Here is a 288,358-nt window from a genome sequence, read left to right as displayed (position 1 = left end):
CAGCACAGGCTACAGAGCAATGTTGCTCTTTTGACATCGGTTCCATTTGCTCTTCTCAGTTCGCTGAGTGCTTTCTCTATGAGGTATTGTGCTTTTTGGCCCATGCTGCAGATGCCAACCTGCTCTCTTCTCCTCTGTTTCTCACTTAAGTCATAGTATGAATGCACACATGCACATCTGAAAACAGAATGAACAGAAAAGAAATCAGAATCAAGGCTGTTTTTGCCAGGCTTGGCACAGACACGATTTGTATAATTGCTTTTGACAAAAATGCTTTGCCTATCAAATATCATTCTTCATTAAATTGCCTAGGATTCAATAAGCTGTCATATTTCCATATTTCCAATTTGACAGGTTGTTCTTGTGGTGGGAATCTAAATGTATTCCAGAGCTCACTCTCCACTCGAGCGCAGCGTGGCTCGCACTTATCACGAGGAGCGAAGAAGAGAGGGAGAACTCATTTCTACCCAGCGTAAAGAGCTCCAATTCATTAACATAACACCATACCAGACATGAATATGGATTATTGGGAATCTTATGAAAGAAAACAGCCTCGCTTATCCAATCTTTGCCCTCCGTTTTAAAAAGCATTAATCGGAGATCCAGATTCAAAGGGAGAAAGACTCAATTAAAAAGCAATTAGAACCCAGACGGACCAATGCAGCCAGAACATGTTAGACCTTTCAGCAATCACCTTTTAATCAATTAGCAAAAGCATTATGAAATCGTATTAATAAAGATCGCTCCGTGCTTCATTGTCAGCAAATGCATGAAGAACAAAAAGAATGAGCATGAGATGCAGAGTCCTTTGTCTCCATCACCCATCCCTGGAACTCCAAATATTGAACATCCAGAAGTGCTTTTCATTTGAATATGACTAGATATCCATTTTGTACAGCACAAACCGAAACAACTACTCTTTCGGCATTGCTAGGCAACCCTTCTCATTGTGACGCTAGTTTTCTCTTCGGTCCCAAGGAGAACATCATCTATTGTTAAAGACCTTTTCTGGTAACCACGACAACTCCTCTCACTTCAAATCTTTTGTTTTACATCATTCAAGCATCATACGGCTCTTTTATAGTTTCAACACAACCCACACCAAATGTACTCTTTGCATCTTCCCACTACTGTGGATGCTCCCACCCAAAAAAGTAGGGGACGTCAGAAACAAAAACAAGCTATTGGATGAATATTCAATAGACCAATACTGCAAAATCATGCAGAGCAGTCTTAAATTGGAAGAAAATAATAAACAACAATCAATTTAAACCATTTATAATGATGAAATAAGCATACATATACACAAATAGAGATGTATTGTATCCTTCCTGTCTGTATAAACATAGCTAGCAGGAGAGAGCAGTTGTAAAGTGTAAAATAACATGGTAGAGGCACAATTTCTCACACTGGTACATATAAAGTTCAAGGTAAAAATGAGTGAAAAGAAAAGCAGGGCAAAAAGATAATGGTGTACTGTACAAAAGACAAATAATGAAAAAAAAAATAAATCTAGCAAATTCCACTGAGACAAAAAAATTAGGATAAGGATAAAGCAACAAGGATAAAGCAATATTTGTATTGAACTTGTATCAGCTAAATCATAACCATAATAATAATTTAATTATTTTACAAAAATAAAGCTTTTTAAACTACATATAAACAATATATTATTATAGTAATACACTGCTTTTTGACAATTAAGACCTTCTCAGTGGTTTTTGAATGAAGTCTCTTATGCTTACCAAGACTGCATTTATTTGATAAAAAAAAATCACTAAGAATTGTGAAATAATATTACAATTTTTTTTAAAAAAAAAGCTGAATTTTCAGCATCATTACTCCAGTCTTCAGTGTAAGTCATTAAATAAATTTTTCATTCATCCACAAAAATATTAATCAGCAAACATTGATAATAATAACGATTATTAATAATTGAGGACCAATAACCGGTAATAACGGAGTACCAAATCAGCATATTAGAATGATTTCTGAAGGATCACGTGACACTAAAGACTGAAGTAATGGCTGCTTAATGTGGTTGTGATGTACTTCCAGTTTAAGCTCTGCCCTATACCTATCCGACTAGAGATACAAAAACAGATAATTTCTCAATTGCAAGAGGTACATATACGACACCTAACGGCTTCACTGTACACTCTTATCTGGCATTTGATCATCAAATTACACTCCAAGACCTTCAGAGGGTAAAATATTTGAATTGAATTGTTTCTAAACAACAATGTACATGCAAAGTACTCCCATTTCCCATCAATCAAAGACACTCACACCTACTTTACATAAACATAGAACACTACTCCAATAACGTCCTGCAAGACAATGTGACAGAACAGAAAATCACCAATTAAAAGACTTTCAGAACTCCTCCTTGAAAGTTTGTTGCCCAAGGAAAATTACCAGCTAAACCAGCCTAGGAAGTCATTTAACACAGTACAGTGTTTCCATTTCCAGTCTTGACTCAGGGTTCTGTTTTTGTGTTTCCTGTTCTTTTACATTTACATCCGTCTTTGGCATGATTTATGGCCTAATGATCTCTGGCCCAGTTTCTCCAGAACAGAATGAGCACAAATTATCCCCGTCCAAGGCGTCACATCCCTAGCCAGGGCTGATTTACTGCCCCCCTCTCCACACGAGACGAATGATCAGCCCCAGAGCCACTGTGGCGGTGAGCCCATCTTGTGTTTGCTATTAAAGATGTGATGGGCCATACGTTTAGATTGAGACAGCCAATCCAAGAGGTCTCTCTGTTAAGTCAACTTAAATGAATTGGCCGGGCAGCTGCACTTTGGTGGCTTCAATTGACGATCACAGGAAAACAGCCCTCTGTTATAAAACTTAGCCAGCCTGGTTCGCTACTGAAGTCAACTTTCTTAGCCTTCCTGTAGCTCCAACAATAGAGTATGGCGCTAGCAATTCCGAGGTCAGGGGTTCGATTCTCAAGGAAAGCAGGAACTAATCAAATTTATACCTTAAATGAAATGTAAGTCACTTTTGATAAAAGCATCTGCCAAATGCATAAATGCCTAAAATGTATTCACTTTTGATTGTCACCAAAGTTTTTCATGACACGCCTTCCAGAACTAACAATTCACCTAAAAATGAAAATTCTGCCAACATTAACTCACCCTCATGTCATTCCAAACCTGAATTACTTTCTTTTGTGGGGTTCAAAATAAGCATCAGTGTTTTTGTTTTTTCATACAATAAAAGGAAGACATCTTCTTTTGTATCACACAAAAAGAATGATTTTGAAAAATATCTGAAAAAAGTTTTTTTTTCCAATACAATAAATCTATGTGGTCAAATGTTTTTTTGGAACCCACTGACCTTATTACAGTTCATCTTGTTTGGAATGACATGAAATGACAAAATGTTATTTTTTGGGTGATCCCTCGCTTTAAGAGATTCTGACTATATCCGTTCATCAATTGAAGTGGTTAAAGGCCCACTGAAGTGCCTTGAGACGCACAGCATTATTCAATGTTTTGACAATTTCCACTGAAACAGGAAGACACGGTGGGACATGTCGAACAGCTCCTCTCCTCTTTTAAAATAGCCAATAGTGTTTTGTTTATATTACAGCTCGACCAGAGCCGTTGAGCTTGGTAAAGCCGCAGTTTCCTCCTAATCTCGAATCGTTTATCCTCCTAACCGCCTCCATATCGCTTTAAAATATAGCATTCTGTGCAGAATTCAAATGGGTCCGATACATTTTTGTGGTCTGCTCCGACTCGATCCGCTCTGTGCTATCGTGTCTCAGGACTGGAGCAGGCTGTGTGCACGCTGCGGCGGTTCGTGTGACACTAACATGAAACCAGACTTCATTCGCCCCAATAGAAAGCATATTTACATAGTCTGAATGGTTCCCTATCCCCTATACATTGCACTATGTGCCATACATCATGTAGAAAATAGTAAATATGTGCATTTTAGCCACAGCTTCAGCATCTATTTGGGGGCGGGATGCTGTTGATTATAGAGAGCATTTGATTGGACAGAAAATCAGATGAGAAGCTGAAGTGCAGCGTGATGTCATCAAAATCATTAATCCATATTGGCGGAAGTGAGAGACTAAGTTTTGAATGCTTATATCTTTTAAATGCGAATTTTGTCATTGTTTTGGAGCACACTATCTTATAGATAACAGTAAGACTAACATATTCATACTAACATAATCATACTAAAAGCCAAAAAACTTCAATTTTGATTTCATGGGGACTTTGAGAAGGATGTGTGAAAACAATCCCAACAGAAAGCCTGAAGACTGAATGGCTCACATAAATACCCTTTCCAGAGTAATGGCTTAATTGGCCAGGTTTTAATGACAAGAGGTTTCCATTTTAATAAGGAGTTACCTACATCCAGTCCGTGACCTGAAATCAATTATGTCCTAATATATATATTTAGCAATACACGATCATTGAAATTCAGAGAGCTCATCGCCCATGTCAGAAATATAAATGGCAACATATTTTTAGAGTTGACATATAGAGTGGCAAGCATTGTGCCATTACAGGATAATTAGCAAAACAATTAAGCAAACAGAAGGAATATCAGCGAGGGCAAGACACACAACACTTTCAATGCGAACCATGTCATAGCGATTTGTGATTAAAAACACACAGTGTCAATCACAGCCCATCATTATATCGGCAATGTAATTGAGTAAATGACACGCTCATTAGAAATGTCACGCAGATACTCTTATTACAGTATGTGCAGGATATCCGGATATCTGTAAAGCCCACTTTATCAGCCGTGACGTGTTAATAAATACGTGCATTAATGTAGAGAGACATTGATGACCTCATAAATGTCAAACGGAGAGAATCATGATCTCTCTGTATCTACTATTAAACAATTACTCTGACCCTTTGGGACAGCGGGCTGGAGATTAATGAGTACCCGCGCACCCCCAGGGAGGCCGACTGGTGCCGGCCGCCACAGATTTGGCAGGTCAAGAGGAATGGGGAAATGGCAGAGCTCATTCTCCCGCGGGGGCGCTCCACATCCCTTCAGTGAAAGAAATTTGAAATTCATCAAAGTGGGCTAAACGGAAGGATTTAAATATGTATTTTCCCTTCTGAGGCCTTTATGCATTCATGTGTTCTGTTAATTAAGGTATTACAATTATCTCGAGAGGACGGCTTGAATTTGCACTTGAATCTGAGCGGGGCAAAACAGCCTCGTTTATGGTTTCATTAAAATACCTGTCAATCTACCGCGCCGAAGCTGTCTTTCTGTTTATCTTTTCGCATCGCAAACCTTTAAGGGCAACTAACCGCAGGGATCCGACTGGTTATTTTTTTTCTCTCTTGCCGTATTCAGCCTGAATCTGAAGTTCACATATGGCACTTAAAGGAGTGACTATGAATGCATAAGCTTTATGACTCATGAGAAATGAGTCACACAATCCACATCTTTCTTCACAATCCACCGACTGTGAAGAGGAAAATGCTTAGCAGCCATTCTCATGCATATTTACTGCTTTTCAAACACAAGCTGTCATCACGCATCACTTCAGAGCTTTTAAAAAATTCTTTGAGACCGCGCGTACGTGTGTGTATTTAAGGTTCATTTTCGAATGTGCATGTTTGTGTATTTAATCGCGTTAAAGGTCGCGGAGGCTACAGTGCTTTATTGTAGGTTTTCTATCAGAAATTAGAATACAGATAAGCGTCCTGTTTATTCCTGGCATCAAGCTGCTGAAACAACAATAAATCACGATATCGCATCTGCTACCAAGGTATAAAAGAATAAATAAAGTAAAAATAATCTCTTGACAATTTGGCTGCTAGCGAACGATGCTCTATGAAGATAAGTAGCACAACAGGGACTGAGTTGCTGCCAGCTCTACTCAAGGGAGATTTATGCTGATCTTAAATAACCAAGGTCGGACGTATTCCCGCTGAAAATGAAACGGTCGTGCAAGCTCAGCTTAGGGCCCCCACCCCCACCCCCCGCCTCGGGGACTGTGCCCTCGCTCGTCTGCCCAGGATATACTTTTCCATCACCTCAGTCACTCTCCTCTATTGACTGCAGGCTATCGATTCAACGTCTGATCTCCATCTTGCTCACCTGGGGAGCTTGTGTGTCCGTTGTGTATTGATCTGTGTTGCCAATGATTTCTCTCTTTGTTTTCTTTCGTTCTTTTTCCCGCTTTACGTTTTTTGGAGGGTTGTCACCACTTTCTATTTCTGTTTAAGGCAAAGCTCAAAAACACAGTTCTCTCTTTTGATCAGTGAATCATAGCTGCAGTATCCACCTATAATACCTGGAGAAAACTTTCAGTTAATATTTCCATTCATCTTCCTCGGGTGTCATCAATTTTTAGCTGAAGACAGAATCTGAATTGAATTGGCAGCGCCCCACAGACGGTTGATATTTGAATAGGAATTGGAACGAGAGGAAGAGGAATTTACTGAATTCAAAGAAATTCAATGCAGGTGAAAAATTTTGGGAAGTGAAGATCTTTTCATCCATCCATTTATTTTCAAACATCAAGGCTTTTGCATTTATTTAAAAAAAAATACAGTTTTACAAATTCAAATTCAAGAAATGAACTGGAATTTAAAAGGAATTTTCAATTAAAATATGAATGGAGCACAATCCTGGTATTTAGTGTAAATTTACATGTGCAATGTTCATTAAAAAACTCTAGTCTATTGAAGTCTAAAGGCCCATTCACACCAAGGATGATAACTATAATGACAAAGATATAGTTCTAAAAACAGTTCTAAATATAAAAGAATAGCCACACCACAACTATAACAATAACGGCACAGAGAAAAGGTATCGCTGGAATCACTTTCAGAATGATTTTGTTTCCAGCTGATGAATGATAAAAACATTGAGAACCAATCAGAATCCATCCAGCTTTAAAGAACTAAAGCATTTAAAGCGGCAGACGACAAAACTGCAGCACGCGCTTAGAATAAACAGAACGATATCGTCCACTGGTGGTGTGGACGCTAATATAGTAATCGTGATCTTTATAGCTATCGTTCTTGGTGTGAACAGGCCTTTAGTCTCCATTTAAAATATAAATTAGATTATATTTAAATTGACTGTAGTTAAATTGTGAGTTGCTTGCAGCTCGAAAAGCATCCATTTATATCTTCCACTAGTCAATATCAAAACCAAGCGATAGACATTAATTTATTATGTTTACAGGCTAATATTACTAAATTTCCTCCAAAAGGTTATATCAGCTATCAAATCACCCCAGCACGCATGTGAACGTGCAGTGCATTGGACGAGGATAGCACCCACCTACCAATGCTGGTAATGACATTCTGGCAGGCACACCACAACAATGAGTCCAAGCACTATCACACCTTGAGGGTATTTCAAAATAGCTTGACCTGATGGAAAAATACTGCCAGCGAGCATTGCTCCAGCAAATTAGGCTCAGCATGTTCCTCTCCTTCAGCAAGATAAAAGTGTTGCTTCAACTCCAAAGGAAAGAAAGACGGAGCCTATCTATTCCTCCCTCTCATTACGTAGTCTTTTCTGCCCTATTTTTGCCTCAATGATTGCAACATAACACTTTGCAGCGTGACATGTCCGGCTATAATATCTGGTAAAAATCACACCTTTTCAATGATCTTAATGTAACACTTCAAATAAATATGCTATTAAACATAATTATACACATAATTATATATAATAATTGCATGTTGCAAGCTATTACTTGATGGCATGGCTCTCAGCAAATAGAAATAGCACTGTAAAATAATATTGTATAATACTACTCCACATCTCCCTGGAATGGAGAGAAAAAAAAAGAAGTTCTATGCGACTTTAATTTGCATAAAGACAAAAACAAGAAAGAAAATCTCTTAACTCAATTAGAAAAACACTGCACCACATTAATTAAATACCATCTACACAATGTGGCTTGATTCTCAAATATCAACGGTGAATATTATATTCCTAGATTTCAGTACACTACATAGAAACTGGCAAATTGGGGCCACTGATGTCAGTGTTCAGTTTAAATCCATTTAGAAGAGGTGGGTGATACATTTTGAATTGGTCAGGCATAGTGGCATTTGAGAAGTGCCTCTCAGTGGCTAGACTGGCCCATCAAGAAATCCTTCCGCCTTCCCAAAGATAAACCCCCCCATTCCAAAAACGCATGAATGACATCTGCTGATTACTTTTTAATTTCATTATAGGAATCTAATGAGAAAATCATCTTATTAACAATGATCGGCTCTACATAAATGGCGACAGTGAACTCATTGTGGTCTCCTGACTGTCTGAGTATTCAGCACCTTTAGCCCAGACACTATCCTAAAATGTCTGCTGCTCTGATGGGGTTAGCCATGCCTCTGAACCCCATGAAATGAGCTGTCCTCCATTACAGACTGCTCCAATTGAATAAATGTTGGGAAATAACCACCGCCATAAATCGTGTGTATTATCTGCAGAAAACACCAGCGTGTGTGTCTGAATCAAGTGTGAAACCTGGGCTTAATCTATCATTTTACAGTAAGGTTCAATTTATTAACATTAGTTCAATCCATTAACATTTTTTTTTTTTACAGCATTTACTAATTAATTGATAAATATTGCTAATTCATGCTTGTCCGAAAATTATTACATGCCTCGATGGAATGTTTGATTTTGATTGGTCAATCTGAGCTTTTAGCAGCCAGATATTTACTAATAGTCACCGTCATCCATAACATCACTGTATATTAGATGATCATCCAGTAACTGCATTATGTTTTGGGTAGGCTGATAAATACATTTCAGTATTACATGTAAACATATTTATTTATTTGATGAATAGCCATGTAATAAGAGAGAGCATGTTCAGTCAACCGATCACTGCTAAATGAATGCCAAAGATGACTAGAACTTCAACGCAAAGCCGATGCTTAATTTCGTCAATGTGAAATATATAAATATTAATGTATTGGTAGTTCTAGAATTTAACATGAACACAGATTATTAAATATAGTACATTGTAAGTTCTTGATACCTAGTGGTTAATTGCATTAACGTTAGCAAAGTGAACCTTATTGCAACGTGTTACTATGTTCTACAAGTGGTAATATATTGAAGAAGCCATTTGGATCACATTTTAAAACAACACCAATGGCAAATGATCAGAACGTGTCTCACTTCACCTGTAATTGTGTTTGCTTTCTACTTCGTTTATAGTCTGAAGTGGTTAGAAAAGCACATGTGGAGAGTGCTTCAGAAATGATCAAGAAAGAATGACCCTCCATCATTTAAATGACTGCTAGTCAGCCGAGGAAATACCTACAAACAAAATTCTTCTGTAAACACTGATGTTCTAATGGTTTCCCCATATATTTATATGTTTTAAGTGAAATCTCATCCGAAATGATTCCAACAGAAACTCTGTGTTTGATTGAAATGTGCACCCAATTTAAGATAAGGTCTAGCATAGGACTGGTGTCTTGTAGATATGAAGACAGAGAGTCTGGAGGCAGTATTAAATCCATAAATAACACAACATACTCTTCCTCAAGTAAAAGAAAAGAAAAATCATTATTTTCTTTCTTTCTTTCTATTTTTTTACTTCAAGCAACATAGCATCAGTTCCAACTGGCAGCATGCCTGAAACACTGCCTCTCTTCCTTATAAAAAAGTCTTTGAAGTTTTGTGTCAAAGAGCGATGAATGGGAACAGAGTATAAGGTGATGGGATTTGTGATGGATGAACGGCTGCTAGATTGCAGGAAGTGCTTATAACTGGAATGTGTGACCTTGTGTGACTTACGCTACAATTAAGATTTAGCCTGTACACAAAAGTCTCACATAACAGGTCTGGAAAGGTCATTGTTTTCAGAGTAGATTAGAATCTTTTAATCTTTAATCGCCTGTGTCTGTGAGGTAGCGCTATTGATTTATTCCTAAATATTGACATTGTGGTTAGCTAGTAGGTTAGTGAGTTAGTGAAAAGCCAGTGGTGTGTTTTCCACTGGCGCACAATTTATTTGCTCTGCGTTTCATCTAATACATCACACTGTATGAATGAACACGACAGTAGCAAGTCAGCAAAGGTACGGTTGTAGTAATTTAAGAGGCCGTTCCACTTTTGTAATTACATTAACGAGGCATCCGATGTGCAACGGCAGGCGTAATGGGATTTTAAATACGTATTGATCAACACGTCACAGCAGGCTTTCTTCTTCCTATCGCACTCAGGGTCATCTGTGACAATGACACAAGTGAATGATGGTATCTGAGGTGTGTTTCTTGGCTGAGAAGAAACGACTAAGCAGCTAGCACAGCATTTTTCTAGATTATAGTAAAAGCTAAACATGCTAAATGGAACAAGCTGGCTGGATAATTTCACTCGCAACAAAAACGAGAGCTAATGCACAGACTTTTCAGGAATAGAACAGATTTTACACGTCTGCCACAACATTGCTTATTTAAACAGGTGCAGGAGGTTTCAATTCAGAGGATTTACTATAAATACCCACACTGTTGGCATTCTTTATGCCGCCATGTCAATTAGACTTAAAGAATTTCTAATTTGGAGTCGGTGTAGTCCCACCTGTGAACCGGGCTTTACAGCGCCTGCAGCAACGATTCAGCTTCACAGGCTCTCTCCGAGTGAAATGACAGCAATTAGACCCACCGGCCTTCCGCACACCACCCGTATTACAGCACATCTTTTATCCTCCCCAAAGCAACTTAGCATAAGAACGACGGTAATACGGCTGCAAAGAGGAGACAAGCACAATCTCACAGACGCACACTTCATCTATGCTGTACGGCACGTATTTTAATAAGATACTTGCACTTGTCTTCGATACGGCTAATGTCAAGTAAAAATGGGCTTATGCATTCCCAGAGGGAACCGCACATATAAACATAAAGAGTTCACTCACGCCGAAAGCAAGGACACTGCTCAGAGGACCCCTGATCTTTAAATGTCCCTAAACAAATGACCTAGTATCATATGAAAGGGATATGGAGGTTACAAACATTTTTAAAATATTTTATTTTGGTGTGACAATCTAGTAGGTTGATTCAGTCATATTTAAATATTATATTTTTTTACAAAAATGATCATAGAATAATATTACAAATTTTCAACTTGAATAACAGCAGTTTACTCCAATAATTACATTTTTGGCAATACATTTCACAAACTAACAGTGTAACTAATGACCTTAATCAAAGAAATGAATAGCTATTCATATACAGTTATTTACCATTACAACTTTTTACTCTGCATTTTAAATTTAAGCTTTTTTCCTTGGTGTTTAATAACAAAAAAACGTAAAAAAATAAATAAAATAAAAAGACGCTGTAAGAACTTTGCATGGACTGTTTTAGTAACATTCCAAATCTTGCAGGGCTTCTTGTGAAAACCAGCCCAAACTTTTATTACGAATGCTAAGACGACAAGCATGTGAAATCGCACACTTTTCCTATTTTTTACTTAAGAACTTTATCTCAAGTTTAAACACTCCTTCAGGAGAAACAGTTATCATATTCAGTCAAAGCCTAATTTAAATGTAAAACTAAAAATATTTACTGTTATTTAGTTCTGGCGCTCTCTCACTGCCTTCTCAGCATATAACATGAACATAAAAGTGATTTAATAAGAGTAGAGATTTATATATCCAGTATACACACATGCGTTGAATTATAATAAATTTCCGACATGCTGCTAATTTGTATTCTCAGCCATGCACAGCTCAACTGAAGATCCCAAGATTGAGAAGTTTACTGAATCTTTAATTATATTATGTGCTGCCTTGTAATTAATTAGGCTGCAATTATTGGTAAATTTGTGTTGTAATTGTTTCAATTTAATTGCAGGACTTCACTGAAGCATGAAACGGAAGCTGCTACACAAACAATAAACAGAATATAAATCGACAAGAAATGCACATTCCAATTCATTCAATTTCTCTGTAACAACTGTGGTCCTCTCACACACACACACACACACAAACATATATCCACAGAAAAATATCACAATGCAAAATTAATTTGATAATGCCAGCGTGACCCCGCTGGCAAGGTCACCCGCCACACGCATCATTTCATTCAATTTTACAGACAGATGAAAACCAATTTTCTATAAGAAAATGGAATGAGAGAAAATATAAATGCCTCTGAAAATGTATTCAGATGTGCTAAGAGAAGCCTTGAAGCCCCCACATCTCCTGTGGGCATTAGCCCATTCAGGATAGTGTGAAGGCCTGGGTGTCAATGCCTTACAGAGCACAATCAAGATCCCAGCGAAAGACAGAAAGCACACCTACCTGCTCCACCAATCACGGATCCCTCATTTTTCAAACCAAGGTGCATAACCCCATCAGTCTATGTGTGGAGCCCTTTACATTTCATTGGATAAACCAGCATGCAGTGGTCTGTGAGCCGGGTGCAGGATGTGAGTGCTTGCAGTGGTGAGTGTGTTGGGTGCCGTCCACTTACCTTAGCTGGATCTCACCGGGTTCTTCAAAAATTGTATTTTAATATTAAAGAGCAGTAAAGTGCTACTAAATTAATATGCATTTGTGCATACAGGCAGTATGGAATGTTCTAAAAGGGATCAATGTCTTCAGAATATGAAAATTTGAATACCGTAAAGAGCTCTTACCTGATTTTTTGGGATGATCTGACAACACATGTTCATATTGAATGCTTTTAGAAAAACTTTCAAATGTGTCCCAAATCTGCGTCGACTCCCTGTGGTCAATATTTTATTTGAATATCGAGGAAATTACTATATATAATTATTCATTTATTGTATTTTTTTGTTATGGATTAAAACACAAAGCAAACTGTTAGTTGCCTGTAGGTATTAATACATATCTACACAACACTGTGTTTTTTTTTTTTCATAACCCTACATTAGATTTGTTGACACATCGCACAATGATGCATTTTCATGGCATCGCACCTACCTTCCAGCCCCTCGTCATATTTGTAGGGAGTGACACAGAAAAATCAGTGTGACTTCAGTACCACAAACACACGAATAAACAGATGCATGTGTAAAGCCACATATACAGGAATATACATGAAGAGCTTAAGTAAAACTACATCATTACATAGTATGAAAGAAGCATTATATACCTTTTCTTTTCCCTATGATATTGATATAATGGTTCCATGAAGAGAAAGTCCAGAGAGATACAGGAAAATACAAAAGGAGAGGAAAGAGGCAACAGTCAGAATCATGACCGTGTGTTAGATTCAGAGACAGAAAAATGAAAGGTTACGTTTAGAAGAGACTCCATGCATTGCGGACAAAAAGAGAAAGGGCAGGCAAGAGGAGATGGAAGCTTCCTATCGCGATACATGCCAGAACATGACGATGGGAGAGATGAGGGAGACTGCATGAATATCGAACAGATGGCTAATGCTTTCCAGTTTCAGAGAAATTCAGACTAGCACATTTACAAAGAGCGAACAAACCCCTGAGAGAAGTCCCTGTAACTCACATCATCCACTGGGTTGAAAGTATTTTTTTGCCCTCTATATGAAAATGAAGTTGGCAAGCGGCAATGGAATAGCGGGGCTGTTGAGAGAATGACGGAGAGAAAAACTAAAGCGTAAAAGAAGCGGCGTGATGGGTTGAAGGGAAGTAAAAGCAGAAAGAGAGAGAGAGAGAGAGAGAGAGAGAGAGAGAGAAAGTGTGAGGGAGAGACAGAAGAGAGGGTGGGGGAAAAATGGAAAAGACCAAACCATCCATTGATTCAGCGCCAAGCCAGAAAGAAAGCAGCCCCAGTAAAACCCTACCAGCAGTGAAGGGAGATGAGGAAGATTCAGCACAAGGCAGTGAGAGAAAGGCAGAGAGATGGAGGAGGGAGTGGCTGATGGAGGCAAAAAGGTGAGTAAGAAATTAAACCCATACCTTGGTCGCCCATCATCAGGTGCGCAAGACCTTAAGGGAAGACAAGAGCACAGTCAGCACAGAGAACGGGATCATGGGAAGGTTTTTTTTTTTGTCACATTGACATGCGGGCATCGTCTGAACGGTGGATGCCCGCGAGGTGGGGGTGGGGTGGGGTCAAAGGTGAGGGAGAGAGTGGGTGTGAGGGAACATTCAAAAAGCATTTCCTCAACCCAGCGGTTGCAATGCTTTATTGGTCACACTCGAAAGAGACACATCTAGATTAGAAAAGAAATAAATCACTTCTCAGTCGCCAAACAACAAACTTGTCGTCCGCCTGGTCAACCTTCCACAGGAAGATGATGACACATACATAGATTGGATCTTAACAAAGTTATGTTATGTTGCAAATAATGGCTTGCCACAAAAATGTGTCAATACAAAAACAAAATATCTACAGCTTATATTGGGATAAATCAATATTACCCATTTCATCTTTAATTTGATGTCTGTTTAGGTTCCTGTGAGCCACAGCCAAAATATATAAATATATATACCTCCAAAAATAAATCTAAATAGAGAGTGTAGGTTTTTCTCCTCAAATATAAACTCTGTTAGTAAGAAATAGCAGATTTTGTCATTTGTCTATAGTACTTACCAACCAGATTCTCCAGATTTTCCATTGTAGTGAACACTTCATATGCATGTATGTGAGTTTGTGTCTTTTATTTATTATATGAGGTTTCAAAAGCTCATGTGTCTGTATCTTTAGATGTAATTTAAACAGTACGGCGTCCATTTTGCTCCAGCCTCTGGTTTCTGCTTAGCAGAGCACACCGATTTGAATGAACCATGTGTTTACAGACAACCTCTAATTAAGGAAGTGCTCTCGATAATATTGCAAAATGAAGATGCATACCTTTTACCTGTGCTGTACACCAGTTCCACTTACTGTTTGTGTACCGTATTCAAATAAAATTGGAAATACAGGATATTTCTAAAAGAACGAGTTGAAATATGAAGACAGAGAGAAGTACATGAGTAGGGACAGGGGTTGGATGAAAAGAAAATAGGAAAAGGGTCTACCCACCTCCTACATAGGCCTCTTCTGGAGGGGCGGCCGAGGCGTGAAGAGAGAGAAGGAGACATTGATTAAGAAGCATGCAGACTGGAAGGTGGCCCAGCCTTGAGGATTACCGTGGTTACCATGCGTCTTATCATCCTGTGCCCAGGCCAAACATTCATTACCATGGAAAATGCAGAGACCAGAGGGTTTATTTGACTTTAAGTGTCCTCTGGCTTCCTCAAGATCTAATCTCATTGAGTCTATAGTACTCTGAAAGAGCGTTGTTCCATGGTGAGATGATGATAACACATTATTAAGTCATTCAAAAGCTGATAAAACACATGGTGAAATAGACTCTTCGCAGTATGTCAATGAACATGCGCAAACATGCAAATCGTAATTAAAAGTAAACTGAAAGACGGAGAGAAATGGGTGGGACCCCTAATAGCTACGATATTACTTCAGAGAAGTTGTTTTATACAAAGCGAAGCAAAGCAAAATATGTTGTTTTCCCTCAGGAAAAAATGTAAATAGCACATTAAAACATCAAGATTGTTTTTTTGATCGGCTTTGAAAGGCTGTTCAAAACAATTTGTATCTTCAGTAGGAATATTTATCATTTTGAATGGCGTTCATGGTGCTTGTGAGGGGAATTTACAGGGGCTAGATGCGAAGCATGCACGTGTTCGGAAATAAAAATGCAGATAGATGATGCAACATGAACCTACTAAGAGAAAACAACATCATTCAAGTCAGGTCAGTAATAAAGAAATGTACAATACCTGAATATGCATATGCTTGTCATTGTCATGTAATTACTCAATTTACATTGGCATTTTTAATTTGGATTAAAATGCAAATTACCTTTTATCTGTTCTTGGACAAAAAGGGTACATTACCTTAATTCATGCATTTATTCAACACACCTTTTACTTCTGGTGACACTTTCAGTCCCTGGATCAACTCACCCAAGACTCCCTAAAAAATGGACTTGGCTATCTCAAAGTTAAAGCATCCAATCCTACCTCCGTGTTTTGCATCTTGAGGAGGAGAATAATGACCCGGGACTTACCGCAGCCGGTTCCTCCACCCGACCAAACACAAATTGCATGCACCACTACTGCCACAAAAAAAAAAAATGCTGATGAATGTATGAATAAACAAAATCAAAGGAGAGAAAAAAAAATCATAAACAGAAAAGCGTGCCATGCCAGAAAAAGATGACAAAGAAATATTTTGCTGTTAGTGTTGCAGTGATAAATGGCAGGACATTTTCTATCCTCTCTTATCAACTTATGAAGAGACTGACAAACCCTAATTGCTTTGACAAATGTGCAAACTCATCCCACTGACAGCTTGGAAGAAAAGAAATGATGCTTAAAAACTAACCCTGAACAGTTTAGTTAGCTTAAACCATCACAAAACAATAACTAGCCATCTACACTGACTCTACAGCAGTTTAACGGACCCACTCTATTGATTTTGTGTTTCAACATATCCTGCACACTTCAGAGACATGTGTGTCAAGTTCTCGCTTACAAAACCTTCCAGGACAAGGCCGAAAATTAGATATACAGTATTTGTGTGTGTGGATGCAGCAGCCATTTTGGAAGAACACACACACACATACGCACAGCCTGGTCTTCTCAGAGTCCGGCTGACCGAACAGCGGTTGTATTTACATTTCACTGACTGACAGATCAGGATCATATAGCCTCTCCTTAGCACTGCAGAGCTCACACAGAGCCAGCGACATGCAGGCTTTCATCGAGCTGACAGCTTCTTTTAAGTGCTGGCCTTGCAAACTGCCCCGAATTTGGCAGAGAATAAGAGATAGAAATTGAGGATGACCTACACGCACACACGCTTGCCCTTCCCCAGCATGGGCCAGCGCAAGCAGGGGGCAAACGCGATGTGACGCCCGCACTCATGCAACCCTTTACAAACAGGACTGCAGATCCAGATGCTCGTTTAAAGCAGTTTTCAGCAAGTCAGAGCATGTTACTCTCAAACGCACACGCGCTGATCTGCCGTGGAACTCGCCCAAAGGGATCATATGACGAGCGTACGCTCCGCATAGCGCAGCGGCAAAGTCACTGAAGATGTAGCTGTCCACAACGATTGACTAAAACATCCAAAAACTGAGATAATGACCATCCGGTTGGAAGGGGTTGGAAAAGTTCCGCTGCATTTGATAACACCTAAATCGCATTTGACTATGCTAGAGTTTATTGAAGTACATTTGCCTATAGTTGACCAGAAACCACTGGTAAATATAACCAAAACAAGAGTATTAATTGTAAAAGCTTCTAAACATAGCTTCATCATTGATGTATAGTCACTGTGCCAGTGATGGGGATTTTAATCCTCTTCACCAAATCTAGTTTAACATTTCCCCCGCAGGGAGCAATGTGCAGCATGTTCCATATTGCAGTCATCTACAGTACAGAGAGATTAGTGAGCTTAGTCCATCTGGAAAGGGTTCATCCGCCACTGATAGGGGAATTCTCAATATACAGTGTATTTGACACGGGCTCCCCCTCCATTCAAGATTATCAAGCGAATTTACAGGATCAAGGAAGGTGAAAGTCGATTGCAAGACACGGGAAGAGCCCATAGATATTATAATAGCCAGGGGATTTTATACTGGTGCGGCTGAATTAAATCCATTTCCGGTTTTTGACCTACATTGTTAGTATTTGCTTAATTTATGCAAGTATTGTAATGTACAGATTATACAAATATCTTTTAACTTAAATGGACAGTTTACCACAAAAGAAAATGTTGGTCATCATTTACTCAAACCTGTATGACTTTTTTTGTTCAGTGGAATGTAAAATAAGTTTTTGTCCATACAGTGAGAGTCAACGAGGTATACTGTAAAAAAACTTAAATTACATTAAACCGACTTAAATTAGTTTAATCTTGTTAACTTATAAAAAGAAAGTTGAAAATTGCTTAAATTATTTTGATGAGTTAAAGCAATGTAAAAACATATGTTGTCATATCTTATTGATCATAATTTTTTACTGGAGTGCCTTAGTAAATTAAGACATGTCCAGTTTTCGACCTACATTATTATTAAGTATTTGCTTAATTTTTTTTTAGGTTTTTTAAAATGAACAGATTACATTTACTCAAACCTGTATGACTGTTTGTTCTGTGGAACATTTTTGTACTTACAGGGAAAATCAATTCTTCAAAATATCTTATTCTGTGATTCACAGAAGAAAAAGTCAGACAGGTTTGGAATAACACGCTGGAAAAAAATGCTAACCAAATATGATTAAATTAACTGGTTTTATTCAAGTCAAAAATATAATTTCATCTTGCTAAAGCGTCCTAAATACATCAATTTATACCAACAAAATTGATTTATCAAGTTAATAAAAACCCAGCTCTTTAAGGTAACAATTGCAGGCTACTACTTTTACAGCGCATAAGGGCAAGTAAATACCAGAATTTAAATTTTTGGGTGAATTATCCCATTAAAACCTTCCTTTTGTCAACTTCAAAACTGGCCCCTGGTGACAAGATTAAATGACTCACTAAAATTAATATGGCGATGTATCCAATTAAAGCAGGCCTTTTATTTCGTTAGCAAGAGGTTAATAGGCGTACACTACACTACGCCGCCCGCATTCATTTCCATAGATTCAATAGCGGAGGTTAAAAAAAAAATGTTTTTAAATATAACTGCATCATTAAACGAAACAGTGCACAGCCAGGAACTGGCCCTTACAACGTTAGCTTCACCACAAAAGATAAGAGATGAGGTGAAACAATCTAATCGCTGTTGTAAACAAGCCCTCCAACACAATCCAATTCTCCAACCAAAGTCTCCTAGCATATGAAACCGCACGGACGTCAATTGCAGATCCCTTACAGCCATCTTTAACCAGGGAGACGGAGCACATTATACAGTTAATAGAGCATAAAGATAAGGTATCAATGGCTGCAAGCTGATACAGAGTAGACTCTTTTGGCTTTCCAATTCAGACTTGTAAGAGCATTAACCATAATAACACAAAATAAGGCCCTTTCTCTAACCCCAGCAGGGCAAAAATATCTCATTACCCGTAGCACTGTTATTCTTTGCGGTGCGGACTGCCTTTCCCGCTGAGAGCCCCACCTGCTTTGCTAAAGAAGGTTATTACCACAACTGCCTGTCGAAAGAATGACGGAGTGGACGTGTGGAGAGAAAGGACATATTTAATCCACATACCACCCTTTCCTGCCTGACATCTGCAAACACGTACAGACGCTCTCAAGGCACTGCGCATGACGACAGGGGTAAAGCAAGCAGCACATATATCTAAAGCAAAAAGCTAGCAATTCATCAACGAACCATTTAATATGCAGCTATCCGTTTTTTAGCCGCATAAAATACGAGTCGGGGTGTTTTATTGGCAGTGGCAGTTGGTGGTCAGCTGACAGATCACCTCAGTCGTGAAGCTGACAACACACAAAATAACTAAATGGAGGTAGAATGAGTCAAAGTGGCCTGCTTTCTCCTCAACAGGAGCTGCATGGGCCAGATTTGCATTAATAACCTAAGTAAGGACAGATTTAGGCTAAGAGGAGTTTAAAACGATGCTGTTGTTTAAATGAACGATGCACCAGCCCTATTTCTATTTCTTTTGAGGAATTAAGGTGCCATTTGGAGGTTTGATTTTGTGTTAATAGCAAAAAAGATCTAACGAAAGGTCATCTGCACATTTCTGACAGAAGGAGGAGGGATCATACACTCTAAAAAAAATTAAGGTTATTAAATGGCATCTATGGTTCCATGAAGAACCTTTAAAATCCATGGAACCTTTCCATTGCACAAAAGGGTTATTATAGCAATAAAATGTTATAATATTCTTCGCACTAAGAAAAAATGGTTCTTTGGGGAAACCAAAATGGTTTTCTATAGCATTGCTGCAAAAAAAACTTTTGAACCTTATTTTTAACTCTTTCCCCACCAGCGTTTTTGAAAAAAAAGTTGCCAGCCACCGCCAGCATTTTTGATCATTTTCACAAAATTTCTATGGCCCCGAGAATATTTTGTTGTATGAATATCTGAACATGCAATATATAAAAAGAAAGAAGAGACCCTCTGCTTTTAAACAACAAAAACTTCATGCATTATTTTATCATCAACACTTGAATGTGTGTAAGTTTCATAAAAAAAGCAACAGTTTGAGCAAAAAGCAGAGAAAATCACGTTTTTGTCAAAGACTACATCCAGATTGGATTCAGAATGATGATCAAAACATTGATGGAGTAGATAGAGTCCATCAGCATCCCTAAAGCTTGCACGTGGGTCAACATTTAATTTGGTAACATTAGGCAGTTTTGATTTATATGCTGTTTAATGTTGATGATCGCATTTTTTTTTTTTTACATGCATCTGTTGCACATATTATATTGCTTGTTTCTGCTGCTTCTTCACATGTCTTTTGATCTGGAGATTCACTACTATTTCAGAAGATGTGTAATCACTGTAAAACAGTGAAAACATGGAAAGCCGGAAATGTACGTCAATGGCAGGGAAAGAGTTAAGAGTGTAGTTCAGTTACCACATTGGTTTCCATAAAGAAATATATACCGGTACATGGTATATTTCTAAATCTAACTGAACTGATAATGTTCAAGCATGCAGCGCCAACGCCTAACACCGCTAGCCTCAAGATCCTCCAATGTTGAATAAATAACGCTAATGATTCAGAGCTACACGTCCCGTGGCCTCCACAATCTCCACATATCCTCATGTGTCATCCCAAAGCGCATGACGGAGGCCACTCAAAGCTGCGTGGGCAGGTCTGTTCTGACTCACCCGGCAAAGATGCGCATTTCTACCAGCGCATGGGCTGGAGAGCGGCACATCTTGCTTTTGAGCAAGCTGCCGAGCATCTGCGGGCCCTGTCCTTTTGTCCTAATCTCATCAAATACACTAGACTATCCATTTCGCTGAGAGCCCAGCAAACGCCGTACCACAACGCGACTGCTATTCTAGTTTAAACATTTGTCAGTGAAACGTACTGTCTCTCTGTTATGCTTTAGGAGGGCAAAATTTACTCAGTGGGTTTGTAGTTTCCTTGGCAACATGGTGCCTCTTCGGCTTACGGCCTAACCCAGACAATATCCATCAACATCAAGATCAGTCCACAGAGACGGTTGTAAAAATGAAGAAGAAAAAGATGGAAAGAACATAAAAACAGTGAAATCGGACACCAAGGGAGTAAGTCAAACTAGGAAACCAACCAGAACATACATATTCAAAAAGGAACAGACTTTACATGAAAATCTGAATTGTTGTGATAGGCGTACAACCATCCTTTTTCAAAAGATCTGAGCAGAAACAGCCTTCCCCTATTTAGTTACATCATCAATCTGTAATTACAATAATTCTGTAAGTGAAGTAGTGGAGGTTTACTAGTAAAGCTGGATTAATAAATGCTATGTGACGGTTGCTGAATGCTACATTGAGTATGTCATTTTTTCCCTGTGATATTGAAATTGCGACTTTGCCTAAGTCATTTCAGTGACTCTATGAAACATCTGGCTAATTACGTAATTAGAGCATCCAACCCCTTCAATTCAGAGGGAGAATAATATTCAAATCATCATATTTCAATCATGGGCTTGTGTGCATGTATTCAACTCATTTTCATACTTAATTGTAATGCCAGTGTAGTGTCAAGAGTATATTATGGTAATTTAGCATAAAAAAAAAAAAAAGAGTGAGGAGCCTCTGCTGACGTCATGTTATCAAAAACACAGGCTTTCTGGAATTGACACAGATGGCACTAAAGCCTATTTAAATGATCGCCTGCTTCAGAACAATGGCTTTCTCAGACTGAAATCAGTGGTAATCTAATCATGTAATGTACTAGGCCTGTAGTGGAGGCCAGGAACAGACATGATGTAGCATGCACTGCCTTTGAGGAACTAGTGCAATGTTGAAACGAAAAAAGAAGTGGAAGGGCTGTGTTTCAAAAGACATTTCAACACCTCAACAACGGAGACGACGAATCCAGGCCTCTTACCTTCACTGCAGTCTTTTCCCTGGAATCCCGTTTCGGAGCAGTCGCAAATTGGCTCGTCGTTGACGATGCTGCAGACTCCTCCGTTCAGGCAAATGTGGTCGGCTTCGCAAATGTCGCTGTTGACTCCCTCGCTACCGATAAGCAACGGCTCGGAACTGTTCACCCTCAGATTGGTTATCCATCCTTTGTAGGGAACCTGATCTTTGATGGCTGAAGACGTGAGGCGTAATGCTACAGATCGCAGTTCAGGAGGTATTCCTCCTAAGAATAAATGGCTGAAGACCGTCATGTCCCTCCTTTTCGACTTAACCTCCACCCACTTGATCTCTTCGTCCACAACTAAAGTAGTGTTTTTGAAATTCCTGCGCAAGGTCACGGCGTGCCAGCGGCTGTCGTTGACGGCGGTGTCGGAGAGCACCGTCGCCGGCTCGGCGCAGAAGATGGAGAACCGCAAACTGAGTCTACCGTTGTGGATGAGCAGTTCCAAGAAGTCACAGAATCCCTCGTCGTCAAAGTACACTAAAAGTCCATGAGCGCTTTTGGTCTTCATGTTGAAACTCATTTCGCTCTCGCAGCAGGCGTTCCACATAGGAAACCTGGCCCATTGGCCTTCTGCGCCGGTGAACTCCATGCTGGCCCCCATGTCGACAAGGCAACAAACCAGTAAGCCTATCCAGATTAGATGTGCGCCGTTCCGCATTGAGAAGCTCATTGTGAATATAAAGGAAGTTAGAACTAACAATAGATCTAATCAAAACTAAAATGATTCAGCTCTTAGTGATGTGCTCCTAAAGTGTAACAGAGCTCCCAATGGCATACAGGACTACTATGCATTTGGGGTAATTTACTCATTGTTCACTGAGAGATGGAGAAGGCCTGTATTACGGCCAACTCTTTTTCAATTTCTAGATGTACAAATCTGAATAAAGGGAGTCTCTAAGCCTGAATAGTGGTCTTCTAAAAAATAAATATAAAAATAAGGCTACTGCTTTGCTTAAAAAAACCTTCAGTGGGGTCCAGGTGTGCTACAGTGGGGCCAAGTCATCAGAGTATCTATATAAATCGTAGCCATGTGTAGTGCTGTACAGCAGAGAGTTCATTAGGGGTGTTAAGGGTCATTAATGTCAGGGTCATTTAAGTCTAGTTAAAAGTCATCATGTAGGCTTTAAATCAGCACTAAGCACAAGTGGACAAAAGGTACACTTTGCAGTGTTAACGTGCAGGCCCGAATAGGGCCCTCAGTGCTCACAAACCTTCAATTCACATCCGTTTTGACATATTGATCCATAATCTGAAAAGAATAGAAAAGAATATCTTAATTTCTTCATAAGAAATCAAAGAAAAGATGGGCTCTTTTAAAAAGATAGATAGCATACACACAATACAATCATTCATACACAAAACCACAATTTCATAGTGATATTGATATTGAAACCACTAATTTCACGCTGATATTGATTGCATTAATCTTCAATTACAACAGTACTTTTATTTACTTTTCTGTTTGCTTATTTCTTTTCTCACTATAATTCTCAATGATTACAATTTACAACTTATGAACCAGCATTTCATCATGTGGGGCACTGATGTTTTTGTCTCTATAAATACTTATTTTAAAACGATACCAAATATTTTTATTTCTATCTTATTTTATACCATTTTATTTTCATTTTCAAGAGATTCTCTCTGATTACGTTCACTCTTTAAAGGGTTAGTTCACCCAAAAATGAAAGTTCTGTCAGTAATTACTCACACTCATGTTGTTCCAACCCCCTAAGACTTTCGTTCATCTTCAGAACACAAATTAAGATATTTTTGCGCTGTTACACTAAGTGAACTCAGTCAGAGGCCCACACAGAAGAAAATGAATAGTTGAATAGAAAATGAATAGTTTTGGGGGGACTATAAACTTGGACTATTTTAAATAGTCACTTGGACTATTTTAAACATTGTCTTTACTAACTTTTCTGGGCCGGCAAGTTTCAATAACATAGAAGCCTATGGAGGAGTGAGACAGCTCTCAGATTTAATCAAAAATATCTTAATTTGTGTTCCAAAGATGAATGAAAGTCTTACGGGGTTGGAACAACATGAGGGTGAGTAATTACTGACAGAATTTTTGGGTGAACTAACCCTTTAAAACCATGAAATGTTACTGCTGCTGCAAAACTGGGTAGGTATCCGTATTTTTATTAAATGTACAGTAAATACTGTACTGTAAAAATACAGTGATGATGTTACAAGCATAACAGGAAGCAGTCTGGCCATTATTTTACTCCTCCAAACCATTTCAATATTGTTTAATACATAGTTAATATACCAACCTATTTTAAAATCAATTTGTTTCTGTAAATAGAAAATCTAATAACACGGGTAGAACAATGAAAGACAACATGATGCCTAAAACATCATCAAACTTGGTCTCTTCAGCAATTGTGGCAATAATATAAAGATAGAACACAGTGTTCCCACATTTAGGATACACAATTAGGATAACACACCACTAAAATAATGCAGTAAATAATGACTAATTAATGACATACACCATAAACCCTTCCAATCTGAACACCTGATAACATGAAATCTACAGAAACTAACTATGAATAATCGTTATAAAAAGTATTTTACTGAAAATTATACACATTGATTATACTGTAAATTGTGTCAAATTATTTAATGTATACTTGTTTACATATAAAACATGATATCGTATATGGTAAGGTAACCAGTTAAGTTTTACTGTGGTATTTTGCATTCTTTTCCATTACAATTACGAACATTTTTACAGCGAACTGTGTGTAGAAGAGTCAGACGTATATGCAATCATATTTTACAGGTATTTCAGCAGGAGGACCAGTGCAGACTGACGAAAGCTCCAAACGGGCGGCAGCATCGAAACTGTGTAATGGGCAAAATCTCTTCAGTGAACCTGATTCAGAGAGTACCAAGTCCTGCATCCCAAAATGAGCCCAGGGCGGGGGCTTATCGCGCGCCTCTTAAGCATTAATGACACTGCAATTGTCTGGCCTCTGGGCTGTCTGTCAACTGATCTCAACCAATCATTTCATGCTTGAATTCTCATGTGTTTACTGTCAGGTTTACACGGGGCTACTTAGCAAGATAACAACCGACCCCTTTCACAGATGGATCTTACACAACATATCATAAGCGATTAATGTACAGAAGGCAGTCTTATTTACCGTAGTCGCGTAACGATTACGGTAATGTCTAGCTATGAGTACTGTAGATGGGGTCTGGAACAAAACACAATCCTCCTAATAGCCTCGCGCATCAGATTTACAGTCTCGCAGCAACGGGATCCCACAATACATCTGCGCTTTTAAATCTAAACTTCATAACAGTCACAATGTTTTATCTTTTTTCCTTTCCCTTGATTAATGTTGGCGATGACTCAGATGCGCAAAACATAGCCAATAATCAACCACCATCTGCTCAAACTGAGCGAGAAAGACACCTTTAACACGCCTCTAGCCTACCGCGTTCACTTTCAGATGCTGAGGACAGGAAATATCGGGAGTCATCAAATATCGCTTAAGACGAAGCAAAGGCCAGCAGTAAACACGAATGAATCGGCTGTAGAGCATAATTAAACAGAAATAAAGCCCAGCTGCAGCATCTCACCTGCGCGTGACTGCATTGAGCGCAAACATAGCTCGCTCAGAAATCGGCACATCACCTCAAATACGCCTTCAAATTACACTTTCACAATTCTTAATTATTTTACCTTGAGAAATGGACCATTGTGCGCCCCTTTACAGATCAACCTCACCGACGAACCTGGTTGATTTCCTCCACATCGATAAAAAAAAAAAAAAAAAAAAAAAAATCACTGCATCGGTGTCGAATGAGCAGAAGAAATGGGAGCGATAAAATTGCGTATGCGGATCTCCAAAGTCCCAATAGATTTTTCAAAAATGAAATAAAAAATGGAGCCAACAACCAATTAAGATTAAGTACAAAACGGTTCAAGCTTAAGAAATTGTACAATGTAACTGTTATTTCTTCGGAGTATATAAAATAGAAGATATCGCTCCCTGTTCTGTGTGCAAGACAAGGTGCGATGTGTTTCTCAGGCGAGCTTTGCCAGGGACTGTCAGCACATCGCGTCACGTGTCTCCCGGTTAGTGTGTGATGGAGGCGCGCGGGCGGGGCGGGAGCGCGCTGCAGCACCTTGGACAGCGCTCACCGTTATTAGCAACTCCACATACAGATGAGGGAACAGCTTTATCCGTGATCGCCACAAATAAGAGCATTTAGTTACACTTTACAGTACAGTGTGCGTGTTGATAGGTTATATCGTAGGTAAAGGAGTCATTTTACTTCATGCAGCTTATTTGCAATTTATTTTGTAAACCTGTTTTTGATAATAAAAGTAGGTTAGTGCTATTTAACTAAACATTTAGGCCTATACTTGCACCATATACACGTGTAACATGGTAATGTTATTACCGTGTAACACTGTAATGCAGGCTAAACTGTCACGGTGAATTTATATATTAAGTCATTTAATAATAAATGTAAGAATAATGACTGATTTGGCCGTAGGCACTAGCCCACAGGTCACAGGTCACAACCGTGCTGATATTAATTGCTACTGTAATACCATATGAAATTAATTTCCAGTAACTTACGCTTCAGGTAAAAGAGGCTTTTTAGTTTGTATAATTTCTTCTTCACTAATTTCATTAGTTCCAAAAGAAATGTCAAGCTGTGTGTGTCGCCAAGCAACGCACAGACTTAAAGCCTGGAGCAGAGTGTGAGTGGAGCAGAGAGACAGGTTTCTCCTTCCTGTTTAAAGCGTTATTATCACACGGCTCCAGCTCCACTCCAGGTTTTTGTCTTTTCCAACTCCCTACACACACTAATGAGAGAAACTCCGGACTGAGCGATTTTGGAGCGTTTGAGTCACGATGTAAATAAATAAATAAATAAAAAAGCTGCAGCCACTAGCTGCATAAATAAACTATTAAAAAAATGCTCTAATGATTAAAGAGAAGACAAATAGTCATGGGTTTATAATAAAGTCACCATGAAATCAAAATTAACTAGCCTATTTTTTTTTTTATGGAAAAAGCTACTGTTGTATGTATTATAAATTATTTATCAATGCACATCTTTTATACATTTATTCACATGCAATTGTAATCTTTAATCAAAATATCCTCCCCTCCCTCCTGTAGCGACATCTCTTCTCTGATGTATGACGTGTTTACCAGCGCAAGGGCGGGGCAACCTCTCACTCATAAGCTCACAGCAGCAGCAAAACACAACAATCCAACGATCCAATCAATTCCCAAAGGACAAAGCCAAGACCCATCCTAAATCTGTTCTTGTTCAATAGCCGTTTCACTCGGATTTACATCACAATAGGGAAGAAAAGACTAAGTTAAAGGATACATAACACACCGTTTTTGCCAATCTCATGTTAATCTTGAGTAGCTACCTATAGAGTAGTATTGCATCCTTCATATCTCCGAAGAGTCTTTAGTTTGATCAGATTTATAAAAGACAGATACAGCTCTGTACCCATTTTCTCCGAAAACAGTCGAGCAACTGGAGGCGTGCTGTGGGCAGAGCTAAAGTAGCAGGGTGTGGTTTTAGAATAAACAAATGGACACCTACAGTATGGTGGTCAGCTAAACAAATGTATTTAAACACACAATACATCATTGCATTATCCCATTCAAAACGATGAATCGCGACTAATCGTTTGCAGAATAGAAGTTTTTGTTTACATCATATGTGTGTCATCATATTTTGTTTACATCATATGTGTGTGTACTGTGTATAATAATGATGTATATATAAATACACAAACATGCATGTATAATTTTAAGAAATTTTTTTATATATTAAGTATTTATAATTATATACAATATAAATTATATTTAAATATAAAAATGTATATAAACATGTAAATATTTTTTAAATATATACATGCATGTGTGTGTATTTATAAATACATAATTATTTTAAAGAGTACACACACATATGATGTAAACAAAACATTTTATTTTGCAAACGATTAGTTGCGATTAATCGTTATGCAGCACGTGTTGTTTACATTATGCACTTGCAGGCCAATCACCAACAAAACACAGGCATTTGATGCAGTTTTACTTACCGCCTGCGGTTCGACTCATGACAAGGATCTTTTATAGCTAAGCCTGGGACTGCTATATTCAGTTTCAAACGATCTGCAAATCCAGCGTCGAACTGGGCCTTGTTTATAAAACATTCGTCACCGAAATCCGGGAACAAACAAACACACGTTCTTGAACCCCGGAAAAACAAAGTGCATCCGCTGTTCCCTTAACACTGGGTTCTTTGGGAAGCTGAATACGGTTATCTCTCCCTCACAACCAAAAACACACTTTGGTGGTTACATGATTTCGAGGTCTAAAAACAAATTGTCAAATTGTTCTCGAGCAACGAACGAAGCACGATTGGGCGTGCTCTGGCTGATGTGTGCACGCGTTCTTCCGGGAGAAGTGACCATATAAGGAATTCCGTCCTTTATTACGTCATGCAGGGCCATACTCGAAAAAAACTTTCCCAAACTTGGGCTGCGTTCCACTCCAAATTGTCATGCCCTTCACTTGCTAACTTCCCTCCGTTTCGTGGACTCGGATGTGTGTCATTGCTTACGCACGTTGCATATAAACTTCCCTTGTCCAAAATGGCGTCAGGGAATGGGAAGTGCTTAAGGAAGTTCACGAGTGTGTGTCTAAAAGTGGAATGGAACGCAGCCTTATACGAAACCTGAAGGAGTGTTTTTGGCACAGAAATGGCCATATTTAGCATGAGAATCCAACTTTTTAACGGTGTAAAAAAGTCAGAATGCATGAAATAGCATTAAACACCCCTTTAAGCTCATTCAACAGCATTTGTGGCATTTTAATTATTACCACACAAAGTCTCCCCTTTTCAACAAAACTACAATACAATAAAATAAAATACAAAACAAAATTAAAAATATATAAAAACAGAAATCTGGGTGACAGTGATGCATTTGCAAGATGGAAGTGAATAGGGCCAATCTGTAAATTATAAAACTTAAATAATATGCATGTCAACATGATTTCACTGTGAAAATTACAGTGACATGACAAAGCCATAAACACTAAAATCCTAAAACAACTGTAAAAATGATTATATACAGCATTGCATAATCAAATAATACACAAGCTTTTAAATTAAACCTGAAATATTATTTTACAGCATTTGATATAATACACTCATTGTGAATACGTTGTTCTGTACAACTATCACTATATTCACATGTGTTGCTACAAAGGTTAAGGTTAGCATCATGGGTAGGGTCACCGCATGACTCCAAATAAAAATGGTCTATTAATATTGCATGCAGACCTTGCAAGCGGTTTGCTACTATGTAGCCATCCACCACCCCTCTCTTTTCCCCATTGTTTTACTATCTAAAATAAATTTAAAAAAATGCTTCACTCTACATAGTCAATGTACACTGCAATTTTAATACATGCACTGTACATAGACACCTAATATAAGCAGGGAGCAAGTTGATTTATTCAAATGTATCTGTTAATAGCAGTTTGGGCACCATCTTGTGGGTATAGGATTGTTCAGAGAGGATACTCCAAAACTAATCTGTTCGATGTCCCCTCTTCTGCTCAGTTAGCTATTATCTTTTGACAAGAAAAGTGGGCCAAAGCTCCCTTGGGAACCTCCAGCTTTGTACTCAACAGTTGCATGGTTCAATGACTCGTCCCTCCACGTCAAAACATTGCATTGGTAACAGGCCCAATCGCTACACGTGTGAAACTGGAGGTGTTTTAATACATGAGGTGTGAGTTCCTCAGGCACTTATGGTGAGGTGTGAGATGACATGCATGCTTTCAGGGGAAAGCTTTGCTTTATGTTTATACGTCTTCATCAGCATGGATGTTGTTTGAGATAAGAATACAATTTAATTTGGAGTACCTGTCTCCTCTGAAAGGGGCTAGAATGAATCCGCTGTTTTGGTCTTTGGAATCTGGAAAAAATAAATAAATAATTTTTTTTTGCTGAAACATCATTATTATTGTATATAATTAACATCTACCAATTTTTCGCATTATATATTTTTTATTCCATTCCTTTTTGACGGACCTGTATCTTCATTCCATTTTATGACTCCCCCAGAGTTCATTCTAATTTCAGCAAAGTAATTATTTCCTCATTTAGACTTTGAAAATTCAAAGTCATTACTCAATACAAGATTATGTTAAAACAGCATTTTAATGGGGCTTCCCATCACATATCTTAACATCATATTTATATCTTAAATGTTTACTATAACTACTTACAACATACAAGATTATTATTTTAGTCACAGATGTGCAGCATATTCAGTCTGAGCACAATGATTCCTCTTCCAAAGATTCCTGCTCTGTTCACTCTTGGGCTTTTAAAGGTACATGAGAGAGAATTCATGAAAGTCTGATTACTGTAAACACAATCAAATGCAAATAAAAGTCTTCAGACGTATTCACAATGGGCCTCACTAGATCCCTGTTGTTCATTTGTCTTTCAAAAAAAAAAAAAAATGGTTAAAAGAATGTTGTGTCCTAATACTAGCTTGTGGACCTAATTCAGAATCACAGTATTAATCATTTATGAGGTATATGCGTTTTAACATTGCTGCCTTGATGACATGCCCTGGTTTGGACCACAGTGTAAATGAAAGTTGAGTAAAAGCTTGATTTATGAGCTCACATCCACTCTAAATACACAGTTATGTCAAGTCAATAATAAAGTATTACATCTTCAATCCTTTGTTATAAGACAATACAGTTCTAATAAGGTGCAATTCAGTCATGTGTCTGTTTGCACCCTGAAACGCGTGCTTTTGCAGTTCACGACATCATTTTCATGATGACTTTGAGGAGGCACTAATTATGTCATGATGTTTACAGGCTGCAAATCATTCTTTATTGCAATAGAGCCCCTCAGTTATGATATCAATTTGTAGGCTTTGTAGTAGTTTTTCCCTCAGGAATTTCTAATGGGTTTTTAAAATAGTGGTTTTGGATATATGAGTAAAATGTGGTCAACATTACTAGAAAATACTTTTTCGTTGTGTTCCAGAAAATGATTGAGTCATACCTTAAATGTGGATTTTTAAACTATTGTACACAAAAATGTGCTTAGGTGGTATCATACAATTTATATCATAATACTAGTAATAATGATAATAATGTATGTAGTAAAAAGAAAATATGTAAAAACCCTTCAAGTAATGGTAATACAAACCTACTCATTCAAAATTATCATTCTTTTCCAGGACAACAAACTACAAACTGGACATCTCTATTTCAATTAATTATGAGCATAAAATGGACACTGTAAATTGATATTGACATTATGAAGGGGATTTCTAAGCAAGTGCAACACAGCTTTCCCTTGGTTTGAATCCTGATACATGAGACTCTTTTCAGATTAGGAAATAATTTCTATGATGTTGTAAACATATGTTAATTAGATTACACTAATCGTGCCATACCGCTCTTTTTACCAGCATCAGTTCCTGATAAGGAATGTCAGACTGTTCAGTCACCGGAGAGTATTGGTATAAACCCAAGTCCAGGCTTCAGGAACTTTAGTCAGCAATCACTCTTGAATTGAGCCTTTAGGAACCAGCAATAAAACAAAGTGAAAAATAAATAGCCGGGACAGTCTTGTAATAGGAAAATCCAGAAATCTGAGCTATAGTTGCAGCCTTTCAGGGCAGACACTAGGACATGACCAGAAGTCTTCTGAGGATGTGGCATGTGTAATGCAATGCATTAGAGCTTGATTGTAATGTAGACCTTTGTCTTCTGTCCATCAGATAAACAGAACTGGAAGCATCCTGGCTGTTTTCCAACGTGTTTCCTGTGTGCATTAGCTTGTATATAGGGGGGATGGGTACATTTACATTCGAGTGGAATTGTCTCGAGCAGCGTTGAAGGAGTCGGCAGGGTCTTATCTGGTGTTGGCTTTGTTTACTTGCAGAACAGGGTGGCAGGTTGACAAATGCAGTAATCAGATTGGGCAGAGATCCCTCGGCGACTGCAGTGGGGAGATGTTTCTTGTTCCTCCAAGACTGGCATTCTGTCGACTACATCATCTCCCTCACAACCACACTGCATGTGCTGGTACTGTGAACAAGAGAAAAAAGTTATTCTTTACTAAACTGAACAGTAATTCATAAGCTTTTTTCAGTCAAAGTTTTTTCTGCCTTTTCAAAGTCTTCAAAAATATACTTTTTGTGTTGCATTTTTCAAATGTTCTATTTTTTCCTTGGATAACGATATTATCAGAATAAAATGTTTGAAAATTTTTAAATTTCACCAAAACGTTCACAAGTGTATTGTTGCACCCCAAAGTAGATATAGTAAGGTATCTTCATGTGCAAAAGATTATAAAAAATGTATCCACTAATAATGTATAATGTAATAATGCATGGAGGGCAAACATACCTTCTTGTATTGTTGCAAGAGGACAGGAATTTATTTAAAGGGGGGGTGAAATGCTATTTCATGCATACTGAGTTTTTTACACTGTTGGATTCCCATGCTAAACATGGACAAAGTTTCAAAAATTAAGTTGTACGTTTGATGGAGTATTTCTGTGCCAAAAATACTCTTTCCGGTTTGTCACAAGTTTCGGAAAGTTTTTTTCGAGTATGGGCATGTGTGACGTCAGATGCGGCGGGATTTCCTTATACGGGTCCTAAGGGCACTTCTCCCGGAAGGGCGCGCGCGCACCCATAGACCAGAGCGAGAGCTCGAAACCATCAAAGCGCTGTGCTCGCTGCTAGTGCATTTCGACGATGATTGTTTTATAAACAAGGCCCAGTTGACGCCGGATTTGCAGATCATCTAATGCTTAAGATGGTTCACGGTCGTGCGTTGGAACCGCAGGCGGTGAGTAAAACTGCTTCAAATGTCTGTGTGTTGTTAGCTATCGGCGCGTAAGCACCGCCCACACGGCACGCCTCCAGCCGCTCGTTTTTTTCCGGAAAGACTCGGTACAGCCTATCTTTCTTTTATAAATATAATAAAACTAAAGACGTTTTGGAGATATGAAGGATGCAATACTACTCTATAGGTACTCAAGATTAACATGAGATTGACTGAAACTGAGTGCCCCCCCCCCCCCCCCCCCTTTAATACATTTAATAAGTAAATAAATAAATAAATTGTTTTAATAGCAAGTTATTTTTACCCAATGTAATACAGGGTGCTTCAGAAAGGATGGAGAGTAGGATCCAAGTGCAAATAAAAGTTTATTTACAAAATAACAAAAATAAATCCAGGTAGAAACAGACACAGTGCAAGGCAGATAAAACTAGAGATGGGCATTTAAAAACCTTTGTAAATCTTATTTTCAAACTATTAATTCGGAGCTTGAATCAAACTACCTATACCTGTTACTATTTCAGTAAACGAGGCTTTGTGACATCGTAACTGTTTCAAAATGTTTCAAAATTTCAATAGTTTGCTAGCCTGGGTTTCCCCATACTGCCTTGAGCAGCGCGATTTTATTCACGCTGCAAGGTAGTCTGGATACCATGGACTAATTTTTCCCCTGAAATAGGGAACCAATCACAGAACGGGGAGGGAGCAGGAAGACGATGACGAAGTATATGCGACACACCGAAGCAGTTTGTTTATCTATGGAGCCAACATGACAGACGTAAAAATATATGCATATTTTTAGGAACACATCTACAAAAATATGCCTGTATTTCAAGTTGATAAAATAATTTAAAATCCACATCAGTTTATTTGTGCCGACGCGCCACGCCCTCCCAGGATCTATAACGTTACCAAGGCTACTTCCACTTTTAAAAATGCATCACAACCGCGCGCGCGATCTGCTTGCAGTCGTCAAGATGGATGCTGAGGAGTTGAAGAAAAGAATAGCTAGTGGAGATTGTAAAGTTGTCGACAATACGTCATCAAAAATCAAGTCTAGTGTGTGGGAGAAATTTGGAGTTATCTGAAGAAAATATTGTGAAAGGCTTTGCTGCAAACATTTTCGTGTTGGATAGCCGCAAATGTGGAATTTCATCCCTGAGGAAGCACGCAGATAACTGGTAACAAAGCAGCTCTATCGAACGGTATTTTTCATATTTAACACTGTTAAGTATGTGTGGTGTGCAGGGTGTGTTTGAACCCAAAATTGTCAGATGTAGGCTAACGTTAGACGAAATTGTGTGGCATAGCAGTTAGCAGTAGTGTTGTAGCCGCGTCTGTTCGATTTGTGTGGTAACGTTAGCCATGTTCTTCATGTATCGGCCTTTTGACAGCTTCGGCTGAAGTTGTCCTTAATGGTCGTGTAATAACTTCTGTATGACCTGGCAATAAAAATGTTTGTAAGTGTGTCTATAATGTGATAACGTTAGTCTAAACTTATTTTATTTCGGGTGCGGGTCGGGTGTCGGTTCTATTTTAAGCGGGTCGGTGCAGATTTTTATTAGTGCTGCTGTTGGAAAACGGGTCGGGTGCGGATTTACAAAATCGGACCCGTGCAGGACTCTCTGGTGTACACATAAATCTGACCCATCGTCGTCTTCTTCGTTGAATATCTGTCGCTCTACATACGTCATCTGGTATAATTTGAAATGATTGGCTATGAGCTGCGTACAGGCGCATTTGATAGACATTTGTAGCGCCCAATAAACGGCTCTGGGCATTCGTAAACCACGCCTCAAATACGAGAAAATGTACATGTGGTTTCCAGACCACGTCTCAAAGAGAAAGTGGTCTGACGTTAGCCAGGCTAATAGTTTGCCCTAGGGGCGATCTATGTAAACCCATGAACCAGTATGTTTTTTTTTTTTACCTGATCTCGGGTCGATTTTAAAAATTTGTAAACATTTTTGCAGATATTTGCATAATAAAAAGGAAGAATTGTGGTTAATAGTCGCCTATTGGCCTGATTAACCAAGCTCTCCATAAAACAAACAAAACAAGAACATTTTAATCAAATAACAAATATTATGCCTATGTTTAATATTTAATGGTATTATAGTATTTGTCAATTGCATGAAATAGATTAAACTTTTCGATACACTTTTCAATGATTTTCATGCATGTTTGGGCTGGGTTTTTGTTTCGAGTGCTGTGAATCATTTTGTGAAGCAATTGGTTCAACTGATTCAAAGTTTCGAAAAGCTTTGATTCTCCCATCACTTGGTAAAACAGAACTGAAATAACACATGCAATACATCCACAACGGACAACACCAGACACAGGACACAGGAAACATTGGGATACAAATACAAGGGCCTGACAAGGAACAGGTGTGGGTAATGAATCACTATGGCAACAAACAAGGGTAACTATAGAAACAAAGTAAAACAGGAATTAATTAAATAATGAATTATAAATATACAGTATGTTAATTATATATTTATAATAATTATATCCTGTAGCTCAAACAGTAGCGCATGATGCTAGCAAAGCCAAGGTCATGGGTTTGATTCCCAGGGAATGCAAACTGATGAAATGATTACTTGAAATGCAATGTAGCCTAAGTGGCTTTGGTTAAAAGCATCTGCCAAATGCAATGCAAATGAAACATTAAGATATTTTTTAGAATAAAAAATAAATGATTAGAATAATTTGGGGGACAAAAATAACAACTCTAATTTAAAAGCATATTGAACAGCATTTGCAAATATTTGTTTGATGGGCAAAGTGAAACAATCAGCCAGTCCCAAGATATTTGATGTTTAATACAGTTATGAGCTCGATTTTGGACTAATGACATCTCACAGTGGGCGGGACTACCCAGCACAACACCACAGAAATACAAGGTGATAACAAAACGTTTACATAAAGAGCTTTCTTTTATGGCTTTAAAGGCCGGTTAGGTTCGGACTTTAGGCTTTTGTGTGAGGGTTAGAAACTACTGTCAGCCACAAGTGGCATTCAAGAGCAGCCTGCTGGATCAGCTGTGTTCATATAGAACCTTGAGATTCATGCTAAGAGACAGTTGAGCGAATTGATTTAACTCTCTGAGTCAGTCGCATTCACTGTTAAAGGCTGGATCAGTGCTCGAACGTCCCCTCAAGGCTGTGTATGTGCATGTGATGGGTTGGTTTAGGGATGCGCACTGGATGGGTTGGTTGCGCTGACTGGTTGTGGGGTGTTTAACAGGCCAAGTGTGTCTGGTCTGCTATGTGTTGCATGCAGGACTGGCGCACATTCCCAGGGAGGATAAAAAAGGGAGGGTTTTGTCAGCGGTGAAGGCCATGGAGGAGCGCTGCTGTCAGTGATTAATGGCTGGCAGGGTTTACTGTTCTCTGGGTTATGGATTTCCTGTCTCTCTCTCTCTGTGGTGGCTGCCTCTCATTAAACACCGCAATCAAAGAGGCCCCGGCAAGACCCGCAGCTCAAGAAGGAGAAGAGAGTTCACAAACAGACTGAGTGTAGGTGCCGGACAGATGAGGCGAGCATAATGACCGGAGGACAGGAGAGGAATGGGTTAATAAGAGTTATAAATCAAATCGCCCACCAAACCCAGATGATCCATGTCCTGAGAGAACCGGAGATTATGTCAGAAGATGGATATATTTTAGCAGAACAAAACAGGGAAGGAGTGGCTCTGCACTCTGTCTTGGCATGTCCGTATGGTGTTTTGATTGAGAGACCATGCCCAAATCTAATGAAGTCATCAGAGACGAAGAGGAAAAAACAGCTATGGAAAGAGGAAATGAGTCAAAGCACATTTGAGTGACAGATAGTGTCTCATGACAGCCAAAGGCCCACACCTCATAGTCTTGTCAACATTAGACAGCAAATGAAGGATGCTCGCAGTGTACGCATGCAGGCCGAAAGTGATGGAAACAAGATCCATTTCCAAGCTACTGAAATTCCAAGGTCAGAGATGGTGGATGCTGGTCGCTGATGTCAGACACTAAAGTAATAACTTACATACTTCAGTACTGGACACTGCAATATCTAATCCATCTGGCAACCCCCCCCCCCCCATCCCCATCCCCATCCCCATCCCCATCCCCATCATTGACGGATACTCAATTATCAATTGTGCATGATTTGAGCATGACTTGCAATATAAGACATGAGCGACAACGTATTTGACATTTTCAGATTGACAGAGCAACTACAGTGGGGTTCAAAAGGCCACACTGAAAATCAGAGATTCAAAATTCAATTTAAACCTAGCTGGAAAATAAACTAATAGCAAACAACAAACATTGACATGACATAAATAATATAGTAAATAAAAAAAAATCGCTCTTTCTCGTTCCACCACATCCCAAAGGTGCTCTGTTGGATTGAGATCTGGTGACTGTGGAGGCCACTTGAGTATAGTGAACTCATTTCAAGAAACCCGTTTGAGATTATTTGAGCCTGGTGTATTATCCTGCTGGAAGTAGCCATCAGAAGATGGGTACACTGTGGTCATAAAGGGATGGACATGGTCAGCAAAAATACTCAGGCTGTGGCGTTTAAACGATTCTCAATTGGTACTAAGGGCCCCAAAGTGTGCCAAGAAAACATCCCCCACACCATTACACGACCAGCAGCCTGAACCGTTGATACAAGGCAGGATGGATCCATACTTTCATGTTGTTTACACCAAATTCGGACCCTACCATCCAAATCGAGAATCATCAGACCAGGCAACATTTTTCCAATCTTCTACTGTCCAATTTTGGTGTGTATTGTACCCTCAGTTTCCTGTTCTTATCTGACAGGAGTGGCACCCGGTGTGTCTTCTGCTGCTGTAGTCCTTCTGCTTCAAGGTTCAGATGCTCTTCTGCAGACCTCGGTTGTAACGAGTGGTTATTTTAATTACTGTTGCCTTTCTATCAACTCAAACCAGTCTAGTCATTCTCCTCTGACCTCTGGCATCAAATAGGTATTTTCGCTCACAGGATATTTTCTCTTTTTCAGACCATTTTCTGTAAACCTTAGAGATGGTTGTCCATGAAAATCCCAATAGATCAGCAGTTTCTGAAATACTCTGGCACCAATTACAATGACACGTTCAAAGTCACTTAAATTACCTTTCTTCCTCATTCTGATGCTCAGTTCATCTTGACAATAGCTGCATCTGAAATCTCATACTGTAAAGTATGATGTATGTTGAAATATATTGTGTATGTTCAATATTTTTATTTGCCAACAATACATACGGCGTATTTAGTTGCCTTGTGAGTTGCATGTTTGATATTACGTTTTGTCAGGTTTGTCAGGTTAGCAATCCTTTTTAAAAAATGACAATATATATATTTGTATTAATTAATATTCATTTTTTTTCATACTGTACATCAGATTTGTATTATTTTATTTTTTAAACTATTTAGGCAAAATAGTATTGAGTTTCCAGCAATTACATCAGACACCTAGACAATCTGAACTTTTTAGAATTGTTTATAAGCAAATTTGGGTAACACTTTATTTTACTGTGTCCTTGTTACATAATATGTACTTACCATAGTAATAACAGTAAATTCTGCATAATTACATGCAACTAACCCTCAACCAAATCCTAATCCTACCCTAACCCTAGTACATGTAGTTGCTTAATATTACTCAGTACTTAAATATATAATTACACTGTAAAAAGGACGCCTTAAAATAAAGTGTAACCCAAATTTGATTATCTTTTGTGATGTTCATTAGTTTGCAATACAGCATTTGGTTAAAACATGCAAACACCTATAAATAAAAATTGTAAATGAGCAAATTGGCAGCAAAGTCTGTGGATTGCACTTTGAAGTCAGACAAAATAGCATCCCTGACATTTTAACAAAGCTATTCAGATTACAGAGAATTTACACATCAGTAAACATGAATTAGAGGCATCCCGGTGTTGTTGTGCTCCCTGGCAGTAATAATTACTAATAGAAATGTGAGCAGCAAATAGAATCTCATGGTTAAACATGCAGGGTGCTTGTCTATTATTCAAATAGCCGTCAATCATTCCTCCCCATGAGCAAGCATCTGACGCTAGCAGCATGACGCAAGCATCTGAGTAGGTAGTGTGTCCGGACAATGACCTGAGAAGCGAATCACACTGGTGTTGTACAAGTTGTGAGTAAAACTGAATTTTTAGAGCTAGAGAATAAACTGAAACACAAAAGATCTCAATAATCTTCTCTGCCTGACTACTATCAATCTCTCTCTCTCTCCAAAACAAGTGTTTTTTACAACACAAACCGAGACTGGAGTCAATGTTTGGCCATAGGCAATGAGTCAACATGCGTAGGCAGTTCTGAGGGAAAGACGGCGCTAGTTCAGGGTCTTAAGAAGAAAATAACCCGAAAGTTAAAAAAAGACAAATTGGAAACACACAAATCTAGGCTGAGCTTTGTTACTGTATATCCAATGACTTCTCCGTAACCAGCGTTATGATACTCGTCATCACTAGGTTGCTGCTTTCTGTGTAGCCACCTCATTTTTCTCCCATTTATCCTCCTTTTTTAAGCGTGCATTGATTACTGAAAATGCCTGCGGGCTCTGGAGAAGCCTAGCCATCTTCTCCATCAGCCCAGAATCCAATCGCTCAATGGCTATAAATGCCTGCCACTTTCCCTTAAAGAAACTGACGCGTTCTTTAGCGCTCAGACAGACAGACTCACTCCGCCTTCGTTTGTAACAATACCTCAGCGCTAATGTTTTTGACGCCAGCACAGTTGGGCATTTTTAGTCCAACTATATGCATGTATATGTAAGTTATATAACTATACATTAGTATAATCGTACGGTGTGTGGTTTGTGTCACACAGATGGACAAGCATTTAAGTGCCAGGCAGTTGGCAACTCTGCGAATAATCTAGAGCTCTTTCAGAGACAGTGTATAGCTTGCCATTCGTATCAATGCTATTAGACCCAATTCCTTTTATGAGTTCAGACCTCGTCTAATGGAACTGGATGTCGTGGGACATAAAGGCATCACAAGTGAGTAATGTCTTCACGGCTTTTTCGCATAGTGAGCACACTTGTCACTGTTTCGTGTCAATTTCATGAGCTGCAACATCAAAAAATATGTTAAAGGGTGGGTCGTTTTATAGTCGCGGCACGCAAGTTGTGACGCCTGCTGAGTGTTAGTGTCAGGGTGTGTCACATGGTACAGTTGTTCTGAATGCTTATCTAATCACGCCTCTCTTTCTTGTGTCAGGGTGCACCGTATTACATTAGCCATGACATGGATCAGAGCACATCTAATTCAACTACGCTCACAAGATGGACGTTAAAAAGCAACGACGTGTGGGACAGCCTGAATCCAAATCCTGCAGTGGTGGCTAGTAGCTTTGAATGCTGATTTTGGCAATGGCTGGACTCACAGGAAGGAATTTGCGAGTACAATTGGCTCGGATGAGATCAATGAGGCGCTTAATATAATATCACATGCAAATCCATGGGTTATCAACTGATTTAACTCTACAAGGGAGCTGGTCTATGAGACTTGTGTTTTCATCCTGCATCTAGACAGTATTTCAAGGCGATTTCATTGCTGACTGTGACTCTTTTTCCACTTGATTGATTAGACACTAGCCTAGTGATGAAAGTGATCTGGGACGGAGCTAAGGCAGTGCTCGCAGAGAGGTTACATGGTTCAGTGGCCAGAGCTTTGAAAATGCCAACCACCAGCAGCTCGAGTCTCCACTGGTGATGTTTTCAGACACAATACACTGGGGTTCAAAAGCCCATTCGTGAAAATGCTTCTGTTTTGCATTTTTCTCATTTAATGGCGTTTTTAAAATGACAAAATATATTATGTGCATAATTTCTGTGCAAAGATTAACTGTAAATTAACGTGGATTTTGAATTTGGCATGCTGCAATTGGTATGTTGTTCTTATGACTTTCATGTTAATTTATGGCTGATCACCAGTAAATGGATATTCAATTTGCATAAATATTTATTTTATTAAAAAACACCAAAAATAAAATCAAGAATCTTAAATGCTACAAATGAGTTTAGGTATCATAAAATGATAATATACAGTCTGAAATATATTGTATATTAGCATTAATTAACAACATAATTTAAATGAATTGAAAAATAGGGCAAATGCTACGCTGCTGCTGCTGATGTACGGATTTGCTACAACTAATAGACACACAGACATGCTGCTGTATGAATGTAAGATATGCTGCTGCTGCTGCATTAAAAAGACATACATACATAAATCCCGTAGCAGATCTAAGCAGGTGGAGCTGGGGGAGGTGGAGGGTTTCAAAGAACTCTGACTAGCTTACAGAATATTTAAATGCAGGATCAGAGGCCGATCAGCTTGTGCCATGAGGCAATGATGTGATTGCTTGCAGGCTGCATTTAAAGGACCTATCAGCCAACTATATGTATTAATACATATACATATACATATAAATAGCCTACATATTATGGTTAAAGTAAATTTTTCAAAATCTTAAAGGGGGGGTGAAATGCTCATTTTCACTCAATCTCCTGTTAATCTTGAGTACCTATAGAGTAGTATTGCATCCTTCATATCTCCAAAAAGTCTTTAGTTTTATTATATTTATAACAGAAAAGATAGGCTGTACCGAGTCTTTCCGGAAAGAAACGAGCGTCTGGAGGCGGGCCGTGTGGGCGAAGCCAGAGCCACAGAGAGAATCCGTCGATCTGGGCTTTGTTTATAAAACATTCATCGTCGAAATGCAGGGAACAAACAGCATCCACTGTTCCTAACGCTGGGTTCTTTGGTAAGCTTTCCCTCACATCCAAAAACACACTTTGGAGACACTATGCAGCGCTACCGATGATTTCCTGTTGAAGCGCGTTGATGTGCGCGGTCTCGCTCTCCTCTGGTCGACGTGTGCGCGGCCGCGCTTTTCCGGGAGAAATGCTCATATAAGGAGTTCCACTCTGGTCTACGTCATTAGATCCACGGTCGAAAAAAAAAACAGCCGAAACTTGTACCAACCCGGAAGTACGATTTTCGGCACAGAAATTCTCTGTTATTCGTCCAAAATATTTTTAAAAAACTTTGGCCATGTTAAGCATGAGAATCCATCTCTTTAACACTGTAAACAACTCTGAATACATGAAACACCATTGTACCCCCCCTTTAAATGTTCTGCTTATTTTCAAGTTTAAATTCAATTCTATACCTCTAAACATTCTGAATGAGGCATCTTGAACCCCACTGTATTTGCTCAGAAAAATAAAACAACGTCACATATAACACACCTTATGATGCAAATGTTCCCACGTGAATGCACTGTACATGAACGCCACACAAACACGCACACAGAACCACATCAGGACGCGCCATGTCGCAGATGAGATCACACCGTGCATTTCCCTGCAGACCAGGCTCGATTTATCTCACAGCAGCCTCCACACAGTGGAGAAATCGCAGTATTGGGTTTGAGTGATGTCAGTCAGCGGCATGTTTATCCTGAGGCGCTCTTCGCCTGCTCTTTAAACACAGGGCGACTAGCATGACTCGCACTGGCACACCATGCAGCGGGCCACCAAACCTCTTTAGCGCATGATGAACCTTTAACAATACCCTTGCTTACATCTGTTATTGTTCTTTAAAGTAATTTATGTCCCTTGCTCCCTGAAGCACAGTGGAATTGGAAGCGTCTGCTTTGAATAAAAGCCAAATTACTGCCCGTTCTTAGCAGACTTACTAGCGTAAGCAGGCACACATGTGAACACACTCGCAAATCCCTTTTATTCCTGAAACGATTGTCAATTATGATTCTAGCGTTGTCCTTTTGGACGCCATCATTAAAGCTGGAAGGTTCTTGATTGTCTGACTTGGCTGAGAGAGCATTTGATGTTCAGTGTAATTAATCTTTCATAGAGTCAAAGTTAGCAGAGAAGTCAAATCCGGCACAACTGCACTCTCCCAAACACTGCAATGGTGTGCGGTTTTTCATCTTACATTGCTTTTTTCCTCGTTTTGTGACTCCATCCTCTCTAATAGCATTACTGTAAACAAGAAGATGGTGACACTTCAAAAGCCAGTACTGATCATTTATAGAAGGCTGGGAGGAGAACACAGCAGTCAACATAACAGAGCTCACTCCTGCCATCTCTGGCCAGCATAAGAAACTGCACAAATAGCAGTGCCTAACAGAGTCTGCCAATTTCTACAAATTACTCCTCTGACCTCCACTTTCCATGTGCGATGGTTGAGAGCCAAATGATGGCAATTTCCCTCAAAATGCTCTCAGCTGTCTTGTGCTTTGGCAAGTGATATTGCATACCCATCCGTTTAGATTAGCTACACTGAATAAGGAATGACAAAATGAACAAGGGATGTAGTTTGTGCAATATTTATAACAGGAGTTACTTAAATGTGCTTTATTGATTTTCCTATGCATGCATCTCGTGCCAGGGAACAACAGAAATGTATTCTAGACATCAGAAATAGTGGTCCACTGCAATGCATTTCAAAGGCAGATCTATGCGAAGGTGAGATTGATAGGTTTATTCTTAAAATTGAGAAAGTATCTGATTGGTATGCGCATCATAATGGCCGTGCACCCTGTTGGAGAATAAATCTATCACATCATTTTTCTGTACAACCACAAATCCAACGCCAGTCAGCCAATGCAGGAATGACAGCAGTAATTTTCCCACTGTCCCACTGTGGAGGAGCCTCATCTCCACGACGCTGCACAGTCAGCGAAACATGGAGTCGGACTGGAGCAAACCAGCCATGCATGGCACACAACACACACACACACACACACACACACACACACACACACACACAAAATGGGCACGCATACATCCCACGTATGAGACCGAAAAGATTCACAGCAACACTGTTTAGGTCAGCTTCAAGCACTGCCATAATGCAGCCAGAGCAATTAGCCCAAACATAGAGACCGACTGGAGGAGGGTGAGGATTTATGGCCCATAGGTCAGCTCTTATCTGTCCCGGGCTCTTTCTGACGCAGGATTAATGGGAAATGGTTTTTACATGCCTCACTGGTTTCCAGAACAAACTCAATAAGTTCCAACAAAAAGTACATATTGAAATTTTTGAAACAAAGTATGGATTGAGTTTTCTTTGCTGACATCATGTTGGGAGAGGAACAAACAGAGGGATTAGAGATGGTCAAAAATATAGATATTGATCATATTGACATTGATTCTTAAAATCTCAAGCTTCATCTGTCAAATATACATGTATGTATAATATCCACATATACACACATTTGAATGAGTGTGTGGTGTTCCCTACCTTGTGTAGAGTCCACAAGAATAGTAATACCAGAAAGTTTTTATCTTGTGGGGGCATTGTTTGGTATACTGATAAAATATGTTTTTTGAAAATGTAAAAATGCAGAAAGTTTTCTGTGAGAGTTGTGTTTAGGGGTAGGGTTAAGAGATAGAATATGCGGTTTGTACAGTAAAAAAAATGATTATGTCTATGGAAAGTCCCTATAAAACTTGGAAACCCATATGTGTACCATTATATCTGTACCATGCCCATGACATAATGGCAATACACATATTTATATTCGCATATTCTCACAGACTGCATGCCAAAAACAAACCGGACAAACAAAACAAAATGGACATTACAACTTATAACAGCCCAATTAATCACAATTAAAAATAATAATAATTTTAATTAATCTGAATCAAGCTGGGAATTCTGTGCTGATAGCATCCCTCCAATGGATTCTCTTTGTTTTATGATTTATTTCTTATTTTTATTTGATGCTCTTTCTAACGCTCAAAATAGAGGTGGTTAAATCTTAATACACAAAACATGTATTAAGAATGTATTGCGTGACCATTTTTGCTTGTGATTGGAACTGAAGAGCATTTCATCCGACACAGCTGCATCCACTACACCCTGAACTCTGTGCTACAAGCATCATACATTGTAAGAATGAAAAATTAATCTTTTTGACAGCACTCATAAATTCCGTATTGTCTCTCCCTCCTTTGAGTTGCATCTTTATATCTGTTGCTCTAGGTTTCATGGAATTTGCATGAGGAGAGGGAGGAGCTGTGGACACCAGGACTGCTCTGACTCTAAAGGTTAATGGCATTTTGACCTACTAAAGCCATTTTTCAGGGCCCATGCCATTAGATGGCCTTTGATCTTTTGTAACGCAAGGCAAGGCAAAACAAAAAACAAAAAAAAATCTATATACCCATTTTAATCACAATATAAATTTTCAGTACAAGGCAGGAAAATGTCATTCTGCTCTTTTGTTATTGCAAATCACAACAAAATATATGGTCCAGTCAACTGTGCCAAATCTCATGAAAGATTCATTTTCATTTTTCATCATTCCTTCCAAAGGACCCCGAGGACATTCGTGGAACAGCTCTTTAATACCCCCGCATAAGGAGCGTCAATGCAGGCTCCACTGCAAGCCGAGCCAAACCTCATTTAACGTTCCCTTAATCATCAGACTCCGAGCACAATCAGTGGGGCTGCATTCATCGCTGTCACCGGCGCTGAGTGACCTTCATCAGAGGTGCCAGGGCAGATGCCAGACAGGCTGCCATGTCATCTTTGACAAGGCCGATTTCTCCGAGCACACACCCACACGGATGAAAAGCTCACAATGGCGGAGCGTCTGAAATACTGCACATTAACATTCATTATTGACCCTCTACCTCTGTTCAGATTCTGTAATTAGATCTCGATAGTAGAGTAAGCCTTGAACTCAGCATGTTAATGCTCCTCTTCCATCCATCTCCCAGCCTCTACGGAACGCCTGTAAAACTGAACGTGGTTTCAGGAGGACGCAAGCTGCTCGGGTGTGATTTAGCCGTCCGTTCGGGAGATCCGAGACACAGGGAGGTAATGAGGGTGTGATAGAGAACGGGGGAGCCATTAAATACGGGCGGAGAGGCTAAAGAGAACAGGAACGATTTGGCTCTCCTTTCGAATTTAGTCCCCCTTGGTCCAAAACTATATTTATGGATATTCTGTGTTTCCCAAATGCGTTGTTAGCCAAATATGGTCGCAAGTTCCGTTGTTACCAACATAGTTCAAAGATTCAGTGTTTTCTGAAACTAGCACATGGCCCGTGGTTAGAAGAATGGATTCTTGTTAGTATGACGTGAATGAAAACATATGAATATTTATATATCATATACAATCTTAGTTTTTCAGGATAATGAAAACACTGTTTTTGAAGAGTGAGCAAATGTGCTCTACCACAGTGTGACTTAAGGGTAAATGCAATGGGATCAAACATGCCATGTTTGTTAATTAGAGCAATAATCGGACATTGATTCGATCTTGAACCGGATAATTAGCAGAAATGAATACTCCACTACCTGTTTGACATCTTTAATGACAGTTCTATGTCAAACAAATGTGCAACAGTCATGACTAGTTAGCTAATTTGATATATCGTATAGGCTACTATTGAAGTTAAGCTATACATCATTGTATGAGATATGTACAGGCTAAGAGACCAACTGAGATTAGCAAACCAGCTGAGACTGGTTTAAGGTGTTTGTTTTCAGTTTGCAAGTTAACATTTACTAACTGGTTTTGACCTTCTAGCATAGTGCCAAATTATTCTCCTCTCCTATACCCTAGCTAATAAAAATATATTCTTAGAATGTTTTGCTAACATTCCTATTAAGTTATGTGTTTCACTTTATTTTACAGTATGTGCACTTATGTGACTTACCTAAGAAAGTAAAATTGACTTTTTGAACATTTAAAAAACATTCAGAAATATATATAGTAATTACAATAACTGGGTAATTACCTTATATTACCCAGCTATTGTAATTACTATACTATATATATTTCTGAATGTTTTTTAAATGTTCAAAAATTCAATTTTTTATGTATTAATAACGTATTTTTCTTGATTTATGTGAACGTTAGAGGAACATTACATTCTTTCATATTTATATACACTGTAAAAAGTGAACAGTTGGATCAACTTAAAAAAAATCACTTCAATTGGTAACACCTAAAGAAATTAAGTTTTCTCAACTTAAATTATCACATTTTATCGTGAAAAACGTGATAATTTAAGTTGAGAAAACTTAATTTCTTCAGGTGTTACCAATTGAAGTAATTTTTTAAAGTTGATCCAACTGTTCACTTTTTACAGTGTAAGTCATCAAAATGTTATTTCTGAATGCTTTCTGAACGTTCAAAACGTCCAGTTATCATTTTAATGTTTTAAGAAAGTTTTTTCTTGGTTATGCAAAAATCGTTAAAACATTTCCACAGGAATATTCCTTCTTCTCTTCCATCCACACCATTTATCCTCTCTAGTGTCACTGTGCCGCCCTGTTTATATGTTTATATTAATTCAAGTGATAAAATAGATCAAATGTAAGCAATTGATTTCTTACAGCTGCACAAACTCAAATATACAACTAGACAGTCCATTTTAACAAGACATAAGAAAACAACACAATAGAAAAAGAAAACACCACAAAATTGTGTTCTATATGAACTGTTTCATGTTTATGAACTGTTTCAAATGGAGTTTCAAACATTACATTTCCATCATCATACAAAATGCTTTGTGGTGCTTCCGGCTGAAGAGAGACCTTGAAATGTAACCGTTGTCTGCAGACTATGTATGTTTGGTTTAGAAATGGTTAAATCATTTGGTTCCATGAACGTTGTACTCAGAACGTTTTATGATAACATTATGAAAGGATTCAACAAATAAAAATAACATTATTGGGATGTTCCGAAAATGTTATTCTAAGAATGTTTTCTCTCAGCATTATGAGAACACATATTTACTATTAATAACATTATAAGAACGTTTTGTCTTAACATTTACATAACTTTTAAAGAACGTTAGAGAAAGTTTATGACACGTTCACTGTTAGCTGGGACATTAGGCTACTACACATAACAGTATTTAAATGTTAATACATTTGTTGTTGTTTTATAGCAAACATACTGCTAACAGAATGTAACAGAGATAATATAGTACAGCTATAAGCTTCCACAGTTGTCCACAGGGACAACAGGAAGGGCTGTTTTTATTAGCTACAGTAGATCATAGCATGGTAACAATAGACAATCCCGTGGGGTCCAAGGAGGGCTGAATCTTGTAGGACAGAGAACCAAGTAACGGCACACTATCTTAGGTAGGTTTAAATTGCTTCATTTTTTTTTTTTTTTTTGCAAGCTGACTGTTTACCTTACTGTCTTAGCATATCGCTAACTGGTTAGCATGCTAGCTTAGTTCTAACTGATTATTCTGCTCTTCTAGCATGCCCTACACACATTACTATAATCAGAATTTTAATAATATTTACAAATATCACTTGTATGATAGCAGTTCTGCTAAAGGCGTATTCTCATTGCACTGACTTGACACCAACAAACACATTCGTAAGGGTTTAGTCGGATCAGTGTTACTCCCGGTCGGCACTTGTTTTTGCAGACTGAACATGTTCAATCAGCAATTGTCAGATCATAGAATGTCTGAAAAGTGACATACTGTAGTCTGGTGATAGTCTGTGTCTGTCAGAGCAGTGCGAATTAGTTTTAACAGAGCGTAACAGATATAAAACAGTACAGATTGAAGAAGCTACCACTGCTACAAAAGGGCTATTTTGATCAGCTACTGTAGAAGAACACAATAGATTAGGCATCAGGGATCCAAGGGGGACTGAATCTTGCATGACAGAACAGAGTAACAGCATTCTAGGAATGAGCAGCTGCATTCATGATGTGGAGAACACTATGAACTAGCTGTTCATTATTTAAAATCACTGAAGGTGCAAAAAGAGGAAATAGCGGCATATACGAGATGCACTAATGTATTGGCAATAGCAATATAGTGTAAATTAATTTCCTCGGGTCACTGACATTTAAAAGCTTAAGGACTCCAGCAGTGATGGTGTGATATCATCACTTTGGCTTTTCAGTGGCACAAGTGGCACAAGTGGCTGAGCTATTTGAATTACAAACACAGTTAATGAATTTATTCATTTTAAACCATTTAGCCAGATAATGAAAAAAGCCATTTAGAGCTCGACGCTCACCACTCAGATTGTAATTGCTGCATATGTCTGTGGATACAGAAAATGCTTGTGTCACTTACTCACGGTAGATCTGTAGAAAATGGCCATCTGCCACAGCGTGGCCTCTTTGAACATGATTCTTATCCTGAGTATTAATGTTCTCTCTAAATACACCATCCAGAACTAAAAGGATATTGCCTTGGGTCTATTACCTTCTGCCATCTGTTTTTCCCATTTTCCCTTTTCCTTCCAACACGCAAGGAAATATCTGTCACAGATGCTGAGTCATTCCCAGATCAATTCAAATTAATGTTGTGCGGGCGTAAGGTGCAGATTTTAGCACTCCAGAAATGGGGTTTGACTGCGTGCCTTTCTTCCAATTCCGTTTTTATACAAATAATGTCGAAATCAATAGCTGCGGTCAGCATATGCACTTGGAGCGGTGGGATTTCGATTTCGGCTGGGGAGTTGGAAAGGAAGGAAAGCAGAGCATCCGTTCTACCGCCGAGCGAGACCTGCTAGCTATGGTATTCCGAGAGTAGCGCTAACCACGCACGCTGCTTCTTTTATCAGTCAATACATCATTTTACTTAGCCAATAACAGAGTCCCTCACACGAAAGATAATGGATGTTCCTCTCGGTTGCCGCGGGATCTGCTGCAGTGGTAATGTAGATTAATTCACTGCAAACAGATTGATTTTTCCTTCTCTGTCAGAGTCATTTGTTTTTTCCTCATCGCTGTGGTCAACTACTGTAACTGCCCACCTGTGCGAAGGACATTGGCTACTCAGGCAAATGAGTAGCTAAACTAAAGCCATTGAAATTAGTGCCGTCCCACAATCCCCCTCTCTGTTTTCTGTTCCTCCCTGTGCATTGGCCTGACAGACGGTGTCAGCGACTGATAGAGGCATTGGTGACCCGTGTCGACCCTCCATCACTGCCAGTCAGCACTTCTGTGAGGTCAGGGCTGAGGCACCGCAGAGCGTCCCATTAAATATACGAGGCAAAATAAAACACTAAAGAGAAAGTAGGATGCTGAAAAGTAGAGGCCACACACCTCCATCTGTCACTTCGGCCTACCACCTGAGAGGGAGAGAAAAGCGATGGAAGGACAGAGTGAAAAGAGGAGTGCTCCTGGAGGCAGATTTTCTCTTAGAACTGGTATTAAAATCATTTACACTCGCTTTATTGTTTCATCAGTGTTTATGGCAGTCGCAGCCACACATTCACACTTTGATGTGGTCCGCTTCCTCTGAGATTGACGACTATTGGAATGCAAATAGAATTCAGCAAACTGATTGATTTCTCAATCCTGTCAGAATTATTTATAAGAAGCTGTAGGGAGAATGCATAACAATTTGAAAGATTCCACTAATTTTATAGTGAAAGATTCCACTAATTTTATCATAAGCAAATTATGTACTTGAAGAATTATGAAGCGTGATTGACATGATGATTACAACATAAATTAATTACCACTAGTCCCTCCTTTTCTTTAATTAAAGCAAAAAAAGTCAAGATTATGGTGAGGCATAGTGGACGTAAATGTTTTGGAGACTGAAGACTGTTTTTTTTTTTATAGGCTTTATAGACAGACAGATTGAGAGTGACTCTTGAAGGACCAGCACCACATCCTCTTCTACCACTATTTGAAGAATTCATCTTCCAGAATCTTAGAGTAAATTTTGGGAGATCATTTTTAGTCCATCTCTGCAAAACGGACTTAAGGGTAGGAGATGGACTAAAAATAAACTCCCAAAACGTATTAAAAGTTATTAAACGTATTCTGGAAGATGAATTCTTCAAATAGTGGTAGAAGAGGATGTGGTGCTGGTCATTCAAGAGTCACTCTCAATCTGTGTGTCTATAAAGCCTATAAAAAAACAGTCTTCATGTATTTTGCTACACTTCAGCTTGTGATTCTTATTAAGTGGGGGTCATTTTTTAGGATTCTTTCCCTAACCTAAGTCTCTGAGATCCTGACACCTTGCACCTTCTGGAGACTCCAGGTAGGTTGCAGTTCTGGAAAATGGTGGTGCTGGAGACTAAAGGGTTTCTGATGGTTTCACACTTAATTCTTCACCTTAATTCTTAATTCTTTTGCAGTTAACATGTGTCTTTTCTTCTCCACCTGTTTTTGTCTGACCCTGCTGACCCAATGAGTATTTCACATTCCAATGGTCATGTCTTAACTGCAATCTCTAGTATTGCATTAGTATTGCATCCTTCTAATGGGGATTTAATAATTTTTTACTTTTAAGGCTGAGTTAAATCTTTTTTTTTTTTGGCTTATTTTATCTGTAAAAGAAAACGTGCCTAATTATTATGCACACCAGAATATAAGCCATTTTTCATTTCCAGCCTTCATGAACAATTATATATCACTTATAAATTATTAAATACAAAATGAATAGTAGTTATTACGATTAATGTGGTTTGGAATTGGTAAAATGTGCCTGGAAAAAAAATATGATCAGAAAATCAACGTGCCTAATAATCTGCACGCACTGTAATTCATTCTCTCGTTTTTAATAGATTGTGCACATGATAAAATAATTTGTGTGTATATATATATATATATTTGTGTGTGTGTATACATGCCTCATAGCCCATGTCCTCCACGCCTCAATCTCTCCGTCTCCTCTGGTCCAGGTGGATCTCCCATGGCTGCTGCATTGTTTATGAGGCGCAGATTGCCATGGTGATAAGAAGGCCTCACTGGTACTCTAATAAGGCAGAGTGGGACTACTGGAGCCAGGCTGAGGGGCATAAGAGCCCAGGCCCCTGATGAGCACCACTCTGATAAGGTCGATGAATATGGTACATGCCTGTTGATGTTTGCAGAGTGCAATGAGATGCTCTCTCCCTCTCCTCAACGCAGCCTCGCCTGCAGATTACTAATGCATTCGTCTGGGGAGGCAAACCGGTCATCAATACGTTGGAGTCGACGGCAGCCTTGAGCGAGAAGAATCTCAAACGGGAAGGGATGGAGGAGCAATTTCTAGGCAAATAAGTTTGAGAGAGATTGATGATCAGATATTCATAATATGCTGTCCCTAGATCTGCACTGTGTAACTTCCTGTTAAGGAAGATAGTAAGTTCAATACATGTGTGAAAATTATCTACACTATCTCGTAGATTTGTTTACAATATATTGTGAAACTTTTCTATGCAAACTTCAGGTTTGTTAAAAAAAGGTTTGTGAAAAGCCATTCTCAAGCGCACGGGAAAGGTTAAAACTGTAATGTGATTTTAATGAGCTCCATCGTATATATAATATTTCATCATTTTCACTGCCAATACAACATGTAGTTCACGCACCAGTCAATCTGAAAAAAGCGGTTTGGTGTTAATGGCCTTTTCCATCACACTACAACCTGAGCTGCCATCACTTGGAGGCAGGCGTAAAGCTCACTGGTCTTTTGATTATCACTTAACCATTTAACATGTACATTTGTAATAATTATAGACCTGGGAACCAGAGCTCTCAGACAATGCTTCTGACTGCAAATAGTAGATGAAAGTGGGTGTATTTTGGAGAGTGTGTGTTGTTTCGTTATGCATGTGTGTATCCCAAACAGTTATTAAGCACAATAGCAGATTTATGCATACACATCTGTTTGAGCTCCAGAGAATAAAACACTTTCCACATAATGCCCACTGATTATTTCCCCCCCCTGATATTGTTCTTAGGGAGTTGAATTTTGTGTAGGTTAAAGTGTAAGATGGAAACTGGACATAGTTAACAACAACAAAAACGAGTCTCTGCATGGCCATTTTTTTAAAGCACTAACCATTGTAAAACTAAGGGTGGGAATTCATGAAATGAATATGCCTACTGATTGTGTTATTTATTTGCATGTGCTGTGTATGTTGCTTTAGCACCAGATTTGCTAAAGAAATAATGCCAATTAGGTAGTACACCCACACCCCAAAAATTGTGGGAAGGTTGTTTCTGAATCGGTTGTGGAGGATCCAGTAGACTATTTAGTATACTTTACAGGGACTAAAGATGAAGTTTGGGAGGTGCAATGGGAAAATATGATTTAATCATGGTGTTAATAAAACAAATAATATGCATGACTTGACTTATAAATAGTTGTACAGTTATCATTTGCTGGAAAACTATGGACATTTCAGGATTCTGTGTAAATGTACCTTTCGAGTTATTGCATATGGATAGGATTCATAATTACACACCAAGCACAACATTTGAAGGAAATTTGACTTGCTGTTGAAGTCAATATAATAGAGTTACTGGCGATTTGTAATTGCAGTTATGTATGGTTTAAATTTCCAGAACGATAGTCTGACCTTGACTTGTTTTGATCTAATAAGTGGGTTTAAAAGTTTGATTTCTACTGGACTAAAGCAATAATTCCTCTTTGAAAATGTCACGTAAATGCTTGGAATCATACTAGTGGACTAACAGCCCCTAGATAATCTGATAGTGCTAAGCTTCTTCCAGTATGTAAACATGTTAACTAGACTACAATTGGCGTTGGTGTTGTGAGCTTGACAGCAGCGACATGCGATGCACAATCCTATAAAAATCTGATTACACATTGTGTCATAAACTGTATACTTGGATAAACTGTGGCTCATCTACACACACACCAACTGTAGCTTAATTATGACTTTACTGCAACAAATGCAACAAAAACATTTAAACTTTTCTTTGATAAAAAAGCTTTTCTTACACCGTTGACCAAATCCAAAAAGCTGGTTTACCTGCATTTACCCATGTTGTTCTCAGGGAGAAACCTTGCCATTATCATCAACATTGTAAGAGCCTTTTTTTTACTCATTCCCTTGGATGCGAGGCTTTTGATGCGTTAGAGACCAGGCTAATAGTTCATGCTGATGAGGAAGGATGAGAGAGCCTGATGATAATTCTTAGACTCAGGAAGGGGCCAGTTATCATTGACGATGCATGAACGTGATGACTGCATAGACGATTGTTGCTTACTGAGGGGACAACAATAGCTCCTAATGTGTCAGACACTCTGCAACTGAGAAAAACAAGTGCTGACATCATCTGCCAGTAAGGAAGGAAACAGTCTTCACACCATCTCTATATGGCATCTAATATTCCAGGTGATTAAAGAAAGAAATACATCTGCTTTCATTCGAAATGTCGGAGCTGAAGATTCCTAGAGAAAAATGTAATTTGCATAAACCTGCAAATGAGTCTAGACTACATACAGTAGATGTTGTGTGTAAGTGTTAATTAATTAAAACAAACAAGTGATGTGAAAATGTTGACATTTTCACCTGCCTTATTGTACCAAAAAAAAAGTGTTTACTACATTTACATAATGGAATCACATGCAATGAAAACTATTTTATGAACAAGACTGATGATTCAGACTTCAGACACTTTGATATGTCTTGTAGAGATTAATTATGTTCTCACAAAACTGCTCCGATTAATTGGGCGACGATAATCATTTTATATATGTCAGGGATCCACCAGATCTGCACACTCCGCCCACTCGTTCACTCTCCCCGGAATACTGATTCACCACACCTGCACCTCATCATTCACTCCCTTTATATACAACCCTTCACCTTCTGTTTAGTGTCTGGTCTTGTCTTTATGTGGACTCACTACCTGTTACTTACCTGATCTACCAACCTGAGATACTCATCTTCAGTCTGATCTGCCTTCTCCGTTGATCATCTTCATCATCCGTTCTCCACTCTGTTTTCCACTCCACCTGCAAAGACATTGATATTACTATTCAGCTAAGTTCTATCTTCATCTCAAGTTTGCATGACCTACTCACCATTACATCTGCTGGTTCCGTGCTTCTCAATAAACATTGTTTATATTTACTCACCTGTTTGAGTCTTCTCTAAACCTGACAATATAGTTGCTTGATTGGTGGTCTCTATAAAGGCCAATCAAAAAAAGCAGATCAGATGACGTTAAAATGTTAACTAAATGTATGTATGTGGTTTGGAAAACATATGGAAAAACAAATACTGAAAAATGCCAAATGGATTGGAATTAAACTGAAATTGAATCAAATTAATCAAATGAAGAGCTTGTGAATCAGAAACTAGAATATCTGCATCAATGCGCAGCCCTACTTGGGAGCACAATGTGCCAGGTTTGAATGCACAACCATTGAGATTGGTTACGACTGGGAGGAAGAGGCTTCAGAAGACTTATGAATAATATGGACTATTTTAATGATGCTTTGTGGTGATTTTTTATTATTATTTTTGTAGCTTGACAGGCCCAGTTTCATCTTGTTGTATAGAAAAAGAGCATCTGCTTTTGTGATCCTTAAAAGCAATAAAGTCACACAGTTTGGAAATGGTGACATAAGGATGAATACACGATGACAATAGCAAAAAGTAACTTAATTACTCAAACACTGTGTCATAATAAATGTTGACAGTCTCGCCCTGACTATCAAAATTCTCTCTGAAGCTGGTAATGTCTAAATGAAAGTATCCAAACAGCAGACAATGTGACAGCTGTAATTAATGAAAGCAAATGTAACAAGTTAAATGATGGCTTAATGTCTATGTATGCGTGTATTTATTTGTCCAGTTGTGTGTGGGTATGTGTGGCGCTCGAGTGGGCTCCCAGGACCCGGTCTAAATCCTGCAGCAGCCCTGGATGAGTGGAGCAGCTGGCCAAGGGGTTTGTTACGGTGTGCTGGGCTTCAAACAAGTACAGCCATCTGGATCTCCTCCATACTGAACACTATCACATGCCTGCACAGGGGTGAGAACAAGGGTGTATTACTATCATAGAAACCGAGAGTGCTTCCTCCATACTTAGAGATGCCACATGAGAGGGATTATGGGTTTCCATCACCAGAGGTTTGGTTCTCTATTGAGAGAGTGTTATTTTGCCTGGCAGATAACAGAAGAATACAGTTAAGTAGTCTTAAACGTCTCAGGCTATTTGATGAGAGCCGAGCAGCAACCTTTTGTAGCGATTAAGAACGCAGATCCTTTTTCCTTAAGAATGGCAGCCGAGAGCCTTTGAAACTGCTCTCGCGTTGGATACCAAACAAGAGGAGCCTGGCACAAATGATGCATGGTGTTAGAAGCACATAGCATCTCTGAAAAGATCATACATCCCCACGGGCTCGCCAACGAAACGGAACGGCGAGCCCACACAGATCACAAAGAGCGGGATTGCGTAAATTAGACATCTGAATGGTGGCAAAAGAAGCACATGTGGGCTCGCACGCATACGCATACAGGGCGAGATTTTCAGTCAGTGACGTTTGGAGATCCAGGCAGATTGGAGCGATTACGCTGAAAGGTTTTCTGCACCCCCAGCCTGCCTGCGTCTCCATCCTGAGTGGATGTGTAATTGATTTTTGCTAGGCTTGTCGCTGTTGTTTAAGAAGTGATAAATGTTGGATCAGGTGTCCTGCGTTATACGCGCTCTGGAGAGCGTCAGCTCCTCCATAACTCTTCTGTCTGTGTGAGGAAGCCTGAATGACCAGATTTAATGGCTTCTCTATCTTTGCCATTGTAAATTACACTCCAGCACATGAGAGGGTTTGTCCCCTCCGCCGCTGATACTTTACAGCCAATAATAACTGAAACAATCCCTAAGGGAGAATGAATATTGGTATGAAAGATGTGATTGACGCCGCCTTTCAAAACAGATTAACGTACGGTTAACATCAAGAGGATTTAGAGAATAAGAGCTTGTCAATCAAATTCACACGTTTTGACCTGCAGTTGGCTCTCATAGTGGTAATATCTTGAAGCGATGTGAGATGCTGTTAGTTCTGCTTCGATGTATCAGCAATAGGGCAGATGTTATCAAAAGACATGGAGTGTAATGATGCCAAATGTGGCATTTTCAAGCTTTAAAAGGATCATTCTGATATAATTTACTCCGAATATGATCTCAGTTTCTTTCTGTGGAACTTAACAACTTTACACAGAAGCACCATAAACATAATCCATAACCATAAGTGCTAGAGCTGCACGATTCTGGATAAATTGAGATTTTTCTGTTTCAAACAGAGATCACGATTCTCCCACAATTCTGAATAGACAACTAAACAAAATAATATGTCATTTACTAGAGGTTCTAACAAAATGTCAATTGATGCAGTCAATTTAAAATGTATAATTAAACATGAATGAATTATTTTAAAAAATCAGTTTGAATGAATAATTCAGTGACTCATAAATACTTCACTTGCTTCATTACTGAATTAATCATCGTTTTTTGAACGAAGCTTTGAATGAATGTGTCAATGACAAATACATTTTTTAATGTACGTGGTGGCATAATGATGTAATCGACACAATCGTTTCGATTGTTCGAATTTGTAGCGGCGTTATGTTACGTTAAAAAAGTAATTTATTCTTTTTGATTGTTTTGACATCAGTGTTCATATCCAAACTATAAACTTTTAATATTTGTAACACAGAAATAATGGCGATTTGAATGTTTCGCTGTGATTTTGTCAAAGACACGTTTAATAGGCCAATCGCTGCAATTTCGAAAATGAGATCGCGTGGGTGTTTGAATCGAGATCGTGGTCTTTTAACGATTAATCGTGCAACTCTAAGGTGCCATAGGCCTACTTGATTTGAGATTATCAGTGAATATATTATGGATAAAAGTTTGTTCTGATCAAAAAACAAAGCTATCATATAGTTTCAGAAGACTTGTAATCCAGAGCACAAGATATATGAACTACTTTCATTATGTTGTTTTAGTGCTTTTTTGTCCTTTGTAAAGCATGGCATACTGGCAGCTGTAGTCACTACATGAGGGATAACATACAGTCAGTCGATCATTGCAGTAAAATAAACCCTGGCAGGGTGTTCAAGACCCCAAAGGTCTATTTTGAAATAAATAAATATATGGACATGAAATATTGATTGAAATACAAGGAAATGTACTGTCAGTGTCACGTGTGGTTTCAGGCAGACAGAAGAATAAAATTCCAACACGAAGTTTAATGACAAATATCCAAAAGGCAGACAAACAGGAATGGCAACACACACTTGGGGTAACGGTGATTGGACAGAGAATGAATGTGAGGGACCAACTTATATAGCAAACACAAATGAGAATGATTAATAGAACACAGCTGACATATGAACTAATAATGAGGAGAGGGAAAACTGAACAAAGGAAAACATGATGAAGATGAAAACAAACTAAAAGTCCATGATAATGAAACTAACTGAACATAATGGTGTCAGTCAATAATGCAGCGTTGTCAGACAAATATCTCACCACTAAGTACCATGATTGACCAATCAGAATCAAGTTTTCTATGAATAAGTTCAATAATGCCCACACACAATTCAGATGCATTGGTTCTATAAGGGTTTTTTCCCATTAATTTTTCCTATTAGAATTTGAAAAAAAAAAAATAATAATATATATATATATAATTATTGTTATTATTATTTCAAATGAGTTATAATAAGCCCTGAAACAAACAAACCAACTGCAAGGTAAACCGTGCTGGGGTAGTAACTGATTACATTGTAATCTGGATTACATAATCAGATTCCAAAAATTAAGTACTTGTAATTAGATTTTACAGGCCCGGTTTCAGAGACAGGCCTTATAGGCTAAGCCAGGATTAGGCCTTAGTTGCTTTCAGCTAAAACAGCTTAAATGTGAATTTTAGTCTGGGGCTATAGGCTTAAGCCTTGTCTGTGAAACCGGGGGATGATGTTTTAAAATACTCGTTATCAGACTACAGTTGCTTTTTTATTGATTAAATGATGACATGTTATTCTCACAATGGCAATAAATCATTCATAATTTATTGATTCTCACTACTACATCTTTTTTATGTTTTAAATTACTGCTTGTATACATTCAGAAGGTGTTCCAGTGGAATCGCACACACAGATCAGCCACTAGTAAAAACTGAGATCCACAGCATTTGTTCACTGGATTTACACAAATTATTTCACATTTAAGAAGTGTTTTCTCAACATAGCAACATTGCATATCTAATCAGCTCCTGACAAACACATTAATTCATTATTTGAATTATCACACAGAGAGATCATGAAACTATCTTTTACTGTCTTTGGAAGGCTTTTGTCTTTCAAACCCATTTTAACACAAATTCATGTCATTTACTTTTTACTGTACATGCAATGCAGGCAGTCCCCAACTTTTTTGTCACCTGAACCTCTTTGACCTAATATATTTACTTGAAGTACCTCCTGAGATTTTAAGTAAATAAGTTAAGTCAATAATATGATTAATTAAATTAATTCAGGGTTCGTCTGTTAATGGTCACATGACATGCAGGAAAACAAATCAAATAATTAATCAAATAAAACAAATACATTTCAGTAAGCATTTAATTTTTGATTATTTTTTAAAAAAAATGTTTTTAATTGTTATGATTTAATTAATAGCTTTTCTTTAAACTCAAGAACCCCCTGCAGTTCCATCATTAACGGCATGTGATAAATGTGTAATGTAATGAATTACATTACTAACTAACTACAATTTTTGTCATGTAATTTGGAATCAGTAACCGACTACAATTTGTAAGTAATAATGTTAACATTAAAAACAGACAGCAGCAGGTATATTATGCTGCTGTCACTTTAAGACTAACGCACTGATCCAATATACTACTACTGTACACATGCAATGTCTTTTTTGACTGTTACATCCACTTAAGACAAAACCGATGTTTGCTAGGATACTCGCCAAGACTGCATGTTGACAATTTCTTTGTGAATTTGTCTGTTCAAGCACAAGACGACTTAAAAGACAATTTAGTATTTGCGTGCTGTCTTTCCGTGTGCATGCTTCAGATGTGTGCGCACATAAAGAGTCTACTTGTGCTTGAATTTTTAAACTGGCAAGGCTCAAATGATATTGAACACTCTCAGAAAAAAAGGTACAAAAGCTGTCACTGTGGCGGTACCTTTTCAAAAGGTACACTTTTGTACCTAAAGAGTGCATATTAGTCCCTCAAAGGTACATATTGGTACCAAAAGTGTACATATTAGTACCTAAATGGTACATTTTAGAACCTTTTTGAAGGGTACTGTCCCAGTGACAGCTTTTGTACCTTTTTTTCTGAGAGTGAATGTAGGGGGAAGCCCTGCCCATTACTGGTGATGATCTGCCCTATTAGCATCCCACCCTAAGTGAGCCGCAGCAATCCGCTATTTCTGTTTCCTCACTGTAGAAGCTGGAGATATCCCATGTCTATGCCAAAAAACATTACAAATGTTCTGTTATTGGATGTACCAACAAACATAAGAGTCTGCATAGACTCCCATAGATCCCACAGTGGCTGAATTTCATTTATGAAGGAAGTGTGCCGAAGTAAGTCGCGAAAGTGCTATATTTGCGCAAATCATTTAACGCCAGACTGCTTCACAAACGAGGGACAGTTCAATGCTGGATTTGCACAAAAGTTGTTTCTGAAAGATTTTTAGATTAACATGATGGTAAATGTTAGTCGATTACATAAATCAACTTAACTCCACAACAACTACATAAATGTATCCACTAACCATTCAGAAACGTCAAGTTGCATTCTAAAAGTTGTAACTTCTTCCTGAGTCTCTCCATCAGTTTCCGACTCCGGTTCGAACATGTAAGGCTGTACACAGCTACTGACAATTTCTGACATTTTCGCTGTGTGCCATTCTCCAGTTTTGTTGTTGCCAGAGTATCTGAAGTTTGAGCTATAAAGGCTCCACCCTCTTCTGGAAAGGGAGCTCATTTGCATTTAAAGGGACACACACAATAACTGCTTTCTAACAATAACGGCTCTACTGTGGCCCTATACTTTTACTGCAACTGTATGCTACCAACACAAATATGTAAGTACAGTACTCACCTGTAAACACTGATTTTGAGACAACATTTTCTAAACAAAACAACAAAATAATATTAGTGAAAAACAGTTCATTTGCATTTTCAGCAGACCATCTAGAATACAATTTAGCCAATTGACAAGAGCTTTGATTTCTTGACTAATTTCTGTCCAGCTGAGTGAAAATTGACTTCACAGATCATTTGTTTTGTTCAATAGCATGCAGTAGATGACAAAAAGGTGACTATATATAGAAAGCAAATAGGTAAACGATATCTGACCTGTTGGAAACATGACAGCAAAATAATTGGCTGTTTTCTCAAGTGATGTCAATGACTTTTACACTGAACTGAGAAAGAGTTCTGACAGATACCACATTCTCCTAAACAAACACCAGAAAGCATACAAAAATAGCGATACATAACAGAAAGAGGGTTGTTTGCTTTACTGAAGAGCTAAGCTGCATGCTCGCCTCCCATATTAGCTGACATTTACATAGTATTATAGATTTTGGCAAGTGTGGGAAGTAGCTGTTGTCTGGGTGCAGAACTGGCGGTCTAATTAAGATAAAGTGTTCTTGATATTTAACAGAAATGCTTGTGCACATTATAGTTATGGCACACATCTACTTCACTGTTACAAACTGATATTTCCAATACAGTTCTTTTTGGACTATCTGTGTAGAGTTCATTTAACAGTGGCATTGTGAGACCATTTGCTGAAATCTTCGAAAACAGCCTTGATAGTGCAATGGAAGATCATCACAACTGCTTTGCTAATCCAACCCACAATTCCATTTTACTGCATGCAGGTTATTTTCTTTCACATTTATTTAAACGTACCATTAGCTTTCCTGTATTTAAAGGAACATCTCCCTGAGGGGTAAGGTGATGTAGATTTTGTGTGACACAGGCTGCTCAGCACTGCTTTTTTCTTCTGAACACATCTGACTGTGAATCACGCAGAGAGATGTTTAGAGGTAAATGGGGAATTCGCACAAACATTTTCATTTCGGGAACAAATGATTATAATTTACCTATTTTAGCATGCAAAATGCAAATGAGGGTATCAAAGACTCTTAAAGGGAGTAAATCCCTTGGAATCTGCTCTGCATAATGACAGTTATTTCTTTTTCCGTCGTTAATGGCAACGGCAGAGTAGCGTGTTATGTTTGTGTATGCAAGGGAGCCACGATCAGAGATTATTCTGAGTATTTCTCTGCCGAGAGGCTAATCAACCAACAGAAACAGGGAGTCAAATAAGGCAGTGAGTGTGAGGCGTATGTACGAGGGTTGAGTGTGCGAGAGCCTGTGTCAGGAATACAAATGAGACACAGCCTTGTTTAAATCTATACCTGTTAACGGTTCTCGCGTTCTGGCTTCCCGAAAGCCTAACAGTCAGCAAACAGCTCAGTGCTAAAAACAACAACAATAAAATGGATCTCTTTCAACTGTAACATGATGTGAGAGTTAATTACATATTCAAATCCTCCACATCTATCATCTTCATTGGATTCTAGCTGTATTTTGTTTGTTAAGCAATCATTAGTTTAATTACGTGCAGATGCAGAGTAACCACTGTTTTAGTGGGCTTGTTAGTTTAGTTCAGAGATTACAAACACAGCATGTGCGTAATATGATACAAAAGATGCCAAGCAGAAGCCCGAAGATCCCTCAGTGTACGGAGGAATAAAGAGACTTATTTGCTCTGATGTTTATGTCTGCTCTATTTTACTTAAGTATTTTCTCATATTTCAGTTGCATCAAAAGCTTACATCACAGCTAAGAGAGGCTGGTGCTGCCACTTAGATCTGAATAGGTTTCCTAATCAAAATGTTTTTGATTTTAATACTAAAAAGAAAAGCCACATACTTTAATTTATAAATACACAGTAAGAAAAAAAAGAAAAAATCTGTAGGAAAAAGCATTTTATGCCAGGACATTATTTGTTAAGTTTGTATATTATTTCAAATAAATGCTGTTTTTGAACTTTATATTCATTAAAGAATCCTTTAAAACCGTATTATATATTTATTTAACAGCACAACTTCTCTCAACATTACTACTAATAATGTTTCTCACCCAAAAATGAAAATTCTGTCATTAATTACTGTAAGGCCCGTGAAATTGGTCCAATTGCCGGTTCACCAATAACACAGGGAAGGTTATCACGTGCTCTGTCCTTACAGCATTTGGTTGGTTAAATTTACAATACATTTAGTTATGTATTCTCTCGTTAATTCATCTGACTCCATAAATGAAAGGTTTTAATAATATCTGTTAATTAATTCCACAATCAATTCAAATATCTAGAACATGGTTATACATTGGTTACACCAAAGAATCTTACCCAGCTTGTACCTGAGATAGGGAGAGAGAGAGAGAAAGAGAAAGAAAGAAAGAGAGAGAGAGAGAGAGAGAGAGAGAGAGAGAGAGAGAGAGAGAGAGAGAGAGAGAGAGAGAGAGAGAGAGAGAGAGAGAGAGAGAGAGCTACCACCTATTCCGTTTCTCACCAGCCAAGTACAAGAGACCAGATAGAGCAAGCACACCTTCCTTTATACTGTTTGCCCAGTTGACATGGGGGATGGGGAAGACCACCCTCAAATGGCTTAACCAGTTTTCTCTAAACTTCTATAAACCTTATTACCTTTTATTTTATCTATCTGGATATGAGATATCTGTACCACTCACTTTGAGACCTTTCAAATGACACCAAAAACATAAGTTATTGATCAACATTCGCATCAAACCATGTTCTTGAGTGAGTTCTTTGTTGTTTCTGAGAGGAAGTCAGGCTGTATGGGGGAGGTCGAATGCTAATTAGCCAGCAAGGCCCCTTTGTCTCATAGACCAGGCCGCAACCAATATTTTCAGTCTTACATTACTCACCCTCATGTTGTTCCAAACCCGTAAGACTTTCGTTCATCTTTGGAACACGAATGAAGATATTTTTGATGAAATCTGTAGAGCTTTCTGTACCATTAACAGCTACACAGCTACCACTTTGACACTTCAAAGTTCATAAAGAGATCATAAACCTAATCCATATGTGACGACCCTGGACCACAAAACCAGTCACATGGGTACATTTTTTGAAATTGAGATTTATACATCACATGAAAGCTGAATAAATAAGTTTTCCGTTATAAGGATGGTATATTTGCTTCCTTCACAGAGCTCTCTTCTCTTTACAATTTGACAAAATCACACCTCTTCCGCTTTTTTCAGATTAGAGACTTGGTTAAGAAGACGTTCCCCCACTTTCCACTAGGATCGACCTCTGCGTACCCTGGTGCCCTTTCAAAAGCTGTGTGGGAGGGCGACCTGAACATGACTATTACGGAGGAACAGTGGGACCATGCTCAGGTCCGGTGCTCGTCATGGACTAATCCAATGCAAAATCCTTCATAAAGTTCATTACACAAATGCAAAACTGTCTAAAATATACCCCACTGTCCGGGACACCTGTAATAGGTGCAATCAGTCCCCTGCCAACCATACTCATATGTTTTGGTCTTGTCCTAAATTGACAACTTTTTGGATGAACTTTTTTGACACCATGAGTAGAGCTTACGGGCACACTATCCCTCCCAGCCCTTTGTCAGCCATTTTTGGCATTTCCCCAGACACTGACCTCCCTGTTGCGCTGAGGCGGGCCCTGGCATTTACATGTTTGCTAGCTCGAAGACTGATTCTGCTCAAATGGAAGCTCTCCCGCCCCCCTACGCACGACCGTTGGATTAAAGAGGTGCTTGATAATCTGAGGCTGGAGAAGCTCAGATCTTCTTTGAAAGGTTCTTCCTCAACATTTCTTGGGACATGGAACCCTTTCCTGGGGCTGGTTGACTCCCTCACCCTGTCCCCTGATTTGGAGGATTGAACCCCTCCATGTCAGTATGTCATTTTTTTTTTTTCTTTTTTTTTTCTCTACCCTATTTATTTAGTCTCTTTCCCCTTTTGCCTTCTTCCCTGCCCATCTCTACTTACTTTGTCTACTCTTTTTACTGTTATAGTTTGTAAGTTATGTGTTTGTATTGGTGAATGACTGTTGGTATGCATGGGTTCGTGTGTTTGTCCTCGTTTTGGGCCTGTGTTGGGTTGGTTCGTGGGTGGGTAGGGGACCGGTGGCAGGTGACATTCCGGTCCCACTGTACAGTGTTTATTTTGTTCACAGTATGATGTCACCTGTTGTTGTAAAATTGCAAGAATTGAGCGACAATTGAGCGATTTAGTCCAAATTTTCTGAAGAGACTTGATTGCTTTAGATGATGAACAGATTTAATTTAGGCTTTCATTTACATATAAACATTGATCAGCGAACATAAAAAGGAGCTCAACCGAACCTGCTTGACACGTGAGAACAAACCTCATTGGTTCTTGAGGAAGCTCAAACATGCTGCGTAACACGAGAATGAACCTAATTGGTTCTCGCACATCAAGCGAACATGCTTGATCTTCCGTTTACCACAACTAATGTGTGAGTTGATGAATGTTCGCTTGATGTGCGAGAACCATTGAGGTTTGTTCTCACGTGTCAAGCAGGTTCGGTTGAGCTCCTTTTTATGTTCGATGATCAATGTTTACATGTGAATAAAAGCCTAAATTAAATCTGTTCATCATATAAAGCGATCAAGTCTCTTCAGAAAATTTGGACTAAACCAATATGGATTAGTTTTACGATCTCTTTATGAACTTTTTGAAGCGTCAAAGTGTCAGTTGCGTAACTGTCAATGGAGGATCTTCATTTGTGTTCCGAAGATAAACGAAAGTCTTATGGGTTTGGAACGACATGAGGATGAGTAATTAATGACAGAATTTAGATTTTTGTGTGAACTATCCCTTCAAGCATCAAATAAGCATATTAGAAGAATCATGTGACACTGAAGACTGGAGTAATGGATGAAGGAAATTCAGCTTTGCCATCACAGAAATAAATGACATTTTAAAATATATTAAAAACAGTTACTTTCAACTGCAATTATATTACGCACTGTTACTCTTTTTGAAAGAACATTAAAAAAAAGAACATTTTACAGACCCCAAAAATCACTCGTTGGATGTTTCTCAGGTTTATTTTTTAAAAGTCTATATATACTATGTGCCTAAAACTTTTGGCAACGGAAAAAGCAATTTCAGAATATTTCCACTGCTATTGTCCAGGACAAAATGTTGACCTTTTGTGACAACATGCCTCAATAGTGGGGCAGGTTTTCACACTATATGCGGTAAGCTGTTGCAAATGTAACATGCCATTTAACAGCCCATTATAGGCTTTTCAGTAAAACTGATATCAAAAAAAAAAAGAAGAAGAGGAAAAAAAGAAAAATTTAAACAGTTTAAAACATGTGACAACCTCCCCTATATAAATATGAAAAATGGTAAATTTTGACATCTAAAAGAGCCCCAGACTGCAGTAATGACTCTCTTTCTTAATTCAGCCCTGTGTAGCTCACATCCATTCTGCCTGTCCGTTCCTTCTTTATGCCCTTAATCTCCAGTGTGCTGTGTGTTCGATAAGGAGAAGTGGCTTGGTGTGAAGAGACTGGCTCTGCTAAAAGGAGAGGTTAATAAAGGGGCCATGCCTCCCCGTCCATTCAGTGTCAAAGGACCTCATCTGTGAGGAATGCCCAGCTAAGATGTTTTAACTGAGAAAGCAACCGAGAGAGAGAGGCAGTGTAAAGGCAGAGGAAGAGATGAAGAAATTTGGCCATCTTACCATTAACACAATGAAAGCTTCCCAAGACGCCTCCTTCAGAGTTAAGATGTCTCCATAGATCACGATTTGTTAGTTCACCAGTTTAATATACAAATCTAATCTTAGCAGCTGCTGAAGTGGAGAAAAAATCTACTACATATGGTTCAACGCCTTTCAGAATCTTAACATAGTGGCTAACAAATTAAACCAATGCGGTTGAGTGCAATATAAAATGTTCCAACATATTCAATGCAGTTTAAAGTGAATGAAGATAAATGGGCACATTTAACATGTCAAGCATTTCCCAGCCGAGACTTCTCATGTCTAGAGGTGCCTTTTGATTTATCATAGGTTTCGGCTACAATTTAGATTCGACTGTGGATCAGCCAATCAGACAGGATCAGAATAAATCAACATGAAAAAAGACACATGGCGAATGTTTACATGCCTGCATCCACATATATATGCACACAGCAATAAGTCAACGCATCAGTTAGAAGCACACCTTGCCGCAGGTCGGAAGCTCAGAGGTCTTTATTATAGCATGTGCTTATCATTACCATAACAACTGTATTACTGGAATAATCCTCTCCAGGCACAGACACGAACAGCTTTTCATAATCTCACAAGGCTTGACGTATACTAGTGCTACTCCAAACTCCAAGTTTTCCCTCTCTTACTGAACCAGCCTGTTATTGAGCAAAAAAAAAAAAAAAAAGGCTAATAATTAATTGACTGAATCCATTTTCCCCTTTAATTCTCTAGGAGTGTTTAACAGTAATTACCTAATGTTCCAGAAGGCATGCTGGAGTAGTTCCATACCAGACAGGTAAACAAACCAAATACAGTTGTGCTAACCAGGGTTATTGCAATTAAATAAAATAATAAATACAATAATATAGCATAATATATATATTTACATTTTATTAAATTAATTAATAAAATTAAAATTAAAACTATATAGACAAAGATCAAATTTAAAAGAGAAAATACAAATATAAATCATTCAAATTATTAACAAAAACTATAACAGTATGTTGTTAATCATATTTGTATAAATAGCACTGTTGCAAACTGTCCGCAGACATATACAGAGCTCATCTCTAGATGACTGACATTTTTTAATAAACACTTGTTATACTATATACGTCTGTCTTAATTAACCATAAAAACAGCCGTCGAATCTCTTCCAATGGCGAGCAGCGAACAGGCTCGTGGGGGAGATCAACAAATGAGATTCTAATGAAAGTGTGAGCAGCCTGCCTTCCATCAGCCTGGGGACGAAAGCCCCGAACGCTCTCATTGAGCCGCAGCAGGAGTTAGAATGCAACAGTGCGGAGTATTTACTTCAAAAAGCTTAATTAGGTCCAAACTCAGTGAGCCACCATGGTAGAGCTGGTACCAAGGGAATAGAGCCTACGCCTGTGCGATTTCTTCCTGAGCAGAAGGAACGAAACACCCCACAATAACAGTGACAAGAAAAATGCCTCACACTGATTGGACAGGTGACAGCACAAAGACGTAGGAATGACATCAGTTAGTGTTACTGTGAAAGATGCTGTGTTTTAGAAGTCGCACGGATCATTTTGCGAAAGTTAGTTTCCAAAAGGAACTGTGGGTAGAGAAGGACAGATAAGCATAGCAATGCCCTCTACATTTCATCCTGTACCTATCCTCCTGGCCCTGGACTCTATTAATCATATTTAGTTAGATCACTTCCCCAGAGCATCTCCATCCCAGGAGGTTATGAGCATGAGAGCAAAGGTGCAAATCTACATTAGACCAGGGAGAGTGTAATTATAACCTAATGATAGCATTTATACAAAATGGAGCATTATGGAAACTATTGCAGTGAATGTAACGAGTCTGTACCTTTATGTTAGCATAAGATTGGCGGATTCATTTGAATATTATTTAATTAGATATTCTAAGGGGGGATATTATGAATATTTAAACGCAATGGGTCACCAATCAAAACGCAACATAAAAGTGTGAAAATAGAGGCAATTCTTCCTATAAGCAACCATTACCCCACCCCCACCACCACCTCTGCTCTACAAGAAGAGAGGATCAGGTGGTGGGCTTCCCGTTGAGAGACAGACCCATATGGTGCAACACATCAAGCCCACAGACAAACATAACCTACAAAACGCGTGGGTGTGCAAGGATGCGAACATTTCTAGATTAGACCAGGCGTAGATCTGAGGGACAGTATGGCATGACAGAAACCATTTATTTGCACCTTACAAGACTTGTGAATAACTCTGAATGTATTTTTTTTTTACATTATTTATATTTAATTATTAATAATGAATTATTACTTTTCCACATTTTTAATAGCATAATAATTGTTTCAAAAATATTTTTAGCGCAATTTTCCACCGGACAAAATTGCGCTTGTTAACTCATGATTTCTGTTCTGTGCGTCTGTGCGCACCAATCTTGCACTTCTATCTACTCCTCAACCAGACCACCTAGAGACTTCGGGTTTTCGGCATTATGTTAAGGAAGGTCTAATCTCGGGAACGCACAAAAAAAATCCAGGAAAAGATTTACTATCTCTTAGTGTTGTGATCCCATGAGGTGAGAAAATTGCGCTAAAACACTCACTGAGTTTTTATTACTTGTTTATACGTATTAGCAATCAAATGCACCCAATTAACATTCAATTAACAGACTGGTTAAACAGACACTTGTACTCTGTCTCTAGCTGATTTTTGACCAGTGCAAAACTGTGTATTCACAATAGAAATTTCCAGTTTGCATGATTTTCCTAATGTCCCTGATATTTCCAGGCTGACTAAGAAGCTTGCATATTACTCTAGTAGCTGTAAAATCCTTGACTGGTAGAAATAATTCTGAATAATAGGGACAATAATAATGAATTCAAATACAGTAACTATCTAAACTGTCCATATATATTTTTTCCACTTGGATGAACAAAAAAAAAAATATGCTGATTTGCATATTCATAGAACTCCGTATTCTAAATGAGGCAAGGGTGTAGACTGTAGAGTTACATTCAAGCTATGTTAAGGCATGAAGAAATTTTTTTCAAGGAAAACATTTTTAAATGTCATTTTGGTGATCAAAGATGAGTTTTAAAGGATACAATTATTGTCTAGGGGGGCTTCAATACACTCTCAGAAAAAAAGGTACAAAAGCTGTCACTGTGGCGGTACCTTTCAAAAGGTACACCTTTGTACCTAAAGAGTGCATATTAGTCCCTCAAAGGTACATATTGGTACCAAAAGTGTACATATTAGTTCCAAAAGTGTACATATTAGTACCTAAATGGTACATATTAGAACCCTTTTGAAGGGTACTGTCCCAGCAGCTTTTGTACCTTTTTTATTGAAAGTGTAGTTAGCTTCACTTTTAATGACTTAAGTACAATTAAAATACAAAACCAACCTATAATAATCGAAGCCATGAGAACTGAAGAGAGACACATGATTGGATGAACAACACCCGACCCCACCCGACACAAACACACACACACTATCTCAAGCATTTCATGAGAACCGTTCTGAGGGCACTACAACCGTTTTAGATGTTTCCCCATCAGAAGGAGGTTTATACAGAAATGTCAGCATTCTCCATTGCCCTGGATAAAGTGCCATGCCAAGATAAAGCAGTAACCCCACATACCTCTGATCTATGCTGCTGTTTCTTGCTCTCAATTTCAAACATCAGCATGGCCCCCGAGGAAGCCGTGTGTGGCCTCTGCATGCCTCAGACTCTCTCTGCCTTTCTGGCCCCTGCATCTTCCCTGGCACTGTCTCAAGAACAGAGAGAAAGAAAGCACAGAGCCCACAACACCAATTATCTAATGGGGTGCTAGAGGCCCTGACAAAACAGCAGCAGGAAGCATCGTTTTTCTTCATTGTGCTTCTGTCTCAGTCTCACACTCTCTCTCTCTCTCTCTGACTCACTTACTCTTTGTCTGTCTGCCAACCTGGGCGAGGGGCTGCTGTGTCATTGTGCTTCAATCTCACTTGCTGTTCATAAAGCTTGTCTCCTATCCAGCTTTTTCAAAACTCAAGTTTGTCAAGGTACAAGCTACTCATAATTTCAAAAAGTTGAGTTACAATCAAGCTACCCACTGTAGTTAGATACACTGCTGGCTACAAACAAAAAGTATAGAAAATTAGTTTGAAGCTATTTAAGAGAGCAAGATCTTTTTTTTTTTTTTTTTTTTTTTTATGTTCAGTTATATTGCTTAATCAACGCACATTTAACAAATAATTATAACAAAATTAAATAATAATAATTCACACATCAAGAAATCATAGGGTATTGTATAAAATGGATTGTACAAAATGGTACAAAAGGGATGTGCCAAAATCATAGATATCAAGCGTAGCGTCAGTTCTGGCAGGCCACGTTAGCCTATCACTATATTCATATATAAGCTCCTTCAGTATTATCAACAGCTATCGCGTTTCTCAGGAGCTAATTCCCTCCTCTATCCCCAGCTCCTCCTCTCTTCAGTCAGGATTTGGCATGCTGATTCCACCTAAATCAGACTAAAATTCTCTAATTATGTTGTACATTAAAATTAATTAATGAGATCTGCAATATATTCATGTTGGTTCTGTTCCGTTTACCCTAAGGGGGGTTATTGCTGCTCTCCCAGCTCTTAGGGAGTTCTTGCCCAGAACAGAACCATACCGCCAATCCAAACTGTTTGCTAACTGTCAATCATATTTGACGACAGTGGTCCTGACAGAATTTTAATGTATGTCATATGAATCTCAACAATATGGTGCCACACACATGACATGTGGAAGAAAAAATAGAGGGGCCACTGTTTTATTTTTTAAAAGAATGGCCACCATTTAACTCAGGAGTTTTCTAATCAAAAACAGTACGCCTCCCTTCTAACAAAACATACACAACGCACTGTATGAATTACATATACATAAATTCTTAATAAAGCTATGAAAGAAACTCAGTCAAGAGCAGTGAATGATTTTCTTTTTCTTTTGTTGTTTTAAACATGAACAACATAGACAGCAGCAGGTAGGCCATTATAGCAGCATTTACACTGCAGGTCTTGATGCCTTGTTCCGATTTGTTGACTATATGTGACCCTGGATCACAAAACCAGTCACATGTCACACGGGTTTATTTGTGGCAATAGCCAATAATACATTGAATGGGTCAAAATTATAGATTTTCCTTTTATGCCAAAAATCATTATAGGATATTAAGTAAAGATCATGTTCCATGAAGATATTTTGTAAATTTCCTATGTAAATATATAAAACATTTATTTTTGTGAGTGAATGCAGCACAATCGCCAACATAAATGCATAACTTAGGAGATTTTCTCAATGTTTTGATTTTTTTGTACCCTCAGATTTCAGATGTTCAAATAGTTGTCTCTCGACCAAATATTGTCCTAACAAACCATACATCAATGAAAAGCTTATTTATTCAGCTTTCAGATAATGTATAAATCTCAATTTCAAAAAATGTACCCATGTGACTGGTTTTGTGGTCCAGGGTCACATATCAGATTCTTTCGACGACCAGCTTACATCTTTTAAAAGTGACCCATATCCACTAAACACTTGGCGAAACAACCAAATTTGATGGGAATATCCGATCTGTCCTCTTACATGTCAGACACAAATGCCCATATCCAATTCATGTTAGATTAATTTCCACATATGAATAAGGCCTGAAACCGATCTGAGAATATCCGAATCCAAGTGTCTTTTTCCGGCTTACACGTTCGTAGGTCATATCCGATCTGTGCCACATGAGAGGAAAAAATCTAAATTGGGTCACTACCTCTGAAAGTGGGCAAAAGTGGACAAGCTCAAATGTTTTAGACCCTGTTTACACCTGTATTTAGTGTCGTGCACTGGTGATCCGATCGACCGAAATGCATTTTAATACCAGGTGTAAACAGGGTCTAAATGCGACCTTTGAGGCTGCTGTCACTTTAAGACCTTATGCATTGATTCAATACTAGTATAATTTAGCCCAACTGTTTACATTCACTTTAGACATAAATAACTGTGTTTATCTGAATACTCACCAAGATGGGCATTTTGACATATAAATGTGTGTATTTGACCATTCAAGCGCAATAAGTCGCAAAAGTGAACTGAATTCAGCTCTCATGCGCTTTGGATGTGCGCCACAGAAAGCCACCTGTCGGTAGCCAGTTCAGTTCTCTTTCATGGTTTATTGTGCTTTTAATAACTCATCATCAAGCACGCCCCTCTCTTTCTTCTCATTCATCCATATTTCATCCCTGCGCTGCATGGATATATTTGCATACAGATAAACTATGGAAAAATCTCTATTGCTCATCATATCACCCTGCATTACTCCGCGTGCCTCACACTTTAAAAAAACACCTGATTTAACTAAAACGAGGGAACTATTACAACTATTGTATCATCAATTACAATCATGGTTAGGTTCGATGTTTGGGTCGAATGTTTTTGTACAATTTTGCCATCGTACAAATCGTCACGAATTTGTCTTCGAACAAATTATCACGATTTCTCCTGAGAGCGAGTTGAATTTCGGTTTCTAACACCAAAACATGAAGGGATTTTGATAGAATAAACAATTAGGTTATACTAATACATTTTATCAGATAAATTTGCACCAAATGCTACTAATAAAACAATACAAACGACAGCAGTAATTAATTCAAGTTCAATTAAATACAATAAAAAAACTAAAATGCTGCACAAGGACTCAATCAGAGAATTGTTTTTACATGAGTCAAAGTTTTAGGAGAGCATGTTTGACTATAACATTGATTTACTAAATAATATGCAATAAAATGCATCATGATAAACAGCAATGTGTGATGTGACTGTTAGCTGTTGGAAAACTTTTTGGCTATTTTGAAAACTGTCATTGCAGAAAAACTTTTGTTAATTTAGTAGTATAGCAACTTCTAGTTAAGGATAGTTCACCAAAAAAATAAAATTCTGTCATCATGTACTCACTCTCAAGTTGTTCCAGACCTGTATGAATATCTTTCTTCTGCTGAACACAAAAGAAGATACTTTGAAAGTTTGAAGTAACCATTCATTCAATTATGACAGGATTTTCATTTTTGGGAGAACTATCCCTTTAAATTGGTTCTCAACACTAATAAGGCCCCCCCATGATACACAACAATAATTGAATATGTGATTTACTGGATGAGGATTAGGGTTAAGGTAGTTGTTTTTGTTTATTCACAATTTCTACCCGATAAAATATTTTAGAACTTGGCATAACTAGAAAAATGTAAATTCATCATAGAATGCCCATGGAGTCATACAATTGTATTATCTGACATGATTTTTCCAGGTCTATAAATAAGCTTTAAAATTCAGCTACCTCAAATATCCAGGTTTTCCATGAAAGCGAGGAGAACTGCTGGTTCTTCTATGTTAAACAACAACAACAACAACAAAACATTGTTGAGGGGGTGAATTAACATTAAAAATAGCTTGATAGTGAAAAATACTTTGAGGCCCCGTTGGAAGGTTGCTGAGGTCCCCTAGTGGGCCCCGGGCCCCTGGTTGAGAACAACTGTTTTAGTTTGTTATTCTCAACACTGCTCCAACCTTCACCAGTCACCCATTATTTTAGTCAATAACAGTGGCAACAACAAAAAAAAAAAAAACGAAGTGGAATTAATCATGTTAATTATAATGCGTTTCAACTCACAGAACTTTTATAAATATAAAAAGATACATCAAGACACTTTGTATTGAGCGAATAGTCTGCTCTACAGATTAACTACTGTTTGAGTGGCTAGACAATATTGGCAGTATTTGTCCATCTTCCTGAAACGTTGCTCAGACACATGTCTATTTTTTATTTTCCCATTTTTTAATGTACCGTAATCATGACCAGCTATGACAGGCTGAAAGGAATTTAATTGAGCTAGCATTACCCCCGTGCAAATTGCAGAGCAAAAAAAAATTAGCAAAGGCAGCAGTTCGCTTTGGAGATAATTCATCAGAAGATGAAATGCTTAATGCAAAGACCGTAATTTGTAAAGATAAACGTGCATTTCCTTCTCCACGCACTTTCACACAGATTTAATAGAGCTGACAGAGCAAGAAAAAAAAAAAAAAGAAAGGGGGAAGTGGGGGTGAGGGAGAGTGGGAGAGAAGATAAAGCCTCTATTTTGCTTCTCCTGCCGTACATTCGCAGCTGCTTCTGTGTGCTGCAGAGATTGAACCGCTGACACACGCAATGAGAGGAAGTGAGAAATTTCACCGCTGACAATAGCCAGACTTGTGATATATTAACAACGTTTGCACCCTCAAAATGTTACTATTTCAGAGTATTCAGTCTCACCATACAAACTAGATAATGAAGAGAGACAGACGTAAATACATGGGGACATAAGACGTAGGCGTATTTACAAAGCAAATTCTAAGAACGAGGATACGGCGATATTTTACAGGTCTTTGACAGAGCGAATGAAGTTGTCAAAGGGAAGCCATTTTGAGCGCTTTTACTCCCTTACTTCAACGTTAACCATTGCCGCCCTCCCTTTTCCCTCTTTTCTTTCCCATCGGAGAGAACCTGCTCTATGATGTTTGCTATGCACGCCACAGCCGTGACAACGTCTCAATAGCTCAGTTCTCCCTGATGATCAATGGTGTGTCAGAATGACTAACTGAATTAGCTGAGGAGGTATGCCATGTTAATCTCCATCAAAAGGTCACTTTGAATATGAGCATAATAAGCTCTGCGCTGGTGTTTCAGAAAGGAGGAGGAGGAGGAAACTGAATCACAGCTTTTGGTGCCATTCTATTTTTTCTTTTAGGTCTGACTTGTGACAAACGCAACAAGTCTGTGTTTCCTTGTCAACAGCTCAAGATATGGCTCGGATCTCCAGTATTTATTTTACTGTGTCATTCTGAAGACATATTTCACAGCATGTGGTCTGAAGATTAAAAGCAAACATAGGTTGGATTTCTTTTTGTGTGTGTTAGCATGCTAAGCTTCTAGAAGGACCTCTATTAGGTTGATACTGATATCAAAGCAATTGTATCAGACAAGCTTGAGAACAAGACATATTCATACTTTTATATATACTTTTGATATAAGCCTTTGAAATAATATTAAAGATCTACCTCCATGTTCTGTTTGGGGTCTCAGAGCCTCCACAAGCCTGAAAAACGTAACGAATGATCAGGTTTATACTTCAGGTCTTTTATCTTATGAAAACTTGTTCAAAAATTCTTTCATCATTTTCTCACCCTCATGTCATTTCATTCTTCTGCGGAACACATAAAAATATATTTTGAGAAATGTATCAAACTTGGGAAGGTGCTTGGTCAAAAAAAGAATCAAAGAAATGAAAAAACCTGCAAACTGCTTTATCAACTCCCATAAAACATTAATATTGCAAAGTTTTCAATAATTGTTTGATGTCTTCTTGCTTCTTTTTGCTTATTGGATTATGTTTGCTGAATGGCTATGTCTTGAATCAGGTGTGAGTGTTTACTATGTGAATATAAAATCCCTTGTAGCTCAACAAAGACATTGTTTGGTTAAAATATAGCAGTATATTAAAAATGTATGGAAGCAGAAGAAGCATTGTGCAGTTTTTTTCTTTTATATTTCACAGAAGATAAAAATGGCTCAAGAGTGTGAGTAAACAATACCAAAATTTTCATTTTTGGCTGAATGATCCCTTTAACTTATAACATGCATAAAACATTCTTCTTGAAACATGTTACTCATGTTTTGGGTCTCAGAGACCCCAGATGTGTTTTACTGAGGTCTATTTGACCACAAACAGACATAATGTTGCTATTTTGGATAATGGTCATATTTCCTAAAAGTTACATGACCAGCACTGGGGTTCTCTGGGACCCCAAAAATAAAGATGGTACAGTGAGTCTCAGCAGAACACGAGGGTTAATGAATGTTTGAACGTTTATTATCTATTGTGTGTTGACAGATATTTGATTGCCCTGCACAAACAAGTCACTGCAGATCTATTAAGATTGATTATAATATTAAATAAATTATTTGCTCTGTAAATCTTGTTGTTATAATCTCAGTGAAGCTCCAGTCAGAGTGCAGATGCTAATAAATCACACATAAAGGTTACATAACCATTAATAACTATGTCATCATAGTGCATACATTCACTGTGGCTGTCAAATACATTAGACTTAAAATAATGAGCTACACCAGACAGCTCTTTACATTTTCAAATAATGGGATTGCAAAAACCTTGAAGGCAAATTGAAAGATCCAGGCAGCTCAGTCATGAGCTGAGGCTTATATTCAATCTATTGAGAAGTATTACAAAATATAATCACTAATGAAAATACTATTGGTGCTCAAGGAGTCATCTTATTAGCACTTAAAATGGACTTGCACTTTTTCTCTTTTAATATATGACTAGTTAACCACTACTGCTTGCGGATTGGTGTGTATGCTTTTTCATACAGAGCGAAACAAAGACCATTTCCAAAAGAGAGATCAATGGGTTACAATTATACAATTCAGAACAGTATAATGATGGTGACGTAAGACCCGTTCACACCAAGAACAACAACTATAAAACGATAACTATATTAGCGTCCACACCAGCGGGTGAAAACTTTCTGTTTATTCTAAGCGCACGCTGCAGTTTTGTCGTCACAAGCTTTAAATGCTCAAGCTCTTTGCTGTCAATGTTTTTTAGCATTCATCAGCTGAAAAAAAAAAAAAAATTCTGAAAGTGATTCCAACGCTATCGTTCCTCTGTGCCGTTATTGTTATAGTTGTGGTGTGGACTCTGCTATTCATTTATATTTAGAGCAGTTGTTAGAACTATATCTTTATTGTTATCGTTAAAGGTACAATATGTAAGATTTTTGTAATAAAATATTCACAAATCACTTCCACAGTGAGTATATTTAATGCAGTTGTGTACTTACTGTACATTATCTCAAAAGTTCCCAAGGATTTGTAAATCCAGAGAAATTCCCGTTTTAAATAATGGCTCGTCCATTGTCGTTGTCGCCTATCAATGACGTAATATCCACGCTTTCCTCTTGTATAAACCATCGATATCTACATAGAATTTTTATTAGCGGCCTTTTCAATGGGCCGCTATATGTAAGCCACCTATGTATATATTTCTATGATATAATATCTTGCACGCTGCTGTTGTATCGTTCAGTCATCATGGTTTTTGATTATTCATGGTCATTAATTATTGATTGCGAGTACAGGAAAAAAAAAAAAACGTAGATCAACTGAGGCAAGCAGGCTTTGGGAAAAACAGAGATATAAACAAGGATCAATATCGGCGTGGCGTTTTCAGGATGGAGAGAGCTTTGCGACAAACTTGGACTTGCATGTGTTTTAATAGACAGGTATGCAAATATATAGTACACATACAGTCAAGTCAAGTCATCTTCATTTATATAGCGCTTTTAACAATGTAGATTGTTTCAAAGCAGCTTTACAGAGATAAACGTATAATTTAAGGTAACAGAGATTGTTTTGGCTTTATAGCGGTTCTTTAATAAAGTTATTTTCCAGCTAAAGTTAGTTTTGATTGATTCGCTTCCGTCGCAACAATCATTTGTTATTAAATTAGGGGCCGCTAAGACGACACCATTCTCTCTACACAGACTTTAAACGCGAACCTGTGAGAAACGCTGATGGCGGTCACATGCGTATTGAGTTATATGCGTATACAGTTATATTGCACTTTGTTTGTACTTCAGTAACGATTTTTATCAAGTCTGGTGACCACGTCTATGGCAGTGAAATTAAATACAGTATGTGTTGCACAAAAATATTTAGCCATTACTTGCAAATACTGTGGTTTTGTTCAAATTTACTTTTAGTACGATTGTTTTAATCGTTCTTCTCCTGCGTCATCAAGCTTCGCCTTTGTTATTGTTTTGAGAATGTGACCTCTAGCTTTAAAGTTACTGTCCTTGGTGTGAATCATAGGCGTAGCCACGGGTGTGCTGGTGCCACCCACAGTGGCAGCTGGCACATCTAAAAATAGATGCAGAATTATTTTTAAAGTCTTAATAAATGTTTTAATTATTATCGTAAAAAAAAAATCTACCGACATTCGGACTGCCAACTAATCTGCAAACAGCCGCTACTCTAGTAACAAGGTTGTGCTTTTGAGACTCGTGCCTCATGAGGAGAAATGGAAACAAATGAGTGTAGCTTACACAAAGAAACTCTGTGAACATACAGCGATACAAATTCATGTGTTTTCATATTTTTAACATATGATATAGTTAAGCAACATCACACGACCAAGAGTGCTGAATGCCATCACGATTGAAAATGTGACACTGATTTCATATGACAGTTCAATGAACAAGAAATTAATATTAAGTCGCTTACATTTTAGACACAATATTGACTGTTTTTGTTCTATTTAAGCAGCGAAAATAGTTCCAAACAAAGATCACAGCAGGACCATAGCGCATCTCACCAGAACACATTACCATGTTTTCATTACTGAATGATTCAGCGTTTTGAAGGAATCGGTTGAGTCAAAGATTAAATGACTCATTAATAAACAAATGCCTCATTCCTGAACGAATCAGCCATTTGAACGAATCGTTTAAATAAATGGCACAATTCATTCAATGACACATTCATTAAGATGGTCACCTGCCGCCACCTACTGGTGGTTTAGTTTCGTGTTTAAAAGTATCATTCTTTCCAATATTTCATATTTGTATATTCAAAAAATATTTCAAACAATCTCATAACATTATTTAATGCAGTTGTAATTTTTCAGTGTAAATTACTTAATTTGATTGGTAAGAACCATATAGTGTCTTATTATTCAAATTTAATTTATTGATCAAATTTAAGAATTCAAAATGAAAGATGAAGCATATATTTAAAACAATTAGGGGGAAATGCCCTTTATAAAGGTTAAAATATCATAAATATGCAGATTTATATATGTCAAAGCTGACTGAACACTGATGAGATTATTGCTTCAGAATAAATTATAGCCCATTTCCTACAACACAAAAAACAAACAAAAAACTACTTTTCTGGACAAACGTTTTTTACTTGGATAAGTTAATGACCGATTTACTTGTTTGAAGGACAATCACATGAAAAGGCTAAATGTCAAGCCCTGAGTTATATTTTATATAGTATTTTATGGTTATGTGGCGAGCCTGAGTATGGTTTTACATATAAACCCAGTCTATTCTGTAAAGTTAGTGATTTGCAAAGTTGTTGTTTTTTTGCACATTAATCTGACAAAAAACAAATGCACTTTCAGGGGTGTTCTAAAAAACAATCAAACTGACTTTTGATTAAAGTCAAGGGTCAATGTGCATTTAAAAAAAAACAATAAAACAATTAGGATGGTAAATATGACTTAAAGATACAAATATAAACTGTCTTCCTTTTTGAGAGTGTTTTAGCAGCTTGAGAAAACATGTTTAAAAAAATGCACACTTCACACTAGGGTAAAAGCACAAGATGATACCAAGAAAGACAAAAAAAAAAAAAAAAAAAAAAACACCTCCAGGAGGGTTAAATATGTCACCTTCCCCTTCATAACTTTGTCTCCTAGGGATTGTGTGTGTGTCTGTGTGAATGAGAGACAGAAAGGGACAGTGTGAGAGACATAATAAATTGTAGATTCTTGTCTGCCTGACACAATTTTATATTTTTGTATTACCTTCATAATGATATATAATTCAGCTTAAATATTATTATTACTATAATTATTATTTTCTTTATCCATATTTGTAATACCATATATTAATATAATATAATAATTTTTTTTACATTTATTTCACCTTTATTTAACCAGGTATACACTGTAAAAAGTGAACAGTTGGATCAACTTAAAAAAATTACTTCAATTGGTAACACCTAAAGAAATTAAGTTTTCTCAACTTAAATTATCACGTTTTTCATGATAAAACATGATAATTTAAGTTGAGAAAATTTCTTTAGGTGTTACTAATTGAAGAAATTTTTTGAAGTTGATCCAACTATTCACTTTGTCAGTTGAGAACAAGTTCTCATTTACAACTGCGACCTGGCCAAGACAAATGTAACATATAATATTAACATATTATAAAATATAAAAATATACATGTATAGCCCATAAAAAAGCTTTGAAAAATACATATAAAAGCTTTTAAACGGATGATACAAATGATGGCATGATCTTCGGTTTGACATCTCATGATTAATCGCATATAGACTATATTAAACAAAAACTAATAAAATGAATACGTCACCATGCTGTTCTGTCATTTAGTTTCATGTAAGATAAAGGTTTAAGCTCAGACTATGTGCTGTAATTTTGCTCTTCAGAGAGAGAGAGAGAGAGAGAGAGAGAGAATGAATTCCTGGGGCTGCTGGGGACAGCAGGCTGGCAGACGCAGCACGTTGTACTGTGTTCTCTTTCATGGTTTTTAATTAACAGCCTGGGAATTTCCAAATTCCGGGGGAAAAGAACTTGAATAAATGAACAGTTCTGTGAGACAGCTGTTCTGCTGTGCCACAAAGTGAGAGAAACAGGGAGGTGAAAAAGTCTATAAATATGCCATGCACATCAATCAGCATATATTTATCTTAACATGGGAAAAAGCACAACAGTCATGTCAATAAAATTGAGCTTGGTTTTATTTAATATTCAGTGGATTATGTTCAGTCTATCAACTTGGCTTCAAAACTGCAGGTGGTTTTGAGAATCTTTGCCTTGCTGAAGGTACGGTATTGACAACGTCTATAACAGTTTATCCTTTTGAAATCAAAGTTGAGTTAAAATTTCACAACATTATGTGTGTTGACCAGTCAATGCATGGCCAAATAAAATATTGAATTTTGAGACACTGTAGAACTGTATATGTAGAGTAGGGCTATGACTAAATAGACAGAAATTCCCCAAATGCTCAAGTATGCTTGCAGACAAAAAAAAAAAAAGACTAGGAAACCACTGGCTCCCAAAATAAAACATTTAGGTTTAAATTACAAAATTGCTTTTATTATTATTTTTTTTAGAATACCATTTATTCCAAAAACTGTTCCCAGTTCATTTAGAATTTGACATAACAGAAAATTGATTCACGGTTCAGTGAGGGAGTCATTTGTGAACACTAAAAGACACATTAATGACACTGAAAGATCAACAAGCCTGATTCAAACCGCAAACTCACGAGCGAGAGCGAGCCTGGTTCATGAATCTATTTGACTGAATCATTCAAATGAACCAATTCATAGGAGACATGGGTTTATTGTGAATCAAACAGCACATACACCTCACATTATGATATCTGGCAAAACCAGTCTGATATGGATGCACACAAAGTTGTCTTGACAATCTCCAATGGCCACTAGATTTTAAATTATTGTCATCATAATAATTAACAATCATTTTAGAGATGGGTGATTTCTATTTATATCCAACATATTGGGTGAAATAATTAGTTGGCATTTCAGTTAATATATTTATGTCGTGCAGTTAGCATTAAAAAAATGAAGGCATGAACATTATCATGTATCATAGTGCATAAATGGTCTAAAAGAACATTCCAAATTTGTTGATTGCTCGCTTATGAATATTTAATCATTTTAATGGCCATGTCTTTCAAAAAGCAAAAGAATAAAAATGGAAACAGTAACAGTAGTAAAGAAGGATATTAAACATAGCTGCTTGTTCCAGCCAGTTTTTCGTTTCACTTCTCTACAGCAAACCTGTCTACATTACCGAACAAACATGGTAAAATAAAACACGGATTGACTAAGTTTGTTATGACAGACCTCTAGATTGTATGTAGGTTTTTCCATGCAGCCTGATTATCGGTTGTTCCTTTTTAACCCAGGTTTGGGTTAAATCTACCTGTGGTACATGTGGTTAGTGTCCACCTGTTGCTCTTTCAGACACACTCAATAATCAGTGAACTGAGACATAGCCTCAAGGACTTGGATTTGACACATTTTAGACATTAAATTTAATTTAGGAAAAACTTTATTACAATTACTCGTGTCTTGGCTTGGCCTGAGATATCCTCTGCAGACTTCAGTTCAATGCATTGTAAAAGTTGATCAGATGATAAAAATGATTGGATCGCACTACCCAACTGGCAAGTCAACCCGAATACAATAATCTCTGGGGGAAACACGCATCATCCTGTTAGAAGACACGCCACTCAGATGCAAACAAACATTGGTATATGGGAGCTGGCTGCTGTTGCTGTAGTTACTATGTTCCAAATCAGAAAAGAAACAGGCCAAGCACATTTGGGTGCAGACTTGGGTGGAAAAAGATATGGCCAATATGGCCTCTGTAAACTGCAAAGTGATTTGGAAGGGGATTAGAATGTTAGCTAGCAAGTTAGATGCACTGTTTGAGATTTGATGTTCCAAATGGTCAATTTGCATTGGCTTGTCACTGTATAACTTCAAATGTGAGTTGTGGAGCAGCATACACTACTAGAAATGGCCACGGGAACTAGGGGTGTTGAGGGTGCAGGAGCACCCCCTGCCGACAGCTGTTTCACTACATTGGAATTTAAGATGGCAACTTAAGTTTTGTTTCTCAACATGTTTTTAATTTTCCACCTTTATTCAAAATGACTCTAAAGATCGAATACGGTTTTATGACTTTGAGAAATGAATATACTGTAGGCTTTTTCAAAAGCCTATCTCACATGGAGTGAGTGACGTGACTACGCCGGTTGAGGACCAGCATGTCTCAAAACTCATTTGACTTATGCATGTTCACACAGACATCGGTGAAAAACAAAACATAAGAGGTCTTGATTAAAGCATTGATTGGCATTAGGGCCGTTCACACAGAACGCGTTTTTCCATTCCACTGTGCTACTTTAACATTGCTTTTCTATGTAAACGGGATAGATGGACGTCTTTAATCGTTGCGCTCGCTTCTTTTGCAGCATGACACAGCGTTCTAAAAACACAGCGCTCAAGTTAAAACAAGTTCAGCTTCTAAAAGCTATTTTCCCCCATACACTGCCCGCATCTTGCATTTTTGCTATGAAAGTTTTTGCTTTCTGTGTGAACCGTCCCTAACTCCTGAGCGCCAAACTACTTTTGAGTATCATAAGGTAAGATGCAGATTTTTGTGCTGCTGTCATGTAGTGAAATATGCAGTGTTGTTTTTAACATTTATTTAAGAGTTCTGAATGTTCTCACATAACTCATTAATTTGTATGTTGATCTGTAAGTGTTGTTTGAGCTGTTTAATACTGGGATTTTATTTAAAATCAACATAATTTTTTTTTTTTTTCAAAATAACAGCATGTATTTGAAATAGAAATCTTTTGTAACATTATAAATGTATTTTATACTGTCACTTTTGATCAATTTAAAGCATCATTGCTGAATAAAGGTTTTTTTTATTATTTTTTTTATTATTATTACTGACTGGTAATGTATACATACACACACACACACACACAAAGTGCATATGTGCACAGTGGCTTTTTAAAATATTTTCAAACACTTGTTGTAATGTGCTGGAGAAAACAGGAGAATGGGAGGATATAAACGCAGGGTTTTTAATAAGTAACAAGTGAAACACAAGGGCTATAAATACATAGGGGCAAACAGATAATGAGGAAACAAGATACAGCTGGGGACACTAATCAACATAAAAACTACAAAGGACTACAAAACATGGCACAGAACAGGAAATAACAAAAGTCCACACAAGACAAGGGGAACACAAGACAGGAATCATGACACTTGTGATAAAAAAATAAAAAATCTCATAAAAAAAGTCTACTGAAATGAGAAAGTTCTTGAAAAAGTGCTATGAAACTAATTTTAGGAAGATGAAACTGATTGTATAAGGGGTTTTAATGATTATACTTCCATTACATTTTGCTCACTACCCATTTTATTTTGCTCAGTACCTTTTTTATGATTCAAAAAACAAAACTTGAAATCAGTGGTTGAAATGTTCCGTGCCTGAGAAGGTTGAGGGTAACTTCTTCTTTACAGACTTTAGGTAAAATTAACATTATAAATGTCGATCAAATTGTATTGTATAAACTATAGTGAATAATTGGGCAGACAACTGTCAAGATGATACGAGTGTAAACAAAGAAAATGTAGAAGAAAGTTATTTCTGGATCAAATGCATTGCTATGTGTTAAATGTCACGTTATTTGCACGTTACATGAATGCTTCATGTTAATGTCACTTGATTCTGTCTCAGTGTTTTTCTGAATCAGCAAATATACAGTATGTGAGTGTGTAAATAAGAGTGTGTAATCTTGTTTTCAGGAAGTCTGTCTGTTGTTTTGACTGAGCTGACTCCCGGCCTTGAATAAAACTTAATTTATCCAAATGGCAACTTGGAGTGATGGAGCACTAAAGAGAAGGGAAGCACTAAAGATTCTAGCAAACACTAGAAGTGATGGTGTATTCTTGGATGGGATGCTGTTCCCCAGGTTGGGTTAATTCCACCTGTGGAACAGGTGGTTAGAGTCCACCATAGGTGCTTTGGGACAGATAAGGAAGTTAGAACATTTCTAAACTCAAAATAAATCATTTTAATGCTTTGTTTTTTTATACAATTTAAATGCATCTAACATAATTTCATGTTAGATACATTAACATAACAGAAATAGAGACAGTGTGCTCTTTACATAAGTCTTTGTGTTGCAAAAGCTTTAACTGACAAGGACATGGTCACCTTACAAACAACCTGTGAATCATCAAAATAAAAATTCTCAATCTAATAAGAAATTATTAGCTATTCAGGTTGTGAATTGAAGTAATTTCAAAAGAGGACTTGCAATTTAAAAAAAAAACATGAGAACTGGTTGAGAGTCTGAACACTATTATTTGCAAGGTACAGTGAGGTCTAAATCTGAGACCACATTGTGATTTAAAATCTAAACCTGAATACAAAACAAATCTTAAGGATTTAGGACATTTTGAAAAACCCTTTCATGTAAAATAAGTAAGAGATATTTCAGATTCTGCATTATTTGTGCGTCACTAATTAATATGCAAATTTGTGACATTGGTCATGTGAACTTCTTTGCACAGTTCATGCTCAAAACAAAAGGAAGACATTCAGAAATGTGTGTATCTTTTCTCTCAAATTGTAATGCTGATAACAATTTATAATGAAAAAATTTGAAATGTAAATTATCAAAAATATGCAAAAAAAAAATCTCTAGCATTCCCAGACATTTGAACCTGTGAATATTTAGAAGGTTGAAATACAGCTTAAGGCATACTTGGAGTCATCTAGGCTAAAAAACACTAGACTATTTTTTTTTTGAATTGTCAAAATCCTGCCAGGTTTTATGCTCCTAATCTGCCACATTGATGTTGAAGCATCATTTCCTTACAGCTCATATGATATTGATGTTTGTGTTTGCATCTTATTCAGAGCTTGGAATCATTCTATAATACTCAGCTCCAACACTCAAAAGAAGAACCTGATTTGCTCGCCTGTTTGTAGTAATGACAGGAATAGTCTGAATCCTGACATGCGCGTCTACCAATCAACAGACAAGGACAGTCCCTTCACTTCACAGTCTCCACAACACAGTGAGTCGCATGATAGATTGACTTTAACCTTCCTGCTGATTTCTCTCCGGATGTGACAAGACAAAAAAAGAACTCCATGTGTTTTCTAAGAATCATAGACAACAAATCGACGACAAAAACAAGCTACAATTGGAGTCCCGAACCCACTCTTGAATTACAGTCAAAATTAAGTATTGCACTGTGCCTTTAACAGAAAACATATCAGTGAAATAGTCAAGGGAGCTCAATAGACTCAGTGAGGAATATGGAGAATTAACATTCAAAGCTAGTCTCTGACATTCAGCGAGCACTTTAGGAGCGAGTCTGGCTTTTTTCTTTTTTTCCACGTGTGCAGGACGCAAAGTCTGAGCAAACAGGGCTATAAATAATATGTTGGGAAACCGTCACCCTACTTACCGGCTCCTACGGGCACATCTATGGCAGCTTTTAGCTCCTGCAGAAGTGGAATTTGATTCAGAGGGCCGAATCCTTTAAGCAGAAGAAGTAGTAAAGCTAAATCAAATATTTTATTTATCAGGTCGTTGAATGCAGGAAGACAGGAAGTCAAGAGGTCACAATATACAGTGTTTATTTGCAGCCATGTGTCAATTGGAGTCTCTGCGCTTCTTACTGTGAAAGAAATACAAGCCCAGCCAAAAGCCATATACCGTAAAGCAATCGCAGCCGCTCTACATTTTGAAAGGGTCTTTGCTGTGTGTGTGTGGTTGTGTCTGGTGAGCTGACTGAAGCAAACTATGTTTTTATTTTTGCCATCCTTTTCTAAGCTGCGATTCATGCTGTCGGGAAATGATGACCAATGCGGTCCTCCACACCCTCCTATACCCAGAATCCCGATCCCTCCATTAGCAAGTCCATGAGCCTGTGTGTGTGTGTGTGTGTGCATGCTGAAAAGGGCAGATATAGTGGGTGACAGGACCTGTCTGGTTGGGAGGTACACCTGCCTCAGTGTGTGAGAGAGATCAAAGTTTCCTCCATCGCTCCTCATAAATCCACTCATACGTGTCATCCTCTCCTCTCATGCAGCAGATTTCAACATACAATAAAACCCTCATGAGCTCCATTGGAATATATTAAGTGATACAAGTTTAACTCTGATAATTGCTTTTCATTGACTCCTCAATTCAAGCCTCAAAACTGCTTAAGTTTCCTTTAAAAAATGATAATATCTCTTGGTTTTATTAATGAAATGTTCTCAATATTTTCTATACAACACTAAACCACAATTCCCTTAATAAAATATACACATTATTTTTCATTATCACCTTAATTGTTTTAATGAAAATTACAAGGCCCATGATTCATTTTTTACAGTTTACTAAGGGTTAGGGTTAGGAACAGGGGTTAAAGTAATACATTTATACTCTTATCATTTACTCACCCTCATCTCTTAAAGCTACACTGTGTGATATTTTCCCCCATCTAGCGGTGAAATTGTAAATGGCTACCCAGTGAATATTAGTTTCTGTTCCTTTCAATTTCGAGGGCATTTTAACTCCTACGGTGGCCGTATTATTCCCATATTAACATGGCTTCCAGTTCGACTTCGTCCAATTGCGCCTTTAAAACTATCACCTGTGATCCGTCGCAGCACAGATTTATGTTACAAGGTAAACAATACTTTTTCACCATTGACGCGAGGAAAAGTAACGCAAGTTATACTAGAGGTCGTTCTGGCGTTATGCACAACCATGCTATGGTTAGACAAGCAACTATAAAACTTCGAATTTACACAAATAGGCTGAATTACCTGTCGAGAAGAAAGCAGGCAACTTCGGCGTCCGTTTTAAAATCTTTGCTCCTCATGAGCTCTTTCCATCTGGGAAAAGTTACTCCAGTATTGACTTTGGTCTTGCTGATTTGCCTGTCGCGTTGACGTTTTAATTCTCTCTTTCGCTTCCTTGGCGACTCTGCTATGTCCTCGAGAATAGGCGTGATCCTCCATCAGCAGTCTTAAAAAAAATCTGCCGGCAGTCGCGAGTAATCTCCCCCTCGCATTCGTCTCTGTGTCACTGAGTGTAAAGCGCGAAAGGCGAAGCTTGAATTTACAGGTATGTCCCTCTTTGGCTAATGTAGTTTCAAGATGGAGGGGCAACATGGCGACCAGCATTCGAACCCCTCACCCGTATGTACTTTCAATGGCAGATTATGAACTTACGAGAATACTTTATTACTTGAAAGAAGTAAATATACATTAATGAGCACACATATTTTTGAAAGAACTAAGTGTTTGTTGCTAAGAATCAACTAAAAAAATTACACAGTGTTTAATTTAACATAAGACATTTTGAATAATAATAATAGTTGGTTGCAGTAACATGGCCACAAAAGCAAAATAAAAGTATCACAATACTGTGATTCATCACAGACATCATGCTTCTTAACATTTTATTTTTTTATCGTATGAACCACTTTTATGATACATTCATTGTTTGTTTCTTTGTTGCAGCTTGACAGCCCCAGTCGACCATTCACTGTCATTATACTGAAAAAAATAAAGCATGGGAGAAATATGGTAAGTAAATAATTAAGCCTATTTTCCTAATTCATATTAATGCATACTAATAATAAGATAAGAGAAGTCCTTCAAGCAGTAGTGCTCTGGATCATGCACAGGTCTGGGCCAAGTGCCACACCCCCTGCCCCGCCCCATCAGAGCATGACCTCATTCCACCAGCAACGCTGCCACCCTCTTATTGGGTCAGCGAAAGCCTGCCGACACGTTTTCACCTCATTCAGCTTCAGTAAATTGAATTTTAAAATACAATCTTCCCTCCGTTCGATATTGATGTGGTGTGATTTTTTTTTCCCTCCCCCTACTGGAGGAAGGGCTGAGTGTATTTCATATGGGATGGGAGGCTAAAAGAGGGGAGGGGAAGGAGGAGGGGTGGTTATGACACTGTGCATCTTACCTTCACACACATACACAACACATGGTATATGGCCTCACAGCGGATTCTACTTAACCTTTTCTGTTCCTGAGGTCAGGCTTTAAATTCACCTTTAAAAGAGCACAATGGCAGCTCCGACAGGGCTCATGGGATTTCTGTCTACAGGGCAGGCCTGCGTTTATTTCATCCAGTGCAGGATGTCACCTCCTGCAGGCGTTTTTTTTTCCTGCAGAAATGCTGCTGGCCAGAGTTATTTGGGGCCGTGTGATTGACTCATGAATCTGTTAGATGGGAACAGGCCGAACAGGCTACTCCACCTCACACTACATCAATCAGAGACAGTGCAGGATCCCTAAGCCGTGTGCGTTCTGTGGGCTTTCAGTCAAACTCACACATTCGTACAGAGGAAATTCCCAACCTCACGAGGGCTTGGAAACTGAAAACCAGTTCCAGTTCTAAAAAAGAAAAAACAAATAACGAATGGAGGATTTTCTGTTCATCCATAAATCCACTGATGTGTGCAAGGCACCGCACTACCCTGAAAATGCGTCCAGAAATGCAGTGCTATTGTATGTACAGCATCACAACTGTAGACGTTTTTTGTTCAAAAACGTATTTTTATTTAGACAAAATAGTATAGAAATAAAAATGTCATTATATTAATTCAAGTCAAATTAAGCATCACCAATGTATAGTGCAAATAAGAATGGATATTAATTTTGAGATTTACTAAAGATTATTATATTATACACACTACTAATAAAATAGATTATAATAAAAGTTTCTGATCAGTAAGATTTTTGAAAAGGGATCATGAACTGAATTTTTGATATACTAGCAAGATTTTTACACACATTCAAAACATTTTTTAGAAGCAATAGTCTATTTTTGACCCTCTCTTTGAAACACTGCATTTTGATATGCGTGTGGCATTTAATACTTTGAAGTAAACGTACTCGCTGCTATGATTTGGTAACAGTTTTGCATATTAAAATAATTATCAATGTTCCCCGGTCCCCGCCATTACACATGTGGACTTATTTTGAAAAGTTCCGAAGTTGAAAAAATGGCAACCAGTGAAATTCAACCATACATGTTTGATTCTAATCCCGAAACATAAAACAACGAACCTACACCTCAAACACCAAGGATACTCCAGTCTGTGACAGTGTGGTTATTAATCATCTTTATTTAGGCATTATCCTAATCATCCTTATGTATTTGGGAGGTAGTTATTACATTATATGACATTATTATTAAATTATACATTATATAACTACAGAAAGGTGTTAATCATGTTAAATAATTTAAACATTTTCCCAATGTGAAACATTTATTAATATTACATATGCTTTATCTTTTTAAGTAGAGTGAGTACATATCAAACTATCTGTAACGGAAAAAGCAAGAGTGACACATAGTAAAAAAGTTGTTAATCACACTTAAGTGTTGTGACATTACTGTCGGATTCAATATAGTCGGCACTGCATCGTATTTTATTTTAAGCCTCTCTGAAAAGCCTGCGTTGAACAGTCTTGTTTTTAAAAAATAAATCCGCAGTAAAATGAAGCAAACAAATGAACAATGTCTTACTGATGCGATCCGGACCTTTGTTAAAAATAACAAGGCAATGCAAAGACTGTTTTTCCACAATTTGGCACTGCAAAACGTCTTGTAATCCTCAGAGGCATCTCTATCGTTTTGTAATTCGGGCAATCCTGTGTTTGCATCTCTCTCATATTACTTCACTTCTAGTCTCAGCCTCAGGCGTCACGCCCACGGACCATGGCTGAACGTCTGATGCATATGGCACACTTTTCTGGAAACACTTCAGGAGTTTCGAAGTCGCGATCTGATTGGTTGAATTCTACAGGATGTCCGGGAGATGTGTGTGTGTTGCGTTCTTTTTCGGTCCACCTGGAAACAAATGCAGTGATGCCAAAACCCCTTGTGGAAGAAGAAAGCCGTTGTGTTTACAACCGTGACAATGAGCGCTTATCAGGATCAACTAAATGCTGGATATTCAAAAGTATGTGAATTTCACGGCTCCATTGTTGCAGTAAACTTGCACAACGATCTTGACTGAATAATTTATTAGATGCACGCTGGTCTGTTATTGTAGGGAAATCAACATTATATTGTCACGCCCCTAAACATGATGCGGAACAAAACGAACTGTGATTAGTTGCGTTACATGTCAGTCAAACGTCTTCTTGGGTAGACCTTGGCCAGACATTCTGCCGTCAGTCTGAAGGTCTGGCTATGCGAGACTACTTCACTTCCTACTTCATGCGCGAATCAATGGGCGGGGCTAAAGAGGCAATGAGGCGGAGCCACTTTCTTCGCACTATGACGTCACACTTAGACAAAATCCGAAACGAGACGTTTTGGCAGCTTGGTTTCAATAAAAGTTGTTTTTGGACTAATGAGAAAGATTTTTGTGTTCTGAAACTTACAGGATATTTTTAATAGTACAATGACCTCGTATTTGATAAAAGATTTTTCAATTCATAACCCCTTTTAAAGAAATTTATATTTTTCATCAGCATCAGCAAGGATGCATTAAATTAATCAAAAGTGACAGTAAAACGTTTTCAAAAATTTCAAAAACAAAATGTTTCAAAAGATTATAACATTATATAAAATAAATGCTGTTCTTTCAACCTTTCTATTCAACAAAAATCCTGAAAAAAATTATCATGGTTTACACAAAAATATTAAGCAGAACAACTGCTAAGCACCTTATGCACAACTGTTAAAGCAGCATATTAGAATGATAGAATGATCAAAAACTATAGCCTTGGTGAATAAAAAAACTTATTTAAAAAATATATTTTATTAGTATATACAGTCTAATAATATATTTTTAACAAGAGGCATCATACAAAATGCATGTTATTTTTATATTTTGTACTGTCCTGAATAATATATTTTACTTAAAAGATGTTTACGTATAGTCCACGAGAGAAAATAAAAGTTGAATTTACAAAAAAAAAAACTATTCAAAAGTTTAGATACACTCTTAACATACATGATACATTCTTAATACTGTGTGTCGTTACCTGGATGATCCATGGCTGTTTTTGTTGTTGTTTGTTTTTTGAGATGGTTGTTCATGAGTACCTTGTTTGTCCTGAGCAGTTAAAATGTTCTTCAGAAAAATCCTCCAGGTCCCACAAATTCTTTGGTTTTCCAGCATCTTTTGCATATTTGAAAACAGGATGAAGATGTGTAAAAACAGCCGTGGATCATCCAAATAACGACACAATATTAAAAATAATGTAAACTTTTGAACGGGGTCATTTTTATAAATTCAACTTTTATTTTGTCTTGTGGACTATATGTAAAAATCTTTTATGCAAAATTTCTTATTTGGGACAGTGCTAAATAAAAAAACAACATGCATTTTGCATGAACCCTCTTATTTTGTGAAAATAATTAACATTTTGCAGATTCTGCAAGGTGTATGTGTGTATGTAAACTTTGACCACGACTGTATATTGGTATATATAAAACCAATTTATATGGTTCCAATATACCAATTTATCATGAATTCCTTGTTTTAGCAAAGTCTGAATTGAATGTAAAGAGAGAGACACACCGTACATAACATAGGCCTATTTATATGCAGCCACAAACAAACATCCAGCACAACCAGTGTTTTTAGGGATGCACGATATATTGGCCACCATATCGGTATCGGCCGATAGATGTACATTTTTAATGTTATCGTTATCGGCCCAATAAGAAAATTTGGCCGATATATTAAAGCCGATAAATAATGGATTATTTCCTTCAGCTGATATACTTCAGATGCGCACTGTTCGCTGTGATGGTTTTGAATTGCTTGAAATATGATTGGAATCACTTTGAAAAAAGGAAAATACAGTTTGTTTAGGGTTTTTTTTTGGGCACTTTTGCCTTTTATTAGGATAGGACTGTAGCTAGACAGGAAGTGAGGTGGGAGAGAGAGAGAGAGAGAGAGAGAGGGGGGACAGGATAGGGAAAAGTCCAGGAGCCGGGACTCGAACTCGGGTCGCCCGAAGCGCAACGGCGCTACATGTCAGCACACTTGCCCACGAGGCTAACGGCGCCAACAGGAAAATACAGTTAAGTGTATAACATGTACAGCACAAGTCATATAGGCTATATAAAATTATAATGAGGCCATCATTATAATTGTGTGCGTGGGACATGGTGAGACTTTTGTTTTTGTTATCAGGCTCTAAAAAATTATATAAGAATTTGAATTTAGATTTATCGGCCAATATATCGGTTATCGGCTTTCAAATATAAAGAAATATCGGTTATCATATCGGCCAAAATTTCCATATCGGTGCATCCCTAAGTGTTATATATGATCAATTATTCTAAGTACTACAACAAAAACTAAATGAATGCTAAGGAACAATAACCGGTCAAAATCAGCAACTTGCAACTCCCATCCCCAGGCATCATCGCATAACGGCAGTGAAAATACTGAAACATTTCCTTTGGTTCTGCTCACCAGGCCTAATCTCATAAATATCAGCCTTATTTTGACAGCTTCATTACAATATAATTAGTTCACGGATGGCCCATAGCGGTATTAAGTAACACCACACTGTGGAAAAAAGGGATCTGTTGTTCTGGTCCATGTCACTTTGCTGAGTCGCTACCTTTGCAGAAAGCCTGTCGTCTAGTCTTTGCGTCATGCCAGCTCCTTAAGTAGGGAATAAGTGCCCAGTTATAGCTCTGTTTTACAGCAATGAATGTCTGTTGGGGAATAAATCATTTATTGTGAATGGATGAAAACAGCACTATAGACGTCTGCTTTAAAGGGCTTGACGGTCAGACTGCCTCACTCCGTAATCAGGCCAGAGTACCATTTCACCACTTACCGACACAGAGCGGGCACTTGTCTGCAAGAGCCTTGGCCATGTCCAGTGCCAAATAAAGCTGCCAAGATCATTATAAACAGAATAATAAAAAGTAAGAGCAAAATGGCGACCGGAACAACACTTTGAGCAAGACAAAAATCAAATGAATCACAGACCAAAGGTCTGAAATCTCTCGCACATAGCTCTGGTCTAGCACTGAGCTGTGTTTTTGTAGTTGAACCACACCTGGACTTGAATGTCAATGTGTGCTGTGTGAGCAAGCCATGCGTCGAATGAGGGGCATACAGATGAGGCTGCTTCTTAACAACCACAGATAATGATGAAGAATGGTCTGCTTCACAGGGTCGTAAAAGCACAAGGAGCTTTAGAAGCGTCGATAGCAACCCCAGGCAACCATTCTTCCTCCTGCTGTCCATTTCTTTCCATACTTAGCATGCAGGAGATAATGAGTCAACACTTCTTTCTGAAAACAAAGAAACAACTGTGAGTATGATAACCAAGATCATCAGACTCTCAGAGGAGCGCTGCATCGCGGCTAGACGTGCAGTTTGTGCGAAATTATCCAAATGGCTTGTGTCAAAGAGAACAGATGATGACGGATGAGAAATGGATAGTGCAGACAGAAATGTTAAAAATTATCTCCATTTCACATGTTACATGTTAAATGCAAACTCGATGCATGAGTGTTGGTGCTCATGCATTTCTCTATTCAGTCTGCATTCCTTTCTCCTGTGACATCCATTTAATACATACATTGATTGAATGCTCTTTCACCTGAAGAATACATGTCTCACATGTATTTTATTCCTACACTCACCATAGCCCTGATATGCCTGTGAGGCATTGTCACTAAGCTCACTGCTGAGCTGCACATCTTTGAATAAGGAGGCTAAACTAGGAGAAGACATACATAGCAACAGCAAGGTCACCATGGATGAATCCTTCCTACATTATTAATATGAGCAGAGAAAAAAAAAAAAAAAAAAGAGGAAAATGTGTAGAATATGCATTGAAATGAAATCATGAATGTCCTTAAGCTTCAAGCTACACAACCTTTACTTAATGTTATCCTGGATATAAAAAAAAAAAAAAAAGCCTTTTTTTTGGTTTTTGCTCAGGTCCAGTTTTCAGTCTGATGCAACAGCATATTCATCACCCAACTGATCTAGCTCGCAGCCCTTTGATTGCATTAATTAAATCCCCTTTTCTTTTTTTGCATTAGGGTCATTTTTGTTCTTTTTCACAATGTCATCTCATTACTGGAAATTCTTGTGATGATTTGCATATAAATTATTACATCTGTAACTACCCCGCTTCCCTTGGTCAACTTCACACACACACAGACGCATTCACAAAAGAAGATTGAAAAAAGAAAAATATGCTAATCTGGTGTAAAAACAAAATATAAAAAAAGAGAGAAAATTCAATCAAATGTTCATGCCAATGAGTGCACAGCAAGAATCGTTTTCTTGATCAGTATTTTTTTTTTTTTTCATCTTAAAATCAATATACTAGAGAACATTTCACAAATATTACTGATTGTTTTCAGAGAATGTCGTGAGAAATAGTTTTTCTTGTTTTAAGCATAAATTAGCTTTATCACTAAAACAAGAAAAATACACTTAATTCAAGGTATATTCTCTAAAATATGTCTTATTGTTTGACACAATTTTGACTCAAGTAAATGTTTATTCTAAGGATGTTTAGATAATTTAGGAAACCAGTTACGTCCGATGTCCAAGTTGTCCGAACCTCAGTTGCAGCTGCAACCCAAGCTACAAAAATATCAAAGACACACAAGGAAAAAAAAAATCTCCTGATGTTCACTGTCTTTGATATCTAGGAGGGAGGTAAGACCACAGAAGAGGAGAGGTCACACACGGGAGGGAAGCCTCCCACTTTTGATGTGTAAATCAGTTCATTTATATATCAGAGTGTGAAAGAGCCAAAAGGAGATGTTCTGTTGAAAAGAACCAAACGGACTTGAATGGATCTAAATCCACGTTCTCCAACATCTATATGCTGATTAGGTTTGCTGCGGTAGTAGGTGTTACCGGTGTTACATTGTGTTCCATACACCGATTACATTACTTGCCCACTGAGGTACCAGTAGTTTTGCTTATTTATAGAAATATTTTTTTTTTAGTTCAGCTGGACAACCGACACTACAATTATAAACTGAAAGCGTCAGCTCTATACAGCACAAGCTGTACAGTGCAGCAGATCCGTAGCATCACTGACAAATATATTCTCTTGTACTTAAAATGTACAGTCAGTAGTCTTCCACCATCATCTAAAGTTAAAGCAAAGAGCGAGCGCGAATTGAAAAGCGAGTAAGAAAATTTCCTCACTGTGACATCCCTAATACTGACACACTAGGCTCTTATTGTTTTTTCACAGATCTGTAAGCCAAAATCTGACCCTAATTGTAACCAAAACTCGCACTCGGGTGTGTTACATAAAGTCTGGTCTATTTTGTAGCTTATTCTGGCCAAGAACCACCCACTTAAAACAGTGGCAGGGGCAACCACACATAAAAAAGAAAAAAAGATTGCCACATAAAAAACCAACACGGGAGAAATTAGCAGAACATTTTCTGTACTTCTATTTGCCCAGAAGAGAGAAAACAAAGTGTAATTCATTTCTGCTTGTAGGGTTCGACAGTGCAAGAATTTCACTCACAGTCTTCTCTCAATCTTCAATGAAATTAACAAACATAGATTTCTCATGTCATAATTTGTTATGTGTTTAAGAGTGCTCAATACATTAAATATGCAATATTCTCTGGACAAAAAAAAATATATAATCCACCCTATGCTCTATCCTATGCTTTACATTTATGTGCCTGATTAAAGATATGCACATAAAACTGCTTCTGCTGGAGAAGATAAGAACAAGGACTAATTAAAGCGATATTTTGAAGAAGAAAAGCAGAAAGCAATGGCATCTAGAGCAAAAGGGTTCAGAGAACGACAGGCTGTGAGATCTGCCTGTGGAAGGACTGTTCTGCAGTGTTTCTGCGTCTGAGAGCGCAGGGCAGCGCGGTGACACAAACCATCTTGTATATTCACAGGACGGTCCATAGGGAAAGACAGAAGAGACAGGAGACAGGGATTTGGTTCACTGGCAAAGTGGAATTCCAGAGCTTAATGGGCCTGTGTAAAAAAAATAAAAAAATAAAAAAATTCAGCCTGCCATTCACCAGACAAGTGGAGCGTTGGAGAAAGAGATGGGGGGGAGGGATTTAGCAAAGGGATGAGGGAAGAAACCTAGTACATACTGCATCCCATGAGCAGAATACAAATTAGAGAAAGCGGGAGGAGAACCATTAAATGGTCATTAATGTAGGAAACAACTCTAACTTTTTATGGCACTGTTTATGTAGTCTACAGTCATAACCATTTATAAAGCTCGACATCAATTGCTAATGATTGTTCTCTGCAGATTAGGGACGATGCATGAAAACTACAGAGTGAAACTAACAGCGTCCCTGAACGCACAGCCAGACACCTGAAGTCACATGTCTTCTCTTGAAAGAAGTGGTTTTGTCAGGGTGAGGTGCGGAAAGAGAGTGAGGCATGGAAAGGTAATGTTCTTTACCTGCTCCCTCATGGATTGACACAAACCAACCCGAGAGACGACGAGCATTCAGAGCAGACATTCCTCCCTCTCCCCTTGTCCAAAGAAACGTACTTCCCTGCTCCACAGAATGCAAAAAAGAGTATGTCAAACGAGTAGGATATCCAAACACTCAGTATTCATGACACAGTCAGTGAACAATACCCGGATGATGAACTGCATCTGCTGAGATTCTGAAGTGAGCAACCGGCAGACACTTTGCTATCCCATAATGCCATTGGAGCTGTTTGCTGAATTTGTCTTTTCAAGTGCTATAGGTGCCAAGAAAGCTGTTACTTGTGGATAAAATGTACTTGTTTAACAACATCCAATTCTTAGTATAAAATGTCTGATAGTACAGCATAGCAGGGCTCTACAGTGTGACAATTTAAGTCGCATTTGTAGTCTGACACACTTTGTGTGTTCAGAGTGAAGTGCAGCAAGGTCATTTTTCACGCGTGCAGCTCATGATCCTGTGTTTTCAGTATGGACTGGGTTTGGTTTGCTTATAGTGTGCATTCTAAAAATGCAACATCTTCCCAAATTTATAATGAGAATCATTTAGAAATCGTTTTTCAACCAATAAGAAGCTTATGGTCTTCCTGGGGATTTCTGCCAAAATAAAAGCTCTATTAAAGGTATAGCGGAGGATTTTCTTTTTCCGGGTGGATCATCAAAACTATTGGTCCTCCTAAGTGTCAATAATTCTGGTGTTATGTTTACGTAAGGCCGTCGTACGTGCTCGTGCACACGATTCACACGATGGCGTGCGCTCAAAACACAGGTTGGGCTTCCCACTGATGCCTCAGTCACGAAGTTTCTACTTGACAGGTAAAGTTTGGCATGCTATTTGGAGAAATCCATTTAAAATCACTGCTAGTAAAAGTTAATGTAAGCTATGATTAGCTCGTGCATGCTCTCTCGTGCACACGTTTAATAGGCGTTCCCTCTCGGGAGCAGGTAGAGTGTTGCGCATGTGCATTTTTTCAAAAAGTGGAGAGGGCGGTTCTTTTCTAAAATTCTGGAAAATCCTCCGCTATACCTTTAATTAATGATCAAAAGCAAAGAAATTAAAACCATAAATATTACTATTGTAAGTGTACTGTTCAATGATAATATTGATAATATAATAATATGATAATAATAATATCATTATTACATTACATTAATTATATAATGGCCAGACTTTAGATTAGGGTCCAATTTTCACGATTAACTAACTATTAACTATGATCTATGCCTCAATAAACTCCTAAATTATTATTAATAGATAGTGAGGTAGCTGTTGAGTGTATAGGTATTGATTAAGGGATCTAGAATATGGTCATGCAGAATAAGCCATTAATATGTGCTTTATAAGTACTAATAATCTGCCAAAATCCTAGTAATAGGCATGCTAATAGTTAAAAGTGAGAATTGGACCATGAACTAAAGTGTTACCAATATTATTGTTGTTGTTGTTGTTGTTGTTGTTGTTGTTTACGCAATTTTATTTTACAGTACAATAGTATTATTATTACTAGTAACATATTTTTTGACTGATTTGTTTATTTGTTATAATTATAATAATAATAATAATAATAATAGCAATCACTTTTTCAATTATATTTACATTTTTAATTATTTAAATAAAAATAAAATAACTTTATTATTATTAGTATTATTGTATTATCACAGTCTTATTGAATGAGTTCCATAAAAACAATTAATGTTTTTATTTAATCTCTTTATTTTACCAGTCACAAGTAGCACGGGTATATTTGTTTGGCAATAGCCAACAATACATTGTATGGGTCAAAATTATTGATTTTTCTTTTATGCCAAAAATCTTTAGGATATTAAGTAAGGATCATGTTCCATGAAGATATTTTGTAAATGTCCTACCGCAAATATATAAATCATTTATTTTTGTGAGTGAATGCAACACAATCGTGAACATAAATTGACAACTTTAAAGGCGATTTTCTCAATGTTTCGATTTTTTTGCAACCTCATATTCCAGATTTTCAAATAGTTGTATCTCAGCCAAATATTGTCCACAAGTAACAAACAATACATCAATGGAATACATCAATGGAATTTATGTTCAACTTATTTAATTGTTAAATCATAGAGCTTTCAGAAATCTCAATTTCAAAAAATGTACCCATGTGACTGGTTTTGTGGTCCAGGGTCACATTTGACAAAAAATTGTATTTTACAAAATGACATTTTGTAGTCCATGAAAACAATTGTATAATGCTATCATGCACACATAGTAATGCATTTATGACCAACTCAGTTTGACTGATATGATATCTTTAAAGTAAATTATGAAAATCATAATTAACCCTTTAAATTCCCTACATTCACTTTACATTTACATTACAAGTGCTGATATGCTAAAAATGTTATGAAACTAGTTACACAATTGTCTCTATGAGTTCCTGTTATTCAACAGTTTCTGGTTATCCATTATACAACAAGAAACAATCTGGGTCCTGTAGAAACACTGTAACGGTTATTTAACACCACTAGTAGATGCTTTGACATTTCCAAGCTTTAGGTCAGCAGTCTTTACAGAACAGATATAACTTTATTAGTTCTGGAGTGGAGGATACTAGATTTTCAGATAGGGAGGATGGCAGCAAATACAATCATGGATTGAAGAAGAGGAGACAGAGAAGGAAACCCTGAGGGGAACTGATCATATCTATGTTGTGTGTCCATCTAATGATGTGGTGCTTCTACCTGTTGGCACTGATTTTTTAGCCATGGCCAAATTATAATACATTAATAAATAAATAAATAATTTTAAACAATTGAAGTAATTAATCACAATTAATTTCCAGCATTTATTTATTGTGCTGTAAATATACCTCCACGTAGCCTTATATATTTTTGGCCTTTTAAAATCTAGTGCATGTAGTTGGAATGCACTTACCATATAACAAAATAATAAATAATACAATTTTAAAAAATTAGGTTTATGTGTATTACACAGCGGGACTGGCTGTTCTTTCAGGTTGCTTGACAAAGAAAAGCTTTTAAAAACATTCTTTCTTGCCAGATAGATTCTCCCATTTTGGACCATTTCGCCATGATCACAGTTCTGATACATCTGAAGGCTCTTGTGCCATTCTCTGATATTTCAGCGATGTATTCTCCCCTTCATCAATCATAAGCCAGCTACCACTATCATAATTGCTGTAATGTGCACACTAAGAATTTTCTTATTTTTTTTAATCAATAAATGGCATTGAAGTCCACTCAACACATAACATACTGTAGATCGGTGTTCCATTTTCACAGATGTGTAAAAAAAAAAAAAGGATAATGAATTTCTGTAGAGTGCCTTTAGACACCACCAAAATTAGCATCCTGCGCTATTTACATTGATCAAAGGGTAACACTCTATTGCTTCACATAATTTCATGACTCGGAGAGACCTAAACAAGCAAGAGAAAAAAAGCAAACAACTGTAATCTGATTTAATAACAAAATATGGATTATTTTAATCATATACAGTGAGGAAAATAAGTATTTGAACACCCTGCTATTTTGCAAGTTCTCCCACTTAGAAATCATGGAGGGGTCTGAAATTGTCATCGTAGGTGCATGTCCACTGAGAGACATAATCTAAAAAAAAAAAATCCAGAAATCACAATGTATGATTTTTTAACTATTTATTTGTATGATACAGCTGCAAATAAGCATTTGAACACCTGAGAAAATCAATGTTAATATTTGGTACAGTAGCCTTTGTTTGCAATTACAGAGCACTAGCGGCGCCAGGATTTTGATTGTAGGTGGGCCTCCAGAAAACTGGATGGGCCAGTTAAAATAAGCCAAAAAAAAAAAAAAAAACGGGTTCCCCTTCAGCTCCGTTTCAGCGCTTTTCTGCGGCACTGAGGACAGCGACTCATAGCCTATTTAATGCGTAATTAGCACAGGTAAAAAAGAAAAGAAAAACTTAAAAAGGAATTTTTTGTTGCTTTTAAAAAAAATTTACAATTTAATTTAATGTATTGTTTAATAAAATTATAGGCCTATTATTTTTAGTTTATTAACAACAGCAACAGCTGTAAAGATGAAGTTGTCGATCGTCAACTCCGTGAACGCGCCTATAGAGAGAAATGCACATCATGGATTGCATAATCAGAGAGTAGGCCTAGCCTTTTTCTTTTCGTTTTAAATTGTTAAAAAGACATTTCAAGCTTTAAGATAGATTTCATGTCTGTGAGGCATATGCTGAGTTTCGTTAAGTTAGGATGAGATGCGCTCCTGTTCACGAGCAATGCAAGTGACTGCGCGGGCGCGCCTCTTATATTGTCTCCTATTTGCTTCATTAAATACAGGCAATTGGTTGATAAAACAAAATATTAAAATTAAGATACAATTTATACAAAACGAAATTCACTTTAAAAATGGCTTTCTAACTGAATTAAGTGGTCAAAATCATGTCTGACCCGCTCCATGTCTCTCGATATTGCGTATCCTATCTTACTCGTGCGGTTCACTTTTCATAATCAACTTAGATGAAAAAATAACATTATAATATTTTAACAAATATGAAACTAAATGAGCTTGATGGCTACAATAGTAGGCCTACAGACTCTCTATTTGTACAAATTGCTGCACATTAATTTTATTCTGAATTTTGCACACATAAGTTAAAAGGCATTTGTTTGTGCATGCATAGTAAAACATATCTGCAACATTTATCAAGTCCACTGATAATTATGCGTGCATTTATTAATTATTATCTTAATGAATAATGTAACAAGGACGAAGCATGTAGGCTAAACTGCGTTGTTTGTTTAGAATGGAATGGATCGCAAATAGATCCGAATGAAGAAACGTACAAAACCATAGTAGAAAATGGGTGGGCCCGGACCTAAAATGGGTGGGCCCAGGCCCACCCGGGCCCAATGGTAGCGCCGCGGCTGTTACAGAGGTCAAACGTTTCCTGTAGTTTTTCACCAGGTTTGCACACACTGCAGGAGGGATTTTGGCCCACTCCTCCACACAGATCTTCTCTAGATCAGTCAGGTTTCTGGGCTGTCGCTGAGAAACACGGAGTTTGAGCTCCCTCCAAAGATTCTCTATTGGGTTTAGGTCTGGAGACTGGCTAGGCCACGCCAGAACCTTGATATGCTTCTTACAGAGCCACTCCTTGGTTATCCTGGCTGTGTGCTTCGGGTCATTGTCATGTTGGAAGACCCAGCCTCGACCCATCTTCAATGCTCTAATTGAGGGAAGGAGGTTGTTCCCCAAAATCTCGCAATACATGGCCCCGGTCATCCTCTCCTTAATACAGTGCAGTCGCCCTGTCCCATGTGCAGAAAAACACCCCCAAAGCATGATGCTACCACCCCCATGCTTCACAGTAGGGATGGTGTTCTTGGGATGGTACTCATCATTCTTCTTCCTCCAAACACGTTTTGTGGAATTATGACCAAAAAGTTCTATTTTGGTCTCATCTGACCACATGACTTTCTCCCATGACTCCTCTGGATCATCCAAATGGTCATTGGCAAATTTAAGACGGGCCTTGACATGTGCTGGTTTAAGCAGGGGAACCTTCCGTGCCATGCATGATTTCAAACCATGACGTCTTAGTGTATTACCAACAGTAACCTTGGAAACAGTGGTCCCAGCTCTTTTCAGGTCATTGACCAGATCCTCCCGTGTAGTTCTGGGCTGATTTCTCACCTTTCTTAGGATCATTGAGACCCCACGAGGTGAGATCTTGCATGGAGCCCCAGTCCAAGGGAGATTGACAGTCATGTTTAGCTTCTTCCATTTTCTAATGATTGCTCCAACAGTGGACCTTTTTTCACCAAGCTGCTTGGCAATTTCCCCGTAGCCCTTTCCAGCCTTGTGGAGGTGTACAATTTTGTCTCTAGTGTCTTTGGACAGCTCTTTGGTCTTGGCCATGTTAGTAGTTGGATTCTTACTGATTGTATGGGGTGGACAGGTGTCTTTATGCAGCTAACGACCTCAAACAGGTGCATCTAATTTAGGATAATAAATGGAGTGGAGGTGGACATTTTAAAGGCAGACTAACAGGTCTTTGAGGGTCAGAATTCTAGCTGATAGACAGGTGTTCAAATACTTATTTGCAGCTGTATCATACAAATAAATAGTTAAAAAATCATACATTGTGATTTCTGGATTTTTTTTTTTAGATTATGTCTCTCACAGTGGACATGCACCTACGATGACAATTTCAGACCCCTCCATGATTTCTAAGTGGGAGAACTTGCAAAATAGCAGGGTGTTCAAATACTTATTTTCCTTATAAATTATATATATATATTAATGTTTTTGAATATTTTTTTAATCTACTCATACTGCACCACTTGCCATTATAAGTTTTTTTTTTTTTTTATCTAGAATCAGCACATTTCTGTCTTGTTCTGCCTTTTATTTATAGGACGGGATATTTTTTCTGCACAACAATAATTGAATCTTTGATGACTGAATAAGGTAGAGATGTGTGATACACAATGATGAAGTGACATTTCACTTATAGTTACTGTGCAGGCAGAAAACAAAAGAATAGGTATCATCAGCAGAATAGGTATCATCAGCAAAACTTTAAATGGCTCAGCGATTTACTGCAGAGCAAGTACTATAAAGAGAATCAAATATTAGTGTCAGTGTCATTTGATGGTGCATCTGGTGAAGAAGCTGTTAGCGATCGAAATCGATTTTGAAGATGTTGAAAATGATAGTTTTGAGATAATGTTTGAGATTGCAAATATGAACCAGATGTTGAATGTACTGGGAAATGAGCTCTGATGAGGACAGTGATGATGGTATAAAACATCTGCTCAAACTGAAAACTTCAAAACTCCAAAAGGTTAAAAAAATATATGCTTTGTTTTATTCTTCTGTAATTGCTACTCTAATATCAGGAGAGTTTTATATTATCGCGACAGGTAGAGATCCATCCGTGTTAGATATAGATCCGGGTCGCAACTCGCTAAACACGATGTGATACACGACCCAAATATGTAATAATGATTGGCAAACATTCATGCATTTAAGAATTAAATGGGGGGACTATTTAAAGGTGTCACATCATAATCCTTTTTGTCATGACTGTTGAATGAATTGGGGCAATACATGTATGTATATGTTGCCTGACACACATCTGACAGAGTATACTTGGGCACACTCATATTGCCTGTGCTTGTGTATGTGTGTGTGTGAGAGAGAGAGAGAGAGTGTGTTAATTAGCTTTAACACAGAATGATAGCCATGTGTCTGTGCTGTATTCTTTTTTTGGCCAGAATGGGATGCTTGACCTCTAGCTGAGGGCTGCGCTAATGGGCCAGTTGCACACAGCAGATGTATGCTGAGAGTATGTGTGCCAGTGTGGACCCTGTCCAGCTCGACAGCCGGGGAAAAATGACAATGCTAGTCACTGACATCATTTACGAGCCCATTAAACCTTGATTCCGCTGTGATAATGACATGTGATGTAGCAAAGGACGAAGGCCTTTTTGACATGAAGCTGAGCATTCTGTTAAATCTTTCACTTAATATATGTAGACCCTCTCAAGGGCAGATGATAAACAGGCAAAGTCAACCAGATCTAGATGGATTAACTAGAATAAGCAGAGTTTATTTTATGGGTTTTAACCTTAAGTATAGGCTTAAGGTATATTAATGAAATGCCAGTTAAGAATGGATATGAATTCAAGAAAGTAAAAAGAAACGTCTGAGATCCTACAGGGTTGACAAGAAAAATGTGACTTGGATTTAAAGAAGAGCAAGTTAAGCTCAGGTAACAGTATTCGTGGCACATTGTTAATTACCACAAACATTTTATTTAGAATTTTCTTTCCTTTTTAAAAAACAAACAAAACAAAAATCTGGGTTACAGTGAGGAAGTGAAAGGGGCCAATCCCTAAATGTTAAAATACTCAAGTGTTTCAATACAATCACAAGACTTAAACATCTAACTTGATTTAGTGTGAAAAAATCTTACTAACCTTTTCTATGTAAAGATATAGCCAATTTTATAACTTTGTTGCTATAACAATGCAAAGCCATTGACATTAAAACTCTAAAATGACTGTAAAAAAAATTATTTAAACAGCATTTCAGCTCAGATAATAATTTTTTTTAAACACATTAATTAATAGAATAACTGGACAAAGGACTGTAAAAAATGAAAGTTGTAAATAAAACAAATATTATTAAAGCACATAAGCACACACTATTTCAGTCTTTCTTCTTCAAAAATGTTGTGTTTCTTTGTGAAATTTACTAGCAATTTCTGAGTGAAAAGGAAATCCTACACCATTTTTTTTTCTCAGTGTGTTGAAATGCTGTTGATTCAGCTTGACTTGTATTGAACCCAAAATAATTCTGTAAGCCATGAGCTAGAGAAGGTGTAAATCCACAGAATTGTGATAAGAATCTCAGGGTGGGCGACATGAGCAAAAAAAGAGAGAAAAATAGGGTAGATGTCTGAAATGAGTCAGTAATGTTCTCAGCCAGTTCTCTCCCCTCCTGTGGAGAGAGACCTTTGGTGAATATTGAATGATGCTAATGTCAGTCTGCCTCCAAAAGTCATTCTCATTTTCCATCGACCAAAGCAAGGAAAACAATTCTGGCGGACCAGCAGAGCAGTCAGTAATGAAGCTGGGACGACAAATTAGAGTTGAAATTAAATAAAGGAGATTACATAAAGCGCATACATAAAGGGCGTGGGAGCACGCTCCTCCACTTGTGTAGTGGAGAGAGGCAGAAAATATGAATATAAAACTCTTCTTTTTTTTTTCCTAGTCAAAAAGGCTAAATTCAGACAGAAAATACAGTATATGACATTCTTAAATCAGTCTTTTGTTCACTTTCTTGAATTGGTTTTTCAGCATGTAGCCTCAATGGAGGCCAGCAATGATCCTATGAAAGGACATTGAACAGAGTCTACCTTTATCACCATGGTAACTTCAAAAGCCCATGTAGAACTGCTGGTTCAGATCTGAGGAGAGAGGAGAGAAGTCTCTTGAACAGTGCTACATTAGGCCTCATTAATTACAGCAAAAATCAGTTACGCCTGGCCAAGTCACACATCTGTTCAACACTCCTGCCTGCCTCTGTCTAATGCACCACTGATCACACAGAACACAAACCTTCACGTATAATGCTCCACATATCATTCTCTCCTCTTCGTCGTCCACTTTCCCCTGTTTCAGTCTTTCAGTCTGGATAATCTTGATTTCTTTCTGTGCGTTTATGGCCACGATTTACTAACATCCCAGATAAAGGACGCTAATGTGTGTGCGCACTTCACTGGCGTATTGTGGCTGATTTGTTATATTTTCCGAGAGAAATGTCTCTTATACTTTTCAGCCTATTGATGATATTCAGTATGTCAATATTTGTTTGTTCCGAAATTTCTCTTAAACACTTCAATATATGAAAAATGCCAAATGGCTGAGACTTTAAGAGAGAACATTTTTAAGTGGTGATGCCAATCACTGAATCAATTCACTACTGAAGTTTAAATAAGAGACACTATTGCAAAAGTCTTTAGAATGCTCTTTAGAAAACTTTATAAGCAAAACAAAAAGCACAGTTAAACTAATAATTAACTTAAAATTAAAATCATTATGCTGTTGATAATCCCTCTTATCAGCAGCTCACTAATTGTGAATATATGTAATAGTCGAGGCATCGTTCAGGCCTAGAGGTAAAGTATGATAATTTATTATGATATGCATGCATACAGTGGTGGTCAAAATTGATGGCACCCCTGATAAATATGATAAAAAAATGGCTGTAAAAAATAAATCTGCATTGTTTATCCTTTTGATCTTTCATTCAAAAAATTCACAAAAATAAAACTTTTCATTGAAGTAAAAGAATTGAAAGTGGGGGGGTAAATCACATTATAAAATAAATGTTTTTCTCCAAAACACACTGGCCATAATTGTTGGCACCCTGTTATTAAATACTTTTTGCAACCTCCTTTTGGCAAGATAACAGATCTGAGTTTTCTTCTATAATGCCTGATGAGTTTGGAGAACACCTGACAAGAGATCAGAGACCATTCCTCCATACAGAATCTCTCCAAAACCCTTAAGATTCACAAGTTCATGTTGGTGCTTCTTCTCTTCAGTTCACTCCACTCATCAGGTCAGGGAACTGGGACGGTCACGGCAGAAGCTTCATTTTGTGCTCAGTTACCCATTTTTGTGTTGATTTTGATGTTTGTTTTGGACCGTTGTCCTGATGGAAGATCCAACCACGGCCCATTATAAGATTTCTAGCAGAGGCCGTCAGGATTTGATTTTTTATCTATTGGTATTTGATAGAATCCACGGTGCCATGTATCTGAATAAGAAGTCCAGGACCTCCAGCAAATAAATAGGCCCACAACATATAAGATCCAGCAGTATATTTAACCGTAGGCATGGGGTACTCTTCAACCCTGTTTGCACCAAACACATCTGGGGGGTTTGCTGCCAAAAAGTCCTTTTTTTTTGTTTCATCTGACCATAGAATCCGGTCCATTTTGAAGTTCCAGTCGTGTCTGACAACTGAATATGCTGGAGTTTGTTTTTGGAGGAGCGAGGAGGATTTTTCTTGAAACCCTCCCAAACAACATGTGGGGATGTAGGGGTTGTTTGATCATTTTTTTTAGGCTTTCTGACCCCCAAGACTCAACTAATCTCTGCAATTCTCCATCTGTGATTATTGAAGAGTCTTTGGCCACTCAAACTTTCATCCTCACCGTCCATTAAGACAATATAGACACACATCCTCTTCCTGGCAGATTCGTAACATCTTTAGTTGATTATAACTTCTTAATTATTGCCCTGATGGTCAAAATGGGGATTTTCAATTCTTTAGATATTTTCTTACAGCCACTTTCTATTTTGTGAAGCTCAACAATCTTTTGCTGCACATCAGAACTATATTCTTTGGTTTTACTCATTGTGAGGGATGATTAAGGGAATTTGGCCTTTGTGCTTCCTCATATATAAACTCCTGTGAAACAAGAAGTCATAGCTGGACAATTTCATGTTCCTAGTCACCCTGGTGTGCTAAAAAAAAGGTAAATATTAATGGGAATATACTTCAGAGATATTTTTCTCATAAAAAATTCTAGGGGTGCCAACAATTATTTTTTTGTTTAACATAATTTAACATTTATTAATGTTTTGGAGAAAAACATTTATTTCATAATGTGATTTACCCCCCAATTTCAATTCTTTTACTTCAATGAAAGGTTAGATTTTTGCGAATTTTTTGAAGGAAAGATCAAAAGGATAAACAACGCAGATTTATTTTTTACAGCCATTTTTTATCATATTTATCAGGGGTGCCATCAATTTTGACCACCACTGTACAAGCATATCAGAAATATTATATCAATTTATTATCAAATAAACATTTTTGTTATGTACGTACATATACTTGAAAGTATACTTAAGTGAGATGATGATGAAATGAGAATCCACAAAAAATATTAAGCAGCATGACTGTTTTCAACATTAATAATAATAAGAAATGTTTTTTGAGCACCAAATCAGCTTATTACGAGTGTTCTGTTTCAGTATTTGTTTTCGGTGGGTTTAGACACGTCTTACGGGACGTTTCCGTCTAAAAACGGAAAAGTTTTTCCTTTGTGTTTTTCAAACACAAAAACAAACGATTTAAACGATCCCCATACACACGGATCCGCGAAAATGACTAAAAAGCCTGTATTGTGCTGCCAGGCCAGTAGTTGGCGATGACACTTTGTAATGAAACACTACACACCTATAGACTGAACACGTAATAAGCATGCGCATGACATCACCATTTTCGCAAATTCACATTTTTGTAGTTTACACGTAGACGATAACTGTATCGCTTTCAAAAACTTGCGCTTTGAAACATGTTTTCAAAAGTTTGCATTTTCAGGCCCCAAAATGCTGTTGTTGAGTAAATGAACGGCCAAAACGCATAAAAAGTTTTCAGTTTTTAGTTGAAAATGGTGTTGTGAAAATGGTGACGTCATGCACATGCATATTACGTGTTCAGTCTATAGGCGTGTAGTGTTTCTTTACAAAGTGTCATCGCCAACTACTGGCATGGCAGCACAATAAAGCGTTTTTAGTAATTTGTGATCAGGGATTGTTTTGATTGCGTTGGGATAACGTTATTGTCTGTACGTGAAAAAAGCAAAGGAAAAACTTTTCCGTTTTTAGTATATCAGTCGTGTAAACGCACCCTTAGTATCCTGAGTGTTTTGTTTGGCTGCAGAAAATGTAGCTTTGCCAATAACAGGAATAAAATACAGCTGCAAGCAGCCATTATCAGGGCCAAGTGCAAAAAAAGATGATAAGACATGGCTGGACATGGGAGTGTCAGACCAACTGCAGCAAGGAGCAATTAAAGACATTTATAAACATTAACTAAAAATTTGATTTAATGGATTATCACTTTCGACTTATAGGTGGCGTAGTTACAAAATTGATGTGATGTGGTCAGAGTCTGGTGACAATGACAAACCTTAAGACCAGTGGCATTACAATAGGCAGATTTATTCAAAAGTTATTAGCATTTTTGGAAATTTTGTTATAACTTTTTTACCACAAGGTGGCGCTGCCCTGAACCTTTTTAAGTAGCTTCAAGGCATGTTGCCGATGACTCATACCGAGTTTCGTAATGATACGCTAATGCGTTCATAATGTATAGCATTTTATATTTATGTGTCCTCAGAGTGAGCCCATACATCTGTGTGTCAATTTTGGTGAAAATATCTCAATCCGCTTTGGAGTTATAGACAATTATATGACAAAACACATAAACAATGACTGACACCTGACTTTGATTGGATTTTACTACCCCTTACTATCAATATTTTGACATGTGGGCATTAGTGAATAGCCAGCGACCTATGTTTCCGAACTTCCTACGCTGGTTTCATCTCGATCAGACTAGCGGTTTCGAAGATATTGGCAAATGTTTTTTAAGCGCTAAATCACAACGCTACACAAACCGTAAGGCGAAACCTAGCATGTTTGGTATGGTTGGACTCAGCAAGGATTCAGGAACCTAATGACATTCTCCCATGAAAATAAGTCAACCACATCCAGAGTTATAAGCATTTGAATATTTAATTTTACCACTAGGTGGCGCTGGTTCGAAACTTCTCATGAATGCTACGCTGGTCAGAGGGGAGAGCTGTATGTACGTACACACACACACACGGCTCCTGGCTCAGGCTCATTCAGGGCATCGTACTGATGACACATACCGAGTTTAACAATACGTTCATGCATTCATAAAATACAGCATTTGGTATAAAATTCAAAATGGCCGACGCCTAAAATGGTCAATATGGTAAATTTGATATCAGTTGACTCGGCATGACGCCCTGAATCTAATGAGACCACTTTTATGATTTTTGGAGCAAAAATAGAACCAGTAGGTGGCGCTGCGCCGAAACGCAGCATGTAGCCTCAGGTCATGCTTGTGATGACGTACCAAGTTTAGTCTGAATATGATAAAGCGTTGCGGAGATACAGCCTTATGTCTGTTGTCGTAAACGCTATGTAATATTAGTTTGTGTGGTATTCGCAAACGGTTTGACGAATCATCATGAATAGAAAAGTAGGTTTTTCTGAGAATTCAAAATGGCGGAAAGATTTTCATGACAGAAAATGACGTCATAGGATGCAATCGAATCGGCTTGAGCCACGTAATCAGAGGAAATGATTTTTGTTTATAGCCTTTACGGTTCAAAAGTTATTAGCATAAACAATAGTTAACATTTGGACAGTTGGTGGCGCTAGAAGGGTTGAGTTAGAGACTCCAAATTTGCTATGGTGACTGTTAAGACTGTCCTCTATCAGTGTGCCAAATTTCATGACTTTCCCGCAAGCATTTCTATGGGCTGCAATAGACTTCCATACGGAAGAAGAAGAATAAGAAACGGAAGAATAATAATAAGAATGCTAATGATTTCAAGAGGTGTCTACGCACTTTCAGTGCTTGGCCCCTAATTATATTTCCAAATTTAAATTGTAATATTTCACAGTAATATGGTTTTTACTGTATTTTTGACTGTAAGACTGGATTTTTACAGATAAGCCACTTGCCAACCCCAAAAGCTTAAACAGTGTACTGTACATATTTACATTATACTTGAAGAGATTTATGCATCTCAAACACTTAATCCTTGATAGCAGATGCTAATAGATCAGCTCTGCTATGTTTTCACCCAAAACATTAGTAAATCAGGGTCTATGTTTTTCTCTCTCTGCTTTTCTGTCACCCTCTCTCTGTAAGCTTTCAAAGAGAAAAGCTCCCTTGACTGCCGTCTCATATGAGAAGCGGAGAGCAGTCTAAGTTCATTTATACCCAAGTGGCACTTGCATGAAGCACTTCCTAAGACATATTTTAAATATTGAGTGTTTGAGTGAAAATTAAAAGCTTTAGGTTAGTAATATCTGCCTGCCGTTCTCTCCCTGAATGTCCCTCTGAAGACATGTACAAAAATTGTAGTAGCCTAGTATGTGCTTGTCAAGCTAACTATGGGAGTATTTTTGATTTGCATGTCTTTTGAGAATTTTTATTTCCATCTGCTGTTGTCAACAAGAACAGGATTAGTATTATAATTTATGTAGTTCTTCAAGACTCTATAAACATAAGATGAGTCCCTGAATGTATTTCTTACATTCTGAGACATGTTTATATTTAATAATTTTAAACAAACACATGATACATATGGAGCTTATAATATGACAAAATTATCTGAATTTGAAGTGTGTAAATGAATATTGAACATTTGAAATTTAACGAATTTAAATGTTTTTATGGGTAAATTTTATAGACATGTATTTTCAAACAGCTTTTTTTTTTTGTTCTGTTTTCTTAGACAGCAAATATCCAGTTTTATAAATAACCAGTTTTCAAAAATAGAGATTCAAGTTTTCATGATTAAGAAGAAATTCGGAACTTCAAATTCAGTGCATATGCATTTGAGTATTCATAAGTATTGTTATTATTATACAAAGTATTTATGAATGGTTAGGGTGATTGTTACATTTCCATAGTCTATTGTATTAATTTGTAAACAAATTAAAAGTGTTGAGAAGCAGCTGAGGTGCTGTCACTTTTTTTATTTTACTGCTCAGGAATATTTGCAGCTGCGCACGGGAAAGAGAGTGCACAAGATGAGACCACTACAATTAAACACATAGATTAAGAACACATGTATACATAGTTAAACCAATCTGAATATATTTTCATATTCTGAATATGTCTGAATTTCCGTGTTTTGAATTTTAGAAAACTGAATTTGAAGTTCCGAATTTCTTCTTCATCTTGAAAACTTGAATCTGTATTTTTTTAAACTGGATTATTGCATTCTAAGAATTTGCATTCTTAGTTTCTTTTGAAGAATTTGCATTCTTCTAATATTTGCATTCTAAGAATAACCCTATAGAAAGTACATGTAGTTGCTTAATATTACTCATTACTTCAATATATAATTACACTGTAACAATGACACCTTAAAATAACCCGAAAATGGTAATGAAAAACTAAATTATTTGGGTACAAAAACTTTGCATTTTGCAAAAGCATTAGTGGACATGCTAAAAATGTATGATGGCAAGTCATTTGACAGTGTGATATGACGAATGATGGTCCTCATGGAAACATTAACCACAAAAACTGAAATACTTAATGACACAGCAGACATTAGACTGAGAAAACAGATTTCCTGGTAATGCAAGTGACCAGCATTATTATCATCATTGAAGGATTATTGATATGTTGACAAAAAGAACACAGTCAAATGTAATTAACAAGAGCGAGGTGAGAGAACAGCTGACATTACTCTGTAGGGTATTGATCAGATTAGAGTTTCGTTTAGGTGCTTGTTTTGTACAGACACTATTAGTCAACGAAAAAGTATATAATCTGTAATATTCTAGTGAAATCTTTTAACTACTTAGTGATTTCTTTAAAGTCTATAGTTCAATCCAAAAGTCTGGGACCAAAATGAATAAGAAATTAAAATTAATTAGAAATCTTAAAAGATTCTGCACTATTTCTAGGTCACTAATCAAATAAGCACATTTGTGATATTGACGTCATAGTTTTGACTTTTGTTAAATCAATACAATGTTTTACTCAAGTTATGCTGATTATATAATATGTATATTTAGAAAATACAAATTTTCACTAAAGCATTTTTGCTACTTCACTTAAGCAATTTCACTCACAGTTTTTGGACGCTACTTATACACATAATTGTTCATTTACAAAGTCCAGTTGTCTAAGTTGTATCCTACGAATATTTTTGTATTCTTATAGTGAAAAAAATAAATTCCCATGACACTTTCAGATTTAACATACATTTTCCCCTTAGTTATGCTTCTTCCAGAAGAATAATGTTCATGAAGAGCTTCAATGAAGAGCTTCAGGGTTTAGGTCTTATCAAAGCATAGAGACAGCACTTGTCAGAGTAACTTAAGTACATTTGATGATGGATGTATCTCTTTGCTTCTATTACTCGACCTTAACCCTGCACTTGACACTACAGATCATAATATCCTTTTTCAGAGTTTGAGAACTAACTGTCAGCATTTGCTTGCCTGGTTTATATCTCATCTGTCAGATGGAGCGAGATGAATTCTCTCTTTTTTGCTTTTTCTTTTTTTTCACATTAGCTAGCAGTAATCAGGACATTATAGACTGGATGACCAGTCATTTTCTCTTCCTTGTCTTTGATTAAACCGAATTACGAGTCACTAAACCTTAATAACATCTGAATAAATCAAAAAAATTGCAATAAAGTTCAATTTCCGTTTTAATGGTTTCATGTACTGCAAGATGTGATGTCATAACTGACAGTAATTTAAAGGTGCACTCTGTATTTTCCCTCAATAAAAATCTGGTGATAAGCAGTAATAAAAGCAGTGAGATCACTTTTTGAGATTACACAACCAGCTGAATACTACCATCACACAACATAAACCAAAAATACTAAGTGCACCATTAAATGTTGAAATGCCACTTGAACAAAGGAAAAACAGCCTTTAATATTAAGCTGGTCTTCCATCCATTTGGATTACACAGTTGTGATGCACATTTGTCAGTCATACATAATTGAAACAATAGTAAAAATAAGATGTATGTAATAGTACTGACAAACTGAATGTGTAAACAAAATCCAATTTATTTGATGTACATTTAAATACATTTAATTCATTATTATTAATAATTCATTATTATTTATTAAATCTTGCTTGTTCTACAGCTAGCCATATTTAAACTATTGTCATACTTTACTGATTAAATTTAATTGTTCTTACAAATAAAAGGTAAGGTAGGCAATTTCGGAGAGACTAGCAATAGTAAGCTAGCTTTGAAGAGATCCCACCCTCACTCCAGAGTGTCTCTAAAGCTATGCCTCCTTCAAAACACATGAACATTCACAGCAGAGTCTGCAAAGCGTCACGAGACGAGAGACAGCGTTAAATTACCTCATGCCACAAAGCATTTAACATAATAATAATTAGTTAAGTATAGGGGTGTGACGGTTAGTATATAACCGTGAGACCGACGGTTATAGTTGAACACCGTCATTAGAACTCTATAACCGCCAAAACCGTGTTATTAAAATATTTTTCCAAAAAATTTTTATCATAGAGAATGTTTAAATACTAATTAAAAACAAATGTTAACAGTCTGTGTTATTAATGGTCTACGTCGTTTCCAACTGTATTTGATTCTTTGCCAAGTACCCCTTGACCGACCACCAATCATTTGAGATAGAAATAAAAGCTATGATATAGCCTAGTGATGTGCCATCATTATGAGATTTATTAAACAAATGAAAAACATTTGCAATAATAAACATTAGCAATGAACATTTGCAATCGGGAGACATGGTTTTTACCACTTAATGAAGTTTTGTTTTGTAAATCATCAGACATGATTTTTACCACTTCATTAAGTTTTGCTTTTTAGAAAGCCTTTCTTTAAAGCGAATTTCGTTTTGTACAAATTGTATCTTAATTTTAATACATGTTTCATCAACCAATTGCATGTATTTATAGGAAAGCAAATATAGGAGACAATATAATAACTGTGACATTGAGGCTCCGATGCGCCGCGTTCACTTGCATTGCATTGCATTGTGAACTAGAGCGCATCTCTTCGTAAATGAATCAAACTCAGCGTAGGCCTATGCCTCATACATTAGCATTAAATATCTTTGCTGTATCCTTTCTAGAACAGACAAGGGCTTTCTTGCGGCCCGCATCAGCAGAGCATTGCATTGTCCATAGACCGCAAAACAATCAGCTGATGGCGGGCGGGTGCGGCTTTGAAATCTGGTCAAAAAACATTGGTGTGGATGATGAGTTATGTGATGCGGTTGCGGATGAAATAATACCCCATCCGCGTATCTCTATTGATAACAACATTGAACACTACACAAATATTAAATTTACTCAAAATAAGTTGTCCTATAATAACAGACGAACTCATAGTTTTGGTTCAGGAGGAACTGTAAAAAGCGGCTAGTGTTTGTTTTTGGCACTCCGTGACTGTCTGTCTACAACGCTGCATAGCCTTACTGAACGCGCTGATGACATGTGATGTCTGCGTGAGCAGGGTGCACAGAGGTATGGAAATACATATGTTGACAGGCAGGTAGGATATCGTATTGGACCGAATGCAATGATTGGATGAACATTTTTTGGTACTGAGACTTCCACAGAAGATATATACATGTTTTAATATTTAGACCACTATATTGTTTGCCATCAGGATGTTAAGAGAGTTTCAACCAGCATAACAAAAAGTTTATAAAAAAAATGGCCAACCCTACCTTTAAAAAACAGATGGATGCAAAAACATAATAATTTCTTTGATTTTTATTTATTTATGTTTTAGTGTAGCCAAAATAAGGAATGTGGTTTAAATATCTGATTTGGAGTAGTGAGATTAAATTAAGTAAAGTACATTAATAACTTCAAATTGCTAAAGAGTATATAATGTACTATTGGCTGGATGCCCCATTGTATCCATAATCAAGCTTCAGCTGGTCTAAAACAGAGCAGCTTTAAAGTTCTTGGATCCATAACGTTTTAGCATGGCAGGCCTACTTTCTCCTGCTGGCTACTTGCTCAGCTTCTTATTGACTTAAAAATACTGCTATCGACATGTTCAGCTCTAAACAATCTAGCCGCCAGTACCTGAGAGATCTCCAAAGTCTTGTAGCCTTTTGCACCCCCTACAGTAACAAAATGCAAGTGTTTTTATCGCTACCAATAATAGTGAAATACAGAGCAGAAGGAAGATCCCTCTCGTATGTGGCTTCTAAACTTTGGAACAGCCTGAGAAGCCACACATCCGGCCTTCCCTCATCTCTCATGTGTAAACAGTGATGGATCTAAACAGTGAATGATACTACTCCAGTAACTCAATGCATCCCTGCAGTGGAATCTGGACTTTTGGCAAGCTCATCTCATCTTCTACTCCCTTAACTGTAGGGGAGTCAAGCTTGTTCATTTGGCTAGCAATACAACATAAATGGCTGTTTAGAGTATCTTCATTTTTGAAGTCACTATAGTGCCTGAGACAGATCAGACATGCACATTTTTTTATATTTAATTAATAGTCCACAATGCCCCTCACTAAACACACAACCGTGACACACCAAGCAAATGTCAAAGACCTAGCGGTGACAAAAGCTGATTGTGTTGCCGCCTCGTGTTGGCTGCGTCTTGGCCAAAAAGCTGGCCATGAACACCCCGCAAAGACTAAAGCCAACTGTCACATAGCATGTGCGTTATGCGCCTGTGTGTAAGGAAATAATTTCTAAAACAGCAGGTCTCAATAGTCTATATAGTCAATAGCCCGACAGTCGGCTTAGTGTGTCAGCCATAATTTAGAACTTTATTTACAAAAATATTGATCTGCAACAAGCGTTCAAGAGAGCGGCGCGATGCATGCGTGTTGTGTTCAGACTTGCACGGCAACAACGCACATGTGCACGTGTTCACGAGTGCATCATGTAAGAGCTGACATTGTTGCGCGAACCCGCTTTGTATAATATTATTTTGTAAATAAAGTGCTAAATTGTGTAAATTTTGCACAAACAAAGTACTCACGTCGCTTCATAAAATTGAGGTTAAACCACTGGAGTCACATGGATTACTTTAATAATGTCTGTCCTACCGTTCTGGGCCTTGAATGTGTAAGTTGCGTTGGTTCTCTATGGAGGGACAGAAACCTTTCGGATTTCATTAAAAATATCTCTTTAATTATGTTCTGAAGATGAACGAAGGTCTTACAGGTTTAAATTACATGAGGGTGAGTTAATTATGAGTAAATTATGAGAGAACTTTCATTTTTGGGTGAACTAACCCTTCAAGAGTTTCTGTGGAACAACCTCCAAACTGCAACTAACACCCAGATGGAGATATTCATTTACATTACATTTAGCTAATAAGAATCTTGAAAGTTTTTTCTCTTAACACCCAATCCAATTTCATATGCAAAACATCCTGCAAGAAGACAAATTATTGTAAACTTTCCTCCAAAAGTACAAATTCTTATTGGCTCACACATCTCCTGAGGTTGTGACATCTTCATGTTTTAAAAGATCACTGGCTAAAAGTCATCAAAGAAGGAAGGAAAGAAGAATTAGAAATTTTTATGTAAAGACAAGGATGCCGAGGTAGAAATCTTAGAAGAACACCTAAGTTTGCGCCAGGCTGCGGCCTTGTCTTTACAAATAATCAAAGACCTTCTCCAGCAGTTCTCTCTCATGAACTTCAGCAAGGATCAACTGGAACCTTGACAAACTGCATCAGGACAGTATATCAAAGCATATCCGAGTATGTCTTACTTTTTGATATATTAAGTATCACCTATGCCTTTTCACAAAGGTGTGTTGGAACTAAGAAATTGATGTTTTCTTCAGCCTGTTGGTCTGCTGAATATCAAATTCTGCATAACTTCATACTTTTATTCTTTACTCTGTTTCAGCTTTAACCCTCTTCTTTTACTGTATGTGTGAGTGTGCATGTTAGAATAGTTCAAGTCAGTGTTTAGAGTAGTTAATAAAGTCTTGTTTGTATCACACTTGATGATGTTCGTTGTTTTGCTCATAACCTTGGTACCTAATCATACCGATCACAGATATACGCTCATAGAAAGTGTTGGATAAGTATTAGGATATCATTGTCTATGTCCAAGAGAGTGATATCCTACTATAGTCAATAGATGTTCTCAAAAACTAAGGAGGGCAAGTGTTAGCAGGACATCTACAGTAAGACTAATTCTATGCGTAATCCCGCCAAATCAGTTGCTTGATTCAAATACTTTTACTTCATAATTAATTATACATATTTGCCTTCTTGGCTAATTTGCTAAATCACTCTTTTCAATATAAAGGGCATGTATTGGAAGTTTGGGAATCCATATACATTCAAAAAAAATAGTGGTTGTACACTATAATCCAAGTTTTCTGAAGACATACAATAGCTTTTTGTGACAAACACCAAAAGTCATTATACACAGATTTAACTTCCAATCCAGTGAGCTGTTAAGTGTAGTGACTGGATCGTGAAATGAACTTGAGGACCGGATCGGTCTGATTCCCAATAATAAGAATAATTTAGACGGTGTTGTGAAGTGGATCAACAGATTGTTTGAAGAGCTAGAGGAAATGTCAAGATTTTCAGTCAAGAACAACACATTTTTCGTATTCGTTTTTCTTAAAATATCTTTGTCTGGGCTTTTGGAGACAGGGCATGACATTAAAAGAAGCAAAGTGGTGGAAGATACAAAGTGGCATGAAACACCTACAGCACCATTTAGAGCTAGAGCGACTGACCTCAAAAAACATCTAGGCAACTGCCAAGAGAAACAATAATGCTGAAGAAATACATCACAGGGTTGAATACTTTTAACTGACACCAGTGACAAAATCTACACTACTTCCCAGAATAAAGGATCCTTGTGGTGGAAGCTTAAGATGGTGCCAGAATTTTTCGATACAAGAAGGCACAATCTCAAGAGACCCTCATCTGAAGAATGAGTGAGCACTAGAAAGTGCCAGCTAACATCACAACCCTCCGAGCTTAAGACTGCATGACTGTTCCAAAACCCAGTGAACTGTCTATGTAGGCAACATTTTATGGCATCATAGGACACAAAAGCTGTGCCAAAAAGGCATGGAACATAATTATGCTGCCTTGTCTGGTAGCATCACATGTATAATTTACAGAGAAGGCAATCCCACAATCCACTGCATGTAGACAGTAAGGCAGCTCACTAGGTTTTGGAACGGAGCCGATGTCTGACCTTTCACAGAGGGTCTGCCAACAGCTCTGCCAGACCTGCCATTCAAGGTTTTTTTGTCCGGCTATTTGTGAACCACCACTAAGTCTTCTGTCCTTCTTTCAAAATGATACAAGTGAACATAAATATGAACAGGCTTAGATGACTGGTATTTAATTCATTCAACCACAGCAGTCCCACATGGGCAGCCATGGAATACAGCAGTGGGCAGGTGTTCTCTTGGATCTGTCTTATTTACAGTATCAGCCTAGTGCAGATGCTCTGTTAGAGGATCATCATTTGCACCACCTTATGGCCATTTCAGTTTATTAAGCCAATTATGGAAAATAATGTGCAAAAGGAAATTAAACGCATTACACTGTTTAACATTGTACATGCAGTGGTTGTAGCTTTGGAAATATGCTATTTAAAATATAATGATTGTAACATTATAAATGTATTTACTTCACTTTTGATCAATTTAACGTTTCCCTGCTGAACAGAAGTATTAAATTATTTTCTTTTTTAAACCGTACTCACCCCAAACTTCTGAACGGTAGTATATTCATTTATCAAAACAAACAAAAATACTTACAATAAGTCATAGGGATACGAGTGACCTGTAAACATACAAATGTTTAATCTTTAATCTTTGGTGGTGGTTGAGGAGATCCCCCCTTCCATGTAAAGCCCTTTAAGTGCAGAGAAAAGCGCTATATAATGTATTATTATTATTTAAAAATTGATTTGAGATATACCATATACAAGACGATGTTTCACAAGAAGCCTTAAATTCTTGCTACGACACAATTAGAGAGTTTCATGAAATGTTTATATTTTCAAGAAGCTAAATGTATATTTGTATGGAATTCAGCATAATATAGCTTTTACACCCTTCGGTCCCAAACTCAGCATAATTATTATCACCCATTATAATGCCCGTACATCATTAAGCGCAAGGTATTTTCATTTCACAGCTAATTATTGGCAAGTATGGAAAGTTGATTTAATTTCCTGAGGAATAATATTCTAATTGGTAAAGTAGTGTGATTCAATGTTTGAGGTAATATTTAAATGAGGAGGTTTTAATAAACCTGAAGCTTAAACTGTAGCGAGGGCAGCAGTATGTGTGTGTGTATATGCAAATCGACGTTTGAAATAAGGTAATTAAGGCAAGATGGTGATCTGCTCTCTCGCTCTCTCTCTCCACTCTAAATCGGTCAAAGTTGTCCCCCGAGGTCGACATGGCACCTCTAACAGGCAGAAAGTACCGCAAGCGAGCACGGACACCTCTGCCCCGCCAGAGGGCATATTTCTGTTCGCCTCTCGAGAGGTCAAGTGTTGAGTTTCATGTGACCACACAGGCCCAGTTTTCCGAGCGTGTCCGTGACAGGCTGCGCAGCCTAAGGGAAAGACCAACAGATCAGCCTCATACTTCTGACAGACTGTGGAAACAGTACTTTGCTGTAAAGTACTGTGATTTCCTCTTCCAGACGTCCCTTGTCTGTTTGCCAGACTGTCAGATACTTGGAGATACTATATGGAGTGACCAGACAACAACCCCATGCCTTACGAGTTGGACTTGTTTTAGGGTAGATTACTTTACTTATCTTTAAATCGGTGTGTCTCCAATACCCTCTGCTGTGCTGAGCCTCAGACTGTGCAGGAGGATCTGGTGGGATTCTGTGAGTCACAGTGTAAGAGAATCTTGGACTTCATCGACTGTAGGACAAAAAAGGCAGAGAAAATAAGGGATACATGAGTGGGAGTTTATGATTTTATTTGCACAGGCAATTAAGGCTGACTAGTTTATAAATTCAGATGCTTGTTTGTGTATGACTGTTTCCCCCATGTAGGATGCGTAATCGTGAACTCCTCTGTGGCCATCTTGATGGAGGCTGTTTAATGCTGGCTGGCTGAACATTGCTGCAACTATTTAAAGTAAGAAGTTGAAAAGTTCTACATAACGTCACAGTGTGTAGAGCAACGTGTGATGACTGGAGAGCATGTGACAGTAAGATGTAATGATTTATAAATAACCTTAAGACCGTCACACTCCAAAAATGGACAGTTTTATGCACGCTTCAGCACAGACACATACTACAGTCTGAGAGCACTAATGAAAATGCTTTTACTTTGCTTTTTTTTTACTTAATTTTTCTTCATTGCAAATTATATTATCAGCATAACAAAGAGTGATTTCAAAGTTGAATTGAAAACCGTTCTGAATATATTTGGATAGCTTTAATAAGAGAACACAGAGCTGCAACTCTAAAATGTTGAGTAAAAAAATGATGATCATGACATGTAATTCAGGGTTATTTAAGAACTTGAGCTCAATTCAACTAATAGAACATGCCAGAAACATCAGGATGTGGATGTGAAAACAAAATGTATGTCCAAATTCACACAGTATTCATAAAACAGTGAAAGTGAAAAGTACCCAGATGACTTACTACTTCCAGCAAGATTCTGAACTACGCATTTAAAGGACACTTTACTAATTTAATTTAATTTGTTACATTTATAAAGCGCTTTTCTGGGTACTCGTAGCGCTTTACATTTGGAAGGGGGGATCTCTTCAACCACCACCAAGGTGCAGAATCCACCTGGATGATGCGACGGCAGCCATGGTGTGCCAGTCAGAATGCCCACCACACAAGAGCTAATTGGTGGAGAGGAGACAGAGTCATGAAGACAATCAGTATTTGGGGATGATTAGGAGGCCATGGTGGACAGAGGCCAATGGGCTTTTTCCGAAGGCCATACTGGGATATTTAATGACCACAGAGAGTCAGGACCTTGGTTTGACGTCTCATCCGAAGGACTTTGACAGTATAGTGTTCCCATCACTTTACTGGGGCGTTAAGACCCACACAGACCACAGGGTGAGCACCCCCTGCTGGCCTCACTAACACCTCTTCCAGCACCAACCTAGATCCCTATCAGTCGCTCACGTTCAACGTTACGTCGACGTAATTGGGATCGCCTTGAGAGACCAATCTACTTCAAGAGTATTAAAACGAGCCAATGCACATTGGCATAAGATAATTACATCATCTGCTCTGCTAGCAGCGAGAGCATATAACGAGCAGAAGGTGCGTCGCATATTTGTCTTTCGCTTCGGAGCCGAGCGGTTCAAAAGAAGGAAACGAGTCTGCTTCTTCAGGAGAACGCCTCTTCAAAGCTGGTGTTGGCGTTAAAGCGCTGGCCGCGATCTCACAGAGAGCCGGAAAAACAGCTGTTTTCACAGCTCAAAATGTTGTCTCTTCAATGAGAATGTGAGTGCTCACATCAGGCTTGCACTATTGTCCTGTTTGTGTAGCCGCGGTCATCCCTGGGTGCTTCAGCAACAGAGAGAGCAGTTTTTTCCTGAAAGAGCATAAACTGTTTGACACTGTGTCTTTTTCAAGACCTCATTCAAACCGTGTGTTTCTGGATGCGGCCGTTTCCTATCGTCATATGACGTTTCACATGCCTTGGCTTAAGCATGCTGAAACTGCGCTTGTGGGTGGTTTATGTTCTCTCTTGAGAGCATGACCACGTCGGCACGTTGTTCATCTTGCCTTTTTCATTAAGGTTAAAGCGATCAGCGTGCCGTGTGCCGTCGAGCTGCCGGCTGACAGCGCGGGTTGTCACGGCAACCTAGGGGCACCCTATAGCAGCTTAACCCTGGACGGGACGCGGAGGTTCTAGGTGGACAGAACGCAAAGCCTCAGGACCTCAGACCAGCTCTTCGTCTGTTATGGAGGCCAGCAGAAGGGAAAGGCTGTCTCCAAGCAGAGGATAGCCCACTGGATTGTGGACGCAATCGCCTTGGCTTAGCTCGGGTAGAGAGCCCACTCCAGAGGTGTCGCTTCATCCTGGGCACTGGCACACGGCGCCTCGCTGACAGATATATGTAGAGCTGCAGGCTGGGCGACACCTAACACATTTGCAAGGTTTTATAGCCTACGTGTTGAGCCGGTTTCTTCCCGTGTGCTCACTTCAACCAGCCGGTAACACAGAAGTTCCCGCTCTAGTGTCGGCTTGCTGCGCCACTCCCCTCCACAAGGAGTGGATACGTGCGCTTTTTGCTCCAGTCGAGTTCCCCACTTGGCGAACCCTGTAGAGTTCCTCCGCACCCCTTCGGCAGTCGGACGTTGTGGAGCATCCGACGCCAGGCCTAGTGCTCGTATGCTTGTGTAACTTGTGCTAGGCTGGGTTCCATATGTTGTGATCCCTGCGGCGATCCCATATGTGTATTCTTCCCATATGTGTATACATTTGTAACTGAGATGTTTTCCCAGGAGGTCACCCATCCAGGTACTGACCAGGCTCAACCCTGCTTAGCTTCAGTGGGAAACCAGTCTTGGGCCACAGGGTGATATGGCTGCTGGCCATGAGGCCAAGGGAGAGGATGGGAGAGGATTTGTGAATTGCAGTGAAGCAACGCAACTGACTCTGGTTGGTCACATGACAATTACAACATGCCATGACGAATGTTGTGTGTCTGGATTACAATCATACAACACACATTCATACTATAGAACATATTTTTTGCAGTCAATAAATAATGACTTGTTCAAAAGAAGTGCCTACTCAGAAAGTATAAGATTTTGAATACAGCCCGAGTTCCCATAGAAAACAGAGAAAATACATGAACTGTATAGCTTCAATGTAATATTCTCTTTGGGACAAGTGTCTGCTAAATACATGAAATGATTATTTACATGAATTTTTGTTTATTTTAATATTTCTTATGAGATTTTTATAGAAATATTATATTACATTCTATATTTATTTTAAGATATATTTTTAATCTCAAATTTTAAATTACATTTAGACTACCAGACTTTCAGTGTGGACTTCAGAGCCCTGTACCAATATAATAGAATAATATTCCAATACAACAATAATGATAATCATAGAAATGATAATGAATACATTTTTCTTTCATCCAAAGCAACTTAAATACTGAATTCAAGCAATATATTTAATCTGAGAATCAAACCCATGACCATTTCATTTCCAGCGGCATCTTTTACTGAGTGTCACACCTTGCAGTTCACACCTTGCCTCTATATTGAAGCCTTAAAGATGAACTGTCCGTATTCTCCCATGTTTTTACAGACCGTTTTACTAAGAAACCACTGGGGCTTTCAGTCCACACTCACTGGATCGAACAGGCATCTGACCAGGTTATCTGATGTAGCTAGTGGGCTGGGACAGAAATCGAAGCAGAGTGAAGCTATGAACGAAAGAAGGGTAATGACTGCAAGAAACGCACTGACCCCAAACGTGCACACAAAACCACACTTCGTGCACACAAAAACACATTTTCAACTTCCTCTCACACGCCATAAACTAAAGTGCTAAATAAACACGCTAATGGATGCTTTAGTCATAGTGGATGAGGAACTTCAGAGAACATCCCCAGTAGTGCCTCGCTGATGAACTCCATCAAATACACCTCCGGCACATCTATGACAGCACAAACGGAGAAGAAGAGAGCACCTCTGCTTTCCACTCATATTCCGAGGTGCTGTTACCATGGCAACAGCCTCCTAATATCCTACAGCAAGGTTTCCACGGCAGGCTCTCTCTGCACCCATAATCAAAGACACATATTTGCTTAGTCAAATCTAGATCTAGTCCAATCCAGCTGTTCTGTAAACATCAGTGATGACACACTCTGACTTCATGGGTCACGGCATTCACTTGTACATTAGCATATTTTCAGGGGGGAGCAATGAAGACGTCAAATGTCAGATAAATGTCAAAATGCAATAAAATATTCAGCCTTTAAATCTTTCATTTGATGCAGAATGAGAAGCGTGCTGGCTCAACTCCTGCGGTGTAACCGTATTATCTGTAATGCGTTTGAGATATTTAACAACTGGAACACAGGGCAGAATATAGTGCGCACAATTCCTGCAGAAACACTTAGATGATAATGGTAATTACAGAAGTGGAGGTTCATATTGTATTTGCCTATGTAATATTCTGAGGAGACTGGCGTACCCTCAGCAGTAATGCCTCAGCAAAACATCAAGGAGAGCGAATCAATGCGGTTTATAGTGCTTTTAAAAGGATAGCTTGACCTGTCATCATTTTGAAGAATGTCCATGCAGCTCTTTTTCATACAAAGAAAGTGGATGGATACCAGAAAAAAGGACAAACAAAAACATGATAAAAGCATCATAAATGTACTCCATATATTAATGCACAATATATTGGCCACCATATCGGTATCGACCAATATATGTTCATTTTTAATGTTATCGTTATTGGCCTGATAAGAAAATTCAGCAAATATATTAAAGCCGATAAATAATGGATTATTTCCTTCAGCTGATATACTTCAGATGTGCACTGTTCACCATGATGTTTTTGAATGATTGGAATCACTTTGAAGATGAAAATACAGTTCAGTGCAACATGCACAGCGCAAGTCTGTCATATACATAAAATTATAATGAGAACATGCTTGGGACATGGTGAGAGACTTTTATTTTTTGTATTCAGGCTCTCAAAAATGATCTAAAACTTTGGATTTAGATTTATTTGCCAATATATTGGACGGTTATTGGCTTTCAAATATAAAGAATTATTGGTATAGGCCAAAATTTTCATATCGGTGCATCCCTACTCTATATGTCTTATGCACTACTATATTCAAAGTCTGCTGAAGTCATATAATAGCTTTAAAGCAAGAAACAGAATGAAAATGAAAATGAAAGTCAATAAAAGCTCATTCACAAAAACTGTTGCTGGGCACCATGGTCAACATTCACTTTTAATGTATGGAATGGAAAGAAGCAGCTTGGACACTTATATAAATACCTCCTTTCATATTTCACAGAAGAAAAAAAAAGTCATATTGTTTTTCGAAAAATATTGCATATTGGATCACTTTAAAAAAAAAAAAAAAAAAAAAAAAAAAAAAATATATATATATATATATATATATATATATATATATATATATATATATATATATTACTTAGGAAATATAGATTCGAATGTTGATAAAAACTACCATGTTCAGCATTTAACCCTTGTGCGTCCTTGTTGATATTTTTGTCTTTTTCAGTTTTGTTTTGTTTGATAATTTTGTCTACTTTAACGTCAACAGCATACATTTTGGTACAATTTTATTAGAATTTTTTTACATTTCCTTTTATTAATCTATTTTACAATAGGTACACAAAATAGTTAGGCCCTACACTTAGGACCTCAAGGACAAAAATGCCCCCATTGAAACCCATTAAAACTGCAATTTTTATTCCCAGGGCCATTTAACTATAAAACGATGTAGTCTTTGTTAATAGGCTTTCATTCTGTTGGCAAGGCTATATAATGAAAAGTTTTACTATTTTTTACCAGATGGTGCCATTTTCTCTAAAGCAAACACTCGCTTTATTCTTGTTTTCTGCTTCTGCATATTATAGAGCAAATTGGATAAATGATGCCGCTATAATTGTGTTGTTATGGATGTCAGTGTGGTTTGTGTGTGTGTAATAAAGAATTGTATGTGTGTGTGTGCAGGTAGTATTTGAGAGAAAAAAAAACCCTCTACTGTACAGCAAATCAAAAATCCAACCACTGTGTATCAGTTGAGCTTTCCTGGCATCTAAATGTGGTACTGTGCCCAAACAAAATCTTACTGAAAGCTCATTTTTTAGATATCAACCTCAATTTTGGAACACAACTTGTTTAGATTTATGGCTTTGGTTCTCTAACAGTTTTTGAGTTCAACATGTTTTATTAAATATATATTTTATATAAAATAATGTTCATAAATCATTTTCATAAACTTAAACCACTATAACTTTTTTTAGTTTAACTTTTTTAACTGTTGTTTTTTACTTCAACAAAAATCAGCCAAATATCTTCTTTAAAATGAGATCAAACTTAAGTCTGTGCTCCAAAGCTTCAGTTTTTCTTTTTAACGTGGACATTTTTGTCCTCTAAAGACCGCAGAGTAACTTTTTAAAATTGATCCACAAGGGTTAATGCTGTCAATCGACTCTACCAATTCACATAAACTTAAGTTAATTATATAACACAAAATTTGAAATGTAATCAATCAATATATATACACACACACACATATTATTTAAGTATAAGCATATATATTATATTATATTATATTATATTATATTATATATATATATATATATATATATATATATATATATACAGTGAGGAAAATAAGTATTTGAACACCCTGCTATTTTGCAAGTTCTCCCACTTAGAAATCATAGAGGGATCTGAAATTGTCATCGTAGGTGCATGTCCACTGTGAGAGACATAATCCAAAAAAAAAAAAAAATCCAGAAATCATAATGTATGATTTTTTAACTATTTATTTGTATGATACAGCTGCAAATAAGTATTTGAACACCTGAGAAAATCAATGTTAATATTTGGTACAGTAGCCTTTGTTTGCAATTACAGAGGTCAAACGTTTCCTGTAGTTTTTCACCAGGTTTGCACACACTGCAGACACACTGCAGGAGGGATTTTGGCCCACTCCTCCACACAGATCTTCTCTAGATCAGTCAGGTTTCTGGGCTGTCGCTGAGAAACACGGAGTTTGAGCTCCCTCCAAAGATTCTCTATTGGGTTTAGGTCTGGAGACTGGCAGAGCCACTCCTTGGTTATCCTGGCTTTGTGCTTCGGGTCATTGTCATGTTGGAAGACCCAGCCTCGACCCATCTTCAATGCTCTAACTGAGGGAAGGAGGTTGTTCCCCAAAATCTCGCAATACATGGCCCCGGTCATCCTCTCCTTAATACAGTGCAGTCGCCCTGTCCCATGTGCAGAAAAACACCCCCAAAGCATGATGCTACCACCCCCATGCTTCACAGTAGGGATGGTGTTCTTGGGATGGTACTCATCATTCTTCTTCCTCCAAACACGTTTTGTGGAATTATGACCAAAAAGTTCTATTTTGGTCTCATCTGACCACATGACTTTCTCCCATGACTCCTTTGGATCATCCAAATGGTCATTGGCAAACTTAAGACGGGCCTTGACATGTGCTGGTTTAAGCAGGGGAACCTTCCGTGCCATGCATGATTTCAAACCATGACGTCTTAGTGTATTACCAACAGTAACCTTGGAAACGGTGGTCCCAGCTCTTTTCAGGTCATTGACCAGCTCCTCCAGTGTAGTTCTGGGCTGATTTCTCACCTTTCTTAGGATCATTGAGACCCCACGAGGTGAGATCTTGCATGGAGCCCCAGTCCGAGGGAGATTGACAGTCATGTTTAGCTTCTTCCATTTTCTAATGATTGCTCCAACAGTGGACCTTTTTTCACCAAGCTGCTTGGCAATTTCCCCGTAGCCCTTTCCAGCCTTGTGGAGGTGTACAATTTTGTCTCTAGTGTCTTTGGACAGCTCTTTGGTCTTAGCCATGTTAGTAGTTGGATTCTTACTGATTGTATGGGGTGGACAGGTGTCTTTATGCAGCTAACGACCTCAAACAGGTTAATCTAATTTAGGATAATAAATGAAGTGGAGGTGGACATTTTAAAGGCAGACTAACAGGTCTTTGAGGGTCAGAATTCTAGCTGATAGACAGGTGTTCAAATACTTATTTGCAGCTGTATCATACAAATAAATAGTTAAAAAATCATACATTGTGATTTCTGGATTTCCAAGTGGGAGAACTTGCAAAATAGCAGGGTGTTCAAATACTTATTTTCCTCACTGTATATATATATATATGCTTATACTATATACTTACACACTGGTAATGAAGGTCAACTGGTCAGGTTCCTTCGTCCTTTAAACCTTTTGTAAATTCATTTCTTTCATTTACAAAACTACTTTTATCATATACCCCCCTAAAATGCAGTGACATTGTTTTTGTCTCAAGATGCCCACCACCGGTTATGTTTTTTTTTTTTCTATGGCATGTTTATAAAAGCTACTTAAATGTCCTAATTGAACGAAGGTCTAATTCTGGCTTAATCTAAGCCCTGTCTGTGAAACCAGGCCTTAGATTCTGTACTGCTTTGAGCTCTTATTTATCATAAAGCACAATATCCAGAAAGCTGATTGACACACTAGAGTGGAAAAACACAGACACAGTGACAAGCTGTGGTGCGAACATGTTGTTTAGCTGTGTTTTAGTCACACTGCCAGGCACAGCATGTCTAAATGGCTTGTCTATGAAAAGGTTTAATAAGCATCCCCAGCTGATGATAAGGACTCTCTGTGGTGGTCATACATGCATTATTTCATCAGCAAACCACATCATGTTGAGTGAAATAAGGCATAGCATTAAACTGGTTTCAATTGCAAACACCCTTAGTAACCTTGAATAATATGAACATACACATTACCCAGTACTTCAAGCTAACATACCATTAGCTGCTATTACATTAGGTCAGATTCCACATGGTGCCAGAAAATCATTGACAATATCACTCACTCTGTGCCCGTGGGCACTGGAGAACATTTCTGACAAGTGTTTCCACAGATTCTTTTTTGTAGCATTGGTACCACCGTACACCCATTTTATATAAATATGTACATACTGCTCTCTGGCCCATGGACAGCAGAGGAAAAGTGGAAAAAGGAAATACAAAAATATAGCACATAAGGACAGCTGTGCCTCATCAAGACTGATCAGCAGCTTCATAAGGTGAGCAAGTACTCCAAGCCAAGATTTCCTGTCTTTTTCAGCTTTAGAAGTCTAACCTGAGCCGCCTGACACCTCGCGCCCACCCCGGCTTGCCATCATCACAACGCACCTGACTTCAACATAGCGCCTATGAACCTTGTGCATACTATTCCCTTGACAAAGGCACTAGAGACTCTGTCATGTGAATTTTTATTTTAAAGTGGCTCTCCTGGGCATTTTCACTCCTTGTGCTCATTTTCATTCCCTGCCACATTATGTAATACAAAAGCTGATTTCTCCAGTGCCTTAAGGACTTTCAGCTCTCTCTTTAAGTATAATTAAAGAGATATACTACAGGTCTCCTGATTTAAAAATGTCATTACTAGTGTTACCCCATTTCTGCGGCCAAAAATGAGAATTATGCTGGTAATTTCTGGAAATCACTTTTTCTTTGATGTCATTCAAATGAATGTTTAACACCTTAGAGGAAACGGCACTGAGAAAAAGTGTTCCAGCTAAGGAAAAATAATTTTTTCAATAAAACAAAAAAGCACCAGATAGAGCAGATCAGGTACACGTGGTTTTGCAACAAATAATAAAAAAAATGTATACAGTTATAGAGGCCTATATCTTTCAATTTTGTTAGTAAAGCTTCCCATTAATTGCATCATTCTCATGTCAAAAAATAGACTTTCCCTGTCTATGAAGCTCCAGGGACACTTACTGCTTAACAGTTATAAGATGTTACTTATTAAAGCAACTTGGAAACATGGCATCCCTTCTTAAAAACAATTTGCAAAAGCACATTTCTGTGATGCTACATCACTGAAAAAAACAACAAGAATAGGAAGGTTAATGCACTGTTCACTCGCTGCTAGTGGGTGTTGCTAGTTGTGGTTGTAATAGTAATGTGCTTTACTACCACATCAATGTTTTTTAAATGTACACTACATGCATAAAACAAAACTGCACGCATTTTGCAGAACAACACTGTGCTGATGCATATGACCCCAAAAGCTAGTTATTTTACTTTACAAAGTTTTAAATATGAATATTTATCTTACACAAACTCATCGTTTTGCTTCAGAAGGCCTTTATTAACCCCATCTACAAGTCGCTTTTACAACATTTCAAATCCCTCAGTTCTCGCCATCTCTGAAAAGCCTAGCCAATGTTGACTCTTGTTTTATTACGAGCTCTGTATCTCTTTTTGCCAGCTGACTCTCCTCTGTTCAGCGTTTTTTGTTTTTTTTTGGAAGTTAAGAGATTTATCATGCTCCATGTCAACCTTCTGGCTTGTTGTGACAACTAGCTATAGGCCTACCATTGCCACACCATACAGGAGCAACCTTTGACGCACGGGAGACAAACAGTAACGTTAGGCCTTAGTAATTTGTTCAAGCAAAAACCATACATAAAATCTTAAACACTTATAAGCTTACCATAGTAAATCAGGGTCAAAGACAAACACGTTTTGGAAGGATTGATGACTGATTCGTTTTCGATCTTGTTAAATTGTTTGTAACATTAGTCAAATAAGTTACATCAGATAATGTGAGATAAATAACAAAACAACAACACCACAGATAGGCTACACATAAAAACAAACAAAGTTAACATTTGGGCAATTACATGAATTTCAAAAGATTTAGAATTTGTATGTATTTATAAGTTTCTTATTTGCTTCGATGTCATGTGAAAAGGTTTTTATACCGCGAAAAAACATGGGTTTTGTGTAACTTCCACATTTTGATTGTAAATATCTAGGCTACCTAGACCTTAAAAGATACGAAGATCGCGATTGATGTTGTTTACATTGAATATGTTATTTATATAGTAGCCTACATTGAACGCTATTAACAAAGCATTTTAATTTAATAATGATAAATTGTGGTATAACTGTCTGTACTTGCCCACTATTTTACGATTCAAAATACTACAGCGACAGACAGTAATATTATAATTTGCATCAGATACACTCTCAGAAAAAAAAGGTACAAAAGCTGTCACTGTGGCGGTACACCTTTGTACCTAAAGAGTGCATATAAGTCCCTCAAAGGTATATATTGGTACCAAACGTGTACATATTAGTACCTAAATGGTACATATTAGAACCCTTTTGAAGGGTACTGTCCCAGTGACAGCTTTTGTACCTTTTTTTCTGAGAGTGTACATCAAACGAGCAACAATCTAAACGAGAGATATCGAAATTAAAAAAAGTAATGAATAGGCTACACATCTATCAAATCCTATTCATTTGTTAGAACCAGACTTCAGTAACTCCATTAGGTTGTTTTTTTTTGACGAACGAATTATTCTTTATGTTTATTCCATTAGATATGAAATGAGCATTGCAGTCAAGCTTTTTTTCAATTCCTCCAGAAAACCAGAGGGCGCCCTTTAAACAAAACAGCCAGAAATGAAACGCATGAATGTGCCTTTGTCACGATACACACACTGGGGAAGACAGATCCAAGTGCAGTTATTTATTAGGTTAATCCGTACTCACAACAGTCCAGGCAAAGGTCAAAAATCCAACAAGGCAATTCGAGGTACAAGACACAAACAAGAACTGGATAAACACAGACATCAAGTGTGGTGACATATAACAAGGACTCCATGACAGACACTAAACAGGCAGGGTATTTAAACACAGAAACTAACGATCATGATGGGGAACAGCTGGGTGCAATGAACAGTGATGAGAGCAGACAAGGATTGTCGGGAATGCAGTTCCTAATGTGACAGACACCGTGGGGGAAGGAGGACATCTAGTGGTGACCCAGGGAACTCAAACCAGACACTGTGACATAACCCCCCCTCTACGGAGCGGCTACCAGACGCTCCAAGACATGACAGACAAAACAAGAGTCCAGGCGGGAGGTGGACTGGTGGAGGATCAGGGGGAGGGATGGGGGGCCAGGTCCATGGAGGGAAACGGGGACAGGGAGTGACAGTTTATCTGGCGGCCAGGGCGGAGACGACAGTCCATCGAGCGGCCAGGGCGGAGACAACCCCTCGGGCGGCCAGGGCGGAGACGACAGTCCATCGGACGGCCAGGGCGGAGAGACTCTCCCTCGGGCGGCCAGGGCGGAGACGACCCCTCGGGCGGCTCAGGAACAGGAACAGACACCGGTTCAGGGACAGGAACCACCGGCTCAGGAACTGGAACAGACACCACCGGCTCAGGAACAGACACCACCGGCTCAGGAACAGACACCACCGGCTCAGGAACTGGAACAGACACCACCGGCTCAGGAACTGGAACAGACACCACCGGCTCAGGAACAGACACCACCGGCTCGGAGGCGGCCATCTTCTCCAAAGACACAGGCTCGGCAGACGTGACGTGAACAGGCTCGGCGGCGGCCATCTTGTCCGAAGACACAGGCTCGGCAGGCGTGACGTGAACAGGCTCGGCGGCGGCCAGCTTGTCATGATACACAGGCTCGGCAGACGTGACGTGAACACTCTCGGCGGCGGCCATCTTGTCCGAAGACCCAGGCTCGGCAGACGTGACGTGAACAATCTCTGTGGCGGCCATCTTGTCTGAAGACACAGGCTCGGCAGATGTGCTGTGCTTCCTCCACGCATGTACCGCCACTGCATAAAAGAGGAAGACCGGTCTCTTGGCCGTGGCAGGACTGATGGTGGGCGGCTCTGAGACGATCTCAGGGATGACAGCGGGCTACTCGGAGGGGACGGCCTCCGGGACGACAGCGGGCTGCTCGGAGGGGACGGCCTCCGGAATGACAGCGGGCTGCTCGGAGGGGACAGCCTCCGGGCCATTGGGGAGGCAGGAAGTCTTCCTCCTCCGCCGTTTTCGATGCCGAGATGCAGGCTCTGGGCTGGACACCACTGGTCCAGAGTCGAAGAGGAGCCGAATTGCGGAATGGTGTCGGGGTCCATCTCGACCACCTCCTCCCCTGCGGCCTCCACGGGTTCCACGAAACCTGACCAGACGGGTTCCCTCAAAAGAACCTCCATGGGAAGAGGTGTTGGCTGACCAGGCGCCTGCGGTGCCAGCGGAAAAGGGCTCAGTGGAGGCGACATCCATGGCGCGCCCACAGCGCGAAGCACTCGAACAGTGTCATCCGAGGCTCTGACTCCCCAGATGACGGTTCTCGCCTCTGCTGTTTCTTCTCCCTCTTCATAGTGGGGGAAAGGATACGGGAACCCATACTGCTGGATCTTTTCTGACGGAGTCCTTCTGTCACGATACACACACTGGGGAAGACAGATCCAAGTGCAGTTATTTATTAGGTTAATCCGTACTCACAACAGTCCAGGCAAAGGTCAAAAATCCAACAAGGCAATCCGAGGTACAAGACACAAACAAGAACTGGATAAACACAGACATCAAGTGTGGTGACATATAACAAGGACTCCGTGACAGACACTAAACAGGCAGGGTATTTAAACACAGAAACTAACGATCATGATGGGGAACAGCTGGGTGCAATGAACAGTGATGAGAGCAGACAAGGATTGTGGGGAATGCAGTTCTTAATGTGACAGACACCGTGGGGGAAGGAGGACATCTAGTGGTGACCCAGGGAACTCAAACCAGACACTGTGACAGCTTTTTTTAGGTAGAAGTTCAACAATACCTAAAAACAATATTAAAGGGGCTATATGCAACTTTTTCCCCAAAATAAACGTAACAATAGCCTTTTTATTTGACCATGTATGACTCAAACATCTCCTGATGAGCATACTGACACCTTGTCAGCTCACAGTGGGTGCACCTATAAGCCTGTATCCTATTTTTCCTATTTTCTGTCGGGTCGGATTTTTCGCACTGTCTCCGGATGTGACGTCAAGCGCGTTCATGTTAAACGTTTCAGATCACTCTGCCACCACCGCTAGTCAGCAAACAAACTTAGTTTCTCAAACAATATATGTATTTGACTGTTCTTACCTCTGTAAACATAATGTTGACTTCTTTGCAGCGGATGACTTGTGAAGTGTGCACGTACGAGAGCGAGCAGAAAGGAAGAGCAGTTCCGTTTTTTGGCCACAGGTGTCAGTCGCGAGTTTAAATTTCAGAAAAAAGCATATAGCCCCTTTAAGTTAGAGAAAATAATAAAGCTGTAAGTGTGTTAATATTTGAAAACGTTTTTTTTTTTTATCTTTTTAATATATTTATTTTTATTTCATGATGTTTTTGTTTTGTTTATCCAAATATACCCCCAGGCTGTAAATCTTTAATATCTATAGACCTTCTATAGTCTGTATTTTCACAGCGATTTTGTGTGTTTATTAATGAACGGCTCGTTTTAAAATCTTCCCGGTCGACTGACATTAGTTAAGTCATCTGCTTTAAACATTACAGTCCTCATGATAACTTTTGTTAACTTTACATTAAGTAAATCCGCATAAAGTCTATAGGCCTATTATAGCTATTCCTGGTAACACATATTTGGGTTGTTTCTCTTCGTGTTCATAAGTAGAGCTAGAAACGATTTGACAGATGGAACATGAAGCCATTCCTCACTGCGAACATCATTTCACCAAGTACAAAATGTCCCCCTGGAACAACATTCAAATCAACCAATCAGATTTTAGGACAAGTTTACAGTTTATGTCAAGTTTAAGCTTACAGCCAGGTTTAAGGTGAATCTAAGGTGCTATTCATCTATAATTTCGACTCTGGTTTTACAAGTTATAGGTTTAGGGAAAGGGATAGGGATAGGGTTAGGACAACATTTTCGACAGGAATGTTGTTCTAGGATCAACAAAATATGTGGACCCAGCCATATTTTTTATGTTTAGAAAATAATTTTTATACATATCAATGTGCTTTCGTTTTAATATATCTGTATTATTAACAGTTTGAGTAATTGAGTTGTGTGTAGTCAGAGGCACACATGAGTGGGAACCATTTTATTTTGGGTATGTCATTATGCACTCGTGAGTTTGTGTTTTTTCTTTTTTTACAATGAGTTTGGAAACTCACACAGCACAGAAAAATGTGTTAATTTAACAGAATGTGTTCTATTTCTATATCTCACCAGCTAAAAAACTCAGCTTTCTTGGAAAGAACAAAGTAATTCATGCCATGCGCTGCTGCTCAACACTTTTTCTTTTCATATTTTGGCATTCAGATCTTTAATATTTCCCAGTAACATGACCGCTTTGACTTCTCTCTTGCCATCTACGCACTTGCTGTACGGCAACAGAAGATTGAACCTGATTTGGAGAGAGAAGAGGGATTGTGGATTGAAAAAGGAAAAGAGCATGTGTTACAGAATCCATGAGCATCTGTATGTTTATTTAGAGGTAGGAAGCGTTGAATTAATAATACTAGATCCTGCATCAGTCGCATTGGAAATTTTGCAAGCCTTTCTTTGGAATCTTTAATGTTTCTGTCAATCATAAACTGTTCTTTGCATGTTAACCAGAGCTATAATCAATCTATATCTATCTGACACTCTTGTCACATCATGTCATAATCTGCATTTTACGTTATAGAATATTTAATACATACGCAGCTCAACTCTTTTTATTTTAAACCACCCTTAAAGTGCTGTAACATAATTATAACTCTGGCCTTCTCACTGACAAGTGAGGACAACGCTGAGAGTGCAACTGGGCAGAAGCATTCAAATTTGGCGCAGATGAAGGCCGTAATTTAATGGATGATGACAACTGATTGTGCAAGGCTTTTCTGAACGACAAGTTGAGGTTGTTTTAATGAGGCATGATTACAGGGTTCTATATTCCCCCTCCCCCCCTCCCTCTCTCTCTCTCTCTCTCTCTCTCTCTCTCTCTCTCTCTCTCTCTCTCTCTCTCTCTCTCTCTCTCTCTCTCTCTCTCTCTCTCTCTCTCGAGCATCTCTGTCAGAGAGCCTTAGCCCCCTTGGCAAATGTTGTATAGTATATTTATCACCTTTGAAAAACCAGCAACAAGCGTGGTGATTTTCCAAGAGCTAAATATGGAACGCATGTCAGTTTTTTATTCTCTTGACTGCAAGTTTTGAGCAGTTTTAAGGTCCCAAGTCCATAAAGGGGCTTGGTAAGACCATAAGCAAGGCCATAAGAAACCACATTTCCCACAGTGCAAAGCATCAAAGACTGGTAAAATGTAGCATAGTTCAAAATTGCCCACTCTTCTCTTGCAGGATAAAAGTAATTGCTTCAAAGGTGTTTGTATGGAGGAGCTGAGCTGACTTCTGGAGGGAATGTCACCATGGCAACAAGCCCAAGACGATGACATTTAGAATCAGTGATAAAACATTAACCAAGGAATACAGCAAATACAATTACCAAGATAACATTTGTTACATTGGAGGCCAAAGGCAGGATTCCGATCTTTCGACAGTTAAAAGCGTGGATGCAGGATGCAGAGCTGGCGTTTTTTGCTTAACGGCCTTTCAAAGCGTCTCGCTTTCATCAGAGCCCCGCTCCGAGTCTGTGAACGGCTTGCTGGGAGCCAAGTTGATTTTCTGCCTTTGACTTTTAGAGGACCTTGAGAAGGCTGCAGTCACACTTTAGCAATGGGTTTCCTCCCGAGTCTAGTCTCTGCGCAGTCCCTGGGAAAAGCTCTGCGAATTGCTGTTCACCCTGAAGGACCGCGGCTGAGGAAATCACACTAACCTAAGACAAAAGAGACGGGACAATATTTACACTATACACTCACATTCGACATTCCCAGATGTTTCTTACCTGTATGTTTTACAAAGGGAACAACAAAACCTTGTATCATGTGTTTTTGTGTGCGTTAGAAGATTTTGGATATAAAAAAAACATCTATTAGTCCCTGCAGTAATTGTAATGCAGCACACCAAAGAAGTCTGACGTGAAAGGAATGGAATGAGACTGACATCATGAGGTCTATTATATCGTAATGGCTGATGTTGTCAGCAACAACAATGAAAGATGGATGATTGCACTGTGACATCTAGTGGTAACCGGTTGATTGATGGCCTGTCAAACTGGGGATTTCTCATACACAGTTCATGTACGTCACCCATCAGTCATTTATCGGCATTATTGATTGGCACATACGCCAGAAATATTAAAAATATCATCCACCCAGAACTTGTAATCAAAACTGATGGTAGTCACATTGTTTACATGCAGCACTATATAATCGATAATCAAATTGATGTAGGCTGTTAATTGCTGCTAAGCTGTGTAGTGCCTTAAGGCGAATTCATCAGCAAACATAGATCAGACAAACAAACGCTGATCTTCACAAACTCTACAGGAAGTGAGTTAGAAGAGTCTAATGGGAGATATTTCAAATTAAGTTTGGAAGTATCGAAATCATTTTGTGACGTACAGTAAATGAAATGGATTATCAAAAAACGAAAAAATGTAAGGTTAGAACTTGGGTTCTATTATTCAGATGTAGATTGGATGGAGGCAGATCTGAATGTGAGCTAGAAGTCGGTTGTACGAAAGAGAAGAAAGAGTTATGTCCACTTTAAAATCTTGTCAATTCCTCCATTTCTAAATAGTCTGACATTGATGAGCCATGCTCATTTTGTGGTCTTTTAGAAGAAGCAGCTTTACTTTTGATTGTGAAATAATTAATAAACATTATTTAAGTTATTTTATTTTTAAACCACTCCTTTGTTCCTAAAGGTATTCACAAAATTCATATAAAATTGTAAATCTCCATTGTGTCTTGATTTTTTTCCTTTTTGAATTCAGCTCTCTAATTTTATTCTTATACACAATAACTAAAATATGTTTGTTTAAAGATGTGATTTAATTACTGACTAATCAGAATGAATGAGCTTTACTTCTATCTGTGTATGTGTTTATTCTATTTTGATCTTATGTTGTTATTAGTGTTTCATATTCGATATCTGAATATGTTGTTCATGTATTATTCTGCAATAAAAAAAACAAACATTTTGAATCAAAATTACAAAGTCAAAATTTCAAAATGAAACGCGCATAGAATAATTGCTCAAAATAACATCAAGATGCATATAGAAAATAGATGGAGGTTAATATCCATTTCATGCTGACTTTAACGTATGAGAAAAGGACATGGAATGAAAAGGTTTGTGACAAGTCTGACAACAATACAGTGGTGTATTTGAGTAAATGTAATTAGTTACTGTACTAAAGTATCTTTTTGGCTATAGTTTTACTGAGTATCAAAGATATTAGCAACTTTTACTCATTACTTGACTACATTTGTTAATGACTATGTGTACTCTTTACTCCATTACAGTTGAAATGAGTAATGCAATTACTCATTACATTTTGCATGGCACCTAACTTTTTCTGCAGCAGTTTATTTCTGCTATACAGAAGAAGTGATATTGCCATCTACAGGGCATTAAAGGTAGTATCTTGAGCGTTTTGCATCCAAACTTGTCAACAAGGCTGGCTTATATACGCGAATGTGAGTGCATTAGCAGGTGCTGAATCGCAGGCATTTCATTTATGAGATGAGGACATTCCTGCAGCCATGATGAGGCTGAAACCAGCACAAGCAGTTCATTTTACTTAGAGTCCCCCTGTAATCAATAATTGTATCCCTTAAAACTTATCTTTGATCACCAAAATTGCATATTTAAACGTTTTTTCACTGAAAAAAAATTTCTTCATGCCTTAAAATATCTTGAATGTAACTCTACATCCTTGCCTCATTTAGTATACGCGCTTCTATGAATATGCAAATTAGCCCCGCCTCCACCCGCTCACACCAGCTCAGAGATCCACTTGTTTACGATCGCACATTGACCTGATTGGTTATAAGGTAGTTTGTGACGTCAGAAACACCAGCGATTTCAAACCACGTCTTTGGTTCACTGCAGTTTTAAGGAGAAAATACTCAGCAATGGTGTTGACTTATGAATTTGTACATGGTTTGTCTTAAAGCATGTTAAAAACACCACATATAGCCTAAACAACATTAAAAGCTAGATTTTCACCACAGGGGGACTTTCACATTATTTTATTTATCCATCATATTAAACAGACCTTTTTGAAGCAAACTGGTTTATTAATGCCCCTTTTTGAGCACTTGAGCTTTTGAGACTTGAGTGTCTGTAGATGTTTAAGAGGCTGCTGTGTCGATTATTGATTGGTTCAGTTTTATTTCGATTTCGATCAGATACTCTAGATACTACAGATAATAGTATGGTTTGTAGCCTACTCTTAGTGCCTAAACTGTAAGCTGGAAAATGACTTAGTTTTGAGTGAATTGTAGAGGTTTAGATTGTTATATTTTACATGCTACTGTGTGGTTAAAAGGCTTGTGATTATTTCAAATGGAACTGCTCCATATATGAATACAAAGTAAAATGCCAAGGACAAGGATGCCTGTGGCATGCATTAGTAATACCTGCACAGATTGGAAATGGGAAAAACTCATACTCCTATGGTTGGAAACGGTAAGGCATGTTAATTTCCTCTTGTGAGTAATACTTCTTTTTGTGCAGTGAAAAGATTTCGCCTCCCATGGGGGACGTTCTTTCTCAAGATGTTATTTTTGTTCAAATCTCAAAGGCTTGCAGTTAAAGTTTATGAGGGATTGAAAATGGATAATTAGCATTTAAATGATCTAACACTTTTTTCTCCGCCATGGCTGTCACTGTAACCTTCTGTGATGCGCTCTCATCGGATAGCACTTATGTTCTTCTGGCTGGGGAGCTGACAGGGTCTGTGACAAAGTTAAGTCTTCTGGTGTGGAGGTTGCCAAAGGGTCATTTCTTATGGACTCGCAAGTTGTTGAGAAAGAGCTTGATAAGAAATGACCGACTGTTCAAACACCGAGATCACGTACGAGGTTAAAACCAATTCTTTGTCTGGGGAACGGCAGCGGGGTCACTGCAGGTGTGGATATTCCTAGCAAACAAAGCACATGAAGTGTGAAAATTTGCCGGGTTGCCTGTTTAATTACTCAGGGAACTCATTAAGAAGAGTGGCCTGCTTTTAATATAGGTTAATTAAAATTTTTATTTCCGAGTCTTGATAAGGCTGATGTAGCCATGCAAAGACAATAACACAAGCACGCATAAAATAGATAAACATGAACGACTGGATGGAGAGTATAGGACCGTGGAGGATTAGATGTGTCCGGAATCTCTCTCTCTCTCTTTACCTATACTGAAGTAATCTCCTCCATCTTCTCTTCTGCTGGGCTCTGTACCTCACTGATTAACACAATGTCTAAGTGATTGACTGCAGTCATTATTTAAACGGACGCTACCTCACCAGGGAGGTTCAGATTTCTCTCAATCAGCAACTTCTTCACACAATCAGCGACTGTTTCACACCTGGAACACTCATGTGATGAAAGTACCGATCCACACCAATTATTTCTGCTAATCTGCTCCGGTAAGTGAGGACGATGCGGAATACACAACTGACTGGAGTGTCTTATTGGGATTGTATATCTATAAAAAACTTTCATTCTTTCCGTGGAACACAAAATGAGATGTTTTACTGAAAGTTCAAGATGCTCTTTTCCATCTAATGAAAGCAGATAGTGTCCAGATGCTGTTAAACTCTAAAATGAACAAGCACACACCGTAGGTACATTCGAATGACTCTTGTACTATAGCCTGGAGCAGGCCCGGTTCCACAATCAAATCATTGAGGATGCTCTAGTAAAGTGCAGAAGTCATCACTTCTTTTACCAATAATTGGAATAGAATTTTAAAGTTATTTTGCTACAAATATTTTTCTATTAGTCTACCTTTACATTGCTTTAATGCGTTACTGTTTTAACATGTCATAATTTTGTCCCGTGCAGAGTGAATCCAGCATTTATATGTAGATAAAACTTTGCAGCATGCAATTGCTGGTCTGTCCTCTTAGGAGGATGAAAAACAATAGTTTTATTCAATGGATTATGCTGTAGCCTCGAACGCGACCCAAGACCGCTCCTTTTACAATCATTAAAACGCCATCAGTTCATCGCGATCTCACAAATTTGCGTTATAATCCACGAAGCTGCCAACAATGCACAATAAATCGCTTACATTGTGTCTACACTTTCTTTGTTAATGAGAGGTTTTACGAGCCTGCATAACTCGGTGAGTGGATTCTGACTAACTTAAACACATCTGATTGGCCATTGCGTTCAAGAGATCAACACAACTATGTCTATGATTGGCTAAATTGCTCGCCGCTGCAAATGCACGTCGTAAATAGATACATTTGATGCTCTCCAGAGCGCAAACACAAATATGCATTAGAGCGTTTGCCAAAACTGTTTCGCCAATATAGTATTACAGTATTAACCGAGGGTGCTCTCTTGCTTGCGTTTGAGGGTGCTAAGCACATTCTAGCACCCTCGTAGAACCAGGCCTGGCCTGGAGAGCTGGCGATTTCCAGCAACACGAGCAACAGCATGTCTGCGTGTCCAGCGATGCAAGAAAGTTGAGATTTATGACTTTTGGGAGCGACAAAGCCCCATTCACACTGCCAGCGACACACAATGTCAAAGTGACACGATCCCATTCATTTTCAATCGAGGGCTGTTGACTCCCGGCAACACGAGCGACAGCGAACGTTGGCGACAGAATGTAGGCGTGTCAAGAAAAAATTCAGAAATGTTAACTTTATGCAAATGAGCAGTACATTTCCAATAGGAGTGAAGACTGCCAATGGAACTCATGTCTGCGTCTCGAGTGAAGGCAAGGCAAGAGTTCTGGAGCAATTTCACTGTAATATGATTTAACTGTAACCACATAGCCTACATGGACACAATAAAATGATGTGTGGAAAATAAACTGTAGGTAGTGTTATGAGTTTAATTCATACATTGATCGTTTGTGTTGTTCATTAATTACATGACATGCAGTGTGAGCAGTTTAGCACTGCTGCAGTTCATACAGTTTCGCCTATTATTAGGGAGTCGGTGTGAACGGGGCTTAAGACGGTGCTCGGGAAAATTTATTGTTTGAGATCAAGTCACTTCAACATGACTCAGCATTATCGGCAGTTTTGTGTGAGGGTGAAAAAGTTCCCCCGTGCAGATTTAGCTCATTTTCAAGTTGGTCACATGAATCGCCACGCTGACCAACGGCTGACTGGTTTGAAAGTGACTTGGTTTGACAAATCAAATGAGATTTGATAGCAATGGCTGAGGGGAAACCCATTGAGTGGCTTTGGAAGAGTATATGGACCACTTTATGGTGCTTTTTTGGCAGCTCCTGGTAACAGTATGCTTTCATGTGTAAAAAGAGCAGCATGAACATTTTGCCCAGCATCTCCTTTAGTGTTCTACAGAAGAAAGAAATAAAGTTGTATGGGATTGAACAAATTTTCCAATTCTTCGTGAACTATTCCTTTAGCAAAACACTTCCTATCACTTCAAATATCATCACCCACCAACAGCAAGTCTTATATCAACACTGCAGTTCTCTTCTATTCCCTGAAACAAATGTCCAAATGAAATGGCCCATTTCCTCTGTCCAGATTACTCCTGACAAAACAAACACACAGACACAAACACAAGCAAACGAATACATAATGACCTGTTTGTGAGGTGGCAAAGAGTAAAATCAATGAGATGAGACATGTAGGACCTGGAAGATAAAACAACAAATTGACTTGGAAAAACACATTAATCTCATGTTCAGTGAAAGCAAACAGAAGCCCATCACCCTTGTTTATTTCCTTGGAGTGTGTTAGCAGTGGGTAACAGACTGCACAAATGCAATAAGATCCAGAACTCCTCCATCAAAAAGGCAAGAATTATCTAATCATACTGAAGAAAATAAATCATACACACAGCATCAAAGCTGGACGATTCCCAACAGGTGATGCAATATGCTGAGGCAAAGAAGCCTAAGCCTATCTATACAGTATTAGCATGAATACACCTTGTATGAGATGTTCTGCAAGGTCTAGAAGAAAAGATCCCCTGGTAATATTTAAGCAGATATTTCCCTTCAGCAGGTCGCCAGGCAACTGTGCCCCCCCCCCCCCCCACCCACCCACCCACCCAATTAACACTTAGAAACCGTAAAACAATTTTTTTAACACATTTGCCAGTGATACGTACCATGTGATTACATAAAGAGACAGGCAATGCGCTCCACTGTGACGATTTTCCTAAAAGCTCAAAGCCACAAATTCCTGAGCCAATCAACAAAATTCACAGTATGAAGGGTGGTGGCTGTAGAACAATTCAGGCTTCCAGCTCCAACCGGGTGGACTGGCTTAGGGCTGCACGTCACACTGGCTTTTTATAGAACGTGTACCACATTTCATGACTGATACATTTTAGATTATGTTGCATCAATTATGTACGTGCTCTATTCTAGACTTCGTTTCTCTGTGCTGCTGTCACATTTTAATTAGGGAGACAAATCAAAGTGGTTATTAGAGGCTGAGTTTGAACATTTCTGTAAAATTGTACACCAGTAGACACCAGATGATACACGCTCTCAAAAAAAAAAAAAAAAAAAGAAGTATATATGTATATATATATATATATATATATATATATATATATATATATATATATACACACGATACATACTACGTACATGTACACTTAATATATATATTTTTAAATATATTATGTAATAATATGATGTGTATATAGTGTGTGTGTGTGTGTATATATATATATATATATATATATATATATATATATATATATATATATATATATATATAAATAAATAATTGTTTTATATACTTATCTAAAAACATATTAAAAAATTATCTCTTCAAAAATTATATTTGACAAATAATGAGAAATTATATTTTTTGCTTATGCTTGTTATATATGTATAATAAACCTTTAAAAAATGTTAAATATACAGGGTGGGCCATTTATATGGATACACCGTAATAACATGGGAATGGTTGGTGATATTAAAGTCCTGTTTGTGGACTTCTAAATGGCCACCATGGTCACCACCCATCTTGAGGAGTTTGCCCCCTCACATATACTAATGTGCCAAAAACAGGACTTTAATATCACCAACCATTCCCATGTTATTACGGTGTATCCATATAAATGGCCCACCCTGTATATTTCTCTAAAAATATATAAACATGTCTTCAAAAATGAGGTTTGAAAAACAGTGACAAATATTTTTACTCTCTCTCTCTCTCTCTACACACACACACACATAGAGAGAGAGATTTTTTTCAAATATGTATTATATAAAAATACATTATATAAATCATCTCTTCAAAAATTATGTTTGACAAATAATGAGAAATGATATTTTTGCTTACTTGTATTATATGTATATAATAATAACAATAATATATTTCTAAAAATGTATAAAAATGTGGTTTGAAAAACAATGACAAAGATTTTTACTCTCTATATTAGAAATATATATATTTCTCTAAAAAATATGATATATAAAACTTATATCTGTTCAACTATGAAATTGTAAAATTTAGAAATTCGATTTTCAACACTTTATGTATATATATATATATAAAAAAGAATGTGTGTGAAAGAACGACAAAGTCAGTCAGTCCTTTGGCTGAATTTCAAAAGCCTGATTGCTAATCAAAGCCGAACCGTTGGACCTGAGCTTACCTGCAGCACAAGAAAAGCTTAATGCACATGATTACTGATGCCATGTCTTTCCAGAGTCTCCCACAGAGAGGTGGCCTGATTGTCTAGAACAAGGGACAGAGTTGCTGAGACACAGCCTCCGGTTTGCTCTGAATTCAAAATATCAGGGAGGAAGCAGAAATGGCTCCTCTTTCATGTAGTCAGGCTGCTAGGTAGCTACAGTAGTGCGGGGTAGGACTGTCAGTTATCCGTGTTCTCCCCCTGCTGTTTGCACACGGTATTCCAAAAGAAACGGCATGGAAATAAGGAACACCTTGATGTTATATAACAGGTTTTTTTTTTTTTTTGTTAATGCAATAATGCAAGCATCACGTGGTCTTTCCGTAATTAATGTTAAAGAGGTGAAGACAGTTAGCCAGGATGTGTGAGCTTTAGAAAAATACTGGAAACATTGATGTCTGTGTGAAACAGATTAACCGTCTATTCATAAAGGTATGACTCAATTCTGAAAGCAGCAGGGGATTGAGAGCATCACGCCGCAGCGACACGGATGATTTTAAATTAACAGCGAGCTTTTTGATGGTGTGCTATGGGCATTCCTTAAAGGTAACATAAAATGTTAAATAAATTGTATGACCAAAGGAAGATAGTAGCATCTCTGAACGAGTGTGACTGCGTTGGGCAATTAACATTCGAAGAGAGTATGCGTCTTTCAGGCAGAGTGACCTTGGAGGCAGACAGAGAGGAGAGCCGTTGAGAGAGAGAGAGAAGATAACGAGGCAGACCAAAGACACGGAGCAGAGGTGAATTTCAACATCAACTCAGTATGAAGGCCAGCTGTGTAAGAGGGGAACAGAACAGTGAAGAGAAATTGGTGAAATTCTTCATTTGCCCTCCCGTATTTTCTAAATATCAAGGTAATGAAAAGAGCCAGAGTCCAGCTTTTTTTGAGCAGTCATTAACATTTTATTAACATTATGTACAAAATACTGCAGTGGAACAAGTCGAGATAACTTAATTAGACACAGAAGACAGTCAGGCTGCTATGTGAGCAAGCCTGAGACGTCGCTGAACTGAAGGTAGTCCTGAAGCAGTGTGGGGACGGGCAGCTGTTGGATAAAGGAGGTCTTAGAGAGAACATCGCTGCCCACCGATGCCCGCACTGCCAGCCTGCACAGATGAGTGAGGGCAGGGACTGATTCTGGAAGCAAGAGCAAAGGGTTACTGAGCTGTGGCAACTTACCACATCAGATGACACGTATATAGAATGCAGTAGGATTGGACAAAATGGATATATATTTTTTTCCAAAATAAGATTTATGAAATAAATTAATACTTTCATTCAGCAGGGATGCATTACATTGATCAAAAGTGACACAGTAAAAGCATTGTTACAAAAGATTGCTCTTTCAAATCAATGCTGTTCTTTTGAACTTTCTATTCATCAAAGAATCCTGGAAAAAAATTGGCAAAAATAATAAGCAGCACAACTGTTTTCAACATTGATAATAACAAGAAATATTTCTTGAACACCAAATCAGTATATTAAAATGATTTCGGAAGGAGCAGGTGTCACTGAAGACTATCACAGGAATACATTTTTACAAATTAAAAATATGTACATGTACGCAATGTATGCATGCATATATATATATATATATATGTATATGCACATTTGCTCATCCGTAAATTACTTAATTAGTTCAAACTTAATAATCTTCTTAGTTAAAACTTCTTAGTTTCTCGCTAAACATTTTAATACATAAACATTCTAATGCAAACTAATTAGTGGGTTTTGAATCGTTTCATTAAAACAATTTGAACTGATTACAAAAAAATGTACTGAACTTAAAGTGCCCCTATTATGCTATTTTAAACATTCCTACTTTTGTTTTGAAGGTCTCCTACAATATGTTTACATGTATCCAAGGACAAAAAAGCGTTGCCTCTTTCCCCTCCCAATGTCTGAAATGGTTCAATAAAGGATTCAGTCTCTCTAAACCCTGCCTTTCCGAGAGCTTCCTCTGCTCTGATTGGTCAGATGGTCGCGTCTGTTGTGATTGGTCTATCAGCGCGTGTGAGAAATAAACTCCCAATCCCATACCATATCTGAAATTCAACTCATGAGGGTTCCTCGGCACTTGTATACGTAGTGATATGAATAGTCCTCATCCTATAAAGTGCATGCAAATTAAATTCGCAGCAAAGAAAACAGCATCTTCTCAACATGTCCACATGCTGCTACAACATGATGCTTCTCAGCTACAACTACAGTGAGGACGGGTCAAAGTAGACGTTGCTTGCGGGCAGCCGATGAAGACCATAAGCTGGCATGATGCAAATTTGATACAAACCTATGTAGATTTGTTTCGGAAGTGATAACTGATGATTCGTTTCTGCAGTTCAGAATCGATCCTTTCTTTTAGGAGACAATAACTTTATTTGTCGTGCGCTTTGACCTTTTACAAATTAACAGCTATGTGAATGAAAGGAATGAATATCAGCACTTTAACTGTAATAAAGAAACTCTTCAGGAAACTTAATATACAAATAAATTCACTATTTCACTTTACCAACAAAATAATGGTGAATGTATAGTACATATATGATAAATGCAATGTATTGTTGAAAAACACCTGATCAAAGTCATAAAACCCACACAGTTCATACCGAAATGCTTCCGTGGCGTCCAGGTGCCATCTGTTCGACGGTGAGAGAGAATCTGAAGCATTGCGGAGGGCAGAGTCTTCCAATGAATGAACTCCAGAAAGAAATTAAGCACTCTGTTCTCAGCTTCTTCAAGCCTGCACCCAATTACAGCATTACAGGCAGAAGAGAAGAGCTTAACTCAGTGGTTTTTAACTCTGACGTTAATAAAGCACAATTATTTATTAAAAGCCATGCATGGTGAATCCACTCATGATTAAAATAAAAAAAACGTGTGACACATCAACCGCAATGTGTCGCTTACATTTTGTCCTGTAGGAGCAGCATGGGGTCCATTCCTGCTTTGAGCAGCAGGGGGAGCCAAAAAGAGGCGCTCTGCAGCTCGGCAAGGGCTCTATTGGCCAGCTCTCTGAGTCGGTCACCCTGAGGGAGCCCAGCGTGCTCCAGGATCAAGGGCAGGTGCTCTGGTACATGGCCCTGTAACGCAAAGGCATATATGCCCATGCTCACATGGGCCCCTGCTGCCAAGAGCATCAGAGTGATCTCACGAGTCTGGTGACACTCGCTGTCCAAACTGAAAGACAAAAGAAAAAAAAAAAAGTCATACTGTCCAACTGATTGTGTTTAAAATGAAAAGCAGGACATGAGTGTACATCTCTGTCATACTTCCAAGAGTTGCACCACAGAGCCATGTCCAAAGGGCAGCTGTATCCAAACTGTCGACAGCTCTGGGCGTCTGGACTGTAGCCCTTCTTTAGCAAGACCCGAAGGCTGTCCGCTTGTCCGCTAAGTACTGCCAAGTAAACTGGACTGACCTTTCCTTCACCCCGGTCACATTCTCGCTTCGTTACCGGAATCAGCTTCTCTAAAGCACTACACAGAAAGACAAGAGATGAGCGGCCAGATTAATCCAGTGTAGCAACAATTATTTCATAAAGGCCAAAGTTATGCTCTCATTTAAAAAGTAGAAAAGGTTAGCTTTCAAATGTTATTTATATTATACTAAGTAAATGTCACAATGTGGATCGTTTTTTAAAACGAGGTTTTCTTAAGCACTAAACAGACCCGGTATGTAATTGACGAGCGGCCGTACCTCAGCCGACTGAACTGGGCCGCAGCATGGATGGGTAGCTGCCAGCAGTCCTCATTGCAGTACAGGTTAGGGTCAGCTCCATGGGCCAGTAAAACCTCCACACACCGTACGTGGCCCTCCTGAGCGGCAATGAGCAACGGTGTGGCCAGATCGTTTGCTTGGCAGTTCACATTCGCCCCTGTGACAACAACAACCTCTGCTTAGGCACACTTCCTGATTTTAGGGGTCTACATATTTTGTTGATCCCGGAAAAACATTCCTGTCTGAAAATTGAATCATGACCATATCCCTACTCCTAAACCTACCCATAAGTTATCCTTAAATTCAGAGGGAAATTATAGGTGAATAAAATTGATGAAGAAGCACCTAACCCTGGTTGTAAGCCTAAACTGGTTGATTGGAATGTTGTTCCAAGATCAACAAAGATGTTAATCCAAGAACATGTTTTACTTTGTGAAATAAGGTTCTGTTGCTATGTTGTTCAAGGAAAAACAAAAAACAAGTTGATCCAGGAACATCTTGAGCTTGGTGTGGCTTTCTTTATTTAATTACCATTTAAGTTAAATAAGGGTGTTGACCATAACGAAAAATAAATAATAATTATTAGGGATGCACCGATACCACTTTTTCCAGTACGAGTCCGATACTCAAATTTTTGGCACTCGCAAAAACCGATACCTGTATTTTCACTGCATTTCTAATTTTTAAATGAATATAAATCCTATTAGTTGGCTTAATTTGTTCATCAAATATATATTTCCTTAAGTTATTTTCATGCTTAATTAAGCCTGCTAAAATGTATTGTATGAGCTTCTGTTACTTTCACTCTTCATTCTATTGTTCTATCATATTTTATCTTTCATTTAATAGCACATCACATATTTAGAGCAGCTCCAGAAGGGCTCAGTGAGGATTGGGTCAGTGTTACAAATGTTTAGACACCAGTGAAATATCAATTCTTTATTCCAATTTTGATATTACAAAAACCAGCCTAATTAATATTAATTTTAAAACATTATTAAAGACAAGTAAGAAGTCAATAATAAAATAAGAACAAATAATCACATTTACACATATATAGCACAAATAAATACAATAGAAAAAAGAAAGGCTACAAATGAAATAAATGTGTTTTTAGAGATTTTCGAGTAGATCTAACAGGTACAGAAATTTGAATAAAGTAATCAAATGTGAAAAAAACATTGCATATTCTTTATAAATTAAATATTGATGGATATTTTTGTAAAGTTGAAAAGGGTAGCCTATTTAGCCAAGAGCAGTGAGTAATTTGCACGAATAATGCACGCGTCTGCAGAGCTGCATTTTATGTGGAAATTTGCCACGATTATTATACATTCAACTGATGAGGTTTTTTTTTTTTTGAGTGTGTGCCGCTGCCCGCTCAATCCACTGCGCGTTTTTCTCAGCTCGCGGACCACAGCTAACTTAGCCAGGGCCATGCGTTACTATATTTCGTTTAATATTCCACTAATTAGTTACATTTACTTCATAGACAGCCTTCTTTTTTATCCCCATTATACCCTCTGTCAATGTTTCTTTGCCTGGACACAAACATTTACATTTACATTTATTCATTTAGCTGACGCTTTTATCAAAAGCGACTTACAATTGCTATATATGTCAGAGGTCGCACGCCTCTGGAGCAACTAGGGGTTAAGTGTCTTGCTCAGGGACACATTGGTGTCTCACAGTGGATTCGAACCCGGGTCTCTCACACCAAAGGCATGTGCAGTGTTGCCAGATGTACGATAATTATCGTATTTGTACGATAATTTTGACCTCTGTACGATGTACGATCAATAATGGAAAAAATCCTATAATGTACGATAATTTCAGAACTGTGTGACACTTCAAATGATGGTCGTTGTAATAGGGCTTCTCATTGATCTAGCTGTGGATTCTACGTCTACCGGGGGAAGAACGTGTAGAGAGAGGGAGCGAGAGACCTTGTGTGTGTGTAAGAATAATAAACGAAGATAAATAATCATAGGCAGAGTGTACGGCTGGGCAAGGCTTGTCTATGGGAGCCACGGAATAAAAGAAAGTATATCCCCTCAGAATTGAGATATAAACTCACAATTGCGAGTTATAAAGTCCGAATTGGGAGATATAAACTTGCAACTGTGACAAAAAAGTCAGAATTGTGAGGAAAAAAAAAAGTCTTATAGGTTTAAATACCCATGTAAAATGTTACAGTTTTAAATATGATTTTAATGCTAGAACTAGAGGGCTAATACAACAATAATAAAATGATGGTATTCTATAAAAAATACCAATTTTTATTGCATTACCAATATGCTGACATAATCTGAAATAGAAATATTTTGTAACATTATAAATCTTTTATCTTTACTGTCACTTTTTATCAATTAAATGCATCCTTGCTGAATGGAATTATAAAGTTCTTTCATTTTTAAAAGAAATATAAGCAGCAAAGCAAGCAGCCAAACTTTTAATGAGTCTTTTTTCACTATGAAGACATATTTTTTACATGATCCATTTTTTTTTTAACTTTATGCCACCCCTCCTCCACCACCCAAAAAGTGTGAACATGAATTTTAATTATGAAATTAAAAAATGTGCTCATCATAGTGAACTGTATTCAAGTCTCTGTATGTCTATATTTAATTTTTACTACAATCATTGAATACATTCATTTTCTTTTACTGACCCATACATCAAACTGCTTATCTGTCTCAGAAGAATGTGTCACTATAAATAGCACAGTGGATACAGTAGTGATAGCTCTAATGAGTTGACACTGAACATTGACCAAAGCATTTAGTGTACAAAAGTGCAATGCAGTTCACACTTCATACAGGATTAATCATTAAAGAAGTGTTCTCACCGGCATTTGCAAGAATCTCTAAGCATTGGTGATGTCCATATTGTGCAGCAACAAATAATGGTGTGATCCCATAGTCATCCACTGCCTCCAGAGAGCACATGCTCACCAGGAACCTCACAATCTCAGTATGGCCCTGGAAGTGTTATTTACAGATATTTATTTCCTCAATTTCTTGATGAAAGATTTTGATAACTGCCTCATATGTAGGATTTAAAAGCTTGATTAAATTAGAACACACACTATGGCCCTGGGCTTTCATTTTTTGAAGTTTAATTAAACATTTAGAAGTATAAAAATTATTGATAGTGGTATAAATGCAAGAGAGTAATATCGGGCAACATAAATAATTTGATTGATGTTCTAAATAAGTAGTTGTTTTTTAATGATAACAACTTGCTGATAAGCCCTTACACTTAACGGTCAGTAAAAAGAGCCGAGGAACTTATATATAAGGTATGTGAATGTAGTATTTGTGCAAATTTCAAAGTTTCCAAAACATAAAAGCTTCATAAATCATAAATTAGAGTTGTAGTTTAAAGCTATAACCTTGTAAACAGCTTGATGGAGACAAGACCAGCCTGACACAGAGTGAGTCCCATTGACTTCTGCTCCATTTCGCACCAGCAGCTCCACAACATTTTTGTACCCACCATCTACAGCTAGAAACAAAAAAAAAAAAAAAAAACAGATATATAACAAGACTCCAAAGAGGGAAAATACACATGGTAAACATGATCTGAGATGACCTGTGAGGTACTTTTGGGTTTACCTGCAAATAGGGGACAGGAGAGCTCATTGGTTGTCCTGTTAATGTCCGCACCACCTTTGATTAGCCAATTCACCGCCCGGAGGTGTCCATTCCTCGCAGCAAAGTAAACAGGAGTCTCTGAGTTATGTGTCAAAGTGTTGACATAATCTTCACAATTCACTGAAGTAAAGAGGAACGATGAGATACAATTAAAGACCTGCACGTTAAAGAAAACTTGTACAAACATACTAGTGTGTCAAAAGAGTTCTGATAGTTGGTCTTCAAGGGACAGTTCTTGTAACTAAATCTGAATATGTGCATATTTAAATCATATGAATGAGATTTGAAAGCTACCCTGCCATACAAAAACAAAAATACAGCACTTAAACCAGCGCTGGAACTGAAAAAAAAGAAAAAAAAAAGAAAATACTGTCTGTCTCATGAGGGGAAGATTTGAAGGACTATAAAACAGAAATGGTTTCTCACACAAAGATTAGAATATGGCACTCAAGTTGCATAGATAAATGTTTTAATACATGCATGTCATTTGTCAAGATTGACAACCCCAGTCCCCAATGGTTTTTACTTTGTGGAAAAGAGAAGCTTACACATTTTATATTTCCTTATGTGATTTATGCGAGAATGAGATTCCTACAGATTTGGAATACAGGTAGCCTAAATGAAGCTAGAATTTCCATTTCTATGTGAACTTCCTTCCCTTCAACATCCCTTCATTGCCTAAACAAGTAACTCTATTTGATGGTCCATAATGCATCTTTACACAGCTGATTTAAGGCGGCTCAGTGCCTGCTCAAAATTCTGCGTAAAAAACGTTATGCTACCAGACTAAATTCTGTCTGCTCTGACCCACCTTAGGCCCTAGTGTAAAAGTATACTATTAAGAGGCTGTGTAAATGCATTTATGCCACATTTAAGCAGCATTAAACAGCATTAAACAGTCTGCATGAAGAACCCTAATTGGCACTTCAGAAGCGCCTGTGTAAGTAAGCTCTTACCGGCTGCAGGGAGGAGTAGCCGCACACACTCCGCTGATCCAGCCGCCGCGGCCTCATGCAGGGCGTTCCAGCCCCGGTTATCTTTCACGTCCACCGCGAAGCCTCTCTGGATGAGTTTCTGCACCCGCCGACCCTTCCCCTCCCGGGCTGCCAGCGCGACGGCTGAACAGGTGTCTCCATAGCACTCCGTGAAGTCCATCGATTTTTCCCTCCACACAACACTAACTTTACCCCTTAAACATTACTGAAATAGTTCATGCTAACGTTATATCATTTCCACACAGTGGCTCTTAACTGAGTGCACGTTGACAGTTCCAGATCTTGAATTACACCTGCCTTATACTGCAGTGCCACAGGTTAAATCTCTGTAATGCAGTGAAGTCACTGCACACTAGGTTACATGATAAGCAGGGCAGAAAACAGTGCTTTGATTGCAAAATAACGAGTTAACCACTTCAAGTATGCTAGTAGTCTAGTTCATTTCCCCACTTTGAATCTTTAAGATGTCTACAAGACAACAAAAAGATCAAGTGAAAAATCATGTTGCGGTTCTAAACATCTGTAAACACATAAATTAATAATGACAGAATCCACAAGCTAGACCAGATACATTTAACGGAACTTCCGGCGATGCTGTTTCCTGATTGGCTGATTCAGGGCTCCGGCTAGAACAGACATGGGTTACTTTGCGTTCCGACTATAAATAAATTATAATAACAATAGTATTTTATAAACAAACAAACAAAAACAAACAAAAAAACGATTCCAATATTTCGTTTTACATATTTTCAATTGATCCACCCACTTAACCGAAACCCGACACTTCCTTAAAACAGAAAGGGAGATATTATTCTGACAGTAACTGAAAGGGAGATATTATACTGACAGTATCTGGCAAAGTCATCATTCAAATATTTAATTACATAACATATAACAGCAACATATAAAACAAAGGCGAGGCAAAGCATTGCTTGTCTATTGAACAAGCGGTCAGAAAACCTAGAAATACCATTTTAATTTGTGTAATATAAAAGTAACTAAGTAAAAATAAAGGAATGAATGAATAAATAAACAAACAAATAAATCACGATAATTTCGATTTAACTATTGTATTTTTAACAACTCTAACGTTACATAGTTAACTTCCTTAACATAAATAACAATTATTGTATACCCATAGGTTTCATCAGAAATCCATTGCTACAACAGCTATAATTATTAGCGTAAGAATTCTAAAATGATTACTACTGTACCAGTGGATATTCTGGTTACCACGGTGATTTATTGTAAGCGTTTCATTCTAAAGCCGGTAAACTGGCTTTTATTTTGAAAAACGATATCTCCCATTATCCAGTTTAAAAAAGTCTATGGTTTATACCTTCAAATAATGGCGTACAGGTTTTAACGTTGATTTTTGTAAACAATAAAACGCTGTTTTTAAGACAGTTTGTAAATTAGACGTCAAACGACGTCAAGAGAGGAAACTTGATGCGAGGCGTCTTCGGCTGGATCTGGATCTGCCCTTGACAAGTATGTGTTTCTTTTGAAATCTTCAGTAATACTAATAACACCTAACTTATGCCAACCCTGTCAACATACCTACAGACTCGTCAGGCAGGCCCTAAAAACTCGTCCAGCATCTACATATAAGTCGAGGCTGTCGAGCATGTGTTCAGCAGACACACCGTGAGCAGACAGCAGCAAAGATGTGGGTTTTTGGTTACGGATCTTTGATTTGGAAAGTTGACTTCCCGTACGAGGAGAAACGAGTGGGTTTCGTCAAAGGTTTTAGTCGCAGGTTCTGGCAGGGAAGTACGGATCATCGAGGGGTGCCTGGAAAGGTATGGACCCGATTATTCCCTATCAAAGTCACACGAGTTGATCATAGTCATAGTGACCTTTAAGGATGACAGAGCACTTAACACAGGACGATTAACACTCTTATTTCTTATTGATTTTATTTCAGCCTGGGCGAGTGGTGACATTAATAGAGGATCCTGAGGTAATGAAATACTGCTAACGTTACCTTTAAGCCAATAAAATGCCGACATTCTACTTTTTTGACCCATCACACATGACTTGTTTTTCTATTGCATTGGAGGCATTTTTTTTAGACATTAGATATTTTGATTAACATTATCTAACAGTAATTATATACAGTTATAATTCCCTAGCATTAAAATGTATTCAGTGCTGGGATGATTACTTATGAATACAAATTAGCCTACTTGATAAAAAAATTGTAGTTAGTAACTATTACATTACAAATTTAAGGTAATATAGTCAGACTACTTTTAGATTACTTTTGACCTAACTATTTTGAATTTTGAAACATTGTCACGGTTTCCCAAATTAGGGTTTGGGAATGAACTGCAGGGGGTTCAAAATAAAATAAAATGAAAATAAAACACACTAACTAAAAAAAATACAATATTTTATTTGTTTATGCTGTGTGGCCTCTCAATATTTTAAAATGCAATATAATCTAATTACAAGTATTTCATTTTTGGAATCTGATTAGCCTATGTAATCCAGATTACATGTAATCAGTTACTACCCAGCACTGACTGTATCTAGTTTTAAACACATCAAATGTCTGTATTGCACCTTAAAATGTTGATTATTCAGTACTTTAATACATTGTGTAAATTCACTTTGTTTTATCAGTTTTTTTTTAAATTATTAATCTAACATACACTATCATGAAATGCATCTAGTTTTAAATGGTGATTTGCAGTTTTTTTTATACGACTAGTCAATTTTCTCATGTTCTTTGGACCATTATGAATTATTTTTGCATCATGTAGTATTATTTTAATGACATTTAAGTATGCTTTTCCCACCTATTTTGTTATCGATTTTTAAATAGATTAATTAGTAAACAACTTTTTATACGTTATCTTTATTTTTCAATTAACTTAAAAAAAAAAAATCATTTTTAAATACATTATCAGTTTTATTTTGACCTCCTGAGGTTGACAATCAACATCTGAGATTTAAACGCACTTTCACTTACTGTTTATTTACATGAATATTTAAGTTTCAGACCGTTTTGTACCATTTTCATGGGAAGTGCCTTTTTAAATTATATTTGTAATATTATCATTTAATTATAGCATTAGATATACATGCACGAATAATCCAAACTGTTTGTGTGTGTGTGTTCGTTCACTCTCCTCTTTCCTGTAGGGATGCGTATGGGGTGTTGCTTATAAGTTGCCATCAGGCCAAGAAAAGGAAGTGAAAGAGTATCTCGACTACAGAGAAAAAGGCGGGTATGGGGTGATCACAGTTACATTTCATCCCAAAGATGAAAAACACCAACCAATGCAGGACACGTTGCTCTACATCGGATCCTTTAACAACCCAAATTACCTTGGCCCAGCGCCTTTGGAGACAATTGCTCAGCAGATTGTGAAGTCTGTAGGCCCCAGTGGCAAGAATACAGATTACCTGTTTGAGCTCGCCGATGCCCTCAGGCAACTAGTTCCTGAAGACTTCGATGATCACCTGTTCTCTTTGGAGCGCCTTGTGAAGGAGCTGCAGGAGCAGGAGGTGGAGTGATCTGCTATTTGTCTATGTTGTCCTTAATCTTCTGAAGAACTCAGGAATTTAGTTAATTTCTTCCTCGTTTATCAACTATGACAGCTGATGCAAACTAAACCCTGTTACCTGGTAAAGCATTTGATAACCAGTACTTTTCTGTTCTTTCAATAGAATTATCCAAGGCAGTCTCTTTACTGAACACTTGATTTTTATGACGTGACGTTTCACATTATTTGTCTTTTGTGTTGAACATTGTTACACAAATCAGGTACTTAAATGGATTTCAGTGTATGCTGTAATTTTATATATATATATATATATATATATATATATAAAGTCATTGCTGTCCATGAAAATGTAAAAGTTATTCTACTGAGGAAACTTGAATATATTACAAAGCCATTTCTTATTTATTTCTAAAGTTCCTTATCTTCAAATAAACCATGGAAGGGTGAATCTCATGAACATGTTCGTCACTTAAAATATATATATATATATAATTTATGAATTTGATAACATGAAACATGTTCTTGAGACCATTAAGAATTATTTTTCCTTCGTGTAACATTATTTGAATGGCATTTAGGTATGCTTTACCACCAAATTCACATTAACATACTATTAATTATTTGCACTTTTTTAATGTAATATGGTCAATTTTTCTAGTATGTGTGGGTTCATTATAATTATGATTATATCAGTGAAAAAAAAAAAAAAAAAAATCACTGGGTCCTCAATTTTCCTTTATAAAAACAAAACCATTGGCCGGTTTCACAGACAAGGCTTAAGCCTAATCCATGACTAAAATTCATGTTTGAGCTGTTTTAACTCAAAGCAACTTGCACATATCTTAAAATATATCAGTGTCATTGTTTTGTCTCAAGATGCGTGTTTTTTTTTCTTTCTCGTTAATAAAATGTCATTATTTTATTTAATTATTTAGTTAACTAATTTAACTAAGGCCTATTCCAAGCCCTGTCTGTGAAACCAGGTGAAAACTTTTTGGAATGTTTTAAACTGAATTTGTGAGATTCACCCAAGTTAATCACTTTCTTTATTAAGGATACTTTGTCTGAATAGTTACAACTCCACTCTGTTGTTGTACCGATAACATTGTGTACTGGATCTTTCCTGAATTTATTACAATGTTCCAAATGCTAATGTCTCCCAAGAGTTTTTGTTTAGTATAATTATACTAGTTAATTTGACATATTGCGAGACCCAGCTAAAAAAAAAAAGTTGCAATATTATGGGGAAAAACAATGTTTGCATTTTTAATTTGTTAAAAACAAAAACTCATTTATTGGCCTTGAGAGTAAAATGAAGCAAACATCTAAAAAAAAATAAAAAATAATAATAATAGAGAAAAATCACTGCAGTTTTGGCGTTCAGCTAAATAATGTTTCTGTTATGTACACTCTCAAATGTAAAACAGAACTAACCTTGGTAGAACCTGAAGCCCTTCCTGGCGCTGTGTGTGATTCAGAGAACAATCTTAAGTGGTTTTGTACTGAGGCTGGAGTGAATTGTGACAGAACAAAAAAAAATAACAATCCCGGAATCTGTCACTTGCCAATAAGTAATGGCTCAAAACATCATCACCCCGCCATCATTTGGTCAAACTACAAACATGCACACTCAAACCAACATGCATGTGTATCCCACCGCCTTCCACAAACTCGCACAATTCTCACACTGAATCTGGTCAGGCCGTTCTCGATCGAAGACGCGTCAGTCGTTTATGCATAGATAAATGCATATGTACAATACACAAATGCATACATACACATATGAATACACAAACACATAGGACACAAAACAAAACCCTGTTGTGATGGCAAGTGAGCAGAGAGCTACAGGACAATGTCAAAGCTACCTTCCTACAATAACGTCACAGTACTCAGACTTGCGTCCTCATGTAATGATAAAAAAATAGGAGGGCTCAGCCCCAATATATACTTCATCAAGTTACTGATGCCAGTCTAGCGTAGAGCAATAACAGCCAAAGAGGTGCATGCCGCATCCGATTACCAAGGAGATTTAAGTCGAAAAGATGCTGTCTCTATGTCACTCAACCAAGAATCACATGCTGCTAGCTGTAAAAGGCTTAAAGAAAAAACAAAATGCTAAACGATGAAAAAAAGATCCCAGTGAAATGGGGAAAAGTGGTTTTGACAATTCTAAACATGCTCAGATCACTGAGAACCTCACATCAAGAGAGCATGATGGGGGCTTTGGAGTTGGATTTATGGGGCAACCCATAGGCATTCTGTCCTTCATCACACTTTTAATGTCAACACAGGATTAGAGAGGGGGGGGAAATCATCTATCTGTACAACAATATTACAGACTGCAGGCAGTACATCCCTGCGCTGGTAAACCTTAAATATTAAGTATAGTTGAAATGCAAAAATATGGGCTAGATATATACATACAAACAGTACGTACAGAGTATATTTCTAAGTCGTTGAATCGCTCGCTTCGTGTCTGTGTACTCCATTCGACTCCATCATGCCTATACGTGCCTCCTGCCCTCCTATTTTATTGGAATATAAAGTAAAAAAAAAAAAAAAGAAATGACTAAAACCTGCAGAAACATTGTTTCAACCTGAAAAGAAACAGATAAAATATGATCAGGTCACAATCACGCAAATAAGCAGCTTTTAAAGACTAGAACAGCTTTCATTAATGAGTTACTTTGGCAACATTATTAGCAGAGTCAAAATCAGTATGACTGTTTTAAAACCTAGTGAGCTGCCAACCTAGACAGCATTTATTGGGCTTAAATGCGCATCTTTGCAACATACCCAATCTATGCATAGTAGCAAGGTGACACGAGAAGGTCTGTGAGCACCACGAGCTGGTCGTCCGTGAACTGCTGCTTGTGCTCCAGCCAGTTGTCGTGATGAGTGCGGCGGAAATTAGACAGAGTCTTTTTCACGGTCATCTAAATCAGACGGAGAGAGGCTTGTATTGATTTTTGTTAGATTTAATGGGCCCTAAGAGCAAAGCACACAAGAGGGAGACAGAAAGCAATTGTGTTTGTAGTGACGAGCCGTGTACCTCGATAGGCTGCGTGTCGTTGAGGTGAGCGCTGAGGTCCATGAGGAGCTGAGGCATCCAGGTCGGGACATCATACGGGCTGGATAAGATGCAAGCGCTGATTCCCAGCACTCCGGCGTGACGCCGCACCAGATCTGAGGACAAATTAAAAAAAAATTCTGTTATATTTTTTTAATAAAAAAATATCTGTGTGCTTTAGTTTAGTTCTTTTATTCAGCAAGGGCACATTAAATTGACCAAAAGTGACAGTGAAGACTTTTAATTTATATTTCTTATACAAATAAATGCTGTTCTTTTTAACTTTCTATTCATCAAAGAACCTTGAAAAAAATGCATCATGGCTTCCGCAAAAATATTAAGCAGCTCAACATTTTTTCAACATTGATGATCAGAAGAAATGTTTCTTGAGCACCAAATCACCATATTAGAATGATTTTTGAATGATCATGTGACACTGAAGACTAGAGTAATGATGCTGAAAATTCAGCTTTGCATCACAGGAATTAAATAAATTTTAAAATATATTAAAGCCCTGTATTCCTTGGAAGAAAAGAGCAGGGGAACAAAAAAAATCTATTAAAATAAAAAACTGTTATTTTATATTGTAATAACATTTTACAATTGGTTTTACTGTATTTATCATCAAATAAATGCAAGTTTTGCTTATCAAGTTAACTTAGGTTTCATAAAAAAAAAATGTACATAAAAATATAACAAACAAAAAAAAGAATAATTTATTGTTTTTATTTACAGGCGTTTCGTGCCTTTTTGTAACAGGATAAGACAGAGGGAATGAGGGAATGGGAACTTAAATTCTGTGGGCATAAAAGCTACTGTTGTGCCATGGTTGCGACCCAAACAATTACAGCACTGCATGTGATTAAAGCGTGATCATACCAACTGAAGGAATGGTATCCACCACAGAGCCCAAGTCTCTTTTCCTCTTTTTGGGCAATCTGGTTTTGCATAGAGCTTCAAAGTGAGTCTGCATGGAGGCATCCATTGCCAAGAAGTTACACTGCAGGAAGCCGCTGAGAGTGGTGGCAGCCATCTCTCTCACCTACGGCACAGAGATGCAAAGAGATGAAGGTTGAATGAACAAGGGTGCATAAACTGGCATGCTGGCATCATCATTTATTCAGTGTTGCCCAGAAGGTACCTCCAGCTGCTCATCCTCCAGTAGCCTGATAACCAGTGCTCTTACGTCCTGAACAGCCTGCTCCGTGCTCAGTATGGTGAACAGATTATAGAACACCATTATCTGGAGGTATGTTAGCACTGAGAATCGTGCATGCCAAGAGCTGCTGCCAGCGATCTGAAAATATAACAAGAATCTTATGATTCCACAGCAAACAGCACTCACTAGAACTGGGTAAGTAACTAATTTGAAAATAAATACATTTATAGATAAATGATACAATAAAATTGTCATTATTTTTTATAATTATAATTACAATTATTATAGGGTTTTTCGAGTCTGAGAGCATTTTGTATGTTTTCTTATAAAAATGTATTGAATACATTTTTTCATTGCAAATTGATTTTATTAACATTACCAGTGTTATTTTAGTATTATTTGTAAATTATAACTATTCATATTTTTAATTAGATTTTATTTTCATATTTTCAGTTCATTTTAGTGTAAGTTGTAGTGATTTTTTTATGTGCTTTTGTCATTTTTATTAATTTTTTTAATATTTCCCACTAACTTACATTTTTACTTCAGTTTTTAAGTCAAAGTGTCATCAAAAATGTAAGACTTTTCATAGGTAAAAATAAGACTTAAGACTTTTTATGGCCTTAAATAAAAAAAATAATAATAATTTAAAGGGATAGTTCATTGTTTTTTCTTGTTTGACAGTCATATCATGCAGGTCTATGGTCACCCCCTCAAAGAGCATGCACAGAGTCCAAATTAAAACAATTCCCCATCGTCCAAATTAAACAATTCCCCATCGTAAGTACACATTGATGGCCTAAGACATGAAACGAGCGGTTTGTGTGAGAAAACGAACAGTATTTATATCGTTTTTACCTCTTAAATACTGTTCGTTTTCTCACACAAACCGCTCGTTTCGTGTCTTAGGCCATCAATGTGTACTTATGATGGGGAATTGTTTAATTTGGACGATGGGGAATTGTTTTAATTTGGACTCTGTGCATGCCAGACCGTGACCATAGACCTGCATGATATGACTGTCAGACAAGAACGGTTTGACCTAAAAATATCAAAATTGAAACTACTGCGGAAAAAAAGACACCTACATCTTGGATGCCCTTCAGGTAAGCTAAAACATACCAAAATTTAATTTCAAAGTGAACTATCCCTTTAAGACTTTTTAAGGATCCGCGGGAACCCTGTTTTAGTTTCAGTAATTTTAGAATCTACTTCAACTGCAACTTTATTTTGTGTTTTTAAGATTGAATCAAATATTTATATTTTATTTCCACTTTACTGACAACCATTTTTCAATAGTTTTAGTTTTGAGTGAAAAATGAGTCAAGGTCAAATTCGGCCTTGAATTGTTGTCCTGTTATGTGTCTGGCACGGCTGAGGCCTCACCTCATGTAGCACCTTCAGTACCAGAGGGATCTGCTGAGGATAGAGGAGACCCTGAGACATGAGGGACAGACACGTCTTTGCATCTCTCTTCAGCTCATCATAGCTGTCGTCGTTTTCTACAGGAGCAATCTGTAGATGGAGAGAAACAGGCACAGAGTGAAAGTCAGCATTCCACTTAAGAGCACTCCACACAAATGGATAAAAGATGAGCATACGCTAAGATAGAGATGTAGAGAGAGTATCCGAAACCTTAAAAAGCAGGGGCAGCAGCTGTAGATGCTGAGGTACTGGTGTAGAGAAGGAGCGCCCCGCACTGGCCATCAGCCACTTCAGAACCGTTTTAAAGAGTTTAATGGCCTGTGTCCTCTCGTCCTGCTCTCCCACTCCGTTCTCTTCCACCACGTGGTTCTGAATCTCTTCGTCCCCCTCGATCAGGGGCTTCAGCTGAGACAAGACCCTTTCGGTAAACTCAGCGATGTGTGGGGACTTAGTAGGCAGAGTACATGGCAGGTTGACATCAATCATGAAAATGTACGTAAGCACACTGCAAGTAAAGAAATCATAACAGAGAATCAGTGGAACTGCTAGTGTATTTTTAGATTACAGTGACAGCTCTAACCACAGACCTACCTGCCGATGCGCTCTCTCACATTCTTATAAACCTGAGTGAGTTTGGGCTCTAGGTAACTCAGCAATCTGTGTAGCAGCTCTGGGACCCTCCACTCCTGCTGTGCCAGACCACCCTGCAGCACATACAGGTGGCTACGAGAGAGAGAGAGATAGGAGAGAGATCAGGGTAAATATCAGGTATGCATTTAAAGTCTGAATGGTGTCAGAACTGGCCCATGAACCTAAACACAATATACACTTACCAGGCATCTACAAAGGATCCACCTTCCCCACTGAGAGGACACTCCATCAGCATCTCGAGAAGCCAGTGGAGCTTTCGTGGATCTCGGCTCTCCTGAAAACATCAAACACCAACAGTTAGTTGTTCTCATATAGTCCAATCATTTTATGAAAAAAGGTTGAACAAATTGCAACAGAAGCAAACTCAACTGATTTTGTATCCTCAATATGTCCTGAGTAAGGAAAAAAAAGTCCCGAAGAATCCCATAAGGGGAAAGTTTTGAAAAAGACCCAAATATAGCCTATTCATACGCCTATTGTGAATAGGGTAAAAAAAAATTACCTTTACATATCACCATGAAAATTACTGAGTTGATTACTTGCATCAAGACAAACAAAACATGTATTACAAGATTTTTGAAACTGTTTGTTAACATGGACAAACGTTGCATAATCTAATTACGTATGTGCTAATTTGCATAAATACCACAACAGATCAAAACATTGGGTCTTGCCAGGTGAAAATGTCTTGTTGAATCTTGTTGACACAACAGTAAAATACTTAATGTTAAGGTCTGAATGGAACCCATTTAGGCTACCCATGAACATTAATACATAGAGGCAGGTAGAAGTACTTTAGAAACCAGCCTTTATTAATTATTATTGCAGAGATGAGGTTTGGGGCTGGGTCCGTGGGACTGTTTCTGGGAGTTCACTTTTTATTTTACCTACCTTTTGTCTTCTGCATTCTCCATTGTCTCCTGTTCTTCCCTCAGACTCGTCCCCCAGAAACAGTCCCACGGACCCAGTCCCAAACCCCATCTCTTAAAAATGAATTAAGGCTGGTTTCTAAAGTACTTCTTCCTGCCTCTATGTATTAATGCTCATGGGTAACCTAAATGGGTTCCATTCAGACCTTAACATTAAGTCTTTTACTGTTATGTGTCAACAAGATTCAACAAGACATTTTCACCTGGCTATACCCAATGTTTAGATCTGTTGTGGTATTTATGCAAATTAGCACATACGTAATTAGATTATGCACTGTTTGTCCATGTTAACAAACCATTAACAAAAACTAGTAATACATTTTTTGTTTGTCTTGATTCAAGTAATCAACACAGTAATTTTCATGATGATATCTAAAGGTTTAAATGTTTACCCTATTCACGTAAGAAAAAGAATGAATAGGCGTATGAATAGGCTATATTTGGGTCTTTTTCGAAACTTTCCCCTAATGGGATTCTTCAGGACTTTTTTTTCCTTACTCAGGACATATTGAGGATACAAAATCAGTTGAGTTTGCATCTGTTGCAATTTGTTCAAGGTTGACCCCCATTTTGGCTTAAAATGACTGGACTAATAGCTTCAATAGCAATTTAAATGTCACATAAATTGTTTTATATGTATTAGAAAGAGAGAGAGAATTTAACGCAACCTTGCTGAATAAAAGCATTCATTTCTTTTAAAAAATATTAATATTTAAATATATAATATTTATATAGAGATATTTTATTTTTTCCCTGAACTCCATTTATAATGTTTTCATGATCATTTACTGTTGGTTCAGGTAGTGAATTATGTGGCATAAAATTCAACATAGTTAAGATGTGACATACACAGGCAGTGGCCACACAGGTACCCCAGTCAGCGTAGGTCTCAACAGTAATCTTGGACAGTGCTGTTCGCATCAAAGGAATCAGGAATGCCCATAATGCCTCCACCTGTGTGTGAGAGAGAGGGGTTTCAAACATGAATATAGTTAAACATCTCAGTGGCTCACTAATTTTAGTGGCATCCCTCAAACCTGCAGCGGGGCTCACCTTGCCAAAGCTCCAGTGCTTGCTGCCTCTAACCAGGCCTGCGATGATCTCAGCCACACAGCGCTGGGTGCTCTCGTGAGAGTCATCTGCCAGCCGCTCCATATGAGGCTTTAGAACAGGCAAGAAGGCATCACTGTAGTTCCGGAAAAGTCCCTGTGGGCATTGAATGAGAAAGCAAGCCATCTGTATTTTGTAATAATTTGTACGGCAGGTGAGAGGCAGGATTATGAGCTGGTAAAAGTGCAGAGTTGTGGCTGGGAGCACAACTGTATTTACTGCTCTCTCCACAAATCATTTAATAAATGCATCCTCAAATTCTATGTGACCTCTCGGTTTGGGAATTACAGAAGGGGAAACTGCAATAAAACTGCTGAAATCAGTGAACATAAACAGTATGATAACGATCCAATAAATGCTACATTTTAAATGTTTTCTCTTTGCTGAGAACTACAAAAATAGAAGCCATCTGAATTATGTGGGGATTGAACATATCCTTTCAACTATCTTAATGTACTTATGTATGCACCCTAGTGCAGAGGACACTGTAAGCAAATATCCAGGACAAACAGTGACTTGTTAACAGGATGTACAGACACATCTAAAAATAATTCTACAGCTTACATCAAGGCCATTTAAACGTATTTTAATTAAGAGCCGGGTATGAAACGCATCACACAAGTCACAACTCAATACACTGCAATGCATCATAATACAATTATTGGCTTGTTAATGAAACGTTGTCAAACATGTGAAAGAGAGAGTGAATATGCGTTGTTTAAATTGTCTCATGCTGTTCGCTTCACGTCTCTGACCAATGACCATACCGATTGCAGAGTTTACACATTTAAATGACCTGAACTGTAGGAAATACGAATGAATGCACATAAATAACCAAAGAAAATTGATTGAATGAAGGAGCACAAATCAATGCAAAATTGTGAGGAAAAGATTTGCAATTTGTATTGGCACAGCATTACTTACAGTTCTAAAATTATATATACACTACTGTTCAAAAGTTTGAGGTCAGTAAGGTTCTCTTTTAAATGAAATTAACACTTTTATTCAGCAAGGATGCAATAAATTGCAGCCTTTGCGAACGTAAGAAAACAAAAACCTTACTGAGCTCAAATGTCTGAACAATATATGTACAGGTTATTATACTTGACTATTTAAAATGACAGTATTATCTCAGTTTCAGATTCATCAATCGGAATTCATGATTATTGCCTTAGGATGCTGGTACCTTGAAGAGACAGAAGCGACGAGGATTGAACTTGTCTTTGCCCTTTCGGTCCTCAAGGGACAGGAACTCGATGAGCTGTTTGATAAACACTGGGTCTGTGAAATGGTCATAGATGATGCGTTCCCTCTGTTGGAAAATAGTTTACATAGTTACAAGTTCATCAGGAAAACAAAGTGTAGGGAAGTACGGTTGAGATGTGTCCATGTATACCTCATTCATGTTCTCAGCAGCAAGATCCTTAGGCTGCTCTGCTTCTGGGGCATATAGCATCAACTTCCTATGTGCAAAGGAACAGAGAGAGTGAGGAACAAAGGCTGGAAGCACAGATTTAGACTGAATCATACAGTGATCAGAAGCTGAGAGGGTTTACTTTGGCCAGCAGTAGTAGCCCCAGTGTGTCTTTTCTACAAAGCGGAAATTGTCCCAGTCCTGCTGGGTTTTCGGCAGGCTGTCACCGTGGTACTGCAGCCAGTCGTTCCCCGGCCTGTCTCCTGCCACCAGCCCCTCCGGCTCGGTTACACTGCCTGCAAAGCACCACATTTGTAATTGTTCCTTCCATAGATACTGAAACCTTGCAGATGGACCAACAGATGGATGTGAAGAGTAATTTAATCATCTCATTTAATTGTACTATTTATTTGTTTTCACAGGGATGTTTACTCACTTATATCACAAGGAGTAACAGGTATTTTCTTGCGTGGTCTCTTCAGCTGTTTCAGTATGCCTGCCACAGCGGCAATCGCCATCTATATCAGTGAGCATTGGAAGCAAAACCAATTAATATACAATTTACACAATGGTTTTAAATATATAACAGACTACCATACACTACCATTTAAAAAGTTGGGGTCAGTAAGATTTGGTTTTGTTTTTTTAATTAATTCTTGTATTCAGCAATATGCATTAAATTGATCAAAAGTGTACATTTTTACCTTTTTTTTTTTTTTTTACAATTTACCATTTTTCAAATGATTTTGATAAAAAAAAAACCCCGTTCTTTCTATTCATTAAAGATTTCTGAAAAACAATGCATCGTTTTCCAAAACAAAAACAATTTTTACCAATAAGAAGAAATTTATCAGCATATTAGGATACATTTACATGACAACGATGTGCTAAAAAGTTTTCCCCAAACAGACAATAATGTTGTCCAAATGATCCCTGTTCACACGGATCTGCGAAAACGACTAAAAATGCTGTATTATGTGTGTCAGGCCAGCAGTTGGCGATGTCACTTTGTAAAGAGAAACTACTCTCCTATAGACTGAACACATAATACGCATGACATCACTGTTTTCACAAATTTGCCTTTTTGCAGTTTACACGGAGAGGATAACAGTTATTGTTTACAATAACTTGTACTGTGAAACCCTTTTTTTTTTTTAAAAAGTTTTTCAGGCCCCCAAAACATCATTGTCGATGAATGACAAATGAACAGCCAAAACACATAAAAAGTTGTGTCGTGTAAACGGCTTCTCAGAATGATTTCTGAATGATCATGTGACACTGAATATTAGAGTAATGATGCTGAAAATTCAGCTTTGCCATCACAGGAATTAATTACATTTGAAAATATAAAACAGTTAGTATGAATTGTAATAATATTTAACAATATTACTGATTTTACTGTATCTTGATCTAATAAATGCAACCTTGGTGATCGTAAGAGACTTTACTTTTTTTTTTTTTTTTTTTTACAAATCTTACCGACCCTAATCCTGTGAACGGTAGTGTATATTGGAAAAGGTTGGAGCTAACGCTGCAGGAATGGCCACCCCTGATATATAGGAATTGAATATAAAATTAACAAAATAACAGCATTCCACCAACCTTGCGAACAACCAGCGCATCATGGTTGAGGCTCCGTATAAAGAAGAGCACCGCAGGAGCCGGGAGAGGATAGTCATCTCTTAGTAGTAGAGACAGGAAGCCAATAGCAATGTGCTCAAACTTCCAAGGCCTGATAACACGCAAAATAGCATATTCACAAATGAGTGACGTTTTTATGCGTCTAGTTTTGTAAAAATGTAGCACTTTTAAACATCTATTTAATACTTACAGATCCCTCTCATTTAGACATTCCAACAGATCTTTCAAAAGCGTTTCATATTTCCTGGAAGAGGGAACAGCGAAGATTTACCACACCATGTTAAATGAGTAGTAAACGTTGTGAGTCTGTATGCGTTCAGCACTTACTGCTCTGCATCCTGGTTTTTGTCTTGTTGAAGTGCCAGCCCTTGCTCCAGCTCCTGGTCTACTGGAGTCCCAATGTATGGAGTGGGTTGCCTTGAATCGGTGAGGCTCCGGCCTAGAGAAACCGCACTCTCAGGTACCTACAGATTCATCAAGGGAAACATGAGTCTTACAAAATAAGATTGCTGTTGTTTTACACCATTCACATAGCCTAAAGGTGATAGCAAAATTTTTGCAAACTTTCACAGTCAAAAAGTTCCATTGTCTATTGTCAAGAGTGTTGCGATTTATGAAGCACCAACTTGAACCTGTTGTGCAAATCCTGCAAATCTAGATGTATATGACATTCTTTCTTTCTGACGAATACAATCTGAGTTATATTAAAAAATGTCCTGGCTCTTCCAAGCATCATAATGGCTGTGAATGGCTGTATGTCTTTGGAAGTCCATCAAAGCGAATCTATTCATAATTAAAGTGCTCCACGGCTCTGCGGGGGTTAATAAAGGCCTTCTGAAGTGAAGAGATGCATTCGTGTAAGAATAATATCAATATTTAAAACTTTATCGACTAAAATAACTAGCTTCCGGCAGACGGCCGTACGCTTCGATTTACGGCAAAAGAGTAACCCTCGAACTTGACGCACAACGTAATGACGGCAATTGACGCATCTCGCGGTTCAAACAAACAGGGCTGGGCAAATGCGTTCATCATTACGTTACAGATTTTTCTTACACGAATGCATTGCTTCACTTCAGAAGGCCTTTATTAACCCCAGCAGAGCCGTGGAGCACTTTAATAATGAATAGATTCGCTTTGATGGACTTCCAAAGACATTCAGCCATTCACTGCCATTATGATGCTTGGAAGAGCCAGGACATTTTTTAATATAACTCCGACTGTATTCGTCTGAAAGAAAAATGTCATATACACCAAGGATGGCTTCAGGGTGAGTAAATCATGAACTATCCCTTTAAGCGAAATTCTAGATCACATGGATTTCTATAGAAATGACTGGATTTAACCTGCAAATTTTTGCAGAACAGTAAATATGTCTGAATTTTAAGAGTCTGAATGACACACCGCAGTGGCAAAATATCTATGTTTATGAACAAAACAGGTGACGCTGCTCACAGAAAAGTCGATGCCGATGGTTTCGTACTGCCGGTGGACTTTGTCTGCGAGGTCATCGAAGAGTCTGACGATGGACGGCTTCTCTAGGGACATAGCAGAGCTGAGGCCTGAACGCACTATGGATGGCCATGTCTGAGTGATGCAGTCCCAGTCATGCAAGTTAGCAAGGCACACTCCACTATGGTTCCCAAGCAAGCAGTACAACGCTCCCTACAGCAAAATATGATAAAAACAATGGTATTAAGTCAAGAAAATAAATTAACAAATGCAGCAGTTTCTATAATTTCTAATTATAGAAAGTGAAAACTATAGATTGCAGACCTTGAACTGTTGCTGGGTGACATCAGTTCGTGTGGGCTCCAGTAGCTCCAGGACACGAGGAGTAATGTCTCTACAGCAGAAGTTATAGGTGCCCAAAGCTGTGAACAACACATTCTGGGCCTTGCTGCGGACCTGAGGGGCCAAAAAAAATAGACATTCAGGAGTACATATAAAATAAAATGATTATTTTAATGTAAAGTTTTGCGGATGTGGAATCAAGACCTGGCTGTAGGTGCTGGTAGAAAGACGCAAAAGGTCCCTCAACAGGTCCTGATGAACAGTCTTGTATTCACACCCCTCGACCAACAACTTTCGCATCTAAAAGTGGAGAGCAGAATTATTATTTTTTTACTTCTTACTAGGTGTGTTGCAATATACTGCTATTGACAATAATCATAATATTTAAAAAATGAAAAATCTATCATGTTAAAGCTACACATAGTACAAATTCGTACATGATCCAGCGTTTGCCACCTGACATAAAAAAAGACAACGGCGCAATGTTTGCAAATTTTGCAGCATTGGCCAAACAGCAGAAAACATAAGATAAAGTTAAAGATAAATTTGGCTGAAAAAAAATAATAGATTTTTTTATAGATATCACCATAATATTGTTCTTGTGAAATATTTTGGCCACGATAATAATGTAGAGAAAATCTGATATTGACAGCCCTAAAATATCTATTATGTGCCAATTCCCTATGCCAGGTTATTAGCATTGGCTCCTACCTCATGCTGTAGAAGAACTCTGTCAATCAGAAGAGCTCGGATGTGCTGTTTCTTCCCATGAAGCTGGAGAGTATAAGGAGATTCATAAGACAATTATGCATTGCAAATATAAAATGCCACAGGAGATTTCTTAGGCCCAACTACACACCCTATTCTCCATAGACTTCTTCACCAGGGTGAAACTCTTCCAACGAGAGTCAAACTCGTGTTTGTGGGAACCTTTGAAGTGCATTAAGTCACTGATGATCTGAGGGAGACAAACAACTGTTAAACCCGGAGACTTTAACAGCTAATTATTGCTATATGATCCCATTCAATTAACAGCCTTATAAACAATAATCAATTCATGTTGCTCAAATATCCACTGTGCTCACCTTGATAATGGCGAAAAGGGACTTGGTGTCATCCTCTGAGCGCTCCAGAATGTAATCTACAAAAGAGAATTAGAAGATGCATGGGATTACTGTCTCAAGAATTATGGGTAATTATGGTGCAGTTTAAGTGAGTTTTGTGTGCAAGTAGGTGTGGTAAATGAGGAGCACTCACGAAGCAACTGTCTCATCACTTTACAGATTGCCTCACGGTAGTTCTCTCTGGACTTATCTGAAGAAAAATCAGCAAAGCCTTACTGAAAGGTTCTGAACTACATTCATCACAACAACACGAAACAACAGGTTTCATAAGCAGTTTCACTAAGAACTTCCTCAGTTGTGGCTTACCATAGTCAACACCAATGTACAGCTTTGTTTCCTCCAAACTAATCAGGCTGGGAACACTACAAAGGAGAGAAAAAAAAATAAAAAAATCATATTCATACTGAAGTACTACAGTTCGGGTCGGTAAGAATTTTTACATGTTTTTGAAAGAAGTCTCATCAAGGCTGCATTTATTTGATCAAAAATACAGCACAAACAGTACTATTGTGAAATTTAAAATCATGATTTTAATGTATATAAAAATGTCATTTATTCCTGTGAATAAACCATTAGACTACTCCAGTCTTCAGTGTCAAATGATCCTTCAGAAATCATCCTAATTTGCTGATTTGGTGCTCAAGAAACATTTCTTATCAATGTTAAAAACAGTTGTGCAGCTTAATATTTTTGTGGAAACCTTGATACATGTTCTTTCAGGATTCTTTGATGAATGAAAAGCTCAAAAGAACAACACTTACCTGACATAGAAAACTTTCTAACATTCTCAATGTCTATTTTATTACCAACTTTCTTGCAAAAAAAATAAAAAATCCTTACCGACCTCAAACCTTTGAATGATGCATTTTAAAATATACTTTCCCCCCGCTTTTAACAATTAAATACAAAAGATTAAATAATCATGATTTAATCAGTACTGTGTATTTCTTTGCACATCCACTGCTTAGAGGGAACATTGTTCTATATCTCAGTGTGTTTTAGGACTTACAGGCCTGTGACTAAGGTTCCATCAAGAGGGGGCAGCATGCTACCAGCACCCAGCAAACAGTGCTGGACTATACACAGACTCTGAAGAACATCATCTCTGTTTAAAAAGCAGAAATAAGTCAGCATTAGCAAAAAACAATTGAAAATATTTTTTTTTGTCTTTACCATTATTACAGAGTGCACTTTTGACCTCTGACCTGCTCATGTCCTGTTCTCCCTGTGCGTATCTCTGCAGGCGCTGGAGCTCGGGCTGCAGCAGCAGGTCCAGAGCATAGAACACAAATGCTGTCTCCTCTGCGCTGGGCACGTGCCACTGGATCTCCAGATGCCACAGATCCCCTGGACGACCCCAGTCCTGTGGTAAGAACAAGAAAGGAGGAAGAGAAAACTCACGGGATCTACAATGATCCAATACATTTGAGAAAACAGAAGACACTTACACAAGCCTACACAAACATTGGACACATTTGCAGTACCTTAATGGGCAAGTACTCTTGCAGGGGTCTGTTGAAGCCGCCGGGCACACTGCAGTAGTCCGTGGGGTAGATGAGCGCTGTGGAACGCAGGATATGGTGCAGCAGGTTGCAGGCCAGAGTGTAGCCCTGTTTACAGCGCATGCGCAGGGTCAGCTGCAGAGTCTGAACTAGCTGTGTGCGGTACGGGAGGAGCTTTTCCCCATCCACACGAGTCACCTGAAGAGCAGCGAGAGGGGGTGGCAATGTGAGACACAACAATCCTTGTCCAGTGTCTAAACTAAACTTGTCTTGTAAGGTGACTGATTTGAAACACTTTTTATAGGCATTGTCTCCATTATGCTCCTAATGGAAAGTGTATGCGAGACAAACTTCATAGTTGAGTCTAGTTTAAATGGATAGTCCACCCAAAAATGAAAATTGTGTCATCATTTACTCACCCTCATGTTGTTTCAAAGCTGTATGACTTTCTTCTGCCAAATATAAAATATATTTAGAAGAATATTGGTAACCAAACTGTTTCTGTTCCCATTGAAGTCCATTATAAGGACAAAAATACAATGGAAGTCGTTGGGAACCGAAACAATTTGGTTTCCAACATCCTTCAAAATATCTTTTATATTCGGCAGAAGAAAGTAAGTCACACATGTTTGGAATGACATGAGGGTGAGTAATGCTAATGACAGCATAAAATAGAAATATTACGGAAATTGTACTTTAATTAGATTATTTCACATTAGTATTTAACACAAGTATAGATAACATGCTTGTATTTGTAATCTTTTTAGATTTTGATAAACTTTGCAGTGCATTATATGACTGATTCATTCACTTATCCATGAAGAACATATGTAAATGTGAGGCTGATCCAAATGATCTTAACAAGGTATATAGTATTAATGCCAACTGTTTAGAATAGCCTAAGAGTCAGGACAGAAGCTATGATGCCTAAAACTGTTGCCTAGATAGGTGGCCATCATGATGTTGGAACACAGCTGAAGATCTTTTATGAGTAGTGGTATGATATAGTGTTGTGTTCACCTCAGACAGCAGCTGAAGGCTCCAGAGCAGTTCTTTATCCAGTTCTTCCTCATTCAAAACATCTTCATCTGAAATACACCAAAACTCATGTAAGGATGGTGACACACACTCAACATGACACAAATAGATTTATTTTCTTGTACGCACTGGCAGTTAGATGAGTAATGGCGTTACAGCAGTGTGGTACAAACAGCCTGAGAGACTCAGCAGGGTGACACTGAAACAAAGCAGAGGAGAGTTGAATCAATGCGGTCTCACAGTCGTGTATCTGTCTGCACTAATTGGGGAAAGGGGAAGTATTACCTTAGCAGATGCTCTGCACATGTCTGCCACCATCCTGCCTGCGACACGAGTCTCAAAGATGTTGGTGGTGGCAAAGTTGAAGACTTTCTCAAGAGCCACCTATAGACAGATAACACCTCATATGAGTCTATTTACGTGCACGAGTATTTCCAGTGCCACGGTTTAAAAAAAATTGTTGGTAAGATTTTTTTTTTAATGTTTTTGAAAGAAGTCTCTTATCACCAAGGCTGCATTTAATTGATCAAAAATACAGTAAAAACAGCAATATTGTAAAATATATTTAAAAAATTTAATTTATTTCTGTAATGGCAAAGCTGAATTTTCAGCATCATTACTCCAAGAAAAAAACTCTTATTATTATCAATGCTGAAAACAGCTGTGCTGCTTAAATCTATTATGAAAAAAAAAAAAATCCCCAGGATTCTTTGAATAGAAATTTCAAAAGAACAGAATTTATTTGAAATAGAAATCTTGCACAACATTACAAATGTCTATACTGTCACTTCTGATAATATTTAATTCATTGCTGAATGAAGTATTCATTTCTTAAAAAAAAAAAATACAAAAAAATAAATTCCTGACTCCAATCTTTTGAACAGTAGTGTCACAAAATAATTTATAGCAGGGCTGCCAACTTTTAGGTTTGGCTTGGAATGGTGGTGGTGGTGGTGGGGGGGGGGGGGGGGGGGTTAAAACAAACTTGCATCAAAATAAGTGTATTGTGATTGTCAAAGTATTTGGTAACTAAACAGAATTTCATTAAGTTTAGTGACAACATGTTACAATGTTTACAAGATACGATGACTGGTAGGCTACTGTTTTTATTAGTGCTTGACACAAATTTCACGATTTCAATTCATAAGCTTGCGATTCGATTCCGATCTTGACTCAATATCGATTCATTTGAATAAATATCAGGTACAGTAGCTACATGTAAATTTTTCTCAGGAAAAGAAAATCTCTCAACTAATGCTGTAAAATACAGTGAGCCTTGCCAGCTGGTATTATTATTAAAGGTTAAAATTAACAGCTCAAATTAATATAATGCTGTTTTCATAATAATGTTTTTTGAATAAAAATACAAGAATTATTTAATATAGTGCATATATTTAGCAAAATACTCCTCTCTATAGTTAATTTTTCTAGCTAACTAACATGCTATGATCATTAAATGGCTTTCCTGAGGTAAATATACATGACATTGTTCTCCAGCTTTTTTACTGACCTCTTTCCGCAGTTGAAACACTGATTGGTCAATTACATGAGACATGATACCTTTCGGTAGACTGTACTGCGTCTTTCAACATACCTTCTAATGTTCATTTATGTTTATTTACAATTAAAGGGTTACTTCAGGATTTAGCCTTAAGCTTTGTATTAGTAGAAAACCTGTAGTATTTTCGAATTACCATGCTTTCCACCCTCATATCCCCCTGAGACAAGAGATTTATGTATTTTTTGTCTGGAAAAAATCCTCCGATGACGCAAAAATCGTCATTTTGCGTCATCGGAGGATTTTCTGGACAGAGGCTAAAGACTACAGGCAGTAGAAGTATGGAAGGCCAAAAGGGCCAAAACGTGTGAAACTGTCGTGTAAACACGTAATTACGTGTTAACACGTAAATTGCGTGTTTACGCGTAATTTGCGTGTTAACACGTAAATTGCGTGTTTACACGACAGTTTCACACGTTTTGGCCCTTTTGGCCTTCCATATTGAAGGCGTTGTTCCGCATGTCTTCAGCCCGCCCATACAGGGTGGGATCTCACTCACAGAATGTACACACAGTCAGCCGTCTTTCTTTGGAAGCTAAGCTAGCAGGCTCTTGTTCTGTGGAGAAAGCTGAATAATAGGAGAAAGCTGAGTAAGTAACCATCCTCCTTTTCCCGGACTTGTCCGGCGGGCGAGATCGTTCAAAATGTCCGGGATTCAGCTTTTGCTTTCTGCGGTCGCCATTCATTGTTTACATGCACACCTTTCAATCTAACTGAATTCATTCCGATTGGTGAATTTGAATGTAGTGTTTACATGAACGCTAAACAAGTGATCGGTTGATGTGCGTTTTACCATTGCTAAGAAAAATTCCCGCTCCTCCGTGAGAGATGCGAGACCCGGCGCGTCTCAGTAGTCACGCCACCGGCCTCGCGCTGTTCTCCCGCGGCCGTCAGCCTCGTCCTGCTCGCCACAGTAAACATGATGAATGGCGACTGTAGAACGCAAAAGCCGAATCCCGAACATTTTGGACGATCTCTAAATCCCTCGCAAACTCATCACGTAGGCTAGCTTTGTTGTTATCAACTGCGCACTCTTACCGGTAGGCGTGGCCTCCTAAGGCAGCGAAGCAAGTGCATTCTGGGAGTTGTTGTCTTTCATCCACATAAGCCAAAAATACATTTTCTGGCTTTTCTCAGTCTAGAAAGCTCCAAATTCAAAAATTTCTTCACATTTCTTCTACTTAAATGACCTATTTTAAATACACATTCATCTTCCCAGAGGTGAAGTATCCCTTTAACTAGTAGTAAAGAGAAAGAGATGATCGGTTTGCATGCCGCTTGAACTGTCAAGTCACATTTAAGAGCGCCAAAACAGTATTTATTGTTTGAATTTTGTAATAAAATTGAGAGAATTTGAAAGCTGAGACTCTGTTTCATATCAAAAATAACCTGCTCTGTCTTGACTGTTGGTGTCAGTGTCCTCTTTGCTTCGCGATTTTCTACTGTGTGAGAAAATGGATGTGTGAAGTGAGTGTGAGAGCAGTGCCAATTGTCTCACGCTGAATGAGTGAGAGTTGGCAGCCCTGTATATAGACCATCAAAACAACTTTACATTGTGCAACTTTACATTGTGCTGTCTTTTTGATATAATTTGTAAGATTAGTAAAATCAGTCTAATTACTAAGATACTTTAAGATATGTAAAAAATGTAAGTGTAAAAATCCTATTAAATAATAAAACACCTTGAATATCTCCATGGAGCACTGTGTCAGAATGGTGCTGAAAGTGGATGAAAGGCCCAGCTCCACCAGACTCTCTAAATGAGTCATTTTCTCTGTCTCCGTCTCCTCGCGCGTCTGCTCCAGAGTGCTGCTGTCAATCAATGCAAAACACCTACAGACACATAAAAGAGGGCATAAGACACAGCAATACAGTGTTTTATACTGAAGCACGCACGACTAAATGACTCACCTGTCCATAAACTGCAGAACAAAGTCTTCGAACTCAGCTGAAGCCGAACACAACTCTCTCTCCATCTAAAAAAAGCAAAAGACATTAGGATCAAACACAGAAAGAATAATGTAAAAACTCTGTAATGGGTGTTTTTATATAATATTTCAGAGCCTTACCTCTGTCAAGTCATTCTTCTCATGGAGGGCTGATGAACAATCAACTAAAGGCACTAGAGTAGTGAAAGTAGCAATGAACTGGAACGTGATCTAAGAAGAAGAAAAAAGAAGTTCAAGACAAATATGAATAAATTCACATTTGAGAGAGCAACAACAAGGAATTAAAATTGTCATATTTTGGGTGCTTTATTTCATCAGTTGTTTCATGAACACCATTGTTAATGTTTATTTCACAGTTTACCCACCATGCATTTGCTGAAGTCATTAGGGTCAACACCAGGTAGTGCTCTCATAAGCAGGGGCAAGACGTGCGCGGGACCTTCGGGATAATGTCGGCCTCCACTGAGAAGACTGCGGGCCATGCCAATCATGCAGCTGAGTGTGGCAGTAAGCTGGTGCGGCTCCGTCAGTGTCTCCATAGCAGGATATGTCCTGCAGGGGGCAGCACATTACACACTGTGGCTTTTAGTTTGTTCCACCTTTGGGAACAGTCCAGCTCCTGCTTTACAAAACAACTGCTTACAAAGCCTATTTACAAAGATTGGATTTGTAAATCCTGACAGTGAATAAAAGAAGCCACTCTAAGGGCTATGATAAAACTTTAAGACTTTCGCTTATTGATTTTTATACTGCAAGTCATCTCCTATAACCATTTAAAGATACAAAAGTAAACATTTTAACATTTAATCAGCTCTACATTATTAGAATAATAAAATAATACACTAATACATGTAACAGAATAAATAAATAAAAAGATTAAGGGTTGAATTTATATTTGCGTATATCTTTGCTAGTTTAGCATTTAAGTCATCGTCATTCTTTTCAACGCAACCTTTTTATGTAAATTAGTCAGTGCTATTTTCAGTGTTAGTCAATCATTTTCAATTAGTCAGTGCTGATATTAGCGCCTACATGCCCTGAACATCTCCAGCAGTTCCACACACACTCACTTCTCCAGCACAGGTGGGATGACCAGCTCTGGTCTCATCAGAGCGAGGTTCTGCAGGGCCTGAGCTGCATCCATGCTGCCTGTCTTGCTGAACATGGCCATCAGTACCGGCTGCTTCATGCTCTCCACAAAGTCCGTCACATCCTGGTCAGTGAGTCTGTGACTAGTGGGAACAGGGGTGATCCAGCAGGGTTTCTTATAGCGCTCCCGATGTAGACGTCGTACCACACTGGCAGGCAGACGCTGTAGAAGCTTCATTAGCTTCATCTGGAGAAGAAAATTAGACAAACACATGAGCTTGGAATCACTAAGAAAGGTTTAATATTGTAACGATTTCAATACGATTTTCAGCTAAAGTTTCGTCCCATGTTTTCTGTAGCACCCCCCATAATAGTGATAAGCTTGTAGATTAAGCTTATTCTTCAAAACCTTGTCTAAAATGTCAGCAGCACCCCAAAGTATTTGCTTCAGTGTTGAAGATGAAAGTAGCATTTGGCATGTACTGTTCAATTTCTGTTCAATTAGCTCTCAGTCCTGGCTTGCTGCCTTCTTCGTAGACAGTAGTGCTACTCATGCAAGGAACAGCCTTCAGAACAATAGACTAAAGGTTTTCTAGAAAAATTGGATTCTTTTTGGCCATTTTGAAACGAAAACCGGACTGAAATTCATACATTAGCATCTGAAAAATAAACATTTGCACTGGGCTTTTCACACTTCTTCAAATACCACAACTGTCTGCCTAAGTTTTTGCTAGTACCAAGATTTAAAGCTACACTGTGTAATTTTTTAAGTTGATACTTTGCAAAAAAACACTTTGTTCTTTCAAAATGATATGTACTCATTAATGTGTAATTACTTATACCATCTAATCAAGTATTCTCGTAAGCGTAGAATCTGCCATTTAGAATACATACGAGCGAGTCGCTCGAATGGCGGCAGCCATGTTGCGCCTCCATCTTGAAAATACATTAGCCAAAGAGGGACATACCTGGAAATTCAAGCTTCGCCTTTCGCGGTTTGACACTCAGTGGCACCGTGACGAATGCGAGGGGGAGATTACTCGCGGCAGATTTGAAATAATACGGCCACCGTAGGAGTTAAAACGCCCTCAGAATGGGAGGGGCTAGAAAGTAATATTCAGTTGGTAGTCAAACAATTTCACCACTAGATGGGAGAAAATCCTACACAGTGTAGCTTTAAGGAAAATTTTGAAATGACTGTAGAAACAGTTTAACTGCTAAAAATTGGACTTTTGTTATTTCACACTAATAATAATTAACTAAACTAAATTTTCTGAGTTACGCGTGTTGCACATCATAGAAAACAATGTTAGCACCCGTCACTTTTTTAATCTTAGGAGAAAACTAGTTTGCTTTTTTGCTCTGTTTTCATCTTCCGGGATTAAATTCATCTTCATGGCAATGTCACAGGATGTAACGTTTTCTTACCCCATAGTACATTGATGACTAATTTGTGTCTCAAAAATTATTCATGAAACTGCATGTCCTTATCCTACGAGAAGACGTTTCACTTAATTATTCAACAACACGTATTGATTTCATATGGCAAGCACTTCAAACAGTGAGATCGCATACAGCAAGTGAGAGATGCATTAATGTAAAAAAAAATTTGTGTAAGAGTTTCTACATCGCATAAGTTCTATAGATCTTGAGTCTTCGGTCCAGACGTGATTCATCCACACTGTGAGTGCAACCGGTCTTTACGGCACCATAACCAAAAAGAGCATATAAAAACACGGCAAAATAAGCCTAAAAAGTTATTAAAGATGCAACAGCGTCAATGCAGAGTACAAATGCATCACAGGATATGCATGTTTTTGTGTAATATATGGAGAGCTTACAAACCGGGTATCATATAAGTTACACATGGCATAAAAAGGTAGCCTAGAAATCTAGACGCACCCTAGCGGCAGCAAAATTTATTTTGCAGCCAGGGTAGTCTAGCAACTCTCCGTTGACTTCCGGAGCTGTAAAAACCTAAATTGGGTCAGGCCAATCACATCGTGTATAGAGTAGGCGGGGCGGGCTTAACATAATGATGACAGAGTTGCGACGGTTCCCTGCTTGAAAACAAAGAATGGCGGCTGCTGGAGAACAGTCTTTCGAATCGGCTTTGGCCGCGACTCTGGAGGACTTGGAGTTTTTCTTTGAGAAAAGAGCAAAGAACGGCACTTAAGTCATTCTTAAAAAAGGAAGATGTGTTCGTAGTTTTGCCGGCCAAATTCAAAAGTTGAATCTGTCAACTAACGTAAGCTCCGCTGTTGGGAAAACGCTCTGGTTGGTTGAAGCGCTGTCCTATTGCGTGCAGAGTGAATTTGAAAGACAGCCGTTTATCCCACCCCTCGGATTGAGCCGTGTCTATGGTGAGTTGCCAGACCTAACATCTTGATGTAGGTCTGGCTTGCCAGGCTAATAAAAAGGCTTAGTAATACTACTTTCTTCTGACATCAACACTCTTGAATAACATCCGGTTTCAAAGAGGAAAGGCTTTATTGCCATTGAGGGTAAAATAATTAACTTTGCTAACAACACATGATATTATATGACACTTTACTGCGTCATGAGTGCAGGAAAAGGATGCATGTCAAGGATGACAGGTGGTCGATAACTAGAAAGTTGTTACTGGTGTTTCAGAAGCTGGAATGTGGAGTGACCTCACTCTGCCTGAGGACCATGTGTCACTGCACATCACACTCATGCACGCAAACAAAGCTCAGCTGACAACACACACTGCAGACTGTTCTAGACTGGATTGTGGGCTGGACTTTGATGGGGAAAAGGGGAGCAAGATTTCACATTGCACCATATTGATCTATTGTTCTTACCAGCCAGCGTCCGTTATTTGAAGGGTGGTAGAAGGATGCTATACTACTGAAGAGCCCATTAAGCTGTTTCTGGGCCTGTTTCTGTGAGCCGCCCTGAAAAAGATGACGAACAATATTATAGAATGTGATCTGTAATATAAATGCGCCTCTTTAATAATTAACCTATTTATAGGAATGTGACTCATGAAGCTTACCAGCATGGAGGAAATCCAGAGGACCACGTGACCGATATCATAGGAGTTGGTCAAGTATCTGGGAACGACCATTTGGCTGGTGCCAACAGGCAGATTGAAGCTACGTAGGATCCTGGTAAAGATCTGAAGCCAGACAACAAAGTATTAGTACACAATGCTCCAATGTCTTTAGATTATCATCTATAATCTAAGGCTCAAATGTTTGGGGTCAGTAAGAATTTTTTTTTTTTTTTTGGGAAAGAAATACTAATTCACTAATACTAATTAATTCAACAAGGGTTTCAAATAAATGCTATTCTTTTGAACTTTTTATTGAGGAAAGAATCCTAAAAAAATGTATCACGGTTTCTACAAAAACATTAAGCAGCACAACTGTCTTTAACAATAACTATGTTTCCATTCAAAATTGTGAATTTAACTTGTGCAAAATTGGAAAATCGCATCCCATGTGTTTAAGAGAACAAAACCGTAATTTCCTGAGAAAGTGGCACAAAATATCTGTAATAAAAATGGAAGTTGCTGCAATCAGGGAAGCCATTGTGGCTCTTTTTTCTTACATCATAAATGACTTGCATCTCAGAGCACGCAGAAAAAACGCAATAAACACGGTCATGTTATCTTGCATTCGGATGCCTCGTGATTAGGAAGGCAATCGTGTGAGATGCTTCTGGGAGGTCATTATACCAAATCATTTGATGACAGACTTTGGTTCAGGCATTTCAGAATGATCAAGCCAACATTTGAAATGCTGTGCAATAAAATTGGTCCACTGGTTAGTTTAGTTATCCAACCACATCCACTGTTGAGGTTAAGTCAACAGTTTTTTGTTGCTCATCAAGGGATTTATTTGGTAAATGTGTTTCCATCATAGTTTATACTTGACATCTTATTGGATTAAAAAAAAGGCATCCACCTCAATTGAGCGCATACGTTTTTTTTACGCATTTTTACAATTTATGTGCATCTGGGCGTTTCCATCCAGTCTTTTTTTTTATGCAATATCCCAAAACGCACATAAAAATAGGTGGATGGAAACAGCTCTTGGTTGTTTCTTGAGCACCAAATCAGCATATTAGAATGATTTCTGAAGGATCATGTGACCTTGAAGACTGGGGTAATGATGCTGAAAATTCAGCTTTGCCATCACTGGAATAAAATACAATTTAAAATATACTCAAATAGATAACTATTAATTTGAAAAGTAATTATATTTCACAATATTACCGTTTGAACTGTATTGAGCAAATTATTGCCTTGGTGAGCATAAGAGACTTCTTTCGACCCCAAAAATTTGAAACGTAGTGTATATAAGCAGGACAGTACCTTGGGAATGTATGGATCCCAGTTCACATAGCCAATGTTGTCATTAGCCAGACGTGCAAAAAGATTCACTAGATTCTGCAAGAGGAAACAGAGGATAGAAAGCCGATGGTGAAATAATATTTTGCACTTAACAAATTAATTCACGAATGAGAAGTACTTACACCCTCCCAAGCGGGCAGGTTTTGCACTGAGACCCAGAGATCCATCAGTTCATCAAACCATAACCTAAAACATGCACAAATACTCCCGTTATCCCGGGGTCATACTTGTTGGCTGCACTTTATGAATGACGAGTAATTTGTAAATAGACTGCAATCCTCTTTTTTCATTACTAGGTTACAAAAGAGGGTCTTACTTGAAGCCTTTGTGATGCTGTTCTGGGGACATGATGGTGGGCAAGAAGAGCTCAAAGTACCCGATGGCCTTCTGCATAGTGACATCAAATGGACACAGTAACGGTCGCCACTCATCAAGCATCTCCTGTGTGGCGGACTCAGGGAAATAACTACACACACACACAAACATGAGATCAAAATCACATGCCACTTTCTTAGATCCACGGTTATTTATTTGTTATGTGACCTCTTGCAAAACGATGAAAAGTGCTTGTTATATGAACAAAATGGTATAATGTGTTAAGAGAGCTGTAATCGGCTCAGTGTGAAAGCTGTGGGCTTGACTAACAACGCCTGATTACATGATTCTTTCAACAGCACAACGGAAAGGGGATTAACACAATGTGCAATTCTTTTGTGAAAGGGCTCGGACATTTATAGGTACATTAGTGAATGAAAGAGGATTGAAAGAGAACTCACAGTCTGCAGCTCTTTACTAGTGTCTTCAACACATTCTCAACCGAGCTAGAGGGAGAGAACATGGGAGAAACAGAGAAAGAAAAAAAAAAAAGTGCATTAATATAGTATGAAAGGCAAGGCTCATTTGAGGTTGAAGCAAAATATATGCGATTAGACCACGTGCAAAGCAGAAACCCAACTACGGTTCGTTTTGTGAAAGTGTAAATGAGAGATTCCCAACACCAGCGCCTGGGCACATGAGTGCAAAATGCCAGGTTATCAGGTTCTCCTCATGTACTTTTTATAACTGAGCTCCAAAACGTAGAGTACAGTCACAATGCATTAACAGCCAATTCAAAGCTAATCCTAAATACATATTCACTTTACCTTGTTAAAGTTGGCCAAGTTGTTTAAACTTTTAGCTGCGGGTTATGCATTAAGAATACAATAATGTTATTAAATACTGCAAATAGGGAAAGGTCAGGATGGTGGACTAGTTCATTAGGATAACTAGTTTTAGCTTTGGTATTTTTGGCTGTGGCTTCTAAGTCCATAGTATTTTTGTGAGAACTATGATAGTATTTTAGTATAAAATGTTACAAATATTCAGCCAAATTATTGTTCGATATCAGCTGGGGTTTTTTAATGCAAGAACACATGATGAACGTCTCCTTAAAATGCATCCGATTGGGGTCTACTGGATCTTATTCATTGCTCAATTAAAGGGATAGTTCAATTTAAAAATGAAAATTGTGTCATCACTTACTCAACCTTGTGTTGTTCTAAACCTGTATTTCTCTGTTCTGCTGAACACAAAAGAAGATATTTTGAAGAATGTCAGTAACCAGACAGTTGATGGACCCCATTGACTTCCATAGTATTTTTTTTTCCCACTATGGAAGTCAATGGGGTCCATCAACTGTTTGGTTACCGACATTCTTCAAAATATCTTCTTTTGTGTTCAGCAGAAGAAAGAAACTCACACAGGTTTAGAACAACACGAGGTTGAGTAAGTGATGACACAATTTTCATTTTTGAGTGAACTATCCCTTTAAAAAGGATAGTTCACCCAAAAATGAAATTCAGTCATCATTTCCTCACCTGCAAGTCAATCCAAAACTGTATGACTGACTTTATTCACTGGCACAAAAATATATATATATTGAGAAATGTCTCAAAATTAATACATTCAATGGAAATTACAACGTTGTTTGGTTTGCAAAATTCTTCCAAATATCTTTGTGTGTGTGTGTGTGTGTGTATTCTTCCACAGGAATAAAGTCATACAGATTTGCAACAACATGAGACAGAGTAAATATTAATGAAAGAATTTCAGTTTTGTGGACTATCCCTTTAAACAAGCTAGTAAACTAGTGGTTCAGATAACCCACTGACTAGTTGATAATTAAAATATGTTGTCTTCCACATCCCTAGTTCTAAAAATACACCCCCAGTGATACTTAGCAGCTGTTGATCTTCCTCTCAGTGCAAGTGTAAACAAACACCTTCCACATTCAGCGGCAGCGCACTATCATTTCGGACGAGATTAAAATAGAACACAATGATACCAGAACCCAAGGGGAAAATTGGCAAAAGTTGTGTGACCTTGTCCTCTAAAACAGCGAGCCAAAGTGCTCCGACCCACATTTACAGCCTGACCTAAAAGAAGCACGACTGACACCAGACTGTGTTACATTTCCCAAAAGCATTGTGAGCTTCACCCAAAATGTACTATGACATTCTTTCTTCTTCAGAACACAAAAGGAGATATTCAAATGTGTCAGTGTTTTTTGTAGAAGTCAAAGGGCTCCAATGTTGTTTGGTTCCCAAACTTAACAAAATATCTTCTTTTGTGTTTTAGGTGAACTGTCCCACTATACCATTGGTACCAGTGATCTCTATAGAGTGCATTAGGGCCCGTCCACTTTTTCAGCAGTGTTGGCTCCGGAAGTATATTTTTCCAATTCATTTTTCCCATAGTGTTTAAATAATAATAATAATAATAATAATAATAATTTTTAAAGCGTTATAAGCCACAAACCAAACCAACCAGCTACGAGGTGAATCATAACATTACAAACTTTTATTTAAAAGCAAAAAAGTATTAGAAAATCTGACCAAAAAAAAAACAAAGCTATAAGACTGTGTACCCCAATGACAAAATCTAATTAAAATCGATGATGAAATATAAAACTATTCATTTAAAATTGTTGACAATAGTGTACTGCAAAATATGCATACATGAATGTACAAATATTTAAGTACTCTGACAGCATAGCAAGACCAACTTGACTTCATCATCGCCACGACTCTGATTGGTGGAATTTTCTGTACAGCATTATGGGTAATGAAGTTTTTCACCATGAATTCAGCTGTTAAACATGATAATTTTAAAAATAAGTTCAACAAAACAACCTCGTAGCTCACAGTACGTCTGTCTTTAAAGGTTTATAAGTTGTTGTTAAAAAACAATTTGCCTATGAAGAAAATGAATGTAGTTTTTACTTCCGGAACACAACGGTTGCATTCTAAAGGCTTACGATGCTTTTGGGAAACACAGCCCTGAATTTTCTTTAATATAAACCCTTCGCCCACCTGTGAAAACAATCAAAAGATTCTTAGATTAATAGAATGAAGTCACAGCAATGAGTCTATCCCAGTCCTATAGAATTTGTGCTGAAGAACAGTTTTTTTTATTTATTTTATTTTAAGGTTTTTGTCATTGTGCAGCTATAGTTTGTCAGGAGATATCTGTAGCCTAAATATAAAGAACTGACTGACACCTCTGAGCCACCAGGAATTGTGTTTGACAGACAAAGATGAATTATTAGAAACTTTAAAGGGAGCACCATTTCCTGATCTGTTTGTGAAACATGTTATTAAGTGGATATGACTAGGCAACTAAAAGAACAAAGATTATAAGTACAAACCCAGGTGTAAGCTGTGGTGGGATTTGTCATTTAGATAGTTGATTTGCTTTTAATTTTGGACACATGCAATTAAACATGAGCGACTGCCCTTGGAAAAGTACAGTGCAACATGTAAAACAGGGCTGTGCTTACCGCTTCCGCACAATACTAAGCATTTTTTGTTTAGTTGAGGCTTCTGCTCGATAACTGAATGTGAGAAAAGGAAAAATGCATAAGCCAACGCTGCACATACCAATAGCATAAATCTTACAGTTGTAATTGTTTAACAGGTTCTTCTAAGAATACTGTGTGTTAAATGGATATGGTTGTGTAATGAGAATCAGCAGTGCTCATTAAAAGGCTCAAACTCAAATTTGGAAAGATAAGAATAATACAAGCAAATTGCTCAATCTTAGGCAGTGTCAGGGTCCTCTTTTTCCTTGAACCAAACGTTGCACTGACAAGTATTTTTTCCCCATGATATCAACTTGCCCTGTACAATGAACCATGTGTCATATCCATACAGAATGTTCACCATACAGAAAACACTTTCCATCTCTGCAAATATGATATGAAATATACTTGTTTGCATATCTTTTGTTATGTTTTTTTTGTTTAAATAAGATAGATTACTACACTTTAACTGGTAGCTGAACGCAGAATCAAATTAGCTAAAATATCTAATAAACAAACTTTCAATTGTGGGTCAGGAATGTGTAAAACTTTGTGAATGATGGCCAGATGGCATATTCTGATCACCAGGTACCATGCTATGAAAACAAAAAAGTATCCAGTCACATATAAAATGTTGTTCCATGGACATTAGACTTGTAAGCAAAGTTCACAAGAAACTAGAATCAGTGAGAGATAGAAAGATGAAAAAAGAGAGAGGGACTTACTTTGGGAACCAGTTAAGACCAAGATGCTCTGTTTTGGAGTACAGGATACTCTCATAGAGATCGTACAAAGGCCTCCAAGGCAACTCCAAATCATCCCGGGACAACAGTTCTTTCTTTCTGTACATTAGAAAAGAGTTTTCAGAAAACAGAAAAAAAATTACATAACTAGGGCTGTCAATTTAAAACATTAGTATAAAACAAATATGCATTAACAGGGCTCTACACTAACATTTGTTTTTCTTTAAAAAAAAAAAAAATTAAAAACATTTAGGAGCACAGTCAAAAATTTAGGAGCACCTTGTGATCAATGACAGAAATCAACCTTCCCATTATGAGGCGATATTTTACTTAAAATGACTGCATTTTTTATCCTTTGTAAGGGCATTTCTTTATTATAACTAGGGATGTCAACGATTAATCGACGATCGATTAATTGTCGATAATACATTTAATCGATAGAACTTATCGATCATCGATTAAGCAGGTCTTCATGCGCGTGCGCGGCGCGCTGCTCAACCGCGAAACATGTAAAGCGAGCGCGCCGGAGTTATGTTTGGGACCATTTTACACCTTCATCATCATGTAAGTTTGCGTGTGCATTCGCAGCCTTTTGTTTTGTTCAAATGTAAGTTGTAATACTGTTTATTTTGTGTATGCCTATATATATATGATTTATCTCATATTGGATGCATTTGGTTAAGAACTCTGTATAAAGCGTCAGCTTCAGCGCGCGCAGCTCAAACGGCAGTGCACGACTAATAATGACTATTGGGACTGTAATATTACATAACATTATAAAGAGAACAATATTGTAATAAAACATTGTGAATTATTTGGGTTTAGTTGCCGTGTCGCGTTGCTCCAGGAAGAGCGCGTCCACAACATGAGTAGTTCTGAATGAATGGCACGTAACTTAGTTCAAGTTCACTTGTGCATGAATTTGCGTCATTTTGTGCAGATATAATTTGTAATATTATGTTTATTTTAAATATATCTGATTAATCTCATATAGGATGCGTTTCTTTTAGATAAATAACGTGCTAGCAAAGTGCTCCAGTTTAACGGTAGCAGATTCATTCAGCGCGTGCAGTTGTTCCAGGAAGAGCGCGTCCACAACAGTAGCCCCGTTTACATGTAGCATTGTATTCCGATTATAACCAGGTGCAAGTCCAATCAGAATGAAAATGCTCCATGTCAACACCTCAATCGGAATAAAAATGCTCAAACCGATTGAAATTTCAGTCGGATTGAAGGGGGTGGAATAAACCTTTTCATGAACCGATCAAACGAAAGATTACACCATGTAAACGAGCTGTTCCGATTACTTTGAGCGTACGTCTTTCTGCGCATGTCTGGTTTTGCGCCAGATAATTCTGTCAGCTAACATAATGCCTTCTGTTTGTGATCCGATGTGGATTCTGATCACCGTATAAGGTAGGAATATTTATACCCGATGCAAAAAATAACCCGCTATGCACGCTAACCATTACCATAGTAAACATGGAAAATATGTACGCTTGAAGAAATCAGACAAATCATAATCCTGTTTTTATTTTATCTTTCAGTAGCCTAGCTATGTCTCGGACTATCCTCTTTTTCTCTGACTGAAAATATAACTGTATGGGAGAGAGTGCTAAAGCTCCTCAGGTCATATTTTTGGTGGCATATTTGTAGAAATGAACATTCTTTCTAAATGTGATGTAAATACGTCCTGTTACTAGGCTACCAAATAAACAGAAACAGACGCGAATAAGTTTTGTGTCCTCTTTCTTTTGTAAACGTTCACAAACGTCATAAACGGTAAACCACTTTATTTCTGTGACTAGTGTGCAATTTTGACACAAATTAATTCATTATGATAAATGTATCGATTTTTATTGTAAACCTGTGGTAAAACATCTATTCTTGGGTTTTAAAATTCAATTAAACAACAAAAATGCCAGCAAACAGTCGCTCTTGCATGTTTTGCGATCGATCAGGCTGTTTCCAGTGATTTCTTTCTGATCAGTTTTCTGATAAAACTTCCTTTTTTTCTTCTTTTTTTTTTTTTTACAATAATGATGGTCTATATTTAATTATATGCTATCATGAGTGTGATATGAGTATGAGAATGAAAAACTGATGCAAATAGGCTACAAAACAAGACAATAATTAACAAAGAACAATAGCCTACACAACACAATAAAACGGCCCGTTTATGGCTCGCACTGGCCCGACAGTGGAAACGCGTCTGATGCCTACAACTAAACGCGACAATTAAGTGATGCACCATCTTGACAGGATTGAAAACGTGGAAATAATGAGCTTCCAGATCCGTCAGACAAGCTGTGTGCGCATGTCAGAAAATGACTTCGATTGAAAGCGTCAGCACATGTAAACACCAGATCGGTTTAGATAACATCCCATGTAAACAGTCAACCGGAATCCGTCAATCAGAACGATCTCAATCAGAATAGCAAAAAAGTGTGCATGTAAACGGGGCTACTACTCACACATTTTAGCGCATATGAGGCGGCGTTGGTGACGCGTTGTATTAGTAGTTATATTTGATTATTAAATAATTAATTTAATTATCAATCACATCGAAACATTTTACAATCCTACTAGCCCTTTATTTATATTTAAAACCATTCTAATTTATTTGGTGAGGAACATTAGCATTTGCAGACCCTGTCATGCTGTTGGCCATAGCCACTGCAGTTGACGCATATCGCAGTATTAAGGCTAACGATTAATCGATTACTGGTAATTGATCGTTAATTTAAACGACGATCGATCATGGGAATTTGTGAAAATTGACATCCCTAATTATAACCTTATTAAACCTTATTAAATGTCATCTTTTATGTCAAATTCATAAATTTATATTTATAAATTGAGTTAAAATAATAATACACAATCAGGAAGAATAAGTTACCAATCAAATGAAAACAGTATCAACAAAATTCATCTTTGCACTGCAGAGGTGGCATTGAAGAACAAAAAAAGTGGCATTTAGGTATATTTACAGACTGTTTAATAAGGTTCAGAAGTGGCATGAATGTATTTAATTGAATGATAACAATGTTAAGAGATTAATGTTTTAAATAGAAGGTTTCATAAACAAAACACCCGTGTTTGCTCGGAGATATGCGCAGCGGCAAGTCACTTAATATAAACTTCATGTTTATTGAATTGTTGTATAAAATCAATATTACATTTGCAAACTCCCTTTATAATCATTAAAAAGCTGTCACTCATCTCAGTTCATCGCGATTTAACAAACTTCCCTTATAATCAATGAAGTTGTCTAGACTACACAATGAATCTCTTATTTACATCATGCAGATTTTGCAAAATTTACATTTGCAAAATCTGTTTGACCAATATGCTGTTATTAGTTTCAACTGAGGGTGCACCCCCATAGAAACAGGCCTGATCAGGTCAGTCGCACTGGTGCTCCTAAATACTTTTTCACAGTCGCATGCAGTCATTTTCAATTGAAATGCAACTGATTTGGTTGTACTGTAGAGCCCGGATTAATCATGGTCTGGGGGCTTGTGTTCAATTATGACAATGGTCAGGTGTTTGTTGGGGACACTTTCACATACTTCAGTAAGTTGACAAGGAGTCGTGCAAAGCTCTGCATCATGCTGATCTCCAGGTTGGGGATGGTGACCAGCTCGTACAGAAGCTTGATGAAGAGCACATGGTCCTCCTTGCTGAACTTCCTCCCGTACAGCCGAAGGTACCTATCAAGGGGCAAAGATCATGTCATACGAGTGGAAAACGGAGAACAGGGGAGGGGAAAAGTATGATTCACAAAACAAAAACTTGCATATTATCTAGAGTACAGTACATAGTCTACAGAAGGCACACTATTTCTAAAACAAATAATTACTTCATTTTAAGTTTGATCTTAAAATCATCGCAATAAAGCAGTGATAAACAACCAAATATGAAAGTGAGCATCCACCACACCACATTATGAAAGAAAGCATTGGAGGGGAAAAGTTTTGTTTGGGAAGCACATATGGCCATCAGTTATCTGTTGGAGCCATTCTGACCTTATCACTAACCATGTAAGCACGAAGACATGATCATGAGAAAAACAGAGAGCACTGTGTGTCTAAATAAAGCTGAGTCAGGCTTGCATGTCAAAAAAATTATTGAAACGGGTCAACAAAATAGATTATATAAGAGAGCCTTTGAAAACACTCAACTAAATGATAAAAGCTTGCACTTATTCCCATTTGAGCCTTTTTGTTGTATGGCATACAAAAATATTATCCTTTTCAACTATTAAACTGTAGAGCCATGGCAAACAATATTTATGCTAGAGCAGGTGTGCGTATATATATATATATCGTATATATATATATATAGAGATAGATATATAGATAGATATATATAGATAGATAGATAGATAGATAGATAGATAGATAGAGAGAGAGAGAGAGAGAGAGAGAGAGAGAGAGAGAGAGAGAGAGAGAGAGAGATGGATGGATGGATGGATGGACAGATAGATGATTTTGATCTATACACAAACATACATAACCATTAAAATGTTTAGGTCTGTAAAAAAAACTTGTAATGTAAGTCTCTGTTTTTCTCATATTTGGTAAAATACAAAAATTGTATTTGAACCAAACCAAACACAGTTGGGTGTATATTAATATTAACACCGCATATATTTTCGCCTTCTGCTCGCTCTGCACTCAAAAACAATCATGGGCTCAATGCTGAATCACTTGGCGAATCAATCTAAATGAAGCAGAGGAGTCATCGGTCAGAATTAAACACGGACCACTCACTTATTCACTGAATCGGGTCGAATGACTCACTAAACTGTAGATTATATCCATCCACTTACAACATGCCCGCCCTCGCTGCAAATACAAAACCCTTTAGGAAACACTTTTTCACGGCCTTGAATTTAATCTAATGATGAGGTAAGAGGCCAAATGGATACGACATTGGGTTTGTAAACATATATTGCCCATTTAAGCAGAGATACTCTGTCAAGTATTTTGTATAATACAAACTCTACAGGGACTCTACAGCAGTCAGTGTGGGAGCAAAGCCACTGTGGTAATGCACTTATACGTGTGATCATACACTAATCATACGAAGGGTCCCATTTAAATGTTATGCAGCATGCACAAGAAACTCATGAAAGACTTAAAGTGTCATTAAATATATAATGACACAGATTAACAATTCATTACAATTTATTTCATTATGAAAATGTATTACATATTTATTTATAAAAATGAAACATAAAACGTAAGCATGCGGCATTTTAATAGAACAATATATCCTTTATCTGACCTTTAAAGAGAGTCTTAAGTTAACCATAAAATAAGGTCCCATATCCTTCTGTCTGTTGTTCAACACGGTGAAAACTGACCATGAATCACTTCAATTTTTAATAAGAAATATATTAAATTGGTCGAAATGAATAAAGGCAAGCCATAAAGGCACGAAATTAATATGTAGTCAGATAAAGTGTCTTTTTAAAGACTCCATATCCAACCACTAGTTGCAGTGATGCATGTGGCAGCTGCTTATCCAGCACTAATGTTAGCCTCCGTTAGCTGATTAGCTTAGAAATGAGCTTACAACAGTCCCACTTTTCCTGCCTTTTTACCGACTGAAGCCACTCTGACAAACTAGACCAACGAAATATTACGCTCGATATTATGAAAGGTCATTATGGAGTGCTAGCAGATGGATATGTGATGTTTACGTATAAGCAAGGACAGCTGAGTGACTCAGGTAACGTTAGCGCTTAGCCTTTAGCTCGCGAGCTAACGGCTACAAGCTACCTGAGTCACTCAGCTGTCCCTGCTGTTTATTAACAAACCAGATTCAGTTGCCACATCAAAGCATTTTTTGAGTCTTGAATATACTCACGTGGATAGTTTCCGAGTCCAAAATAAAACTCCTGGCCATAACTCACGGAACTGGACAGCCCGACCCAAGTTCCCTTTAATCTGGGCCAAAATGTCATTGGATTCGCGGTCTAGTTTATCTGCGTAGGGGAGAAGTTTGTTGTAAACGATCTCTTTTTGAGGGACAAAACCTAATATCTCGGCCTGCTCCTTTTTCATATTACGATTCCCAAAATAAATATCCTCTTCTGACGTGTCCGGCTTATTTCCTTCCCCTCTTGACAGAAGTTCCCTTGACAAATCTTTGTTTTATTCACAAAATCCGCTACTTTCGCATAAGTGCCGTTATTGTGGAGCGGGATTCAGATCAAAACTGGTTACTTCGACAGATCTGTCTTTCTGACCTCTTGTGTTAAACACATTAGCTTCAGTCACCTACATAGAGAAGTCTCCCCTCACTCTCTTGACACATATTACGAGTCACACGGACAGACACACACTCACATAAACACACGCTCAACCTCACATACATAACACACTAGCGGGTGCAACAATGAGCCATGAGTGGCGCGCCCCCTACTGGTGTTTAGCGGCACAGTCAGCAATCACAACACGGCGCGTGAAAATGTTCAAAAGCGTGAAATGAAATTAAGGGATAGTTCACCTAAAAACGAAAATTTTGACATGTAATAGTTTCTTTCTTCTATTTAACACAAAGGAAGATATTTTAAAGAATGTTGGTAATCGAACAGTTGACTGACGGTAGCCATTGAATGTCTACCGTCAACTGTCTGGTTAAAATGTCTTCTTTTGTGTTCACCAGAGAAAAAGAAACTCATACAGGTTTGGAACAACATGAGGGTGAGTAAATGAAAACATTTTCATTTTGGGGTAAACGTTTTGATTAATGATTATTTCTTTTAAAATTGGAAATGTTAGTAGGCCTAAAGATTTTTGTCTCTTCCCTCAGCTGTTCTGCCAACAAAACCTGACAATAATATATTTTTTAATATCTGTATATATAATATCTAAATTTCTAATAAAAAAAAAAATCAAATTGTAAACATTTTCCTGCAAAGGGGGGTTATAGTAGACTATTTTGAATCTTCAATGTCAGAACTTTTTTGTTGCAGTTTTTACATTACCTCATAGTGTATAGAAGATGTATCAAAAATAACTAAAGTTTTAGAGAGCGTCACTGTAGTTAGTTGGGGAAAACCATCTCTTTTCTTGTTCTGTTTCTAAAATAAACATGTCATTTTACCAAAGAAATTCTGTGAACATATAGGCATGACACAAGCTTTGTTTGTATACTGGTCCCTTCACTTTGTTTAAACAGTTTATCCGAGGCAATGATACTAACGAGATAACTTAAATCCGCTTTGGTTATTTCCTTGTGCACTGACCCAGTGCACTACTATTCACTTGACCTAGTGTCATGGCAGACGAAGGGAAGAGTGTTCTGTGCATTCACCCTGATCAAGCATTTGAATGAGCACTCAGTTGTAGAGATGGGTGCATTTCTGTATCTCAGTGGGCCTTCGGTATCACAATTTAATTAAAATTTTCTCATGTTTCATTTTGTGTTCAGCTCTCAAGTGATTTACAGTTTCTCACAGATATTTAATCTCGATGAAGATCTCCAGTCAATGAAAAATGAGCATATAGCAGAGAAAATAAATAGATGCCTCATTCCCACAGCTTCTTTGCACAACAGATTCCTCAAGGTCATTTATTTACCTATCAACCACACACCTTACTTTTCCAACCAATAGGAATATTCCATACAGAAATTCCAGCTAATCAGATGCAATGACCTTTTAGCATTCAGCCAATCAGGTCCTTTGCCTGGAGGGTTATTGCATTCCAGGTAAAGCAGATTTGCATGGCCTGATCATGGGTGTTGTTAATGAGATTCTGGATTAACAGGCACCACTTGTAAGTCTCTAAATTATGGTTGTGTGTGATGTAACAAAGAATACAGCACATGAAATGACCAGTAATTGAATGCATATCAAATAACAGAATAATCACATGCTAATTTTTTCAGGTCCCTCCAAGCTTCTATGAAGTCACTCATAACTTGCTAGCATGTATACAAAATGTATGAGCAAAAGTGTTGATACAATTTATTTGTAACAATGGCTATTACTGTGTGCTTAAATCCAAGTTGTTTTCTTAGATGTAGAAATGTCCTCAATCCCCAGTCGGACAGACAGGAAGCGGCTCCTTGGCCATATAACATGTTTAGCCCTGACTTTGATTGGATCATGTGACTTTTAAATCCCACTTGACCCAACAAATTTAAAGCCTTCACACCCGGTGTCCCAATTGTGCTCTTGTGGACTTATATGGCAGAGCTCATATGCCATATTCAGTTTGTGCCATTGATCACTTGCATTCCTAATATAAAAACAGTGATCGATAGAAGGAAGCTTGACAAGATTTAGCTGTTGAGATTTTGGTGAAATTAAAATGATTATTTATTATAAAACAATTGGAAATGTATTTTTATTCATGTGAACCAAGGTTTTAAACATAAATATGTCAAATTGAAGAATAAAAAAAGAATGCAAAGGTCTATTACACACTCACTTGTGGAACAACAGTGCCCTCTGCTGGTCTTTGTGTACTAATATCTGAAGTTTTTTGTGTGTTTTTTTTTTGTTTTTGTTCATTGAGTAGATACTATATGACTATGCAAAGTAGCAAATGAATGTATTTGAGAACAAGAACTCCAAGTTGGAAATTAAGATTACCACAATAAAACATTTAGTTAAATAATTTAAACAAACAGGTCTTCTACTCAAGGGCTTTGTAGCACATATTGCCTGTGGCAAATGGTGCCTAAAGTGCTGGACATGATGTAAAAATAGGAAAGATTTTGTTTTAAACTTTTGCGTTCCAATGATAAAGTTTGCATTTGCTTGCAACATTGAGAAACTTTTTCGAGTGAATGCAAAGTATTGGAATATAATTTTTCTTCCCATTTCATTCCTTTCCATTATATCAATTTAGGGGACCCATAGAAAACAAACTAGTGTAACCATTCATTTTAAATGAAAAGTGATTAAGCAAGTGCAGATTAAGCAACGAACAAAGTATTTATTATCTACATAATACAGTGTTTATTTGCACCAATATTTATTTATATCACAAATATATCTTTAAAATGCAGACTAGCATCTGTCTTTATATAAACTGTACATGAAGGCAAGGCACTATACAACGCAGAATAGAAAAACATTTTCTCTTATTCCACAATTTCATTCAATCCTGTTTGAAGAGACACACACTGTATAGATTTACAAACAATCTCCCATGAACAGTACACACATAGGTTTCTCAAGTTCAAGCATCTGTCTGGAAGGTTAAACGCATCTTGAGGTCATTTATGAGAGCAGATATGAACGTACTTGCATAAAGTGCTCTTTTGAGCTTTCTTACATTCAGATAATAACTAAAAGGCTTTTTTTGTTTTTATAGGGGGTTTATGTTAAGCTGAGGGCTGCCTTGTGCGTGTTGGACGGTGAATGACCATGTGGACAAAGCAATGCAGAAAAATAAAAACGGGAGGAAAACAAGCTGGAAGCACTCAAAACAAAAAATTCACAGATAAAAATGAAAATGGAGAAAATGGGAAAGAAATGTGCTACAAGAGGCTGGTAAACCCTTGCCAATCTCAGTCTTTTCTTCTTCCTTCAGCTCCATTTCACATCCCTGTGTGGTTTGACAGGTAGATATTCACTTGCGCTTGTCCCGTCTTGATCAAAAGGAATGAGAAGGTCTTCACTTGCAGATTCAATCCCAATCAGCAGTTCCAAGTGCAGTCAGATTTCCTCTAAAACAATCCTTTGGCTTTCTTCACATTCACTTGCTTCCATCCTGGCAGTGCCTCATATTCACTTCTTGTCATCTCCAATGCTTTCTGTAGAGAACATATACACATATATACATTTAGGGATAAGGATTTAATAAAAACACGCAAATGACATACAAGTGTTAAATCACACTAAGGAATCTCAGAAATGCTGAAAAATGGTTGAATAATCACACACACAAACACAACAGCTGTAGGATATTGGTTACTGCCATTCACCAATACAAAAATGGAAACGTCCATTAGAGTACAAAGTATTTAAAGTAGGAATGCACAATTTATTAACAGCATAAGGTATCATTCAATGTTGGGTATTTAATTGTTCATACTCATTTCAAAAGGAATATAAAAATTTGATACAGTACATTATAATGTTGTGATACCCACATTCATGTAGCATTTAAAACGATACATTTTTTTTAGACAAAATAGTATAGATTAGCCATTTACTGGTAATTGGCCATAACATAAAAATAATTACTGGCTTATTAATTTTACTATCAGTTGATGTGAAAACTGGAGAACATATACAGTCTGGTGTCAGTAAGATTTTTGTAATGTTTTTGAAAAGTCTGTTATGCTCACCAAGCACCAAGGCTGCATTTATTTGAGAGAGAGAAACACACACACACACACACACACACACTCGCGACTGCCAGCAGATTTGAAAGCTTGTTGATGGAAAGAGCTCATGAGGAGCAAGAATTTTAAAAGGGACGCCGAAGTTGCCTGCTTTCTTCTCGACAGGTAATCCAGTCTATTTGTGTAAATTCAAAGTTTTATAGTTGCTTGGCTAACTATAGCATGGTTGTGCATAACGCTAGAACGTCTAGGAATAATACGGCCACCCTAGGAGTTAAAACGCCCTTGGAATGGGAGGGGCTAGAAAGTAATATTCAGTATAGTCATATACAATTTCACCGCTAGATGGGAGAAAATCTTACACAGTGTAACTTTAATCAGGTAATCATTCATATTCCTGAATCTGTTTTAAATTGAGAAATGTAACTGATTTCCATTCAGTTAAGCTTGTTTCCACTGAATCACAATAACAAAAAACATCTTGTGTTTATCAAAAATGTGACTGACATGGCTATTTTGTGATATTTAAAGAGATCTACATAAGGTGAATCTGCAGCTTCAAAGGAATAGTTCAGCCCGAAATGATGAAAATTATGTCATCATTTATTCACCCTCAAGTTATTCCAAACCTGCATGAATTTCTTTCTTCTGCTGCACACAAAAGAAGATAGAGTGAAGAATGTTGGTAACCAGACAGTTGATGGTAGCCATTGACTTCCATGGTATTTATTTCCTACTATGGAAATCAATGGCCACCGTCAACTTTCTGGTTACCAACATTCTTTAAAATATTTAATTTTGTGTTCAACAGAAGAAAGAAACTCATACAGGTTTGGAACAACTTGAGAACGTACATGATGACAATTTTCATTTCGGGCTGAACTATCCCTTTAAAGAAATTTTCATTGAAAAAACCTAAAGCTCTTTTATTCTACAAGATAAACTTGTTACTTGAATGCTATGTAGTTTCACAGAAAATTAACTGAGATATAGTTAATGGCTATAGCTCAGAGGTGTTTGTTCCTCTTCATGAAGAGTTTAGCCCCAACACACCTGTCTGGAAGTTCTATTTCATTCTTACTGACCACCAGAGGCAGTGCTTCCCACTGAATATTATCTCTCTTGCTCATGCACAGGTCGAGTCTAATAACAACAAAGTCATCACATGACCAGGTACGTCATGGGGATCCCCTCTATTTAACCCCGTGACATCCTGCAAACTGTCCCTATAATCTTTTCGCATACGTGCAAAGATTGCAGGTAGAAGGAAAAGCTTTCATTCAGAATACTTGGATTCAATCTTTCACAGCCTCATAGCAATCATTTTTGTTGGAGCTGCATGTTGTGCGTCCTCCAGAGGCTGTGGCGGATTGAAGACAAACTTACTTTCTTGGAACACGTCTGTTTATTCCGATCGCTGCCAGAGCGTGTAAGTTGTAAGTTATGTAAGTTATGTAAGTTGCTTACATAAACACCGGATGTTGTTTCTTTTATGAAACGTCTATATATGGCATCTCAGAGTGGTTTCGCTCCATAGAAAAGCCATAGTGATTAATTATAGCGAACATTAAGAGTGTTTGCGCTCCAGGAACAACAATATATTTTTTGTTACAGACCGGTGGTGTGCTCTGCAGCTGGTTGTATTCATATAGAGCATTCAATTTAGGCAAATAATATTTTTATGGATTATATAGCTTTATGTAGCTGTGTACATGACAATTTAATTGTTTTTTGTTTTTTTTCTTTGATATAGGCATATATATTATATTTCTCGCAGTTGCATTATATACGAGTGTTTTCGCTCTGTTTTCTGTACTGCTACCTGGTACTTCTATCAACAGTGGGCTAAAGTATTAACACTAGTTTGGCTGTTAAAAAAAAAAATAGAATTCTTTCAGTACCTTACCGTTATAGAATTTTTGTGGCACCCAAAGTGTTCTTGCTCGGGCTTTAGTAAAGCACTGCTGTGGCAGTATGAAACAGCTTAGCCGGACATGCACTGTGTGCAAGGCCACTTTACAGCAGGACGATGGACATGACTGCTGTCCATCCTGCTTAGGCTTAGAACATTTGAAGCATGGTCTCACTGATGATGCCTGTATGAATTGTAGCACCATGTCGTGGGAACGGAGAACTTCCGGACTAGCTGCAGTAGAGGCACTCTTGACCTCAGATGCGCCTCGGGAGGGAAAAGTGACGTCTAAGCAGAAAAGGTTGGAAGCAGTGAGTGTCTCCACCAGTAAGAGACATAGAGAGGATTCTTTAGCCAATAAGGTGGAGGTTTTGACCTCAGAGTTTGCCCAGATTAAGTTTTTAATATTAAATCTGCAACCAAGGGAGGCACCATCACAGATGTTGGGAAATCCCAGTAAGGAATTACCCATTCCTGAGGAGGATATGCTGTCTATGGCAGCCTCTCAAAACCAGTTTTGTGAGGAGGGTAATGAAGAATTCACTCGGGTATCCACTCTGATGATGACTCTCAGAACATGGCACGGGGTTCAGTGGAAGGAGTAGAATCAGATCAGGATGAAGTGAGACAAGCCATCCAGATTGCGTTGGCACGATTAAGCCTGGACACTGCCCCTACAGTGGCAGCTCCCTCCAGTGCCTTTTTCAGAGGGACAGCAAAACCATCTGCTCTTTGCATTCCCCATCCAAAGATTATATTGAGGAACTACAGAGGTGCTGGGTTAATCCAAGTTACTTACTCACCATACCACAGCAAGCAGGGCCCTGGCAGCTATGCACAAATCGGACTCATGGCCTGGGTCAGATGCCTAAAGTGGATCCATTTATCGCCTTTCATCATATCACCGGAAGAGGCTTGGAGACCTAATGCTCGCTGCCTGCGACCTCAGAGCAGAATCACAGACGATCTTCTTAGTCAAGCGTACAATACTGCAGCACGCATGGGTCGGATAGGGAATTCGCTCTGCCATCTTATGCTGGCGCTGTCCCAGTCTAAAGCCCTATTCGCACGGGATTAGTATTACCTAGGGACCTCCGGTAATTTGTAATAATCGCAGAGGTCGTCTGTGATTTTTATCCCGTGCGAATCTGCCATGTCTGTAAAAATGTCTGTAAAAATTCCCCCGAAAATTACCTACCGTATTTTGGCCAACACAGGGGTCCTCTGATAATACCAGTCCCGTGCGAATCCCCATGTCTGTGATTTGGGCTGTTTTTCTGTGAGCCTATCGTTTCCTAAAGAACGTAATAACCATTATGGGCCGTTTAACAGTCCATTTTACGTCTGTATTAAAACTATATTAACAATAAAATCTCTCGATATGATCTACTCCAATCCGATTATAGTTTTTCTCCAATAAAAACTATGAAGTGCTGCAAAAGAGAAAACAAACTACAATAAAGACGTGATCCGGAAGCTCAACTCGGACCGTTGTCATGGAAACGTCAAATTAAGTATTTTGGCGCAACATGGAAGCTCTTTTGGAAAGTTTGGACGCTTTTTGTGGTAGTGTAATTTAGTAGTCTGTATCGTGGAGCATTTCTTTGTCTCACACGGCCTCTAAAGACGTCCATCCTGTACGTAGGCTATCTCAAGAAATCAAAGTGTGAAAGAGTAAAAATGATATAAAATGAAATAAACCAAATAAAATGAATAGAAAAACAAGCCTATCGCGACGTTTCGGTATTCATAATACCTTCTTCAGGCAGGCTTGTTGTAAATATGGACAAAGAATAAAAGAAAAAGAAGATATATTATATATTTATACAATACTATGATATTCTATAATATATTTCTCTAATAAATTGGTTTTAAATAAGTTCTTTTTTTGAATTGCAATACTGCAGCGCGATCTTCGTTTCAGCACGTTCAGCTAGTGAAGTGTGAATGGGTGGGCACACGCTGTAAAGTCCGTAAACTCGAGGGAATTACGAACATTTATTTGCCCGTGTGAATGAGCCACCAAAAACACAGACGTCAGGGGGTAATTTCTTAATTACAGAGGTCCAGGGGTAATACTAATCCCGTGCGAATAGGGCTTAAGATCCCAAGCTACAAAAGACATAAATACCCTGGAGCTACAAGCAGTGCAATTAGCTCTGAAGCACTTTGCGCCGGCCCTACTGAACCGCCATATTCTCATCAGAACGGACAATACATCGGTTGAATATCATATCAACCATCAAGGCGGCACGAGGTCCAGTCAGTCTCTGAGAGTAGCACAAGACCTTCTGACATGGGCCTTCATTCGGTTCACAAGCATCAGGGCGATGCATTTACCGGGAGTGTCGAATGTGGTGACAGACTTCTTGTCTCACCACAGACTTTTGCCAGGAGAATTGAGACTCAATCCAGAAGTAGTTCAGATGGTTTGGCGACGATTTGGCAGAGCACAGGTGGATCTCTTTGCCTCAGAGACCTCGACCCACTGCCCCCTGTGGTTTTCCTGGACAGAGAAGTCCAGCCCGTTGGGTCAGGATGCGTTAGAGCATCCCTGGCCAAATCTTCTACTCTATACCTTTCCCCCGAATCCCTTAATTCTGCCAACTCTCCACAGAGTTCTTCAAGGGCACCACAGGATGCTCCTAGTGGCACCGAACTAGCCAGGCAGGCCTTGGTTCCCAATGTTATGCCGGCTTCTCAATGGGGAGCCCCGGAGCCTACCCAGGAGGCAGGACCTGCTCCTTCAGTTGCAGGGGCAGATTTGGCACCCATGCCCAGATCGGCTACAGCTCTATGTCTGGCCACTGAGGAGCCAGAGTTCCTGTTGAAGTCTTGTGATGTTAAGGTGCAAAACACAATCCTGAATTCTAGAGCACCTTCCACCAGGAATATCTATGCTTGTAGGTGGAAGCTTCACTGACTGGTGTACACCAAGAGGGTTGGTCCCAGACCACTGCCCAGTGCCAATGGTGTTATGTTTTCTGCAATCCCTGCTAGACAATAACAGGGCTCCCTCTACCTTAATTGTATATGTGGCTGCAATTTCTGCCCAGCATATAAAGGTAAATGATCAATCACTAGGGTCACATATTCGAATCACCCGCTTTCTGAAAGGTGCTCAGCAATTGCACCCTGCTCCAACTGTTAGGGTGCCCTCATGGGACCTCAGTCTGGTTTTAAGAACATTTACACAACACCCCTTTGAACCAATGGAGCATTGTGACCTGAAGTGGCTTTCAATAAAGACTGGATTCCTCTTGGCAATAACGTTAGCCAAACGTTTTGGTGAGCTCAACGCATTGTCAACCAATACTTCCTGTATGCGTTGGAATGCGGATGGAACAATGGTGACATTGTGGCCTAACCCCTCATTCCTACCCAAAAGGCTCTCAACATCATTTAGGAATCAACCAATTAAGTTGGTAGCACTCAATCGTTCTGTGCCTGACACACAAGATAGGAATCCAACGGAACAATTATGTCCAGTGCGAGCCCTTCGGGGCTATCTGAGTGCCACAGAGAAACTGCGACAGTCAGACCAACTCTTTCTCTGCTACGGCGGGCCAAGAAAAGGGCAGCCTCTGTCAAAACAGAGGTTGTCACACTGGGTGGTGGAGGCCATTGTCCAGGCAAATAAGGCCAACAACATGACATTGCCAGCTGGCATAAAATGCCATTCGACGAGAAGCATCTCAACATCTTGGGCAGCATTAAAAGGTGTCCCTCTAATGGACATTTGTGCAGCGGCTAATTGGTCATCCACTGATACCTTCTCCAGATACTACAGAGTTAATGTGGCCGCCCCTGATGCTATGGAAGCGGCAGTCCTGTTGGGATCCTCAACTTCGGCTTAAGGTTAGGAGTAGCCTCCTCGTGACCTTGTTGTTATGAGCCATCCAGTGAGAAGCACTGCCTCTGGCGGTCAGTAAGAACGAAATAGAACGAAAGTTACGTATGTAACTACGGTTCTATGAGTTCTGGATGACCGCCAGAGCACCCTGTCACTCGGAATCTTGCGAGAAGATTCTGTAGAGACAGTTTGCAGGATGTCACGGGGTTAAATAGAGGGGATCCCCATGACGTACCTGGTCATGTGATGACTTTGTTGTTATTAGACTCGACTTGTGCATGAGCAAGAGGGATAATATTCAGTGGGAAGCACTGCCTCTGGCGGTCATCCAGAACTCATAGAACCGTAGTTACATACGTAACTCTCATTTTCATTGATCCTAATGACCTTGATTAGCTGCCTCAGGTGTGTTTAATTAGGGCTGGAGATAAAATCGGACACCCCTGCCATAGTGCTTTCTTTGATATTGAATTATTTATAGATTTTAGAAAAATAAATTAAATAAACAGATTTAACAATACTATAATCATAGTTTGAATATTTTGTGTTCAGCAACTTTTTTTTTTAAAGTGAATCATATTATATATATTACCTTTCTTGAATGTGACTATAGCCGCTTTCCGACCAAGTAGTTACAGGAGTTCTAGGAACTGTCCACTTCTAAACAGTTCTATGAACTACTCTCCCCCAAACACGGTTTTGCTGTTTGCATTCGCCCTGGCCAAGTGGCCATAGGAACTGGTAGGAGGGGTAAGGGAGTGACGCAAGCACGGCAACTTTTATTTTGACGGAGCGACGGACCTTTATTTTGACGGCGCTGAGAACGCAAGAGCAAACAATGCTCGCATTCTCTGTGTTCATTAGTTAGCGATCTGTCTAACAGTATTGTTTAACATGTTATTAGATAGAATTGTTATAGAAAGTACACAGTATATGAAAAAAAAGTTACTAGCCTATGCCGTGTGGTTGATGTCCAGTTTGCTAGCTGAGCAGAAATATATGTTTGACTTGGTCCCCTCAAAGTTGCGTTGGATTTTCTCTTCAGCATAAAGGTTTAGAACACCCATCTATCACTGTTCTCCATGTTTGTATAGTTAGTTTCTGGAGTAAATATATAATCTGTGTGTTTACATAGCTGTTTTAAAAATGGCAGGTGCTGGTGTTTTGCGTGCGTTCGGTCATCAGCGTACACTAACGTCACGGGTAGTTCCTATAGTGCTGGTTTAGACCCTACTCTGAAGTAGGAGCTAAATTAGTTCCTCCAAATGGAGTTCCTAGAACTAAAATCGTTCCTAGTCGGCGTGTTCGCACCGCAGGAACATCCGGGTACTTTAGCCAATAGTTCTAGGAACTGTGAAAAGGTTCCTCCGGACGGAAAGCGGCTTATGTATGACAATCGAATTGACTTGTTTTTGAGTAACATCATGCTTTTTTTTTTTTTTTTTTTCAGATTTCAGAGAACCCAAAGGAAGAGGCAGTAGTCTGATGTAAGAGATTTTTAAAAACCTGAACCATTGGACAACCTGTAGTTATGACATCAGACTTCTGAAGCCAATTTTATTTTTAAAGGTTGAAATGATTTTGTCCTATTTCTCCCCTTTCTTTTTTAAAGAAATATTAATGTTGTTTCAACATTAACTTAGTAAATCAGATGGCAACATTGTTTACATTCCTTTTTAGTTGTATTTTCAGTGTTTCAACAAAATGTATTTAGAATCAACATCACATTGTAACATTGATAAAACCATATTACCAAAGATTATTTTTGTTAATTTCAGTGTTGATTCAACAGCAGTGATGTAGATTCAACATCATAGTGTAACGTTGATTCAACAATATTATCATTGATTATTTTTGTTAATTTCAATATTGATTCAGCATTGGTGATGTAGAATCAATCATAGTGTAATGTTGATTCAATAGCATTACCATTGATTTTTTGTTCAACATAGTTTCAACATTAACTGAGGGTGCAAATGTGATGTTGATAAAATATCACTTTGTAATGCTCTCTGGGTAGTGTACATTATCCCACATAAAATATTAACCAGTTACACTATAAATCTTAAAGTGAGACCTATCAGTGTGAGAACTATCAGTGGTGAACGGTGACCAACACACAGCTAGATAAGGATGTGATGCACAAGCACATGGTGATGCAGTTCACACAGTGAGGATGCGGCATTAGTGGGAAAAAAAACAGTGTTCCTCATGAAACAAAACTCACCTTCCCAGAAGCCCCTACACCCTGCCATGTGAAGGGAAAAATTAACCTCAGTCAGATGCAAGACTACACCAGCATAAAGGGGAAAAGCAGAAAGATGCAGGGAGAGACAGGTTAAGAGACGCAGCTTAAAGACGACAGTGGGAGCAGAAAGAGAAATATGAAATCGATGAAGGGAAAAATGGAAAAATAAAACTAGATAGAACTGAAAAGACAGAACATATGAACAAACACAGGCAGACAGATTTTACAGAACAGATACAGTTCAGTAATATCAGTGTCCAATGTCTGAAAATCGTCCAATTCTTTAATGCGCCCAGAACGATAAAGTTAGGCTTATTTACACAACTTAGAAAATAACGAACGAACCTTAAACACTACCGTAATAATCAACTGCGTGAAACCTCAGTGTTAATGTGATTTTTCTCACCTCAAAGTCCTCATCTGATAGGTAGATCTCAAGACGTAGAGGGTCAACACCTTCTGGTAGAGGACGGGCTTGTATATCCGCCAAGGGGTAAATGGTCTTGCAGAGTCTAGTCAAGACGTCTTCAACAAGAATGATCTGATTACATACTTCAGCCTCCTATAAATCACAGAACACAACATAAAGATGATGTTTATTGATGTTTCACATGACACCAGCAGCTAAAGTTTATTAAAGTGTTAATTCACATAAAAATTGAAAATTCTGTCATCATTTACTCACCCTCGTGTCATTCTAAATCTGTAAGACTTTAGTTCATCTTCAGGACAAAAATTAAGATATTTGTAATGAAATCTGAGAGATTTCTGTCTCTCCATTGACAGTCTATGCAACTACCACTTTGTCGCTTCAAAAAGTTCATAAAGAGATTGTAAAAGTTGTCCATATGAATTGAGCGGTTTAGTCTGACATGATCGCTTTATTTGATGAACAGATTTAATTTAGGCCTTTAATCACACAAACTTTCATCAACTCACACATCAGAAGCGCAAGCATTTACGCTTGATGTGTGAGAACAAATGAAGTTTATTCTCGTGTAACGCAGCATGTTTGAGCTTCCTCAAGAACCAATGAGGTTTGTTCTCACGTGTCAAGCAGGTTCAGTTGAGCTTCTGGTTATGTTCGCTGATCAATGTTTACATGTGAATAAAAGCCTAAATTAAAGAACAAAAGTTCTAAGTTCAATGGGTTTGTAAAGACATGAGGGTGGGTAAATGACAGAATTTTGACAGAATGATGACAGCGGTACCTGTAGGTGAGTACTACTAACAGTGTAATAAAGTGCTTGCAGATATTGTGTTCATTGAACGATATTATTATAACTCAAAAAAAAAAGGAAAAAAATACTTGGTATGTGCATTTAACTTTCTCTCTCACCTTCTCTGTGATCTCAGCGATGTCCTCTCTGTGTTCCCAGCTGGGAAACATGTTAGTGAAGGTAAGGGGCTCAAGCCCTGCGTGGATCAGGTATGATTTGGGAGTTTTTTTCTCATTTTTTTCTAAAAATACAAAAGTAAAACCAATCTTGTTATTGCGACAGGAAACTAGAGAGTTTAAAATCATGGTGTAACAGAAGTAGCAGCAGACAATCTCTTTCTTATTGAGACTTGCATCTACTTCAAACTTGACTTTATTTGTCCCTTTTAAGGGAAATTTGTTTTGGGCAATACAGATGAAGCTGCATAAAAAGATACCCACATCATTAACTGTCACATAGTCGTGTCCTTTGGCTACAAGACTGTTAGTGTTAAACTCTAGTGCAAAGGAACAAAATATTTTTTATAGAGGTTGTATCTAAACTTTGGGGTACGAAAACTTCAACCAGATGGAAGTGGTTCGAATTCTGGATAAAGCACATGAGAAGGGTCCAGAGTCATTTTCCTTGCCTGTTTGAAAATAATTTAGTTGAATATAGACTCAACATGGGGGTAAACCCCCAGACCAACCAACTTAATTGCTGTACGCACCAAACGGTTCAACTGAGATTTAAGGGTAACTGTCAGATTACCAAACCAGGCCGCTATACCATACAGTAAATTGGATTCAATACAGACATGATAATACAGCAACATGACCCTCTGAGCAACTTCAAAAAGTCTAAGCCTCCGTAAAAAGTTACTTTTTCGTTGCACCTTTCGACACAGATTATCCACATGAACCTCCAATGAAAGCTTATTATCAACAAGTATTTGTACGAAGCAACCCGTCTAATAGCCTCATTGTTAATCATGATAGGTGAGTGGTTGCCTACTAACTTGGGATCAAAAATTACTTCCTAACGTTTTTCTAACATTAATTACAAGACTGTGTTCTTTACTCCATGTAACAAAGTTGTCAATCTCTGCAGTATAATGTTGAATGTCCTTATGCAGAAGACCAAGAATGGTAGTATCATCTGAAAAAACCTGACTGAAACAGATTACTGAAGACTAAAAAATCTAGGATGGGAACTTTGTTCTCTCCATTGCTTGTTGATTGAATGGAGGCAGATATGACAAGAGCTTGCAGTCAATTGTAAGAATGGGACAGGGTTTAAGCGGACTAAATGTTTAGACAAGTACAGCATGCAATGTCACCAGAGAGGTTCATTTGAGAATGATATTACACAGTATCACTCTTGTTTCTTTCCTAAAAAGATCATTAAAGACAAGCATGTATTTCTAAGTCACCTTTGCTATATTGGAGTACAGTTTCCATGGCACACTTCCTGTCGGAGTCCCATCGTATGCGAGCTGAGCCTGTGCTCTCACTGTCCTGAGGCCACCAGCCCTGCCACAGGTAAACTTCATGGTGATTATCCACCAAAAACAGGGCTAAAAGACAATCAAACAGAAAAAGCAACATCATGATACTGCCACAATCATACCTCATGATTTTTCAATGAGTGTGAAGAATCAAATTTCCTTAATACATTATGCATGTAACGAGTGTAGGAAAGCCTCATTAAAATGTAACTGACACCCATCCAGAATAGCTAACAGTTAGTTGCACACCAGACAGAACTATTAACAGTGTTTAGCGAACATTAATGTGTCAAACACCTGGCTGAGTAGCAGTATACAAATCCTCTTGTAGGAAAGGCATCGAGTTGACCAAATTTGGTTCTCTGGATGGATATACAAATTCCACTGCCACAAACTCTCCTGAAGCACTGCTTAACTGGAACAGCCGAGGAGTGAAGTTGAACTTTCCTGGATCTGAGAAACAATACAAAACACATAAATCCAGGGTATCTGCAGAGTTTTTAAATCAAATTTAATACCTTTAAAGTTATTTAAGACCTGCACAAATAAAATATTGTATGTCCATACAGAACACACCATAACACTCAAAATAAATCATGTACATCAGATTCTTTAATTTAAATAGGCACACATTAAATTGCAAAACATGGTAAATGCAAGTTTAAAATAGTATGTATAATGCTTAACTTATTTATAAACAAGCCTGAAATACAATGGTACTCTTATTTTGAAATGTCTGCTATCTCCAGCTGATCATTCAAAAAGATGAGGGAGATAAAATATGCAATCTTACAACCATCTAAAACAATTACAATATAAACACCAAAATAAACATGGTCATAAATCATCAACAGTAAATCATAAGCAATCGCTTGACATAAATTTGCAGTATGGTTGCGAACTCCTCTGAAATCATGAGTCTTTAGAATGCGCAACAAAGCCACACTTTTACTTTGAAACTAGCAGTAGTTTATTTTATTTTATAAATAAAATGAAGTAAGTAATAAGGATAAGGCTTTGATTTATTTAAAATAAATAAATAAATAAATAAATAAATATAAAAAATTAAAATAAATATTTACATACAGTAGCGGCGCTCGCATTTATTTACATAAATCAAAGCCTTATCGTGATTCCTGTTTTCAGACTACAAATTTAAGACCTCTGAAAATAATATTTAAGACATTTGTTGTACCATTTAATACAATCCAAGACTTTGAACTAACCCTCTAACTCACCTTGCAGCATGCAGTCATACGCCTTTCGATCTCTCCTTCCCAAGGCCTCCCAGAAGCCTTGTGGTTCAGCTCCCTCATCACACTCCTGGATGGACACTTTACTGCTGCTGTGAAGCCCCGCCTCCAGAGGACACCTGAAAACCAGAACGCCTATGTCAGGGGTCAGCCACATTTGATATCAAGTGCCGTTGGTTTGTTAGTATGAACTCACTGTTCTTTTATTTTGTTTGCAGCGGCAAAGCCCACATCACGTGTGTGCATCTGAGCCTTGCAGCCGTGCCACAGGTACATGCTGGCTTTAGGGATGTTCAGGAGGATCAAAGAGGTGCGAGACCGTAGGCTGCTACAGTGGCACACCACCTCCAGCAGTTGGCCCTCTATGGGTTTCTCTCCTCTCACACAGTATAAGCGCCAGTCATCTGCACATGAAGGAAATCGGGTCAATCCATATAAGTGGTCCTCACTGCAGAGCCAAATGGGTGGAGCTTGACCTAATCCAGCTCCACCTCTGTGGATCTAAGGGGTGGGGCTTAACTTAATTAGGTTTAGGGATAAGGTTATGGTTAGGTTGGACTTTCTAGCTCCACCGATTAGGTCTAGAGAAGGGGAGCTGGATGCCATACAAGCTAGAACCGCCACTGCTCCACCCATTAGCTGTGTAGTGAGCAGTCTCTCAGTCCATATGTTCAATTTTCATTATGCATTTGTCTTTTGATTTAACTAATCTAAAAGGGTTATGAAAAAATAATGTAAACTAAAAATTTGGCAACATTAGCAAAATAGATTACTTTGTGTATTGTCTTCTTCCTCTTCTCTCTTTCCAGCATGAACAATCATTCCTCCATTGAAGCACTGCAGGAAACAAGGAGGCTCCTTTCCCTGCTGTACCTGGACCTGCAAAACACACACATTTATTGTTTTTATGCTAATATTTTAGATTTTGACATTACAGCTGAACTGATAAAAAAAGGACACTACCGTTCAAAAGGTTTAAGATCATTAAGATGTTTTTTTAAAAAGAAATGTATACTTTCCTCAAGATCAAAACAGTAACAACATGATGTTACATATAATACATACATTTTAAAAAAACATTTATAACGTTATAACGAAATATATACGTTTATAATGTTATCTATTTCAAATAAATGCTATTCTTTTGAGATTTCAATTCAAAGAAAAGAAAAAAAAAACTATCCCAGTGTCCACAACAATATTAAAGGAGAACTCCGGTCAATTTTAACATTGAGCTCATTTTCCATAGTCATTTTCCGAAGTCCATAGTAATCGATTGTCGAGTTCACGCGCATGATCATAGGTACTAAACCAATGCGCGTGAACTCGACGATCGATTACTATGGACTTTGACCGAAAACAGGATGTAAATACAGGTATGAGCGCTGGCTGAATAAACATCATTTTTATTCATATCTTTCACATCTACTGCAGTCAGATTCACCCGCGTTCACTCTGAAGGAATCACTCACATGACCTGTGCACTTGTAATGACACATCAAGGATGTTAAGAGGCTAAAAGCAGGTTTAAAACTTGCCCCATTGAAGTCAACAGGGTGCAAATTTTAAAAAGAGGATAACACAGTGTAGGCAACACCGATTTTTGTCGTTGTTCTCTGTACTGACAGCACTCCAAATGTACAAAAAAATGAGCTCAATGTTAAAATTGACTGGAGTTCTCCTTTAAGCAGCACAACTGTATTCAACACTGATAAGAATAAGAAATGTTTCTTGAGCAGCAAATCAGCATATTAGAATGATTTCTGAAGGATCATGTGACACTGAAGACTGGAGTAATTCAGCTTCAGCAATTCAGCTTTGCCATAGCAGGAATAAATTATATTTTAAAATAGAAAAAATATTTTTTATCAAACTATAAAACAATTTTTTTTTTACATAAAAAAAAACTTTAAATGGTAGTGCAGGAAATGCTTAAGACTTTATAAAAAAAATGTAGGATGTTATTAAGTATAAAATAATCCATAGTTAGTACCTGAGCACCTCTCTCCTCATCCAGCTCTACAGTCATCAGTGCTGATGTTCCCTTTTCATTCACCGTGGAGTTACGACCCTGCCAGAAGAAATAACAACATTTCTCCTTCCCTGGACCGATGATCCGTTCTGAATGCAGCCTCTTGCCAACTGCACAAAAAAAAGCAGAGAGTTTTGGATCATGGGCAAACAAACAGCCCAGCAACAACATGTTCAGACACACTGTATCTTATGGTTTTACACAGTGATCATGTGAGAAAAGCAGGTTTATGGCTGTTTATAGAAAACTGTATGGTGGGGAGACAGTACGGAATCAGATCTTAGGAAAGCAGTTTATTTTATAAGGAGCATAAAATATTAAAAAGGTGGAAATATAGTGTCCAGGGGGATGAAGTGACAGACAGTCCTTTCTCCTGTGCACCAGTGTTATTTTTAGTATTATTTATAAACTACTAGTGTTTATTAACATTTTTAATCAATGTTTATTTGTACATTTCATTCTAATTTTAGCTTAAAGTTTGAGTAATTTTGTTGTGCTTTTGTAATTTTTATTAGCTTTTTATATATTTCAATTTACTGTAATTTATTTTTATTTCAGTTTTAGCGTAATTTTTAAGTAATTTCATTTAGTTGCCAAGGCAAGTTTCTAATTTCTACGTTTTTTTGTTTTGCTTTTTAATCTAAAATCTCTCTCTCTCTGCTTGATAAAATTATTTTTAATAGTTTTAGTTAACAAAAACAACACTGCTATGCACACCTTCAACATAAAACTCACCTGCTGTGCTGATCATGTACTTCCATTTGACCACGTACGTGTCCCCTTCATGGAACTGGCCAATGCTCAGTTTAGGTAATCGACTAAAACAAGCAAGAGAGAGAATGTTTGTACATAAAAATCCATTCATTTAATAGTTTTACCATATAAATAATTCATCCTACCTGTAGTCAAACTCTAGAATGTGCCAGACATCAACAGACAATGTGCTGATCTCAAAATTACGCCGCTCATCACCTTCCACCAGTCCATAACCTCGTCCCACATCGACTCCATCCAGAATGGTCTTGACTGGCATCCATACTGTTGACAACATCCGTGACGCATCATAGGGCCGACATTCTCCGCTCCTAAGCTCCTAAAGAAATTAACCAACCAATTGCATTTCAAGATTAACTACATTTTTAAATATAATCAGAAGTATCTAATGTATTAATACTTGCTTTTCAGAAAAGAGGTACAGATACAACTTATTCTGTGAAAAATGTACCTTGTTTTCAACTAAAGTCGAGTCACCATTCTTTTTAGAGGATTTCTTGGTGTCACTCCAGTCCAAAAACTTCTCTTTAAAAAGAGTAGTCTCATTGTGCTGAGTTAACCTGCCAAACACAGCCCAGTCTGGTCGTCCCTGGCCTTTCCTATTAATAACAGGTTCAGCAAAGACAATAATTATTTAAATTTCATATAGATTTCATAAAAAGCAAGGATTTAAATTGTGAGAACAGAACAAACCCATGAGACATGAACACAGCACTCATTTATTTTAGGAGTGACGCATCAGGCCTGCTGGTAACCCAAGTCTGCTTATACGAACACTGAGATACTAAGCTGTTGTTTTGACAGGTGTAGTAAGTTAAGCAACAATGCACTTCTGACCTGAGAGGCCTCTCTGAACGAGCTTTTAAAGGTCACAAGTGCCAAAACTTGATCTATGATAGAACAACACGCATCAGCAGAGCCTCAGCACATACTCAGCTCTGATTTGTACCTGGGTATAAGTTTGTTGCACTCTCCAGGGTCCAGAGGATTAATATCACAGTTGGTGTAGTCAAAGGTGCCATTCCACAGGTGCTTTGCCAGCTGAAAAGCCACTTTTCTCTGTGCCAGCGTCACCTCCTTACCATGCCATACGTAGACCTCGCTACCAAAATCCAACACCAGCACCTAGATGTCAAACAAGAATAAAAAGTTGGTTTACAATTGAATAAGCCTTTCTATTACTTTAGTTTGAATTATATAATATAGCATTCAGCAGAGATGCCTGAATAGGCTGATATATGAATAAAAAATAATCATACCAAAAATTACATTCTAATGCAATTTATCTATCTTTCCTACTTCAATCATGGAAAATTGTAGACCGTATTTTGATTAAAGTATAAATAAGATTAAATTAGTCAATAATTATGTATGCATGCATGTATGATATCAAGTACTTCTTTAGCGTTAAGCATGGTGCAGCGAGGAACTCGACCCCAATAGTCATCATCAGGAATAAGTTTATCCTCCATGAGCCTATAGATGCAGTTTGTTTCTACGATGGCAGTCTCATAGAACTCATCTTCTTCTGGAGTGCCAGCGGCTGTAGGGTACAGAGGACCATATTAAGAAGGAGTAAAGTAAGTAAAGGTCATTAAACTGCATCATTCCTTAGCATTATGCTTGTGTAAACAAATAAAATTGTTCAAAGTCAAATGCTGCTGAATTGTCAGCAGATGAGGAACTACATAATATCTCACCTTGATAACTGGCTTGGCCGCCGAGAATCTTCCAAAACTCTTTGGCAGCAGGAGTGTGAGTGTTGGCACCTTCCTCGATGGTCTGCACATATGAGGCTCTGCATCCCAGGTCATGCTTGGTCTGAATGAACGTGGACAACTCTGCAGCCTGCACGATTGAAGATACAAGCACATTTCATTTTCATTTGCACCACAAATGCATAATATAATATAACATAACATAACATAACATAATATAACATAATATAACATAATATAACATAATATAACATAATATAACATAATATAACATAATATAATATAATATAATATAATATAGATCACAAAAATCCTCACATTTTCATTAAATTAATCACTTTATAGTAAGGTAAGATGTAGGTCAAGAGTTCAATGACCTGCAGTCTGGATTGAACAAAGAAAGTTGTGTGTGTGAGAGAGACACAGGAGCTTTTACAATTCACCTCCTGCTTCCTTTACAAAAATATAACATTTCCTTTGTGGTTAATACTGTTTACTTCCTGCACGTGGGGGACTCACCGATATGAATAGTACTGAACACACCAAGGCAGAGTACAGGATATGACATGTTTAACTGTAACAAAATCCAATTGAGAACCAGAAAACACAATTTTGATATAGGTGACTAATATAGACATCTAGCACCAACAGCCAGTGTTAGTTTAGAATTATTTATATACTATTATATTTTTATTTTTATATTTTCCATTTTAATTTTATTTTAATAGTTTTATTTAGCTTTAATTTATTTTTATTTCAGTGTTAGTGATTTTAGTACTTCAACTAATTTTATTTCAGCTAGTTGAACACTGTTAACAGCTGGAGATTAAGCAACGTTAAAGTGATATTGTGATGTGCGTTTGTTGGTACATGCAGCAGGACACTCACTTTGGCCTTCTCAATAACATTAGCAAATTCTCCAATCCAGACGAAGCAATGATGGGGTGTAATCAAGAGGAAGCAGTCACCACTGTTCAAGGAGGAAGCTCTGGGCTCAACCAGTCTGGTCTGAACGTGCCGACGACCTAATTAAAATGCATAGAGAAATCGGGACAATAACAATGTGAGTCACATGCTAAACCCCCTGATGTCAGGAGCAAAAACACAAAGTGATTTGTTTTGACTGTACAGCATTATCTCGGTTAAATTTCAAACTCAGAAGATAATTATGTTATGATATAAAACATAAAATGTGATCTGAAAACAGAAAAAAAATCAGAACGTCCTGGTAAGCAGAACATTACAACAGTTGGACAATGCTGTTGTTCTTGGACTGCTCACATGTTGCTCTCTCCATTAAGTCTATCTGGTTTCTTTCTCTCTGTTTTGATTAAGGGAAGTGTAGAATGTTGTTTTGGGAACATGCAGGTGGGATTAGATTGAGAGGGATGCCTTATGAGGAATTGGTATCCACAGCCTTCTACATCCTACAACAACAGCCCCCACAGCAGCATCTTATGCAACATGAGGACAGAAGTTCTCCCATTTACTTTTAAGTAAACAACACTATTCATGGCTGTCTCCCTGCCTTCTCTACAGGAACACACAGATACAGCAAACACTATGGCCACATTCACACAGCAACATAATATGGTTGTCAGCTCTGTATTTGGACTAGAGTAGAGGTCTGTGCAGGACTGTCCCCGACCCGACCCGACAATCTCACATTTAAATTTCCCCTTCTGAAAGATAGATATAACAAATATAAAACGAAAAATAAATTAAATATGACATCTGTCACTCAAAGTTATAAACGAAAATCATTGGCTTACAGCTATGGCGAAATAAAATCACTTTTTGAAACAACTATTTAACATCCACGCAAGAAAAGAATGTCCTGACGAGAGCCGCGAGAATGCAGACCTGTAGACTGAAGTGATAAAACTTTTCAGTTTTATTGATTGTGCCATCTATGATATTACACACTCTCGCTACAATTAGTATTAATATGGGCTTGACTCCCGTTGCACATTCATACAGACACATTCATACATTGAGACACACCTTCAAGTAAATGCGGTTGTCAATCCCAAAAAAATGACAGTGTGCACGTAGCCTATATGTCTGGCTTCTAATCAGAGACCATTATTCTTCATAATCAAAAATAGTTGTGAATAAAACTGCCCAAACAAGGTCAGAATGGATGATTAATATTATTGACCTCTAATGGCTCTTTTCCACCGAGCGGTACAGTGCAGTATACGATTTGGGACGGTAAACCCTGATCCGGCTTGCGTTTCCACCGGCAAACGTACCCTTACTTGATAGACGTGGTGTGGAGATCAACGTCATTCTTGCACGAAGAAGAAAACGACATACAGCAGATCTTGTTCTTGCTTGTCGGCATGTGGCTGTTTGTCACAAGACAGCTTTGTTTGAGCAAAGACTGCAGGGAAAAACAAAGCCGAAAAAACACGCACAAGTGACGATTCTGTCAACCAATCAACGTTCTGCAGTGAGTCTAGCTCCATCCTTTAGGTACCAGACTACTGTACTAGGTACACCAACGGAAGGGTCCCAAAAAGTGGTACGGTTCGGGATATTTGGTACCATTCACAACTTCTGACAACCGAAACAAAAATAATTGTGTACCGCACTGTACTGTACCGCTCGGAGGAAACAAGCCAATAGTCTGCAGTGCCATTTGTAAAAAGAGTCCTCCATCCTGTCATTGAGCTCAAACATTGCAGATCACAAACAGCTGCTGTTATCACTGTCACTCACCTTTGACCTGAATGAGCATGAGTTTTTTATATGGCATGGCACTGTTGTTGGAGCTCTGCTCAGAGGCGTTCACACTTCGCAGACTCACACTGCTGAAGTTTTCCTTACTCGCCAACCCAGCAAGAGCAACCTCAGAGAAACCGCTGTTCTTATTCACTATGAAAGAGAGGACAATAACAAGAATGAGAAAGTGCAAAAGTATGAGCCATAGCATACCACAATCATTCTACAGTATTTGAAATAGATATAACATTCTACAGTCAATTTATTTACTTTCTTTCGGCCAGCATGCTGTGCTGATACATGAGGGCAGGTGAACCGAGGACTTGAATGATGGGCCGAATTCGGCGAAATGTACGTTTATTTAATAACAAATAAAATAAAATTGATGAAGACCAGTTTGTTCACTTTATAGGCTATCGTTTAGACATGTAAAACATCCGCGTTTGCACATTGCCTGTACAGGGATCATTTGCAAACGTAAATGTAAGTAACTTATCCATGATGATTATGACGATGATTACTATTATTTAACTGAAGTTATGATTACAAATGCGAGATTTGAATATTTACAATGACAACAATAAAACTTCAGTAAAATTTCACCTTTCCAACAAAGAAATGGATCAATTTCTGTCACCTTGTTTAACTTTTTTTGTTTGTTTTTAGTGTCGTCAACGTATATGCAACCAATTTTTTTTCGTTTAACGCAATTAATGCAGCATCCGTTTTTTCTGTCATCCTTTGGCTGCGCTACATTATAGGATCATGCTCTTATTCATGAAAATGCTTTTAAACCATTCAAACGTGACAAGACAAAAGAGAACGCACTCTGTGAATTTCCCGACACACACACGACGCACAGAAAGACACGCACCAGAATCGAGTTCTCTTTCACGCTTGAACGAACAGTAACATACATATGTATATAATTATATCCTTTTTCAAACTAACTGTGTTACTTTTTTGCACTATATGGTAAAGAGAATTGAGCACAATTCAGTTTTGTCGAGTATCCTCATAAGAGCAGTCTTAAATTAGTTAAATAAAGTCTTAAATGAACAGTCGTGAGAAAATGGAACGCGTGCCAGACGTGCAGCAGTGGCAGATCTTAAAGTGACAGCAGCCACTAATGCCACTAATGTCGATCAAAGAACAGAGGTAACAGAAAATTGCACTCTTATTCAATTTCTGTATATTTCCTACCTGTTAGACAGGTAGGAGGGCACAAGTAAATATGACATTTATTATGGGTTTATGTTGTGAGGATTGTTTTAAGTTAATTTTTGAAGCCTAATAAATGTTAAAAAATTGTTAGCTTTCAATTACACTGTAATGTTAAAAAAAAAATACTGGCCTTCATTCAAAAAGATTCCATTAAAGTTTCCACGTTAATGTTTCAACATTAATTTGGAGATTAACTGTGAAATTATTACATTATAAGAACTTTTAAAAACGAGTAAATCAAAGAAAAAATGTGTGATTAATCTATTTTTTTTTTATTTTTTTTAAATCGATTGACTCCACAATTTCTTCCATATGATGGCTGAAGCAGCAGCGCGTTACACTATTTCACAGTAACCAGATCAACATTGTGAATGGAATATTCCAAAACCAAAAATAAATGATCACACAATGGGATAAAATAGCTTCTCATCCCTGCAAACGATACCATGAATGTGAATATTTAACAAAGTCAAAAACAAAACAAAAGGTAAGCAGGTATCCATATTAATTTCAGTATCAGCAGACGCAAAACAGCATTAAATGCGACAACTTTTAAAGTAAAAAAAAAAAAAAAAACAATAAAAGTTTTACGACAGCTGGTAGGATAAGTGTGCCGTGTAAAGTGAGCATCAAGCATTACTTTTAAAAGTAAAAGCATTACTTTAAAAAAAAATTAAAGTAATGCTTGATGCTCACTTTACATGGCACACTTATCCTACCAGCTGTCGTCATCACTTTCTTCCTGACTGCTCACCTCACTATCTTCTTTTCTCTCGAACATGGTAGATGTTTTTTTTTTATTCTATTATATGACAGACAACAGCAGGACTATTAGGCTGCTGTCACTTTAAGACCATACGCACGGACCGAAAACACTGACACACATACACTTATCACGAATATACTTACACATACAGAGACGGGTCTCTTGACATAATTTTGTGTGCATGTGTAAATTCAAGCATAAGTAAACGTGAAAGAGGAATAAACTCGGTGTTCGAACGCTGTCTGAAACGCGCCCCGTCTCTCTCTCTCTCTCTCTCTCTGCATGCGCGGCTGTGTGCACATATAACAGCATGCAAGTCCCGATTTTTGCCTCTTCTTACCCATTTAAAATCGTTTGAATGTGTAAATTGGCAAGACAAAACATGTCCAAATGATAAACTTTCACTCTATGATGGTTAAACTTAAAGGGGGGGTGAAATGCTATTTCATGCATACTGAGTTTTTTACACTGTTAAAGAGTTGGATTCCCATGCTAAACATGGACAAAGTTTCAAAAATTAAATTGTACGTTTGAAGGAGTATTTCTGTTCCAAAAATGCTCCTTCCGGTTTGTCACAAGTTTCGGAAAGTTTTTTTCGAGTATGGGCATGTGTGATGTCAGATGTAGCGGAATTTCCTTATATGGGTCCTAAGGGCACTTCTCCGCGGGGGCGCGCGCACTCGTAGACCAGAGAGAGAAGGGAGCGAAAGCAGTACGCCCATCAAAGCGCTATGCTCGGCTTTAGGGAAGTCAATGTCACCAAAGAAGTGGGTTTTTGGTTGCCAGGGCAAGACAACCCTGCACAGATTCCCAAAGAACCCAGCGTTAAGGGACCTGTGGATGGAGTATGTTTTTCCAGAGCATCAACGGAGGTTGTGCAAGACTGTTTGTTCCCTGCATTTCGACGATGATTGTTTTATAAACAAAGCCCAGATCGACGGATTTGCAGATCGTCTAATGCTTAAGGATCGAGCAGTCACAATGATAAAGGTTCGCGGTCGTGCGTTGGAACCGGGCGGTGAGTAAAACTGTTGAACAAATGTCTCTGTGTGTTGTTGTTAGCTCGGCACGTTAGCACAGCTTTAGCTCCGCCCACACGGCCCGCCTTCAGCCGCTCGGTTTTTTCTGAGCCTATCTTTCTTTTATAAATATAATAAAACTAAAGACTTTTTGGAGATATGAAGGATGCAATACTACTCTATAGGTACTCAAGATTAACAGGAGACTGAGTGAAAATGAGCATTTCACCCCACCTTTAACATTTAATCCGCAAATCACATGTGTGCCGAATCGTGGGGAACCCCTAATAATTAATGCACACACTTATGAGATGGAGAAAAATCCTACTCCAGTCAGTAAACGTGTCCATGTCCCCAAAAATGTTGGTACTCAAAAGCGATTCCCTTCACGTTTTCTGCAGCGCATCGTTTATTTTCACCACACATGCGTACCAGTTATGTGCACCCCTGATTATAAATGTGTAAATACTGGCAATAAATTAACAAAATGTGCATTAAAAAAAAAAAGTGTTCATTAACTACTCCACCTCCTTCATTCACTCACTCTTTTCCTGTTTCATCCTCTTGCTCTCCAGAAGGCCGATGTTTAGCCTCTGTTCTGTGTATTCGTGTCTGATGTCCTCCCGAACAGCCAGCATTTTCAGAGGGTTTCTGGATGACTGAACATTTCTGGTTGGCCGTACCGCCCGCTTGTGCTGCACCATCTCTGAGGTCAACCTAAAAAAACATGTCATCAAACAACGTTTCAGAGCTAGTTCCTCAATCTCACGCTTGTTTTAATTTCAAGCTGTAGATAGAAAATTTAATTGTCAATAAAACAAAATATGGCTGGTTAGTTATTGCTACAGAGATTATATTAAACTCTACTGTAATAGCCACACTTTGTTTGGTTTTACCTGGGCAGCTCCACTCCAAAGATGGCATCAAAATCGTCGTTGATTTCCACTCTGCTGGAAATCTTGGCTATTTCCTCTGTGTGTCGATAAAACTTATCGAAGGTCTCATCATCCAGAGTCATGACCTTTTTAACCGACTTCTCTGTGACTGCAATTGTGGCATCCTGAAGTCCTGCAACTAAGAAATGTATAGGAATATATGCATTAAAAATAAACTGAATAAAATAAGTTGATATTGTAACAAAAGTCCACCGAGTCCACCCAAGTGCAGTTTTTATTAACAAAACTTTATTAACAAGACGTGGCTTGACTAGGCTTGAGCATGAACATGAACATGAAACAAACTGGAACATGGACATAAACTCAACAAACAGGGGTACAGGAAACCAAGCTAGAGAAAGACAATGGGAATTTGAGGGCTAATTATACACACGGACTAATCACTAAACAAAGAACACCTGAACACAATGAACCAATAAATCAATGAGAACACCACAACACAACACACAAACCAATGGAAGCATATGACAAGATCACATGAGGAAACAAGGAATCACATGACATGGAAACAGGACTATATCTGATTACAAAATAAAAGACAGCCAAGCATGAACTTGAACAGAAACCAAAACCAACCGTGACACATATAGGAGAAAATAAGTTATGTCTAAGGTGCATTACACATTTTCTAATCATACTCACCTTTACCATTGAGACGACCAAGGAATGACTCCAACTTTTCCAGCTTCTTGTCTGACTCCAGCTTCATGTCCTGTCTGACTTCAATCTCTACAGAAGGAAATAAATATGTATGATATGCATATAAAAACATATATTGACCGACAGAAGAAAGAGGACAGGAAATCTGATTGGAAGAAAAGTGGGACCAGGAAATGACACAAGCTATGTACAAGTATGGCTTCTCACCTTCGTGTGGCTTTGAGATTGTATGGGAGGCATTCTTGTTTTTAGAGGACAGAGGGGACAGCACTGGATTTGTAAGAGCAGAAGGTGCTGCCAGGCCTTGGAAAGAGAAAACATAGGGGAAATTGTTCTTAACTGCACATTGTTACAAAGCGAAACCATTTTCAATATGTTTTGTCCACACAGTACAAAAAAATACATAAAAAAGGTTCAATCTGTGTCACTGAAGTGAAGTAATAAAATATGAATGTGTGCATTTTTCACTGACCTTTTTTAACCATACGGCCAGCCACCGTAAACTGAGTGGAGTCATTGGCTGCTCTGTAACCTTTGACCTTCCACGCATCTTCTTGTGAGGTGATGAGCTGCTTGCGTTCCTGAATAGACATCTCTACTCGATCACTCCGTTGGCTTTCCACCATCTCATTTCCCATCCTCTGAGATGCCAAAGGAGAAACTAAATTAAGCATCTGAGCAAGTATTTATATCATTGTCAGGGCAACTTTTCACACACTTCTGCCAGTAAAATTCTTCAAGTTTAAATGGTAACACTTTATTTTACAGTGTCCGTGTTACACGTTACATGTAGTTACTATAGTAATTACTATAAATTGTGCATAATTACATGCAACTAATCCTAATTCTAACCCTATAGTAAGTTCATGTACAGTAGTTACTGTAATTATTATTACTCAGTCAGTACTAAGATGTATAATTACACTGTAACATGGACACCTTAAAATAAAGTGTAACCGTTTAAATATCTTTACGATTTTAATCTAAAAAAAAAGGGATGCTCAGTTGATAAATATTACAATTATAAAAGTAGTGAGAGAAACAACATCTCATAAGAGATTTAGTAAAAACAGTAATAAAAAACAATTGTGAAGTGTAAATTATAATTTTCCTAACATTAACCTGCAAACAAAAATAATCCAAAATCCTAAAATAAACTATGTTTATATATAGCCAAAATAGATAGTAACTGACTCCAAAAAAAGACACTAAAAAAATAAATAAAAATATTACAAACACACTGACCATACATTTACATACATTACAACAACAGTCTCAGTGTTGTGTTATGGAGGATTAATGGATGTGTGTTTGGGGGTGAGAAGCACCTTCCGTCTCCAGGGGTGACGCTCATCCACCTGCACGGGCAGGGGGGTAGCCTTCACACGGAGGGAAGAGCAGGAAGACAGGCAGGAAGAGAGAGGGATGAGAAGAGAATGGAAAGAAAGGATGAAAGATGAAAGGATGCATCCTAGACTTGAGAAGCTCTTATTAATAGACAGAGGAAGGTGATGCTTCACTTGAGATCTCACCACTGACCTGTTAAAATACTCTTCATTTAGATTTACAGTCAATCATTGTTGTCTTTAATTATACAGGCTTGTAAGCATCCTATAATTTGGTCATGATAATAAAGATAGGTAGAAAGATTTCATTATAATATATAGGTTTTAAGGTTTAAGCGAAGTATATAAAAACATATTCAAATTTACATACAAAGCCATTTAAATAAAGAGTTTCCAAGAGTTAAGGTTTTAAATGTATTAAAATAAAGAAAACAGATTCTTTATGGACTGAACTTCAGTCACTTCTTGGAAGACGACAAGAAATTGACAACAAAGCAGTCGAGAGTTCTTATCAAATTAAATATGGATATAAAATTAACAGAACAATACAGCGTAACTGCAATTTTGTGCATAATGATTTAAGTAATATATATACATAATATAAAATATACAGTGAAATGGTAACAATTGTTTATTTAAAGCAAAAAGTATGTGTACTCTTATACTATTATAAAAAAATAAATTAAAAAAAAATAATAATTTAAAAGGATGTTCCCACACGTCTGTGCTTGACATCACAACTGTTATCTTTAAAGAGGTGGTATAATGCCCTTTTCAAAAGATGTAAATTAAGTCTATGATGTCCCCAGAGTGTGTATGTGAAGTTTTAGCTCAAAATACCCAACAGATATTTTTATATAGCATGTTAAAATTGTCACTTTTTGAGGGTGAGCAAGAACGCAAGAGCAAACGTTTTTGTGTCTGTCTTTTTAAATGTAAATGAGCTGCTGCTCCCAGCACAGGGGGCGGAGCTACAACAGCTTGTGTCCTGAAAATGTTCAAACCGGAGTCAGACAAATATGGAGAGACTCAAGAAGAAGTGACAACATGTAGACAAAATTTTTGAATGGTTAGTTGATGAATTTATGTATGTGTAGTTATTTTCTAGTCATTGATTAGCATATTCTGTCATGATAATCTATAAATCGCGTTCACGGGGTCTGGGTTTATGTCAATTTTAGGGTTGGTGATGTCACTAACCCAGGAGGAATGTCGTGTAGTCCCTACCAGCCGTTTGTTGTAGTCCTTAAAAAGCAATTTCTTTAAAAGAAAATATCTCCCTTTGCTTTGAACTTTGAGCGTTGTGACTCTGCAGATGTCGTTTATGCACAAACAGCAACATTACACACTAACTAAAGTTAGAAAAATGAAATCATAATCAACCACCCCTTTAAAATTTCTTTAAACACTATCCTGTATTTTTTTATGATGGATTTATGGAAACCTAACAATTTTTACCATAAATTTGATAGGATTTTGTACAGTGTGGAAATTACAACTGGAAAAAAAAAAGAGAGACAGGCTGTCCGTATCAGAGGGTGAAATGTGGAGGAGAGCTTGCATAGGGTGGGTGTTCTTGCTCACCTTGGGGAGGATTGCTATTTGATCCAGTGGTTCAGATGCACATGAAAAGGAGGAGGAAAAGACAGGATCCTACAGGACAGAGAGGGGAATCAAGACAAAAGATGGAGAGACATATGACAAAGCAGGAAGGAAAGAAGAGGAAGTTCAGGGACAGACATCAGGCAGGTGACATTGGTCTAGTCTTAGACACAATGCCACCTCTAAATAACCACATGACATCAAAGTAATTTGCTAGAATGCTATGGTCAAATCTAGAGTACAACACTCAACCAACCAGCCTCGCACAACCACCCTGAATCTGAGGATACTCAAATCTTTCTCCAAACTAGCTGCTCTCAATCAAGCAGCTTCAAAAGAAACCACAATGAAAAGTGCAAAAGAAATTGGTGGGCAAATACAGTACTATAAATAAATATATTACAAATTCACAGGCTCATCGTTTAAATTTTAAATGTTTGACTGATAGGTCAACTTGAGGAGGTAGATCAGTAGTAAAATTTAAATCTAAGTGACTAAAGCTAACTAAAAGGCTGTAGCCTTATCTATAAGAGTGGTTGAACAAGGCAATTAATTAACCACACCATAACCATCACCACAGGGTAAAATGAAAAAGTCACCAAAATGGCTGTTAAAAAAACAAAACAAAAAAAAAAACCTTCTTGGCATTTCAAGATTCATACCGTCACCATGGTAGTTATGTAAAAGGACCAAGCAAATAAAATCACCACCACAAGCAACTGGCTCATCCTGAGTTGATGACAAGGTCCGAAAACCAGGACAGCACACAGACATCACCAAGATTACAAGTCAAGGATTAATTAAATACAAACACAAAACCATAACCCTCGTAACACTGTTAAAACCCGTGCTAAGCCTGTTAGCATGGTGGCTAACGGCTAACAGCCTTACCCAGAGTTGATCAGACACAGCAAAGTCATCTATCATCATCCCATCATCCTAGAAAAAGGGGTAAAATGAACAGGGAAGAAATGACCCTGTACTTAAATTTGGATATTAAATTTAACAGTGAATCTGGTTACTGTGAAAAATAAATATTTCATAATGCAGTTGATTATAAACATAAAATAATGTGTTTCTTGATATTTTTGCAATTTCATTTGTAACTCAGTATGAAAAACTGTATAAAGTATTTATTTAGATGTAAAAATTCCTTTAAAGTCACAATGAAACTGAAGTAGGAAGCGGCAGATTTTTTTTATGTAATGTGGCATACATCAGAGTGAAACAGATAAGCAAAGAAAGAAATGCAGGGCAGGTTCTATCCATTGGTTTTTGATTGGATGGAGGCAGATCTGCATGCAAGCTTGTGTAACTGGTTCGAACCAGTGTCACCGGCATACAAGGACGCTAAAGACCGCAGCCTCTAGTGTCAGTTACTAGTGTGGCTCTTGAGATCAGAGGAGTGAGGTTTACTTGCACAGCTCTTTACCAGCTGGCCTTCATTACATTCACTCCCCTAAACCTCACTCCTTCGGGTCATGGCACCAACTTAACCGGTCCTACTCGCACCGCTTCAAGTGGGATTCTAACCAGTCTCACTGGCAAGGGAGGCAGCCATGCTAACGAAGATGCTAACCGGCATGAACCAGCAAGGGAGGCAGCCATGCTAACAAAGACGCTAAAGACCGCAGCCTCTAGTGTCAGTCGCTAGTGTGCCTCTCGAGGCAAGTGGAGTGAGGTTTACCTGCACAGCTCTTTACTAGCTGGCCTCCATTACACTTGCATTCGACCATTAGAAAAGGGCAGGGTTTAAGCAGACTAAATAACTGGAGAAGTCTGGCATACATCACCAAAGAGACGTCTATTATTTCCACAGAAGATCGAATTATATTTTAATGCAAAAAAAAAAAAAAAAACATTCATAGATAAATCATTCACAATAAGAAAGACTGAGTGGATTTTGACTTTAAAAGTTTCTGTCACCCTCATTGCTTAATAAATTGTGATTTTACAAAAACTGATCTGTCAGATCATCAGCTAAATATTGGATATAATGCTAGCTTCTATAATTCCCTTCTCTGAACTAGCATATAAGTGATGTTACCACATTACAAGACTTACGCAACCTGCAATGAAGTGACTGAAACAGTCTTCAGAATAAATCCAAACAGAGAACGGCACGTGAAACCTCACCCCATTCCCCATTGCACTAGAGAATTACTATGAAGCATGCAAAGATTTTAAACATTTTTTATTACAATAAATTATATTATAACAATAAAAACACAAAAACATGCAGTAAAGAAGTGGAGTGGCAGAAAAACAGATTCATGCAAGTTAAGAACACATACGGTCTCAAACATACTAATAATCCAGAATCTATTGCTACAAAGATGTACACATGCATGATGACCAACTTCCCTCTACTAGCCCTACCAAAAACAAAAAAAGCAAAAGGATCCCCAATTAATGCTCTGGGACTAACATTCATGCTGTGACTTTTAAAAGTATTATGTTATATGTCAGTGACTATAAATCAAGGGTGCATAAATTATAGTCTAATTTGATCATTTCCAAACATGATTAACAATGAAAAAGTCTACACCATTTAAATTAAATGTGGGGCAGCTTGCACTGAGCAAACTTAGTGTTCTTGAGAAATAAATAACATTGTGAATATGACCAGAAAATGCAAATAGAAAAGGACAGAACATAAAGAAACGAAGAGGACAAAATAATGGATAGCACTAGGGGTGGGCAATATGACCAAAATCTTATTTCACGGACTGAGAAATTTTATTTCACGATAACGATATATCTATTTTTATTTTATTTTTGTAATTAAAAATAAGAACAAAAGAAGCAAATTACAAACAGTAGGGCAAATACAATAGAGCAAAGACACAAATTAAATAAACTATGTTTTTCAGCTACAGTAGGTTTATTTAACATACAAGAAATACTTCGGAAACTGAATAATCAAGTATATAACTAAAACACTTCATTGTCTTCACTTTATGAATCAAATATGAACTGATTCTTATTAAAAGATACAAAAGTGATTCACTCAAGAGCAGCGAGCGATTTTCTCTTTGTCTTATGTTGTTTGATTAACATTAATGAGAAAGACAGACATTATGCGTCACTTTCTTTAATGGTCTACCTGAACACAGAGATGATGTGACCCCAAACCCCCTTATGGAAGAAGCAAGTCGTGTGTTTACAACTGTGACCATGAGCGCTTATCAAGATCAACTAAACGCTGGATTTTCAAAAGTATGTGAAGTACGTAAAGTTCACGGCATAGACTCTTTATAATACGTCCAAGAGTCTGTTATTGTAGGGACATCGACGTTACATTTTCATGCCCCTAAACATAAGGAAAAAAACTAACTGTGATTGGTTGCTTTACATGTCAGTCAGGTGGCCTCTGGGCGGTCATTGGCCAATAAAAGCTGCTATGGAGTCCAGACCTTCTGCCGTCAGTCTGAAAGTATGGCTACGCGAGCACCAGCCACATGGAGTTCCTTTTCACATCTTATTGCGCTCAACATCAAGCTTGTCCCACTCTTTATTTTCTCATTCATGCATGTTTCTTTATCACTCTTACGTGTATACAACTTTAAGTAGTGCTGTTTACATACGGCGAAATAAACTATATAGTAAATTCTCTAACTATAGACACTTTATACCGTGGTCACGATATATACCGTCATACTGCCCAGCCCTAGATAGCACACACCCTTCTCTGTTTAGAGTTACTCAACTTCACAAAGGCCAATTCTATGCTAAAGGATGAACTCTTCTGAAATGCAGAACTATGCAACAAATGCAAATAAAATATCTAAAATCACACAATTAACCAGTTGCATGATATTTGCTCTGCATCGCCTAGAGCTGATAATACAAGATGCTATTCATCAACCTAACACAACAGCTGTTGAATACACATGGCATACGAAATTAGACAATGAACCGTGACCTATGACCTGTACAGTCAGGTGAGACAGTTCAAGGTTCAGAGGTTACCTTCTTCTTGAAGCTCTGCTCCACTTCCCATAGCTGGGCGTGTCTTTCAGACACAGCAACCTGCACCACATCCTGTTTTTTATTGATCCTGTTCCTCCAGTCTTCTTCTCCACTCTTCTTCAAGAGGGCCAGCCTGCAAAAGACAGAATCTTATGAATTCTTGCAGCCTTTTTAATTATTAAATGTATTGCCTTGTGAACACATTTGAGATTATGGTCTAACAAAAATGATTTACAATTTTAAATGCTTGAAATTAATTTTGTAGATGCATTTGAATTTATCCTACTTTTCAAATTTCTTCACAAAAATATTCATTTAGATTTTAATGGATGAAAAAGAGAATAGTTTAAATAAAAACAGCTAACAAGAGCCAAACATGCATGGGAACTGCTGGAAAAGCAACCCAGGAGGACACCTCACAAATAACGACAGTTAATGATAGTAATTAGATTACCAATTTGTTTAGATTAATTTAAGTTACATTGAACTAAAGTCTGTGCTCCCAAGCTTAAAATTATGACACTTTTTTGACATTGACATTTTTGTCCTCTATGGACCTATGTGTAACTTTTTTTAATTGACACACAAGGGTTAAGTTTAGATTTTTAAGTTTATTAAGAGTATATTTATGTAATTTCATCATTTTAATAACTTTGCTATTATTCTAAAATAATGGTAAATCATTATGGTATATTAAAAAATGGTATATTAAAAAAAACAATTGGGTGTGTTAAAACTTTTGATTAGGATTGTGTAACCAAGCATGACAAACAGAAAATTATATTGCAAATCTATCTTTGTGGAAAAATAAACAAAAACAACAATGCATAGGCATTTTTCATGCTTATTCACACACATTTAAGCCAACTCATTTCAAGTGTGGGTACACATTTGTATCTGCATATACATGAGTGGTTTTCTTTTCATCATGTCACTATTAATCAATTTAACCAGCTTGCGTCAGCTTGCTTCCTATGCAACAGACATCTGCCCATCAGTTACACAATACTTTGATCTCTACCCGTACACAGCAGTACAGATCTGACTAAAACAAACCAATCAATGAAAATACACAACACAATATAGAGTTACACTGAACTGGAATATCTGTCTCTCTTCATCTGTATGCTTAATGTCAGACCACAACACAAGGATGCAGTCAGACGGTATCATTTCTATTAACAATGAACTAGTCTTAAGTCAAAAATTGTATAAGGACTTTGAGTATCTGATATGTTTCCATTTCTAATGCAATTTTTTTATCCTAGCTCTCAATCTAAATGGAAAGGACAATGCGACTATATTTATTTGACATATAATAAAAAGACACACAGAGCAACCTACTTTCCACAAATAGTCTTTTCAAACTGTGTGTTCCACTTTGACTAAGGCACCCTCAAAAAATATACAATTTACAATGTCCTGCTTTATACAAAAATGGAGGAATATTTGTTTTCAATATACATCTATAGTTTAAAATACATGTTCGTATCACAAAACAATAATACGACATTCTGCTAGCTGACTTCCATATAAAAAAAACGATCACAAACTACACAAACTTTTCAGAAATATCATTAGGGATATTTCACGTTCATACACTGACCTGTCTTTGATGGACATCTGTCTGGCAGACATGATGTCTGAGAGCTCGTCTCCCTCCTCTGTTTTAAAGTCCGTCTCCTGCTCTTCTTCTCTCCTGTCGTCCTCTAGGAGGTGTCCAGCTGACTCTGCGTACGTGTGTTGTGCAAGAGAGTCGCTCCGTAATGAGGATAAGCCCTGCGATACAGCTGCCGCTGCATGTACTGTGGCTGTGTGCACAGGAAGATCTGTTGAGCACAGACACAGGAAAGGGTTAGAGCAGCGCCAGTGATACCATCAATAACAGCTCAGTGACAGGCGGAGCCACCACAGACACCCAAAACACAGCAAAACTCTCTCACACACATTCAGTCCTGTCAAGAGATGATGCTCATGCAAGCATGTGAATACACACACAGTAATGAACATTGTGGTGAATATGTAAGAACTACTACACAGGAAGTGAGTGTCAGTTTCTAAACATAAAGGGAAGCTTTGTTGCCAATGATGTGCAACATGTGGCTTACACAGACATCTTTGTCTTTTTAAAGGGGGGGAAATCTTTAAAACCATCAGCCTGCATGACAGACACAAAACAGGAAGACGCAAGAGACGCACATCACATCCTATCCACACCTATCTTTTTGTGTAGTCACATTGATATCAGCACAGAACACATGTACAGCTGTCTCTGGAGGAAACCATCATAACAAGCCATCCCTGATAAAACAAAGTACTGTACATGATTGTGTGAATTGAAGAGTATGATGGGGTAAGATAAACTTTAATTTCCTCTTAGCCACATGTAACTAATTCTAAATGTTTTTCAAAGTATTTTTGTTGATGGGGATTTGCGGGCACAGTAATTCATTTAGGCTGGAGAGAGAAAAATGCTTTTTTTTTCTATTTTAAAAGGTAAAGTTTGACACTTGGGGTAAGATGCAGAAAAAGCCTGCACTGGGTATGGTGTAATTTTAAATGCTTAACTGGAATTAGCATTTACTAATTCCATACAACTCATCTTTTACATGCCCCCCCCCCCCCATGTTTTTCTTATTATTATTATATAGAAAAATGAAAAAAAATTAGTGCATAAAATAACAGTACAGACACACAGAAACAGGTCTAGGAGGAAAGATGGCACTTAAAACACAACCAAATACACCACTAATATTCCTCTACCTGACATGGCTGCCTTTGACTTGTGCTCTCCATCTGTTTCTGAAAGGTCTTGAGAGGTCACCAGCATCTTATTGTGCCCTTTAAGCTCCTCACAGTCTTTGGCCGGCTGAGCGTGTGGTGTCCGTTTCATGGTCTCTGGAGAGGGGAGCTTCCTCTTCCCCATGTTTAATACCAGCCTTTCTCCTTGGGTCGCCAGGGACACATCTGGACTCTGGTGTGACTGGTTCTCTTGGGCAGGTTGAGGATGGTGAGGTGGGGAAAGGTTCTGCTCATAGTAGGCAGGGCCAGCTACATTGGACATGGTCAACTGGATGTCCCCGGCATGTTCAGTTGAAACAGTGGAGGATCTCAGAGCGGAGGCAGAGGTGGACGCAAAACGAGCTCCACCCGCAGGCTGCAGCTACAAGAGGACAACAAAGGAGAGCGATGGAGGACAGGAGCAGATGGTATTATAGGAAATAGAGTAGAAGGGAAAGATGGAAGGATTTAAGAGTGAACCGTGTGAGAAAGAGAGAAAGATAAGAGCAAGATGGTAGATTGAGGGGAAAGTGAAAATGGGATGAGAACAAAAATTGAGTCAGCAAGGGGCAGGAAACAGCACATTCATCAACAGTTCATCATGCTGACTAATCAGAGGCTGACTTAGTGCATTTCCTGTAGCTGAAAGGCAAGCATCAAATCAGCCGCCAACACAACCATTCACAAAACCATGCCCTTTATGCACTGAACCAAACTGTTCCCATCATGCCCTCAGAAACAGATACATTAAGTCACAGACTCAATCGATAATATGTCAACTCTAATGTGTCAGCAGGGCTTTAGGCAGAGCTGTGCATTCAGAACAAGATTACGCTGACTCATTTGTCCTGTTAGCTTAAAGGTACACTGTAACTTTTGGAGCTCTAGAGGTTAATAAACAAAACTGCACATGTTCTGCGGAAGAACATTGTAGCCAGAGCTACTTCTCTCTGTTTATGTGTATGACAAGTCACGGTACTCGGCAACTCCGCAGAGGTTGGTGACCCGCTCGGTCTAAAATAGTCTGAATATAAACACTTATCATAGGCCATACCGTAGTGATTCAGGATAAGACAAAAAACACAGTTTCAAAGATGGATTCATAATGTGCTCGCTCATTAAATACATTTTGTACATTTGGAATAAAAAAAAAAGTTACATAAAGTGTACCTTTAAAAACTCAAAATCTATGATAAATATTCACATGATAACACTCAAAATACTCATATGATAGTAAAAATAGAAGGGTACAATAATGCATAGGGGTGGGCAGTATGATGAATGAATGAATGAGGCATTTATATAGCACTTTCATATGTACTACTGTACACCCAAAGTGCTTTACAATCATATCAGGGAATCTCTCCTCAACCACCACCAGTGTGCAGCATCCACTTGAATGATGCAACGGCAGCCACAGTACAACGGCGCCAGTGCGCTCACCACACACCAGCTATAGGTGGAGAGGAAAGAAAGTGATAGAGCCAATTTAGTGGATGGGGATTATTAGGAGGCTATGATTGGCAAGGGCCAATGGGTGGAATGTGGCCAGGGTCACACCCCTACTCTTTACGAGAAGTGTCATGGGATTTTTAATGACCACAGAGTCAACAGAGTCAGGAGGACCTCGGTTTTACGTCTCATCCAAAGGACGGTGCTCTTTTGACAGTATAATGTCCCCTTCACTATAGTGGGATGTTAGGCTACAGGGATGCACAGACCACAGGGTGAGTACCCCCTGCTGGCCTCACCTGTTTTGATTGATTTTCTCTTTTTACTTTACATTTTTATTTGTTTACTTGATTGATGCAAACCGAAAAAATATATGATTGTTTAATTTGTTCTGAAACAGAAACGTAAATTGTTAGCAATGTAACATTTTCAAAGTCCATTTCACTTTCACAAATGCAACATTTTAAAGCATATCAAAATATGTTTAATCAAATCAAATGTAAAATTGGTCCTGAGAGGACACCTGTTTACGTTTAGAGATGCCACTCATAGTGGTCATCCATCACAGATATCCAAATGTATACAAGCCTTGATCGCTTGGGCAGTTATTTACCCCTAAATGGTACATATTAGTACCTTTTGAAAGGGTACCGCCCCAGTGACAGCCTTTGTAAGTTTTTTCCTCTGATATATAAATAAAAAACAGCATCATCCAAATGATCACAAAACATCAAAGACAAAACATTATGACTTATTTCAAAAGCACCTAAAGACTGAAGCCTGCACTCAAGCTACCAGCAATCTGGAACTACATTCATATAACAGCACACCAAGGATGATAACTGTAACAATAACGATACGATATTCTTGATTTAATCTTGATTCATTCTAGATTTAAAAGAAAAGTCCACACCACAACTATAATGATAACAGAGAAATTATATTGGAATCACTTTCAAAAAAAAATTTCCGGCTGATGAATGATAAAGACTATTGACAGCCAATCAAAACCCATTCTGCTTTAAAGACAGATCTCCAGCACAGAGTGTTATCGTGTTTTGGTGTAGTTATTGTTATAGTTATCTTTATAGTTATTGTTCTTGGTGTGAACAGGCCTTTAAAATACTTCTTTGAGATTGTAGGATTTACAGTTAAGCAAGATGCTTATAAGAAATGCCTGAATTCAGCCTACTAGCACATAGGGACGTATATGCTGAAGCATTAGAACGACTGCTTCTAAAACACAGGACAATGGTTTTACTGCAGGCAGTGTAAAACCTTGGGTTCTATAAAACATCATACAATTCTAGGGGACTCAGGCATCCTCACATGTTCCAGATCACTCAGACCCTCTGAGAACTCCGATTCCTCGTCAAACATCTCAGAACCAGAACCATCCTGCATCAGAGATAAACCCCTTTAAATGCTCAAAGCTCAATCATGTGTGTCTGTGTGTGTGAGAGAGTGAGAACCATGTCCATTGTGTACCTGGGTGCTAATTGTTCAATCGACAAAACATTAAAAAAACATCAGCCGTCAAAAGTTTGTGGAAAGACATTTTTCAATGTTTAAGCGGTAGGGTTAGGCTGTCATTATATTCCTCACAGATTTTTTTATTTTTTATAGAGTCAAATTTAAAATAAAGTGTGTGTCTGTTATAAGATTGGACTTTATTTAGGTGAAAGGTATTCGGATGACCTACTACTTTGGTAAAGATTCTGAATGGTATCCAGTGGACACTTTACTATTCCATGAGGCCACAGGAGAGGATTTGTGAATGTGTACGCATGTAGTACACATTCATACTATATTGAACATAATAGTCATGAAGTATTCAAAAAAACTATAGTACTGCATCTGTTTTGGATGCAGCCTATGACTTCTTAGTCCAACTGGACATCCTTTCTCTTACAGGATATGCATTTGTTGGGCTATGTCGGTTTCTGTCTGACTGGCTTTGTAGCTTCATTGTTTGTTTGCTTGTCTATTTATTTCTTGTCTTTTCTCTTTACCCCATGTAGACATACATTATATGGTCAAAAGCATGTCCACACCCATTTGTGCTTAATTTCATGACCAGTCATGATTTATGATTTAAATTACATGAGGAGTAAAGTACTAAACTGATACAATTCTCATTTGAAACATGAATAAGCATGGTTTAATTATTCAATGAAGGAAGAGACATGGCACGTACCTGTTCAACCTCTCCAAGTGTGATTGGCTGAGTCTGGTACCGAGTGCCGCTTCTGCGTGCACGAGTGTCTCCTCTGGCCCGAGGGCCGTGGTTGGAAGGCTGTGCTAAGCGATTGAAGAGTGCCATCTTCTCTGCCAGAGTGAGCGTGGAAAGGTCTGGTTCCTCTTGGCCATCCTCCCCTGGAGATGCATGGCGAGCTTGATCCGTCTCTGCCGCCTCTTCAGCCAGCCGAACTTCTTTGGCCTGTTCCCTCACCATAGACTTTTGCCGAGACGATGCCTGCAAGCTGTATGACACATCCACAACACACTGCTCAGGAACACTCAATGCGTTTCATGTGAAATTCATTACATCACCTGGGCTAGGCGGCATGACTATTTACCATGTGCAATAAAGATAATAATAAAGAAACGACACAATGTTATCAAGTTACATATTATAGATTAAAAACACATGCATGGATATACACTATACAAGCAATTGTGATTCATGGAACAATTTGAATAAAGTAGTATAAATGTAACCACATAAAGAAAAATTGGCAATATTTTGGATGTGTTGTTCATTCCATAGTCCATTTATCAACACAAATGAATACATGTCTGTTAAACATTGTCATGCATAATTAATTATCTTCGTATTAATATTATAGTAGCATGTGCAGACAAACATGTCATGCTGTTTTATATGCTCAACATGCGTCTGATGAAGCAAAAAAACACAAAAGTGGCATGACTTGAATCCCTCCCAGCAGTGTCTCATACTTTTACAAGCCATTCAGACCTAGTTTTGATGGATTTTTATTATTTCATGACTTTACAAAGCATTACTAACAACTCCCTTATGTATACAAATCCGTGGCTAATATAATATTAAGTACTTGTAGTCATGAAATAGTGGGTGTGCTAATTCTCACTCTTAATTCTAAAGGTAAATTTAAGCGTGACTTAGACAAATGTTCTGTGTTGGCCTGACAGTACCACAAGAGGGTGCTGCTTCTTAATTACGTCTGTCTTCCTACATAAACCACAATTCTTTGACAAGCACACACTACCCTTCAAAATTTGGGGGACAGTAAGATTGTTTTTAATATAAATTAATACTTTTATTCAGCAAAGACTACACTTTTCTCATGGTGCATGGATCTACAGAGTTTTTCTCAGCATGCTCTCATTGACAAACATTAGTACTGGTAAGTGTGACTATGCCTGTATAACACACACACTCATGTGAGTGTTTATATGCGTGTTCTGAGTACCTGAATTTGGTCACAGAGCTGTTGAGTACAGTGTGACTAGGAACACGCGCTACAGAGGTTTGTACAGTCGCGGACTGTGACAAGTGGCCAGGGACACTTTAAACCACACAGAGGAGGAGGCAAAGAAACAGAGACAGGAAAAAACTGAAGGAAACTGAAGGAAACAGATCAGAAATACATACACACCACATGAAGTAAAAGGAAGGGATGGACATATGAAGGAAAAAATAGCATTGAGAAGAATGTACATTTAACAAATTGTCCTGAAGCCATATTAATTTGTTTATAGATACATGGTTGTAAGATGCTTAACATTTTGGGGGTCAGTAAGATTTTTTATCTTTTGAAAGAAATGTACACTTTTATTCAGCGAGGACACATTAAATTGATCAAAAGTGTCAGTAAAAACTTACATTGTTACAAAACTTTTCTATTTCATATAAATGCTGTTCTTTCGAATTTTTCTAATCATTGACAAATCCCAAAAAACAGTTGTTTATGTGGTTCATCATGGTTTCAACAAAAATATTAAGCAGCACAACTGTTTCAACAGTGATAATAAATGTTTCTTGAGCACTAAATGAATCATTTCTAAAGGATCATGTGACACTGAAGACTGGAGTAACAATGCTGAAAATTCAGCTTTGACAACAGATTTTTGAAATATATTAAAATAGAAACAGATATTTTAAATTGTAATAGTATTAAACAATATTACTGTTTTTACTGTATTTTTGATTAAATAAATGCATAGCCTTGGTGAACATAAGAGACATTAAAAAAAACTTCTTTCAAAACATTAAAAATCTTACAGACTTTTGAATGGTAATTTACTGTATATCTTGCCAAATTTTCATGTTGACTGTAAATGTGGAACCTAACAAATGTAAACTTTTTAGTTTTCCCCCTCTAACTTAAAAACTGCCTCACTTGAAAGATCTAACAGGTCACATACAGTATGAACTTACGTAGCAGCAATGACCACTTCCTCTGAGGTGACCGGCTGAGTGCGGGAGCGATCCTGACCTCTCCTCAACCTCCGTTCAATGGCAGGATTACGGCTCCATGCCTTCAGAACTGAACCATCAGAAGTCTTCTCCAGCTCCTAAGAAATAGTAAGACTTCATAAGAAATAGTTTTACACAATAACAAACATATATACATACATATACATATATACATGTATATCAGATCAGAAATTTTCCTTCTGCTGGACTCACTAAATTGTGTTTTTGGTCACATTTTCTTCTGGAGTTTCAAATGTCATATTAAAGGAATGTTAATAATTGTGTGGTAAATTGACTGAGATGTGTCCCTCTTTACACACTTCTTGGAATGCAAAATGAATAAACTGTTAGATATCATTTAGATATCAATCTGTATATGCGATTAACATTGGTTATGCTCCTCTTTGCTCACTTTTGTAGGTTTCTTGAGTAAAACAGCTCTATATTTAACAAAGCACATACAAAAGGCCTGAACCGGAAACGATACAACCCGTTTTACAGAATACAGAAGTTTTTTGCGCATAACCTCTATTGTTAGGCACCAATAACATGTTCTGAACCCAAAGGCTATTTTTAATGTGTGCTTTACGATATATGATTGGTATGCATGAGTGACCATTGATGGTGTTGATACCAATGAAGAGAGTTTCAAATAAATCCCCAGCAGAAAGAGCAGCAGCACTCTTCAGGGTTTGAAACAGAAGTACAGACATACTTAAGCACCACATACCCTGAAGAGAGAGCGTTTGGCAGCGACACTCAGCTTTGCTCTCTCATCTAGCTTCTCTTCATCCACTGGAAAAACAGAAAGTAGAGATGAGTCAAGCTTTTTCATGAGAACTATTTCATGAAACCCCATGACTTTCAGAGGACAACACAATGCTAAACACATGGTAGAAATGTTACGCAAGCAAGTTTCTGATTCTCCTCTGCTCTGATTTCAGAGGTTAACCTTAAAGGCACAACAGTGCAAAATAAATGTCATACATCTACCAAATGCAATGTATTACATTGATATCTGTTCAAACAAAGCGTTGCGTGACTACTGTAACACTAAAAGGGGTCTTATAAATTCATCATTTTACTTTTAGCCAGAGGTCCACTTGCAATGCTGAATCAGTTAATATACACTACTAATAGTACACTTAACTGTGTACATAAAACTTATCAAGGGAAACAGTAATATGATCCTTGAATGTTTTTTTAAAGCATTAATCAGGCAGCACCTTAAGTAACACACAACTGTTCAAAGGTCTGGGGTCAGTATGATTTTTATTTTTTAAGAAATTAATACTTTTATTCAGCAAGGAAACATTAAATTGATTGATAAAAGAGAGTAAAAATATTTTTATGTAAAAAATATCGCAATTTCAAATAAATGCTGTCCTTTCAAAGAGTCCTAAAAATGTTTTCTACAATGTTTCTTGAACACCAAATCAGCATATTAGGAATAATTTTTTTAATTTATATTAAAATAGAAAACAGTTATTTTAAATAGTAATAATATTTCACAAAAAAAGTCAGTTAAAAAAATGCAATATTATCAAATAAATGCAGCCTTGGTGAGCAGAAAAGACTTGCATTAAACATTAAAATAAGATCTTACGGACCCCAAATTTTTGAACGGTACAGATGTTTGTTTCAGTGAACACTACATTGCGATGCAAGTTGACACTGCTTACACATACAGTATGGCTAGAAAAGCAAAACAGTACTAGTTTTAACAGATCCAGAGGCCCCAAAAAGTAGGTCTGCTGCTCTCTGGAGTATTCATGGATTCTCTAAACAGAAGCAGTTTGGCAGAGTTATCTTTAAAGTCACAGTGCCATGTCTCCATAAGCTTTTCCAAGTGAAAATTTTTCCCAGTCAGTTCAGACTCAGATTAACAGTAACTTATTGTATGTAATATTAACGTCTGTTTATATTACAGTGGTGCACATATGAAACAAATGCAAAAGTTACGTAATGTTATTGCGTCATCCTGCACCATCAAATAATAAATCTAAGACAGCATCTAAAGCTTGCTAGAGTGACTTTCCATTTTAAACAGGTATAATAGGAAAACATGCTGAAAAAATGATTTTGTAGTGTATGCAAGCAAAAAGACTTACCCTCAGGGCTTAGTGGTTCAGGGCTTGGACAAGACCTAAAGAGAACAAAAAGTAAAAGTCTTACAATTAAAGTCTTACAATTAAAGATCGGTAAGGATTGGAAAATTATTATATCAACCAGCTGATTTGGAAAAAAATTGCAGCAAATGCAGCAGCGTATTAGGAAAAGGGGAATCAGGAAAACACAGCAACTAGTGGGAAGGTGCAGAAAACACATCAGAACAGCTTAATCCACAGCGTTAGACAGAATTATAGATTTCGCCACATGCCACAGAAACAAAAGAGGAGGAAAAAAATACAAAGAACCTTTCATAAAAACCACTGACCAAACATTTGGATTAGAATCCACTACACATAAAACATTATACAGCGTGTGTATTACATAGCATTAGAGATAGTAAGCCAAAAGCTAACTTTAATCAGCGAATTTGTAAATACAGTGCCATTAGAAAAAGAAAATGTACTAGACATGACACAGACCAAAGTTTTCTGGGTTATTACCAAAAACAATTTATTAGACTACATCAAGTGTAATTTTAATGTGCACTCCAGGCTAACTCCACAATAACGTGCATAAATCTACTCATGAGGCCTACCGGTCCAACTGTTCACGCTCAGTTGATGTGATTGGCTGAGTTCTAAACCTCTCAGATGTCTTTCTATTCTCAGTGGGACATATATACTGCAAAGGGCGACGAGATAACCGATCTTTGACCCTCTCACTTCTCCAAGGTGCCTCTGTAACCACAGGCAGCTCTTCTGCCCTATTATGTCACAAAGCATGACTGAATGAGGCAGCATTGAAGAATGGCAGGTGCATAGGCATGACATAGAGCAAAACACCAAAGCTTGATGAACTATTCATCTGAGCATCCTCATAGTGGGTTAAAATGAACTACTGAAAACAAACATCAAAAATGGTTAAGAATTATTCTGTCAGCACATTTAGCATAAACATCCAACATTGTCTCTAGAAAGGCAAGGATGCCAAGCCAAGGTGAGACAAAAGACAGGAAGAGATGGTTAATTGACAGTGCACACTAGTCAAGCTGAGCAGCATGATAGCTAAAGGAATAGAGCATTAAAATCTGCTGGTTAACTCTGAATGAGCGATTCCTCTGTAATATTATGGTATTTTCCTTCATTTAATTCTCATAGCAATTACATTAGGAGATTCTGATTGTTAATCGTCAATGTTAGACAAGTTAGTAAGTCGATACATAATAATGTACCACCACCTACAGTTCGGCTTTCCGGGGACTCGCAACACTTTCCAGGTAGGTATGGCGAAGTTTGGCCACTGAAACCCTGGCATCATGGGATAGGTGATCGCCATTGGGCACAGCCTCTCTGACTGGGTCCTGGATGGGGTTCTCTTGAAAAGCTGTCTTTTGGACATTTCTAACATCCAGGGGTTTGGATGAATTTGGCATATATCTCCCTCTGGAGGTCTGAATTGGGGCGTAGCAGCTAGCATCAGCCTGCTTATGGGCCTCTCGAGCTCTTGCATGCATAGACTCTTCAGCCTGAAGACGGGACACATGCTCTGTGTAAACTTCCTGCCTTGACCGACCTCCACGCCACCCTCTGGGGTCATCTACAACACCCTCTTCTGTGCTCCGTTCTTTATGTCGAATCTCAGAGGGTAAAACGGCCTTCCTGCTCCGCAGTAGCCCCTCAGTCCTCACATTCTGTTTTCCCTCCACTTCTTCAAGTACTTCCTGAATCTCTAGTTTATGCCTGGAACCAGGTTCACTACCCATAGAAAAGTAGCTCTGGCACCCCAGGTCATGGCGGTCCTCTTTCCCAGGGTGGGGCAGCCGCTGCTTGGCTGGAGCATCAGGGAGGGTCCGAGTGTGTGGGTGATATTGAGGGTATGCCTGGGGAAACTGGCTGTACGCAGGTACCTCTGTTGTTTGACCCCTGTGAAATGGCTCGTCACGGGCCAGTCTCTCCCTAACTCGGATTCTTCAGAAGAAGAGAAAAGGGTTGGTTACTTAGAATAAAATTTAGTCAAATATTCACTGACTGAGCAAAAGAAAGAAAGAAAAAAATAGAACCATTTCACTGGTGAAAGGGAAAGAGTCTGATCCAACCAAAACAACCCTTAAGCCACAGAACCAGTTGAAGCATCTCAATATGGTTTGTGCTTATTAGAATGTGGTTAAAAGCAACCTTGACAGTATTTGGAATAAAAAGTCACTAAAAGTGTGTCAAAGTGGATGTTTTCACAGTGGTCGAAATAAGTAGAACCATGTGAAAAATTGTTGCGCTCACTGTAAAAAAAAGAAAATCAAGACACAACAACCATGATATGAAACATAGAACATACATATTAAAACAAATAACCATATTGAAACAATCTTAAAAGTGGGGTTGTAGTCAAAACATTATAAACAAAGGTTAGTTCTTTGGTTCAGGATTTTTCTTACTATTTGATGCGAAAGATCTTAATATATGATGTTCCCTATGCAAGGGATCCCATTATTATAATATAAAAGCAGCTATATTTTCAAGTATAATGAGCAAATAAATATAAAGAAAACATGTTGTTTGCTAAATTAGCTTTGATATGTGTTTTTTATTATTTATATTCATATTATATCAAGGCCAAATGAAATTAAAATATTACATGGGAAAATATTATCCGTAGTCCTTGATGTATAAGAGAAGTAATTTCAGCTTAAAGCAAATATTTGTAAATTTGTATTTTATTTTACAAGAAAATATTATAATGGACCCCAATCACCTTGCGGCATCCCCGGACCGCAGTTTGAAAACCCCCCTTCTTCAGATGACAAAAATCCAACAGATTCTGCTTTGAGGATTTTACATAAGTATATTTATGATCCTCAAACCATTTTCAACATTTTGATACATTAAGGCGGGTTCTTCCCTGTATATTATCGCATAAATTTCTAGCTATGGGCATCAGTTAATTTCACACTACACAGCGTTTTATTACATGCTGGGTGAGAGAGGTTTGCTGATAAACTAGCTTAGTTTGTGATGACTGGCTCTTTAGGTTTAGGTCAGCAGAATCAATGCTCTCAGCAGGGGGAGGCAAAAGACTCTCATCCAAAACCTTTTGCAGTTAGTGCACTACCAGTGAAGTGAGACTTAAATCACAAAGAAAACCTCCTATAACGCTTTTAAAAGACGTCTGTTTATTTCAGGGTTACTTTGTGTCTAAATCTTCTTTTCCACCCATTCACCCAATTAAAAGCTCAAATTCCATTAGCTGAGAGCTACAATAGTGTTAAAAACAGACTTTTTAAGCAACCCAACCCTCTACACATCACATCCTTTTTATGAGATGTATTCCACACTCCACTAGTTGCTAAAATCTGTTTCTCCTGACTCAAGCTTGACGGCTGCCATCTATACACTCACACTTCAGTTTTACATATGGTAACATGCACTCTTGCTTAGCTCCTCTGGAACCCTGTTTAAGTGAAACCATGCTCTGCACTGTAATTGTTGAGTCATGTGAACTGTTTTTAACCTCCTCTAAGTGGACTGCATTTTCAAGACTAAATTAGAAAAATGGCTGTAACAAAATGCAGCCAAAAATTATGTTTGGTACATGGTTCATGAAAAGGAAAAAAAGTGGTTGAAAAAAAATGTAACTGTGCGGTAAATGCAAATATAAAAGACAGAAGAGACAATATCTGTTGAAAGGGTCATGAACTGCATTGTTTTATTGTTTTATAATGTTTCCTGGGGTGCACTTATAATGTTAGTATGATTTTTATCATTTAGAAATAAAAGGAATTTTCCAACCCTGATTTTGGCCTTCTGATTTGAATGCTCCGTTTTAAGGGGCGTGTCTGCTGTGAGACTTCAGTGTAAACACCCACTGCTGTGATTGGCTGACATCTTTGCATTTAAAATAGCTAGTATTACAAGCGGAACTCTCTCGAAGACTTTACTATTACAGCTTTCAAGGTTAATTAATCATGAAAAGTTTTGATCATAGCATTATACTTAGATCTATGGCATTATATTTAGATTGTTGCAGTGATGAGCATTGTAACCGATCACAGACATGTTGAGCGCATGAATGCAGTGATATCGTCATTGCAACACGATTTCTGCACACTAACGAATACTTTCATCATAACTAACAGTGCAAACACAATGTAAATAAGATATTTGTTGATTATAACCAAAGAATATAGATAAAAGGGATTTTGTTATAACAGGAGTTTTGGCGAGAGTCCAAACTTGCTTTTCAAACTGTTTTGATTGACAGCTCCAGCGATTTTAAAGGGAGTGTTCTTTAATCGCTTTCTATAACGAACTTAATCAGTTTAAATAAAAGATTATTTTCATCATACTAAGAGAAATAATGAGAAGTTGACCGTTTAGTCACTGGTTTGATTTACTGACACTGACAAAGGACTGTAGGCTACATGAATGATTACATATCAGGAATCACTGGTCACAGATCAGGCATTAAAATGAACAGTTACTTAACATGTGGTCACATTACTGTCGAGTCCATATCGTAAAAGTTGCAAAGCCTGCACCGAAATTGCCACTGATCTACCAAAGAATCCACCGTGAAACATACTGAATACATATAAATAATGCTCAACTGAGACATTCACATTGTTGAAAATAAATAACCACTTCTCTAGCATTAGGATCCTTTGGATGGTAATGTTATTTTTATTCCAGTGATCCTGTATCGCTCTCCTCTCCTAGTCTTCTCACTAACACGCAAGTGGGCAGGGCCAAAGTTGCAATGATGAAGTAGGCATTGATTTTCTTCTGCAGAGGCTGTCTTTCACCAATGCGTCATTTGCTGGGCTTGGTTACAATAGAAACAGTTTTTGGACTAATAAGGAAGTTTTCAGTTCTGAAACTTACAGGATATTCTTTTAGTATGATGACCTCTTATATGTCAAAAGCTCAAGGAAAATGTGATTTCTCAGTTCATGACCCCTTTAAACATTAACTTTAGACATTTACAAGAAACATCCAAAGGGGAACCTAACAAACAAACAAATAAATTATGATAAATTAGATTAACTCAAAAAGCATCTATATCTCAGACTTGATCACTATAACAAAAAGAAACTATTTTTAGAAGGTTATACTTGTGCAAATACTCTGCAGATTCAGGGAATGAGGTGGAGATGGAGAGCCTATGCTACTCTATTTTCTCTATATATAACTCTTTTATCTATGTCTGGGTTTGTCAATGTCAGCAGACATTCAGTGACAAGGAATTGCAGAGGAGGAAAAAGCCCACAGTAAATAAACCACTAGACTAGTAAAGTCTGGGGAGGAACATAAAAGAATAAAAAGTTAGAATGAGAGAATGGGGCAAAAATAGAGAAAACTGGTGCGAAATGGGAACACAAATTGCGTGTGAAATGATTCCCAGAAAATGTGGCTCTGGTGTTTTGCATGACTAACCAAGTTATCACGCTCTCCATTTGACATATTGAGCTAATGCAGGCCAAATTATCTGAGTTTACATTCTTGTCAAGTTTGGTGACTCATAGCTCAACAATTTTCTCACCACAGTATCACAAACACAATCTCAAGTCACGCTTGATTCAACCAGGTACTGAAAAGCAATACGAGAACCAAACCTGCCATGTAGGGATAAACCACACACATTGGACTCATTGGACAGTGGACTGTGAATAAAGTATATTAGAAAAAGTTAAAGGTACACTGCAACAAAAGGTTCTGAATGTCCAATGATCAAATTCAAACCCACAGCACTCATTAACAGTGTGGATGGGATGGGTGGTAGAAATGGCAATTTTGTTACTGAGATGATGAGCCCAACTCAAAACCACTCCCTAAGCCCTCTGGTTCCTTGCTGGTTCCAAACAACTTGACAGACTAAACCAGGGGTTTCCAACCTTTTCTTTAAAGCCAACCCCGTGACTGAAAATATTTAGGCCCTATTTGAGGTACCACCTCAGATTTTGAACAATGTATAACAAAAATAATACATATCGCAACATCTCTGCATATTCACTTTCTTTTTTTAAAATACATTACTAATCCAAATCTGGGATCGGTAACATTTTTAAAAATGTTTTTGAAAGTTTTAAAATGCTTACATTTTCACCAAAGCTGCATTCATTAGATTAAGAAATTAAGTAAAAACAGTAAAATATGTGTGCATTAAATTTATCAGAATGAATTTCTTCAACCCCAAACTCTTTAACCGGTATTATAACAACGCCAAGACTACGGCAAGAGAGAATAATTAAAATGGAATTGATTTCATCATCATACAGCACACCCTCAAACTGTCTGATGCATATTATTTACAAAGAGTTAGTTTGCACTTCTTTATAAGCTCTTTGTAAAACCAGGTTGCTACAATGATCACTTAATAACCACTAGTTTCTTAATTTACAACTTTGTCTCAGTCTTCCAAACTAAGTGTGGTCCCTAGCTAGAATAACGAGCAAAGTGGACCAGACTTTTATTCCAAATAGACAATAATCAAATAAACCACTAGAAAACACATGACTCCTATCATATTGTCACTCTCACCCCATTCCAACAAGGACGTTCATTGGACAGGACTAGAGGATGGTTTGAGATAGGGCCATGAAGTTAGGCAGGACCACTGTTAAGTGAAGGGTGTCAAACACACCCATAAATCCCAAATGTATGGTACCTGGAAGGCCAGTTGATTGGAGAGAGGGTGTCTCCTTCTGAATCAGTCTGAAGTGACCATTGGTTGGCTGACTGGCTACAGGAGCTAAATCAGTTGAGAAACACCCAAAAGAGTGAACTACTCAACGGTTTATGCGTAGAGAGGGGACTTTAAAAAAAAAAAGAGGGGGAAAAACTTAAGAGAAACCAGGTTCCTGAAAAGAGAGTAGGGCCTCAAATAAATTATAAAAATAAAGTCTGGCTTGCTGGGAACTGGGTTTTAAAGGCCAAGTCCTCATTTGTTGACATTAACTAACCAATCAAACTTTATACTGACATTATGAATGGGCTCTGGGTCTTTCCTGAATATCATTCTTTATCATATTCATTTGTAATTTTTTGGCTCGACTTCATGTTGGGAATTTAGATTTGGCTGGAATCTTTTGTTGCTTAATTTGGCAAGCATTTTATACCAAAGCATCACACAAAGCATTGACCCATGCAAATAAGAAACAGCTGCCAAATGACAGTAAAGGTCAATGCTAATGTTTCATACTGAATAGAGCCCACCCATCTTTAAGGAGTTGTAGAAACACTCCTAACAGTATACGAGCCAAATCCTGCAAACTGACGGCTTTCTTTTGGGGAAAATACCTGTGAAAGACAAATTCAGGGGAATACCGGCCAACATTCTTTCCAAAAAAAGGAAAGAATAATAGAGGAAAATTAAGATACTGACATATTAAGATTTTACTTGGTGACTGTAAGATGGAGAGACAAAAAAAGAAGAAGAAACAGCTAACGTGTTAAGACTCACCCGTGTCTTTGAAGGATGTTGTGAGCCTGCTGCTCAATAAACAGATCACCAGGAGATGCTCCCTGTTTGGGAGATGGCATCATGGCCCTTCGGCCTGTATTAGGCGAGCTGGGAATCCCCATCGCCCCTGGTTCCCTCCCTGGAACCCTGGCAGACCCGGACACATCCATATATGCAGATGGGTTAGGTGCAACCCCTCCACTTTCATGCAGTCTATTCCGCTCTAGGGCCCTCCTCTGGTTCTCCAGATTCATCATCCTTTCACGCTCAGAGATGGAGTCTGTGCGTTCTCTGCTGTATTTTGGATCGGTGTGAATGTGAGAGCTGGCCCTATCTACATGATGGCTGGTGGTGTAAGCATTATGCTCCACTCTGTCTTCTTCTACACTTGACCTGTGTGGTCGGTCTGAGCTGTCGGACTCTCTGGAGGTTCTGGAGTAGCGAGCGGAATAGTCGGTTTCTGTCTCCTGATCCAGAGAAATGCCATAGCGCTCTGCTAGTTGACGGCGCCGTTCTGCCTTGTAGCGAGCAATCCTTTCAGCTTTAGAATCCAGCTCTGCCACATGAGGGGAGCCAGTGCTGTAGACTGAATCCGGTTGGACTGTGTGGGTTCTGGGCTGAACCTCTGCACTGTGTGGATTTGGGAAGTTTGGGTCGTTTTTGCTATAGTGCTGAAGAGAAACTGCGATGAAAGAGAAAAGAAGGCAGTTTACACTAAATCAATTGGCCCAAATCTTTAACTTTAAGTAACCGAACACCAGCTAATCAACCCAAACCTATCATCATGTGTGTTGATATGCACCATATAATTATTATTAAGGGTGTACTCACACTAGGCACGGTTGTCTTGTACTGAGCCCAAGCGCGATTGTCCCCCCTCCCCCGCAAGCCTACACTCACATTGCACTTAATGCTCCGAACCGGAACACACTTATGTCATTTACGATAAAACTTTTTCTTTTGAAGAAAAGTGCTTTCGCAAATAGACTGTCTAATGGATTTATCATTTATGCCACGCAGCGATTTTTACTTTATTGTGCTGCAGCTGCACTTATCAGAAGATTATTATGGAGGCAGCAGACTTTGATGGAATTTGCAGCTATACTCGCAAACTACAAATCCTGCTTGTCAACAAGGTGAGAACCAGACCCAAAATACTCAAATAAATTAAAAAGTGTACCATCAAAGTAGTAATAGAAGATGTTTGCTGTCGTAATAATGATAGTAGTGCACACGAATAGTAGCTGTTCCGTGCTCCGGGCCTACGGAGCGATCACATGCGCCAGATCGCCAAGTGTGAGTATATCCTAAGATGTTTAGTGTATATCATTTCTTATTCATGTTATAGAGGAGTGAAAATATCTATTAAAAAATAAGCACAATTGTCACCTGTACAGGGGTCACAGGTGTCTGCTGCACGGGTATATCTAGGAGTGTCCTCCTCTAGCATTCGATTGGTTACTAGACCGCCACAGCCTGGGAGATTTTGGAGAACATCACCATCGATTCCCTCCAGACGCCGTGCAATTCGTTCTTTCCTATAAACAGGAGTGGAAGTGTTAAGGATAATTCTCAATCTAGGAAAAACATATATTTACAATTCAAAAGATTTTTTTGATGTTCTGAAAGGAGTCTCTTGTTTTTTAACAAGGCATCATCATTTGGAATTAAAAATACAGTAAAAATAAAAGTAAAATTTAGAAATATTACTGCAATCTAAAATAACTGTTTCTATTTGAATATATTTTAAAATGCAATTTATTCCTGTGATGCAAAGCTGAATTTTCAGCAGTCATTACTCTAGTCTTCAGTGTCATGATCCTTCAAAAATGTTTATTATACATTATTTAATTATTTTGGGGTATGTATGCTACTTTAAATCTGATGAAGATCATTGCTTGAGACGTTGTGTGTGGTGGGAGGAAAATTAAAGTGTCTTTTGGCAATAACAGCATGCAGACAATTTTGTGATTATGTGATTCTCACCAAACACCTGCAATAACTGAACTTTGGCTGTGCATGCTTTGTAAGACTGATTTAACTTCTCACCTGTTCATGTCCCAACTCTGACTCGTGCTTATACTCTCAAAACGTTTCCTTAATTCTGAGACTAAAGAGAAAAAGAAAAGCAAAGTGATGGATGGGTAAAAGAATGAGAGACAAAAGAGGGAGGATAAATAGGATAAATCAAACCATTACAAATAGTGAAACATTGTACTTTATATCATGCATTTGTGATATTTCTACTCAGAAATGCAAGCAAAGCAATCAGAGCTTACTGTATACTGTAAAATGCACAATGTTTCACCCAACATGAGCACAATCTAAAGACTAGCTTGTAATCCAATTTTTACATAATTACATAAGCTTTTCTGTATTTAATACAAAGTCATGTTTCATGATGTATCTGATGCATTACACAAACCCTGCAGCCTAGTAAGTGCAGTATACTGCTATGTCCTTTCAGTGACATTTCCAATAATAGTCGAGGTGACAGAAGTCCAGTGTGTTATCTGAAACAAAAGCTGCTTACACTTAAGTCGTCTGACATTAGCTAGGAGAATGGCTGCATTTCCACAAAAGTTAGCCAATCATAGGTGCATCCTCAGTGAGTGTTTCAGCATTAGGTGACCAATGAAGTGAGAGAGGGGACTCATACACATGACACACTAACAGTGCTTCCTTAGCCTGGGGCCTATACCATGAAGCCAGTTTAGTTGGCTAGCCAGGTATGTTTCAGTTTAGTTTGCGCCAATCCTGAGTTTTAGGCACCATGAAAGTGGTTTGGCTTTTAGCAGTGTTCATCTGCTAACCTGGAGCAAAGTGACATGTCTGATGTGATAAACTCACTCCACCTATTTCTACTCTAAAAATCATTTGCTATGTAGTGACCTTTAATTTGAAGACAAAATCGTCTGGCTTTTAGTAATGCTTATTTAGAATAATACATTTGTATGATTTAGATATTATTTATGTAATTATTATACCCTTAATCGATCACACATGTACAATTTTAGTTAATCAATTATTATTACGCAGTTTAAATGAATAAATATATAAAGGTAATATAAATCTGCTTTAGAATCAATAGATGAAGCTATAAAATGACTACATGTGAGCTTAAATGTTCAATTCTCTCTATACCTTTATCAACTGTATAAACTAACTTCACAACTTTTACTTGCACTGATATACAGTAGCGAGACTTTTTCTTTTAGTTGTCCTCTTTCATAGACAGCTATAAATAAAATAAGTGAAATAAATGCCTTTAATTCTTTAAAACAAACAGAACAATAAGAACAATAAGAACAATTAATCATATTTATCATATTTTTATTAATTTAATCAGACACCTACAATGCATTGAAGATAACACCGCATGAGTGTGTTCAAGTTGTCATGTTTTAAATCAAGTTCCCACTTGGAAAGGGGGGAAAAATAAACAGCAGCGTGAATCTGACATTAGACAGACCTGATTCTAACCAGCCAGGATTACACAACTCTAAAAGCTGCATGTCAGCAAGGTGAATGGGAAACAAACTTTTAGCCAAGACTAAACCACTGTCATGGTTTTCTGAAATGGGAACACCTACTGTTACCTCATCAAATAAACCAGAATGTACCAGTTATGTACCAGAATGGAGCCAAACCAAATGTAAGTTTGACAGAATTTTTTTTTTTTTTTTTGACAATTTTGCTATTAGGTAAATATCCAATAGACTGTGACTATAAGTGACATCAGCACACACAAAAAAGGACAATAATTTCAGTGGAACAAAGTTATTACATTTTAATTGAAGATTACAAATAGAAACTAAGCCAAAGTTTTTCTTTTGAATAAAATGCACAATGAATCATTCACAATAAGACAAATATGGTAAATTTTGTTTTCTTTAAGCGGTATAACGTCATTAAAGTCAATAAAAAACAATCTAATCAGAGACTGACAATGTGTTCTGGCCTATAGAGCGGTGCAAGGAAGACTGGAAGACTAATTCGCCAATGATTCCCTAGAGATTTTTCTATGGGTTTTTCTATATTTTTAAATGTATGAGTAAAATAAGGTCTGTGGTAAACCGAAGCGGACGATATTGTGACGTTTTGTTTCTACAATGTAAATTATACACACCCATTCTGAAAACGCAAATTTTGAAGCAATTATGTTTATTTTTGAAAATGTATGTTTCTAATAAGTAACTAGATAAAGGTGTGTGTGCGCAGGGGAGTGTGTGCAGTTTAAGTTGTAAAAAACGTCAAAGTATCGTCAAGTCATGTTTACTACAGACTTTATTTTACTCATTAACACTATTATAAAACCCCATAGGAAAATCTCAAAGAAACCACTGGTGAATTAGTCTTCCTGTTTCTGACGTCATCCCTGTACCACTGGGTAAAAGTAACAATGTAACAACATCGTTTATAATACCTAAAATGCGAAAATGTCTTTTGGGGCTTACCAGAAGCAGGCTGCTCATGCAAGAGCCCCACAGAATCCTGTTCACCCACTCTCTTTCACACAACCATCACATTTTCAGGGCCAGTAAGCAAGACAACTTGCCCAACAACAGGTGGCCCCAAGCAGACCAAATATAGGTCATCAGTGTCCCATCCCCCCCAACACATGTGTCCAGCACCCATCAAGACAATGCTAAGTGAAACAACATACAGTCTTGAAGCAACTTGTAAGAACTTTGATCAAGGCACTATTACATACTTTGTTACTAGCTATTTTAGCAGACAGTTGTCATCTAATGCAAATGTAAAATGCAAATGTAAAATGTCTCATGTGAATACAGTATATCAGGGACAGCCCTCCTTAAATTAAGTGGAACTAAGAAACATAGTGATCATTTAGTGTTCAAATCCTCTTTGGGATTGAACCTTTGTATTAAAATTGACTATTAGGGTAACACACCTCCATTAAAAAAAGGGCAGAAGTCAACTGAATCTTGCTAAGTATATGACAGCTCCTGACTGCTAGTTTAGTGAGAGTATTCACTGTGTAACTAGTATATAATAGCCATGATAAAGAACCACACACCTGAAGTGTTGATGTATTTTGTACTTACCCTTGGGTGTATTTCCCAGCAGACTGACATCTACTTCTTTGTTGGGTCCCTCGTCTTTCTCCTCAAACGAGAACTCTTTCTGGAAGCTGGACAGAGTGAACCAACTTTAAATGTCAATATATTTTGCATATAATACAACAGAAACAGAAGAGGTCTCAGTATTGCCTGCTTTTGTAGAAGCAGAACCTGAAAAGGCATCTGAATCTTGGCAGATATCACAGTTCCATCCCAAAGAAAATGTGAAATGCAATATCATCATTTTATAACTGGATTTTTGTTTTTGTTTTTTTAAGATTAAATATTTTCCTGACAGGAAATAAGGTCACAGCATACAAGAAAAAGGGCAACAACAAAAAATAATTAGCTGGGAGAATAAATATCACACATTTATCTAAAAGTGTAGACATCCCAGTGTTCAAGTGAATACACCATTTTAAAAAGCATGACTACATCTGTACACAAGAGGTACACATACAATACTTTTAAAAACTGAGATACTGTTGATGTGGATATTTTCCATGGAAATTGTACAGTAAATCAAAACCCAAGTTATATAAACATTCTACATATTTGCATAAAAATAAGGATCTTACCTAAGAGCTCTCCGTTGTAGTTTGGTACTGTCAACTTTAGGGGCTGTTTCTCCTGTGAAGCCTGTGCACACAAAAGAAAGCACAGCCTTCAGACTACAAATACTCCTGCTGGTGACAGAAGTGATCAGCGAAAGATGTTTCAAAGGCCCCATGTGAAGGGCAGGAACGAAAACAATAGTATCCATTTCATGGACGTCAACATGGTGCTGTGTCCATAGCTGAACAGACTTATTTCTGTATGCACACATGGGTACATCTGTATGCAGAGAGTCAACTGCCTGGGCCCATGTGCTGAATGCTGTTTCAACAGCTTTGTTAGTCAAAGTGACTACCATGTAGGCCTAATGCACAAAGCCATCTGTATCTCATCTGCATTTATACTATCTGCGTGGTTTATACTGTATCTCAATATAAATCTAAAATAATAATATAATATAATAAAATATATCACATCAAATAATGGCCGATAACCAATATGGTGATAACCAATATACAAGCATCCCTTCAAAACAAGAGTGGCCGATAACCAATATGGTGATAACCAATATACAAGCATCCCTTCAAAACAAGAAAGAAAAAAAATATTACTCTGAAGGGATTCATTTAACAATGTTTTGGTTCAATATTCACATGAGTAATGCAATGAAATGACTATATGCTGTTGTTATTATGTGAATAAGCACATAGAGGGATCGGAAGACCAGAACATGTGTTTCCACTTTACCCAAAAAGAGCCTTACCACACATTCAATCATCCAGACCAAACAACCTTTCTGACATCTAAAATTTTGATATTCAAATATGTTAATCCACATTAAGGACTGTGGTTAGATGTCATTTCCTCCTCCTCTCTACAAACACTATTTGAGAAGAGAAAGTGAATGAGAGTGCCAACTGATGGACTCTGTTTTGGTACAGAGCGAGTTTTCACAGCTGGGATGAGTATCTGCTAAAAACATTCCTCAGCACATAAAAATCTCCTCTTACTTCAGTCACAGGGCCTGCGGATGAGACAACATCAGCTGAAGGGGGAATGAAAGAGAGAACAGGAACATTTTGGAAGGAAAGAGAAAATATACACTTATGAAACTGGGTGGAGGCAAAATAATGTGGGGATTTGTGCGGTTATGCCTAATAGAAATTGCTGTTGTTTTTTAAACTGTGAATACGCAACAAATGACAGAAATTCTGGTACCCTGCACTGAGGCTAACTTCGTGTACCATTTGTTACAGATGTTTATTGTTGCATCTGGGACAATTCAACTACAAAGCTATTGCTGTTCAGGCAAACTAAGTGATTAATGATGCCAACGTTAAAAACAAATCGTTGAGAGATTTTCCAATGACCTTACAGTAAATTAACACTACAGGGTAAATGAAAAGTTAATGACAATGTTTCCCATGCAGAAGCAGGAACAAAAAACACAAAACCATCAAGCAAACTGACAGTTAGTAATGCAGATAAAGTAGATTGATCACTCAAATTTTCCTAAGCACTCATTATGTGCATTGCATGGTCTTGTTGAGAGCACCCACCGCTAACAGACATCCAGAAAATACTGGCTCTGTGCCCTCTTAAGTACAGATGCTAATCAGACACAGTCAAGTGTGACATTTGAAGCACTTTAAATAGCATGCATGTTATTCCACAGCCCTGTGACACACCAAAATACCTCTCTGATCTACAACATGCATCACATTGAAGCTGATCGGACAGCTCTGAAACTTGTTACGGTTAATTTTATGTTCCAGCATATCACACACCTGTTTTCCAGCACAGTCAGTATCAAATAATATGGTAACTGATAAACTTGCATAACTATAGGGTTCAGTGATATCTGGCATTAGTCGGAGATAAAGCACATGGAGGTTATTGAAGCAAGTCAAAGCCTGTACTTTGGTCATATGACCAGATCATAAATCTAAGGCTTACAACAATTGTCACAGTTTATGTAGGGACATTTAGAAAACGTTTACCACAATGTAAGTAAATACCGTATCTTAAAAAAAGTTATAAGTATAACTTTAATTTAATATTTATTGTATTAATAAACTATGTATATAGATTTAAAGTAATATGTAATATTTAATACAATACATGCATTCGATTTTGTAATTTTTATCAATAATTAAATACTTTTGATATTTATTAACAATAAATTATTCAAAAGTTTGGGGTCAGTAAGATTTTCAACGTTTTTGAAAGAAGCCTCTTACGCTCACCAAGACTGCATTTATTTGATAAAAAATACTGTAAAAAAAACTGCAATGAAATAATATTACAATTTCTATTTTAATGAATTTTAAAATATAATTTATTCCTGTGATTGCAAAGCTAAAATTTCAGCAGCCATTACTCCAGTCTGCAGGGTCACATGATCCTTCAGAAATCATATACTGATTTGGTGCTCACGATACATTTCTTTTTATTATCAGTATTGAAACCGGTTGTGTTGCTTAATATTTTTGTGGAAATCGTGACTTTTCAGGATGCTTTGATGAACAATCTGCAAAAGAACAGCCTTTATTTGAAATAGAAATATTTCATAATATTATACATTTCTTTACTGCTGCTTTTAATCAATTTAATGCATCCTTGCTTTTTCTTGAACGATGACTGAAACTTTGTATTACTGGCAATTTATTGATTTTTTTAAAAGCAATACTTTGGATTAAAGCGTCTGCTAAATGATTAAATGTAAATTGAAATGTTCCTGAATAAGTATTCATTTCTTTAAAAAAATAAATATAATCAAATAAATAAATACAGCCCCAAATCACTTCAAGTGATAAAACTACATGAAAGTCAGCAAGTAGTACATGCTAGTCATGAATTCAAAACACAGTTACAGGATGAAACCTGTTAAATAGGAAAACACTGTGCCAAAATGTGGCAGTGAGGTGTTAGCACTTGTCTTAGCTAATAAAGGATTAGTCTTCAAGAGGAATAGGATTAGCCAATGTGGACACAGGAAGTGTGACATTGTGCATACGTATGGCATCACTTAAATCATGATTTTTAATGGCGCTTTATGTTTTAATACCAGATCAACTCTGAACATTCTCCAATGCCCTTCAAAAGAGTCAAACTGTTATTTAGCAATACACAGACAGAGAGAGAGAGATCTTAAGAGTCTTTAAAAAGACAGCTGGTGTCTGCACTCCAGGAAAGGGGGAATTAGGTGAAGGGGAATCTCTAAAACCCATTCAAACATTTACGCATTAACCCATTTACATTTAAGCAGTCAAAACACTGACTAGGATACTTCCACTATAAACGAAAGCAAATTGAACATTTTAATAAACTATAAATTCATTTGATGCATAAAATATGTCTAAGAGTGCATTGCTGGACACAAACACCTGTTATAAATGTGAAAATGCACCATTTACTTAAGAACGCACAGGATAAATGGAAAAGCATGTGCCGTTGCGCAAGTGCACAGTCCAAAACAAAACCATTAAAAGGCAATACTATGCGTCAAACTCTCTTAAACTGACTAACAGACTCAACTACAGAATTTAAACTATTGAAAACATTCATATCTAAACCACAGTATGCAAAAGAGACGACACTTGCTCTGCTTCAAAATGCCTCAGTTCTCTTTTTTAGTCAGCGAGTCCCTTGTCCTGAATACTTCTGTCCTTGGAGGCTCTAGCACCATTAAAACCCAAGCAGCATTAACAGAGATGTGGTGGGCCCGTCCTGTCCTGTCCCACCCCAACTGCCATTTACTCACCTTGGCACAACTTGACATGGTTGATATAGTTGAAGATCCAGGGGTTCCGGTACATATTGATAGAATAAAACAAGGAGTGGATGACTGATAAGAAAAGAAAGTGACCAGAAAGGTGGGAGGGGGAATAGTGAAGGACCAAAGAGAGGAGGAAAATAGGAGAAAGAGAGAGAGGACTGCAGAAAGGCAGCAGAGTCTGAACTGCAAGGTGATGCAGAGTTAGCTGCAGCAGTCCTGGGACAGCCAGAGAAGGGAGGTGGAGAGAAAGAGAGAGAGAGAAATGCTGCGAGAGGAGGAGGAGAACAGTATCTCTCCAACACTATGACACTATGCTGACGGAGAGCTTCTTGCTGTCTGCATGGCTACTGCTAAATGCTAGCAAGGTAACTACGGTGCTAATGCTACTCACTGCTAATCAGATTAACAATACTGAGGCTGGGGGACGAGGAGGGAGAGAGAAAGATATAAAGAAAGGGGAGAGAGATGGAGGACAACAACAGTCAGACAGTAGCGGTTGTGTGCACTAGCAGCTGCATACAGTGGATGTGTGTTTAGCTTTTAGGACAGCTGAAAGGGTGAGAAAGTAAGAGAAAATAAGTGCCTCAAAGGAACAAGAAATTCCAATCGTCTCTTAGCAATGACATACGCGTGGTACTTAGAGAAGAACAGAGTGGAAAAGCAAGATCTCTGCCATGGAGAACATAACTTGCCAAGTCATATTGTTGTGCTAAGTGCTCAAAGGAGGGACAAAATAATAGACGATGTGTGGACTAGAAAAATCACTTGATTTATGGACTCATCAGGTCTTTCCCGTTCTGTTTTCCCAATATCAACAGATGATGCTGCGTGTTAAATAGGTTTAGATTTTTCACTTTTACTATCCTGGTCCCTGTAGTGTATGAGGGGGAGGGGAGGGGGGGGTACTTCATTGCTTGAATTTCTTCTCAGGATTACTGGTGAGTTTCAAACGAATGAATCTGACCGTGTGCATCTGTTAGCTCCAGGGTTCAAATGAAATAAAATATCCATACCGGCAGCCAAACTCAGAAATTCTCATGCAATAAAGTCACCCATTTGATGAAGACATTGACTGCTGAAGTCTGCTGGATAATAGTATAAAGAGAGAGAAAAATAATGGTCAAATAATGTATAGTGGAAGAGAGCTAAAGTTAAAATTTAATATTATTATATTATAATTGCAATTTAAAATAACTCCTTAAACGTATTTTAAAATGTACGTAATTTATTTCTGTGATGGCAAAGCTGAATTTTCAGCAGTCATTACTGTCTTTAGTGTAACATGATCCTTCAGAAATCACTCTAATTTGATGATTTGGTGCCTAAGAAATGTTGAAAATAGTTTGTGTTGCTTAATATTTTTGTGGAAATTTGTGATACATTTGTAAAAAAAAAAAAAAAAGCATTTGTAAATTATTAAAATAAAGATTTTTTGTAATATTACAAATTCCCTTTCTGTCACTTTTGATCAATTGAATGTATCATTGCTGTATTCATTTAACTTAAAGTATTCATTTCTTTCAAAATCAAAAACTTACGGACCCCAAACTTTGGAACCAGTTTATAATAAAGATTTAAGCTAAACTTTGTAACTTTAGCTAAAGCAACTTGAAAAAATATCAAAGGGCCTTTTAAATATTGCCTGTAATATCATAATTATCCTCTCTTTTATAAGCCATGCATGAACATACCAAAGCGGTTCACAACGCAAAAGAGTTCCCAGTCCGACCTAGAGCATTTATGGAAACTACGTAGCAAAAACTGAATGTTCATTCAAAAATCTGTGACGAAGCAAATGTGACAAAAACCATCCATCCAATTTCCAAATCGCTTATCCTATGTAAGATCACTATGATGCCGGAGCCTTACCCAAGGAAACACCCTGAACGGATGGCCAGTCCACTGCAGTTCCACAACAACCATGAACATATCCCAAAAAACTAACAGAGGCTAAATTGACAGTCAGTTTTGGAGACTGGCAAATGTATTTCTTTACATTCTTAACACACACTCTCCAAATCAGGGATGGCAAACACATTCTGCAGCGGTGTGAATGCAGCCCAAATTACTAACATTATAAATGGACTATAAGGGGAAGAAATGTATTGAAAAATGCACAACTGGGACACAAAAGAAAGGACCCAGGGAGGCAGTGTAAAGAAGGCGAGACATTAGAGAATGAGGCCAGTGTGGAATGTAGGGAGAGTACACAGCAGCAGAGAGAAATAACCTCAGTGTGCATTCGAGCAAGCAGGGCATTTGAACACTCATGTACATGCAGAATGGCATTTGGCCTGCACTATTTCTGGCCTTTTATCCTGACTGCAATGTTTCCACTGCAATACTTATCCTCATACACAAACACACACCCTTAAGGATGGCCCGAGACTGAGACCCATCAAAAATCAAGAATGTGTCAATGAGTGTCTCAAGTGGCCAGAAAAAAACAGCTGCTGTTGTTCTTGACACAATTATAGGGCCAATTCAAGATAGGGTGCATCAGTATCTGATGGAGATAAGATTAATCACAGACCATGATCAGGAAATCAAAGACATTCCAGAGACTGAACTAATATCTAAGATAATCAGCACTTGAGTTCTTGTCGGGATCTAACTAAAGTCTGAATAGGGATGACATCACCATGTGACTCTCGAGAAGGGCATGTGCACTGCCTTGTCATTACACATAATGTAATCTACTAGTTCCTCAGAGACCAGTCTGCTTTCTCAGATGACAAATACCACAAATATGACATCAGCCCTTAATCCAAAACACACCATCTAATGACACCATCGCATGCACACGTGCTCAGTATTTACAGCTCAAACTGTTGGGCTTGGTTTAACGCCATCTGCTCGCTACAGTTGTAAATAAAGATTAAAGTGGTAAATGGTGACAATAAACTCAAGCAAACAGAAATAAAGGGGAATTATGAGACAAATTAATCCAAAAGGCAGTGTAAAGGGTCTAAGCTTAAATCCAGGCTTTTTAAAAAAATATTATAGACTTCCTGTGTATCAGAAAATTTCATAAATTAAAAAAAAGTTTGTAGTACTTTAGCTTCAGCATCTACCATTTATCAAACAGTAAATGGCAAATGTCCCAGCAAACATTAATGGAAATTAAAGGAAACCTGCTTTCAGAAATGGTAACATATGGGAAAAGATCACTTTTAACAATTAATAAGATGGAAAGGGTCAGATATGACTAGCAGAGAACTAAACCAAAGAGGCTGCGTGTCTGGGCTCTCTTGATAAAGTTAACATACTATAACTCATGTTCAGCTTGGCTCTGACTTCCACACATATCAACTTTCAGAGTGTCTCATGCCAGAAAAACAAATCCTGGCAAGGAAGTTTAAGCTATTCTGACTTTTGGTTTTCTAACTTATCTTCTAAATGAAACCAGACAAGTCTGAAATATTCTGCATAAATGTATGTCACAAGGTGCTGCCTTATCTTGCACTGGATTATAAAAATAAAGTTTAACTGCATCTCTTTAAATTAGTATCTGTCTTTTCCCTAAGAGAGTCCAGTTTTAGAAATATACTGTATGACTATATTTTTCCCTGCTACATTCAGTAATAAAGTAGAATAACCTTACCACTGTTTACAGATCCAAAGCAGCCCATTTGATGAAAGCCATTTCAGGTTATGACTCTGAATTTAAAAAAAAAAGCAATGCTGAACTTAATGAACATCTGTGTAAAACTGAATCAACTGATAAATGGCAGGAATCCTCAGGCAGATCAAGATTCCATTTATGTTTATGCTAGAAACCTGAATCATTAGGTGGAATGTGAATATGCTAAGGAATCACGCTGCATCAGTTACTCAGTGTTTCACTTCACCCTTGTAATTGATGTAGCAGAATGAAATCTCAGACTGTAAGACAGGAATGAACCGATGACCCATAGAGGCATTCTGCTCCATTTAACCATTTAACTTCTACAGTGCTTGATATATGATCGAAGACCTGAGATTGGGAGGTGACTGGTAAACGCTCATGGAGTCTGGTTTTAACCACTCATTGGTCACCTGATAAGGGTCAGATTTACTATGCAATAGGAGGTCAGAAAACTGTCCACTGGAGATGTGACGGTTGGGACATTTTCCCACCGGTTAATAGATGCATGACAACACTGGCTCACGCTGAATTGAGCAGACTAAATTATTTCTATTACTGTAAAAAAATAAAAAATAAAAAAATAATTACGGTGGGGGGCTGTTTAACACCGACTATCACAGCAAGCCTACTGTCCACAAATTCCACATCACATTTACCTAAAATTACCACATACACACTAAAAAGGGAATGTGTTTTCTGAGTGGCTGACTCTGGGTCACCTCTTCTTACTTTGTCTGAACGGCTGGGCGGTGTCAATGATGTGGCTGCACCTTATGTGTTAGTGTGAGTGTGAGTGTGAGTGTGAGTGTGAGTGTGTGTGTGTGTGTGTGTGTAGTGGATAACCTTCACTGAGTATCTAGGGCACCAATGACAAGTCATCTTCTAAATGAAGCCAACAGTTTCAACCAGGGTTTTGAACTTTACAGAAAATATAAACAAGTGTAAGTATATAGTAAATTCATATACAGAAGACAACACTCACCCAAAAAGTTGTGTGCTATAATGTACACTATTGTTCAAAAGTTTGGGGTCAGACAATACTTTTATTCAGCAAGGACACACTGAATTGATAAACAAAGTGATAGTAAAGACACTTAGTGTATAATGTTACAAAATATTTCCATTTCAAATACTGTTTTTTTTTTTGTTGTTTTTTAACTTTCTATTCATCAAAGAATCCAGAGGCTGCTTAATATTTTTTCTACAAAAATATTAACCAGCTGCATTCAACATTAATAATAAGAAATTGTTTCTTGAGCACCAAATTATGGCATAATAGAATGATTTCAGAAGGATCATGTGACACTGAAGACTTGAGTAATGAATGCTAAAAAATTCAGCTTTGCCATCACAGGAATAAATTGCATTTTAAAATATATTAAAAATGAAAATGCAGCCTTGAAGAGCATAAAAAGACTTTTGAACATTTTAAAACAAAAAAAAAATCTTACCAAACCCGAAATCTTACCGAATTTAAGCGTACACATGTCAGAATGATATCTTTGCCTGTTCAGCGCATCACAGAATAAGCATTATTTTTAAGAAGCTGTCAAGTTAAAAATAGTTCAACATTCTAAAAGGCATCTCAGCAATCCTGTGTTCTGTTCTTTGCGTTCAACGTCTTTTGAATACAAACTTGACACTTCAGAAATGCTCGGAGCTAAACACTGTTGTGACGCATCACGCAAGTGATTTTTGTTATACAGTGACAGAAAGCACAGAGAATTATCCTTAAGCCAGATAATAAGTCATTGTTAGCCAGTTGAGCTTCTTAAGCTAGAGTGAGTATATTTAGCACAAGGCATATAATTTACAGCTAACACGCAAGTCATGCTATTAAGGACTACAGACACAAATACTCAATGGAAAATGATATTCCGGTGTGGAGATATTTACATAGCTTAAAAGCTTATCCATCCAGCAGTACAAAATGCGTTTTCACATCCTAATCACATTTGACTGCATATGGGTATAAAGCCTAAAAGCCTAATTTCCTCTTCTGACCTCATGTTGTACAGAAAATATTGTTTGTAATGTGTATCTGCCATTTGTGTGGGTCTATTTTGGTCAGAGAAGTGATGGAGAGAGAGCAGGTGGGGTCACTGAACAGCTGTAAAGCATGAGGCATCGTTATTTAGGCTTACTGCCCGCACACACACACCATTAAAGGATACACAACAGAAAGTGGTCACTGGTCAGGAAAAAACAATATGGCTGCATCTATAATCTAAGGTCAATGATTCACAAATAGTGGTTATGTACAAAAGCACCTCCTTTTGAAACAGGCTTTCAATGCACATGATGTCTAGTGATCTAGAGGGCATTCAAGTGAGCTTTAAGCAAATATAATTTAGTGACAACATGTATTCCTCTGTACAAATTAATAAGTTGTAATTTATAAATACATTTACTCCAGACACTATTTCTGTTTCTTTCCACCAACTGCCAAACTGCACACACAATGGGTAGTGAAGAACAAATCGGATTGGATTTGTATGTGCCCTGATGGCTTCTTACCTCCATATACATTTTTCAGCTTTCAGACTTAACCTATAGATGGGATGTGCAATGACACCCAGTGGAACAAGCTAAATACAGTACTGACCTGCCCACTATGATGTTTAAAAAACATTTATAGCAACTTCACACAGTCCAAAATACATTCTTACCTAGAATGAAGTTTTAGAAATTTGTCAGTAATGGGAGGTAACAAATACACTTTAGGATTCAAGACTACTCAGTTCTGCAGTCTATAAGCACTTTCTGCTGTCTTTCTGTGTTTGTCTCATATCAAAGTTCACTCAGTCTTAATGGACACCGCTCAGTCTCTCTGCACTCTCAGTTGCTGATCATGACCCACTTTACTTACAGTAAAGAGAAACCAGATACTGGGATTCTGGGTTCATTAAAATCTACACACACTAAATCTTATAACAGGACACAATTCATTAAAATGCCATGCTTTTTTATATTTCACCATTCAAAAGTCTCAAACTTCAAACACCACATACTTAGTTCAATAGAAGAATACAAAATATATATGTCCAAACTACTTACTATAGTAGTAACGGTTTTCAGATGCACCTCACTGGGAAAAGTGGACTACAGTTTCAAAAGTGAAAGGGTTAAATACAGAGTAGTATTAAGGATGGATGTATTCGCTGCTCTTCAGAGGAGATGTATCAGCTCTGGAGAAGGTCAGAGAGTGAACAAGCAACAGGAAGAAGGGAGGACAGCAGAGGGCCATGTGGTACTGGTACACACACACACACACACACACACATGCTCCCCTTCACTGTCAGTCACACCCCCTCTACAGGAGTACTGTGTGGCAGCTAAAGATCTATGACAAGACAGACATCAGAGGTATTCAAATATAGCACGGTGCTTTCCCACCACAGCCATGCCATAGCGGGCCTCACAGACCGACAGGGAGGAGAGTAGTGGAAAAGTGATCATGTGATATAAAAGCTCAAGGACAAAGTGAAGTTTGACACACTGATGTGATGTGCGAGCCAGCTAAAGTATGAATGCAGATCGCAGTAATAAAACTGATAAAACACGAAGATTTCTGAAATAAATTATATCACGCTTTCCACAAAAATATTAAGCAGGGATATAAAAACCTTGTATCCCTGCTTAATGTTTTTGTGGAAAGCGTGATACACTTTTTTCAGAATTCTTCGATAATTAGAAGGTTAAAAAGAGCAGCATTTAGTCCATTATAAATGTCTTTGTCTATTATAAATGTTTTATTTGTCTCTATCAATGTACTTTAATAATCCTTGCTGAATAAAAATATTAATTTTAATACATATTTATGAAGCCAAACTTACATTTAAACAGTAGCACATATTGAATAAAACTGCGAGTAGAATTTGGAACTGAACAAGTGAAAAGATAAACTGCTGTTCGTTGTTAATCTGAAAGTGGCCAAATATTGTGTGATTAATGTTCCTGGCCGATTAACTTTACAGGTCTAAATCACTAGACTGAACCTTTTTTATTCTGCTGCCTCTTAGATCAAAGCAAATGTGTAACACATTGTGAAAGGAAGGTGTCCAAGTCGTTTCCTCTCTAAACAAAACTAATGTTCTAATAAACTGTACAATAAACAGAGAGGGGGATCTCTGGAGTAAACGTGATGACAGTGTGCAGGACAGAGTCTAGGTGTCAGCATGAGATAAAACAGATCATGGCTGTTTAAGATTACTGCAATCTGTGAGAGTGAGGAGTAACAAGGGATAGCAAATGAGTGTGTGAGAGATATAGATATCACACAAATAACACAGAGAAAAACACTGAATATGGCTGAGATCATCACCTGAAAGAATACAGAGCTCCACCTAGTGCCCCTTCTCAAAGCCTCACACACGCATGCAAATTCAACTATTTTTCCTTTTCTTTTTCCTTATTGTCTTCACTTGTGCAAATAGGTCAAGTAAACAACTTATCAGTAACCTTTGAGGAAAGTTAACTTTGGACAGAATTAGTCAACAGCCTCTCCAGCAAATACTTGAATTGTCTAACAAAATAAAACAAAGTTTACATTCCTTTGGAGACATAATTGTTCATTATATACTTTTTCTAATATTTTTGTAAAAGTGAAAAAAATAAAATATAAACTTTAAAAATTAAAGTATATATATATATATATATATACACACACACATATACACACACACACATATATATATATATATATATATCAAGTCAAGTCAAGTCAAGTCAAGTCAAGTTTATTTATATAGCGCTTTTCACAACATAGGTTGTATCAAAGCAGCTTCACAGTAATAAATTAAAACAATACATCAATGTTTGTTTCTAGTGGAACGTCCACGTTTGGTAATGCTGATCAATGGTATCGTTGATTGATTAATTAAATTAAATATCCCCAAATATCCCCAACTGAGCAAGCCAAAGGCAACAGTATCAAAAGCAAAAGCAACAATAAGCAACAACAAAAGCAAAAGCAACAATATCACACAAATAAAAAGTACTATGTCCTCATTTAGATTAATAATAAAGTCCTCGAACAGCAATTAAACTGATAATGACTTAATTCAGTTGGGCAAAAGCCTAGACATATCAGTGAAGTTCAGTTATGTCTATATATGTACAAAAAAACTAAAAAAACAATGACAAGTGGCAGGACAGTTTTCCGGTTACTTGTTTTCTATTTTGTGGAGTTGTGTTTTTACTTTTAGTCCAATTACTATAGTGTCTTTGCATGCTTTACCCATAAACCAGTAAATAACTAAATTGAATGACCACACTCTCAAACCACTCCTAAATCAACAGAATAATCCTTACATAGTCAATTGTGTTCACACAAACAGGAATCATCACTATGTAATCAACTGGTTATTCTGCTTTAAAGCAGGACACTCTTACACAGTTCAAAATACTAATATGACAATGTATTTTTGTAGGCAACCTTGGAACCCGGAATAAACATTTCTCTGTCACTAGAAGAAAAATCTTATTAATCTTATAATACCTTATTAAATATAGTATTAGGCAAAGCAAGTTTGAGTGACAATGCATATTTATAGGGGAGTTGGAACAATTACGAGTTAAACTCCAACACACAAAAACGCATTCTTTCATATGCCTCATTCAAATTTGCAAAACCAAATGAGGCTTTATAACACACAAAAAGAAACAACGATAAACGGCACAAGAAAGAGATCTCTGGATAAGCATTATCTGCACAACTTATCAAGATTAGATAAGCAAAAAATATGACAGCATGGAAACAGAGTAAGAAAGATATGTTGAATCTATAAGCACTTTACCTCTCAACATGCTCTCTCCCTTTAGCATTTCTCTCTTTGCACATGGATACCAGAGTGAAATCTAGGATCAGATCTGATCCATCCTACAAAGACTGTAGTCACTGTACACAGGCATGCCAAATGGGATGGTCTGGGAAGGACAAGACAGCCCAGTGAACTGAGAAACACGTGACAGGACAATGTGCCCAAAACCATGATGTGGTTTCACACCAGAGCAGCTTTGATACCACAGTGTGTTTTTGTTAGAGGTTAACTCTTCATGACCGTTAAGATGCGAGAGAGTTTTAGGGTAGCAGGCAGAAAACAGACACTGGGCCTTGCCAAACCTACAACGGCTGGCCCAAACCAGGGGCACAAAGGGATAACAAAAACCTGGCCAATTCATCAAGAACTCAAAATGAATGGAGATAACAGTTCATTAGTGCTGCAATGTTGATAGAGGCACAGATCATCACGGAAAACTTTTAATGAGGGTAACAAGTGGGTCACGGCAGGAAAACATTTCTTTTTAAATATCATGGAACGATGCCAGTTGGTCCATCTGGCTAGACACACAATCAGTGTAGCCTCTTTATTCGTTGGGACAGCTGCATCTTCCTGTGTCAGCAAGGAACTGAAATCTCAGTCCTTGCCAAAAACAACCAGATTTGATCTGTGAACAAGCCTGATGCTTATTATGAATAAGCAAACATACTTAAAAAGACACTTACTCTATACTGTACATTTAAAAACAATAATACATGAAATTGGGAAATGTTTTATAGGAAAATGTTATTTTAGGCATAACAGGTGGATACAGGGAAAAAAATGTAAATGACCAATAATATCACAGTTGTCAATCTGTTGTATCTGGGAAAAGCTGACTTGAGTCTTTTGAATTGATGACAAGACATTCTGAGAAAATAATAAATCTGACAGATACTGTTGTATATTATGAATATGTATATTATGAATAGCAATATTGATTTTTCTAAATATTTAAGTCTGATAACCAATATGCAGAATTGATTTTTGCTTTTTGACAAGTAACTAGAAAATCATTAGACAAAAACAATAAAAAATTTAAAAGATATTATTTTCAGTGGTGGCCCCAAAGCGTTGGAATAGCTTGCCTTACATCTTAGACTATTACCCACATTGAGTTCTTTTAAAAGAAATTTGAAATTGTACTTGCTAGAGTTATAGCCTTTGGCTCTACACATTGAGTAAACAAAGCGGGTCTTGTTCTTTGCCATGATGTTTCTTTTACTTGTTTATTTGTTTTATTACTCTCTCTCCTTCTGTGCTGTTGGTCTCCTTTTTACTAGTTACTATTGTACAGCACATTGGTCAACCTTGTGTTGTTTTAATTGTGCTCTATAAATATAATAAATAAATAAAAATTACAAAAAAAATTACAAAATAATAATAATATTATTATTATTATTATTATTATTATTATTATTATTATGTTATTTATTTAGTTATTTAAAATGAATAATCTATGTAATTTAAGATAATTTACTAATCTAATTTCGCTTAACTCTGATTAATAGAAATAGTAAAAAATAACTAAAAAAAAATAGTAAGTTAATTTACCTGTGAAACACCATTGGAATTTTGTTTGTTTGTTTGTTTTTTAATACACAATAGTACATTTCTGTTGTTGGATATATTTGCGTTAGAACAACTGTCCCACATTAAAAAACAATGGCATGGAGTGCAAATATTGGTGAAAAATATTCTAGCCAAACCAATTATAATTAGTGCCAAAATAACAATTTATTTTGATAAAACAAGATTGTTCGTTTAAACAAGATCACAATATTCACATCATATGACAGTTTTAGCCTTTAAAATGAAAGACACTTTAGGCTAAAACACAAAAGGAGTATTATATCCAGTTATATAAATTAGTACCCCCCTTGTCAGTCCCACCCCAAATGTTTCATGCTTAAATGTTAGAAACCTATTCTATTACTAGATTAAGACAGGTAAAATATATACAGCTTGACATGTATATATGCACAGCATGGGGCAGGAAAACAAATATAGTTAAATGTGCATCACTTTATCTCTGTGAATGCTTTTCAAAAGGCCAACCATTAGCAACAGAACAGGAACGGATAATAAAAGAGTGTGAAAAAGACATTTGTATCCACCCGTCCTCTTTCCAAGTCTCTCCTCAGGCAATTTATCCATCTCCGCTTCTCCATCGATCAAATGAAACTTAGAGACTTATCTCTCCATTACTGCATTATGTCTGGCAGATATATTGAGCAATGATAAGGCCTAATCTTTTGATAAGCATTACTGGGAGAAAAGACAGTGGTCTCATAAAACTGTAAAGTGCCCAATTTCCTGTGCCTCTTTTTTAAGCTACTCTAATGTCAAACTAGTAAATTGAAGTCAACATGATTCCAATGTTTTACCAAATTATATTGTAACTTCTGGCTTGTATGTTGAGGACAGTATAGAGAACTGAAACATAATGAGGTCAGAAAGTCTGAGACCAACGAAAAACAATACAAAGAAGACAACAGAAGCATTTTCACTAGCGTCTCAGACTTTTAGACAACAAAGTACACTAAATAGAGAGGACATTGTGTAAAGATACATTTACATAACTACGTAATTTACACATGTAAACTATTTTTTGCATATGGATTACTAGTATATACAAACTTTAATATGGAAACTATGCAAAGCTTTATGCAGAAGCACCTGGAGACACAACACTCTTTTCTGCATAGTGCCAAATAGCAAGATTGGAATCAAGGAACAGGTTATTTCCAGTAAAAGTGTACATAATAGTATACAGAAGGTACACTATATAGGCCAATGACAATTAAAGAGCTTTAAAACTACACTGATGTTTATGAAATTTGTTTAACGAAAGGTTTCAAACATAAAATTAAGCCATAGTATTTTATTTTGAACTTCTTATCATCAAAATATTTTCTTTGTCTGTTAATTTGTGTGGACTGTTGTGACACCTGACATTTTGGGGGTTTAAGATACCAAAATGGGTTTAATAGAATAAAGTGAGGCCTACATGTCATGAATGCATCAAATGATAAAAGGGAAATAATGCACTTGGACACAAAAAGATGCACGTCATGTCATTGACCCATATGTGAAATCAACACAACCCTCTACATTGCAAGCAAATTACTTGAATATTCAACGTATTCTCATCCTAGGGCGTCATATACTGACGCTTTTGACATTTCGTCTACATCGAACGCACATGGCACCCTTTAGCGTCAATATGACACGCACAGAGCTTTGTTAGGTTATGGGTAGTTTTAGGTCTGGGGTAGGGTTAGGGTTAGACCGCTAGGAGGCGCCTTCTGGCCCATATCTATCTGCGTCTCATATTGACGATAAAGGGTGCCATGTGCGTTTGATGTAGACGAAAGTATATGACGCCTTGGGATGAGAACGGGCTGGAATATTCCTCCTAAATTTCATGCTAAATGCCTAAATAATGTCTGTCCAATTGCTAATTGCTGGATTTCACTCTGCAGATTGAGCTATACATTACTGTAGCTCATTTAGGAAGGTGTGGAGAGAGCAGTTCAATATTTAAATAAAGCAGGACTACAGCAAATCGCAAGTTCGCAACAATTGGGTTTTCCCTGTCCATATTTACAGAGCACGTGAATTGATATCAATGATTCGGTGCTACAAGCTTACAGGGTTGAATATGAAGTCATTGTCAAAATACCACACAACATGAGCTGTGAAATCTTTAACATGGACTTGAGACTACACAATGGGGTGGGTTCTTTGTGTGTGCGTGCGTGCGTGTGCGTGTGTGTAATTTAACATGCACTAACTTGGGTGGAGGTTTGATCTCCCTCCAGATCTGGCTTTTTGCACTCTTACGAAGAAAATTCTGAGGGGAGCCTTAATTGAAAAATCATGTTCGCTCTCTTTCTCTCGCTCAACCACAGGCTGAACCCATCACCTCTGCAAAAAACTGCCTCCTTCCTTTTTTCCTCTGTGACATCAACTTTGCTTAAGTTTAGTGCCATTTGCACAGGCAAAAGTTTGCAGCTGACAAGGCTGTATAGACAAATCGATATGAAAAACAGAGTTGCATTTAGAGTGCAATCCATCCACAACAAACCATACAGCAGGCAACCAGGAAAAATAAGACGTGTGTGTCCAAAGCATGTTAGTATTTTTCTGAAGTGTGTCCTCATGACATACAGGGATTACTAGATAATCTCAGGTGCATCCAATAAAAAGCTTGGATCAATCTCCACTTAAACAATACCAATAAACGATCTCATTCTCATTTTGTGTTTCTTGGCTAACTGGTTTAATTGGCATCATTTACTTCAAGCTACAATAAGTTACAGAAACAAAAACCATCCACGTAAAAGTTCCGCTAATAAAATTACTGCTGACTACCTGCCAAAGTCGAATGATTTCGCTGAGAGCAAAAGAAAGGCTGAACTATCCAGCCAGGAAAAAATTAACACAACTGTGCCTGCATATTCCACATTAAGAAACTAACCAAATGCAATTTGCAAACCACACATACTGTAGTTTAACAACTGTCTGGAGTTGTTAACTTCCATCAAGTGGGCACCAATATTTTAAACAAATGCAATTAGATTTAACCTCCTCAAAGCAAGCATTCAAACAGCTGACGGTGCACATAAAGAATCAACCTAAAAGCACTGCTGTCTCTAAATAAAGTCACAACAGCAGCAAAAGGAACGAGAAAAACAAAGATATGACCCTTCCTAACCTCGAAACGGATGTGCTTTTTCTGCTGTGACCCACTTTCACAAACACATAGATTTGAGCAAGCAAATTACTCAAGAACAATAACAGTCGTGGCCCCCATAAGAGGACAATGTCTTCATTAGGCCTTAGAAACAGACTGTTTTTCCCAGAGTTCCAGAACTCATGTGGCCCACTGCCAGAGAACATTCTGAGCGATCAACACATCTGGGATCCTCATGTGAGCACTAAGTATACGTTTTTAACTACGTGTGTCTGGGCAGAAGGTATGTCAGTGTGTAAATATGGTGCTAAGTCAGTCTATGGTCAGGAGCGTATGATTGTGTTTATACTCCGCAATGAGAAGCTTAAAATGGGTCATATCACGAGGAATCTGATTTTCCTTGAAATTTGCAGAAAGAGTTCAGTGTACTGTAAAAACATACTATGTAATAACTATGTATAACTTTCGAAAACTTAAAACTTTCGAAAACTTTAAAAAAAAAGACAATTTTTTAAATTAAGCTGCATATCTCCTGCTACTTCTGTAAATTAAAGGGATACTCCACTTTAAAATGAAAATTTTGTCATCATATACTCACCCTCATGTTGTTTCAAACCTGTATGAATTTCTTTCTTCTGCTGAACAGAAAGGAAGATATTTAGAAGAATGTCAGTAACCAGACAGTTTCTGGTACCATTGACTTCCATAGTATTTTTTTTTTTCCTACTATGGAAGTCAATGGTACCAGAAACTGTCTGGTTACTGACATTCTTCTAAATATCTTCCTTTCTGTTCAGCAGAAGAAAGAAATTCATACAGGTTTGAAACAACATGAGGGTGAGTATATGATGACAGAATTTTCATTTTAAAGTGGAGTATCCCTTTAAACAGACAAATCAACACATTTATACATCAGCAATGGTATTGAGAAACGCTACCTACCCAAAGACAGAGATGTTATATGGAGAAAGTTGGATAAACTATTGTTCCTAACAACAAATGAACAGAAATAATAACATGTAGCACCTACAGCTCTGCACTTCCTTTTGTTCTGGAGAATAACAGCATTATTTTTTAACAAGATCCCTGATCAATTTCCCAAAGGTTATGTCCAGGCAAAATCTTTCAATGGAGAAACCAAATGCAAAGGCACACCCACCCAAGCTACAGTTCGGCCTACAAGCAAAACGCAAAAGCCAGGTGCTTGTTGTGCTTCAGTCTATACTATTTCACAATCTTTTCTCAACAGTGAAGTTCATGCCTCAGGAGCCCCAGCTGCTCCTCGTCCCAGTGCAGGGGGAGATTTGAGGGCCCCACACCGGTTCACGCTGCCTTCAAACCCCAGTGCTGGGTTCTCTAACAATGATGTCAGCCTCTGCACTTATGCAACAGGGTCAGCCATTACTCAGAAAGAAAGCAGGAGGGTCTACAGAAAAGTTTTGCTCTGGTATATCACTGGGACTGTTTAAAAGAAGGCTCAGGGGCACTAGAAAGGGCACTTTTAAAGTGAATTAAAGTTCTATTTTTTTACTTTAGAACGAGCAATTGTATCTGTAACATTATATGAGCCTGTATGAGGCAAATATTGTAGGCAAACTTAAAGGAAATATTTATTTTGTAAATGTATTTTATTCCACACAGCTCCTCAGAGTAAGACATTGTAGAGTTAGGTCAATAGTAAGATTTGAAAAGGACAGATGAACAAAGAAACAATGATGTGTACCGTCTTCCTGTCATATGATAAAAAACAATGACAGACTTTGTGAAGGAAATCACAATATTAATCAAGGGTAACAGGAAGTATACTGTTGGCGAAATGAAAACAATTGTCTCACTGACTGGTGCCCTGGTGCTCTCTCCTCACGCAGACCAGAGCAGGACCACAAGCTGCTATTATTTTGTTTTATTCTGATTAATAAGCAGTTGCTTCAGTAGGCCCTCTGTGTCTGTTGAATGATGGGTACGGGTGTTACCGTGCCAACATTGACACATGGTAATACCCCCATTAAGCAGACATATGGTCAGAGAAGTGTGTGTGTGAACTGAAACATCAAAGCAAAATTAAACTGATGTATTACTCATGCATTTTCACATGCAAAATATTTTAGGATGGATATTTCTTTTTTAAGCCATGTTTTGTCAAACATTTTAGACCCCACTGTTAATTTAAAACAAAAGTAAACAAGGAAAGTCAGGTAACAACAGAAATACCATGATATCAGTAATTGAACAATATTAATAGAATTTTTCAGTATCATTAAAGTAAAACTATTTTTAAACAATTGTTAATTGAAATATTTAAATGCTAGTGCTACCGATCCATAATCTGATTCTGACTTGTGACGTAGCCTGAATCATAATCACAAACCTGGTTTCTCCCAAGATTTTTTTTCTCCCTTCTGTCACCTGATGGAGTTCGGGTTCCTTGACACTGTCGCCTCTGGCTTGCTTAGTTAGGGACACTTAATATTCAACGATATTATTGATTTGACTCCACTGACACTATTGGATGAGAACTGAACTGAGCTGGACGATGACATCACTGTTTTCTGCAGAACTGCTTTAATGAAGTCATTTAATAATTTATGATCTTTACAACGGAACTGAATCAACACTGAACTGACTTCAGCTGAACAATGACACTTTTTTCTTTTAGAGCTGCTGTACAGCTGAAATGAACTGTTTGCATCATTGAATAATTTTCCTGTTCTCGCTGTAAAGCTGCTTTGAAACAATCTGTATTGTATAAAGCACTATATAAATAAAGGCTAAATATTAGATAAAAAACAAACAAACTGAAGTAAAGTTAGAAATATTGCCTTGGCAACTAACTAAACATTTGAAAAACTAAATCTAAAATAAAAATAAATCAATTCTACTAAAGTAATATAAAAACAAAACTACAAAAAAAATACACTAAAATAAAAACTGAAAATACCAATTGAATGTTATTAAACAAATAATTTATTCTTTAGCAAATCTCAAAATTAATATTTTTTCATACTGTTCTTTATAATGCGATGCCTAAATTCACTTTTAATGTTTAAAACCACTGACATAACTTGAATCCCAACAGAGTTTGCTGGGTCTCTAATTCAAAGACCATTAAAAAGTGAACCAATTAATACAAATTATAGATTTAAAATGATTTGAAGCAGAAAAGGAATTAGCTTTGAGAAGAACGTATACATTACAACAGTCATCTGACTTAAGTACCACAGACGGAAAGTGAGGTTAACCATAGGCTAAACTTACTAGACTAGACATCCTGTTCTGTAATCCACATCGTGCTCCTTCCACTGGCTGATTTAGCAGAAATATAACAGCCAATGGAAAGACAGCTTTGTTATGAAACATAAGAGCTATGATCAATCACAAGGCAAAGCTCTCCTGACCATCACTAGTATGATGAAAACAAATATGGATAGACGGTATGATTTTAATCAGTATGATTAAAAATGAGATCGGCCCATTCCTACTGGAGAGAACATTTGCACTAATCTTATTAAAATACATATTTTTTAAAAAGCCAAGACTAGGAATAATCAGCATATTATAAGATAAAAATAATAAATGGAAACAAAAAAATCATATTACAATTTCATATATAACCATTTTAGCCTACTTTCTCCCTGATGGACAGACGGACATGTCAGTCTCTTTAGAGTATAAAACAGACCTGCATTACTGGGCCAATTCTCTGCTTCAATCTACACCAACCATGCCCATATTTTACCCACTCTCTATCTCTCTCATTGAAGATCTATGCTAATAGCTGCCAGCATTACAAAACCCATTAAACTCCGATTTTAAAGGCCAAGCAGGAAATCGTTAAGAGGGCTTCCAAATGCAACCCAGGCACACCCTGAAAACAAGGGAACTGACAGCAATATGCTCTTATTATTGCTGTGCCATTGTTCTATACCTTTAACCTATGCATTTGAGCCATTTCTCAAACAAACTGGCAGCATGCTAAAGGAAATAGTGCAGAAGGTAAATTAATGAGATTGATTGCACTTATAGCCTGTATAAATGCAAAACAAGCATGTTCAGATATGAGGGTATACACTTGCTTTTAATACTGTTTGGTTTACAGTAAGGGCTCTTTGGGATGGGTGGATCACTATCACAAATATAATTCGGATCACTAACACAAATGCAATTTGTTAACCATGTGCATTTAGGTCACCATCTCTAATAAAATAAAAAGAAATGTAACTTTAAGGAACTTGGCTTGAAAAAAAAAATCTATCTCAAGAATTTAGGCTAAAACTTGAAGGTATAATGTATAAGTGTATCTTATGTCCTAAAGTGGTCAACTTTTCATCGATTTTTATTTATTTGATTTTTTTTAAGTACAAATATTACATACAGTCGCTAAAACAACTTGCCTAATTCTGATTATCTAGCCTAAATTATGTTTAAAATTATTTTAGACGGACTATAGCATGTCACACCGCAGAACAACTTCCCATAACCAATTCAGGCAGACCAACTATAGCCACATGTAAAAACAAAGTTGTTTCTGGCAGAACTAAACAGAAAAAGGAACTACAAAAGTCATAAGGCTGCTTTTCTAGTGGTGTTATACTGCATTAGATCAATGCAAATTAGACTAGATAATAAAATAATCCAGAGCAGTGCAACACAAGCTGGTATTGTTTTGCTACTCTGTGTGCAAACTGTATAGCCTAGAGCTGTGCAAAAAGGCTCTTAAACTACGAATACTTTTACATTGAATATACAACTAACAGAGCAACATTTAGGATTTTGAAGGCAAAAGGACACATACATACATACATACATACATACACACACACACACACACACACACACAAGACGAGTTCGTCACATCACATCATAAGGGCATCAGTCATCAGGTGTCACGTTAATTTAATTTCTCTGCTTTTGAGAAGTGCATCTCCTCAGGAGCGCGCTTCATGACCGCGCACCCCAGCTGGGAAACATGTAGTGTATCAAATAACGGGAGCGACCCTTCCTTTAACCACAATGAAGGACAAACAGACCACACTGGTACGCTTTACGTGGCGCTTCGTAACCTCACCCTATACCTTACGGATACACTTCAATAAAGTTTATCACTTCAGTTCACGGTCTATTTTGCACACTTTCCACGTGTGAGCACAACTATCATTCAATTACTGGCGCACGGGAGCGCGCATCATGTCCACTGTTATACTCAAGAATCCTTGATGTGAACTCCTGAAACAATTACAAAATTATAGTCGAAGGCTACTACTGCTCAACTGTAGCGCTTAAAGTTAAACTAAGTAAATAACGTTACATAATGCCTGTGAATGATTTAAAAATCTCTCTGAGACCGCTAAACAAAATGACAAAAACAAACCACCAACAAGCTTGAGGAGAAACAGCTTTTTTTTTAAACACTATTTATCTAATTACTCAAGAGAATTTAAACACAAACCTATTTATGTTTTGTTTATTGTCTGGCTAATTGCTAAAAACAAGACAAAACTCACTTGGGGAATTGCGCACAAGCGAAATGTATGCAAACAATTAATTTAACAACTTACCCGCGGGATACTTGTCACTGATGTTTAGGAGTTTTTTCCAAACTGTAGTTCGTTAATACAAAGGCGTCATCAAAGAATATCTCAACAAACATATCTTGACAAACTGATGAGTTGCGTGAGTGCAGAGACACCGTGCGCGCGTCAGTCTGTCATTCACGCTCACTAGAGCGCGCCTCGAACTTGCATTTGTCCTCAGCAGCTTCCGGGCGACGTGAGCTTAATCTTAAAGGCATAGTGGATCCACCAAAATAATAATAATAATAATAATCTGTCATAATTTTTCTACCAGACTTTCACAACTGCATAGTTTTATTTGTTCTGTAGAGCACTAAATAAGATGTTAGGGACTTGTATCTTTGTTCCATGCGATGAAGTTGAATGGTTGGTGACTCATTCTTTCTAACATCTCTGTTTTTGTTGCTTTTTGGATTGGAAAAACATGAGGGTGAGTAAATGATATGGCCAACAATTATTAAAGTGAAAGTGTACATTGGAAATCATAATAGACATAGCAATTGTTCCCTTATCATTAGCCTTTCCATTATTCATTATTTTGAATGAATACACTAACTGTCAGATATCATTGTGGTTTGCAACCAAATTCCCTACAATACAAATTCAGCAACAGCAATAAAGACGTCTTTGTGTTCAGAGAGCTAAAGTTTGAAAAGACAACGAATGTTGGTTGGCGGCGTAACAAATTCAAAACATGGGAAACATGTGGTTACCAAGTGTGAGACAATGGACCCAGAAGAGCTGCGACACATTATTGGAGCCTTTTAAACATTGGTTACTTGTCATTCATCAGACCTGGAAATCTCACAGTGCATTGATTCCAGTATAGTCCCTCTTGAGAAGTTAGAGGTCATGAATACATTGGTGTTAAATCTCTCCATCCAGTTTCTGAGTTAAAAACCTGTGTTGGATATGAGACATGTTATTTTAATATTATAAGACCCACTTCAATCCTCTTTGTGAAAAGCAGAATTCTGCTGTAGAACTCTGTAAATAAAGTTTATAAAGTAAATAAAGAATCGTCATTTTACACGCAAAAGGGAAATTTGATTGCAAATCCATTTGGTATTTTGATATGTAGGAAACAGATGTGACCTGCATCAGCGATCTTGCTTTTTATGTCTTGATATTGCATTTCAAGTCTCATGCAATGCACTCAGAAGATCTATGAAAATTATGCATAAATATCAAAACATTTCTGTTCTAATCAATGTTGTTATTGTTAACTAAAACTACTAAAAAAAATGATTGAAAATTGAAATTAATAAGTATAATAAAACTTAAATTAAGCTTAAGTTGAAGCACTAAACTATAACAACTATGAAATAAAAATGACTGAAAATATAAAAGTAAAAGCTAATTCAAAATAACAATAAATACTAATATAATAATATAAAAATGTTCTTATGAGCGGACAAGGAGTAAAAGAAACAAAACACATCAAATGAAACCACAACCTTTGGATTTAAAAAAAAAAAAAATCAGGATGTGTAAGGTCAGAGCTGGTTTTTCAGCCAAGGAGGGATAAACGATGCTCTTTTGACTTAGGCTGTTGTAATGCCACCAGTGTACCCGTGGTGGTCAAAGAGGTTCTGTTCATTGGTCACAGCTCATATCCTCAGTGTCTGATAAAGAGGCATATGAATGAAGTATATGGACAGGAAAACACACAGAGAATCTGCATCTGACTGTTACCACAATGCATCTTTTAATTCCAACACTAAAAGTTTATTAGCCTTACATTTGTTATGAATCAGTTGTTGTTTTAGCATAATCTTTCAAACTTTTTCTTACACTTACACACAAAGAAAATGTTTCACACGAGCACATAATTGTTATTCTTTTCATTCAGAACAAAGAAACAAAACTTTATGCATAATTACATCACACATACAGAACACAATTTCACTAAATCATTATTATTTCAGCACAGCAGTGGTGTAAAAGCCTGAAAGAAAATTACCCAGATTACAACAAGCAAATGTTATGAAGAGGAGGACGCTATCAAACAGGGTCAGCTGTGTTAATTATACAGATGAAGACCTCTTTATCCTGAACTCTGTGGATCTGAAGATTATTTCATGAAACTGTGTGTGGAGATTATGGATGGATGGATGGAAGGATGGATGGATGGATGGATGGATGGATGGATGGATGGATGGATGGATGGATGGATGGATGGATGGATGGATGGATGGATAGATAGATAGATAGATAGATAGATAGATAGATAGATAGATAGATAGATAGATAGATAGATAGATAGATAGATAGATAGATAGATAGATAGATAGATAGATAGATAGATAGATAGATATGAATTATTCAATAGCTTTTTCCACTGTTTTTCCACTATCACATAATGGCCACTTGAACACAACACTCTGTACAGCCCAAGCTCTGAGGCCTTGTTTCTTTTTCTTCTGAGGCCATGAGACAGAGAGCGAAGGATGGATGGTTCACAAGGGACAAGGAGGAACATATCTAAACAGAAAGGAATGAAGACATGGAGAGTAAAATGAGAGTGACAACAACAGAACTTATTACATGGGCTAGTGTTGATGAGTCTCTGGGTTAGAGAAGAGAGCGAGAAATATATGTGAATGATAGGAGGTCTATTTTGCCTACAACAATGAATCTCCATGCAGTACAGATTTATGGGAACTAGATGCTATTAAATCAGACATAACTTGGAAGTGAGAAGAAAAAAAGCCTAATAAAAACCCAATGGACCCAGGTTACACCATACAGTATCCAGATAATAGGGAAAATGTGTCTTTTGAGAGCAAAAACCATTAATCATGGGTTAAGTTGACTGGAGAATTGCGAAGCTTGACTTCTTGTTGACCGGTTGTCCTTGGCAGTTTGCATGCACACTCATCACCTACTTTATGATTTATTAATCTCATATGGCACAAAGGCTTTGGTTCTCTTTTGTAAAAGAAAATTAGATAAGAACTGTAATTAAAACTGGACCTTAAATTAAAACTCCTTAGTCCAAAGATTCAAACTAGTTAACCTTCAGATCGAAGCGTTTTGTAGGATTTTAAGACAAAAAAGAAACAAAATAGCATAGATTCACTGCAAACCAGTTGTGAAATGACGAGTAAAATAGTCCTGACATTAAGTACAACACAGATGCACAATAGCTAAAAAGCAATGCTTTCCATATGAGCAATATCTCAGATGACTAAAACTACTGAATTTGTATTGTAACGTGTCTTTTTAATAATACAAACCTTTTTAATAATACAAATTGAGAACATTTTTATCTATTAGTGTTTTATGCTCATGCTGAGCAGAGTCAGATATTTTTAGCCCCTGCTGAGACAAAGCATGTGTTAAAAAAGAAGGTAAAGGAAAAGAATACAAAGGCCTCAAATATGACCAACCTCCCCCACCCATTGAGTTAGACATCATAATAACATTATGGATCAACTATAACATCCCCGCGGCTATATTGTGTTTATGTCAAACTGTACTTTCATATGACTCTCAGATATGCATTATTCAGTCAAGCCAATTGAGAGACTGAATACAGAAAGATCTCATCCTGTATATGGCCTCCGGTTACTCTCACTAAATAATTTAAAGCCATCCACCCACTCACTCATATAAACAGAAAAATTACAGAAGAAGAGAGAGAAACTGACAAATAGGCCCAATAACAGAATGAATGAGTGAGAGAGAAGTAACCATCTGTCTAGTTTAAAGAGTTAAAGGTATTTGTGATCTATTAACAGAACTATTGCACATCCAACAAACCAAACCAAAATGTGATTAACCAATTCGTACGAATTCTACGAGGTGGCTAATTCGTACGAATTCATACGACCTCACCTCACCCCTACCCATCACGTGGGTTTAGACAAATCGTACAAATTCGTACGAGTGAGGTTGTACGAATTCGTACGAATTAGCCACTTTTTTATCACTCGTACGAATTCGTACGAATTGGTCGTGAGATAGCGTTGGATTAACTGTAAATTAAGGCTAAGCAATTACATGCACAAAATGTTTATCAAAAAACACTGATTATTTTCACCAAAACTGCATTTATTTGATTAAAAATATAGTAATAACAGTAATATTGTGAAATATTATTACAATTCAAAAGAACTGCTTTCTATTTTAATATATTTTAAAATGTAATTTATTCCTTTGATTCCAGCAGCCATTACTCCAGGCTCCAGTGTCACATGATCCTTCAAAAATCATTCTTATATACTGATTATTTGATAAATAGAAAGTTCAAAAGAACAGCATTTATTTGAAAAATAAACCTTTTGTAACATTATAAAAAAATATTTACTGTTGCTTTTGATCATTTTAATGCATCTTTGCTGAATAAATTGATAAAAAGGTATCAAATAATTGTGCTAGCAATGGAGTATGACTGTGTGTACATAGATGGGTTTCTTCTTACAGCTGTATGAACAATACATTTTAGCCCACAAAAAAACAAATAACCCATAGACAATCCGTTTTATTATTCCCTCATTTTATCCAACAGTTCAATAAACAAAAAGGTTAACATTGAATAACATAATATAGCCAGTTACTATACTTTGCTCCATCCAGCGTAAATAGTTTAGTTCTAAAGGAACCAGCCTTTTTGAACGAATTGGTAGAGAAAATAATTCAGTGACTCATTCAACCATTTAATTGTTTAGTTGCTGAATGAATCAATGTTTTTGAATGGATCGGTTGAATGATTAAACTGCTCAGTCATAAAAATGGTCACTTGCGGTCACCTACTGGTGTATTGTTGTAACCTGCATAATAGTCACAGAAAAATTCCCACCACTAACAAAACCGACTGACAGTCTGAGGGAACAAGCAAACACAGACAAGCGAAGTGATACAAACACTTTAAAAATACAGTGAAAAAATTAGTTCTTTTGGACTGTTGAGATCTGAATGAGATTTAAAATGTGAGAACCAGAATTAACTGTATATTAGTTAAGATGGTACTGATAGATGCCTGTTTGCTGAATTAGGAAAATCAGCAGGGGGAAGGGACATAAATGAAAAGCATAAATGTTTTTTTTTCCTCCATATTTCACACACATATTAAATATCACTCACAAACTATGGGATAGGTCATAGGACTTTCTCTGTGGTATATACGGTGGGTTCTAGTTGACTTGGGCAGGCCAAGCTCATAATTAGGTGGGCCAAACCTTCCTGTGGAGCCGGGCCTGATTCCAAACATGATTCTGATGGAAAGAATTACCAGTCAACAGCACACTTTTAGATCTTTTTACTTTGTGAAGACTACCAACTAGAATGTCTGCCATCTATCCTTGTCACAAGTACAATTACTTTAAATCTTATCCAGCGCTTGGGACAAGAAACCACATGGCAATCCAACATAAAATGCATTTTGGCAATGAACCTTACTGAATCACACTGGACAAGCTGGGTAAGATAGCAAGGATTCCGTTGCATGATCTCAATCTGGATTGAAGTACTGACAGTAAGTAGCTCTTCAATTGCCAGTGGAAAGTGAGTGCACTGAGATTGCTCTGAAAGGTCGGTTAGGTGGTGAAATCAAATGCATTAGACAGACAATAAATGGCTTTTTTCTATGTTGGTCTAATTGGAATGAGCTCATGTCCGTTTGCTGCCGGCTGAATGCTCAACTAAGGGTCAGTTGTGGAAAAGGCCACTGGCTCTGGCTCAGTCCATGGAAGGGTAATTCTTTAGCCTAACCTTTTCTTTCTGTAACTTGAGACAAACACACACACACAAACACTCATCAACTGACAATTTCGCTTGTGACTGTAATTGAAAATGGCTGGTGATTTATGTTCCTGACCTTTTGAAATAACACAGAGGCATGGGAAGGAGGCAGACAGGCTGACAGAAAGAAAGCTGAAAGATTTACAATGAGCCACTCAGGGTACCATAGTGATACTCAGACTATCTGCATTGAGGGGCCTGGGGGCCCAAGTTTAGCAAGTGTATGTAATAATGCAAATTTTTGTAAATTGCTCTTAATTTTAGACTTTTTCTTCATACTTTGCCCTCTTGTCAAACCTTGGAAAATACAGTTGTAATAAGGTTAGATGTTGTGGGAAGAAGGAGGCGGGAACCGACCAACATACAACAGCTTTAATAATAAAATAAACAAATACAAAACGAAAGTAAAAGACAGCAGCCCCTCACGGACGACTGGGTTTCGGCACCAGTGTAACGAAGTTAGATGTTGTGGGCCTGGGGGCCCAAGTTTAGCAAGTTTATATAATGCAAATTTTAATAAATTGCACTTAATTTTAGACTTTTTCTTCTTTCTTTGCCTTCTTGTCAAATCTTGGAAAATGCAATTGGAACAAGGTTAGATGTTGTGGGAAGAAGGAGGCGGGAACCGGCCAACATACAACATCTTTAATAATAAAATAAACAAATACAAAACGAAAGTAAAAGACAGCAGCCCCTCACGGACGACTGCTGCCACATAAAATAAAACATAAACATCAAATAAAATAGTCCAGGCCTGGCCTCTCTCGTCCTTCACTGTCGTCACTTCTCATTTTATGCTTCCGCTCCTCCGTGAGAGATATGAGACTGATGCGTTGCGCAGGTGTCGCTCATCAGTAATCATTCCACCGGCCTCGGCGCTGCTCTCTCACGGCCCTCAGCCTCGTCCTGCTCGCCACAGCAATATTGATTAATTGAAGGAATAGTCCACCCAAAAATTAAAAATCTGCCATGTATTACTCACCCTCATGTTGTTCCAAACCTGTATGATTTACTATATTCTGTGGAACACAAAATAAGCTATTTTGAAGAATGTTGGTAACTTCCATGCAGTGCAGTTATTAAGGCCGGATCCAGAATGTCATCTCGAGCCACCAAAAATATTTCCTTAGATCCAAAATCTTCCCAATCAACCAGGTATTCGAGACGACCTCCTCAGTGTGGGGAGTACAAGATGTCCCCAACCTCATAAATGGAGTCCCTGTTATCCAGGAGCGGAGAAGGGGTTTCAACATCACCGCCTGGCTTTGTGGAGGAAGGACAGGGGTGAAAGGACTTAAGAAAAGAAACATGAAAAGTAGGATGGATCTACTAATATGCTGGAAGTTGTAGTCTGAATGTGACAGCATTGATTTTATTAGTGATGAGGAATGGACCAATGAACCGGGAACTTAACTTTTTCGATGGGAGCCGCAGCTGGATGTCTTTAGTTGAGAGCCAGACCTTCTCCCCAGGTTGATTGCTGGGTGGTGTACATATTCACACATTAGCCTGACTCTGATGTTGGCATACGATGGCATAAGATGGAGATGTGCTGAATCCCAAACCCAATTGCTTTGGCGAAACCAATGGTTAACAGCTGGAACCTCTGACAGCTTGCTGGTCCAGGGGAAGAGTGGAGGCTGATAGCCGAGTAGCCGAGATATCCTGTGGTGGACTGTTTGAGTAAATTCTGTGCATACTCGGCCCAGGGAATAAAGCGACTCCATTGGTCCTGCTGGTTATGGCAGTAAGTGCGCAAGTAGCATCCAATCTCTTGAATCTTGCGCTAGTTTTGCCCATTTGACTGGGGATGGTAACTAGAGGATAGTCTAATGGTCACACCTAGCAGTCGGAAGAAGGCTCTCCAGACCCGAGAGATGAGCTGAGGCCCATGGTCAGACACAATGTCTTCAGGAATGCCAAAGTTTCTGAATATGTGTTGAAAGAGAAGCTTCGCTGTCTGCAATGCCGTGAGTAAGGCCTTCAGTGGAATCAGTTTGCAGGCCTTAGAAAATCTGTCCACTACAACCAATGATCGTCGTGCAATCGTCTGATGGTGGTAGATCCATAATGAAGTTCACTCCTAGGTGTGACCAAGGGTGCTTGGAGGAGCTTGCTGGATGGTAAGTGGCGAGGACTCTTGGCCATGATGCAGGCAGGACATGACCTGATGAACCGGACACCTTCTGTGTGGTCTTGTGGCCACCAGTACCGGTTGCGAAGAAGCGAAAGGGTTTGAGAGACTCCAGGGTGACCAGAACCAGGTGAAGAATGAATGGATTCTAGGAGGTCCTTCTGCAAAGATGTGGGGACGTATGTTAGCAGAGGTGGACAACCTGGCGGGTGGCCTGGGCAATCTTCTCATCCAGGATCCATTGGATAGGACAGAAAAACACTAAGAAGGTCAAATCAGTGGAGGCAGTCCCTCACATTGCTCTGGAGCATTGAACCGGTAGAGGGCATCTGCCTTGGTATTACGGGACCCTGGGCAATAGGAGAGAGAAAAAATGAAAGCGTGCCCACCTATCTCGACGTGAATTCAACTGTTTTGCCATTCTCTGGTATTCTAGGTTTTTATGGTCTGTGATCACGATGGATGGAGGACGGGCCCCCTCTAGCCAGTGTTGCCACTCCTCCATGGCTAACTTGATAGCTAGTAGTTCTATATTCAAGATGTCATACTTTCTCTCTGCCAAGGACAGCTTCCTAGTAAAGAAAGCACATGGATGGAGATTAAAGGAAGCTTTATTCCACTTAGATAACACCGCTCCCATTCCTGTGGCAGAAGCATCTACTCCTACTACAAATGGGAGTTTGTACAGGATCAGGATGTTGAAGGATGGGGCTGTAGTAAAGGTCAACTTGATTGACTCTAAAACAACCGGTGCTCACAAACATGCTGCAGGGCCTGGTGAATGTGCCTGAGAGAGAAGAATAATAGATCAGAATGTCATCAATACAAATTAGCACATTTAGATAAATAGTCACGGAAAATTTCTGGAGAAGATTGGTTCTGGAGAAGCTGGCTGACAGGAAATAGCAATAGCACTATAACAATCCTGGCTCCATGGAATCATTTCCACAGTTTTCCATGAAAGTTGAGGAGAATGCTGAATTAACCACGGTCTGCCTAGGATGATGGAGGTGGTGGAGGATTGGAGTACATAGAAAATGATGGTTTCCTTGTGGCAAACCCCCACATGCAGTTCTAATGGTGGTGAATGATGGGTGATTTGTCCTCTACCCAGGGGCTGTCCCACAACCGACTGAATGGCCAACAATCTGTTCAAGGTGATGGGTCAGAAGTGTAATCTCTTGCTGAGCTCCTGGGAGATGAAGTTGCTCGCTGACCCTGAGTCAATGAAGGCGCCTACAAGATAAGAGAAATTAGAAGTAGAAACAGTCACTGGCATATGCAGGAGAGACTTACTGAGACTGTTTGATGAACAGAACTCATTATAACTCCAGGTGGATGGACAGGACACTCAGCGATTTAGTGCTGCGAGGAAGCATCGAGGAAGTTTTTGTTCTGAGACAGGTAAATGTGAACAATCCACTTGCATGGTTGAATCAAGGCTAATGGAAGAGCTCCAAATGCTCCATCCTGTTCTCATAGGGGTTTAGCCCATTGTAATGCATGGCCTGAAAGACGGGAGATAATGAAGCCCACTTTGGCTTTCTCTGTTGGAAACAGGTGAGGATTCATTTCAATGCGTAAGTATTAGTGGATGTAAACAAACTAGCTGGAGGACTACCGCTCACCTCAGATAAATCAGCAGTGGTGGGGTTGGTAGAAGTCAATAAAGAGGGGCGCAAATCCTGCACAGCGTCATCCATGGTGGCAGGAAGTAAATGGAAACCTAAATATTTTGATTATGAACATTCTTCAAAAAACTTTATTTTGTGTTCAGCAGAAGAAAGAAATGCATACAGGTTTGGAACAACAAGAGTGAGTAATAGAGTGCTGCAGCCGTGACATCAAAACCCGGAAGACTAATTCGCCAGTGGTTCCCTTGAGATTTTCCAATGGGCTTTTATAATGGGGGGTTTTCAATTAATGAGTAAAATCAGATCTGTGGTAAAAAAAAATAACTTGACAATACTTTGACAGTGGACATATTGTTTTACAATGTAAACTGCAAACACCCACACCCCTCTAATCTACTGTAGTTACTTATTAGAAACATGTTTTTAAAATAAACATAACAGCTTCAAAATTCACGTTTTCGACAGTATTTTACCCAAAAAAAAAAAAAAAGAAAGGTTAAATCCCATAGGAAAATCTCACTGGAAATAGTCTTCACGACTGCAGACATCACAACTGCAGCACTCCATTGGTGACAGAATTTAAATTTTTGGGTGGACTATCCCTTTAATTGTACAAAACATTAAGCATAAAAAGTTGAACGGTTTTAATTTCAAAGTAAACATGAATTTTAAGTGACAACAATGAATGTTTGATGAATTTCAACTTTATCACAGTATGGCAAAACTTCCAGACTTCTGAGTGTGAGAAACAAAATAAGTTCAAAATAATGACTCAAAATAAAGACTTTTGAATAATGAGAAAAAGGTTTTCTTTATTACTTGGCATTCATTTGTTCAACAAATGTGTTTGATTATCATGTATATGTTTGTTTCTAGGAACACTTTATTTACACATTAATTAAATGCATTGCAAAAGAGAATCATCCTTTTTTTTTCAGAAGAATGCAAGCGCTGTTATAGTCCAAACATGTGAATTGTGTTTTGTTTTATATATGACTCTTTATAAACCTGTTAAAGAGGAAACAAGCAAATTGTTTCTCCTTTCCATGTTACACATAAAATTATTAATAGATGAAAATAAAACAAAAGTCCATGCAAGGAGTTTATTAATGAGCAATCTACTATAATGTACAAAGGAGTTTCCTCTCAAATATTTCATTCACATTCACCCAATACTTCAAAGACACAAGTACTGAGGTGCACAGTAAACTTTCTGTAAAATATTCAAAAATAGCTTGTTTTGAATTTAAATATTGTTCAAAGCTTTTTTTAGCAGGATAAAAATGTGCACAATGTAATATAATGAATATATTTTAATGTAGTACCAAATGCAATTGTATGCAAAACATTTTTCCTGACCCCAGTTTACATCTTTTATCTCATGCAGAGAAGGCAAATCAGTTCCAACTCAATACAAAATAATCATGTACAGTTTCTGTATGAAAATAGAAAAAGATATTAAATGCCATATACGTTATATGCAACAATATAATCATCTGTTTTGAAAAACAAAATTGTACAAAATGGTATAAACAATCAAGGACTACTTACAACAAAAATGTGATGCCAACTTACAGAAAGTAAATGTGATTAATGCCAAGTCTTATTTTTTCCCTATCCACTGACTACAGAACATCTTTTTTCATGAATTCATGGTTTATTATAATTATGCTTATGGCAAATATCAATAGTAATATTATTATAACATTATGGTATTTGCACACTTTATCCACAACAATAACTATATTCAGAGTAAATGGAGGCAATGACTTTACTGGAGTTTTTGGCAGAGACCACTATTTCTGTTTTTTGGATGCGCTAATTTTTTTTAACTTAAATTCATTTTAGTGCACTTTGGACTGCATTTATAAAAACCATGTGATGGAAATATAATTGGGCAACTGTTGTCCACCTCAACTATGCAAGTACAGAGTCATAACAGAAAGTAACCAAGCAATTACAAGGGTAAACTAGTTAACAAACACTACATCTGGTAGGTATACTCACGATATAAGTTTTTAGAACTGAGATGGACTTAAGATTCAGAATACTTCATTTGTGCATAAAGAAACATAACAATATCTGACATCTGTGCAACAAAAAGCACGCCACACGGCACAATAAAAGAATCATTCATTGCCAGAGTAATACAGGATAATAGACATTCAGATATGATATATCCATAATGATTGTAATCAAGCTCACAAGGTAAAATAAAATCCACTTT

General features: G+C 37.8%; 6 protein-coding genes across 78 annotated transcripts in view; 1 reads left to right on the top strand and 5 right to left on the bottom strand.

The window, feature by feature from the left end:
* Positions 1–26,067, bottom strand: part of nrxn1a (neurexin 1a) — a 177,195-nt gene extending 151,128 nt beyond the window's left edge. For 14 of the 29 annotated variants that reach the window (XM_079850567.1, XM_079850578.1, XM_079850579.1 and 11 more), the window contains exons 1-5: positions 25,712–26,067; positions 21,967–23,257; positions 14,957–14,974; positions 13,888–13,917; positions 13,107–13,118 (exon numbers count right to left, since the gene is read on the bottom strand). In XM_079850567.1, the coding sequence (XP_079706693.1) occupies positions 13,107–13,118; positions 13,888–13,917; positions 14,957–14,974; positions 21,967–22,678 (772 nt within the window). In that variant the 5' untranslated portion in view covers positions 22,679–23,257; positions 25,712–26,067. The remainder of the gene's footprint in view (positions 1–13,106; positions 13,119–13,887; positions 13,918–14,956; positions 14,975–21,966; positions 23,258–25,711) is intronic. The other 15 variants (XM_079850569.1, XM_079850573.1, XM_079850574.1 and 12 more) reach the window with 5 other exon arrangements.
* A 120,655-nt stretch (positions 26,068–146,722) lies between these two features.
* On the bottom strand, positions 146,723–155,526 carry asb3 (ankyrin repeat and SOCS box containing 3). Its single transcript, XM_079850965.1, has 9 exons — positions 154,167–155,526; positions 153,172–153,330; positions 152,949–153,061; positions 152,403–152,535; positions 149,534–149,711; positions 149,107–149,313; positions 148,745–149,014; positions 148,444–148,577; positions 146,723–146,974 (listed from the first exon to the last, which is right to left on the bottom strand). The coding sequence occupies exons 1-9, from the start codon at positions 154,363–154,365 to the stop codon at positions 146,817–146,819; spliced, it is 1,551 nt and encodes a 516-aa protein (XP_079707091.1). The 5' UTR covers positions 154,366–155,526; the 3' UTR covers positions 146,723–146,816.
* A 346-nt stretch (positions 155,527–155,872) lies between these two features.
* Positions 155,873–158,415, top strand: chac2 (ChaC, cation transport regulator homolog 2 (E. coli); the record flags this gene model as incomplete). The annotated part of the gene is made up of 3 exons (XM_079850966.1): positions 155,873–156,007; positions 156,133–156,168; positions 157,356–158,415. 3 exons carry the CDS (start codon positions 155,873–155,875, stop codon positions 157,728–157,730), a joined length of 546 nt encoding a protein of 181 aa, XP_079707092.1. The 3' UTR covers positions 157,731–158,415.
* A 1,564-nt stretch (positions 158,416–159,979) lies between these two features.
* Positions 159,980–194,533, bottom strand: psme4b (proteasome activator subunit 4b). Of its 2 annotated transcripts, XM_079850963.1 has the most exons (47): positions 194,016–194,533; positions 191,711–191,851; positions 188,121–188,237; positions 187,375–187,428; positions 184,334–184,378; positions 183,874–184,023; positions 183,680–183,743; positions 183,519–183,593; positions 182,196–182,318; positions 182,002–182,094; positions 179,158–179,423; positions 178,453–178,639; positions 178,208–178,297; positions 178,050–178,114; positions 177,821–177,971; positions 174,866–174,964; positions 174,710–174,779; positions 174,563–174,630; positions 173,525–173,740; positions 173,246–173,403; positions 173,050–173,145; positions 172,347–172,402; positions 172,174–172,230; positions 172,002–172,057; positions 171,776–171,874; positions 171,628–171,690; positions 171,121–171,216; positions 170,899–171,030; positions 170,578–170,787; positions 169,450–169,586; positions 169,313–169,366; positions 169,084–169,213; positions 167,918–167,999; positions 167,624–167,777; positions 167,464–167,530; positions 167,254–167,379; positions 166,011–166,163; positions 165,807–165,911; positions 164,211–164,302; positions 163,969–164,100; positions 163,588–163,882; positions 163,339–163,467; positions 161,935–162,090; positions 161,673–161,835; positions 160,776–160,909; positions 160,520–160,659; positions 159,980–160,320 (listed from the first exon to the last, which is right to left on the bottom strand). In XM_079850963.1, exons 1-46 carry the CDS (start codon positions 194,210–194,212, stop codon positions 160,525–160,527), a joined length of 5,538 nt encoding a protein of 1,845 aa, XP_079707089.1. In that variant the 5' UTR covers positions 194,213–194,533; the 3' UTR covers positions 159,980–160,320; positions 160,520–160,524. The 2 variants fall into 2 exon arrangements, with proteins under 2 accessions (XP_079707089.1, XP_079707090.1); XM_079850964.1 differs by lacking the exon at positions 187,375–187,428.
* A 1,923-nt stretch (positions 194,534–196,456) lies between these two features.
* On the bottom strand, positions 196,457–276,788 carry svila (supervillin a). 42 transcript variants are annotated; one of them, XR_013819107.1, is made up of 44 exons: positions 256,885–257,343; positions 253,145–253,205; positions 252,552–252,637; positions 249,532–249,592; positions 248,872–249,020; positions 247,483–248,164; positions 246,688–246,771; positions 241,272–241,997; positions 240,626–240,793; positions 240,030–240,064; positions 238,649–238,713; positions 237,880–238,016; positions 236,912–237,007; positions 235,654–235,939; positions 234,786–234,854; positions 231,987–232,386; positions 230,830–231,052; positions 229,224–229,356; positions 226,143–226,190; positions 225,234–225,302; positions 223,632–223,682; positions 222,776–222,944; positions 222,511–222,606; positions 222,286–222,372; positions 221,584–221,761; positions 221,232–221,404; positions 217,676–217,831; positions 215,840–215,976; positions 214,934–215,081; positions 214,631–214,776; positions 214,183–214,358; positions 213,685–213,832; positions 213,359–213,552; positions 213,195–213,277; positions 212,421–212,569; positions 211,201–211,306; positions 210,624–210,831; positions 210,413–210,546; positions 209,472–209,627; positions 209,100–209,243; positions 207,808–207,929; positions 206,875–207,030; positions 206,448–206,510; positions 196,463–197,921 (listed from the first exon to the last, which is right to left on the bottom strand). XR_013819107.1 is itself a non-coding variant. In XM_079850541.1 (44 exons), exons 4-44 carry the CDS (start codon positions 249,537–249,539, stop codon positions 197,835–197,837), a joined length of 6,603 nt encoding a protein of 2,200 aa, XP_079706667.1. In that variant the 5' UTR covers positions 249,540–249,592; positions 252,552–252,637; positions 253,145–253,205; positions 276,604–276,788; the 3' UTR covers positions 196,463–197,834. The 42 variants fall into 42 exon arrangements, 37 of the variants coding, with proteins under 37 accessions (XP_079706659.1, XP_079706684.1, XP_079706656.1 ...); XM_079850541.1 differs by lacking the exon at positions 256,885–257,343 and adding an exon at positions 276,604–276,788 and having other exon boundaries at positions 206,448–206,468; XM_079850542.1 differs by lacking the exon at positions 256,885–257,343 and adding an exon at positions 263,585–263,762 and having other exon boundaries at positions 206,448–206,468.
* A 10,432-nt stretch (positions 276,789–287,220) lies between these two features.
* jcada (junctional cadherin 5 associated a) overlaps positions 287,221–288,358 on the bottom strand; it is a 20,313-nt gene continuing 19,175 nt past the window's right edge. For all 3 annotated transcript variants that reach the window (XM_079851102.1, XM_079851103.1, XM_079851101.1), the window contains one exon: positions 287,221–288,358. This exon is cut by the window's right edge and continues 1,001 nt beyond it. The gene's annotated coding sequence lies outside the window, so the exon portion shown is untranslated.

This window comes from Squalius cephalus (assembly GCF_949319135.1).
Source record: "Squalius cephalus genome assembly, chromosome: 19".
In the NCBI taxonomy this organism is placed as follows: Eukaryota; Metazoa; Chordata; class Actinopteri; order Cypriniformes; family Leuciscidae; genus Squalius; species Squalius cephalus.
The sequence above is the reverse complement of the archived record's forward strand: the minus strand, read 5'-3'. Positions and strand labels throughout refer to the sequence as shown.

Coding starts and splice junctions, on each gene's coding strand:
- asb3 (XM_079850965.1), bottom strand. CDS start 154,365: ATGGACTTCACGGAGTGCTATGGAGACACCTGTTCAGCCGTCGCGCTG. Junction 148,578..148,744: donor CTGCTCCTACAGGACAAAAT/GTAAGCGACACA, acceptor AATTGGGTGCAG/GCTTGAAGAAGCTGAGAACA. Junction 146,975..148,443: donor GACGCCACGGAAGCATTTCG/GTATGAACTGTG, acceptor TCTTGCTTCCAG/AATCAGTCCCTGCCCTCACT.
- psme4b (XM_079850963.1), bottom strand. CDS start 194,212: ATGAAAAAGGAGCAGGCCGAGATATTAGGTTTTGTCCCTCAAAAAGAG. Junction 182,319..183,518: donor GGGATCCATACATTCCCAAG/GTACTGTCCTGC, acceptor GTCTGGCTTCAG/ATCTTTACCAGGATCCTACG. Junction 179,424..182,001: donor CAAATAACGGACGCTGGCTG/GTAAGAACAATA, acceptor TTTCTTCTCCAG/ATGAAGCTAATGAAGCTTCT.
- svila (XM_079850524.1), bottom strand. CDS start 256,939: ATGTACCGGAACCCCTGGATCTTCAACTATATCAACCATGTCAAGTTG. Junction 238,017..238,648: donor CCAAACGCTCTCTCTTCAGG/GTATGTGGTGCT, acceptor ACTATTTCTTAG/GAGCTGGAGAAGACTTCTGA. Junction 223,683..225,233: donor AAATAGCAATCCTCCCCAAG/GTGAGCAAGAAC, acceptor CTCCGTGTGAAG/GCTACCCCCCTGCCCGTGCA.